This window comes from Pelobates fuscus, chromosome 8 (genome assembly GCF_036172605.1).
Source record: "Pelobates fuscus isolate aPelFus1 chromosome 8, aPelFus1.pri, whole genome shotgun sequence".
In the NCBI taxonomy this organism is placed as follows: Eukaryota; Metazoa; Chordata; class Amphibia; order Anura; family Pelobatidae; genus Pelobates; species Pelobates fuscus.
This window is the reverse complement of record NC_086324.1, coordinates 75,866,607-76,136,812: the sequence shown is the minus strand read 5'-3', so window position 1 is coordinate 76,136,812 and position 270,206 is coordinate 75,866,607. Positions and strand designations below refer to the sequence as shown.

The 270,206-nt window shown below is 44.4% G+C and overlaps 1 protein-coding gene across 1 annotated transcript; it reads left to right on the top strand.

The window, feature by feature from the left end:
* The first annotated feature begins 69,584 nt into the window (after positions 1-69,584).
* On the top strand, positions 69,585-228,449 carry LOC134571263 (uncharacterized). Its single transcript, XM_063429434.1, has 8 exons — positions 69,585-69,693; positions 132,128-132,238; positions 155,002-155,165; positions 155,276-155,489; positions 156,038-156,166; positions 163,815-163,954; positions 183,185-183,322; positions 228,296-228,449. Exons 2-8 carry the CDS (start codon positions 132,128-132,130, stop codon positions 228,414-228,416), a joined length of 1,017 nt encoding a protein of 338 aa, XP_063285504.1. The 5' UTR covers positions 69,585-69,693; the 3' UTR covers positions 228,417-228,449.
* The last annotated feature ends 41,757 nt before the right edge of the window (positions 228,450-270,206 follow it).

The following is a 270,206-nucleotide window of genomic DNA, read 5'->3' as shown; positions in this document are numbered from 1 at the left end:
TCCATGCACTAAATTTAACAAATAATTTATTTCCTTTCAAAACTTCCTTTCAAAACTTGATGAAGGGATCATTATATTAACAAATAGTATTGAAGTGACAGCTGTCCTTTCTCTGCTTTATAGGCACAACCCACCAACATATTTGTGTACATATTTAATTTTCTCTTGAAGGTACAGTGTTCTAAGAGCTGTGATTTAAATTGTCATTGCATACCTGTGTTCTTTGAAGTATATGTTCCAGGCATAGCAAAGCTATTTTTCAATATTAATGCATTAATAAGATGAAAATAACTTACTCCTTATTTTGGCACAATAGTTTAAAGACCATTTTAAAATCAAAATGAATTTTATAACCACATCACTTTCTTTTCTTCTACTAACCTTAACATTTTTAAGCACTTAATGTTGTTGTTTTTTTCAAATGCATTAATTTAATTTCATTATTTCCTGAATTGATAAAGTCCATATTTATTTACCAGTTTGTTTTGTTTGTTTTTTCCAATAATTTGTGAATCTAGTTTTGTTGCTCTCAGTTAAATAAATCATGTGTTTTTTTGTTTGTTTTTGTTTTTGGCTTTTAGATGTAGCTACTAAGTAAGCACTTTTCAATTTCTCTAATTTAAATAAACCTTTCACTATTTTGGTAAAGGTTGTTGGTTCCCAATAGTTTAAAAAATGGATTTATCTTTGTTTTAGGATGTCATAGTAGAATTAAATAGCCAGTGCTATTTGCATAATTGTGATACTGGTAACTGCAGGGCTGAAAATACAGAACTCCGCTGTTTGTCAATGAGGTACATACTAATATTCCCTCTAATTGTTAACTTCTCAAATTTATTTTACGTTAATCTTTTTCAGAGATGCAATTTTGATTATAGCCTTGATCTTCATTACAAGTGTGCTTAAAAAAATATATAGAAAGATGAATGAGAAACACTCTTCTGAAACAGTACAGGAATAATTAGTCACATTGCTAATTTTGCTAATTAAAAAGATTGAGTTTAAGAAGTTGTATATTATTAGCACTTTAAAATTCAGTGGAGTGGCATCAGTGTAGCATATGCCTAAAAATTGCCAAATCGGTTTCAGATTTTATGCTGACTTTTGTTTTTGGTGTTGTTATTTTTAACCTTTTTTTTTTTTTAATTTTTTTTTTTTTTATTATAATCGAACAGGGTTTTTTTACTGTAAAATGTTCCTTTACGAGAAGTATGCAAATTTAGGAAATAATTTTTGCTCTGATTACTGCAATGTTGGTAATTAGTCACCAGAAGCATTATGCCTTCACTTCTTGAGATTATTTGTATTTCTGGTATTTATTAAATTTGAACCTGGTACCACATAACTCTAAAAAAAAAAAAAAAAAAAAAAAAAAAATCATCATGCAATTAAAATACTATATTTATAAACCTTTTTATATTTTAAAGGTTTAGAAATATAGTATGCCTATGCTTTTTATGGAAAGTAATTTCCAAATTATATTCTGCATTCTAATAAATAAACAACCTATGCTTGTTTGTGTGCTATTACCATGCTCTTTCCAATAAGTCCATTAACTTTAAGCATAGGTTACTAGATGCAAGTTTGAGAAGATAATATTCCAAGACCTGTTTTAATATTTAGAAAAAGTTATGTTAGTGTGCTGTGCCCCACACACAATAACAAGTGGAACAGTTCGACAGATCGGACATGTTCGATTTAGATGTTGTTCTTTATGTTTGACAAAAACTTTAACATTTTAATTTGTTTCTCATCAAATTGTGATTTTTTTTTTTTTTTTATTACAGTTAAAATTTTAAATCCATTTTTTGCTGTTCTCTGTAAAACAGCTAAACTATGGACAGTTGGAAACAATTCTGTATGCATAAAAATGTTCAAATGTGGATTTAAAATATTCATTTGGTATAGCCTCTTCCGATATTGACCACATATTTTGATTATATAAATATATATATATATATATATATATATATATATATATATATATATATATATATATATATATATATATAACTTTGATCTAATATGGAAATTTAGGGAGTGCGGTTAACAACCTAATTCTTTTCATTTGTATTACACTATAAAACATTTAAAAGGAATATAATCGCAATGCTAAGATTTGTTATTTTGTTTGCTTGGTTATACAGTCAATACATCCCTAGTTTCCAATCCAGTTCTCAAGGAAATTGACAGTACAGGATTTAGTGTTTCTGAAATCTAGACTCTTGGTATGTTTTTAGGGCTGAATTGGGAAACACTGACTTGGGAAACTCTGACATTTTTCACTGAGTAGGCCAAGTCCATTTTACATGCTTGTGGGCTGGATCCTAAAAACAAAGAGCTGTTTTGCATTTCTTTGCCGTGTGTGTGTGTGTGTGTGTGTGTAAATGTGTGTGTAAATGTGTGTAAAATTCTAAATATGGAGCAACCAGAAGGCACAGTCTCTTGTTTCCGTGGCAATTGCTCAGTTTTTGTTTTAAGAACATAGCCAATACTCTTCACATAACCAGCATTGTCTCTCTTTCATCATCCCCCTCTTTCAATTTTGCTGGTTATTTTTTTTTTTTTTGCTAGTGTTTTTATTGTCTGTTATGTATTTTTTTTTTATAATTATTTCTTTATAAAGACTGCAATGTGCTGCATGCATGTGGCCATATTTATTTTGATTTTCCAACTTTTGCAATTTGCGTTTTCTTAGGGTGCTGCTGTCGGTCTATTTCCTTAGTCCGATAGCCATCATTTTTCATATATCTCAGGGATTCCCTTGGTGAAAGCAAGGGCAGTTACAATATTACAATTTTTTATATATATATATATATATATGGTCATTTATCGAATATACAATCTGAGCAATTAAGCATTGCTAGAATCAATCTCCTCATATGCTTTTCACACCCAATCAAAATTCTCTTCTCCGTGTGCACAGATAAAATGATTCTATATCTCCTTTTTTTGTTTTCAGCTTTAAAGTTTTATTTAAAGACCATCCCCCCTCTACCTTGTGAGCTGTACGTATCCCTAAACTAGATTCTAAGAAAAAGCTTATATTAATTTATCCTAACATTGCCTCTTAAATTATAAGTTTTTATACTAAAGCTGTATTGAGTGTATTGGATTATGTTACATATGTGTATTTGATAGCTATATAATGAAAATATATACAAGCTTTTATGTTACTTTTCAGATTTATATATACATATATAAATATAGAAAAAAAAACACACCTTTTTTACACTGGAAATATACCGTGTCGGGGTGTACAGAAATCCTTGCTACCTTGCAGATCTGCAAACATTTTTTAATCTGTAATCAATGTCTGTGTATCTAGTCCAATAGCATTATTCATTATCCTGTGTGCATACCAGTATTTAACATATTTGTAATAGATTAGTGACACTTGTTTTCTGACCACTGAAATACCTTGATTTTCTTTTATGGCTTTCATAATGAATGCTTAATTTTTTTTCTAAGCACTGTAACTATGGTGTAATGTGTATATATAGAAAAAATAATTCCAGGTAAATATTAGAAAAATAAAATTCTGGGGAAATTTTGATGTAATATTTTAAAGATTTGCTATTCTAAATCTCCTTTAAAATAATTATATATATATATATATATATATATATATATATATATATCATCCCATGATTTGAAGGTGTGTATGTTTTGTGTGTTGTGTTAAGTAGTGAGTGTTTTATGAAACCATTTGTTTTGGTATGATGTCTAATAAAAATGTATTTTGTTTTAAATTTAGAAGCGCATTTCTGTAAACACCATAATTCTCAATCCTGAGATCTAAAAAAGTCCGGATAACTCGAGAGTAAAGAACACGTATTGACAGTTACAACTTTTTATGTAATAATTTCTAGTTTCATTACTTGAGTAAAGGAAAATATTAAAATACAATTACCTAAATGTTATAGACCAATTTAAGAAAAAGTCCAATATTCTTTTATATATATATATATGTGTAGAAACAATCGCACTCCTGGGACTTGGTTGAAGTAGTAAAATTTAGCTTTTATTTATTCCATATAAAATATCAACGTTTCCGTTCCAACATGGAGCTTTCATCAGGACAGGTAACAAGATGAAAGCTCCATGTTGGAACTGAAACGTTGATATTTTATATGGAATAAATAAAAGCTAAATATTACTACTTCAACCATGTCCCAGGAGTGCGATTGTTTCTACACCAATATCTACCTTTGCCTATTGCCTAACTATTTAAATTTTTTTTTTTTTTTTTTTAAGATTTTAATTCTTTAAATGTAGTATTTAAAAGAAAGCTAGTTATGTTATTTACAGAAGCTCAGAAAGGAATTGCTTTTTTAAATCATTTTTCTGACTTGTTATCTTGAGAAAACACCTTGTTTTGTCGAGAAAGCAAGTTAACAAAATTGTTAACACATGGCCTTTCTGGGTTTCCATAGTTATTTTAAGTAAGTTATAACAATAAACATAAGGAAAAGTACACAGAGACTCTGCCTCCAAAATTCAGCTAATTGTTTGTAATTCAGCAGACCCTGATTGTAGTAATTGTATACTACTTTCCTGTAGAGTTTTAACTGAAAGTCGGTGAGTTTCTAACAAATGCTGGATCTAACTTCTATATAGACACGGCACTGTCTGAGAACTGACTTTTCAAAGTATCCTTCTGTGCACAGCCGCAAAATATACTACTTTAGTAAATTTATTATACAAAAATTGTTTCATCTGAAGGATTCAAGGCATACCTGTGAACTTTAGAGTCCCCTTTTCAACATGGGGCCAACCCTAAAATGGGTAAGTGGTCATTAGAGGTGAGAATCTAGTGGAGTCTTAAATAGACAATAAAATCAAAACTTTTGCCAAGGAATAAATGAGCTGCCTCATCAGTTTTAATAATGAGCTGCTAAAGCTGAATGATTTAGTACTGACCCCAAGATTTTTCTGCATTAGAACTCCCATTATTCAACAATTGAATTCAAATAATTTTAAGATGTGGTTTGTCAGCCACTAGGAGTGGGTATAACATGCAATTGTGTAAGTATGTTGACCCCAATAAATAGTTATTTGAACGTTTAATGACTATTCAAATTCATGAAGTTAACATCCGCTATTTACTTCTTTATTTTGTTAGGCGCTTTTTTTTTTTTTTTTTGGTATTCTATATATCAGCTGTGAATGAAGCATCACAATTTTTATTTTAAAAAAACAAAAAAAACCCTCTTAAAATGCAAGAAATATTTATAAACCTTAAACTGTAAGTTGTGGCGCACTGCTTAAAATATTTTAATCTTAATTCTATAACTGCATGGTAGCAAGGATATACTGATATTTTTAGTTGCGATTCCGTTGTATGTGACATTTGTCTGATGTAAAAAGAAAAAAAAGTTAACCCTTTCATTGCTGGCAAGAGCCACACTGTATTTACGTGCAGTATGTAACCGGCATTTCTGGCGTTAAAAACGGGTTGATATGCCATAGAAATGCCATAGACTCAAATCCCAACTGCATATTAGGCAGCAAAACCATTCAAAGTAACATTCAATGTGTGGCACCTGTAATAGGCTGTAACTCATTCACTGCCAGGATCCACAATCCATTTTACTCTTATGTTCATAATTACGCAAAATTTCCAAAAGAACCAGATGTGATTAAAAAGAGCAATCTGTAACTGAAGCAAAAAATTTGTTCTCTAAAACTTTTAAAGTTAAGGTTCTATGCTACGCTAGTCAACTTCAGAATGCCATCATGATTTCAAAATTTAAATGCCTCGTTCATTTGATGACAGAGCTATGCACTGCTGCTAAAGCTCAATAAGCAAGTCAAACCATCCCGGCATTTAGGGGCAGCAGAATAACAATGGCAAAACTTTTTATTGTTCCTAGAGGAGTTAAAAAGGCATAGTCACAGTCTGGGGACTTTGCCCAATTCGCAAAGACTCCCGACAGGGACATCGCCACTGGGAGCCCGGTGGCCGGGGAAAAAGAGGGCAGGTAAAGAGAAGTTTACTGTTGCGGCCATCTTGATCCATTAGGTCCTTTTCAGAGTCAATGCTGCATGCAAGAGTTCAGCTTTGAGGTTTATGGAGGATCCCACGAGATAGCAGGATCCTCCATAGACACAACCAATTCACTGGTGACGGCTGTCATGATTGACCTTTAGACTCTCTGCCAAGAGTCTAAGAAAGTCAGACGTAGGAGAAATACAGAGACAAAGTAGACCCTACTTTGTCTCTTCCTATCTCTCGACTGGGTTGAAACATCAGTGAAATGAGTATTTCATATAGATTCTATTTTTATAAAATACTAATTTTTTGTTTGGCTTTAATGCTTCTAGCAGGTTCAAAGGCATTTATCGCCTAATTTTGACAAATACTGCACAGAGGCTGCTATTGGACACTAAAGTTAAGTTGTGATTCACCTTGGTTTATTAGATTAAATTAAAATTCTTGGTGCTAATGGATGTAGTGATCTAATCTACAATAAATACTGAAACAAACTGTTATAAATAAAGTCAGTTTTTATTCTATTTAAATTGTTGATTACTTAACATTTTCGAATAGTTGAGATGTGCATATTTGGATTGTGTGCCAGCAAATAATTTAGATTTTAGAAATTAAAAACGAACAAAAAAAACCTAGGTTATTATGTCTGCCTGAAAGATGAGTTATTTAAAGTGGTCATGGTGCCTGGAGTCTATATGTGCATTTTTTCACTATGAAATGCTGCATATACAGAGTTAAACTCCTTTGCTGCCGAATGTGTAACTCCACCTTTGTCAGAGTCACTGGAGTGTCATTAGCCAGCCAGGAACAAGAGTTCCAGGTTGGCTAGTGTCCATTCTGCACATTTCTATGCACAGAGTTGCATTCATTGCCTGAGTGCGATCAGCTCACGCATTCAGCCAATGAATGTTAAAAGTATGCGCATACGGCTTTGCAGTTCTGCTGCAGCCGGATGCAGGTCATCGGCCATTGGAGGACCTTCTGCATCCGGCAGGGACACAGGTAACAGGGAAAACGGTTGCAAAATGGTTTGACTCATTAACGGAAAACAGTGCCAGGATACTCCTACCTTCATAACGACTACAGCGGGCTGTAGTGGTAATAATGCTTGAAATAACCCCTTACATGTTTAAATTTGTTTTGCATGCACTTGCTTGCATGAATTAGAAGTAAATACAGCAAACCTGATATTTTCATTTTAGTTTACTAAGCATTTTCACGTGATTCTGGCAGTGAATGCAACAAATTGCTATTTAAAAATCCAACAGCAGCAGAAAGTGATCTTTTGTTATCTGGTCCTTGTTTGGTTTGTTTAAGGGTTTTTGTATACAAAAGTTTACATTTTTATGTATATTTTTCTTGTGTATTATAAAGGAAAACATAAAAAAATCTGATGTAATATGTGTATAAAACCGTGTATTATCTGTATATAGTGTGACAAAAAGATTATTTTCTTTCTTTTTGGATGTATTAATAAATCTTGCTGTGAAATAATTATTGGCATATTCTTATTAAATATAAAGAAATTACATTTAATAAATTAGGGGTTCCGCACACATCCATGTATACCTAATTGTAATTTTTTAGAAAACTCCATACACTTCTTTTCTGTATGGCAAAATGAAGATTTAGGAACATGCTTCTTTTGCTACAATATAAAAGTATCCGTTTTCAAAAGCCCTGTCCTTTGTGAAAAAATGCTGAATTTAAATCAGTTTTCTAGTTGACAGGTCATTTTCCTGATCAAACCATCATTGACTTACGGCTAGCTTCTCGCCAAACAGAATAGGAAGCAGGACTTGAAATCAGTGTAAATCGTATTTCTTGGTCCTTATTACAGTGGTCCCCCTCCTGTCCTGTTAGAGAAGACATGTACATTCGGTTTTGGAAATATTGGAAAATGATAGAAAATTATGGTTTTGTTCATTTAGTCAGAAAAATTGTTGAAAAATTGTTCTGCGAATGTCGGAATGACCAAATTGCTCAATGGCCAAATATCATTCAAACAACATTCAGTAATTTAGTTAATAGGACATGCAGTGTGAAATTCAGCCAAGTGCAGCAAAACACAATGTCTGGTGAGCTAATTTATGACTAATTCTGTGACCACAATCACGGACCAATCCATAATGCAGTGCTATTTTGAGATTTGGTTGTTCCATCAACCAATCAATGTCAAGTTCCTGTAATATTAGGCAAATAATGAACTTGGTCAGAAAACTGCCTCACAGGCTCTTATTTCCTAGTACTGCTGGATCACTGAGCGCGCAACCATGTGCGCAGAGCGGAGTTGAGGACTGCGTTGTTTGTTGGATTGCAGTCCGTGGCGAAACAAATGCCACCGGGCCCTCTATATTCTGCCTGTCATAGGGGGACCAAGAGCCGGCTGGCTGGCCACTGTAGGGCACTTCAGAAAGCGGGTGCAAAAGGCACCTAAGACAGAGTAGGCACCTTCCCACCCGTATGGCACTTACTCTACAGAAATGTACTGTGCTGGAAGAGGATGAAGATTACAGCAGCCTCACTAGACCCTAGACAGAGGATCTACTCCAACTCCCCCAAAGGTGTGTTAGTGTGTGTGTGTGTGTGTATCTGAAAGTATGTGTTGGTTAAACTCTGTGTGTGCATTTGTCAGTGAGAATGGGTGTGCTTGAAAGGATGAAAATGTCTAAAAAAATAGATTCACTCAATTAATATGAAATGTGGTTATATGCATATGTGTAAATACAGTAGTAATGAAAAGGATTCCACCTCCATTGAAAATCAGGTTTGTTGTCAAAATTTACAGGAAAAAGTTACTTGCACACTATTCCAAATCCCTGTGCATATTTAGATAAATGGATGTTTTTAGTTCGATGTAAGCCCACCTGCCACATCATGGCAAACCTCTTAGTTGGGTCCTACACTAGCAATTCACCTTGCTTTCTTCAGTCAAAAAATAAATCTGAGACCTAACCCCTACCTACTTATTAACCCTTAACAGGGAACACATGAGATGGGTGGCAGCACTGTAACATAGCTGTGTAATACAGAAGCAAATATAAAAAAGTCCTGTGCTCAGACCCACTACTCCTGGGCAGCAATGACCATAGTACACATGAGCCCCTATACATACATAAAAGCCAAAGTAAAAATTTACTTGTGCACTATTTCAAATCCCTATGCATATTTAAATATTTTTGCCTGAAGCAAGCAAGGTTAAATTGTTAGTGTAGGACCCACCTAAGAGGTTTGCCTTGGCATGGCAGGTCGACTTGCATCTAGTGGCCATTGGAGTGAAACTAAAAACCTACATTTATCTAAGTATGGTATAATACAATAATGACTTTCACAACTAAGTAAAGTGCTCTCAGTGCAATTAATGTGGCAATTGATACAAAATAAAAAGGTTTAAAGGTAGTCCTACGCGTTTCATCCCGTCTAGGGACTTCCTCATGGACAATAAGATATTAAAACAATATGTACTTTATAATTTGTTTTAATATCTGTTTGTCCCTGAGGAAGTCCCTAGGCGGGATGAAACGCGTAGGACTACCTTTATGCTGACCTCTGTTTACTTTTATGTGAGTTATTAAATACTATATTCTATTAGGGCTGCTTCTTAACTAGAAATTTTGCGGTTTCCTTTATAATTTGGAGAGACCAATCTTCCAGAATCCACAGACCTGCAGTGGCATATATATTGAAGGCATTATTTACATCCTATAATTGTGAGTGGCCATTTGTCTTATATTCAAACACTGAGAACACACAGTTTTGCACTATGATGTGCCATCTTTTTCCCTAATTAGATTCACCCCATTTATATACATTTATCTAATTATGCATAGGGATTTGGAATAGTGTGCAAGTATTTTTTTCCCTTTGTTTTTTGTTTTTTATTGTATGTGTTGCAGCTGAAGTGTACTATGGTCATTGCTGCTGCCCGGAGTAGTGGCAGTCTGAGCGCAGGACTTATTTTTGTGTTGGACTTTACAGACTTGCAGCTGATTGCAATGAACCAATCATACAAAAGTAATTGAAATAGCTCAACACAATGAATGCTTCAAGTGGTATCCCTACATTCAACTGAAAATGCAACTTATAATGACTTCTCCAGTCTCAAAATGATTTAACCCCCTAAAAAGGATACCTCACAACAGCACAAATATGCAAAACAGGTGTCCCAAGCACACCTGATACAACTAATCAAGGGCATCATTAGTTGCACCACATGTGCTTGAGTTGGAACATTTGAAACTGGCTAGGGGTTTGTGGAGTGTCACTTTTGATTGCATGTTAGAAATATGTCGAAGTTAAAATAATGGTCCACAAAGTTAAGAGAAGATAATAGCCCTTCACGAACAAGGAACAGGATGCAAATTGATAACGAGGCACTGAACGTTGCTAGAGCCACTGTTGGAAGCGTAGTTTGCTATCAATGGCTGCATTTCTGAGAAGGTAGGTTGTGAAAAACACTTGATTGCCTGCAAAAGATAATCAGCAAGACTTGTTGCAATAGGCACTTGGGTTTCACTGAGCACAGTAAGTGTGTACTAAACACAAAAGGTTTCCATGCCAGGACTGCACTACTGACCAAAATGCACAAGAATAATCGGCTCCAATATACTTAAAATCATATAAATAAGCCACATAATTTTTGGGGTTCTATTTTGTGGAGCGATGAAACAAAACTGGAACCTTTGGACCCAATGGATAAGTGGTATGTCTGGAGAAGGAAGAAAGAAGCATACGCTGAAAATATCACTGCCTACAGTTATGCGTGGTGGTGGTTCGGTTATGCTCTGAGGCTGCTTTTCATCCTCTGGCATTGGACACCTGCAGCGTGTTGAAGGCAAGATGGAATAAATGAAGTATCAGGAAATCCTAGGAAGTAACGTCATGTAGTCTGTGAGGAAGCTAAAGCTTTGGCATCGTCATTGGCCCTTCCAACAAGACAATGATTGCAAGCATACTTCATATTCCAAGTTTGCCCCCAGTTCTGCCAACCTGTTTATGGCCTTTTGGGAAGAATCTTTTATTTTTGGCAGCATGACTGGAGGGAGAACTTGATCTCCTATGGGCGCTACATTGATGACATTTTACATATATGGAAGAGTGGAGAAGAAAGTCTAAGTTTTTAGAATTTTTAAATAACAACACTTGGGGAATTAAATTGACCAGCACGTGGAGTAGAGAAGAAATCACTTTCCTGGATATTAACATCTATATCGAAGGAGTTATCAAAACCAAGAACCATTTTAAAACAGAAGACTGTAATAGTTTTATTGAGAATATAAGTTGTCATTATTCTCCTTGGTTAGAGAACGCTTCCAAAGGACTACTTTTAAGAATTTGTCGGAACTGTAGCGAGATAACAACCACGTATGAAAACCAGTCATTGAAAATTAAAACCAATTTCCTGGACAAAGGATATGATACATACAGATTGGAAAATTCCAGATTAGAAATATGAGAAATGGTGAGAAAAGATTTACTATCATATAAAACCAAAAACTATTCAGAAATAAGAGACATCCCTTTTATTTGCAATTTTAATACCAACAATTACCAAGTATGAAAGATTGTCAATAAATACTGGCCGATCCTTTTACAAGACCCTGTTTTAAAAACAATCCTCCCAGTAAAACCAAAATTTGTCCATAGAGGAGTAAGAAATTTAAAAAGCTCACTGGTAAAAAGTTGTTTTAACCCCTTAAGGACACATGACATGTGTGACATGTCATGATTCCCTCTTATTCCAGAAGTTTGGTCCTTAAGGTGTTAAGGAGAAAAAAGATTTACCTACAGTTTTTAAAAACGAAAAAGAATTTTATGGTTGTGGACAATGCACAGCCTGCAAAAGACCTGGTTGCACTAGAAGAATTATTAAAAATATCCGCTCTAATGAAGGAACTATAATAATAAAAGAATTTCTAACGTGCTACACAAAAAATCTGATTTACCTTTTAACTTGTCCATGTGGACTAAAATATGTAGGCCGTACAACCAGACCACTACATACTAGAATTAGAGAACACATATACAATATTCAAAAGGGGTTCGAAAAACAGTGTCCAAAGTCATTTTAAAACTTTCATAATCAGAAACCCGAAGGCTTATATTTTATTGGGATTAAATAGGTGGAAAAAAGTTGGAGGGGTGGTGACTTCATCCGTGCACTAGGGAAGTCTGAGATGGAGTGGATATTCAAATTAAAAACACTAATACCTCATGGTCCTAATTCTGATTTTGAGCTTCACCATTTTTTATAATTATTTAATTTCGCTTTGGTCTTGAGATATCCAACATGTGCCACCTTATTAATATATATAGCCCTCCTTTCCCGTCACTTTATTATATATTTTAAGCTCGAACCATTTTGAGTTTTACCATTTTTTATGATTATTTAATATGTGCTATCTTATTTACAAATACAGTTCTTCTCTCCCTCTATCCACCACATCTTAAGTCTTCACTATTTCCTAAAACGTATATGTAACGGAGCTCCCCGTACTCCGACCGAGTACCCTCCGACCGAGTACCCTCTAGCTTGCGCTGAGGACCACAAGCACCGCACCGGACACCACAACCACTGCAGACTCCACAACCATCGTAACGTGACTGGAGTCTCGCAGTCTTCCTTCCACCCTGGATCAGCTTCTGTCTTCCAGGACCGTGTGGGAAAGACCTCTTCCTTCCACCCTGTATGGACCTCCAGCATCCAGGACGGTGTGAGGAAGACCATAATTAACACAAAATGTCTCTCCTGCATGCAGAATTAGCGATATGCAAATCTACCCGAATATGCAAATTACCAGTCTTGCTATTCAGGTAGTGCATATTACTGTTGCTACCAACAGAGGTCACTACACAAGCTCCATAGCCAAATCCACCTAGTTGGTAGCAATCCTCAGCAGTACAGGAGAGCAGGCAATACATCCCAGGGGCCATAGTCACATGAAAGGAGGCTGGCAATCAGTCTTCTCCAATGCCCAGTGGTGAGGCTGGTTCCGCCACACCATATATCCCAGGGCCATAGTCAGAAGGTGGGAGGCGGGCAAGCAGCCCCCTCCAAGAACACGTGGCGAGGTCTGTTCCGCCACATTTCTCCCCTTTACCCATCTGACTAACAGGGTATCTGACCTCCTGCTGGTCAGTGCCTTGGTTAGTCCAGCAACCCACCCACAAGACAGAATCCGCAGTATAACCCACCCACGAAAATTGGTTACTACACCTGGGGTAGTGGGTCGCTTGTCCATGTCCAGGAGCTCAACCTCGGCTCTGGGGGGTACTAGCACTCTGTATCGGTGGGTTGCTGAGTGGGCAAAGACCAGCAGTACTCTGCCCTGTTGTCAGCACTACCACAGGAGTAGCCTGGTTGGAGCCCAGGTAAGGGAACGGTGTAGTAGGCTCCTCACTCCGGACCTGGGGCTGCTGCTGGAGTGGAAGCCAGGCTGTCTCCCCTTTGGATGAACAACCCTGCTGCTGGGGGACAGGACCGACCGCCCCTACCCCCTGTGATTTATGTGCAGAGACCACGGTCCCATCTGCGCCGGTGTGGGGCTTATCATCTCCCCTTGGTGGATTAGGCTGCCGCTGGGGAGCGAGGGTGCTGGTCTCCTTTCCCTGAAGAACACACTGCTGCTGGGGAGAGAGGCCGGCTGCTTCCTCTCCTTGAAGAACACACTACTGCTGGGGAGAGAGGCCGGCTGCCTCCTCTCCCTGCAGAACACACTGCTGCTCGGGAGAGAGCCTGGTTGTCTCCTCTCCCTGGAACTCACTCTGCCGCTGGGGAGTGAGGCCGGTTACCTCCACTCCCTGTAGGGAACACTGCCCCTGTGGAGAGAGGCCGGCTGCCTCCTCTCCCTGCAGGACACACTGCTGCTGGGGAGAGAGACCAGTTGTCTTCTCTCCCTGGGGCTCACTCTGCCGCTGGGGAGTGAGGCCGGTTACCTCCACTCCCTGTAGGGGACACTGCCGCTGGGAAGAGAGGCCAGCTGCCTCCTCTCCCTGCAGAACACACTGCTGCTGGGGAGAGAGACCGGTTGTCTCCTCTCCCTGAAGGATACGCTGTTGTTGGGGCGCAGGGACAGAATACTTCGCCATCTTTGCCCGACATTCTGCTTCCTTCTGCATCTCCTCGGCCACGACTCTCCTCAGTTTCTGTATACGTTGCTCTGTTGGGTTGGGTTCATAGAGAGCCAACAGCCCCTTCAGTAAAGGGTCAAACCGTACGTGACTGTACCAATACTCCAGGCTTGCTTGGTGTTCCCTGGATGCTGCTCCTCGCACTAGGGAAGCCATCCCACCGCTGCCACCACTGTAACGGAGCTCCCCGTACTCCGACCGAGTACCCTCCGTTAATGGACGCTTCCTAGCTTGCACCGAGGACCACGAGCACTGCACCGGACACCACAACCTCTGCAGACTCCGCAGCTTGACTGGAGACCGCCGTAGCTTGACTGGAGTCTTGCCATCTTCCTTCCACCCTGGATCAGCTTCTGTCCTCCAGGACCGTGTGGTAAAGACCTCTTCCTTCCACCCTGTATGAACCTCCAGCATTCAAGACTGTGTGGGGAAGACCATAATTAACACAAAATGTCTCTCCTGCATGCAGAATTAGCAATATGCAAATCTACCCGAATATGCAAATTACCAGTCTTGCTATTCAGGTAGTGCATGTTACTGTTGCTACCAACAGAGGGCACTACACAAGCTCCATAGCCAAATCCACCTAGTTTGTAGCAATCCTCAGCAGTACAGGAGAGCAGGTAATACATCCCAGGGGCCATAGTCACATGGCAGGAGGCTGGCAATCAGTCTTCTCCAATGCCCAGTGGCAAGGTTGTGCCACACCATATATCCCAGGGCCATAGTCAGAAGGTAGGAGGCGGACAAGCAGCCCCCTCCAAGAACACGTGGCAAGGTCTGTTCCGCCACACTATATGTTTTTAAAATTCACAGCATATATATAACATTATGAATTCTAGAGATATTTCCTTAACTATTTTATATAACTCTGGGTATTTATTCATTTAACTTCTTCCCAGTACATCTATGTTTAATTGCCTATCCATTTGGAGAGATATTTTGTCAACTTTTATTATTCCCGAGAATTTTAGATATTTATACATACATTTTCTGCATATTTATGTTTACCCTTTTATTTACCTCAACGTTCGTTTTATATTTATGATTATTTCCCCTTTTTTATCGAAATATTATGTTCTTTTCTCTGCTGAATTGCAGTGAATATTACTCCAAGCCTTAATGTTGAGAAATACGTAGAGCTACTACTCTATACACTTATTAATATATACAAGTCTGTATTTTCAAAGTTTTAATAATTCTATACAGAATAACACTTTCATACAGTCAACATCAGTTTTACACATTAATTCAGATATGAACTATACATATATAAGATATACTTTTTATCCTTTATTTATTGTGGCTTAAGAAGTGATATTACATTTTCTTGTCCGTTATTATCGCACATATTAATACACCAAAAGTTTAAATTGAAAGACTGGACTCATACACTGGCAAAATTGATAGAGGCTTATACATGTAAATACATAAATACACATGGTGCAACACATGAATATCGCCATTCTATACAGCCAATACCAGCTTTATATGACAATCTTGGGTAAAAGTATGTATGTATATATATATATATATATATATATATATATAAGATATACCTTGCATTACTTATCCCTATGTATCTCTATTCTGCTTTGGGCAAGTTATTCCTTAGAACTGATACTTTGTTTTTTGTTAGTTTTAATCTTTCCCCATATCGGCATATTTAGAGTTAATTATTGCAAGACTGGACTTACACCCTTATAAAGTCCCAATGATTCCAATAATTGCAGTCTCAGTTTGAAAGAAGTATCAAAACAATATGTTGATACAGTTTATGCAATGTTGGCTAGAAATTGTGGCTGAGAATGAAGGCTACACATTTCACTATATATTCAATTTGGTCATTTTTCAATTATGAGTGAGTGGCTAATACATACTGAATTACTTCACATCCTTCCTTGTAAGTGTTCTACAACCGTATATAGTGATGTAACGTCTGCCGTTACTAGAATGTATTCTTTTTTCCATTCTATTTTGGATAAAATTTTATATATGTGTAGTGTCTTTCAGATGGGATTATAGTTTTGTGACTATTTGTTGTAGAAATAATCCATAACTTAAGACCATCAGATATGATCTTAAAGTACATCAATTTTTATGCAGTGTAAATATCATTGATACAACACAATTTGAAGATATCTCTGTTATTGTACTATATACAAATAGCTCGTTCAGCAGACAAACCCCAGCTGGTTTAATAGCTTTAGCTATCTGATACTTGCTAACCTTGCATAAACTGTATCAACCTATTGTTTTGATACTTCTATCGAACTGAGACTGCAATTATTGGAATCATTGGGACTTTCATACATTGGTATTTTAACAGTTTTAAGTTTTAATGTATTCAGTTTTATATATATTTAGCTTTTACACATTTATTAAACACTGCTCTTATCTTTAAAGGTTTATTTCAATAACTACTCTTGGATACTCATTAGGTCATAGCTAATGCCTTACTCTTATTCTGCATTTTGGGGTTCTTTATTGGGAGCCCTGTCATATATAAAATAAGTTTATATTAAAGCAGAAAACTTATTTCATACCGTCATTGAAGGAAAAATAAAAAAAATCCTGCCTGGCTTTTTTACATGGCAGCATCGCTTATGGATAACTCCTCCACCTAAATTGTTGGAGAGTCAGGATTACCTCTTGGGTATGAAGAGAAGCCATCCGAGAATTCTACCAGAATATTATCTCAATAAGAGTTAAATAGAAACATAGAAACATAGAATGTGACGGCAGATAAGAACCATTCGGCCCATCTAGTCTGCCCAATTTTCTAAATACTTTCATTAGTCTCTGGCCTTATCTTATAGTTAGGATAGCCTTATGCCTATCCCACGCATGCTTAAACTCCTTTACTGTGTTAACCTCTACCACTTCAGCTGGAAGGCTATTCCATGCATCCACTACCCTCACAGTAAAGTAATACTTCCTGATATTATTTTTAAACCTTTGTCCCTCTAATTTTAGACTATGTCCTCTGGTTGTGGTAGTTTTTCTTCTTTTAAATATAGTCTCCTCCTTTACTGTGTTGATTCCCTTTATGTATTTAAATGTTTCTATCATATCCCCCCTGTGTCGTCTTTCCTCCAAGGTATACATGTTAAGATCCTTTAACCTTTCCTGGTAAGTTTTATCCTGCAATCCATGAACCAGTTTAGTAGCCCTTCTCTGAACTCTATCTAAGGTATCAATATCCTTCTGAAGACACGGTCTCCAGTACTGCGTACAATACTCCAAGTGAGGTCTCACCAGTGTTCTGTACAATGGCATGAGCACTTCCCTCTTTCTACTGCTAATACCTCTCCCTATACAACCAAGCATTCTGCTAGCATTTCATGCTGCTCTATTACATTGTCTGCCTACCTTTAAGTCATTAGAAATAATCATCCCTAAATCCCTTTCCTCAGATGTTGAGGTTAGGACTCTATCAAATATTCTGTACTCGGCCCTTGGGTTTTTACGTCCAAGGTGCATTATCTTGCACTTATCCACATTAAATGTCAGTTGCCACAACTCTGACCATTTTTCTAGTTTACCTAAATCATTAGCCATTTGGCTTATCCCTCCTGGAACATCAACCCTGTTACATATCTTAGTATCATCAGCAAAAAGACATACCTTACCATCAAGACCTTCTGCAATATCACTAATAAGAATATTAAAGAGAATGGGTCCAAGTACAGATCCCTGAGGTACCCCACTGGTGACAAGCCCAAGCTTTGAATATACTCCATTGTCTACAACCCTCTGTTGCCTGTCACTCAGCCACTGCCTCACCCATTCAACAATATTGGAATCCAAACTTAAAGATTGCAGTTTATTGATAAGCCTTCTATGTGCAACAGTGTCAAAAGCCTTACTGAAATCTAGGTAAGCAATGTCTACTGCACCACCCTGATCTATAATTTTAGTTACCCAATCAAAAAAATCAATAAGATTAGTTTGGCATGATCTCCCTGAAGTAAACCCATGTTGTCTCTGATCTTGAAATCCATGTGTTTTTAGATGTTCAATCCTATCCTTTAACATGGTTTCCATCACTTTCCCCACTACTGAAGTAAGGCTTACTGGCCTATAGTTGCCCGACTCCTCCCTATTACCTTTCTTGTGAATTGGCACAACATTCGCCAACTTCCAATCTTCTGGGACTACTCCTGTTATCAATGATTGGTTAAATAAATCTGTTAATGGTTTTGCTAGTACACCACTAAGCTCTTTTAATAGCTTTGGGTGTATTCCATCAGGTCCCATTGACTTATTTGTCTTTACTTTTGACAGTTGAAATAGAACCTCTTCCTCTGTAAACTCACGTGTAATAAATAACTCATTTATCCTTTTTCTTAACGGAGGTCTCTCTCCTTCATTTTCATCTGTAAATACCGAACAAAAATATTAATTGAGGCAGTCAGCTAGACCTTTATTCTCTTCTACATACCTTCCTTCTTTTGGTTTTAATCTAACTAATCCTTGTTTACTTTTTTTTCTCATTTATGTATCTAAAAAAAGTTTTGTCCCCCTTTTTTTACTGACTGTGATATTTTCTCTTCTGTGTATGATTTTGAAGCTCTTATAACCTGCTTAGCCTCTTTCTGCCTAATCTTATAGATCATTCTGTCTTCCTCACTCTGGGTTTTTTTATAATTACTAAATGATAACTTTTTGTTTTTTATTATTTTGGCCACATCTGTGGAGTACCACAGTGGTTTCTTGAATGTTTTGCTTTTACTGACAAGCCTAATGCAATTTTCTGATGCCTTCAATAGTGCAACTTTTAAATAATCCCATTTCTCCTGGACGCCATTTAAATTGGTCCAGTCTGATAATGACTCCTTTAGACATATTCTAATTTTAGAAAAGTCTGTTTTTCTAAAGTCTAAAACTTTTGTTTTTGTGTGGTGTGACTCAGTCACTGTTCTTATATTAAACCACACTGATTGATGATCACTGGATCCTAAACTTTCACCTACAGTTATATCGGATACCAAATCTCCATTTGTTAACACTAAATCTAGTATGGCCTCTTTACGAGTTGGCTCCTTAACGACTTGTTTTAGAGACAATCCCAGTAGGGAGTTTAGAATATGTGTGCTCAAGCAGCTATTTTTGTTTTCCAATTCACATCAGGAAGATTAAAGTCACCCATGATGATAACTTCCCCCTTCATTGTCATTTTAGCTATTTCCTCAACTAGTAGATTATCTAACTCTTCAATTTGTCCTGGGGGCCTATAAATCAAACCTACATGAATTACTGTGTGATTACCAAATTCTAGCATAACCCAAACTGACTCTATGTTCACCTCACTAACTTTTATTAGGCTAGATTTTATGCTATCCTTCACATACAGGGCCACCCCTCCCCCTTTCCTGCCTTCCCTGTCTTTTCTATATAAAGAGTACCCTGGTATTGCTATGTCCCAGTCATTTTCTCATTATACCATGTCTCAGTAACAGCGACTAAATCTACACTATCAGTTGCCATTATTGCCACAAGTTCATGGATCTTATTCCCTAAACTGCGAGCATTTGTAGACATGACTCTAAGCTTATTTTTTAACACACTGTCACGACTACTAGTGTGGTCCAGCACGCAGAAACTATGTAACCATATACATATATAAGGAAAGGGAAATGAAAGGACAGAGCGTAAACCAGACCTTAGAATGGCCGGACTAATACGCTAGAGACAGAGAATGGTCAAAGGGAAAGCCGAGGTCAAGGAAGCCAGAAAATACTCAATACCGTTTTTTGTTTTTTTTTGTAAATTAATCTTTATTGAGTTTTCATTTTAAAGCATAGGGTACAAAACCAAGAAAAGGGAAATAAAAAAAGTAGGGGTTACAATCCACATTGAATTTTTAATACATAATGTTTTAACGTTTTTTTTTTTATTACAAGTATCGCTCAAGATTAAAGCATTATTAGTTAATAGTAATTTCTATAGCTGAAGTCTCTATTGAAAGTTGGGATACAGTTTGAGTTCTTCTTATTATAGAGCCTACTAGTAATACATTTATCACTCTTAGTAGATAGTGATAAAACTAAAACACAGGAGACCAAAAAAAAAAAGGGGGGGGGAGGGAAGGGGAAAGGGCCAGCCCAGACTGTAAGTTCTGGATTAGCGCAGTTTATCGACGTCTGTGATTTAGAGCTATGAAATAAAAGTTGATATGTAATTGCACCATCTATCAGCTACTTTCGGGCTTAATCTCCCTATTCTTGTTTGTTTCCACATAATAAGTTCATAATCTACTGTTGTAGACATCAAGGTCCTGATTTCTTGTAAGGAAGGCAGATCTGGGGATTTCCAGTTCTTTGCTAGTAATATTGATACTGTAGATAAAATTAAAAGCATCAGTTTCTTTATAGATTTAGCAATATTGTCTGGAAATACTTTAAGAAGTATTGTCTTTGGATTATGTTCTAATTTACATTCTGTTGCTTCTTCAATCATTCTCTCCGTGTCTTTCCATAACTTGTTTACTTTATCGCATGTCCACCATATATGCAGCATAGTGCCTTTATGTTGATTGCATCTCCAGCATATGTCCTCCGCATCTGGATACATTGCTCGGAGACGGCTCGGTACCATTTACCACCTGTACAATATTTTTCGTGAAGTTTCAAAGTGTTGGGCACATGATGATAAGCTTTTATGTATTGTAAAGATGTTCTCCCATGCTTCTTGAGTTATAGATTCCTGAATGTCCCTTTGCCAATCTGACATAAATTTCCATGCTTTCGGTTCTTCTATCTTGATGATATAATCATAACAAATAGATATTGGTTTTTTTTGTGGACATAAAGCTGCACATAGTTGTTCGAATTTCGTAACTGATGTACGTAAGTCTTCGTGTCTTATAGATATTCTATTATTTAAAAGAAGTGCTTTGTTCCGTAGATATGTAAATATAGACTGTGAAGGAAGATTGAATTCTTTTTGAAGATCTGAAAAAGCTTTTAAGCCGTTTTTTTTCAAAAAGATGAAAAACATGAGTTATTCCTTTTTGTTTCCAAACTTGGTAAGGAAAAGTGTCATTACATACATGTAGGGTTTTTATTGGGGTTATCAGTGCCCATGGATAGGCCGAGCATAATCTTTCCCGGTTGTTATCCCAAATTTTTTTTAACGCATGTTTCGTAATTAATAAAGTATCTGGGGATATTGCCCGTTTCTGATGGGGCAGCCAGAATATAGAGGAGAGGCTAGAGGTGCCACAACAGTGGCTCTCTATAGCAACCCATTGAGGAATATATATTTGTGCATTTATGCTAACTATATTACTTAAGATTGCTGAGTAATAATATGCTTTCAAGTTCGGAAATCCCATTCCTCCATCTTTAATCTGTTTCATAATTAAACTTTTTGAAATTCGGGGGTGTTTCCCACCCCAACTAAAACGTATTGTAATGCAGAAATATATGTTTGTGGGATCTTAATCTGTAAAGACCTAAACAAATAAAGTATTTTTGGTAGAATTTGCATCTTTACAGTCGCTATTTTTCCTACCCATGATAATATGATATTTCCGTATGTTTTCAGTTGTTTTTCAATCTCTTTGAGTAGTCTTATATAATTCGCTGAAAATAGTTATTTTTAGTTTTTTGTAAATCTAATACCAAGATACACCAAATGATCTTCTCTCCAGTCGAAGTGATGATCTAATTTGAGTTTTCCTTCTGACAATTTAGACATATTAAAGCACATAGCTTGAGTTTTGATAATATTAAGTTTATAAAAAGAGAGTTGGCTATATTTGTGTATTTCCTTATGCAGACTGGGTAGAGTAATATGTGGTTGAGTAAGTGTTAACAGGATATCATCAGCAAAAATGTTGAGTTTATATTCTTCTGATCCCACTCGTACTCCATGTATGTCTTTACTTTGTCGGATAGCTAAAGCTAAAGGCTCCAGGGCCAAAACATATAACATGGGGGATAATGGACACCCTTGTCGTGTACCGTTCGTAATCTTAAAAGAGTCTGAGCCGAAACCTAAATTCAAAACCCTTGCTGTAGGGTTATTGTAAAGGGCTTTAATCACTAAAAGAAATGCTGGTGGAAATCCGTAAGCAGACAGTTTCTTGAAGAAAAAGCCAGTTCAAGCGGTCGAAAGCTTTCTCCGCGTCTAGAGCTAACATGATGCTTTCCAATTTTGATGACTTTAGAATAGAGTAGATATCTAAAACTTTTCTTGTATTATCTGTCCCTTGTCTGCCTGATACAAATCCCTGATCCCTGATCTGTGTGAATTAAGGTTGGTAAAATTGCCTTTATTCTCTCTGCATACACTTTTGCATATATTTTGGCATCTATGTTCAATAAAGAAATAGGGCGAAAATTTTGGCATATTGTTGGGGATTTCCCTGGTTTTGGAATGGTAATGATTAACGCTGATAAAAATTCAGTCGGGAAAGATCCTTTTTTAGTTCCTTCGTTAAAGAAGCCAGTTAGATATGTCACCAATAGTTGTTTATATAAAGTGTAGTAAATTTCCGAAAATCCATCAGGACCTGGTGTTTTTCCTTTAGGTATTTCATTTATTAGCTTTAATACTTCTTCCGTGGTGATGGGTGCTATGAGTTGTGTTAGTTGATGTCCTTGGATTTTAGGTAGATGCAATTTGTCTAAATATTGACGTATTGTAGCTGAAGCTGGTTGTGATGTACTTTTCTGATCTTTCAGATTATATAGCGTTTTATAATAGCTGGCAAATTCTTCACAAATCTGGGCGGGCTGATATATCTTTTGTCCGGTTTTAGATAATAAATATGGGATTCTTGATTGTGCTTGTTTATTCCGCAATTTCTGCGCTAGGAACTTTGTTGCTTTATTGCCCATTGAATAAGATGTGGCCTTAAGTTTCCCTAGTGCGGTGCTGGTTTGTCGAAAGTGGATCTGATTAATCTCATTTTGCGTTTGCTCTATTTTCTCTTGTATTTGCAGCGATGGGTTAATCTGATTTTGTCTATGTAGATCTTGAAGGTTTTTAAGAAGGTTCAGCCAAGCAGTTTGTGTAGTTTTTTTAAGGTATGCCGCTCTGCTTATTAGCAGACCTCGTATTACCGATTTGTGAGCTAGCCATAACGTCGTTGGGTTGGTATTCTGTAGATTGTTGGAAATGAAGTACTGCTGTAGTTCGTGTTCAATTTGGTTTCTGAATTCTGGGTCATTTAATAACTTTCCAAGGACCTGTTTTTGCATATCTGTATTGGTCCGTTAATGTGAGTATTACAGGATTGTGATCCCATTTTGTAGAAATTCCTATCTCACAGGACTTTATTTTTGAGAGATGTGAGCTATGCACAAAGAAACCGTCTATGCGAGAGTAGGTGTTGTGGACTTGAGAAAAATGTGTAAATTCTTTGGCATTGGGATGCAGAGTTCTCCAGGTATCATAGAGACCGTGAGATATCAGTATTTTATTAAAGGTATTACAACTTTTCTGTAAAAAGGCTTTCCTTTTTTTTGAATGAAGAGCATTTGAATCCAAATTCGGATCTAGAACATGGTTAATATCTCCGCCGATAATCGTAGTACCTGTTTGTAAACTTATTACTTTATTCATTAGTATTTGCAAAAAATTGTTTTGATTCACATTTGGAAAATATGCATTTACTATAGTGTATGTTGAGTTATTTATTATGCATACTAAAATAAGAAATCTGCCCTGTGGATCTATATATGTTATCTGTTCAAAAGCTAATCTTTGATTAATCAAAATTGACACCCCTTTAGATTTATTAGGGGATGTAGCATGATACTGAAAAGGAAAATTCTTCAAATTAAAGATAGGGTTAGAATTGTGCTTAAAATGGGTCTCTTGCAGACAAATTATGTCAGCCTTCGAATCAAGAATTTCTTTAAGTATCATATATCTCTTATCTGGTGCATTTAGGCCTCTCACATTATGTGTATATATCTTCATAGCTCAAATCACAGGCGTCAAAGGGGAAAAGGGAAGGGAAGGGAAAAAAAAAGGGGAAAAAGGAAAAAAAAGGAAAAAGGAAAAAAAAAAAAATACCGTTTAAACAAGCCAAGTCAGGGAAACCAGAAATCAGAATAACCAGGGAAAAGCCAAGATCAGGATACCAGGAAATCAGAAACACGAAAATAGCACTCTCCGGAAACCAGGAAACGGAAACCACGACAGGGCAAAGTACTGGGGTGAGTTAGGGATTTAAATATCCCTCTCTATGCTGTGATTGGTCGGAGGGCGACCTCTGACCCCAAAACGTGCGTGTGCGTTGACGTCGTGACGTCACGCACACGTTGGTATAATTCTCGGGGGCGGGGCTAGCAATAGACGCGACCACCCGGTCGGCGCCATCTTGGATCTGGGCGTGATGCCCGGACGACCTAGGAGAGCGGTTCCCGCAACACACACTTGCTACAAATACCCCTTTTCCAGATAATTGCTACTATGGTGATCTGTATATTTTTTGAATGTTCTCAGGGCCAAACTGAGACCAAATGACACTCCTTGGAATTGAAAGTCACAATCCAGGATGAAACAAATCTCTGAACAGGATGGATGGGAATATAGTAGATCTATTGACGTGAGCCAATTTCGTTACTACATACTTACATAGGCTGAACAGAGACGAGTTAGAATGGGTATAAACTTAAAAATGGGAAATCACACCCAAAACGGTGGTAGAAAAAAGGGAGGGTTGCACTCAGTCACAAGTTTTTAACACAGGGTGCTACTGAGCATGGGTCAGCAAATCTCAAGGAATCCGTATAAGTGAAAAAACCTCAGGCACGCACTGTGATCACTTCCAGGCAGATTTATTGCAACGTTTCGACCTGTAACCAGGTCCTTATTTTTACCGTTCAGGTTTTACTAAGTTGGACATTGTACTTGTACAATATGCATTTATATTTTTAGATTCTTTGTCCATTTAGTGATATCACCACTTAGCAGGTTCATATTTACCCAGGTCTATTTGTTTTTTAAATTATTCTTGATAGATAGTTGTTTACTGTTCTTTTATTTCTATTTTCACTATTTTTATATACTCCTGGTCTCTCTATTGTGTTTTTTTACCAGTAGATATTTTTATTTTCTTCTTTTACATATTATGGTGGTAGCTATCGTTTTTCCAGTGAGATAGTAGTTATAGTTGCTTGGTTTAGGTCTCCTACAATCCACCATTTTGGGTAAGTGAAAAAAGACCTCAGGCACTCACTGTGATCACTTCCAGGCAGATTTATTGCAACGATTGATAAAGCTTGATAAAGACCTGGTTTTAGGTCGAAACGTTGCAATAAACCTGCCTGGAAGTGATCACAGTGAGTGCCTGAGGTTTTTTCTCACTTACCCAAAACGGTGGTGTGATGTCCCACCTAAGATAGATTGTAGGAGACCTAAACCAAGCAACTATAACGACTATCTCACTGGAAAAAACGATAGCTACCACCGTAAGATATAAAAGAAGAAAATAAAATATCTACTGGAAAAAACAATCGAGAGACCAGGAGTATGTAGAAATAGTGAAAATAGAAATAAAAGATACAAATTCAAACGGTTAACTATATATCAAGAGTAATTTCAAAAGCAAATAGACCTGGGTAAATATGGATCTGCTAAGCGGTGATATCACTAAATGGAAGAATCTAAAAATATAAATGCATATTGCACAAGTACAATGTCCAACTTAGTAAAAAATAACGGTAAAGATAACGGTAAAAATAAATGATTCATAAATAATGAGGCTGTATCAGCTGAGTGGATCCCAGAGAGATTGCCTACTATAGTTTAAGTATGAAAAATACTGGTGAAGCTGGACTTAATGTCCTCCCCCTGGCACCCACCCTTGACCGGTGGGTGGGGGCCCTAAATTAGAATAAGGAGGGGACCTAATATCCTCCCCTCTTGCTCCCACCCCTGAGTGGTTGTTGGGGGCCCTAATGTCCTCTCCCCTGGCCACCACCACTGAGCAGCAGGTGGGGGCCCTAAATAATAATTTATACCCACACAGGTGACTAGGGGTCCCCAAACCCCTAGTCAACCCCCTCCTAAAAAAATTAACCCCTACCTACCCCCCTCACCCTAAAAATAATGAGGGGGACCATTAACTAAGTACCTGTAGAAAAAAAAACCCCTTACAATTTGAGGTCTTCTTTTTTCTAAAATCTTATTTTTTCAGCCCCAAAAAAGGCCAAATAAAAATCCATAATGACCATTGCAATTAAAAAAAAATAAAAAAATTAAAAAAGAGCGCAAAAAAAAATTATAATCCATCTTCACCCATGTATGGCTCCGTGCAGACTGAGCTCTGCAGGGTGGGGGAAGGCGTATAAAGGCTTCTGCCTCCCCTACCGATTAAGGTAGGCCGCAGATGCGTAGGTTATTGCTCCGCAATCTATTGGAGACGTCCTCAAGCTTGATCTCAAGGTCGGCAATTCTGTGTAGGAGTTTGTTTGTCGATTATTGTGGTGTGAGCCCCAATGGCGAATATTTCGGCCTTTACCTCAGCTGCCGTGTGTGTTTTTTCCGCTGCCAGATACCCCTTCACTTCTGCCAAGGAGGATGCCTCCAAAACGGTACTCGTCACCCTTGTAGGGTTTGCTGGTTCCGTCCTGTTGGGACTGGAGTCCGCAGGCGTGCCACGTGTGGTAGGCCTCTGTGAGGTGAGCATGTTGGCCACCGACAGAGCTTCTTTGGGGCTCTTTTTGGAGGGTCTGCAGCTGGACATCCTTACCAGAGCACAGGGGCGGACTGAGAACCCTCAGGAACCCCGGGCAAAATAAATCAAGGGCCCCCTTACAGGCTCCACCCATACTCCGCAGCAAGCGCCACCCATGTCCCGCCTCCATGCACCGCCTCCAGCCACACCCTACACAATCTTTAGAAACAAGGAACAAAAGTGCAATAATCCCTTCGAGGCCCCAGTAGAGACTACAATTGAGGGCTAATGGGCCATGGAGGGGGGTCTTTCTAGCAGAGGCTATCTCAGTGTCCTTTAGAAAGTGTGTTAGAAAGAATCCCCTCCAGGCCCTATTAGAGACTACAATGGAGTCTAATAGGCTTGGAAGGGGGTCTTTCTAACAGAGGCCATCTCAGTGTCCCTGCTGGAAACAGTCGCCTCCAGGCCCCAGTAGAGACTACAATTGAGGGCTAATGGGCCATGGAGGGGGGGGGGGTCATTCTAGCAGAGGCTATCTCAGTGTCCTTTAGAGAGTGTGTTAGAAAGAATATCCTTTAGGTCCCATTAGAGACTACAATGGAGTCTAATGGGGCCTGGAGGGGGGTCTCTCCAACACTCTGGTTCCTATTCACAATATAGCAACACAACATAGCTCGCTGATACCTAGGCCAAGTTGGCTCCTCTTACCTCAATTACTGTTGCTGGCTGGCAGTCTGTGGGCTTGCTGGAAGGCTGTGGGCTTACTGGCTGCGGCTGGCAGGCTGTGGGCTTGCTGGCTACTGCCGGCAGGCTGTGAGCTTGCTGGCTGCGGCTGGCAGACTGTGGGCTTGCTGGCTGCGGCTGGCAGACTGTGGGCTTGCTGGCTGCGGCTGGCAGGCTGTGGGCTTGCTGGCTGCGGCTGGCAGGCTGTGGGCTTGCTGGCTGCGGCTGGCAGGCTGTGGGCTTGCTGGCTGCGGCTGGCAGGCTGTGGGCTTGCTGGCTGCGGCTTGCTGGCTGGCAGGCTGTGGCTTGCTGGCTGTGGTTGGCAGGCTGTGCGCTTGCTGGCTGTAAGCCTAACTGGTGGCCTGTGGGCTGGCTGGCTACTGGCCAGCCTGTGGGCTGGCTGGCCGGCCTGTGGGCTGGCTGGCTTGCTGGCTACTGGGGCACTTGTAGATTATTTAAAGAAATAATCCATGCACAATAACCACTACTGCTCTGTGTAGTCGTTATGGTGCCAGGAGGGCCGGGCCCCCCTACCAGAGTAAGTAGCCAAACCGTTTAAGAACAGTTTGACAACTTACCTGGGGTCTGCTGGGATATGAGGCTGTAGTAGGGTATAGGAGCAGTGGTGCAATGTGTAAGGGGTGTGGTGTGTGAATGTGTAGGGTGTATGAGGGGGCTGTGTATGTGTGTGGCAATGTTAGTATGGGGGGGTTATGTGTGTATGGGTGGGCAGTGTATGTGTGTGTGTGTGTGAGGCAATGTGTGTAAATGTGTATGGTGTGTGTGTATGGGGGGCAGTGTGTGAATGTGTATGGTGTTTGGGGGCAGTGTGTTTATGGGGCCAGAGTTCACTCTCACCACTGCGACCACCAGGAATCCCTGGTGGTCACAGTGTTGAGAGTGAACTCTAGCCCGTAGCTCCAGGGCTAGAGTTTACTCTTGCAAGAGCCGTAACGTTGCCGTGGTAACCGCGGCAACGATCTGTGCTCGCGCAAGAAGGACCCAGAGGAGCTGCAGGCTGAGCTCCCGGGTCCTCTCTTCCTCCCTCCCCTGCCGGCTGCCCGCACGGTGCCTGCGGACAGGGGAGGGGGCAATTGCCCTCCTCTTACTCCCCCCCTCCTCTTACCACCCCTCCCCTCTTCTTACTCCCCCCCTCTTCTTACTCCCCCCTCCCCCTCTTCTTACTCCCCCTCTTCTTACTCTCCCCCTCTTCTTAACCCCCGCTGATACCGGAGAAACTGACGGAAGCCAAGCACAGAGAGATGGACACAGGTTTCTTCAGGAAGGAAGAGATTCTTTATTCGGTTCACCGATCGGGACTCAGAGGGACTAATGTCACCAAAATACAACAAGTTCTGAGCCCCGGACAATAGTGTAGGTTCCTTATATAAGCATGTAACTCCTCCCATAAGTAGCTCCACCCACACATTCTCTTACCCAATCAAACGAACAAGAACTAACTTCCTGTTTGACCGCATGGCTTTCCCAGCACAATGGAGGAGGGGAATACTACATCCGGTATTCTCGCACATGCTCCGTACACTACTGATCGTATCTTTGCCACGTGCAACCAACCGACCGATACACCAGTATATGCACGTACACATGCCACGTGGTAATCTCGGCCTACTAAATTTATTTTTACCGAGGTTCCGCCACATTCCCCCCTTTGATGCCTCTGATATTTTCACAATTACGGAGGCATCACTTAACCTTAATTTACATATACCTCAGGTTGCCATGAACCAGACCAGACTTTGCGACTAATGACGTGAATCCCTCAACATTCTTCTTCCTGCACTAGTTCTCCCTGATTTAGAGCCTCATATCTATATATGGCCATTATCTGTGCAGCAGCCTTTCTTTCTGCTATATTTTCTATAATGCCCTGCACAGACCTAACTACCAAAGGAACAAGACATGGTAGGAGAAGACACAGCATTAAGATTAGCATGACTCTACCTACCAATGCCTTAATTCCTCCAAACTGCTCATACCAATTACCAAACCAACTACTTGGATTATACCCTTTCCATACCTGAGTAGGCACATGCGCTAGTTTAACCATATGGCTAGTAAGCTCAGCTATTGCTTGCCCTTCATCATCTATTTGAAGACAGCAATTGCTTAGGTTAAACTTCCCACATACACCTCCCTCTACTGCTAATAGATAATCCAAAGCTAATCTATTTTGATAAACGGCTGTCCTCATCCTAGTATTATGCTTCGCTAGGAGATTGAGCGCTTGTGATGTCTCATTGGTAATTATCTCAACCACTGCCTGTAACCTTATAATGCGGTTGAGCATATATATTGGAGTTCTATATCCGAAAGTACCATCTCCTGCCCAAGTGGCTGGCCCATAATAATCTATGATACGCTGGGGAGGCCATTCATTATCTTCCCAGGTACCTATCTCTAGGGGTCCCCTTCTCTTCCTATGATTCACATCATATACTTTAACTCCCAAAGTCTCTGCTGTTTCAATAGGCAACAAGAAGAAGGATGGTTTGAGCATACCTAACACACATGCCCCTTCCCAGTCCTGTGGTAACTCCGAATAGGCCTTCTTACCACAGATCCAGTACAAATTTGCTGGGGCTTTCCAACTAGATGTGATAGATCAAACCACACGTCCTTTAAATTGGCATAACTTGCAAACGGGTTAGGTGGTTCTGAGACATTTGAAGCCGACCACCAGGTTGTATTCTTTGTAGTATCATCATAAGCTTTTTGCCCTAGACAAGTTAGTTCTCCTACTGATGTGTTAAACATTATTCCTTTTCTTGCTATGCAAACATAACCTATGATGGAGGTCTTTAATCGCCACTCAGATTTACCTCTAACACTCATTTGATAATCGGCTTGAGAAGATATTATTTGTTCAACTGTCTCAGAACCGGACATTACCTCCTTTGCTTCCCAGGGCCATTGGTCTCCCATGTTAGTACCTCCACATACATAGCAGTTGGTCACATTAAGACTACCAGCAATACTTTCAGCTAAATCTATAAACAGGTTTTTAGCATTATGGGGGATCTTATTTTCTACACTCATCTCTTCATAAAAAGAATGGAAAACCTGATGAGTTTGGGATGCTACGGTATCGGTCTCTATCCCTATAAATAATATTGTCCCAGGATCTAAACCCGTCCCATATATCTGGAACCCAAATAAGTTTCCGAACCTATCTATAAATTGTTCAGGATTATTAATAAGTATATGGACTGGGTTACACTCCATAGACTTACAATACGGTTTGGTAGGCAACTTAGTTACAATCATATCCTTATCTACTGTCTGTCCCCAAGTTGCCCACCCCACACAAGACCAATATGGGCAATAATTATAATCCCTATCTGGGCATTTTGGACTTACGTACTTATTTTTACTACTGGGACAAATATACTTATCGTTAGACCCATACGTTCTCTCCCATTTAAGATCCCCACATACATTCCACGGCTTTCTACCACTTGATATCGCCTTACATGCATCAAATAGCAGAACACCCGAAGAATGTACGGTTTCTAATACTGTTTTATTTATTAGGGTCCCCTGTGGATCTCCATTCCGGAGGGTCAACCAAATCGTATGGGGTTGATACTCTGGATTGAAGCACTTAGGGTCTCCTACTCCTAAATGGCATACACTATATTCTATACCTAAGTATCTACACCTAGACACATATCCTTTACACTCATATTGTGAATGCCAAATTAGGGTCTGGGAAATATGATTACCTGTTATAGTAGTCTTAATGCAAACCTCACAGCTAGGTGTGTCGGTACCTCTACCTTCCTGAATATTTAAAAACACAAAAATACACATTATCAAAAACACTTCTTTCGACGTCTTCATCCTCAGTCTTCGTCCGTGCGATGGCACCTCAGCTTCCAGGATGTAAGGGCTGCAAGGAATGGAGTTCTGCTCTTCTCTTCACAGAGGTCCCTTCGAGACACCCTGGCTATGACACATGGGTAAGTGGTCAGGCTTTATTATGGCCGTCAAAACACTCACTTACTGATCTCTTTAAATACAATTGTAATCCCAATATCTCCTCGTCACTCCGACTGAGTCGTGCGCTTTAACCGGATCTTGCAGGGATTCTCTGGATCTGGTGTAGCTTGCCAAGAATCTACTGCTGCTGGTTTAACCCTGGAGTGATGAATCCACGGAGTCACTTCAGCCACCTTTATTGCTGTAGGGGTAGACAAAAGAACAACATAAGGACCCCTCCACTTAGGCCCTAACGGTATACTGTTCCACTCTTTAATCCACACTTGATCTCCTGGATGATAGCTATGAACAGGGGGATAAATATTCACAGGTAATCTATCTTGTACCCATTTCTGTACCTCCTCCATAGTTTTACCCAACTCTACAACCTGCTGCCGGGTAATTCCTTCTCCCAACTGAAACAAATCCGCCCTTAAGTTACCAAGTACGGGAGGTGGACGCCCATACATGATTTCAAAAGGTGAGAGACCCATCCTTCTGGTAGTTGTACTACGAATACGTAACAGAGCTATGGGCAAAAGAACATTCCACTTAAGCTGAGTCTCTTGACACATCTTTGCCAATTGGTTCTTAATAGTTCTATTCATTCTTTCTACTTTACCAGAGCTCTGAGGTCTATATGCCGTATGAAGCTTCCACTTAATACCAAGCATATGAGTCAGTTGTTGTAGGCACTGATGAACAAAGGCCATCCGATTTCCTTTGGTTACATCACCATCTCCTTTCAGATGCGCCCGACAATGTATAATACCAACTTCTTTTGGTTCCCACACGGCTTCCAGTAGTTGTAATATTTCAGCTGCGTACTTAATTTCTTTACCCTCTGAATTCAATAGTCCTCTTTCTTTATACAAAGCTCCGTGGGCATGAGTGGTTAAAAACGCATACTTGGAGTCCGTGTAGATGTTCACTCTTAAACCTTCAGCCAATTGTAACGCTCGTGTTAGTGCAATTAGTTCTGCCTTCTGTGCCGATGTTCCTTTTGACAATGGCCGTGCTTCTATCACCTTGTCTATGGTTGTTACTGCATATCCTGCATAGCGAATCCCTTCTTTCACATAACTACTGCCGTCCGTATAGTACTGGCCATCAGGGTTTTGGATGGGAAAGTCATGAAGATCTATTCTACTTGAAAATACTTCATCCATCACCTCCAGGCAATCATGTTGACTTTCAGTAGGTTGTGGCAAAAGGGTAGCTGGATTTAAAGTGTTAACAGTCTCTAAATGCACTCTAGGGTTTTCACACAACATAGCTTGATACTTAGTCATGCGGCTGTTACTAAACCAATGATTGCCTTTATAGTCTAGCAACGTCTGTACTGCGTGCGGGACTCGCACATAGAGTTCTTGACCCAGAGTGAGTTTATCGGCTTCAGCTACCAGCAGGGCGGCGGCAGCTACAGCTCTTAGACAAGGTGGAAGACCATTGGCCACTGCATCCAGTTGTTTTGACATATATGCAACAGGTCTTTCCCATGATCCCAAGTACTGTGTCAATACTCCCACAGCCATTCTTCTTTGCTCGTGTACATATAAGTTGAATGGACGTGTATGATCAGGTAGACCTAATGCTGGGGCACTCATCAAAGCCTTCTTCACATCTTCAAATGCCTTTTGCTGTTCAGGTGTCCACAGGAAGGGATCGTGTTCTGTACCTTTTATAGCTGCATAAAGAGGTTTCGCCAATATTGCATAACTGGGAATCCATATCCTACAGAAGCCTGCTGCCCCCAAGATTTCCCGCACTTGTCTTCTATTCTTGGGTATTGGTATTTGGCATACAGCTTCTTTTCTCTCTGGCCCCATTATTCTTTGACCTTCAGAGATATGGAATCCCAGATACTTGACAGTTGGCTGACACAACTGAGCTTTCTTCCTGGACACCTTGTATCCTGCCTTCCAGAGAATGTGTAGATGATCATGTGTTGCTTGCTGACATATTTCTCTAGTAACTGCCGCTATCAACAAATCATCTACATATTGCAATAGTACACACTCTCCTGGGATGGACTTGAAATCCAGTAAGTCTTGACTTAAAGCTGATCCAAATAGGGTAGGTGAATTTTTAAACCCTTGGGGCAGTCTTGTCCAAGTCATCTGGCATTTCGCGCCCGTTACAGCATTTTCCCATTGGAATGCAAAGATACACACTGGCTTTCCGCAGCAATTCGAAGGCAAAAGAAGGCATCTTTGAGATCTAAGACGGTGAAATAGGTAGCCCCGCCCGAAATTAAAGCAAGCAGGTTATATGGATTGGGCACAACTGGGTGTATACTTACGACCGCATCATTGACTGCTCTCAAGTCCTGCACAGGGCGATACTCATCTGTACCGGGCTTTTGAACAGGCAGCAATGGGGTGTTCTAGGGGGAAGTACAGAATTTTAGGATACCATACCTTATGAACTTATCCAAATAAGATTGTATGTTCTTCTTGGCCTTTTGTGGGATATGATATTGCCTTAAGCTCACTGGATAGACCCCAAGTTTCAGTTAGATTCGAATTGGTGGGATATTGCGAGCAAGTCCTGGTGGGTTGTTCTCTGCCCACACTCCTGGTATATTAAACAAGGATTCATCACTCTTAGGGTTTTGGCTAGTCAGATATTGTCATTATACCTGAAGGCCATTGTCATTATACCTGAAGGTCCCTTGAACTTTAAAGATGTTGTTCCATTTGGTAGAAACGTTATCTGCGCTTGTAGTTTTGACAACAAATCACGTCCTAGCAGTTGAACTGGACATTCAGGCATATAAAGGAATTGATGTTTCACTACGTGGCCTCCCAATGTACAGAGTTGACTTTTAAGAACCGGTTTAGCAGCACTCCTTCCAGTTGCTCCTATTACGGTGATGGTTCTTCCAGGTGGAGGAGCAACTAGGTCAGTCACCACCGAATGTTCAGCACCAGTATCGATCATGAATGCACTCCTTTTCCCCCCTATTGATACATCGACCATAGGCTCCGCTCGGCCAAGGGGGATAGAGCCCGGTCGGGCTCCGCTCGGCCAAGGGGGATAGAGCCCGGTCAGTATCAATAGTCCTCCATGACCGTGTCAGCCAATCCTACAAAGTCCCTATCTTCTCTATCGCGGGATCTCTGCGCTGCTGGATAATACCTGTCTTCTCTAACACTTCCTCTATTGCTACCATTATTCCCTCCAGGACCTCCTCTACCTCTCGCTCTGCCTCTATAATTACCATATCCTGCCCTAGGTCTGTCTCTCTCATACTGTTCCCTTTGTGGACACTCACTTCTTCAATGCCCTTCTTCCCTACAGTACGCGCACTGATTCCTACTCAGGGGTTCCCTATTCCACTTACTATCGCCTTTATCTGCTCCCCTATGCACCTCTTTCTCCCTTCTATCTACGCATCTTGCGCTCTTCCTCTTTCTTCGTTTCCGTTTCCCTGTTCATATACACTTTATTCGCTACCTCCATTAGTTGGGTTATGGACATCCCTACGAACCCTTCTAACTTTTGTAGCTTGCGCTTTATATCCCCGTAGGCTTGGCTGACAAAGGCAGAGTTAACCATCCGGGAATTCTCAGGGGCCTCCGGATTAAAGGGGGTATACAAGCGGTATGCCTCCAATAATCGGTCATAAAAGACACTGGGCGATTCATCACATTTCTGCAATACCTCAGCCGTCTTAGACATGTTAATCGCCTACTTTCCTCCAGGTTTCATGCCAGCAATAATATCGTCCCTATAAGCTTTTAGATGAACCAAGTATGCGCCATTGACATTCCAATTTGGATCGGCATTTGGATAATGTGCTGTGGCCCATGCTGCTGGGTTGGCCTGATTTTGTGTACGGGCCTCTTCTTCCAGCGCTTTAATTGCCGCTTGATTTATCCTAGTCCTTTCCTCGTTAATAAACAATGTCATTAATAATTGCTGGCAATCAGCCCAAGTGGGATTGTGTGTCTGGACTATTGAAGTAAACAGATCCGTCATGGCTTGAGGCTTTTCGGTGTAAGAGGAGTTATGGGTCTTCCAATTAAAGAGATCGGTGGTCGTGAAAGGGACATAGACGTAGACTGGATCAGCATATTGTATCTGGCCATCATCATTAATGTGTGTCGGGCCAGGAGTCAATCGAAGTGGCATTTGATAATGTCGGGGTTGGAGAGTACCGGTCAGTTGTCGGGTTAATATGGGGCTTCGTAGAGATGCGTCAGTTAGGGGTTCCGGATGAGGGGTAGTAAGGCAAGGGGATGGGGAAGCTTTACTATGGGGAAGGTTGGTGAGTAAAATATTCCGGGCCGGGCTAGGGGGAGCCTGACTGGAAGCTAGATATGGCGCCAAATCTGGGTATGTGGAGTTAACGGAAGCAGGTATCGGAAGGGGAGGGTTTGAAACAAAGGGGCTGGGCTCTGAGCTAGAGGAGGAAGTAGGTGGGGACAACGGGGCAAGGGGAGGAGCGTTTCCAGTAACACCTCCTCTTCCTCTTCCTGTGGAGGAGGAGTAAGGGGGCGGCATAGGGATCTCAGACTCAGGGGGCGTGTCCAAAATGGGCATAATTACGGCCTTAGTGGACAAGCAAGTCCTGGCCACCATGAGGCGTCATTGTTCCTCGTGGCATACTCGGATCCATTTTGGCGAGTCATTTACGGCCTGCCTCCAACAATCAATATAGGGAAACTGGCCGTAAAGTTCAGGCCTACCTGATACAGCCACGTGTACACGCTGTACCAGATTAGGATCCAAACTGCCACGTGGCGGCCATGCGGCAACCAAAGTAGGCCATTCCCTACTACACAATTTAATCAGGCGTGCTGGAGACATCTTTACCCCAAAATCACATGCTTTGTATCCCTTTTAAAAATTCTTTATCATACATCCTAAGGGATCCAAAATCGTCGAATCTGACGCGCCCATACTTAACAATGGAGCGTCGTTTCCAACAGAAACTATACAAACACTCTACCAACGGTCACACCCGTTCCCTCGGCAACAGCACCACGTGGTACAGTTACTAAGTGAAACGCACACAACAAAACACTCAGGGAATTCCCGTACACACAGCTGTTACACCAGTCACTAAGTAACTAATACTGTGCCCTTTGGCGAAACTATACGGTCACCCACGCTATAATTCCCTATATTTGAATTACCCGTCTATAACATACCCCAGTAACATCGTCTTTACAAACAGTAGTTACAGTACGGTTAGCATTGGTTAGAATACAATTTAAAGTCACAGTACAATTAGTAGTGGTTATGGTGTTAAACATGCAACATAGACGACAATTATTAGTACTTATTTACAGTGTCAGTAATTATACATGGTTATGGTACCGTGCGCTATAATACAGTTACACACTATTCACACTCTCGCTAGACGGCAGAGCTCACGCTATCTAGCAAGATATACACGCTACTACAACAATCTTTAGCACATTTACAATTCCCAACTAATCTATTGGCCAGTACCTTGATGGACTACCTAAAACTATCTACATACGTTTTGGTTAGCCACACTGCCCAAGCACCACATATAGCGAACTAGAGGGCGGAATATAAAACAGTACCCTCTTAGTCTATCTACTCTATCAATAGTCTAGTGGGTTCCAAATTTACACGCCTTCCCACTTAGCCAAGATAGGTTGAGATCTAGTGAACCGAATTTAAACAGGCGCTGCTTAGTCTCCCGGTCCCTCCGACCTAGCGAACGTAATATACACCCTAGAACGCTAGTCTAGACAAGACACCTGTGTCCGGCTAGGGCTATTTACACCAGAACCCCGCCTGACTCCCAACCAAAATTAAACGGGCTTACTAAAGGGCGTTTAATTGAGCGGTGCGCCTTCGCTCCTTCCCTCCACTGGAGGGGGCAGATTCCAAATAACCCCTTATGGGCCTACCGCACAATCGGTATCCAATACCCCTAGTGGGTCCGCCGTCTAAAACAGCGGTCGTCTTACCTCCTCGTTCCTGAACCTGAGTTCAATCTCATCGACGGGGACACCCCAGCACTTACTACGTAGAGGCCGATGATCTCCTGGACAACAAACCAGTGGCACCGAGACGAAGGGAGGTCCACGCAGAAGTTCAGGGGTGCAGCCGTAGAGAACGTGGGCAAAGATAGACCGTCTCACGCCTCTGCTTCTCAGCTACCGTTGAACGATGAGCTTCCCGGCCAACACACCAAATGATACCGGAGAAACTGACGGAAGCCAAGCACAGAGAGATGGACACAGGTTTCTTCAGGAAGGAAGAGATTCTTTATTCGGTTCACCGATCGGGACTCAGAGGGACTAATGTCACCAAAATACAACAAGTTCTGAGCCCCGGACAATAGTGTAGGTTCCTTATATAAGCATGTAACTCCTCCCATAAGTAGCTCCACCCACACATTCTCTTACCTAATCAAACGGACAAGAACTAACTTCCTGTTTGACCGCATGGCTTGCCCAGCACAATGGAGGAGGGGAATACTACATCCGGTATTCTCGCACATGCTCCGTACACTACTGATCGTATCTTTGCCACGTGCAACCAACCGACCGATACACCAGTATATGCACGTACACATGCCACGTGGTAATCTCGGCCTACTAAATTTATTTTTACCGAGATTCCACCACACCGCCTCCCCCTCTTCTTACTCCCCTCCCTCTTCTTACCCCCTCCCCCCTCTTCTTACTCCCCCCTCTTCTTACTCTTCCCTCTCCCCTCTTCTTACTCTTCCCTCTCCCCTCTTCTTACTCCCCCTCCCCCTCTTCTTACTCCCCCTCCCCCTCTTCTTACTCCCCCCTCCCCCTCTTCTTACTCCCCCCTCCCCCTCTTCTTACTCCCCCCTCCCCCTCTTCTTACTCCCCCTTCCTCTTTTTACTCCCCCTCCCCATCTTCTTACCCCCTTCTTACCCCCGTCTTACTCCCCCCTCTCTTCTTACTCCCCCCTCTCTTCTTACTCCCCCTCTCTTCTTACTCCCCCCTCCTCTATTCTTACCCCCCTCCTCTCTTCTTACCCTCCTCTCTCTCTTACTCCCCCTCCCTCTCTTCTTACTCCCCCTCCCTCTCTTCTTACTCCCCCTTCCTCTCTTCTTACCCCCCTCCCTCTCTCTTCTTACCCCCCTCCCTCTCTTCTTACCCCCCTCCCACTCTCTTCTTACCCCCCCTCCCTCTCTCTTCTTACCCCCCTATCTCTTCTTGCCCCCTCCCTTTCTCTTCTTACCCCCTCCCTCTCTCTTCTTACCCCCTCCCTCTCTCTTCTTACCCCCTCCCTCTCTCTTCTTACCCACCTTATCTTCTTACCCCCCTCCCTTTCTCTTCTTACCCCCTCCCTTTCTCTTCTTACCCCCCTCCCTTTCTCTTCTTACCCCCCTCCCTTTCTCTTCTTACCCCCCTCCCTTTCTCTTCTTACCCCCTCCCTTTCTCTTCTTGCCCCCTCCCTTTCTCTTCTTGCCCCCTCCCTTTCTCTTCTTACCCCCTCCCTTTCTCTTCTTACCCTCCTCTCTCTTCTTACCCCCCCTTCCCTCTCTCTTCTTACCCCCCTCCCTATCTCTTCTTACCCCCTTATCTTCTTACCCCCTCCCTTTCTCTTCTTACCCCCTCCCTTTCTCTTCTTACCCCCTCCCTTTCTCTTCTTACCCCCTCCCTTTCTCTTCTTACCCCCTCCCTTTCTCTTCTTACCCCCTTCTTACTCCCCCTCCCCCTCTTCTTCCTCCCCCTTCCTCTTTTTACTCCCCCTCCCCATCTTCTTACCCCCTTCTTACCCCCTCTTGCTCCCCCCTCTCTTCTTACTCCCCCCTCCTCTCCTCTTAGGGGGGTAATACTGCAGAGAAGCAAGGGGTAATACTGCAGAGAAGCAAGGGGTTCATGCATTGTCATGGTATACATTTAAACATTCCATTTTGTTTGCGTTGTGTCACACTTCATAGTTACAATAGTTTAATAGCCACAGTTTGTTTGTTTGTCTTTGGCATGTGTATCTGTTTTCGTACTTTGATCAGAATTGTTGTATTGTGGTCTAAGGTTCTTGTGAGTGTGTCAGGAGGTGGGGGGTGGGTGGAGAGTCATCTTGCTCGTTTATGATGAGTTCTTTAGTTTGTGTCTGAATTTTGTGTTCTCTCTTAGTTTTGGAGTATGGTTTGGGGTATCTAGAGGAGAGTAGGGTTAGTTGGGGGGTACTAGGTTTTGCTGTGTGAATCTGAGTTCTTCACAGTGTGTATCTCTTGATCTCGACAGTGCTGAGGAGGTCGGTGCAAATATATGTTAGGATCATGTAGGTCGAAGCTTGGGACCCCATGTCGTGATTCCTGCGTATCAAGGACCTTAATGTAGTCTCGCGATGTGTGTCTCGCGGGTGGGGGTGTGTTTGTCATCTTGCAGTCGTGTGCTTTTCTTGAACACTTTTGTCATTGTCTTGTTGCGTAGGGTAGTTTAGTGTTGTGTGTCCCTACTTGGGTAGGGGTGGGGTGGTGGGGGGGTATTTGCGTATGAGTTGTCTGTCTTTTGGACGGGGTGGATGGTTTCGTATGTTAGTCTGTTGGTTGCCTTAGGGGGTCAATCCTGTGTGTGTGGGGGGGTAGAGGCGGGAGGTGGGGGGTGAAGCGGCTGGAAAGGTTTGTGGTAGGCTGAGGGGAGTAGTGGGGGGTTGGGTAGGTGGGGGATTGGCGAAGGGGGGGGGCTGGAGAGAGGAGGGGGATGTTCTTGGCTGTAGGAGTCCTTTTGTGGGTTTGGTGGGACTAGGGTGCCAGTATGGTCCTGGTTAGCCATGGGTCCGATATTTTATGGTGTGAGTTTGTGGTGTCATGGACTAATGCTGATAGTTTGTCCATTTCCACAGATTCGTTTATTTTCTTCAGCACCTCTGGTGTAGTCGGGTCAGTGTTGCTTCCCCAGTATTTGGCGATGGTTCTCCAAGTGGCCAGCGCGATCCGAGCCAACATTTTGTTTTGGGCTCTCATTAGGGTTGGATGGGGTTTAGATAAGAGCCATAGCCATGGGTCTTGAGGGAGGTTGCAGTGTAATGCCCTGTTGACCATTTGGATTATATCCTGCCAGAGTTGGGCTATGCGAGGGCAGTTCCACCACAGGTGGATGTCTGTGCCTTGCTCACCACATCCCTTCCAACATCGGTCAGAGAGTGTTGTGCGCATTTGTTTCAATCGTAGAGGGGTGATGTACCAGCGGAACAAGGTTTTCTATGCTTGTTCTTTGTGTGTTACGCATATGGAGATCGCTGCCGTGGCTTCCCGTATTTCTTGCCAGCCTGATGGGTCTGCGGGGGGGCCTTTGTCTCTTTCCCATGACGCGGTGTACGCTAGGGCATTGGGTGTGCTGGTGTGGTGTATGATGCTGCATATGGTAGATATCTGGCCTCGTTGTATCGGGGTGTGCATGCACATTTTCTCGAAGAGAGTGAGCGTGTTGGTAGCCGTTTTTTGATTGAGTGGGTGGGTTAGAAAGCTCCTGATTTGTAGGAACCTGAAGTGGTCGAAGGTCGTGAATGGGGTGTTTTGGGTAGGTCTGTGAATGGTATGAGGTGTTGTCCGTGGAAGAAGTGGTAGAATCGGACCAGGTCGTTGTCTTCGTATCTCGCAAAGTGTTGGGGCGTCCTCCCGGGTTGGAATTGTGTGTTCCGGAGGATAGGTGTTAAGGGGGATGGGGTGTTGATGAGATTGTATTTTCGGGTCGTCCTGTCCCAGAGTTGGATTGAATGGGTGAGTGCTGGGGTCGTGGGGGGTGTCTGTGGTCTGTCGTGCTTTGGTAGCCGAAGGTATAGGGAGGGGAAGTCTCGGCCGAATAGGTCGGGTTCGATGTCGACCCATAGTTTCAGTCCCGCCGGGACATGTAGGTTCTGAATTTGTGCTAATTGGGCGGCCAGGTGGTAGTCCCAAAGATTAGGGAGCCCCAAGCCCCCTTTCTTATGTAGTATATAGAGTGTTGCGTGTTTAATTCTCGCCCTCTTCCCCGCCCAGATGAATTTGTCGATCTGAGATTGAAGGGTTTTGAAATCGTTTCTGGAAATGGGTAGGGCCTGAAAGAGGTAGAAGAAGCGCGGTAGTAGATCCATTTTGACTGAGGCCAGTCGGCCTAACCATGAGATGGTCAGGTTTTGCCAGATGTTTAGGTCATGGGTGGCTTTTGCTAGTAGTGGGGGGTAGTTAAGTTGGTATGTGAGCTGTAGGTCTCCTGGTAGACGTGTCCCCAGGTATTGTATGCTCTGTGTCTCATAGTGGAACGGGTTGTCCGTTTTTAGTGCTGTTAGGGCATCTGCGGGGATGTGAATCAGTAGGGCTTCGGTTTTTTCGAAGTTCGATTTGTATCCTGATATGCTGGCGTAGTCGTCTAGGAGGGCTATTAGTGGTGGTAAGGAGGTGGCAGGTTCTGTCAATCTGAGCAGTAGATTGTCCGCATAAGCCGCTACTTTATATTCCTCATTTCGTATTCGGATGCCGGATATGGCTTCTGTTTGGCGGATTTTTTGGAGGAGGGGTTCTAGCGATAGGGCGAAAAGGAGAGGGGAGAGGGGGCAGCCCTGTCGTGTGCCATTGTGTATTGTGAAGGATGGGGGTTGAGCATTTGGTATAAGGAGGTTCGCTGTGGGGCGAGAGTATATGTTTCTTATGGTCCCTATGAATATATCGGGGAAGCCCATTCTGTCTAGGTTGGCGTACAGGTAGTGCCAGAGGATCCGGTCAAATGCCTTTTCGGCGTCTAGCGAGAGGAGGAGAGTGGGCTGTCGTCGGTGGTTTGCTGTCTAGATTAGGTCGTATGTTCTTCTAGTATTGTCGCATGCTTGACGGTGAGGGATAAAACCAATTTGGTCCGGGTGGATTAGTTTTGGGAGGAAAGGGTGTAGTCGGTTGGCTAGTACTTTAGTGAATAGCTTAATGTCGGTGTTCAGTAGTGATATCGGTCGGTAGTGTCCGGGGTCTGTATGTGTCTTGTGGGGTTTGGGGAGTAGGCATATATTGGCTTGAAGCATATCTGAGGGTGGGGCATCCCCGTCCATTAGGGCTGTGAATAAGGCCAATAGTTGTGGCTGGAGTGTCGTTGAAAATGTCTTATAGTAGAGTCCGGAGAACCCGTCTGGCCCCGGGCATTTGTTGGGTTTTAGAGTTTTCATGGCTTGTGTTATTTCTTCAGGAGTGATGGGTGTGCTGAGCGCCTTTTTCCCTGCATCAGTGAGCGTTTGCATTGGGATTTGGCGTAAAAAAGTGTTGGTTCTGTCTCGTATTTGGGAAGGATTGTGTCTCGATTTGGGATTGTGGTCATATAGGGAGGAGTAATATTCTTGGAAGACTGTCGCGATTTGATTCGGGAGTGTGTGTGTTTTTCCGTCCGGCGTTTGTATTTGGGAGATGTGTTTGTTGTGTGTTCTTTTATGGAGTCTGCAGGCCAGGAGTGTGTCTGCCTTGTTAGATTTTTCGTAAAACTGCTGCCTGGTCCATTGGAGTGCCTTCTTGGAGTCTTGTGCCATACTTTTTTGTATCTCCGGTCTGTGTGTTTGTATTTGGGTCAGTAAGGCGGGTGTTGGGTCTGTTTTGTGTTGATGTTCCAGTGTTCTTAGAGCTGTGAGGTGTGTTTCTAGTGTCTTCAACTGTTGCTTTTTATGTGCTGAAGCTGCTGCAATCAGCGGATGTGACGGATCCTTTGTTGGTATCAAAGTCCACAAATCAGCTACTCATCCACCAGGGAGACCCATTATAAGTGGGATCAATTCGGTAACATCTAAACTTTCTGAATTTATAGACTTCCACCTACAGAAATATGCTCAGACAGCTAAGTCATATCTAAAGGATACCAAGAGTTTGATTCAGGAGCTAGAAAGTGTGGAGTGGAAAGACGGATATATGTGGGCAACAGTGGATGTCAAGTCTCTCTACACCATAATTGAACACGAGCTGGGTCTGCAAGCAGTGAAACAAGCGTTGGAAACCGATTCAGAACTTTCAGCAGATTTGGGTCTTTTTTTACTAGAAAGTATTAAGTTTATTCTTACCCATAACTTCTTTCTTTTTAATGAAGAATTTTATCTACAACGCAAAGGAACAGCCATGGGCACCAAGTTCGCGCCGAGTTATGCCAACATCTTTCTAGATTTTTGGGAAAACTTATTCATCTGGAACAACAATCCATTCGGCGCGAGCTTGGTGCTCTGGAGAAGATATATAGATGACGTTTTAATCATTTGGGATGGCACTGTTCCATCTTTAGAAAAGTTTTTTACATACATTAATACCAACCAATTCTCTCTGATTTTTACCCCTACTTTTAGTCGGAAAGAAGTCAATTTTTTAGATCTTATTATTTTTATTGAAGATCTCCAGATCAAAACCAAAACCTTTTTTAAACCCACAGACGCCAATAGTTTTATCAATACAATAAGTGGCCACCATCCCTCTTGGTTGAAAAGCGTTCCACGCAGTCAATTTTCCCGACTACGGAGGAACTGCACTGATCAGCAAATTTTTTTAAACCAGGCACAAACCCTTAAAGACAAATTTTTGGAAAAAGGTTATACGGAAAATTTTATCGATAAAGAAATCACAAAGGTATACCATTCCAAAAGGGAAGATTTCTTATGCAATAAACCTACCTGTGCCACAGGTAATCAGTTTGCTTTCTCTTTTAACACTCAATTTAATACCCATGCCAAGAAAATTAAAAATATTTTAAAGAAACACTGGCCGTTGCTACTGGAAGATGAATTTTTAAAAATGGAACTTCCTCGGGCTCCACAAGTGATTTTTAAGAAGGGTAGGAATTTTAAGAACATCTTAGCACCCAGCACTTTCAAGAACCATGATAAACCGGTTCAACAAAATGAGGGTTTTTTTACATGTGGAGCTTGTAAAAGTTGTGAAAAAATCTAAAAAAAACCTTGAATTTTAAGAGTACAGTGACCGGCCAAACTTTCAAAATTAGAGGACATATCACTTGTAACACCAACAACACAGTTTATCTTTTAAAGTGTGGATGTGGCGTTCAATATGTGGGTAGAACCACTAGACCCGTTAAAATTCGATTTTTAGAACACAAGAACAACATTAGGAAAAAAATCACCACCCATTCAGTTTCCTTACATTGCAATAGGTGCCCTCTTTTTAGTTTCCATAATTTCACCTGTATCCCCATTGAAAAAGTTACTCTAGACCAAAGAGGTGGCGACCTCCTACTCAGACTCAGACAAAGAGAGGGGTTTTGGATACATACCCTCAGTACTATGCAACCTGAGGGTATGAACATAGATTTTGATATGGTTTGTTTCTTATAATTTGTATGTTTATCTTCCATTCAGAGTAGGATTGTGAATTTTATGACCAGACTCTGTATATTTATTACGTTTTTCACGGTACGTTTTTATGGTCCTTTTCAACATATAATTTACAGCATCTGCCTTTTATTGTATTAAAGTTTTATTAATTCAAGTATTTCATGATTTGTAAACTTCCCCGGTTTTATTAACTTTGTCCTTGTATTAACTTTGTCCTTTTATCCCTTTTTTTTCTCGTATGAATTTTCTTGCCGCTCATATCCTCCGCGAGACCACTCCCACCTAAGTGTTGGAACGCATTTGCGTTCCACCGATGTGTGAGGAGGTTGGTCTCTCGCGAGAGGTTGAGAGACATTATAACACAGAGCAGCCTATTGGTTGAACAGACGGACTTTTCGATAGGCGCTCACAAGAGTGCGGAACTGATTTTCATTGGCCGATAGAAAGGACTTCCCCTTTGGTGGGATATTTAAAAGACCGGGAGAACACAGAGTGTATCATACCAGCCGGATGCCCCTGACGAAGTCGTAGGACCAAACGCGTAGGGCGGCAAAGAACACTTTATTTAACGGACTTTTGATTTTATTTAAGTTCCAATTTATTTTGTTCGTGTTTCTTCAATTTGGTTTCCTGCATTTCCGACTGGGAGATCTACCAAGAAGTTCACAACAATACCTGATGGGCTTTTAACCTTCTTGCATGTTGTAAGTGCAGACTAAAAATATAGTAAACACTTTATTAAGTGGTACACTATGTTCTTTTATCTTCTTTCCCTTAAAGTTAAAATGCTGGGATAAAGAAGATTACATTGATCCTCCTGTCTACATCCAACGTACATATATGGGGAGATTTTCTATTATATTTGGTATCAAAGTAGTCTGTTATGTCCGATTGGAGTTGCTCCCTAATGGCCGTGTTGTGGAGGTGGATGGGGTTAAGTCTCCATGTCCAGTTCCTGGTTGCGTGCTGGAGTGTAAAGGAGAGGGTGATTTCCGCGTGATCTGACCAGGTGATTGATCCTATCGTCGCGTTTGTGATGTATGGGAGTAAGGAAGGTGAAGTGAGGAACATGTCTATGCGTGAGTAGGATGAGTGTGGATTTGAGTAAAACGTATAGTCAGTTTCGGCGGGGTGGAGAATCCTCCAGGCGTCTATAAGTTGTGTATGGGCGGTAAATGTTTGAACTATTTTGTCGTTTCGGGTGAGGGGGTTGTGGCTTTGTGAATGGAGCGTTTTGTCGTTTTCTGTCTAGTTCAGGTGATAGGGTGGCGTTATAGTCCCCTCCTATGATCGTGTGGTGGGAGGAGAAAAGGCGTAGGTGAGTTTGGAAGGTGTTCCAGAATTGGGTGTCAGGAAGGGTAGGGGCGTAAATCGAAGAGAAGGCATATCTATGAGGCCCTATTTGCCCTGCCACTGTTATGTATCTGCCCTGTGGGTCGGTAACTGTGCGCGTGAAGATTAGGGGGCAGGTTTTGCGTACCATGATGGCTACCCCGTTTGTTTTGCCCTGTGGTGAGTTTGCTAGGTGGCACTCTCTGTAGTGCCTGCTCAGGAGGGGGAATGCCCTTGTCTGTTCGTAATGGGTTTCTTTGAGTAGGATTATGTCGGCGTTGGAGCGATTGGCCCATCGGAGAAGGCGATGCCTTTTGGCTGGGTTGTTGAGACCCTTGCAGTTAATCGATATGCATGTGAGGCGTGCGGGTTTGGTGTTGCTCCGGTTGCCGGGTCTTGAGGGGGGACTCCTCCTGGGTTGTGGGGGCATTGTTTAGTGCTTGCTGAGGAGACTCTGTTTCAGGAGGGGGTTAGGGTGTGCGTTGGTCATGGGGGGGAGTTGGTGGAGGGTAGGGGTGGTGAGAGGGGTGGAGTGGATCTGGAGGGGAAGGGCAGATGGGAGATGGGAGATGGGGGGAAAGAGGTGGGGGTGGTGGGGGGTATGTAAGGTTGTGGTGTGTGTGCTAACCTGGTCTTATGCTTGTGTTGCCAGGTTGTCTTGGGGGCCTGGAAAGTCCGTTCGGTTCCTTGGTTGTCTATTGAGGTTGAACGGTAGGTAGAGGAGGGAGTGAGTAGACAGTCGTGTGTCTGCGTCTGCATCTACTTCAACGTCTCCCTCTTCCCGGTGCATCTAAGTGCTGGAGTGCGCTTTGGTTCAGCGTCTGTGGGTAGAGAACTGTTAGTAGTTGACAAGAGTATCGTAGGAGCTACTTAGTGCGTTGGGTGAGTTGTTACTCTGGTATTTTAATTTCTGGTGAGAATGGCCGTGGTGCCACCTTGTGCCCTTTGTCAGGCATGAAGTGGGTGTGCGCCACAGCGCCATTCGGTGTCAGACATAGTAATTATGTTAAGTGTTGTGGTGGTGTCTTATTGTAGGCTTACTCATGTGCGGAACATTTGTACTTAACAGCATATAGCAATAATAAACATATCATAACGGATCATAACATATTATAACATAGAACTAAATACAAGTGTGCTTTCTAGGTTGATCCACCTGTGAGCTGGGTAGGTTTCCTTCTTGTTCTTTGGGCGAGATGCTATTGAAGTTGTTTAAGGGCGTCTTTCCCTTTTCCTCCCTTTTCTGTTTAATCCCATGGGGGGTTGTGTAAATCCATGCCTGGGGGTGCGTGGGGCAGGGAGGCCCTGGGTGTGGGGATTGTTAGTTGCCTCTTCCCCAGTTATTACTCGCGGTGAATCCGGGTGTGCTCAGTGAGGTAATTCGTGAGGTAAAACGTGTTTGTGTGGGGTGCCTCATCTGTCTCTGTGTGTTACCCCTCTTCCCTCTTTTCTTCTCCCCCCCTTCCGTCTCCCCCCCCCTTTTTGGTTTTCTTTCTTTCTCCTTCCCTTATCACCTTTGTTCGTCGGGTGTCCTATTTTGGGTTCCCAATCTGCTAAGCCCCGGTGTCCTGCTGTGTCCTTGCACTGTGCAGATCTGAGGTTCGGCATGTGCGTGACATGCGGGGGTGCGTGGTGGGGGCTGGTGCGATAAGAGTTAGCTGCGTAAAGGGGGGCAGTGAGTGGCGTGCAGATTTATGTGTCTAGCTGTAGGGCGGGTTACCTGAAGGTTCAGTGGGGGAGCTTAACGTATGGCGAGTCCAAAATCTCCATTTAGCTATTCAGTGTGTGTGAGATTACATTGAGGTTATATACGTTACATACGGTACTTTTAGTGGTGTGTGGCCCCTTTAAGTTGGCAAACGCCTCATCGCAGAGAGAAAGCAAAAAACAAACAAAAGGAAAGATTTTTTTTTGCAGTTGAGGCTCATTAAATGTAAAGGCCCCTTGGTCTCCCTTGCCCTTGGTTATGCCCATTTTACCAGTCTCTGCCAAGTCCAGATTTGTGTTTAGGGGTGTCTGCCGGTCCCGGTTTCTTCAAGCTTGTTGTTGTAGGTCTCCCGTTGTCGCGGTGCGCCTTGCGGTTTCGCGTGAGTGTCTTAATGAGCTTTCTGGATGTGGGGACCGTTGTCTGTCCTTTTGAGTTTCCCACGGCAAATAGTGTGTGAAGGTATCGGGGTGCCTAGCTGTTGGCGGTCCGTGGTGGGTGCTGGGTCTTCTGTCGTTTGAATTAGAGGTGAGAGACAGTTTATAGCAGTTGTTGTGCTGTTTGTGGGGTGAAGTCCTTGGGGTTGAGACTGGGTCCAGTGGATGGGTCGTTTGCCTGTTCAGGTGTGAGGGTTTTCTTAAGTTTCTGGTTCCCAGGGTGTAAGAGGTGGCTAACAGGGGGGCTTGGTTGTGTTTAGTCCCCATTATCTGAGGTTGGTGGGGCTCTTTTGCGAGGAGTGCGGCGTGGAGATCTGGAGAATCGTTCACGCTGATCCCTCCGTATGCCGCCGGTTCCGATTGCTGGCATTAATGGTGGGGGCAGCAGGGTAAGTCCCAGAGAGTCAGCAAATGGAATCATTTCGGCGGGTTTGGTCAGGATGTGGGTCTGATTTTCTTTCCGCACTATTAATTTAAATGGGTGGCCCCACATGTATCTGATGCCCTGGTGGTGAAGTGTATTGGTAAGTTGTTTGAGGTCTCTCTGTTTTTTCAGGGTAGAGGGGGCCAGGTCTTGGTAGAAGGCCAGGCGGGTCCCTCTGTGTTGTGGCGGGGTGGTCCTGGTGATATTGAGGATTTTTTCTTTAACCGCGAAAAAGTGTAGGCGGACTACGACGTCTCTTGGGGCATCCGGGTATAGTGCTGGCGGTCTGAGGGCTCTGTGTGCCTGGTCTATGAGGAGATCTTGTGTGGTGGCCTCGGGTAGGATGGCCTTGAACAGGCCTGTTAACGTGTCTTGTAGGCCTTCTGCCGTGACCGCTTCAGGTAGGCCCCGAATCCTAATATTATTTCTTCGGGATCTGTTATTCAGATCCTCTAGATGTTCCTCCAGGGCTTCTATTTTAGCATGTAGATATGTTATATCTTGTGTGTGGGATTGGGAGGTGGTGGTAAGGCCTCTCGGCCTGAGAGTTTTTTGTCAAGTTCCGTCGCCACGTGTGATTTTATGTCTGCCGTGGCTTCTCTAAGCATGGATTGCAGATCGTGCAAGGTCAGGGGTGCCTCTGGGGCCCTGGGGTGTCCGCACTCACCGGAATCTGTGCAGGGTTCCTCAGTTAGCTGGTGGCAAGATGGCTGGCGCGGTTCTTGCTGCGGGCGGAACATTGAGGCGACCGATGGGTTCTGTTTCTTCTTTTGTTTCCCACCTCCCATCTTGCTGGATGTTGGATGGCTAAGTAGAGTGGGAGTTGTGAGTTCTCCGTGGTCGGGTTGCTCTTGGAGGTAGCGGATTGAAAATGCAGGGAAGAGGGAGCTACAGAGTTATGCTGTTATCTTCCTCGACGGTCAGGCCACGCCCCTCTACTGCTTTTGATTGCGTAAAAGTAAATTTTAGGTTATAGGGATTAAGATTCAGACATCTTTTGAATTCTTCCAGAGAAAGTAAATCACCTTCCCAAATAATAAGTAATCGATATATCACCGCCATAGGACCAGGTTTGCACTAAATAGGGAGTCACTCCAAATAAATTAGTCTTCCCACTTACCCATGAACAGGTTCGCGTAGCTAGGTGCAAACCTGGTTCCCATGGTAGTACCTTCTATTTGGAAATAAAATTTGTTTTGAGCCCAGAATGAGTTGTGACTGAGAATAAAAGCACGGAGGAAGTCAGACACACACAGGCAGACATACACACACAGGCAGACATCGCCACACACACACACAGAGGCAAACAGCCACACACACAGACAGCTACACATACAGACAGACAGGCCCCCACACACACAGGCAGATAGTCACAGACACAGACAGACAGACACACACACACAGGCAGACAATCACACACAGTTACCAATGTTCATTATTGAGGAGTGGAGGCAGTGCAGCTCCTGGAGACTGGTTGTTGGGGAAGCAGAGACTCCTTCCTGCTTCCCATGCTGCAGTTACCCGGCACTTTTAGCTCAGCCCCTGCCATCATTTTAGCTCCGCCTTTGCCGCACAGAAGGCTCCGCCCACGCCACATACTTGAGTGATTTAAAAATAAAATTATTATAATCCCGACCGGCCATGTGTGAGCTGTGTCAGCCGCATGGCTCCCCTTGCTGCCATGGTACCCTGAGCCTCCACACCCCAAAGGCTGGCCCTGGTCTGAGATGTTAATAACTACCAATCCACCGCCTTTATCAGCAGATCTAATGATGATGTTTGCATTTTCCATTAAACTTATCAAGTGTCCATCAAGTTCAGCCTTTCTCACATCTTTTTTAGTGTTGCTGTTTTTAAAGAAGGCAAGAAACCCAGTTTGACTTGCTTCAAATTTTGCAACTAACTAACTTATCCTTGGATCAAGAAGTTATTACCCCACAATTTAAAAATGATATCCTTCAATATTCTGTTTTTACAAGGATGCATCCAGAAGACTGATAAAACTACTTCTTCAGGCAGAGAATTCCACATCCCTATTGTTCTTACTGTCTTAGACTAAATCTCCTTTCTTCCAGCCTAAATGCGTGACCTGGTATCCTATATATAGTCCTGTTTGTGGATAGATTTCCCAACAATGGTTTGTATGGGCCTTGGACATATTTGTATAAGGCTATCATATCACTTCTGAGGTGCCATTTTTCAAAACTAAAGAGGTTTAAATTTGTTTAATTTTCTTCATAACTAAAATGTTCCACTCCTTTTGATAATGTTGTAACCTGTCTCTGCACTTTTTCTCGGGCCATAATAGCCTTCCTTAGAACAGGTGCCCAAAATTGCACAGCATATTCAAGATGTGGTCTTTTAACCCTTTTAAAAAACACAGGTTAGACCACATCAGAATTCTATTCTCATCATAAGAATTAATGCCCCTTTTTATACATGACAATAACTTACTGGCCTTAGCCACTTCTGATTGACATTGCACATTGTTGCCAAGTTTTTGGTCTATAACAATTCCTAAATCCTTCCTGTGCATTGTTATCCCGTATTCACTACCATATAGGGTACAAATTGCTTGTGCATTCTTTGCCTTTTTCCACGTTAAATTTCATCTGCCATTTGAGTGCCCAATCTATCTAAATTCCTCTTACGCAAAGTAATATCTTGCTCACATTATTTTACTTTAAAGCAGCGGTTCCCAAAGTGTGGGTCGCGACCCACTGGTGGGTCGCAGGGCGATTCCCAGTGGGTCGCGCTGACCCACACATCCAGGGCCGCCGGCAGTCAGGCAGACTGGCACCAGGAGGGAGCCCGGCGGCCTGCCCTGTATGCCGCCGGGCTCCCTCCAATCAATCTGCCCAGCAGCTCCGGTCTGCAGCTCCGCCGGGTGCAGAGCTGCAGACTGTGTGATAGAAGTCTCGCGAGCTCCCAGAGCGTTACCATGGCAACACTCAGGGAGCTCGCGAGATTTTTATTACACTGTCTGCAGCTCTGCACCCGGCGGAGCTGCAGACCGGAGAGTTACCCCACTGGACCACCAGGGAGACACTGGACCACCAGGGAATTAAATTAAGGTAGGACACAGCCCCCAAATCCTGACCCCCTAATGTAAATAATTTTCTCCCTACCCCCCCCCTGTAACCCCTTCACTCCCTGCCCCTTCCCCTCCCCACCCTGTAACCCCTTCACTCCCTGCCCCCTCCCCACCCTGTAACCCCTTAACTCCCTGCCACCCCAACTGTAACCCCTTCACTCACTGCCCCCCTCCCCACCCTGTAACCCCTTCACTCCCTGCCCCCTCCCCACCCTGTAACCCCTTCACTCACTGCCCCCCTCCCCACCCTGTAACCCCTTCACTCCCTGCCCCCCTCCCCACCCTGTAACCCCTTCACTCCCTGCCCCCCCAACTGTAACCCCTTCTCTCCCTGCCCCCCCAACTGTAACCCCTTCACTCCCTGCCCCCCTCCCCACCCTGTAACCCCTTCACTCCCTGCCCCCCCAACTGTAACCCCTTCACTCACTGCCCCCCTCCCCACCCTGTAACCCCTTCACTCCCTGCCCCCTCCCCACCCTGTAACCCCTTCACTCCCTGCCCCTTCCCCTCCCCACCCTGTAACCCCTTCACTCCCTGCCCCCTCCCCACCCTGTAACCCCTTCACTCCCTGCCCCCCCCAACTGTAACCCCTTCACTCACTGCCCCCCTCCCCACCCTGTAACCCCTTCACTCCCTGCCCCCTCCCCACCCTGTAACCCCTTCACTCACTGCCCCCCTCCCCACCCTGTAACCCCTTCACTCCCTGCCCCCCTCCCCACCCTGTAACCCCTTCACTCCCTGCCCCCCCAACTGTAACCCCTTCACTCACTGCCCCCCTCCCCACCCTGTAACCCCTTCACTCCCTGCCCCCTCCCCACCCTGTAACCCCTTCACTCCCTGCCCCTTCCCCTCCCCACCCTTTAACCCCTTCACTCCCTGCCCCCTCCCCACCCTTTAACCCCTTCACTCCCTGCCCCCTCCCCACCCTGTAACCCCTTCACTCCCTGCCCCCTCCCCACCCTGTAACCCCTTCACTCCCTGCCCCCCTCCCCACCCTGTAACCCCTTCACTCCCTGCCCCCTCCCCACCCTGTAACCCCTTCACTCCCTGCCCCCCAACTGTAACCCCTTCACTCCCTGCCCCCTCCCCACCCTGTAACCCCTTCACTCCCTGCCCCCTCCCCACCCTGTAACCCCTTCGCTCCCTGCCCCCTCCCCACCCTGTAACCCCTTCACTCCCTGCCCCTTCCCCCCCAACTGTAACCCCTTCACTCACTGCCCCTCTCCCCACCCTGTAACCCCTTCACTCACTGCCCCCTCCCCACCCTGTAACCCCTTCACTCACTGCCCCCTCCCCACCCTGTAACCCCTTCACTCCCTGCCCCTTCCCTTCCCCACCCTGTAACCCCTTCACTCCCTGCCCCTTCCCCACCCTGTAACCCCTTCACTCCCTGCCCCCCTCTCCCCACTGTAACCCCTGCCCCCCCACACTGTAACGCCTGCTCTCCCTGCTCCCCCACTGTAACCCATTTTCTTCCTGCCCCCCCCACTGTAGCCCTCTCTCCCCCTGCCCCCCCCACTGTAGCCCTCTCTCCCCCTGCCCCGCCCTGTAGCCCTCTCTCCCCCTGCCCCCCACTGTAGCCCTCTCTCCCCCTGCCCCCCCACTGTAGCCCCCTCTGCCCCCACTGTAGCCCTTTCTCCCCCTGCCTCCTACACTGTAGCCCTTTCTCCCCCTGCCCCTACACTATAGCCCTTTCTTTCCCCTGCCCACCCACTGTAACACTTTCTCCCCCTGCCCGCCGCCCACTGTAACCCTTTTTCACCCTGCCCCCCTACACTGTTACCTGCACACACACTCCCTACCACACGGTCACCCTCACCTGTCTCTGCGTGTATGTGTATGAGTCTCCTTTTGTGTCAGTGTGTATCTGTTTACATGAGTGTATGTGTATCTGTGTGTAGGAAAATAAGTGTCATTGTGTGTGTATCGCTGTGTCAGTATGTGTATGTGTGTGTCTCTGTATGTGTGTATGTGTGTGTCTCTGTATGTGTATACACTGCACACATACTCTATGCAAAAAACATGCTTACATCCAAACACACATTGTGTATATGTATATTTTATATACACAATATACACACACTGCATCCACTACACACGCACTGCAATCAAACGCAAACATTACATACAAACACACCCATGTATTAAAACACCAAAATGATATACGAACACCCCTTCATTCAAACACCGACACTACACACAAAAAGCACACCTACATTTAAAGTCCAGCACTACTTTCAAACACCCCTGCGTTCAGACGCAAACATTACAAACAAGTACACCACTACATTCCAATGGCAACAGTACATACAAACACTCCCATACATGCACACACATACTTAAAGGACCACTTCAGCTTAATTAAGTGGTCTGGGTGCCAGGTCCATCTAGGATTAACCCTGCCTGCTGTAAACATAGCAGTTTCAGATAAATTGCTATGTTTACAAATGGGTTAATCCAGCCTCTAGTGGCTGACTCGTTGACAGCTGCTAGAGGCGCTTCAGCGCTTCTTACTGTGATTTTCACAGTGAGAAGACACCAGCGTCCATAGGAAAGCATTGAAAATGCTTTCCTATGGACTGGCTATATGCGCGCACGGCTCTTGCCGCGCATGCGCATTCAGCCGATGACGGCTAAAGGAGGAGAGTCCCCAGCGCCAAGGGAGCCCGGCGCTGGAGAAAGGTGAGTTTTTAACCCCCTTTCTCTCCCTTCAGCCTGGCGGGAATGGGACCCTGAGGGTGGGGGCACCCTCGGGGCACTATAGTGGTCCTTTAATACACAAACATGCTTACATTTAAACGCTCAAACACTGCTCACAAATATAACCCTGCAACGATGGACAAATGGTAGATTCCCAGCAGGCATAGCATTGTTGAAGTTCTCCGACAGGTGGAGATCTACCTTTTGGCCACAATTGCACTAGAGGGGGCCCCAGAAAGCATACTTGCACCAGGGCTCTCTCTACATTAGTTCCACCACTGGGATAATCAATGTGAGGGGCCTGGATGAGCAGGACACAACGTCTGATTCTGACTGAGTCTGTGAGTAAGCAGTTGTATGCCTCTAAAACTGATTGCCATGATATGCAAAGTTTCTGCCTCTAAAACTGCCATGATATATCAACATTATGCATCTAAAACTGCCATGATATGCCAAATTATGCCTCTAAAACTGCCATGATATGCCAATTTTATGCATCTAAAGCTGATTGCCATGGTGTGCCAATTGTATGCTTTTAAAGCTGATTGCCATGGAGTGCCAATTTAATGCATCTGACTGCCAATTGTATGCCTCTGAAGCTGATTGCCGTGATGTGCCAAGTTTGTGCATCTAAAAGTGATTGCCATGATATGCCAAGTTTATGCATCTAAAGCTGATTGCCATGGTGTGCCAAGTTTATGCATCTAAAGCTGATTGCCATGGTGTGCCAAGTTTATGTATTTAAAGCTGCCCTGATGTTCCAATTGTATGCCTCTAAACCTGGTTGCCATAGTGTTCCATTTGTAAGCCTCTAAAACTGATTGCACGGGTGTGCCAATTTTATGCACCTAAAGTTGCCATGATGTGCCAAGTTTATACATGTAAAACTGATTGCCATAATGTACCAATTTTATGCATCTAAAGCTGCCATAATGTTCCAATTGTATGCCTGTAAAGCTGATTGCCATGGTGTGCCAATTGTAAGCCTCTAAAGCTGATTGCCATGGTATGCCAACTGTATGCCTCTAAAGCGGATTGCTATAGTGTGCCAATTGTATGCCTCTTAAGCTGTTTGCCAGATTTATGCCTCTAAAAGCAATTGCCATGGTGTACATCTAAAGCGGATTGCTATGGTGTGCCAATTGTATGCCTCTAAAGCGGATTGTCTTGGTGTTCATTTTTTAAAATATGCATTAAAAAAAGCAAGTGGGTCTCGAAAAATTACCATTTTGAAAAGTAGGTCTCGGGCCATAAAAGTTTGGGAAGCCCTGCTTTAAAGAGTTTTGTGTTATCTGCAAACACTGAAACATGACTTTCGATGCTTATTTCAAGGTCATTTATAAATATGTTTGTAACGAACCCCTGGTATTTCGTATTATACGCTCGTTTGCACACTCCCGAATTGCTAGAGGTTTGAGTGATTATAGCCCATCACATAGTACGCTAGTTCGTACTCTTCCGAAATCCAAGCAGGTTGTGGGAAAAATCAATTGTTACGTTTTTCGCATACCCAAGCAGCAGTCGAGACTTGATGAAGGGTACAACAAGAATGTTTTGTTATGGCCAGATGGCCCACTTTTATACACAGACCCCCAGCATATGGTCTCCAGCAAAGTATGGTAAAACATGCCAAGGAGTCTCAGTGTCTGGGAGATAATTGAGTGTACTTTGCTTAAACTAATTATCTCCCAGGCACAAGAGGTACAGAAAATAAAACCTAAAACACCCCAAAATACACATAACATACATAGCAACTCCCACAAGTATTATATCCTCGGATAGCCTGGATCTGAGCGTCCAACATATCCAAATAGCGCCCAGATCCCACGAACACAGCCGAATTGCCAGTTTTGACCGACCGCACACGTGGCGTCTGCCCAAAAAAGTAGTAGCGGACGGTCACGTTCGAGCGCTCCAAAACTAACAAAATGACGAACGGTTCCCCTGTCTCATACGTAGCGATTGATCGCCTTGTACATGTGAACAAGCGTACTGAAATACGCTCTCCTGGCTCATTGTGAAATGAAACGGGTGTTCATACAAAATTACCGATGTTCGCAGGGTCGAGTGTCAGACTTAGAGTTCCAGTGCACTCTATTTTCCAGTGTACATGTTGTTCGGTTATATGAATGTCGGCCACAGCAAGAGAGCACTTAAGTTGTTGAGTTCTTTTAAGTTAAATGAGCTAGGGTGTGGTTGGTGTTCGGTAAATCCAACTACCGAATGCAGGGGAAATAACTAGAACAAGGAAAATTTACAGGGTTTTCTCACAATGTTAAATAGAAGCAGTGCCAGAACAAAACCCTTAGGACACCACTTACCACCTTTTGTCCGGCTTGAAAATTTACCATTAATAATAACTAGTGATGTCGCGAACACAAAATTTTCGGTTGGCGAACGAGAACTTCCGCAAACGTTCGCGAACCGGGCGAACGCCATTGACTTCAATGGGCAGGCGAATTCGAGTACGAATTCGGTAACATTTCCGCCACTGTCTGCTTATACCGGGGGTCTAGTAGCGTGGACACCCAGTACAGGTCGTTCTCCTTCAGCCTTTTAATACGAGGGTCCCTCAACAGGCACGACAGCATGAAAGACCCCATTTGCACAAGGTTGGATGCCGAGCTACTCATTTCCCATTCTTCCTCCTCACACAGAGTAGAATAGGGACTGTTCCCCCTACATAGGGTCACTTGGCACATATGGATTGACACCTGTCATCAGAGACCATGATACACACTGACACAGAGCAGAAGAGAGACTGTTCCCCATACATAGTGTCACTTGGCAGATATGGATTGACACCTATCCTAAGGATCCCTAAAACACACTGACACAGAGCAGAATAGAGACTGTTCCCCCTACATAGGGTCACTTGGCAGATATGGATTGACACCTATCCTAAGGATCCCTGATGCACACTAACACAGAGCAGAATAGAGACTGTTCCCCCTACATAGGGTCACTTGGCAGATATGGATTGACACCTGTCCTAAGGATCCCTGATACACCCTGACACAGAGCAGAATAGAGACTGTTCCCCCTACATAGGGTCACTTGGCAGATATGGATTGACACCTATCCTAAGGATCCCTGATACACACTGACACAGAGCAGAATAGAGACTGTTCCCCCTACATAGGGTCACTTGGCAGATATGGATTGACACCTATTCTAAGGATCCCTGATACACACTGACACAGAGCAGAATAGAGACTGTTCCCCCTACATAGGGTCACTTGGCAGATATGGATTGCCACCTGTCCTCAGAGACCATGATACACACAGAGCAGAATAGACTGTGGATTGACACCTGACATATGACATATTGTCACCTTGACATATGGATTGACACCTGTCCTCAGAGACCCTGATGCACACTGACACAGAGCAGAATAGGGACTGTTCACCCTACACAGGGTCACTTGGTAGGTATGGATTGACACCTGTCCTCAGAGACCATGATACAAACTGACACAGAGCAGAATAGAGACTGTTCCCCCTACATAGGGTCACTTGGCAGATATGGATTGACACCTTCCACTGCGGTATCCCAATAGCCACAAATTTTTTGAACGCCTCAGACTCCACCAGTTTGTATGGTAAAAGCTGGCGGGCTAATAGTTCAGACAAGCCAGCTGTCAGACGCTGGGCAAGGGGGTGACTTTCTGACATTGGCTTCTTACACTCAAACATGTCCTTGACAGACACCTGACTGTGGGCAGATGAGCGGGAACTGCTCAAGGCGAGAGACGGAGTGGTGGATGGTTGGGAGGGGGCAAGGAGGACAGCAGTGGTTGACGTGGCTGAAGATGCTGGACCAGGAGGAGGATGGCGGCTTTGAGTTTGTGTGCTGCTTGTACTCATGTGTTGATCCCATAGGCGTTTGTGATGTGCGATCATGTGCCTACGCAAAGCAGTTTTACCTAGGTGGGTTTTGGACTTCCCACGACTCAGTTTCTTTTGGCACAGGTTGCAAATGGCATCGCTGTTGTCAGAGGCAGACACACAAAAAAAAATGGCACACTGCTGAGCTCTGCAATGACTGCATTCTGGTGGTGGACACAGCTGTCGGGCTGACCCCGGGTGCCGATGCATGCTGTCTGACTGTGCCACTAGCTCCTTGCGACGACCTCCCCCTGCTTCCAACTCGTCTCCTCCTCCTCCTCTCTGTCTCCCCATCTGAACTTTCGCCCTGTTCTTCTTCTTGCCGAGCGGGCACCCACGTGACATCCATGGACGCATCGTCATCATCAACCGCTTCTGACAACTCAGCAAAGGAAGCAGCAGCGGGTACAACATCATCATCATAACACCGTACGTCCATGTGTGTAATGCTGCCTGCCTGAGACATATCCCTGTTATCTACATCCTCTGGCAATAATGGTTGCGCATCACTCATTTCTTCAAACGGATGTGTAAATAACTCCTCTGACATACCAAGTGAAGCGGCTGTGGTGCTAGTGTTGGTGGTGGCGGCAGGCGGGTGAGTGGTATCTTGAGAGGTGCCCGAAGCTAAGCTGGAGGAGGATGGTGCGTCAAGGTTCCGAGCGGAAGCTGTAGAAGATTGGGTGTCCTGTGTTAGCCAGTCAACTATGTCCTCAGAACTTTTCAAGTTCAGGGTACGTGGCCTCTGAAAACTGGGCATTATTCTAGGGCCAAAGGGAATCACAGCACCACGACCACGATGGCCCCTGTGGGGTGGCCTGCCTCTGCCTGTCATTTTTTTTTTTTTTAGTGGTACTATGCGTGCAAACTACTGTGAGACCAGATATGAGTGGCAATGTGCACTGGCAGAGGTTGGCAGAGTACACGCTGTAGGCAGTGGCGTACACATGACCTATGGGGCCCCGGTGCGAAAATTTATCCGTGGCCCCCCCGCACTCTTACTCTGCGCAGGCAGGGCCGCAACACATGGCGGAGGGCACCTGGTTGCAGGGCTGCGACCGCGGTATGTACACCAGTGCATGCAGATGCACACACACTTAAAGGACCACTACAGACACCCAGATCACATCAGCTCAATGAAGTGGTCTGGGTGTCAGGTCCCTCTAGTTTTAGCCCTGCAGCTGAAAGCATAGCAGTTTCAGAGAAACTGCTATGTTTCACTGAGGGTTAATCCAGACTCTAGTGGCTGTCTCACTGACAGCCGCTAGAGGAACTTCCGCGATTCTAAGACACTGAACGTCCATAGGAAAGCATTGAGTAATGCTTTCCTATGGGCGGTTTGAATGCGCGCACGGCTCTTGCCGTGCATGCGCATTCGGAGCTGAGCGGCGGAGGGATCCCCAGCGCCAAGGGAGTCCGGCGCTGGAGAAAGGAAAGTGCTGAAGACACACACTCTCACGAACAGACGCATACACACTAGCTAACAGGCACACACATTTACTGACAGAGACACACTCAGCGACAGACATACATACACACTCACTTACAAAACATCCACTCTCACTGACAAACACAAACTCACTAACAGACATCAAACAGACTCACTAACACAAACACACTCAGTAACAGACACACACAGTAACACACTCACTGACACTCACTAGCAGACACACACTCAACTGACACTCACACTCACAGTAACACTAACACACACAGTAACACACACACTAACACTCACAGTAACAGTAACACTCACAGTAATACTAACACACACACTAACACTCACAGTAACACTAACACACACACACTAACACACACAGTAACACTAACACACACACACTAACACTCACAGTAACACTAACACTCACACTAACACTCACAGTAACACTAACACACGCACTAACACTCACAGTAACACTAACACACACTAACACACACAGTAACACTAACACTCACAGTAACACTAACACACACTAACGCCTTTTTTTTATTTAATCCCCCCAGCCTCCTTACCTTTTGGAGTGCTGAGGGGATTCCCTGGGGTCCATTAGTGCTGCTGGGCTCCTGGGGGGCCGGTCACCCGGCGGGCAGGCAGGCTGGCCGGTGCGCGAGGGAGCACTCTCCCCTGAGTGCTTCCTCTTCAGCTCCCTCGCGCGCCACGTACTGATACCGGAGCTGGAAGATGACGTCATCTTCTGCCTCTGGTATCACGGCTCCGGTATCAGTACGGTGCGCGAGGGAGCTGAAGAGGATCACTCAGGGGAGAGTGCTCCCTCATGCACTGGCCAGCCTGCCTGTCCGCCGGGTGTAAGCAGGGCCAGCCTCGGGGGGCCCGGAGGTGGCCGGCTCCTGGGCCCCCCAGGAGAAGAGGCTGGCCCAGATCGTACATACCTGGTACCCGGAACCCTGGTATGTACGCCACTAGCTGTAGGCCTGACACCCGCTTGAAGACAACTAACTGCTATTCAATCTATAACAGTGAAAAACTTTTTTTCTTTTTACATTCACGCAATAGTGACACCAGATATGAGTGGCAAAGTGCACTTGCAGAGGTTGGCAGAGTACACGCTGAAGGCCTGACACCCACTTTAAGGACACTGACTGCTATTAGCTTACAGTGAAAGCCTTTTTTGCTTTTTAAAGGCACGCTATTGTGACACCAGATATGAGTGGCAAAGTGCACTTGCAGAGGTTGGCAGAGTACACGCTGAAGGCCTGACACCCACTTTAAGGACACTGACTGCTATTAGCTTACAGTGAAATTTTTTTTTTGTTTTGAAATGCAAGCTTAAGCTATTGTGACACCAGATATGAGTGGTGGCACTGGGCAAGTGGGCACAGTATCCACTGTGAGCCTGACACAGAAGCTGGCAGACAACTAACTGCTATTCAATCTATTACAGTGAAAAGAATGTTTTTGTTTTTAAATGCAAGCTTAAGCTATTGTGACACCAGATATGAGTGGTGGCACTGGGCAAGTGGGCACAGTATCCACTGTGAGCCTGACACAGTAGCTGTCAGACAACTAACTGCTATTCAATCTATTACAGTGAAAACATTTTTTTTGTTTTTAAAAGCAAGCTTAAGCTATTGTGACACCAGATATGAGTGGTGGCACTGGGCAAGTGGGCACAGTATCCACTGTGAGCCTGACACAGAAGCTGGCAGACAACTAACTGCTATTCAATCTATTACAGTGAAAAAAATGTTTTTGTTTTTAAATGCAAGCTTAAGCTTTTGTGACACCAGATATGAGTGGTGGCACTGGGCAAGTGGGCACAGTATCCACTGTGAGCCTGACACAGAAGCTGGCAGGCAGGCAACTGCAATTACATTACACAGAAAAAAAATAAAAAAAATAAAGCAGACTGATGTTCTAGCCCTAAAAAGGGCTTTTTGGGGTGCTGTCCTTACAGCAGAGATCAGATGAGTCCTTCAGGACTGTAGTGGACACTTAATACCCTAGCCTAGCTATCAATTTCCCTATCAAATGAGCAGCAGCTACACTTTCCCTCCTCTATCTAAGAATGCAGCTTCAGAATGAATCTAAAATGGATGCTGTACAGGAGGTGGGAGGGTCTGGAAGGGAGGGTCTGCTGCTAATTTGCTAGAATGTGTCTGCTGACCGTAAGGCACAGGGTCAATGTTTACTCAATGATGACAAATAGGGGGCGGATCTAACCGCGCATGTGTTCGCCCGCCGTGGCGAACGCGAACACGCTATGTTCGCCAGGAACTATTCGCCAGCGAACAGTTCGGTACATTACTAAGCATAGACGATAGATCAGATTTTGAGGGTAGTTGAGCCAAAATGGCTCTAAGATCTAAACCCTGCGTAGAGCACTCTGATACTGATGGACTCAATGGCGGTCTATTTTGCTTATTTATTATAGGAGCCCTTGTACCATGTTGATATTGTTCAGCCTGTTCAGTTAGATATCTCCTAAGGGGGGATTTTAACGGTGCCACATTAGAGCCAGAGGTCGCTGCATTTTTCTTGCTTTTTCGGTGCCATTATTCCCGAGTTAGCCGGATTTTTTTTTTTTTTTATATTCTTTATTTTTGTAGTGCAGGTCAAGAGTAACATACCAGCCTGAGGTACCCCAAAGGCAATCCTCAGGCAAATTCGTATCATGTATAACAACGGGGTAAACCAATATGCATGCACAATTTTAATGTGCAATGTTACAATCTATCACATGAGGGTCTTATACCATAACAAGGCGCCTGGTCTGGCAAATTTCAAGATAAATATCAAGATAAATATACCTGTTCCGGTAGGATTTATCGGTGATAAAAATAAAAGAGAAAACCCTGAGTAGCAAGCAAAGCTGGAGATATGGACCGATATTTTCGATGGGATAGGGTTATCATGCTCATTATGTTCAAGGCAGGCTTGTTAAGCCCCGGCAGTAGCTTAATTCCAGACTATAAACTATATGTTAAAGCAGTGTCATGGTTTAGCTTCCTTGCATTGTTTTTCAGTAAATACATTGGAATACATACTGTTCGGTTATGGCTCTGGCTATTGGGCATAAAGCGGTGCTTAGTCTTGCGAGGCTGGCAATGCTAAAAGATTAGTTGTTGACCTATGCTTTTCCATCCATATAATAAATTAGTATAGGTTTATTACTGCCGTTTTATATACTAATGATGGGGAGCATGCTGTTAACATTACCTTGTGTCATGGCTGATGGAACATAGGAAAGTAGGGTAAATAGAGGAAACAAATAACAAATGAAAATGAACAAATGTGTTCTCGGCGCGTCCTGGGGTAATCTCGATCAGAGGTCTGTCGTGTACGTCCATATGTAAAGTGGGGCGACAAGTTCCCTGGTGGCAGCATTCCGCAGAGTGTCTATTAAACATTTAGAACCAAGAGCTCAAAAGCAAAAATGTAGGTAAAAGTTCATGCAAAAGTACCTTTGGAATTGGGCAAGAACCCTGAGCTATGGGGTCTCCGGTCGTAGTTGGAGTTCAGGTAGTGTTTGCGTCGGTCGGTACCTCTGCGTGTCGCCTGGGGACAAACTCCGGGGCATTGGCAGTGGCCCAGTTTGTCGTGTGTGTGGGGCTTGCTGGAGGCTTAGACAAGTTAGGCATGTCCAGGGGGAGGCCTAGCTGCCTCAGGGCCATCGTTGCCTCCTGTAAGGACCGAATGGTGTGCATGGTGTCGCCTTTGGTGACCTGCAAGGTGTGTGCAGGGCCCCAGCGGTACCTCAATTGGTGTGTTCGCAGATGGGCGGTAAATGGCTGCAAAGCTCTCCTCCACGCCAGGGTGGCCCCAGAGAGATCCGAATAGAACTCAAGGGGCATTTCTTCAAAAAGGTAGGTTGGGTGTTCTCTGGCAGCCGTCTGGACTGCGGTCCTGTCCCTCTGGGTCTGAAACTGTAAGACCACATCCCTTGTAGCCGTGGCTGTGGCTGTTGTCGGCTTTGGAACGTGGAATATGCCTTCCAGCGCCACTGCCTTGGCAGACTTCGGGGTCAACAGTGCTGTGATGAGCCTATGTGCAAAGTGAGGCAATTCTGCATCAGGTATATCTTCCTTAATGCCCCTGATCTTTAGGTGTGTCCGGCGGCGTTTGTCTTCCATCGTGGCGAGCTTCAGCTCAGTCATTTCGTTCAGTTGTTTGAGCTCTTTAATTGCATGCTGCAGCTCCTTTATTTGGCCACCGTGGGTTTCTATGGTGGTCTCCACAATTCCGAGCCTGCCGCCTAGGCCCTGTAAGGCCTCTCCCGTATTGAGGCCACGTCGGCCGAGATTTTTTTGTGGTGTTCTGCCATCAGGTCTCTTATTGCTTCCATGCTCACCGGCGTGGATTTTACCGCAGCTGGCTGGGGTTGTTTCCGATTCGGTGGCTGCTGTGGCTGGGCTGGAGGGGTCATCTCCTCCGCTTCATTTGACGTATCCTCATAAAAGTCTGAGCATCCTCCATGTATGGACGCCATTTTGGAGCTAGTTGCACCCTGGGCCTGTCGCCAGAGTTCATCGATGTGTAAGTCCATTCTGGGCTTATCAGGTTTTTCGCCCCATGTTGGTGCTACTGTGCTTTGGGGTCCCCATGGGAAGGTTTTAACCCTTTTGTATGGGCTGAGAATGTTGTTTTTGGGTAGTAGTGACCCGGAGCTCCTCCGTTAGCCGGATTTTAAATTCTTACCCAGAGGCTGTTGGGGATCTGCTCCCACGATTATTCACACTGAATTGCAAAACCCGACTTCCTTAAATCCTATGTTAAAGTATTCTTATTTGTTGATGGAGTTTGGAGTTTATTTTATATATTAATTTACGTATTGTGATAAAGTGAATGGTGTGGCATGTGAGGCTGTTTTTATTCCCTCAATCTTCTTCAGAGAGGCATATGACATTTAACCCCAGGGGGAGTATGCGTTGTATGTGTTGTATGCAACACAAATTAATGTTTAGTTATGGACCCCTGGGGTGGAGCATTTGGAGAGTAGGGCTGGCCGGTGCTCCACTCCTCAGTTTATATGCAACTGAGAGAAATAGTCATGGCCAGGGTTTTGTATTGTCTCTAACCCATTTCTCATCTGCAGGTAATCAGCTGCAGAAGGGGAAATAAAACCCTCCCTATTTCTCCTTTGAGAGCTGGAAGCAGCAGGCTGAATGAGCCCTGGAGTGCAGAGAGTTGCTAATAAGGTTGGTGAAACCGGTATTTTGTTTAAGTTTAATTCTCGCTAGAAAGGGAAATTGAATGATAGTAATTGCTCAGACGAGCTAGGATTTTGTTTGCAGGGCTTTGTTACATTATTATTTCTTTGGTGTTGATGCTGCCTCCTGTGTGGATTGTCCAAATAAAGTGACTGAACTTATATTAAAACAAAAGACTGTGCATGTTTTTACCCTAGAAGACTGTGCTAATTGCTATACATGTTCACAATATATATTTTAACTTCCAATTACAATCGGTTAATTTGGCAACTAATTTGACTTTCCCCTCTTCCTTTTTCCCTCCTATTTCCTTTCCACTCTTCAACTATCTCTCTCTCAAAAGAAAAACTGACAAGTAACTAATATTTACGATATTCTTCACTTCCATTGAAGTCAGAGAGAGTAGAGAAAAGCATTAAAAAAAAATCAATAGGTAATATTTGATGTTGGAGAGAGTAAAAAAAAGTTTTTGTTGTTTTTTGTTTTTTGTTTTTCCTGAAGAGAGCAAACAAGACAAACTAATATAAGGAAGACATATATATGATACATCTATAGAATACTAGCCCCTGTAAGTTACTGGCTTTAACCCCTTAAGGACACATGACATGTGTGACATGTCATTATTCCCTTTAATTCCAGAAGTTTGGTCCTTAACTAGGGGACACTGAGAGGCATGAGGTCACTTGGGGACATTGGGAGACATGGGGGCACTGAGACATTCCCGGTGTCCCCAAGTGACCAAATGTCTCTGTGTCCCCTAGTATCCTAGTAACACGGGACACACTGAGAAATGGGGACACTGGGAGAAATGGGGACACAGACACAGGGAGACTAGGGGACAGGCCGACATGGGGACACTGATACTGTGATACATAGGGACACTGACGCCAAACTTGCCTTCCAATTCTTTGGACACACATACCCCCTTTTTAGGCATGTTTGCATATTTTGGCACTTCTGGTCACGTGATTTGCATCAGTGGCCCACTCTTTTACTCACCCATTGACTTCCTGCTTTACTGGACATTGCTGTTAGGGGGTATGGATTTACTTGAATGGTGAAAGTATAAATTAGATAAAGAGATTAGCATAGAGTATGTGTTTTCTTATAGCTGCATTCTTTGAGTTTCCCTCCAACACCAACTCCATCAGATAATGACGCTTGAGAGGTATGATTGTTTTAGTGTTTTTGGTCGATAAGATTCTATAATTAGGCCCCATCATAATTGTCAGCACCAGGCCCACTGGGCTCTTAATCTGACCCTGCATACACCCTGCACCCACAATGGGCACAGAGTCACTTAAACATAAGAATCATCCAGAGACCTAATTGTCCATCTTAAGCTCCTGGTGACTGTGACTACTGTCACACCACTCATTGTATTGTCCCATGAAAAAGCCGGAGGTAAAAATCAAAAACTACACAAACTCCAGGAACAAGCTGGCTTTTTTTTTTTACACTGTTAAAGAAGAATAAGTGATAGTTTCTAACAGTGTAGGCATTGTAAATGAGAAGGTTGTATGATTTAAAAAAAAAAAATTTTTAAATTCTTTATTTTTGTTGTGCAAGTAATAACAATACATCTTACACTGCCACGACAGCATATGCAAGCATAGTTTTGGCATAGTTGTACATTTGTATGACAGTTTGGTTTCTGCACATTTTTTTTTTTAAATATAAAGATTAACAAGATGTTATAACATGTGTGCTGCAGGTCTCGACAATTTTTTAGCATTTAACGTTTCACAAAGAAAGATAGATGTGATCTGCAAAAAATAATGATTAGTACGCTATTTAACACGTTGAAGTTATCAGGGATTAAGTCCCTGGCCATTGGCCTCTATGTGTTCTGCCAGTACGTTAATATATTAGCTGGAGCATAATAGGCATAGGTGTTGCATATCTGTTGGGAAGACACAATTTTATGTTTTCTGGACATGCTTAATTAAACAGATAGATAGGTTGATGAGTTGAGATGATCTAGATTACCATGAAATATACTAGATAAAATACAAGTTGGTTGGCATTATGCCCAGGCTATACACGTTTAGAATTATGTAGAGTAGGGCGCCCGTCATATATAGCTGCCCAAGCGTTAATCGTGCAGTAGGCGACCATATGCAAGGGAGATATCTTTTCAGTAGTATTATCAGTCTCTGCTAACGTTAAGTACTTGAAGATCTATGTGAGAAACTGGGCACCACAAACATAACACAATACTAGCAGGTTAGTGTTGGCCTGAGAGGATAATAGACTATGAGATAAGCTTTGAGAGGTTATAAAGTCATACGGTTAGCAATTGAATCATGGACATTTACAGGTTCATAATGCAGTGGTTTGTGTAAAGCACGTATTTTAGTTTTTTGATTTTGTGGAACTAATGGTTTAGTCCATAGTCGTGGGAGGTTTTTGTGTGCTGTTTGTAGGTTGAGCGTCGAGCTGTTTGTTTGTTTGTCTTTGGTTTTGATAGTACGTGTTACTGTCTTTCAAGCATGTGTTGTGGGTCCGCCTTTTGTCTTCCGTCAGTTATCATGCTCGGTTGTTGTGTTGGGGTGTCTAGCGCAGTGGGGTGCCTATTTGTAGGTCCCCTGTCTCTTTGGGTTCCCATGTGGGGGAAGTAAGGTGTGTCTCGGGGGTTGCTTCGGTTCCCCTGTGCGTGGGGTATGCGTGCGTGATTGTGGGAAGTCTGGTCGTGTCTACTTGGCCGTGTGAAAGGGCTGTCACGGTGCTGGTTTGTATGGACCTATAGAGGTCTCGTGGGCCTTTTGCGGTGTCTTATGTGTGGGCCATCTACCCTCGGGAGGTAGTAGTGAGGGCGGGGGGGCGTAGCCACGTGTCTCATTTATTGTTTATTGTCGTTGGTCTGTAATGGTGGGGAGGGTGTGCCTGAGGTGTGTCTCTTGTCTGGCGTGCATGTGTTGAGTACTTGGGAGAGTCTATGTGCCGTTAAGGAGCAAAGCCTATCATGGCGCGGTAGTGCCAGTGTGGGATAGGTTAAGACAAGTTAATGCACGTTGCAATAAATTTCAGAATAATACAAACAAAACGAAACAAATCAGAGCGGGGGCCATCAGTTGGTGTGGCTGTGGCTCAAAGTCCTGGTTTTACGATATGGCATGTTTCCTTGTGTTGGCATATTTTGTCAGGTTGGAGCCATTGTATGTTCATTGTCTCTTTGAGTAAAGGGCACCGATCTCTCCAGGTCTCAGGTGTGTGAGCTCGAGGGAGTTGCTGTCTCCGCATTCGGCATGGGAGTCTCTTTGTGGTCCCGTCTTTAGTAACTAGTAGAGTGCGTGGTAGTGCCCACCGGTATTCAATGCCCATGTTGCGTAGGTGGTTGGTCACCGGGCCCAGCAATCTGCGTCATAAAAGTGTTGTGTGGGTGACATCCTGGTAGAAAGTGAGTTGGGCACCTTCGAAGTTTAGCGGGGTTTTACCCCTGACCGCGGTCATTATTTGAATTTTATCAGTGGTTGAGTGGCATCGGACGATGACGTCCTGCGGGGCCCCCTGTGGTGCTTGCCTCGGCTTGGGTATACGGAATAAGCCTTCAAAGATGATTTTCTTTGTTTGTGTGTGTGGCATGATGATGGAGGCGGCGAGCCGTCTCATGTAGTGGGGGAGTTCCGTTGAGCCAATAGTGTCGGGTATGCCCCGGATCTTGATGTTTGCCCATCTGTGACGGTCTTCTGCCTGGTCTGCCCTAGTTAGTAGCATAGCCTGGGAATTTTGCAGTAGTTGTAGGGCGTCTTTTAGGCCTTGAACTTCCTGCTTTAAATCCATTATGTCTCCTTCTGAGGCCTGTGTGCGTGCTGTGACTGCTGTTATTTCTGTTTTGAGCAAGTCCAGGTCTGCTGCATGCAGCTGTCTCATTTCATGTATTAGGTCCGCTATGTCCTGCTTAGTCGCTGGGGTCATATTGGGTTCTTTGGTTGGGTTTGCGTGGTGTCTGGAGGCCGGCGACGGCACGTCTCCAAGGATAACTTCGCACAGACAAGGACCGGTACTCCGACACCTACAGGGGAACGCGGTGTTTCCTTGTCTTTAACAACTAACTCTATCTGCCTCCAGGTATCCATATAGGTATCGGTAGTTATTCCTGCGTAAGGCTAGCTCCTGGCCCTGTTCAGTGGGGCTTACTTGTTTTGCCTTCCGGCCTGCTATTTGCCTTCTATCTGAGATAGAATTTTCGTATTTACCCTTTTCTGCGTTTATTTTTGTTTTTGTGACTTCCTTTTCTTTTCGCTCGGGTCGTCGAGAGGCCTGACTTGACCTCCTCCGACCTCCCAGGCGCTCGTGGATTGCGGAGAACGTCTCCAGCTTTCCTCAGGCTACCAACGGTCATCCTGGACCCCGCGCGAGCGCGCGGGATCAGGACGGTCAGTTGGTAGCTTTCCATCTTTGTTTCCGTAGGTTGCCCTCAGCCTTATGCTGATATTAGTAATTGGTGTACCCTGCAGTTGGTCACCCCGAGTCTCTAGGGACTCTAGTTTGGATCACAAGAGGGTGATCTTTATAAAGCATGCCTTTACATGTGATACAAATATGACATAACCAATGTGCGTGTATTGAGCAGTTTAACTGAAATAGTAACTGGTTTTTCCAGCCTTTCTCAATATACGTCAAACTTATAGATTCCAGCACACATAAAGCAGTAAACTTGCTTTGTGAAAATTACTCCTCCACCAAGATCACACAGGTAAGCCAGAATCTTTTGAGATATATAGTGCAATGCTGTTGCTATTTGATGGCTTGAATTTAGGAGCCAAAGTCTGGCTATTCGTTGTTGCAGTGTTAACATTTGCATATAAATATTTTATGGTGTGAAGGTTAATAGGATGCTCTGGCAAACCCTGTTATTTAACACACAATAAATCACTTTTTGCACCAAAACAATGTATTGAATGAAAATACCTAAATGTCATGTGAGACCAGTATTGCATTTTATGATACCTCGCATGTAACAATGCAGTCTTAAAAATTTAGACCACTGAGCAGATTTTCTTTCACCTAAAAAAGAACAGTTGAACTTTGAAGTGAGAATTTTAGGGTGCAGGGGGAGGAGCTTTGATGCACGATAAAGACCTTTTCTTTAAATTCTAAATATAAACAATATTGTAAAATGAAAATTTCATCAAATACTGTATTATCTTAAATCACATTTGCAATTTCATGGACTATTCAGTTTTGCTTGATGACTTGCTTATCGTATATTGGAAAACGCATAAATTCTCTGATGTTTGAAAAACATTGTATAGGTTGTTTATAGTAATGTGTGTGGATAACGCTTGCATTTGGCAATTATTAAATACTTGCCAACTACTTCAGGATTGTTTTGCAAAATGCATCAACTATGTAAGTGTAGACATTTTCTTTTGTCTTATATATATATATATATATATTTTTTATGCCTAGCCTTGATATGTTTTGCATTTGCACAGTTCTCTGTTATATATAGAAAGTGTTAACAACTTATCATTACGGGTGCTGTCTAATTCTTGTATGCACGTTGCTTTGTAATTTTCAACAACTGTTGATAACACGAGTATTAAAGAGCCATTCTAAAACTAAAAAGTTTTTGTTTATATAATATATATTTTTGTATATTTACAAGGTTATTTGATAAAGTGTGTGTGTTGTGAATTTGAAGAGAATTTAACATTTTAGGCTAAAATAGTTTCAATTTGGAGATTTTTTTCCAGCTTGGCTAATTTGGTCTAAAATGTGAGATTTGCTTTGAATTATCTTAATTCCTAACAATTTACACTTTAATGAATAATCTTGTAATTAATTTAAACACCCAAATTGTTTCTGTAAAGCAAACACTATGACCATGAACCATTCTAATTATCCACTTTGTGAATCGTTTGAGTATGGAAGCAGTCCTTCAACAACAGTTTAAAAACTATGTATTGGCTAAAATGCTCTGACATCAGGGGTGACCAAACTGTAGATCTCCAGATGTTTAAAAAAAAACAAAAAAACTTCCATGATGTGTTGCTATTCTAAGGGCTATCAAAACATCAAAGGAATTATAGGTTTACAACAACTGGGCATTTATCGTTTAAGCCCCAAGATCTTACCAGTGGCGGATCCAGGGATGTAGGGGGAGGCAACTGGGCAACAGTGATGTGGCAAACATAAAATGTTCGCGAACCGGCGAATTGCCATAGACTTCAATGGGCAGGCAAATTTTAAAACCCACAGGGACTCTTTCTGGCCACAATAGTGATGGAAAAGTTGTTTCAAGGGGACTAACACCTGGACTGTGGCATGCCGGAGGGGGATCCATGGCAAAACTCCCATGGAAAATTACACAGTTGATGCAGAGTCTGGTTTTAATCCATAAATGGCAGAAATCACCTAACATTCCTAAATCACAATGAATATGGATTGACACCTGACATATGACATATTGACACCTTGACATATGGATTGACACCTGTCCTCAGAGACCCTGATACACACTGACACAGAGCAGAGTAGGGACTGTTCCCCCCACATAGGGTCACTTGGCAGATATGGATTGACACCTATCCTAAGGATCCCTGAAACACACTGACACAGACCAGAATAGGGACTGTTCCCCATACATAGGGTCACTTGGCAGATATGGATTGACACCTGTCCTCAGAGACCCTGATACACACTGACAGAGCAGAATAGGAACTGTTCCTCCTACATAGGGTCACTTGGCAGATATGAATTGACACCTGTCCTCAGAGACCCTGATACACACTGACACAGAGCAGAATAGGGAATATTCACTAAATGCCAAACATTGTTATACAGGGAAATATTCAGTAAATAAGGATAAGGGGGGGGGACCTACTGTCCTCCAGCCCCCACCCCTTCGCGGTGGGTGGGGGCCATAAATCACAATGGGGGGGGACCTACTGTCCTCCCGCCTGCCCCCACCCGTGAGCGGTGGGTGGGGGCCATAAAAATAATGAGGGGGGGGGGGAACCTACTGTATGATGTTGTATCGATCAGGTAGTGTAAGGGTTACGCCCGCTTCACAGTAACAGACCAAACTCCCCGTTTAACGCACCACAAACAACCGCAAACAGTCCATTTGCACAAGGTTGGCTACCAAGCTAGCCATGTCCGTTCCTTGTCCTCACTGATGTCATTGAAGGTCTCTTCCTCCACCCAGCCACGTACAACACCAAAGGTCCCCGAAAGGTGACCACAAGCGCCCTGGGACGCCTGTGTTTGGTCTTCCACCTCCTCAAAGCCACCTTCCTCCTCTGACTCCTCTTCTTCAGACTCCTCTCTCTGCGTTGCCTCTCTCTGCATTATTATAAGGTGTGTTAAGTAGTACTATTCTTATCAGTTTAATCCCTGTTATGAGTAGAGGACTATTTCCTTGTTTCGCCAAACCCCTTGAAAGTACTACTTAACTGCTCAATCTAATTGTTTAGATGACTGCCTGATTTCCCATCACAGATGCTGGCTAGGAATAACGCTGTGCAAGACAAAGAGTGGGTCTAAGTGCCCATAGTGCAGTAAAGTGTCCCTAGTGAAGTGAAAAAGAGAATAACGAGCTGGTGCCCAAGAGAATAACGAGCTTGCGCCCTATCAGGGGACATGTATATGGCATCGATTTTAGGAACCGGGAGATGGAAAAAGATGCTTGGTCGGTCCTCCTACTTCAAGTTTGGGGCACTGCGCGTGCAATGTAATGTGCCACCAGATAGGAGTGGTGTGTTAAGTAGTACTATTCCTATCAGTTTAATCCCTGTTATGTGCCTTTTTTTTGGTTTGGTTTTTGAAGCCACAGTGCAGCACCAGAGGCCCGAAAAATTAGGCATGTACACATGCCTGAAAAATTAGGTATTTTTGCAGCCGCTGCTGTAGCAGCGGCCAGAAATATTGATGTTTGTTTCCCAGGCAGAAAGTGCCCTAAAACATTGTGGCTTGAACCCTAGTTGGTGGCGGATAAGTCACGCAAGTCAACCGGCACTCAGAGCTAAAATACAGCAGCGTGTGGACCATTTTTAGCCCAAGGCAGCTCATCTCATCAGGCCTTTTTTAGTCGAATGCATCGCCCACTGTCAGTCCTTTTGGGATCCATCCTTCATTCATCTTAATAAAGGTGAGGTAATCTAGACTTTTTTGACCTAGGTGACTTCTCTTCTCAGTGACAATACATCCTGCTGCACTGAAGGTCCTTTCTGACAGGACACTTGAAGCAGGGCAGGCCAAAAGTTCTGTCGCAAATTGGGATAGCTCAGGCCACAGGTCAAGACTGCACACCCAGTAGTGAAGGGGTTAATCGCTCCTCAGAGTGTCGATATCTGCAGTTAAGGCGAGGTAGTCTGCTACATGTCGGTCGAGTCGTTCTCTGAGGGTGGATCCCGAATGGCTGTGGCGATGCGTAGGTCTTAAAAAGCTCCGCATGTCCTCCATCAACAACACGTCTTTAACCCCTTAAGGACACATGACATGTGTGACACGTCATGATTCCCTTTTATTCCAGAAGTTTGGTCCTTAAGGGGTTAAAGCGTCCTGTCCTTGCCAGCGTGGTCGTGGGAGGAGGAGGATTACTTTCACCTCTTCTCCTGTTAGATTCCCGTTGTGCTGTGACATCACCCTTCTACACTGTGTAAAGCATACTTTTTAATTGATTTTGGAACTGCTGCATCCTTTCCAACTTGTTGGAATTTGGTAACATTTCAGCCACTTTCTGCTTATACCGGGGGTCTATTAGCGTGGACACCCAGTACAGGTCGTTCTCCTTCAGGCTTTTTATACGAGGGTCCCTCAACAGGCACGACCGCATGAAGGACCCCATTTGCACAAGGTTGGATGCCGAGCTACTCATTTCCCGTTCCTCCTCCTCCTCAGGGATGTCAATGAAGGTATGTTCTTCCCCCCAGCCACGTACAACACCACGGGTACCAGATAGGTGACGAGCACCCTGGGATGCCTGTTGTGGTTGGTCTTCCTCCTCCTCCTCCTCCTCAAAGCCACATTCCTCCTCTGACTCCTCTTCCTCACAATCCTCTTCCAGCATTGCCGCAGGTCCAGCAAGCGATGCTGATAAGGCTGTTTCTGGTGGTGATGGTGACCACAACTCTTCCTCTTCACGCTCATCTACGGCCTGATCCAGCAGTCTTCGCAGGGCACGCTCCAGGAAGAAAACAAATGGTATGATGTCGCTGATGGTGCCTTCGGTGCGACTGACTAGGTTTGTCACCTCTTCAAAAGGACGCATGAGCCTACAGGCATTGCGCATGAGCGTCCAGTAACGTGGCAAAAAAATTCCCAGCTCCCCAGAGGCTGTCCTAGCACCCCGGTCATACACATATTCATTAACGGCTTTTTCTTGTTGGAGCAGGCGGTCGAACATTAGGAGTGTTGAATTCCAACGTGTCGGGCTGTCGCAAATCAAGCGCCTCACTGGCATGTATCTGCAAAGTGTGCCATGGCCGTGTAGGAACGCCTGAAATGGCCACACACCTTCCTGGCCTGCTTCAGGTCATCCTGTAAGCCTGTGTACTTATGCACAAAGCGTTGTACGATCAGATTACACACATGTGCCATGCATGGCACATGTGTCAACTTGCCCAACTTCAATGCCGCCAACACATTTTTTCCGTTGTCACAAACCACTTTGCCGATCTCCAGTTGCTGTGGAGTCAGCCACTTTTCCACCTGTGCGTTCAGGGCGGACAGGACAGGGCGTAGAGGAGGTGGCAGCAGGACTGCCTGCAAGTCATGGCGGCCGATATACCTGCCCTGACCATGCTTTGCAGACCAGGTATCAGTGGTCAGATGGACCCTTGCCCCAACACTGTGTGCCAGACATACCATTACTTCCTTTTGCACAATTGAGTACAGGTTGGGGATTGCCTTTTGTGAAAAGAAATTTCGTCGGGTACTTTCCACTGCGGTGTCCCAATAGCTACAAATTTTTTTGAATGCCTCAGACTCCACCAGCTTGTATGGTAAAAGTTGGTGGGCTAATAGTTCAAACAAGCCAGCTGTCAGACGCTGGGCAAGGGGGTGACTTTCTGACATTGGCTTCTTATGTTCAAACATGTCCTTGACAGACACCTGACTGTGGGCAGATGAGCGGGAACTGCTCAAGGCGAGAGACGGAGTGGCGGATGGTTGAGAGGGGGCAAGGAGGACAGCAGTGGTTGATGTGGCTGAAGATGCTGGACCAGGAGGAGGATGGCGGCTTTGAGTTTGTGTGCTGCTTGTACTCATGTGTTGATCCCATAGGCGTTTGTGATGTGTGATCATGTGCCTACGCAAAGCAGTTGTACCTAGGTGGGTGTTGGACCTCCCACGACTCAGTTTCCTTTGGCACAGGTTGCAAATGGCATCGCTGTTGTCAGAGGCAGACACAGAAAAAAAATTCCACACTGCTGAGCTCTGCAATGACTGCATTCTGGTGGTGGACACAGCATGCGTTGATTGGCGTGCTGTCGGGCTGACCCCGGGTGCCGATGCATGCTGTCTGACTGTGCCACTAGCTCCTTGGACGACCTCCCCCTGCTTCCAACTCGTCTCCTCCTCCTCTCTGTCTCCCCATCTGAACTTTTGCCCTGTTCTTCTTCTTGCCGTGCGGGCACCCACGTGACATCCATGGACGCATCGTCATCATCAACCGCTTCACTTGTGTCTGACAACTCAGCAAAGGAAGCAGCAGCGGGTACAACATCATCATTATCATCACACCGTACGTCCATGTGTGTAATGCTGCCTCACTGAGACATATCCCTGTTATCTACATCCTCTGGCAATAATGGTTGCGCATCACTAATTTCTTCAAACGGATGTGTAAATAACTCCTCTGACAGATAAAGTGAAGCAGCTGTGGTGTTCGTGTTGGTGGTGGCGGCAGGCGGGTGAGTTGGATCTTGAGAGGTGCTCGAAGCTAAGCTGGAGGAGGATGGTGCGTTAAGATTCCGAGTGGAAGCTGTAGAAGATTGGGTGTCCTGTGTTAGCCAGTCAACTATGTCCTCAGAACTTTTCAAGTTCAGGGTACGTGGCCTCTGAAAACTGGGCATTATTCTGGGGCAAAAGAACCACGACCATGATGGCCTCTGCGGGGTGGCCTGCCTCTGCCTGTCATTTTTTTTTGGCATTAGTGGTACTATGCGTGCAAGCTACTGTGAGACTAGAAGTGAGTGGCAATGTGCACTGGCAGAGGTTGGCAGAGTACACGCTGTAGGCCTGACACACCCGCTTGAAGACAAGTAACTGCTATTCAATCTATTACAGTGAAAAAAAGTTTTTGGGTTTTTAAATGCAAGCTATTGTGACACCAGATATTATTATTATTATTATTATTATTATTATTATTAGAGCGCCGTCAAATTCCGCAGCGCTTTACAATGGGTGGACTAACAGACATGTAGTTGTAATCAGACAAGTTGGACACACAGGAACAGAGGGGTTGAGGGCCCTGCTCAATGAGCTTACATGCTAGAGGGAGTGGGGTAAAATGTCACAAAAGGTAAGGATAGTATTAGACTAGTGACAGTTGCAGAAGAGGAATCAGTTGGGAGCTATTAAGAGTTTAATTGGTACGCTTTTATGAAGAAGTGGGTTTTTAATGATTTTTTGAAGGAGTGGAGACTGGGTGAGCATCTAACAGAGGAGGGAAGCGAGTTCGACAGGAACGGTGCAGCCCTCGAGGAATCTTAAAGGCGAGCATCAGAGGTGGGAGTACGGACAGAAGATAGACGTAAGTCTTCAGCAGATCGCAAGGGCCTAGACGGGACATACTTGTGTATAAGGGAGGATAGATAGGTGGGAGCAGCATTATGTAGACATTTGAAAGCAAGAACCAGAATTTTAAATTGAGCTCTATATTTTATAGGAAGCCAATGTAGGGACTGACAGAAGGGTGAGGCATGGGAGGTGCGGGCGGACAGGAAGATGAGCCTCGCCGCCGCATTCATTATGGACTGTAACGGCGCAAGTTGGGAGCACGTAAGACCACTGAGAAGCGGATTACAGTAGTCAAGGCGAGAAAGTACAGTGGAATGGACCAACACCTTAGTCGCATCTGGCGTTAAGTAGGGGCCCATGCGCGCAATGATTTTGAGATGGAAATGACAGGATTTGGCAATAGAGTGAACATGAGGCTTGAAGGAGAGGTCGGAGTCAAAGAGAACTCCTAGGCAGCGAGCCTGCGTGGTGGAGCTCATGGTAGCACCATTTACTTGGAGGGAGACAGACACAGGAGTAACAACACTTGAGGGAGGAAAGACCAGAATTTCAGTTTTGGTCAAGTTTAGTTTAAGGAAGTGGGCAGCCATCCAGTTAGAAACAGCAGAGAGGCAGTCAGAGATACTAGTCAAGAGGGACGGGGAGAGATCAGGAGAGGACAAGTAGATTTGCGTGTCATCTGCATAGAAATGATATTGGAAGCCAAAGGAGCTAATGAGTTTACCAAGGGAGGCAGTATAGATGGAGAACAGTAGGGGACCAAGGACTAAACCTTGAGGGACACCAACAGAGAGTTGGGGAGAAGAAGCAGAGCCAGAGAAAGAAACACTGAAAGAGCGCTGGTAGAGATAGGAGGAGCACCAGGAGAGGGCAATATCTTGTAGACCGATATTGCTAAGGATGAGAAGAAGCTGTTGATGATCAACAGTGTCAAAAGCCGCAGACAGGTGAAGGAGAATTAGGATAGAGTAGTGACCACAAGATTTTGCAGCGAGTAGATCATTGGATACTTTGGTCAGTGCCGTTTCCACAGATATGAGTGGCACTGTGCACTGGCAGAGGTTGGCAGAGTACACGCTGTTGGCCTGACACACTTGACAACTAACTGCTATTCAATCTATTACAGTGAAAATAATGTTTTTGTTTTTAAATGCAAGCTATTGTGACACCAGATATGAGTGGTGGTGCTGGGCAAGTGGGCACAGTATCCACGGTGAGCCTGACACAGAAGCTGGCAGGCAGGCAACTGCAATTAGATTACACAGGGAAAAAAAAGCAGACTGATGTTCTAGCCCTAAAAAGGGCTTTTTGGGGTGCTGTCCTTACAGCAGAGATCAGATGAGTCCTTCAGGACTGTAGTGGACACTGAATACACTAGCCTAGCTATCCATTTCCCTATCAAATGAGCAGCAGCTACACTTTCCCTCCTCTATCTAAGAATGCAGCTTCAGAATGAATCTAAAATGGATGCTGTACAGGAGGTGGGAGGGTCTGGAAGGGAAGGTCTGCTGCTGGTTGGCTGGAATGTGTCTGCTGACTGTGAGGCACAGGGTCAAAGTTTACTCAATGATGACGAATAGGGGGCGGATCGAACCGCGCATATGTTCGGCCGCCGTGGCGAACGCGAACACGCTATGTTCGCCAGGAACTATTCGCCAGTGAACTGTTCGGTACATCATTACTGGGCAATTCCCCCCCCCACGAGAAAAGAAATGTAGCTTGATGAGAGGGCTTCCCATGGCCCTGCTTTGCTGCTGCCCTTCTATCTACACCACTTGTAGACAGAAGCATATCAGGGGAATAAAGCTGGCCAATTGCAGCCCCATTGCCCTACTTCATCCCTAACCCCACACTACTAAAGCCCCTTAATCCAGCCCCTAACCTCCCCTACTTAAGCCCCTTACTCCATACTACAGCCCCTAACATCCCCTACTAGTGATGTTGCGAACACGAAATTTTCGGTTCGCGAACGGGAACTTCTGCAAACGTTCGTGAACCGGGCGAACCGCCATTGACTATAATGGGCAGGCGGATTTTAAAACCCACTCTTTTAAAACCCTCTTTCTGGACACAAAAGTGATGGAAAAGTTGTTTCAAGGGGACTAACACCTGGACTGTGGCATGCCAGAGGGGGATCCATGGCAAAACTCCCATGGAAAATTACACAGTTGATGCAGAGTCTGGTTTTAAACCATAAAGGGCATAAATCACCTAACATTCCTAAATCACAATGGATATGGATTGACACCTGACATATGACATATTGACACCTTGACATATGGATTGACACCTGTCCTCAGAGACCCTGATACACACTGACACAGAGCAGAATAGGGACTGTTCCCCCCACATAGGGTCACTTGGCAGATATGGATTGACACCTATCCTAAGGATCCCTGATACACACTGACACAGAGCAGAATAGGGACTGTTCCCCCTACATAGGGTCACTTGGCAGATATGGATTGACACCTGTCCTCAAAACCCCTGATACACACTGACACAGAGCAGAATAGAGACTGTTCCCCCCACATAGGGTCACTTGGCAGATATGGATTGACACCTATCCTAAGGATCCCTGATACACACTGACGCAGAGCAGAATAGGTACTGTTCCCCCTACATAGGGTCACTTGGCAGATATGGATTGACACCTATCCTAAGGATCCCTGATACACACTGACACAGAGCAGAATAGAGACTGTGCCCCCTACATAGGGTCACTTGGCAGATATGGCGTGGTCGTGGGAGGAGGAGGATGATTTTCACCTCTTCCCCTGTTAGATTCCCGTTGAGCTGTGACATCACCCTTATACGCTGTGTAAAGCATACTTTTTAATTTATTTAGCAAATGCTGCATCCTTTCCGACTTGTTGTAATTCGGTAACATTTCCGCCACTGTCTGCTTATACCGGGGGTCTAGTAGCGTGGACACCCAGTACAGGTCGGTCTCCTTCAGCCTTTTTTATACAAGGGTCCCTCAACAGGCACGACAGAATGAAAGACCCCATTTGCACAAGGTTGGATGCCGAGCTACTCATTTCCCATTCCTCCTCCTCACACAGAGCAGAATAGAGACTGTTCCCCCTACATAGGGTCACTTGGCAGATATGGATTGACACCTATCCTAAGGATCTCTGATACACGCTGACACAGAGCAGAATAGAGACTGTTCCCCCTACATAGAGTCACTTGGCAGATATGGATTGACACCTATCCTAATGATCCCTGATACACACTGACACAGAGCAGAATAGGGACTGTTCCCCCTACATAGGGTCACTATGTGCCTTTTTTTTGGTTTGGTTTTTGATGCCACAGTGCAGCACCAGAGGGCCGAAAAATTAGGCATGTACACATGCCTGAAAAATTAGGTATTGTTGCAGCTGCTGCTGTAGCAGCGGCCATAAAAATTGATGTTGGTTTTCCAGGCAGAAAGTGCCCTAAAATATTGCGGCTTGAACCCTAGTTGTTGGCAGATAAGTCACGCAAGTCAACCGGCACTCAGAGCTAAAATACAGCAGTGTGTGGACCATTTTTAGCCCAAGGCAGCTCATCTCATCAGGCCTTTTTTAGTCGAATGTATCACCCAGTGTCAGTCCCTTTGGGATCCATCCCTCATTCATCTTAATAAAGGTGAGGTAATCTAGACTTTTTTGACCTAGGCGACTTCTCTTCTCAGGGACAATACCTCCTGCTGCACTGAAGGTCCTTTCTGACAGGACACTTGAAGCGGGGCAGGCCAGAAGTTCTATCGCAAATTGGGATAGTTCAGGCCACAGGTCAAGCCTGCACACCCAGTAGTCAAGGGGTTCATCGCTCCTCAGAGTGTTGATCACTGCAGTTAAGGCGAGGTAGTCTGCTACCTGTCGGTTGAGTCGTTCTCTGAGGGTGGATCCCGAAGGGCTGTGGTGATGCGTTGGAACTTAAAAAGCTCTGCATGTCCTCCATCAACAACACGTCTTTAAAGCGTCCTGTCCTTGCCGGCGTGGTCGTGGGAGGAGGAGGATGACTTTCACCTCTTCCTCTGTTAGATTCCCGTTGTGCTGTGACATCACCCTTATACGCTGTGTAAAGCATACTTTTTAATTTATTTAGCAAATGCTGCATCCTTTCCGACTTGTTTTAATTTGGTAACATTTCCGCCACTGTCTGCTTATACCGGGGGTCTAGTAGCGTGGACACCCAGTACAGGTCGTTCTCCTTCAGCCTTTTTATACAAGGGTCCCTCAACAGGCACGACAGCATGAAAGACCCAATTTGCACAAGGTTGGATGCCGAGCTACTTATTTCCCGTTCCTCCTCCTCCTCAGGGATGTCAATGAAGGTATGTTCTTCCCCCCCAGCCACGTACAACACCACGGGTACCAAATAGGTGACAACGAGCACCCTGGGATGCCTGTTGTGGTTGGTCTTCCTCCTCATCCTCCTCAAAGCCACATTCCTCCTCTGACTCCTCTTCCAGCGTTGCCGCAGGTCCAGCAAGCGATGCTGATTAGGCGGTTTCTGGTGGTGATGGTGACCACAACTCTTCCTCTTCCTCTACGGCCTGATCCAGCACTCTTTGCAGGGCACGCTCCAGGAAGAAAACAAATGGTATGATGTCGCTGATGGTGCCTTCGGTGCGACTGACCAGGTTTGTCACCTCTTCAAAAGGACACATTAGCCTACAGGCATTGCGCATGAGCGTCCAGTAACGTGACAAAAAAATTCCCAGCTCCCCAGAGGCTGTCCTAGCACCCCGGTCATACAAATATTCATTAACAGCTTTTTCTTGTTGGAGCAGGCGGTCGAACATTAGGAGTGTTAAATTCCAACATGTCGGGCTGTCGCAAATCAAGCGCCTCACAGGCATGTTGTTTCGCCGCAGGATATCGGCAAAGTGCGCCATGGCCGTGTAGGAACGCCTGAAATGGCCACACACCTTCCTGGCCTGCTTCAGGACGTCCTGTAAGCCTGTGTACTTATGCACAAAGCGTCGTACGATCAGATTACACACATGTGCCATGCACGGCACATGTGTCAACTTGCCCAACTTCAATGCCGCCAACAAATTTTTTCCGTTGTCACAAACCACTTTGCCGATATCCAGTTGCTGCGGAGTCAGCCACTTTTCCACCTGTGCGTTCAGGGTGGACAGGAGTGCTTGTCCGGTGTGACTCTCTGCTTTCAAGCAAGTCAAACCCAAGACGGCGTGACACTGCCGTATCCGGGATGTGGAATAGTACCTGGGGAGCTGGGGGGGTGCCGTTGATGTGGAGCAAGACACAGCAGAAGAAGAGGACTCAGCCGAGGAGGTTATGGAAGAGGATGGAGTAGGAGGAGTAGAGGTGGTGGCAGCAGGACTGCCTGCAAGTCGTGGCGGTGTCACCAACTCCTCTGCAGAGCCATGCATTCCATGCTTGGCAGCAGTCAGCTGGTTTACCCAATGCGCAGTGTAGGTGATATACCTGCCCTGACCATGCTTTGCAGACCAGGTATCAGTGGTCAGATGGACCCTTGCCCCAACACTGTGTGCCAGACATGCCATTACTTCCTTTTGCCCAATCGAGCACAGGTTGGGGATTGCCTTTTGTGAAAAGAAATTTCGGCCGGGTACCTTCCACTGCGGTGTCCCAATAGCTACAAATGTTTTGAACGCCTCAGACACCACCAGCTTGTATGGTAAAAGCTGGCCGGCTAATAGTTCGGACAAGCCAGCTGTCAGACGCTGGGCAAGGGGGTGACTTTCTGACATTGGCTTCTTACGCTCAAATATGTCCTTGACAGACACATGACTGTGGGCAGATGAGCGGGAACTGCTCAAGGCGGGAGACTGAGTGGCGGATGATTGAGAGGGGGCAAGGAGAACAGCAGTGGTTGACTTGGCTGAAGATGCTGGAGCAGGAGGAGGATGGCGGCTTAGAGTTTGCGTGCTGCTTGTACTCATGTGTTGATCCCATAGGCGTTTGTGATGTGAGATCATGTGCCTACGCAAAGCAGTTGTACCTAGGTGGGTGTTGGACTTCCCACGACTCTTTTCTTTTGGCACAGGTTGCAAATGGCATCGCTGTTGTCCGAGGCAGACACACAAAAAAAATTCTACACTGCTGAGTTCTGCAATGAAGGCATTCTGGTGGTGGACACAGCATGCGTTGATTGGCGTGCTGTCGGGCTGACCCCGGGTGCCGATGCATGCTGTCTGACTGTGCCACTAGCTCCTTGCGACGACCTCCCCCTGCTTTCAACTAGTCTCCTCCTCCTCTCTGTCTCCCCATCTGAACTTTCGCCCTGATCATCTTCTTGCCGAGTGGGCACCCACGTGACATCCATGGACGCATCTTCATCATCAACCGCTTCACTTGTATCTGACAACTCGGCAAAGGAAGCAGCAGCGGGTACAACATCATCATCATCACACCGTACGTCCATGTGTGTAATGCTGCCTGCCTGAGACATATCTCTGTTATCTACATCCTCTGGCAATAATGGTTGTGCATCACTCATTTCTTCAAATGGATGTGTGAATAACTCCTCTGACATACCAAGTAAAGCGGCTGTGGTGCTAGTTTTGGTGGTGGCGGCAGGCGGGTGAGTGGTATCTTGAGAGGTGCCTGAAGCTAAGCTGGAGGAGGATCGTGCGTCAAGGTTCTGAGCGGAAGCTGTAGAAGATTGGGTGTCCTGTGTTAGCCAGTCAACTATGTCTTCAGAACTTTTCAAGTTCACGGTACGTGGCCTCTGAAAACTGGGCATTATTCTAGGGCCAAAGGGAATCACAGCACCACGACCACGATGGCCCCTGCGGGGTGGCCTGCCTCTGCCTGTCATTTTTGGGGGGATTAGTGGTACTATGCGTGCAAGCTACTGTGAGACCAGATATGAGTGGCAATGGCAGAGGTCAAAAACAGAAGTTTTTTTGTTTTTAAATGCACGCTATTGTGACACCAGAAATAAGTGGCAATGTGCACTAGCAGAGGTCTGCAGAGGACACGCTGAAGGCCTGACACACCCTCTTTAAGGACACTGACTGCTATTAGCTTACACTGGAAAACTTTTTTTCTTTGTAAAAGCACGCTACAGAGACACCAGATATGAGTGGTGGAACTCAGGGCTGCCATCAGAAATTTTGGGGACCCTGACAAAGCACAAGGTCTGGGCCCCCCCCCCCCTCCGACCCCTCCCTCCCGGGCCCGCCCACGCCCTACCTAGTCCGCTGACAATGATGCGGGACTGAATGTGGTGTGTATAGTGGAAGTGAATTAGAATGTGTGTAATGGATGTAGTGTTTGTGTGTATTAGATACTGTTTGTGCAGTGAATGCAGAGTGTGTTAGTGTAGCGGATGCAGTGTGTATAGTGAACGCAGAGTGTGTTTGAGTAGTGGATGTAGTGTGTGTACAGTGATGTAGTGTGTGTTTGTGTAGTGGATGTAGTGTTTGTATGTACTAGATGAAATGTGTTTAGTGGATGCAGTGTCTGTAGTGGATGTAGTGTGTGTATTAGACGCAGTGTATGTGTATAGTGAATGCAGAGTGTTTCAATTTGTGGTGGATGTAGTGTGTGTACTGTGAATACAGGATGTTTGTGTAGTGGATGCTGTGTGTACAGTTAATGCAGAGTGTGTGTCAGTATAGTGAATCCAGAGTGTGTGCATAGTTTAGTGAATGCAGAGTGTGTGTTAGTGTGTAATGAATGCAGAGTGTGTGTTAGTGTGTAATGAATGCAGAGTGTGTGTTAGTGTGTAATGAATGCAGAGTGTGTGTTAGTGTGTAATGAATACAGAGTGTGTGTTAGTGTGTAGTGAATGCAGAGTGTGTCAGTGTAATGAATGTAGTGTGTGTGTTAGTGCAGTGAATGCAGAGTGTTTGTAAATGTGTAGCGGATGCAGAGTGTGTGTTAGTGTGTAGCGGATGCAGAGTGTGTGTTAGTGTAGTGAATGCAGAGTGTTAATGTGTAGTGAATGCAGAGAGTGTTTGAGTAGTGGATGTAGTGTGTGTACAGTGATGTAGTGTGTGTTTGTGTAGTGGATGTAGTGTTTGTATGTACTAGATGAAATGTGTTTAGTGGATGCAGTGTCTGTAGTGGATGTAGTGTGTGTATTAGAAACAGTGTCTGTGTATAGTGAATGCAGAATGTTTCAATTTGTGGTGGATGTAGTGTGTGTACTGTGAATACAGGATGTTTGTGTAGTGGATGCTGTGTGTACAGTTAATGCAGAGTGTGTGTCAGTATAGTGAATCCAGAGTGTGTGCATAGTTTAGTGAATGCAGAGTGTGTGTTAGTGTGTAATAAATGCAGAGTGTGTGTTAGGGTGTAGTGAATGCAGAGTGTGTCAGTGTAATGAATGTAGTGTGTGTGTAAATTTGTAGTGAATGCAGAGTGTGTGTTAGTGTGTAGTGAATGCAGAGAGTGTGTTAATGTGTAGTGAATGCAGAGAGTGTGTTAATGTTTAGTGAATGCAGAGAGTGTCTTAGTGTAGTGAATGCAGAGAGTGTGTTAGTGTAGTGAATGCAGAGAGTGTGTTAATGTGTAGTGGATGCAGAGTCTGTGTTAGTGTAGTGAATGCAGAGAGTGTGTTAGTGTGTAGCGGATGCACAGTGTGTGTTAGTGTAGTGAATGCAGAGTGTGTGTTAGTGTGTAGCGGATGCAGAGTGTGTGTTAGTGTAGTGAATGCAGAGTGTGGTAATGTGTAGCGAATGCAGAGTGTGTGTCAGTATAGTGGATGCAGTGAGTGTGTTAGTGTGTAGTGTATGCAGAGTGCATGTTGTATTAGTGAATGCAGTGTGTGTATTGTATTAGTGTATGCACTGTGTGTGTTAGTGTATGCAGTGTGTGTGTTTGTGTATGCAGTGTGTGTTGTGTCAGTGTATGCAGAGTGTGTGTTGTGTCAGTGTATGCAGTGTGTGTGTGTGTTGTGTTAGTGTATGCGGTGTGTGTGTTGTGTTAGTGTATGCGGTGTGTGTGTTGTGTCAGTGTATGCAGAGTGTGTGTTGTGTTAGTGTATGTGGTGAGTGTGTTGTGTCAGTGTATGCAAAGTGTGGGTTGTGTCAGTGTATGCAAAGTGTGGGTTGTGTCAGTGTATGCAGAGTGTGTTGTGTCAGTGTATGCAGAGTGTGTTGTGTCAGTGTATGCAGAGTGTGTTGTGTCAGTGTATGCAGAGTGTGTTGTGTTAGTGTATGCAGAGTGTGTTGTGTTAGTGTATGCAGAGTGTGTGTTGTGTTAGTGTATGCAGAGTGTGTGTTGTGTTAGTGTATGCAGAGTGTGTGTTGTGTTAGTGTATGCAGAGTGTGTGTTGTGTTAGTGTATGCAGAGTGTGTGTTGTGTTGGTATAAGCAGTGTGTGTGTTGTGTTAGTGTATGTAGTGTGTGTGTGTTGTCAGTGTATGTAGTGTGTGTGTGTGTTGTCGGTGTATGTAGTGTGTGTGTGTTGTGTCGGTGTATGCAGTGTGTGTTGTGTCAGTGTTTTTTCAGTGTGTGTGTTGTGTCAGTGTATGTAGTGTGTGTGTGTTGTGTCAGTGTATGTAGTGTGTGTTGTGTCAGTGTATGTAGTGTGTGTTTTGTCAGTGAATGTAGTGTGTGTGTGTTGTGTCAGTGTATGCAGTGTGTGTGTGTGTGTGTGTTGTGTCAGTGCATGTAGTGTGTGTGTGTGTGTTGTGTCAGTGTATGTAGTGTGTGTGTGTGTGTGTTGTGTCAGTGTGTGTAGTGTGTGTGTGTGTGTGTTGTGTCAGTGTATGTAGTGTGTGTGTGTGTGTGTGTGTGTGTGTGTGTGTGTAAATTTGCAATGAGGAGGGGGAGGGGGGGCATTTTAACATTATGAAAAAAAAATTTTTTTTTAATTGTTTCTCCCCCCTCCCTGCTTACCTGTGTCTAGGGAGGGGGGAGATTCCATGCCCGGTGGTCCGGTGGCATGATGGGGCCCCCCGGCTCCCTGTTACCGCAGAGGGGGCCCAGGCAGCACACAGCTTCTCCTCTTCTCTCCTCCAATAACTCTCGCGAGACCCGCGGAGCATTGCCATGGCAACCGGGTCTCGCGAGAGTTATTAGCAGGGAGGAGAAGAGAAGAGGCTGTGTGCTGCCTGGGCCCCCTCTGCGGTAACAGGGAGTCGGGGGCCCGCGGCTGCACACATAGATAGCGATATTCGCTATCTATGTGTGCAGGGAGGGAAAGTGGGGCCCAGGACTGCCAGAGCAGTCCGGGCCCCCCAGGGCCGCCGGGCCCGTGACAACTGTCACGGTTGTCACCCCCTGATGGCGGCCCTGGTGGCACTGACTGGGCAAATGGGCACAGTATCCACTGTGAGCCTGACACAGAAGCTGGCAGGCAACTAACTGCTATTCAATCTATTACAGTGAAATTTTTTTTCTTTTTAAATGTCAAGCATAAGCTATTGTGAAAACAGATATGAGTGGTGGCACTGGGCAAATGGGCACAGTATGCACTGTGAGCCTGACACAGAAGCTGGCAGACAGGCAACTGCAATTACATTACACATAAAAAAAAAAGCAGACTGACGTTCTAGCCCTAAAAAGGGCTTTTTGGGGTGCTGTTCTTACAGCAGAGATCAGATGAGTCCTTCAGGACTGTAGTGGACACTGAATACCCTAGCCTAGCTATCAATTGCCCTATCTAATCAGCAGCAGCTACACTTTCCCTCCTCTCACTAAGCATGCAGCTTCAGAATGAATCTAAAATGGATGCTGGGAGGGAGGTGGGAGGGTGTGGAAGGGAGGGTCTGCTGCTGATTGGGTGGAATGTGTCTGCTGACCGTGAGGCACAGGGTCAAAGTTTGCTCAATGATTACGAATAGGGGGCGGATCGAACCACCCATGTGTTTGCCCGCGGTGGCGAACGCGAACACGCTATGTTCACCGGGAACTATTCGCCAGCGAACAATTCGGTACATCATTAGTGCCTAAATACAGAGAGCCTGAATTAACAATATAGCAAAAAGGCTCTGTAAAGGGTATAACTGATGAAATGTATCAGATACATCAGTTACTCTGTCAGGTAGGAATTAGTAACAAGTTTTGGAATGTATTTAGAGCTGGCAGTGAACCTCTGTGGTCACAGAGCGGTTCATATCTGTATTAGGCATCCACTTATCATTAGACCGATGCTGGCAATGAGCTTACTTGAAAGAGCACGCTGACATGCTGTGCTCGGAAAGTAAAGCAAAGGTACAGATGATTACAGGTAGTAAAGAATAGTTGAGAGTGATATCTAAAAGTAAACTATTCATAGATAGCCCGCCCGTGCCTTCAAGGGCACCTAAATCCAACCCGGCTGTCAAAGTATATAAAGAAAATAGAGTGCGAACTTAGAAAAACATTATCCTGTTAGTATATCAGGCTGCAAGGTAATTCCCTTGACGCGCGCGTTTCACCCGACCAGGCTCGTCAGAAGGGAACCGGTCGGTGTGAGACACTCCGTTTATAAAAGGGGAGATCACCCGTGATTGGTCCTTGACGAGTGAATGTGATTCGTTAATTTCGATAACGTCATAGGGATGGTTCTGCCCATTTAGTGACGTAGAGGAGGAATGTTAACCTTTAATATGCCAGAAAAAAAGTAAAAAAAAAAAGTATTTAATTATTGCAAGATTCTTGCGCAGAAAAGTGTGATAATGTAATTACAAATACGAATAAGTATTTATTTTAATGATAAATGAAGAGATGGTTATTCCCAGATGTAATACAATGGTTAGTTTGAAGAAACAAATAAAATGAATAATATTAATGCTAGCTGGGATGGGAATTAAGGAGACCTTGAGAAGGGATATTAACCCTTCATATTCCAGAAAACAAAAATGAGTATGTATAAGGATGGAATCATCCAAGAACAGTAAACAATGATGCAAAATATTCAATACAAAATATTAGGTTGTTGCAGGATAATACTTGCACAAAAAAATGGTAGAATTACAGATTTAAGTAGTAGATGAGAAAATGCATATTCTCAGGTACAGAACCATGATTAGTTTAAAGAAACAAATAAAATAAATAATAGTAATGTTACCTAGTATGGAAATTAATAATCCCTTCTCAATGTCTCCTTAATTCCCAATAATCAATTTTCACCCATGGAGAGCTCCACGCAGGCTTATAAGGCTTATAAAGCCTTGCCCCGCCCTGCAATTAGGCTCAGTGCACTCTGATTGATTGGTGGGTTTAAGCCATCCAATCAGAGTGCTCTGACAGGTAAATGAAGAGACTGACCGGTAAGTCTCTACATTTACCTGTCACAGCACTCTGGTTGGCTTGAAATCCACCAACCAGATTGCTCTGTGTCATTTTGCACAGCGTGGGAAAGTTCTTTGGAATGTTTTTATTTATGTTTAAATTGCCAGATCTCTTAATAAAGAGAGACTGCATTTACAAGAAATACAATTTGTGTGGTGTTCCTATCATTAAGACTGTGTTGTTGTATGGTCCCAGGCAGGGGCGTATTAGCCGCGAGGCAAACAAGGCATTTGCCTTGGGCGGCATTTTCCAGGGGGCGGCAAAAAACGCCGCCCCCAAATGCCCAAGGCAAATGTCTTGTTAGCCTTGCGGCTAACAGACATGCTGGGCTGGTTGCTGGGCTGGTTGCTGGGCGGCCAGCGAGGGAGCTCTTCCCCTGAGCTCTCTGCTCAGCTCCCTCGCGCGCCGCCCGCGTCATATTCCGGCTCCCAGTCTCACTCTGCGGGTGGCGCGCGAGGGAGCTGAGCAGAGAGCTCAGGGGAAGAGCTCCCTCGCCGGCCGCCCAGCCTGCCCGTCAGTGCCGCCCTACAGCCACTGGACCACCAGGGAATGTGAGAACCCCCCCACCCCCAGCATTCCCAAAGGTAAGGAGGCTGGGGGGGGGAGTAAATAAAAAAAATGTGTTAATGTGAGTGTGTGTGTGTCTCTGACTGTGTGTGTCTGATAGTGTGTGTGTGTGTCTGTTAGTGTGTGTGTGTCTGTTAGTGTGTGTCTGTGACTGTGTGTGTTAGTGTGTGTGTGTGTGTGTGTGTCTGTTAGTGTGTGTGTGTGTCTGTTAGTGTGTGTGTGTGTCTGTTAGTGTGTGTGTGTGTCTGTTAGTGTGTGTGTGTGTCTGTTAGTGTGTGTGTGTGTCTGACTGTGTGTGTCTGACTGTGTGTGTCTGACTGTGTGTGTCTGACTGTGTGTGTCTGACTGTGTGTGTCTGACTGTGTGTGTCTGACTGTGTGTGTCTGACTGTGTGTGTCTGACTGTGTGTCTGACTGTGTGTCCGACAGCGTGTGTCCGACAGCGTGTGTCTGTTAGTGTGTGTGTCTGTTAGTGTGTGTGTCTCACTGTGTGTGTCTGTTAGTGTGTGTGTGTGTCCGACTGTGTGTGTTTGTTAGTGTGTGTCCGACTGTGTGTGTTTGTTAGTGTGTGTGTCTCACTGTGTGTGTCTGTTAGTGTGTGTGTCCGACTGTGTGTGTTTGTTAGTGTGTGTCCGACTGTGTGTGTTTGTTAGTGTGTGTGTCTCACTGTGTGTGTCTGTTAGTGTGTGTGTGTCCGACTGTGTGTATTTGTTAGTGTGTGTCCGACTGTGTGTGTTTGTTAGTGTGTGTGTGTCCGACTGTGTGTGTCTAACTGTGTTTGTCTGTTAGCTAGTGTATGCGTATCTGTCAGTGAATGTGTGTGTATTTAGAAGGCGGGGCAGGGGGGAAGGGTTAGGTGGGGGTGGCGCGCACGCGCGCGGAGGGGGGTGTCTGAGTTTTGTCCTGCCTAGGGCAGCACAAAACCAAGATACACCACTGGTCTAACTAGTTCTGCGCCCATTTGATTGGCCTACTATGTCTGTGCCTTTCTGTCTGGCCTGCTCTACCTGTGCCCATCGTTGGCCTGATCTATCTGTGCCCGAACCCCCTTTTGGCCACAGGCCTGGGGGAATATCACTGAGGAAGGCTCAGTACCCACTGTTGACATGGAGATAGGTGGGTGTCCAGGAAAGCACTGCTGACATACTCTCCAAGAGGACACCAGTATACGGGCACCTAAATATGATTGGAAGGATGAAGGCCCTACAGCTCATGCTCTGAGGGGCAAAGCTTTTATAAAGATTCCTGGGCACGCAACCACGGTTTACACCAGCCCGGCGGTGGCACATCTCCAAGGGGAACCTCGCACAAGCATGGACCAGTGCTCAGATGCCAACAGGGGAGCACGGTTTCCTTGCCTTCAGCAACTAGCCTTTTAGCTCCTGACCCTTTCAGTTGGGTTTACTTGACTTGCTTTACCTATCTGCTATTTACCTTATCTCCGAAGTACGTATTTCCCTTTATCTACATTTATTGTCGTTTCTTTGTTTTCGTGCCTTCCTATTATCCTATCACTCGGGTTGTCAAGAGGCCTGACTTGACCTCCTCCGACCTTCCGGGCTCTTGAGGATTGTGGAGAACGTCTCCAGCTTTCCTCAGGCTACCGGCGGTCATCCTGGATCGCGCGCGGGATCCGGGCGGTCCGTTGGTAGTTTCCATCATGGTTTCCGAAGGTTGCATTTTCTCATCATCGCTTTCTGTTATTAAGCAAGGACACGCCCTGAGGTTGTATACTATTCCATCTACCATCGGTCTGGTTTATTACCAGTTGATTCCATCTCTCAAGTGAGAGATTCAGAGTGAGGTCTCGTGGTCAGAGAGAGACCCACATCATGATCTCAGTCTTATGCTGATATTAGTAAATGGTGTACCCCGCAGTTGGTCACCCTGAGTCTCTAATGGACTCTAGTTTGGATTACAAGAGGGTGCGGCCCACCATCGCCTCAGCCTGAGACTGATATTTTTATTTTCATGAGTAGAGAGCGAATCCCTCTCATAGACTGAACCGGACACTGATTAATTACTAGAGGGCGCAGCCCTCTCTCAACCTCAGCCCGTTACTGAGCTGGATACAGAGGACATGTCTTGAGTGACATATTCTCATAGAGGGAACTGGACACGGATGTAGACTCTAATGTTTGGTTATTAACGGGTGCGGCCCGCTCATGCTATCAGCCGTACGCTGACACGGAGTTCGGTCACATTAGAGAGTGCGGCTCTCTCATACACTCAATGCAATATGGTGCCGTCCATTTGTTCATTACACAGGCTTGTACCTGCACAGGATAATGATGACTGCACAGAGGGGCGTCACTCCTGCATTCAATTAGATCTAACGACCGTGCTACCGATTTCGTTATAGAGGGCTGCCTGATCGTGCAGGTTATACATGTTTAGACTATTTCACCTCCTATAATGGATCTGCTGGATCCTGACCACTGTATCCCACTTGAGAAATACTCAGAGGTATTACTGGGGGAGATTCCCCGCTTATTTACACACACTCCTTGAGACGGTATGGCTAACGGATGAGCCCCAGTTGTTACAAGAGTGCAGGTTTTGGTATAATCTGCGCTTTATCAAACAGACAATTGCACTCTGTTTAAGATATTCAGACCATTGCGAATAAACTGCGCAGACCGTTTTTCCCATGTCAAGGTGACATGAGATCCTGAGACCTTCATAGAGAAACGGGCACTGCCTTGCTTGGGTAACAAGACTAGGGAAGGCCCACAACCCGGTCTGCAGATACACTGTGCGCATGGATCACATGGAAATACCGGAATCCTCTGTCGACAATCTTGGGATGAGATGACAGGACTGCTCCTACTCCTCTGAGCACATATCTAGAGAACATGGTTCGGATATGCAGGGCCCTCCTTCTATACTAGATATCCCTCACGGGAACCGTCTTGGTTTGGGTTCTCGCTAACCCACCTATTCAACTACCATCAAGGAGACCTACTGTGGACTCTATGGAGGAACCCTGTGTGTCCCCGGCTCCTACACGGACGTCATAAGTTGGGACGCAACCTACCGCTGGAGTACTGCTCAGGATGTGTAGCCGGCTCGGATATGGCTGCCGACGTTCTCAAACGGGACAACACCTGCTTCGGATCGCAGAGGCGGCTCTAGACTTTATGTGGCCTTAGGCGAAACTCAAACATGAGGCCCCACTAACAAAAAAGTGTCACATATACACATGGATGCACAGTTTACCTGTGTATGTGCCTGAGAGTGTGTCTGAGAGAGTATCCTTGTGTGTGAATGTATGTCTCTGTGAGCATGTTTGCGTTTTTGTCTGAGACCGTATGTGTATGGGGTAGCTGCTTAAAGTGTGTTGAGTGTATGGGGGGGTGATGGTGAGAAGGAGAGGCGGGTGATGGTGAGAGGGGGTGATGGTGAAAGGGAGGAAATGGTGTGGAGTGATGTGAGTGGAGTGATGTGAGTGGAGTGATGTGAGTGGAGTGATGTGAGTGGAGTGATGTGAGTGGAGTGATGTGAGTGGAGTGATGTGAGTGGAGTGAGGGGGGTAATGTGAGAGTGAGGGGGGTAATGTGAGAGTGAGGGGGGTAATGTGAGAGTGAGGGGGGTAATGTGAGAGTGAGGGGGGTAATGTGAGAGTGAGGGGGGTAATGTGAGAAGGAGGGGGGGTAATGTGAGAAGGAGGGGGGTAATGGTGAGGGGGTTGATGGTGAGGGGGGGTTGATGGTGAGGGTGGTGGGGGATGGTGAGGCTGAGGGTGGTGGGGGGTGGTTAGGATGATTGGGGGTGGTGAGGCTGAGGGTGGTGTGGGGGTGGTGAGGCTGAGGGTGGTGTGGGGGTGGTGAGGCTGAGGGTGGTGTGGGGGTGGTGAGGCTGAGGGTGGTGTGGGGGTGGTGAAGCTGAGGGTGGTGTGGGGGTGGTGAGGCTGAGGGTGGTGTGGGGGTGGTGAGGCTGAGAGTGGTGTGGGGGGTAGTGAGGGTGGTGTGGGGGGTAGTGAGGGTGGTGTGGGGGGTAGTGAGGCTGAGGGTGGTGGGGGGTGATGCTGAGGGTGGTGGGGGTGATGCTGAGGGTGGTTGGGGGTAGTGAGGATGAGGGTGGTGGCGGGGGTGAGGATGAGGGTGGTGGGGGGTAGTGAGGGTGGTGTGGGGGCTAGTGAGGCTGAGGGTGGTGTGGGGGTGAGGCTGATGGTGGTGTGGTGGGGGTGAGGCTGAGGGTGGTGTGGGGGGGTGAGGCTGAGGGTGGTGTGAGGGTGTGGGGGGTAGTTGAGGCTGAGGGTGGTTGGGGTGGTGAGGCTGAGGGTGGTGTGGGGGGTAGTGAGGCTGAGGGTGGTGTGGGGGTAGTGAGGATGAGTGTGTTGGGGGGTAGTAAGGCTGAGGGTGGTGTGGGGGGTGAGGGTGAGGGTAGTGTGAAGTAGTGATGCTGTGGGTGGTGTGGGGGGGTGGGGGTGGTGATGCTGAGGGTGGTGTGGGGGGTAGTGAGGCTGAGGGTGGTGTGGGGGGGTAGTGAGGCTGAGGGTGGTGTGGGGGGTAGTGAGGCTGAGGGTGGTGTGAGGGTGAGGTTGAGGGGGGTGAGAGAGAGCCTACCTTAATTTCCCTGGTGGTCCAGTGGGCTCCCTGGTGGTCCGGTGGCCATTGCTCCCGGTCTGCAGCTCCGCAGAGCTGCAGACCATGTAATCTCGCAAGATGTCAGAGCGTTGCCGTGGTAATCCGCGGCAACACTCTGATTGGCTGTGTATTAGAGAACGCTATGTGTTCGCGAGACTCCAAGCTTAGAAGGGAGGTATCCCTCTATAGGGAGGCCTTGACTTCGGTAACTCAAATTCACATTCCTGGGTCCCTTGACCTAGGGCCTACTCTGGGAGTTACGTGCCCGGACAGTCAGGGGTACAGGGACCTAGGGGTCTCACTATATTAGACCCTATCTCGTAGGTGGCGTGTAGACCAGGAACCCCTACACGAATTTTGACAGGCCGGGCATGGAACAGGATCGTACAAACGGGTAATCGGATTATTTCACTCTCTCACTACAGCACGTGAGGGCTCTTCCTTGTTATACAGGTCCCAATCACCATTGGATCCGGACATCTTATCACTCTTAGACGATGATATATCTGGATGAAAATCTCAACCCTGGTTTACGTTCCCATCCTTTTGAATATTTCCAAGATTCACAATCCCCAGAATAGTCGACCAACGTTTCACCACACAAGTTCAGTTTTGGACCTTGATTGGACGTCCTTTGGGAGTCTTTTCTCTACCGCAGTCACGGATTACACAGTCCATTTGGAATACTGGAACCACTTAAGATACGGCTAGTTTTGACCACACTCTTGCCTGCATAATACATTTATTCTCGGATGAGACAACTCACCGAGTAGGTCATGTGGGAACTATTACGGAATTGGTGGTGGACTAAGGCGGGTTCCTTGAGGTTGGAGATTTGCCTGCAAGGCCACATCGCCTGGTGACCCTTCTCGCGGCCCTAAGTCCGCAAATGACCTTCAGCATTTTACACCTACAGGAAAATGGCTAATAGGTCAGCTTCGCAGCTCATGGACTGGCTGCTAGGAAACAGGTCCCAACCCCATGTACAATGGATCTACCAGCGGATGGTGTTTTTTCTGTATTTGGGATGCTTCGTCAGCTGGCATCTTCATCGATCCGTCTTCTGTCACTTCTCGCAGTTGGAAGTTCCTAATATCTCACGGAATAGGTACTAGTGAAACAAACCGCGTTGGATTTGTTGGCTGAGCGTTAAAACAGCTAGAAAGAAGCCTCCTGTCATGTTATAAAATTGTAGATTATGCTAGCTTTAGTGTACCTATAATCTTAATTTTATTAATGACAGGAGGCGAGTATTTTGCGTCCATTCTTATTCCTCCCTTGTTTAATTTTATAGTTTGAGTTCATCAGGTACGTATGCAACACTGCTTGTTGTCTCTGCTACCTGTCACTTGTTTTTCATAAGTCGGGTTGGGATCTATGCAGGTTACGGTAATTTTGGTTGCTACATTGGGTACTTACATGTTTGTTCAGGGTACATTTAATTGGCTAACCAACCTGTTCGATTCTGTTGTTATAATACCATCTTTTAAATTATGCATTATATTATAACACTAGTATTCTGTCAGTATGTTGTCATTTAGCAATTTATTTATATGTATTTTAAGTATGTTTTTTATGTAACAAGTGTTTTATGTAAGAGATCTTATTCTCTTAATTGTACATATTTTCATTAGTGCTTACAATAATAAATGTTGTGAAAATGAACTAAAAGTTTTATCAAGTATGGATTTAAACTTTAAAGGGTTAATATAAGCCAGAGCAGTTTTTGGCTATTTAAACCCGTGCTTACTGATGAAGTGAGCAACAGACTCACGAAACACGTAAGGACATTATTTTTCACTCTCTGGCACTTACCGTAAACACAACCGGGCTCTACTTGGAACGCAGGAAAATCGGTGACATGCACGTGGCTCTCAGCTAGTCACTTCATTTTCCGGCAGGACGATAACACAGAACCAGCTGCTTACACCATACTTTCCTGACTCCAGTTCAGCACGAATAGTTTTTACCAAATTGTGAGTGCAATTTTTAAGTTTGTGTACAATAAATATATTTTAATTCAGTAAGCACTATGGGTTTTTAACTCTGTCTCTTCCATAACGGAGCGATTTTTATCTAACTACAGATCACTTATCATGATCTGTTAGTCATTATATTAACTTTCAAGAGAAGTACATTATTAATATTCATTACATTGCTGCACCTGCAAGAATAATTATAATGCTGTACTATATAAATTCAGCTAATCCAGCATACAACCCCCAGTTTGATCACAACTGGAAATAACTGAAATAGCTAACAAAGTAACTGATTTTATTAAAGACACGGAGGCTCCTATTATGCATATCTCTTTCTTTATTTCCTCAGCAGCAAAGATAGAGGAATATAAATATTATCAAAAATGAAAGAAAAAACTGTACAGGCATAACGGGTAGCCAATCACATAACAGAGGAAGTAGCTATATAAGTCCTGTGTCTCCCACAATCCCCCTCTTTCTTTGCTGCTTCCTCAGACAGCTAAGTATTTTACTTGAGCTCTCATTGCATTTGTTTACTTGTGCTTCATGTTTTGCTTATGCTTTTGTTTCATTATTGTCGTTTTTATTCATTGTTGATTACTATCTAGTACCTACATCGTTGGTGTATTTAGGGGTTCCCCTAGGGGCTTTGCCCGCCGCCGCGGGCTGTTTTTCCCCTCCTACCGCCCCTGTTACCGCTTCTCGGCGCTATCTCAGCCGCGTGGCCCTTCTCTGTGAACGCGGCTGAGTGTGCTAGTTTTTCCCCTCTCGCGGGCTGCCCACGCGGGTAGGTGCACGCGCCCCTTCCCCCACCTGGAGCCGGTCCACGGGCACACCCTGACACGTGCGGCGGCCATTTTGGGCGATCATTCGTTTCACCCTGCTGTGCCGTGCGGTCGGTCCCTTTGCTCCGGGTCCCCTTGCTACACCAACGATCAGGTTTAGCCGTTTTTCTGTTCTGCTGGGTTAATCAACCCATTTCTAGTATTCCGTTTTGCTTCTATTGTACCTCATTATGCAGGATAGCAAGGATGGGCCTACTGTCCCCTCTGGGGATTTCCCAATAGATAATCCTGAGGGCGCTATGGCCTCTCAGGAACTCCAGGCCTTATTAGAAGCTACTATGGCTTCCTCCCTTGAAAAGGCTATTGCCTCCGCTATGGGGACTGTCTCATCCTCTTTTGCCCAGTCACTTCAGTCTGTGCTCTTGCCTTCTATGGCTGCCCCTAACCCCCTGGGTGTGGGGTCCCCTTCCCCTGCCCTAACTGTGCCGGGTGCCCGTAAGGCGAAGGCAAAGTCTAGACATATCGGATCCCACTCCTCGATGCAGGCTTTGCCTGTCATGATTGACACGCCTCTGGCGGTCGCAGATAGCGCGCATCCCACGCGCACAAGAGCCCCTGGCCGGGCTAAAAAGGCTAGATTGTGGAAACGGGCTAGAGCCCTGGATGATGGGTCGGATACCGACCGGAGTGTGGACAATCATTCCGATGTTATGGAATATGACTCCTATGGGGAGGACGAGTCTGGCGAGGATCAACCCCTTACGGGTGTAACCCCTTCTGGGTCCTCTGCCGTTCCCCGTAGAAAAGTGCCAGACCCCGCTGGGGATAATGAAAAAGGGCTTTTAGACCCACAGGGGAACCCCCTGTTTGACCCGGACGACCTGCGTCACCCGCGGTCTGCCGAATGGGTCCCTCCGGACCATATCGCCCAGTATGTGGCTAAGAGGATTCGCACACCTCTGTCAAAGGAAGGCCGCAATAAATTGCGTGCCGAATGCCCACGACCTTCACTCCCTGGCGCTGCCTGTAAGACCCCAGACGTTGACCCTCAAATTGCCCAATTTCTTAATAAGTCTGGGTGGAAGCCTAAAAAGGGTCTTGATCACTCCCTGAAAGGGTGCCAGGATAAAATTCTGGATACGCTGGGCCCCCTGTCTAAGCTGTACGAGCTCCTTGAGGCAGCCCGTAATGGCGACTCAGTTCTAGATATGGATGTGGCCATAGGGTGGGTCCAGCGAGCTATATGCCTTGTGGGGAATGCCAACACGGCTATGTCTTCCGAGAGACGCAAGGCTATTCTTCTGAAAATAGACCCTAAGCTGGCTGCTATGACCGTAGCTGAACCTGACTCAGCCAATGAGGGGATGTTGTTCGGCACATCCTTTGTGAAGGACATGGGGTCCTATGTCAAAACCTTTACGGCTATCGACAAGGCGCAGGCAAATATGAAGCGCGTCTTCGCGCCCAAGGTTTTCGGTGGGGCCGGGCGTAGCAGGAACCGTCCACCCGGCCGTGGTTTCCGAGGCTCATTCCGTGCCAACAGAGGTTCCTTTTTCCCCTCTCGAGGGTTCCAGGAACTGAAAACGCCTCCTTTCTTCCCGGCTAGAGGGAGATCATGGGGCTCTAGATACCCCCGTGGTGGGTCGTCGGGCAGACGCCCTTATGGTGAGTACCCCTTCTTCCCTTCTCGATCAGGTTCGGGTGGCGGGGAGGCTAGCCTTATTTTACCCAAGGTGGGCAGTTATTACCTCAGATGCTTGGGTTCTGCAATGCGTAAAGGGTTACCAACTAGATTTTGTCTCCCTGCCTGTCCAAACGTATACCCCCAGGGAATTGTCCCTCCCACAGGAGCAGGACGCGATGATCTCCGCGGAAGTCGCGGAGATGTTCTCAAAGGGCGCCATCGAGGAATTGCCGTTCGCCACTCCAGGCTTTACGAGCAATCTCTTCCTTGTACCCAAGAAAGGGGGCGGTGTCCGCCCAGTGATAAACCTTCGCCCTCTCAACGCCTTCCTACGCTACCAACATTTCCAGATGGAAGGCATCCATTGTCTCAGAGACCTTCTGAGACAGTCGGATTGGATGGCCAAATTGGACCTGAAGGATGCGTACTTCACGGTTCCAATAGCGATAGAGTCCAGGGACTACTTGCACTTCACCTGGCACGGACGGCGTTGGCGTTTTACATGCCTTCCGTTCGGCCTCTCCTCGGCCCCTTGGTTTTTCACCAAGGTTATGAAGCCGGTGGTGTCGTTCCTCCGTACCCGAGGGGTTCGACTGATCATTTACCTGGACGACATCCTAATCATGTCCCAGTCGTTGGAGTGCCTGAAGTTGCATTTAGATTGGACGATCAACCTCTTACAGAACCTAGGTTTTCTGGTAAACTGGGACAAGTCGGTCCTGAAACCCGCCCAGTCTATGGAGTTTTTGGGGTTCCAGGTGGATTCCGTACGGCAGTTCCTGTACTTGCCAGAATCCAAGATAAAAGCCATCCAGAAGGAGCTCCGTCGAGCTCTTCGTGCTTCGGACTTGTCAGTCCGGCAGTTGGCGAGGATCATCGGCCTGCTGGCCTCCTCCATTCAGGCGATATTCCCAGGCCCCTTGCATTACCGGGCTCTCCAGCGGCTCAAGGGGTCACACCTACGTTCGGGTCGATCGTACGAATCCCGACTTTGTCTGGACGAGGAGTCCAGAGACGAGCTGGTATGGTGGTTGGCACACATGGAAGCCTGGAACGGAAAAGCAATTTTCGGTTCCGTTCCGGACGTGGTCATAGAATCAGATGCCAGCTTGCACGGCTGGGGGGCTCGTTGTGGCGACATTTCCACGGGGGGCAGATGGTCCGACGCAGAGAAGTCGTTACACATCAACTGCCTAGAACTTCTGGCGGGGGCCTTTGCGATTCGCAGCCTTACCCCTGGAAGGGCGAACTGTTGTGTTCTCCTCAAGTTGGACAACGTATCGGCAGTCCGATACATAAATCACTTGGGCGGCACCAAGTCCAAGATGTTGGCTCTGCTGGCGAAGGACTTTTGGCAATTCTGCCTTCTAAACAACGTTTCGGTGACGGCGGAACATATTCCGGGTCTGGACAATTCAGGTGCGGATTGGAACTCCAGACATTTGAGAGACTCGGGAGACTGGCGTTTGCACGCCTCGGTCTTCCAAAGCTTAAACAGGCTGTGGGGTCGGTTCGAGATGGACCTGTTCGCATCTCGACTGAACACTCAGTTGCCGAAGTTCTACAGTTGGAGACCGGACCCGGCGGCTGTGGCGACGGATGCCTTTCTTCAAGAATGGCCTCCAGGCCACCTGTATGCCTTTCCCCCATTCAACATGATCGCTCGTACGATCTCGAAGCTGGTTCGTCACGACTGTTGTCTGGCTCTGATCACCCCTCTGTGGAGATCCCGTCCGTGGTTCCCTCGTTTGATGGAGTTGTCCATAGACTTCCCTCGTCTGTTGCCGAACTTTCAGGACCTCCTTCTGGATCCGGATGGGAACTCGCACGAATTGGTGCTCCAGCACCAGTTGCCCCTAGTAGCATGGTTCCTTTCAGGGGACGCTGGCTTGTCCCTGACGTTCCACAGTCGACTCTCTTGCTCCTCGATAACGCCTGGGCTCCGGGCACGCGATCAGCTTACCGAGCTGCATGGAAGTCTTGGTCTGATTGGTGCGTGGAACGGGCAGTGGATCCCATATCTGCCCCTCTCCATTTGATCCTGGGGTTTCTTACAGCCCTGTTCGACTCAGGCAAGGCATACAGGACTATCAATGTTTTTCGATCGGCCATATCGGCCGGTCATGGTGGTTTGGAAGGTGTACCCATCGGCAAACATCCTTTTGTATGCCGTCTTCTCAAGGGTATTCGCTTCGTCCGTCCGCCTAGGTCGCGGTTTTCGACATTTTGGGACGTCAACATTGTGTTGCGGTTCCTGTCGGAATGGTACCCTAACCAGGACTTGACTCTGAAACAACTATCCTCCAAGATGGTTATGCTGTTTTGCCTGGTCTCTTGTAAGAGAGTCTCCGATGTTAGGGCTCTTGATTGGGGTGCCTTTGTGTTTACGCCGGATGGCGTTACTTTCACCATATCTAGGAGAACTAAGTCGGCGTCCAAATCCTTCGTATATCCTAGATTCCCGTTGTGTCCGGCACTCTGTCCGGTGGATTGTTTGAAGGCCTATCTAGAGGCTCATCTGAACGCCATCCCCTATTCATTTCGTTTAAGGCTCCTCATCGCCCAGTATCGACTCCGACGCTGGCGCGTTGGATTCGTTGGCTTTTATCCCTAGCGGGTATAGACACGTCTGTCTTTACGCCTCATTCTGTACGGGGTGCTATGGCTTCGAAGGCATCCACAATTGGTTGCCGCCTGGAGGACATCATGCGCGCTGCGGACTGGTCCCGAAAGTCGACCTTCAGAGACTTCTATTTCAGACCAATTGAACACGTCGCATCTCAGGTGATAGCACAGCTTTGAACTTGCATAATAGGAGCCTCCGTGTCTTTAATAAAATTCCCAGATTTTACTAGTAACATGACGTAAAGTCATGATTTTATTAAAGACACGGAGGCGAGTATTATTCCCTCCCACCCTCCCGGTGTGGATTTGGGATTGGAGATGCTTCGATGCAATACAAGTACGTTGGCAATTGGGTCTGTATTGAGTTCATGTTTTGTACCGTGTAGTTTTATCATGCTTAGATGATTTGACAGTTTTATATTGATTTCTAATCATATATGTTTTCTATTTCAGAATCATGTTTCATGTAGATCCCTCACGTTTATGTTTGGTAAGTCTACAGTTTTGAGTTTGGAAATTACCATATTTTTCTATCTTTTTTAGCTTGAAGTTCTCGTTTTGTTTCCCGTTTCCTGTTTGGATCAAGTGGGACATCGTTTATCTTACCTGGTCTTCGGTTGCGCAAGAAAGAGGGGGATTGTGGGAGACACAGGACTTATATAGCTACTTCCTCTGTTATGTGATTGGCTACCCGTTATGCCTGTACAGTTTTTTCTTTCATTTTTGATAATATTTGTAACGGAGCTCCGTGTACTCCGACCGAGTACCCTCCGTTGATGGATGCTCCTAGCGCTCTCAGAGGACTCCAAGCACTGCAGATGACACCACAACCACCGCAGGCTCCACAACCGCCGTAGCTTAACTGGAGCCGCGCCGTCTTCCTTCCACCCTGGATCGGCTTCTGTCCTCCAGGACCGTGTGAGGAAGACCTCTCCTCCAGGAGAGCGTATCCGGAACAAGCTCTTACAAGAGCTAAGTGATTAAGAGCTCAGGGGAATATGCAGCGCATAGCAATCCCCAGTGTGATATAGCAGTTCCCTCCAATAACGAGACACGGCTACGTATTGAGGGTCAGAAGAGGTCTGAGGTGCTGGAACACCCAGCCTGGTTTTTATTACCATTTTGAAAATACAGGACCACCCACAGGGCGGGACAAAACAACCAATCATACACGTACATCATTAAAACCACTCCCAGTAATTACACACAAAATCCTCCCCTATGTCTGTGATATAATTATGCTACACAAGGGATTAACATAATTATCACAGACAGTAAAAATACAGTTTTTACACAACATTCATAACTCCCAAAATATACATCACATTCGCATAAAAATACATATTCACAATCAATCCATTCAGGGGAACAACATACTCAAAAATCATACGAATTGGACCAGGGGTTCAGAAGTTAGTACAAATGTGCATTTGACCTTCTGGAAGCATGGTTTTACAGGGCCCTCTATCCTGGAGACAATGGGGGGAAGTAATTCAATTATCCAGGACTAGAGGCAGACTCCATTAACCACATGGTTGCAAAACAACATAAAACACTTTAAAATACATAAAGTCACATTTTACACATAACACACAGACATTTCACATATCCCCAGATAGCTGGGATCTGAGCGCACAAAACTACCGAATAGCGCGCAGATCCTATTCACACAGTTCAATTGCCATGGAGCTAAAGTCTTTCCCATAGTCTTTCATTATATGAATAGGCTCCATGGCATAGCCATCTGGGGTATCACCGCTCACACAGGGCCATAGTCATAAGGAAGGAGGCTGGCAAATAGGCTTCTCCACAATCCAGGGAAGCAGGGCAATTTCTCATTTAAAGGGCCAGTTACAAATAGCGATTTGTAACACATCTCCCCTTTGGGGGGAAGACTAACCAGGCATCTGACCTTCTGTCGGTCAGTGCCTCCGTTAGTCGATCCACCAACCCACAATAAACAGATGTCCGAGTAGCCCCCCCACAACATCAAAGTACAGGAACAGCCCACCCACAACACACAGTCACTGCACCTGGGTATTTGGCTGTGGTAATGAGGCCACATGCTGAGGGTACTTGAAGGGCAGAGGCCAACTGCACTCTGCCCAGATGCCAGCTCTTCTGCTGGGGTAGCCTGCAGGACATCAGGCTCTGGACCAGGGAAAAAGGTAGGGCAGAGGCCGACTGCAATCTGCCCAGCTGCCAGCTCTTCTGCTGGGGTAGCCTGCAGGACATCAGGCTCTGGACCAGGGACAAAGGTAGGGCAGAGGCCGACTGCACTCTGCCCAGCTGCCAGCTCTTCGGCTGGGGTAGCCTGCGGGACATCCGGCTCTGGACCAGGGACAAAGGTAGGGCAGAGGCCGACTGCACTCTGCCCAGCTGCCAGCTCGTCTGCTGGGATGCTTGGGACATAGTCCGGCTCAGTAGCCAAGGGAACATGGACGTCAGTAGGGGTTAACATTGCCTCTGTTAACTCTGGTGCCACGCTAGGAGTTACCTGGGGAGGGGAATTTGTACTTACCCCCTCCTCTGGGTGTCCCGGTGAGGGTAGTTGGGGATCTGGAAAGGCTGTCCAGCATCCCTGTAGGTCAGGCACAGAGACCACGGTCCCATCTGCGCCGTCTGGGGGATTGGTGTCTCCCCTTGTTAGGGTAAGCTGCCGCTGGGGAGAGGGTGTGCTGTGCTCCTTTCCCGGAAACACAGGCTGCCGCTGGAGAGGGAGACCGCCTGTCTCCATTCCCTTACCATTGTCCTGTTGCTGTAGAGAGGGACCAACTGTCTCTGCTCTCTGTAGGACACACTGCTGCTGGGGGGGAAGGACGGCACCTTCGGCCCCCTGGGGTACACACTGCCGCTGGAGAGGGAGACCGCCTGTCTCCACTCCCTTACCATTGTCCTGTTGCTGTAGAGAGGGACCAACTGTCTCTGCTCTCTGTAGGACACACTGCTGCTGGGGGGAAAGGACGGCACCTTCGGCCCCCTGGGGTACACACTGCCGCTGGAGAGGGAGACCGCCTGTCTCCACTCCCTTACCATGGTCCTGTTGCTGTAGAGAGGGACCAACTGTCTCTGCTCTCTGTAGGACACACTGCTGCTGGGGGGGAAGGACGGCACCTTCGGCCCCCTGTAACTCACGCTGTTGTTGGGGCGCAGGGACGGAATACTTTGCCCTCACTGCCCGATATTCTGCTTCCATCTGCAGATACTCCGCCAGTTCTCTCCTTATTCTTGGTACCATTTCCTCGGTTAGAAGGGGCCCGTAGACAGCCAACCGCCGCTTCAGCATAGCGTCAAACTGTACGTGACTATACCAATAGTCCAGTTTTGCTGGGTGTTCCCAGGATGCTGTTCCTCGCACTAGGGAAGCCATCCTGTTGTAGCCAGGGGCGCTGCCCAATGGCTAGCGTTGCCCTCAATTGTAACTCCAAACGTTACCAGTGTCTCTGAGCTGCTTCTCCTCGCACTAGGACGCCATCCCACCGCTGCCACCAATGTAACGGAGCTCCGTGTACCCCGACCGAGTACCCTCCGTTGATGGATGCTCCTAGCGCTCTCAGAGGACTCCAAGCACTGCAGACGACACCACAACCACCGCAGACTCCACAACCGCCGTAGCTTAACTGGAGCCGCGCCGTCTTCCTTCCACCCTGGATCGGCTTCTGTCCTCCAGGACCGTGTGAGGAAGACCTCTCCTCCAGGAGAGCGTATCCGGAACAAGCTCTTACAAGAGCTAAGTGATTAAGAGCTCAGGGGAATATGCAGCGCATAGCAATCCCCAGTGTGATATAGCAGTTCCCTCCAATAACGAGACACGGCTACGTATTGAGGGTCAGAAGAGGTCTGAGGTGCTGGAACACCCAGCCTGGTTTTTATTACCATTTTGAAAATACAGGACCACCCACAGGGCGGGACAAAACAACCAATCATACACGTACATCATTAAAACCACTCCCAGTAATTACACACAAAATCCTTCCCTATGTCTGTGATATAATTATGCTACACAAGGGATTAACATAATTATCACAGACAGTAAAAATACAGTTTTTACACAACATTCATAACTCCCAAAATATACATCACATTCGCATAAAAATACATATTCACAATCAATCCATTCAGGGGAACAACATACTCAAAAATCATACGAATTGGACCAGGGGTTCAGAAGTTAGTACAAATGTGCATTTGACCTTCTGGAAGCATGGTTTTACAGGGCCCTCTATCCTGGAGACAATGGGGGGAAGTAATTCAATTATCCAGGACTAGAGGCAGACTCCATTAACCACATGGTTGCAAAACAACATAAAACACTTTAAAATACATAAAGTCACATTTTACACATAACACACAGACATTTCACATATCCCCAGATAGCTGGGATCTGAGCGCACAAAACTACCGAATAGCGCGCAGATCCTATTCACACAGTTCAATTGCCATGGAGCTAAAGTCTTTCCCATAGTCTTTCATTATATGAATAGGCTCCATGGCATAGCCATCTGGGGTATCACCGCTCACACAGGGCCATAGTCATAAGGAAGGAGGCTGGCAAATAGGCTTCTCCACAATCCAGGGAAGCAGGGCAATTTCTCATTTAAAGGGCCAGTTACAAATAGCGATTTGTAACAATATTTATATTCCTCTATCTTTGCTGCTGAGGAAATAAAGAAAGAGATATGCATAATACTCGCCTCCGTGTCTTTAATAAAATCATGACTTTACGTCATGTTACTAGTAAAATCTGGGAACTGTTGTGAACTTTTATTTGATTGATACAATTGTATCTATTCAGAGACTTTTTTATATTGGACTTAAAGGACCACTATAGTGCCAGGAAAACATACTCGTTTTCCTGGCACTATAGTGCCCTGAGGGTGCCCCCCACCCTCAGGGTCCCCCTCCCGCCGGGCTCTGGTGTGAGGAAGGGGTTAAACTTACCTCTTTCTCCAGCGCCAGGCGGGGAGCTCTCCTCTTCATTTACAATTCAAGCTGAAGTGGTCTGGGTGCCTAGAGTGGTCCTTTAAGCAAATCTAAGCAAAATATACTGATATGTTTTAACCATTGAATATAAGCTATATGATGCCTTTTTTTTTTAGCATTGGATCAAACAGGATTTAAAATGTAATGGTATATACCACTCCTGAATCTATATTAGATAATTTCTATTATCTAATATTTTTCTTTCTTTATTGCACTAATAGGGATATTTAGTGGAGTCCCTTTCTTTCAGTTGAGGGTTTACCTTTAGCTGTACTATATACTCTATAATCAAGGCCCATTTTAGACCTTATCTTTTGATTAAGGAAACCTGGTTTTGAGTAGTTATTTTTTGGTGAGGTACAGCATTTTCAAGTGTATACGATTTTTCGTTTCTTTTCTTTTTCTCTCCCTCTCTCTCTCCTCTTCTTCGCATGCCTCATGACCACTTACAAAAGACAAAGATACCTGCATTAGTCTCTCAATGTTTTGAGGATTATATAATTAACATTTTCCCCACCCCTTCCTGTCAAGGCCGCACTTTGACAGACGCTCACTCACTGACAGACACAAGATCACTGACAGACGCATACACTAATTGACAGAAACACTCTCATATACACTGACAAACAATGACATGCACACACTGACAGACGCACGCACTCACTGACCGACACATACACACTCACATTAACTTACAGGCACACACACATTTACTCACAGACACACATACACACTAACAGCCAGATACACACAATCACTCATACACACTGACACATACATACACAATCACTCACATACACACTGACAGACATACATACACAATCACTCACATACACACTGATAGCCAGGCACACACAATCACTCACATACACACTGACAGACATACATACACTGACAGCCAGACACACACATTCACTCAGACATACACACACTGACAGCCCCCCTCTCTTCCCCTCCCCAAACATTAACAGATTACTTTTATTATTATTATTTTTTTTAAGTTTAAATCCACCCAACCTCCCTACCTTTGGGAGTGCTGGGTGGATTTTTTTTTTTACCTGGGGTCCAGTAGGGCTTTTCACAGGAAGGGAGGCAAGTGCTTTCCCTGCTAAAAATCCAGGCGGGCGGCGCCGGCGAGGGAGCACTGATTAGTGAGCTCTCTGCTCAGCTCCCTCGCGCGCCGCAGAGTGATGCAGGGAGCTGGAATATGATGTCATGGGAGCTGAGCAGAGTGATGCAGGGAGCTGGAATATGACGTCAGGGAGCTGAGCAGAGAGCTCAGGGGAAAGTGCTCCCTCGCCAGTGTCGCCCGACCGGATTTTTAGCCGGAGAACCGCCTACCTGGACTGTTAGCCGCCACCTGTGACAATGTGCTGCGTAGTCCACAATTATTTTATTTATAAAATATTTTACCAGGATAGATACATTGATATTTCTCTTATTTTCAAGAACGTCCTGGGTCCACAAAACATTGCATTATTACAATAGGATACAATATTACAAAAAATACAATATACAAACTCTCTATCTATCTATCTATCTATCTCTATATATGTATGTTGCCATAGATCTCTTAAAAGATTTTCGATTTGAATGAAGATTTGACTGCGTCCATGAGGTTATTCCATAATTGCAGTGCTCTGTAGGAAAATGATGAGAGCCACTTTATTTTTGTATTGCGGTATGCTAAATATCGTGCTAGTACTGGATTGGAGGTTATAGGATGTGGGGACAGCTGGGGAGAGCATTCTTCTCCGGTACAGCGGGAGCTTCCCAGAAAAGGTCTTATGCACAAGGCTAGAAAGATGAAGAGTGTGTTGGGATTCTAGCGATAGCCAGTTTAGCTACTTTAACATGTCACAATGGTGGGTAAAGTAATTACAATCTAGTACAAAGTGGCAGAACAAATTGTATAACGTATGAAGTTTATTAAGGTGGGTTTGCGATGCAGGTGCATACACGACGTCCCCATAATCAATGACCAGCATTAGCATTTGTTGAACTATCTGTTTCTTTACTGTAGGGCTTAGGCAGGATTTGTTTCTGTACAGGGCACCTATTTTTGGGTAATGTTTTGAAGAGATTTTTTTCAATGTGAAGACAAAAGGATAGATTGGTGCACTAGCGTTGGGTAACTTTGTAAAATATATGGTATGTGTTTGTATCTTTCAGTGAAGATATATTGTTAGATAGTGTAGAGATTAGTGGGCCAGCGGCTGGATTGCCTGTACATGTGTATAGGCATAGAGCACTAGGTGAGACCCAGATATAATTTCTAGTTTATTTAGTGGTCCTCTGTGATACCCACTTTTGTCTTCAGATATCTCCTGCCATTTTAGTGTTTTTTGCAGACCTAATTTGTGAATTTGCCATTGTTTCATACACCCAGTTCGTGGATATCTGCTTTATCACTTCATCTCTAGAGGGTGCAGTGTGCGTTTTCCATTTTCTAGCTATCAGTGTGTTATCAGCAATTAAGACCTGGGATAGAAGTTTGCGTTTTAAGTTTTATGACTTATAAACAGAAGGCAGAATTCTGGAGTCAAGGTTATGCATATGGACATGGTCTCCTCAATAATTTTTTTTTTTTTTTAATATGATTTTTTTATTGAACGGTTGTGGTATTATACATAGACTTATGCATGGGGATCAGACAGCGTGTGTGGAGACTCGCAGGTCTCTATCGTATATTCCAAATACCATATGTACCTGTGCGAGCTCGTAGGCTTCATGGTTTTTAGTGCTGTGTTTTGGTTCGCGGACCTCCTGTCTCGCGTGGTATGTGTTCTCTCATGCCCATTGTGCGTGGGCGGTGTCGTGACGTGAGGTAACGTCCCCATTCTACTAGTCGTCCGCCTCGTAGTCTTTATCTGTTATTGCATTTCCTGTGTGTGTTATCTTGTCCGGTTTTGTCTGTTGTGTTCGTGTCCCTGCGTGTGAGTTAGTACGTGTTTGTGGGTGTTTGCAACTATATTGTGCCTCTGTCATTCTCTCTGTGTGTGTTGTCTACTCTTGTTGTTACTTTATATGTCCCCTTGCGTGTTTAAATGTTTTCCCCAGTTTTAGGGGCTTGGTATCCGTTCGCTCTTTACTCCTATTCCGCTTTCAGGTCCGTCAGGATCCCTGCGGTTTCAACCTTCATTGCGGTCGTGTGCAATGAAGCTCTATCTTGGTGTTTGCCCTTGGTTATATAGGGAGGTTGGGAGGGGGGTATATAGGGAGGTTGGGAGGGCAGTGGGGGGGAGGGGGGGATTGAGTCTGCTATCACCCTCGGATCGCCCGGGCCCGCCCCCTCGACATTTGTCCCGCCCAGTGTATCTCGTCTTCCATCTCCGCTTAAGTGCTGTGTAGTATCCAGGGTGTCCACCTTTCCACATGTTTGTCGCTTCTCCCTTGGGAATCTACTATATTCGCCTCTGCTATCCTGATGTCTTCTACTCTGCGTTTCCATTCTTCTATCATGGGTGGGCTTTCCTGTTTCCAATGCAGTGGGACCAGGGACTTGGCCGCGTTTAGTAAGTGTCAGGGTACCTGAGGTCTCTACCTCCGAGAGAGGTAGAGACTTAGACGTTTATCTGTCCGGACGCCATGTTTCTCCTGTTCCTCGCGGTCGACCCGTTCACATAAACGCCGGCCGCGAGGGAGTTACTTCCTTATGTAGCATGGTGCCCGGAGACCGACGTCATGACGCCAATCCGGAACGACCTGTCACTCAATCCGTTGGAGACCAATCAGGACTCGTCGGAGGCGTGTCTATCCTCTCTAGCCAGGGTATTTAAACATACTTCGCCCTGTTGCTCATTGCCCTGTCGTGGTTCTAGCCTGTCTAGTCACACAGTGCTCTGGTGTTTTTCAGTTATCCTTTTGGTTACGACCCGGCTTGTTTGTCTTACTCTGTTTACCTCTGTTATCCTTGACCCGGCTTGTTACTCGCTTACCTGTCCTCTCGTTCCCTCGACCTCGGCTTGTCTCTGACCATTCTCTATACTCTCTGTACGTTAGTCCGGCCATTCTAAGGTCCGGTATACGTACCCTGTACCTGTTTGTACTTTGCGTGTTGGATCCCTGACCCGATCCTGACATTACGACAGGACCAATGGATCCTGCAGGTACAAACAGTCAGGTTTGTCCCTCTGATTCCAGGTTTGATGCCATGGAACACAGAATGGACCAAATGGCCTTAGCACTACAGGCGTTATTATCTCGTGCTAATAACCCACCAGAGGAGACGCGTACTACTCCAATTTCCTCTGTAAATTCAGGCCTAGAGGTAGCCACTGTAGGTGCCTCTTCCCGTATTACCCCACCAGTACGTTATGGTGGTTCACCGGAGAAGTGTCGTGGTTTTTTAAACCAGATCAGTATTCATTTTGAATTGCAACCTCGCTCCTATCCTACCGATAGGGCAAAGGTTGGATTTATTATCACCTTACTCATTGAGAAAGCTCTGAGATGGGCCAACCCATTATGGGAGAACGATAACCCGTTGGTATATAATTATAATGCCTTTGTAGCTGCCTTCAGAAGAACTTTTGACCCGCCTGGTAGGAAGGTCAATGCAGCCAGATTACTGTTGCGCCTGAGACAGGAGAATCGAACACTTGTGGATTATGCACTAGAGTTCAGGTCTCTGGCGGCAGAAGTCAAGTGGAATGAGCAGGCTTATATAGATGTATTTTTGAACGGGTTATCAGATGTTATCCTTGACGAAGTTGCTACTAGGGAGCTGCCTGAGAATTTAGAGGACTTAATTTCGTTCATTTCTCGCATTGATGAGCGTTTAAGAGAGAGACAGAACACTCGAGAGAGGAATCTTAGACCTACCTTTAAGTTAGCACCCGCATTTCAAAGTCCTGATTCCAATACCTCACTGTTTCCTGAACCTATGCAGATAGGCAATACTCGCCTTTCAGAGGAGGAGAAACAGTACAGGAGAAGGGAGGGATTATGTATGTATTGTGGAGTCAGAGGTCACTTGCGCCTGAATTGTCCTATTCGCTCGGGAAACGCCCGCACCTAAGTTTCTCTAGAGACAGGCCTTGGGTGTTTCTATTTTGTCCTCTACTCATGATTATAAAAATCACAGGTTGCTGTTACCAGTTTCTTTAACGTGGGAGAAGGGAGTGCTAAAGACCATGGCCTTGATAGATTCCGGTGCTGCTGAGAATTTTATCGACCAAGCCTTTGCTACTAAACACACTATCCCATCCCAGTTAAGAAAGATACCTTTGGCCGTTGAGGCCATAGATGGTAGACCGCTACTCGAGCCTGTTATCTCGCGTGAGACTATACCTATTAACTTAACTGTTGGTATCTTACACGAGGAGAACTTATCACTTATGCTCATTTCGTCTCCTTCTGTTCCCATAGTTCTGGGGTACCCATGGTTAAGGAGACATAATCCTATTATCGATTGGGAGTTAGGGGAAATACTCTCATGGGGTCAGGGTTGTCAGGAGAGGTGTTTACGCAGGGTATCCCCATTGGCTGTAATTAACACACCAGACAGTTCTACCCAGTCTAAGGGGATACAGATACCTCCTCTATACCTGGATTTAAAAGCAGTGTTTGACAAGAAGAACGCTGATACGCTACCCCCACACAGGACATTTGATTGTAAAATTAATCTATTGCCTGGTACCATGCCGCCCAGGGGTCATGTATACCCTCTATCCACTAAAGAGAATGCTCTTTTAGAGGAGTATATTCAGGAGAATTTAGACAAGGGATTCATTAGGAGATCTTCCTCTCCTGCCAGGGCTGGATTTTTTTTTGTTAAAAAGAAGGATGGTTCACTCAGACCTTGCATCGATTACCGAGGTTTGAATAAAATAACCATCAGAAATGCCTATCCTATTCCCCTGATTACCGAGCTCTTTGACCGGCTAAAGGATTCTAAAATTTTCACCAAGTTGGATCTCAGAGGGGCATATAACTTGGTGAGAATCCAGCAAGGCCACGAGTGGAAGACAGCGTTTAATACCCGCTATGGTCATTATGAGTACACGGTCATGCCCTTTGGTCTTTGCAACGCACCTGCAGTTTTTCAAGATTTGATTAACGAAGTTCTTAGGGAATTCCAACATGATTGTGTTATTGTCTACCTGGATGACATACTCATACACTCTAGAGAGATTGAGACTCACCATAGACAAGTCAGAAAGGTGTTACACAAACTTCTGCAACACGGTTTATACTGTAAGTTGGAGAAATGCAGTTTTGACCAGACCCAGATAGACTTTCTGGGATACGTGATTTCTGGGGAAGGCTTTAAGATGGATCCTGACAAACTCCAGTCTATTCTAGATTGGCCATTGCCTAAGGGACTCAAGGCTATTCAGAGGTTTATTGGGTTCTCCAATTATTATAGGCGCTTCATTAAGGGTTAATCGTCTATTATTGCGCCCATTACCAATATGACCAAACAGGGGGCGGATACTAAGACGTGGTCTACTGAAGCTCTCTTTGCTTTCAAGAATCTCAAAGAACTTTTTGCCTCTGCTCCAATTTTAGTCCATCCTGATACGACTTTGCCGTTTCTACTCGAGGTCGATGCCTCTGAGACAGGAGTAGGTGCGGTTCTGTCACAAAGGTTAGGGGTGGATAAACCACTACACCCGTGTGGTTTTTTTTCCAAGAAACTTTCTGGGCCTGAGAGCAGATATGACATCGGAGACAGGGAACTGTTAGCGGTCATTAAAGCCTTAAAGGAGTGGAGACATTTATTGGAGGGGACCTTACACCCTGTTACTATTTTGACGGACCACAAAAACTTGTCCTATATTGGGGAGGCCAAGCGTCTGTCTTCTAGGCAAGCGCGTTGGTCCTTATTCCTGACTCACTTCAATTATGTGCTGACTTACAGACCTGGTTCTAAGAACTCTAAAGCCGATGCTTTATCTTGCCAATATGAACCTTCTACTATACTGGAACCGGTTCTTTCTTCTATAGTTCCGAAATGCAATATTGTTGCTAATACGAATCTCAGGATTCACTCCCCGTTACTGGTCAAGATCATTAAGCTGCAACATCTAGCACCTAAACAGACTCCTGCGGGTCGACATTTCGTTCCTCCTGCTCTTCAACTGGAACTGTTGCAGTGTCTCCATAACAGCAAGATGGCGGGACATCCTGGTATTCGCAAAACATTTGCTTTGATCTCCAAAGACTTCTGGTGGCCTGCTTTACGTAAAGATACTAAAGATTTCATCGCTGCTTGTGAGGTTTGTACTAAAACCAAACAACCCCATACACTCCCTTGTGGATTCCTGCATCCCTTAGAGGTTCCAGAGAAACCATGGTCCTGTTTGGCCATGGACTTTATTGTCGATCTACCTATCTCTAAAAAACAGACTGTTATTCTCACCGTGGTTGACAGATTCACTAAGATGGCTCACTTCATTCCTCTGCCTAAACTACCGTCTTCTCCCGAATTGGCAGAGATATTCGCTAGGGAGATTTTTCGTCTACATGGGATACCCTCCCAAATTGTATCTGACAGAGGCTCTCAATTTATTTCCCGATTTTGGAGGGCCTTCTGTTCACAACTAGGTATCAAGTTGAACTTTTCTTCTGCCTATCATCCTCAGTCTAACGGAGCTGCTGAACGTACCAACCAGAAAATTGAACAATATTTACGATGTTTTGTTTCCGAACACCAGGACGATTGGGTCGGTTTGATTCCTTGGGCGGAGTTTGCACACAACAATCTCATCTGCGATTCTACTCATTCAAGCCCCTTCTTCATGAATTATGGCTTTCATCCGTCTATTCTTCCTTCGGCTTCTCCTTCCCAGGGGGTGCCGTCGGTTGATGTTCATGTGGCCAATTTGAGGAAGTTGTGGGACCAAACTCGACAAATCCTTATGCACAACTCTATGCTGGTTAAGAAACACGCTGATAAACATAGAAGGGCGGCTCCGGTCTTTGTTCCAGGTGATAGGGTATGGCTGAGCACAAGGAACATCCATTTAAAAGTGCCCTCCATGAAGTTCGCTCCCCGTTATATTGGTCCTTACAGGGTACTGACTCGGATCAATCCAGTTGCGTACCGTCTAGCTCTTCCTACTACCTTACGCATCCCTAACTCGTTTCATGTTTCATTGCTGAAGCCACTTATATGCAACAGATTTTCCTCCACAACAGCCCCTCCTCGCTCTGTTCAGGTGGAGGGTCAGGAGGAGTATGAGGTTAACTCTATTATTGATTCTCGAATCTCACGGGGGAAGGTTCAATATCTGGTCGATTGGAAGGGTTATGGTCCTGAAGAGAGGAGTTGGGTACCTCAAGAGGATGTTCATGCTCCTCGTCTCTGCAGGGCGTATCACTCCCGCTTCCCATCTCGTCCCGGTTCCTTCCGCCCGGTGGGCATATCTGAGAGGGGGGGTACTGTCAGGGTACCTGAGGTCTCTACCTCCGAGAGAGGTAGAGACTTAGACGTTTATCCGTCCGGACGCCATGTTTCTCCTGTTCCTCGCGGTTGACCCGTTCACATAAACGCCGGCCGCGAGGGAGTTACTTCCTTATGTAGCATGGTGCCCGGAGACCGACGTCATGACGCCAATCCGGAACGACCTGTCACTCAATCCGTTGGAGACCAATCAGGACTCGTCGGAGGCGTGTCTATCCTCTCTAGCCAGGGTATTTAAACATACTTCGCCCTGTTGCTCATTGCCCTGTCGTGGTTCTAGCCTGTCTAGTCACACAGTGCTCTGGTGTTTTTCAGTTATCCTTTTGGTTACGACCCGGCTTGTTTGTCTTACTCTGTTTACCTCTGTTATCCTTGACCCGGCTTGTTACTCGCTTACCTGTCCTCTCGTTCCCTCGACCTCGGCTTGTCTCTGACCATTCTCTATACTCTCTGTACGTTAGTCCGGCCATTCTAAGGTCCGGTATACGTACCCTGTACCTGTTTGTACTTTGCGTGTTGGATCCCTGACCCGATCCTGACAGTAAGTTCCTAAGTATCGACCTCCTGTAGGAGGGATCAATAATTTTTTTTAACTGTGTCCAATTACCCTTGGATAACTGGGCTTTGCCACCAGATATGGTACATGGAGCCTACATCAGCATGGCATCGCCAGCATTTATTGGAAGTGTCAGGGTATATGTGTGCTAATCGGGCCGGGACCAAGTACCAGTATTGCCATTTCCTAAGTATTTCAAAGTGTGATGTGCATGCATTGTTTCCTTTATGTGCGGTATATGCCTCCTGCTACTGTTTTTCAGTGAAGGTTGTATTTAGTTCCTTTTGCCACGGCGATACAAAAGTTTTGTTGTGACTATTGTGGTGCGTAAGTAGTATGTGGTAAGTAGTCAACAGGACTTTCTAATGTTGTTTCAAGTTGAGGCACATAGTCTCGAATTTAGTCAAAGTGGGGGAGGGAAGCTTTTGTGTTGTTGATTGTAAATGTGATTGAAGTTGGAGGTAAGCGTAGATAGCCATGTGTGGTAATTGAAATTGTGATTGAAGTTCCGTGAAAGTTTTCCAGTTTACTCTTGTGACAGGTGAGTGATGTGTGTGCAGCCACATTCGAGCCATAGTGCATAGTTAAAGAAAGGGTTGGACAGTTATATGCTATACAGAGGAGTTGCCAGGGAGTGCAGGTCCCCTCTACAGCTATGGGTTGGGAGCGTTTTGGGGTCCAGAATATATATTTTAGACCTAGTCTACAGGACCAGTATGACTCTAACTCAACCCATTGTGGCATTTCTACTGTTGAGTTTGCCGTGATTATTGATTACAGTATTGCCGGTTTGTAGGATAACCTGATGTCAGGGAGGTTTAACCCTCCAAGGGAGATAGGTTTTTGGAGAACCCTGGTGACGACTCTGGTTCTTTTTCCGGCCCAAGTGAATTTCACTATGATATTATGGAGGGTGAAGAATATAGAGAGAGAAGAGCGTCTACCTCTCCTTAGCTCCGTCGTCTGTTGGTGTCACGGTGCAGGGGGTTCATATCAACGCAACCGCGCCTGATCAGTGTGGTCGCACCAATATTTCAGATAAAACGAAGTCCCTGATCAGCGCGGCCACACATGAGCAGGGCGGTCACGCCAAAAAGGGAAAGTTAAACTCACCTGGATCACGGTGGAGTGCCCTCCATCCTCCCTGAAGATAGGTGCCGGCTGGTGCAGCATTCTAAGGGATGCCAGCCACTGTGGTACTGTTCTTACTGATAAAGGGCACACTGCCCACATTAAAAATGGTGCCGGCATGCGTGTGAAGCACGTTTTGGGGTCAAAGGCCATGTAGTGACCAATCACAGCACTGAGAGGCATATTTAAACCCTGTAATGCTGTCAGGGTACCTGAAGTCTCTACCTCGGAGGAGGTTAGACTTCCCGACGTCCGTTCTCTCAGCGGGGCTGATTCATCTAATCCTCACAGCTCTCATAGTCCTTCCCACGCCGGCCGCGAGAACCCCACTTCCTTTTATGACACGACGCTCAGGAGCCGACGTCATGACGGCAATCACATCCCGACCTGTCAATCTGGTTCGGAACAACGAATCAGGGCTCGGCAAGGGCGGAGCCATGATTTAGAGAACCAGGGTATAAAAGAGGGATGTGGCTAATGGTTCATTGCCCTGTCGTGGTTCTAGCTTGTCTGGTCCCTCAGTGCTCTTATGTTTATCGTTCTATCTGGTTTTGACTCGGCTTGTACTATCGTTCCTGTTTACCGTCTTACTCTGTTTACCTCTCGTGTCCTTTGACCTTGGCTTGTCTCTCGCTTACCTGTCCTCTCGTTCCCTCGACCCCGGCTTGTCTCTGACTATTCTCTGCTTTCTCCTTACGTTAGTCCGGCCATTCTAAGGTCCGGTATACGTACATCTCTACTGTTCGTACTCTGCGTGTTGGATCCCTGTCCCGATCCTGACAAATGCCTTTTCTCAGGGCCCTGTCATGGTTTCCACTTGTTGGTTGTCAGATAACGTGTTCTTGGTAATATTTTCTGTTTTTTGACTTTGGCTTATGTTTTGACTTTCCCTACTGCTGGTATCCTGACCTTTGGCTAGTATATTCATCTTGTCTCATTCTGTATCCCCGACCTTGGCTTGTTATTTTGACCATTCTCTTTTATGTTCAGTCCGGCCATACTAAAGCTTGGTATACGTTGTTTGTGTTATCAAAGTTTTGCGTGATGAGTCATATAGTAGTCGTGACAGTTGGCCGCAATGCCTCGATGCTGGCTCGCAGAGGCTAATTATGTTGGGTGAGGAATCCTCCGAGTTGTCAGTTGGCTCCCCATGCGATTCATACACAGAGGAGTAGTTTCAGGCTAGTGGGTCAGGAATTTCACCGCTTTTGTAGCAGGTAATGCAGGAGCCCGCTTGGCACACTTCTAAAAGGCTCGGCATCCAGGCTCCACTCCCAGAATACAAGTATTTTTATGTTTACAAAAGGTTCCACCTTACATGATAGGAAAGAAGAGGAACCTGGGGGCCCCATCAGATTCCCCCCAATTTATTTGCATTCAATTGGTAAAATGTATCTTACAGATTGCTGGAAGTATTGCAGAGACATGAAAATGCTCACACACTTGTGACGGCAATGCCCAAAAACTGGATCTTCTTTCTAAACCACTTTTTTTTTAATCGTTATAAAATATTTATTGAAGATGTAAGTAATTCATAAAGCATGTGAGTGTAATTAGCAGCTTAATTGAGATAGTCACTGTTTTTTCCAGCATTTGTCAATATAAAGCAAGCTGCTTGAAGCCACACATAAAGCAGAAGACTTGATTTGAGGAAATTACTCTTCCACCAAGATCACCAAGGTAAGCCAGAATCTTTTTTGATTACTTACAAGCCCTTGAATTTAAGTGCCAAAGTCTATTTGTACTTTGTTGTAGTGTTAGAGTTTGCATACAAATATTTTATGGTGTGAAGGGCCATGTCAACATGTTCCTCTTGGTTAAAGGACCACTCTAGGCACCCAGACCACTTCAGCTTAACAAAGTGGTCTGGGTGCCAGGTCCAGCTAGGGTTAACCCATTTCTTTATAAACATAGCAGTTTCAGAGAAACTGCTATGTTTATAAATGGGTTAAGAAGATAGAAAGGTGGGTGAGTGGGAAAGAAAATTAAATGTAAACCAAGTGCAGGCTAGTCTCTGTAGATTGGACACTCCAAATCCAATAATGAGCAAAATATATATACAGATTAACAGGGCGCCACAGTCACTAAATAGGTATATGTGGGGGGAAGAACCATATAATGAATATACTGGTTAAAATAGTAATTTATTAATACAGAAGTAGATAAAATAATAGCACAATAACAAGTGCTCAAATTATATTAGACAGGAACCCATAGGTATAGCAGCTCACTAATACATAATGCTGAACTGGGCAAATAAGGTGCAGATTTTAAAAGTGCAAAGTGCAGTGCAAGTATAAGGTACAAGATACTAGTACCAAAAATGCACCAAGTCCATAACATATAGCCCAAGAAAAAAAGGAAAATAATCAGCATATATAAACAATAAAACCGCTGATACCACGATGCAGGGTCTCAAAGGGTCGTCAATGTTTCAATGCTCAACGCGTTTCGTCGTCAGACTTCCTCAGGAGCTTCTTCCATCTTCCTCCATCTTCTTTCTTTTAAGTCAGCCGGTCCGTCTGTCCACTTCCGTGATTGGGCGTGCGTCCATACGTCACCGCGCACAACGTCATACGTCATGACGCCTGCGTGGCTAATATGCGCACGCGCAACCACGGAGGAACGCAAATAAACTTTATTGCTCATGTACACGGTGGCATAAAGAGCGAACTACAAAAAGAACGCTCAATTAATATGCAGACCGGATTTACAAACCTGCCTACCCCCCCTTTAACCCCTATACAAAGGAATGCTAAGTATAAAGGGGGAAATATAAATTAGACAGGTACCAGACTAAGAAAAAAATGAAGAAAATCTATATAATATGTGTCGAAAAAAAATTATAGATATAAAAATATATATTAAACAAAAAACAATTGAGTAGTGGAGAATAATGATAAAAATATATATATATATAAAAAAATAATAAAATATAAAAACTATGAGTCCATTTATATTCCCAAATAGCCATAGAGATAGTATACAGAGACCTTACAATATTAAATCATCTATACAATATTGCCAATGTGGATATGCATAAATGGATAATATATCAGAATGCAAACCGGTACAAAAGACAATATCCAAATATTAGTAGAGATAAATAAAAAACCATAGATCTATATACACATACAGGAAATAATGTTAATGTTGAAAGCGTATCAATTTGACTGAAGGGCAAAAGTCATATAAACATAACTGATTACATTATAAGAAAAAATTATATCATTTGATATCCAACATGTATTCAAAAGCGTATATAGAAGGCATATATAAATATATATAAATAGATATAAAACGTATATAAAAAATATATATATAAAAAATATATATATAAAAAAGAGAGGTCAAATAAAAAATATCATATAATCAATCAAATAAAAGCTAGTATGTCCAAATCAGTATTTAATCCTGAAGGAACAGAGGATTTCATTTTATATATCCACTCTATTTCCCTCATGGCTAGCCGCTTTTCAGTGTCGCCACCTCTCCAATGAGGTAAAACTAGATCGATCCCAATACAAATAAAATCCTTAAAATCGAAATCTTTACATTTATTGCAATGTCTAGGTACACTATGTTTCTCATTTTTATTTTTAATTCCATTAAAGTGTTCGAGTAATCTGATGTGCAGTTTTCTAATTGTCCGTCCAATATATTGGACCCCACACTTGCATTGTAACAGGTATACCACAAACTTACTATTGCAATTAATAAAATGTTTTATTTTAAAAGTTTCTTTAGTTACCATACTAGAAAATTCTGTGATCTTATTCCTCTGAAATTTACATGTGCTACATCTACCACATTTAAAAAAACCTTTTGGCCTTTCTATTAAAAAGTTTGTTTTCTCACTCGCGACAATCTGTTTAGGTAAAATGCTGGGAGCTAAAATATTCCTCAAGTTATTGGGTCTTTTATAGATCACTTTAGGATTTTTGGGTAAAACCTTTTTTAAAAACTTGTCCTGTAGCAAGAAAGGCCAATTCTTCCTAATAGACTTCTCTATTAGGTTGGCTTTATTGCTAAATTTCGTCAAAAAGGCAAATTCAGACTGATTCCCAGCATTCCTCTTAACCTCTTTATTATTCGACATAATATCCCTCCTCTGGTAACCTTCTACTTGTTTTTGTGTATTAGTTAGAAGTTGTTCTGGATAATTTCTATCTAAAAACTTTTTATTAAGGACTTGGGCTTGTTTTTCAAAATCCTTTTTCTCAGTGCAATTCCTATATAATCTCAGATGCTGTCCTTTGGGGATATTTGTCAGCCATTTTCGATGATGGCAACTAGAAAAATCAATAAAACCATTGCCATCTGTCGGTTTAAAAAAAGTTCTACTAAAAATTATTTTATCTTTAATAAAAAGGGTGAGATCTAAAAAATTGATACACGTGTCGTGGATTTCTTCCGTGAACCTCAGTCCATATGTGTTAGAGTTAATGTAAGTTAAAAACTCAGCTAAAAGACTTCTGCCACCTTTCCAGATAATTAAAACGTCATCTATGTATCTTCTCCATTGCACCAGGTTCGCACCAAATGGATTATTCTGCCAAATATGATTCCGCTCCCAATCAGCAACAAAAATATTGGCATAACTTGGTGCGAACCTGGTGCCCATCGCTGTTCCACATGTTTGAAGGTAATATAACCCTTCAAACCAAAAATAGTTGTGGAACAGGATGTATCTGATGAGGTCTAAAATAAAAGTAGCTTGTCCCCGATTCATATCTGGATCATACCTCAGGATATTTTGTACAGCTTCAATACCTTTTTCGTGGTCGATCACGGTATATAAAGAGGTGACATCAACAGTTACCCAAAGGTATTCATCTTTCCATTCAAGACCTTCCAATTCCTTGATGATCTGGACAGAGTCTTTAGTATACGATTTAGCTAAAACCACATATTTCTGTAAAAAGAAATCAATATACTGTGAAATATTACTCGTTAGAGACCCGATCCCACTGATAATGGGTCTTCCCGGTGGGGATTCCAAACATTTATGTACTTTAGGTAAGTAATAAAAGACAGCTGTTTTAGGTGAATTAATAAATAAGTAATTAAATTCATACTGGTTTGAATAATGAGATTATAAATAAGGATGAATTTAATTACTTATTTATTAATTCACCTAAAACAGCTTGCCCAGTTCAGCATTATAAGCAAAAAAAGTATACACCTTATACACAATGAACCAGTGGATAAACACAAGTGGGTATGTATACAATAAAAGAAATTACCCAAATATTATAAGGGAGTATGAAGATTCCTCAACATCTTCAGAAGAAACACAAATGTATAATAAAAAATCTCCCAGTATAATCTCATTGAGCGTAGACAGGAGGATCAATAGAATTTTCTTTTTCCCAAGGATTCACTTAAAGGGAAAAATAAAAGAACATAGTGTACCAGTTTAAGGATATAGGAAACACTTTATTGTATGCACTTACAAAATGCCAGAAAGTTAAAAGCCCATCAAATATCGTTGCCAACTTCTCGATGGATCCCAAGGTGGAAATACAGGAACCCAGATGGAAGAAGCACGAACAAAATAAAACTTTAAAATACAAAATTAAAAGTCCGTAATATAACGTATTCCTGCCGCCCTACGCGTTTCGTCCTTAGACTTCGTCAGGGGCATCCGGCTGGTGAAGTACACTCCATGATCTTCCGCTCTTTTAAATGTCCCGCCGAGAAACAAGTCTTTTCCGTCAGCCAATCAGAGGCAGTCACGTGTTCCACGAACGCCTATCAAAGGTGCATCTGCATGGCCAATAGGCTGCTCAGAACCAGCCTCTAGCGAGCAACTCCTCTCCTCACACTCTGCTGGAACGCAAATGCGTTCCAGTGCTCGGGTGGGAGTGACCTTGCGGAGGAAATGGATAGCACCAGAATTCATTAAGAAAAATGGGATAAAACAAAAGTTAATATCATCGGAACATATTACCCATACAGAACATAAAATTAAATAAAAGATGCTGTATATAATATAAAAAAGAACCGTAAAAACAAAGGGTATATAATCTCATCATAGTAAAACTACCTACATGTCACAGAAAAATATCATACAAGTCATAAAAAACATACTATATCAAAATCGATGTTCATACCCTCAGGTTGCATAGTATTGAGGGTATGGATCCAAAACCCCTCTCTTTGCCTCAATTTAAGTAATAAATCACCACCTCTTTGGTCTAAAGTAACTTTTTCGATCGGAGTACAGTTAAAATTGTGGAAACTAAAACTAGGGCACCTGTTACAATGCAAAGGAACTGAATGGGTGGTAATTTTCTTTCTAATATTATTCCTGTGTTCTAAAAATCGTATTTTAACAGGTCTGGTGGTTCTACCCACATATTGGACTCCACATCCACATTTTAAAAGATAAACTGTATTACTTGTGTTGCACGTAATGTGTCCCCTAATTTTAAAACTTTGGCCTGTCACTGTACTAGTGAAATTTAGAGTCTTCTTCGAGATTTTTTCACAGCTTTTACAAGCACCACATGTAAAAAAGCCCTCATTTTGTTGGATCGGTTTGGCATAGTTCTTAAAAGTGCTGGGTGCTAAGAGGTTCTTAAAGTTCTTGCCTTTTTTAAAGATGACTTGTGGGGCTCGAGGAAGTTCAGTCTTTAAAAATTCATCTTCCAATAACAAAGGCCAATGTTTATGTCTATGATGAGATTATATACCCTTTGTTTTTACGGTTCTTTTTTATATTATATACAGCATCTTTTATTTAATTTTATGTTCTGTATGGGTAATATGTTCCGATGATATTAACTTTTGTTTTATCCCATTTTTCTTGATGAATTCTGGTGCTATCCATTTCCTCCGCGAGGTCACTCCCACCCGAGCACTGGAACGCATTTGCGTTCCAGCAGAGTGTGAGGAGAGGAGTTTCTCGCGAGAGGCTGGTTCTGAGCAGCCTATTGGCCATGCAGATGCACCTTTGATAGGCGGCCGTGGAACACGTGACTGCCTCTGATTGGCTGACGGAAAAGACTTGTTTCTCGGCGGGACATTTAAAAGAGCGGAAGATCATGGAGTGTACTTCACCAGCCGGATGCCCCTGACGAAGTCTAAGGACGAAACGCGTAGGGCGGCAGGAATACTTTATATTACGGACTTTTAATTTTGTATTTTAAAGTTTTATTTTGTTCGTGCTTCTTCCATCTGGGTTCCTGTATTTCCACCTTGGGATCCATCGAGAAGTTGGCAACGATATTTGATGGGCTTTTAACTTTCTGGCATTTTGTAAGTGCATACAATAAAGTGTTTCCTATATCCTTAAAGTGGTACACTATGTTCTTTTATTTTTCCCTTTAAGTGAATCCTTGGGAAAAAGAAAATTCTATTGATCCTCCTGTCTACGCTCAATGAGATTATACTGGTATGGTAACTAAAGAAACTTTTAAAATAAAACATTTTATTAATTGCAATAGTAAGTTTGTGGTATACCTGTTACAATGCAAGTGTGGGGTCCAATATATTGGACGGACAATTAGAAAACTGCACATCAGATTACTCGAACACTTTAATGGAATTAAAAATAAAAATGAGAAACATAGTGTACCTAGACATTGCAATAAATGTAAAGATTTCGATTTTAAGGATTTTATTTGTATTGGGATCGATCTAGTTTTACCTCATTGGAGAGGTGGCGACACTGAAAAGCGGCTAGCCATGAGGGAAACAGAGTGGATATATAAAATGAAATCCTCTGTTCCTTCAGGATTAAATACTGATTTGGACATACTAGCTTTTATTTGATTGATTATATGATATTTTATATTTGACCTCTTTTTTATTTGACCTCTCTTTTTTATATATATATTTTTTATATACGTTTTATATCTATTTATATATATTTATATATGCCTTCTATATACGCTTTTGAATACATGTTGGATATCAAATGATATAATTTTTTCTTATAATGTAATCAGTTATGTTTATATGACTTTTGCCCTTCAGTCAAATTGATACGCTTTCAACATTAACATTATTTCCTGTATGTGTATATAGATCTATGGTTTTTTATTTATCTCTACTAATATTTGGATATTGTCTTTTGTACCCGTTTACATTCTGATATATTATCCATTTATGCATATCCACATTGGCAATATTGTATAGATGATTTAATATTGTAAGGTCTCTGTATACTATCTCTATGGCTATTTGGGAATATAAATGGACTCATAGTTTTTATATTTTATTATTTTTTTATATATATATATTTTTTTATCATTATTCTCCACTACTCAATTGTTTTTTGTTTAATATATATTTTTATATCTATAATTTTTTTTCGACACATATTATATAGATTTTCTTCATTTTTTTCTTAGTCTGGTACCTGTCTAATTTATATTTCCCCCTTTATACTTAGCATTCCTTTGTATAGGGGTTAAAGGGGGGGTAGGCAGGTTTGTAAATCCGGTCTGCATATTAATTGAGCGTTCTTTTTGTAGTTCGCTCTTTATGCCACCGTGTACATGAGCAATAAAGTTTATTTGCGTTCCTCCGTGGTTGCGCGTGCGCATATTAGCCACGCAGGCGTCATGACGTATGACGTTGTGCGCGGTGACGTATGGACGCACGCCCAATCACGGAAGTGGACAGACGGACCGGCTGACTTAAAAGAAAGAAGATGGAGGAAGATGGAAGAAGCTCCTGAGGAAGTCTGACGACGAAATGCGTTGAGCATTGAAACATTGACGACCCTTTGGGACCCTGCATCGTGGTATCAGCGGTTTTATTGTTTATATATGCTGATTATTTTCCTTTTTTTCTTGGGCTATATGTTATGGACTTGGCGCATTTTTGGTACTAGTATCTTGTACCTTATACTTGCACTGCACTTTGCACTTTTAAAATCTGCACCTTATTTGCCCAGTTCAGCATTATGTATTAGTGAGCTGCTATACCTATGGGTTCCTGTCTAATATAATTTGAGCACTTGTTATTGTGCTATTATTTTTATCTACTTCTGTATTAATAAATTACTATTTTAACCAGTATATTCATTATATGGTTCTTCCCCCCACATATACCTATTTAGTGACTGTGGCGCCCTGTTAATCTGTATATATATATTTTATAAATGGGTTAAGCCTTCCCCCCAAAGCCTCTAGTGGCTGTCTCACAGTGAGAGCATGCAAGCGTCCATAGGAAAGCAAATGCTTTCCTATGCGACCGGCTGAATGCGCGCGCAGCGCATTCAGCCGACGGGGCGGAACGGAGGAGGATCGGAGGAGGATCGGAGCAGGAGAGCTCCCCGCCCAGCACTGGAAAAAGGTAAGTTTTACCCCTTTTCCCCTTTCCAGAGCCGGGCGGGAGGGGGACCCTGAGGGTGGGGGCACCCGCAGGGCACTATAGTGCCAGGAAAACGAGTATGTTTTCCTGGCACTATAGTGGTCCTTTAATAAGACGTTCTGGCACACTCTGTTATTTGACCCATGTTAGTCACTTTTTTGCACCAAAACAATTTGTTGAATGAAAATGTCTAAATGCCCGTTGAGGCCGGTACTGCATTTTATGATGCCTCACATGTAACAATGCAGTCTCAGACATTTAGGTCACTGAGCAGATTTTTTTCTCTCCTAAAAGAGAAGAGGTGAATTGAGAAATTTAAGGGGGGCAGGGGTATTTTGGTGCATGATAAAAACTTCATTGCAATACTTTTGTTTAAATTCTAAATATAAACAATAATCTAAATATTATATATATATTTTTAAGTACTGTATTATCCTGAATCAAATTTACAATTTCAAAGACTATTCAGTTTTGCTTGATGGCTTGCTTATTGTATATTGGAAAATGAGGCCATTCTGTGTAGTCTGAAAAACATTTTATGTTCTTTATATTGATGTGTGTGGATAACCTTTGCGTTTGGTCATTATACATTTTCCAACATTTTAGGGCTGTTCTGCAACATGCATCAACTATGTTTTGTAAGTGTAGACTTTTTAATTTGTCTTTTACTTTTGATGTGCAGCCTTGATCTGTTTTGCATTAGCACAGTTCTTTGTTTATAGCAAGTGTTAACAAATCATTATTAATTGCGGGTGCCCTCTAATTCTAGTATGCATCTTCCTTTGTGAACATCTATTGATGTGAAACAAATAGAGAAGGGATGCACCACAGAAAAAAGTACTTAAAAATTTGTCTCAGTGGTGCAAGATATATCACATATAAAATGTCTCTTATTGAAAGTAAATGCAGCTGTGGTTTCTGGGTTCTTTGTACTTGGGGGATGTGGAAGGTCTGGGTCTCTTCAGTCTCTATATGTGGAAAGAGGAAAGACAGAGCGACCTAATAGTTCAATTCCCACTTATGGAATATGATGATGGTCTTTCACAGCAGATGATTATCTAGGTACTAAGAAAAGAAGGAATAGCCACAAATAGTGCTCTCAGTAATATAATACAAGTATATGAAAATAAGCAGAATATTACTCACAAGCGTAGAGCAGACTCACTGCTCTATGACGACAGCATTGGTGGTATGATCCCCACCTAGGATGTTCTTGAGAGTAGAATTAATAAAAGGTCTCTAGGTAAAAATAGATAAAATGCCAGGATTTTTTTTTTTTAAGTAGATTATTGAAATAAGGAGGTAATGGGTTGTAGTAAAACCAAAATCCTTTATTCAATTTCAAAATCTTAAAAAGTAATGTCCATAACGCATTTCACCGTGTAGGCTTTCTCAAATGGATTAATAACAGACAACCTGGCAGATAGGGCCTACATAGGGGAGAGGGTAGTTTAAAAGTGGCACCAAAATTACATCATTGGCTGTCCACCAATCCGCAAACATCATAATTAAATACAATAAAAATTCAATAAATAATAGTGCAAATTATTAGCAGGAGGTTTGGGGACCAATGCCAACATATTTGTTTTTTAAAAATGAGCATTCAATAAATAGTTTCAGCTGTTTGAAGCCGAGGCACGTGACTTGTGTCATGTGCGCGGCTCAGTTTCCCGACCGCTTGGTCTGATGGGGGATGTAGTTCTGAAGGTAGTCAATGGCAATTTCAGTGAAAACTAAGTATTTTGCCGAGCTTAGACAGGGGTGAAATAGGGAACAAACAATATGTAATGTTCCAACAGAGGGATGGGAGATATGGGAGGAGGGTATGTTAGGATTTCAGTGAAATAAATCAAATAGATTAGCATGTGTAATGAATAAAATATGGCGGCCATCTTAGTTGGGGAAAGTAATGAAGGCAAATGCTATTAGCAGAGGGAGGTGGAACTCGGCAGCCATATTTAACCCCTTAAGGACACATGACGTGTGTGACACGTCATGATTCCCTTTTATTCCAGAAGTTTGGTCCTTAAGGGGTTAAAGGGGAACATCCTAATAACAATAAATACACATAATATACAATATAATAGTTAATTTAAACCAAAGAAACATTGAAATAAAATGGTTGAATAGGAAATTAAAACATTAAAAGGGGCAAGTTGGGATAAGCAAATAAAAGGGACAAGTTAGGATAAGCAAATAAAAGCATATGGAGACTGAAGAGATGCAGACCTTCCACATCCCTCAAGTATAAAGAACGCAGAAACCACAGCTGCATTTACTTTCAATAAAATACATTTTATATGTGATATATCATGCAGCACTTGTCAAGGTTAATACTCCCCAACACGCAAACCAGAGAACAATAAAGGCGAACACAGGCAGACGTATTACCGGACCTTAAAGTGGCCGGACTTAACGTAGGAATAAGAAATAAGAATAGTCAGACACGCCAAGGTCAGGGATATAGAGGTACGGGTAAGCGAATAGACAGAGCCAAAAGTCCAGGGAGCCAGAAACAAGAATAACCAAATAACAAGCCGAAGTCAGGAACCAAAGAAAGACAACTAATCAGAACGCACTCTCTGGCTATAATAAACCACGACAGGGCAGGGAAGTGAAGGAGGTTAATCTAGGGCAAGGTGTACTCTGATAGGCAGGGACAGAAATGAGGCAGGATATAAATAGATAGTAGCAATAGGCTACTATCACTTTAAATGCTATGGTCAACCCTGCCGGCTACCGCATGCGCACGCGCACGTCTTTGGACACTTTCCCAGACGTGCACGCACCGCCAGCCAGGGAGCCGGGAGGATGGACAGCGGGACCGGGAGGGCGCGGGACACGAGGTATGACACCACTGAGACAAGATTTGAAGTACTTTTTTTCTGTTGCGCAGCCCTTTTCTATTTGTTTCCCTTTTTCTGTATGTGATTTTGAAGGGTTGAGAGTAGAGTTGAGCAGTTCGGGTTCGTACAGTTTTTGGACCCCGGACCCGAACACAGACATTTCACTGTATGTTCGGGTTGGAGTTCGGTGTTCGGCGATTTAATGGTGCGTTTTGAAAGGCTGCAGAGCAGCCAAAAAACAAGCGTTTGACTCGTATGCCCTTAGAAGCCATCACAGCCATGCCTACTAATGGCATGGCTGTGATTGGCCAGTGCAGCATGTAAGCTATCTACCAAAAGGCTGAAAGACCTAAATTGGTCTTTCAGCCACATTTACAAATACTAAGTAAAGATTACTTAGTATTAGTAATTTCAGCCCCTACTGGCTATACCACGAGTAGGGGCATGTCTAGTAAACAGTGAGCATCCAGTGGCTGCTCACTGTAAAAAAAATAAATAAAATAAAAATAAAAAACCTAAGTAAAATAAGGGGGGGAGACATATTGTCCTCCAACTGGTCCCCACTCCTGAGTGGCAGGGGCCCTAAAAACATTGAGGGAAGCCTACTGTCCTCCCCCCGGACCCCACCGCTGAGCGGCGGGTGGGGGCCCTACGTAACAATGAGGGGGGGACCTACTGTCCTCCCCTCCAGCCCCCACCCCTAAGTGGTGGGTGCCCTAAATAAGATTGAGTGGGGGACCTACTGTCCTCCCCCTCTGCCCCCACCCCTGTGCGGCAGGTGGGGGCCCTACATAACAATGAAGGGGGGGAACTACTGTCCTCCCCACCTGGCCCCCACCCCTGAGCGGTGGATGGGGGCCCTAAATAAGAAAGGGGGGACCTACTGTCCTCCCCCCCCGGCCCCCACCCCTGAGCGGTGGGTGGGGACCCTAAATAAGATTGAGGGGGGAACCTACTGTCCTCCCCCCAGCCCCCACCCCTGCACGGTGGTTGGGGGCCCTAAATAACAATGAGGGGGAGGACCTACTGTCCCCCTCCAGCCCCCACCCCTGAGCGGTGGGTGGGGGCCCTAAATTTAGAAAAAGGGGGGACCTATTGTCCTCCCCCCTGGCCCCCACCCCTGAGCGGTGGGTGGGAGCCCTAAATTTAGAATAAGGGGGGGGACCTATTGTCCTCCCTCCTGGCCCCCACCCCTGGGCGGTGGGTGGGGGCCCTAAATAAAAATATAACCCCCCCAAAAAATAACCCCTACCTACCCCCTCATCCTAAAAATAATGAGGGAGGACCATAAGCTACATACCTGTAAAAACAATAAAAATAAACTTACTATTTGATGTCTTCTTTCTTTTAAAATCTTTGTTTTTCAGCCCCAAAAAAGGCGAAATAAAAATCCATAATAACCGACGCTCTTTAAAAAAAAAAAAAAAAAAAAAAAGAGTGCAAAAGTAAAATCCATGTTCACCTAGAGGGCTCCGCACAGCTCTGCAGGGCGGGAGCAGGCTTATAAAGCCTTGCCCCACCCTGCAATTAGGCTCAGAACACTCTGATTGGTGGGTTTTTAGCCATCCAATCAGAGTGCTCTGACAGGTAAATGAAAAAAACTGACAGGTAAGTCTCTACATTTACCTGTCACAGCACTCTGATTGGTTAGCTTGAAATCCACCAACCAGAGTGCTCTGTGTCACACAGCGTGGGAAAGTTCTTTGGCATTTCCCCACACTGTAATTTGACTCATAACTACACTCTGATTGGTGGATTGAAAGTAACCAATCAGAGAGTTATGAGTCAAAATACACAGCGTGGGAAAATTCCAAAGAACTTTCCCACGCTGTGCAAAATTACACAGCGCACTCTGATTGGCTGGATTTCAAGCTAACCAATCAGAGTGCTCTGTGTAATTTTACACAGTGTGGGGAAATTCCAAAGAACTGTCCGTTTCTTCATTTACCTGTCAGTACGCTCGTTTTTTTTCCATTTTTTTTTTAAAGTGCGTCGGCTATTATGGATTTCTATTTGGCCTTTTTTGGGGCAGAACAAATATTTTAGAAGAAAGAAGACATCAAATGGTAAGTTTATTTTTATTGTTTTTACAGGTATGTAGCTTATGGTCCCCCCTCATTATTTTTAGGATGAGGGGGGTAGGTAGGGGTTATTTTCTGGGGAAAATGGGGGTTGAAGGGGGGGTTCATTTTTATTTAGGGCCCCCACCCACCGCCCAGGGGTGGGGGCCAAGGCGGAGGACAATAAGTCCCCCACCTTATTCTAACTTAGGGCCCCCACCCACCACCTATGCGTGGGGGCCGGGAGGAGGACAATAGGTCCCCCCTTATTTTAAATTTAGGGCCCCCACCTGCCGCTCAGGGGAAGACCGTAGGTCACCCCCTCATTGTTATTTAGGGTCTCCACCCACCGCGCAGCGGTGAGGGCCAGGGGGAGGACAGTAGGTCCCCCCCTCATTCTTATTTAGGGCCTCCACCCACCACTCAGGGGTGGGGGTCAGGAGGAGAAGACAGTAGGTCCCCCCCTCATTGTTATTTAGGGCCTCCACCCGCTGCTCCTCAGGGGTGGGGGCCAGGGGGAGGACAATAGGTCCCCCCTTATTTTACTTTAGGTTTATTTTTTATTTTTTTGTCACTGTTTACTAGACATGCCCCTACTCGCGGTATAGCGAGTAGGGGCTGAATTTACTAATACTAAGTAATCTTTAGTATTAGTAAATGTGGCTGAAAGATCAATTTAGGTCTTTCACCCTTTTGGTAGATAGCTCCGTAATACCGTGGGAATTAGGGAGTTATCTAATAAGCGGCTGCTTATTTTATGTTAAACTTGTCCTACTCTTACCCCCATTTTACTTCCTTTTGCAGCCCTCTAGCCCTTTCCAGGACTTTTTTTAGAGGCATTTTAGTGCCCAAAAGTTCGGGTCCCCATTGACTTCAATGGGATTCGGGTTCAAGTTCGGGTCAAATTCGAGCCCGAACTCGAACTTTTGACGAAGTTTGGCTGAACTCTGTGAACCCGAACATCCAGGTGTCCGCTCAACTAGTTCAGAGGGATCCCCTTCTTAGGGTTGCTGCCTTATCTTACTCTACCTCTTGTTATTTAGCGCTGACCCACTGTGTGTTTTTATTTCTTGATGTCAGTATCAAAAGCCATCCTAAAACTATAGTTTATTTTTATGAATATAATTTTTACAATTTACAGGGTTATTCTATAAAGTGGGAATTGTTGTAAATTAAAAATGAAAATTAAAATGTTAGGATAAAATAGTTTAATGGAAATATACTAAATTAAATAAATTTTCCATCTTTTTTAATTTGGTCATCAATTTGAAAATTGCTTTGAATTCTCTGATTTCCTAACAATCCACACATTAGTGAATAACCCTGTAATGTTATTTATACACATCCACTGGTTCTGTAAAGCATATCATGTGACTATTCACCATTCTACTTATGCACTTTGTGGATCATTTGAGGAGTGTAAAAGCAGTCATTCAACAACAGATTGAGAACTATATATTGGCTTAAGGGGTGACCAAACAGTAGATCCCCAGATGTTTTAAAAATAAAAACAACTTCCATGAGGTATTGCCTTTCTAAGGGCTATTAAAGTATCACAGTAATTGTAGTTTTCCAGCATCTGGGATTTATCTTTTAGGCCCCACGATTTTACATTATTTTTATGATATGTGGTTATATTTTAGTGTTTACAGTTAAACCTTTTTCTCTTCGAAATTCCATTCAGATGACTGATCATTTATTTAAAAGCAAGACTTTCTCCTCCGTGTACCAGAAGTATATGGTCCCTGTGTCCACTGAGGTCATTAATCTGATTTTCTCATATATGGAAGAGAAGGTAACTAGTCACTCGCTGAACATTACATTTTACAAGTAACAATGTGTAGTAGATGTTTGTTACAATTTAATTGAGTTTTCACATTTCATTTTAAATCTAGAATGTCAATTGCTAGGTTTGTATTGTATTTAACAATTTTAATTGTTTCATTTTTATTTTATTGATGCAGTACAGGAGTAGTGGCATAATGATATAGTAAAGACAGAATGGATTTGCTTGAATGAGTATTCTCTTGCCATTATTTTACTCACTGGGGTGTGTGCTGGAGTTTAAAATTGCTAGCCATTTAAAGTGTTATTTTCCCTCAGATTATTTATGAAAAACTAATGACAACAGGCTTTAGCACGCTTGTTACTCCTGATAATTTTAAAAGTTTTACCATTTTTGTGCATACCACTAGTATTGCTATAGATAACTATGAAGATATTCTATTTTACCCTGATCAACCTTTGCAAATTGTTTACTTCTGATGATTATTTTGACACAGATGAAGTTCTAGTTAGATAGAATTTGGCTTGTGATTGTGTATTGGTAATGGAGAACTTTACAGGAAACACGATTACTTTTAAGCCGAGATATTGTAATACATTAATGTAACCAGACCTCATTTAATGCAAGGGTTACAAAACCAGTAATTTGAGGTAAAACTCATTCTACTGATATTATAATCAATGACTTTGTCAACAACTGGATGTTTCAGTTGCAGAATGGAACAAGACAGTGATGTCCACTATTGCACTTATTACTCTTTCTATTGGATCCATATATTCAAGCCCTTGGAATAAAATCTGAATTTGTTATATGGTTTTTAATCCTGAAGGGCACAAAAATAACAATACAGGTGAAATTGTTGGGAAGATAATGGCGGTGTTTGGATAGATTGGGAACACTGGGATGGAGAAGTAGAAGTAGTACAATTTAACCCACTACGGTGTTACCATCCCCAGACTTTAGCTACTAATTCTAAGGGAGATGTTGAGAAATGTGGAGATTTCAGACATACTGGGATAGTATATTTATGACATGGCATGCTCTCTGCCTTCATAATGCAGGCTTGTCTTACACTGAAAAACATGACTCAATTAGCTCCAGGTACTGAGGAGGGATTAACCTATTTTGTGTGGGAATGTCCTGGACATGAGAGCCAATGTGATTGTGTATATTTTTTTACTGTAGTCTACTCTCAGGTCCAGAGGGGAGTGTCCCTTGCTTGGAGATTAACATAAAACGCCATTGTGGCTACCAATAAATCAGTTCCTGCGTACCCTTAACATATAGAGTCTCATCTCATGTTTGTAGGGAACCGCTATACCAGCTATAATCACCAGCTCTTCTAAGAGCTACACAGCTATCCTACCATGGGATTTGGAAAGCATTACTTTGAATAGGGGGAAAGGCTGCAAAACACCTCATCCTCTCGGGGTGGCTGACACATTTGGTGGTAGCAGTGGGATAGTTCTTGTCCCCCAGAGAAGATGCTGATCTTGGATGCAGTAACTGTCTAGCGTATGGGTAGTCAACCTGGTCCCTACTGCCCAGTTTGGGATTTCAGGTGGGCGGTGGTGGGTCCTGCAGAAAACACCCAGTGGGCCTAGATGGCCATGGACCAAGGCTGGCAGGGAAGATCCTTTCATCTCCCCTGCCGGCCCATGCAGAGTCAGCCTTGCACTAAGCCGTCTCGGGCTGGTGAGGAGATCAAAGATCTCGGCCCGCTGGTAGTTAGTTCCAGCAAAGAAGGAAGGGCCTGGGAGGCTGTGTTCCTCCCGCGAGCAGGCTGGTCTGGGCGTGGCCGCGCGTTACTGTGGTAACGATACAGTACTGTGCTCGGAGGAGGACAGAAGAGACAGCCAGAAGCCAGAGGAGCTGCAGGCTACACACGAACACACACTACACCCCCCACACACACACTGCCCATTCTCTCTCTCTCTCTCACACACACACAGACTGCCCCCTTGCACACACATACTGGCCCCACACACACACACACAATGCCCCCTCACACACACACACTTCACCCTTCGCACACACACAGTACCCTTCACACATACACAGCACCTCTCAAACACACACACACACAGCACTTCACAAACACACATAGAAAAAAGTAGAATGGGAAAAAATAGATAAATTTAAGACCTTCCTATATAAAAAAAACAAAACAAAAATGCACTTGCGCTATAAAATTACTTACTATGGCACAGGTGGGCGGTAAGGAAATTTTACCATCAACAAAGATGCAAAAATGGGCGGTAGGTATTAAAAGGTTGACTACCCCTGGTCTAGCAGATGGAGAGTCAGTATGAGCAACTGAAGCGATCCACCATAAAGAATATTTTGGAGAAACATGGGCAAACAACCGTCCTAAGAGGGAATTAATTGAAAAAACGAATTACTGGAGATGGATCGTGCCAATACCTTATCTGAACCGATGCTACCGAATGCAGAGGAAGACGAATGGATGCGGAACATTCGGTTACGATTAACCCTGTTCGGTCCAAACGCTCCCGCTAACATCATCATGCAGGTGATGGGGGCCGTGGACACAGAAGAACGAGCTAAACAGGAGTGTCATAAGAGTATCGGCAATACAACGCTCCAAGAATCCAGCAGCAGAGAATACAGCGACACCTTGGGAACATAAGAAGGTGCCATTTGAGGCATTTAAAAACTTTTAAGAAACAGATGGCGGAATAGATGGGTACCTTGCAAATTTTGAGAGGCATTGCACACTGCACAAGGTATCCACTGACGAATGGTTCACTATTTTGTCTGGAAAACTGTCAGGGAAGGCAGCAGAAGCATTCCGGGCTATCCCTGATGAAGAGATACAGCTGTCAAAGAGGCATTGCTTGCCTGGTACGCTGTCACCCCAGAAGTGTACCGCCGGCGGTTCTGGGAAACTAAAAAGCAGGGGAATTAATCTTTTACCGAATGGGCCTGCCATCTCCACCAAACAGCATCCTACTGGGTGTCACGGTAATATACCCCAACACGCAGGAATAGTTCACAGTCAAGAGACAAGAAACAGTGTTCGTCTTACCGGACCTTAGAATGGCCGGACTAGGACGAGAGAAAGACAGAGTCAGAACAAGCCGAGGTCAAGGGAACTGAGAGACAGCGTAACGTAGAACAAGCCGAGGACTGGTACACAGAGGACAAAACAGCGGATAAGCAAGCAAGGATAAGGAGAGAGCGGAGTCAGGAACAAAGCCAAGGTCAAGCACCAAAAAACCAACTGAACGATACAAGCACTAAAGGGAACTGGACAGAAACCACGATAGGGCAAAGAGCAAGGGAAACAGGTGAGTATAAATACCCTAAAGGTTCACTTTGATTGGCCCCTGTCATATCCACGCCCCCAAAACGTGAGTGTATGGGGAATGTGGCCTGACAGGGGCCAATGGGAGACTGATTCTAATTTAGTCTCCCACTGTCCCTTTAAGAGCGCGCCCAAGACGCGCGGCGCGCTCTTAGTGTCGGGCGGGACATGTGACCGCTTCTCGCGGTCACTGCCCGCCTGACTGATCCCATCGTTGGCTGAGCCGCGCGCGGCTCGTGCAGGAGCAGGACCGCGCGCGGCGAGAAGGGAGGACCCCGGCCGGCCCCTGGAGAGGGTAAGTACCGCTACAGTACCCCCCCCTGAAGACACGCCCACCGGGCGGGGAGGAGCAGGCCTGGCAGGAAAACGAGCGTGGAAAGAACGCACAAGGCGAGGAGCGTGAACAGCGTCAGCGGAAATCCAACTGCGTTCCTCAGGCCCATAGCCCTTCCAATGTACCAGATATTGGAGGCGACCCCGAAGCAAGCGAGAGTCAATTACAGCCGCCACTTCAAACTCCTCATGGCCCTCCACCGAAACCGGAGGAGGAGGGGGGACATGCCGAGTAAAACGGTTGCACAGGAGGGGTTTTAACAAGGAGGTATGAAACACGTTAGGAATGCGTAAATTTTTTGGAAGATCCAATGCATACGAGACAGGATTAACCACATGCAAGATACGAAAAGGACCAATAAAACGAGGGGCCAACTTCATAGAAGGCACACGAAGACGAATATTGCGAGTAGAAAGCCAAACCCGGTCTCCCACAGCATAGGATGGAGCCGCCCTGCGATGCTTGTCAGCGTGAACCTTCTGGCGAGCAGCTGAGGCCACCAAAGAACACTGAACCTGCTCCCAAGTATTACGTAGACTAGCCAAATGTTCGTCCAGAGCTGGCATGCCCTGTAAGGAGAATGCAGCTGGAAGAACCACGGGATGCCGGCCATAAACAACGTAAAAAGGGCTGTTCCCAGAGGATTCATGAGCAGCATTATTACGAGCAAACTCAGCCCAAGGAAGCAGGTCAGCCCAATTGTTCTGATGGTGGGACACGAAACAGCGAAGATACTGCTCCAGAGATTGGTTGGCACGTTCAGCAGCTCCATTAGACTGGGGGTGGTAGGCTGAAGAAAACGAGAGGGAGATACCCATCTCTGCACAAAACGCTCTCCAGAATCTGGAAATAAACTGGCTACCCCTATCGGACACGATCGAAGTGGGAATACCATGCAACCGAAACACCTCCCCGGCAAAGATAGAGGCAAGTTCCTTGGATGATGGCAATTTGAGAAGAGATACAAAATGAGCCATCTTAGAAAAACGATCCACAATCATCAGGATGACAGTTTTACCATTAGAGGGAGGTAATTCAACAATAAAATCCATGGATATATTGGACCATGGCCTCTCGGGTATGGGCAACGGATGCAACAACCCACAAGGAACTCTGTGGGAGGACTTCATACTGGCACAAGTGCTACAGGCATTAACGTAATCGGTGACGTCCTTGCGCAAGGAAGCCCACCAGAAATATCTAGAAACTGCTGAGACTGTCTTAGAAATACCAGGGTGTCCAGCAGTTCTAGTGTCATGATATAATGACAAGATGTCTCGTCTCTCTGGTATATCAACGAATAACTTATCAGCAGGCCTCTCCTCAGGAGCCAAGTTCTGTTTAGCCTGAATAGTTTGTAAGAGAGAAGACGAAATAGAAAGAACAGTAGTCGCTATTATTCTGTCAGGCGGAATGACAGGGGTAACATCGACCTCGAGTTTGTCAGTAGTCTCGAATTGTCTGGACAGAGCGTCAGCTTTAGTATTACGATCACCCGGTCTGTAAGTGATTATGTAATTAAAACGAGACAAAAAGAGAGACCACCTGGCCTGCCTAGAAGACAATCTTTTTGCTTCACTAAGGTATGAGAGGTTTTTGTGATCCGTTAAAATGAGGATAGGATCCCTGGTACCCTCCAGCAGATGTCTCCATTCCTTGAGCGCCAAAATGATAGCAAGGAGTTCACGATTGCCTACATCATAATTCCTCTCTGCTTTGGACATCTGTCTGGAAAAGAAGCCACAAGGGTGTAACGGCTTTTCAGGTGAATCTCTTTGAGACAAGATAGCACCTACCCCTATCTCAGAAGCATCAACCTCAAGAATAAAGGGCAGTGAAGGGACAGGATGCTGTAAAACAGGAGCAGAGGCAAATGTAGCTTTCAAGAATTCAAAGGCCTCGAGTGCTTCTGGTTTCCAGACATGAGTATTACCATCCTTCTTGGTCATTCTGGTTATAGGCGCTACAATGGCAGAAAATCCTTTAATAAAACGCCTATAATAATTAGAGAACCCCAGAAAACGCTGAATGGCTTTCAAACCCTGGGGCAGAGGCCATTCCATAATGGCAGACAGTTTCTTGGGATCCATACGAAAACCCTTGGCAGAGATTATATAACCCAAGAATTGGACTTCAGATTGATCAAATGAACATTTTTCGAGTTTGCAATAGAGACCGTTAACCAGAAGAGTTCTCAACACTAATTTAACATGCATGTGATGAGTCTGTAAATCATTAGAATAAATTAATATGTCGTCCAAGTATACTATAACGAATGTATGTATAAATTGACGTAGGACATCATTAATAAATTCTTGAAAAACTGCTGGGGCGTTACAAAGACCAAAGGGCATCACAGTGTACTCGTAGTGGCCACTCCTGGTATTGAAAGCAGTCTTCCACTCGTGATCCTTTTTGATACGTATGAGGTTGTAAGCACCCCTAAGGTCCAATTTAGTAAAAACTGTGGCCTGTTTAAGCCTATCAAAAAGTTCTGTGATCAAAGGTATGGGGTACGCATTTTTGACGGTGATTTTATTAAGGCCCCTATAGTCAATACAAGGCCTTAATTCGCCATCTTTCTTAGACACAAAGAAGAACCCAGCCCCTGCCGGGGAAGAGGATCTTCTTATAAATCCCTTCTCTAGAGATTCCTTGATATATTCCTCCATAACCAGATTCTCCTGAGGAGATAAAGGATATATTCTCCCTTTGGGAGGCATCGTACCAGGTAATAAATTAATTGCACAATCGTAAGGCCTGTGAGGTGGCAATCTTTCAGCCTCCCTTTTATCAAAAACAGATTTAAGAGACCGGTACTGAGAGGGTATGACCGTAGGCACGGGAGGAATATGAGTAGAATTCAAAGGGGTGACTTTAACAACACAAGACTCTTGGCAAGAATCACTCCAAGAAACTATTTGTCCTGACTCCCAATCAATGGTGGGATTATGAGTACGTAACCAAGGATACCCTAACACGAGGTGAGAGGAAGGAGAAGTAATGATCTGAAACCGAATGGTCTCAGAGTGTAACACCCCTGTAGACATATGTAGGGGAACAGTCTCATGTGTGATAATTGGAGAGCATAATGGTCTACCATCTATGGCCTCAACGGCCAAGGGTGTCTCCTTCTCTCTGATGGGTATGTTATTCTCCTTGACAAAACTGGAATCAATAAAGTTTTCGGCCGCTCCGGAATCAACCAGGGCTAGTATATTCCCTGCTATGCAGTCACTATCAAGGTGCAGGGAAACAGGAAGAAGTAACTTATTAAGAGGCAAATGTGAGGACTGTGATGTCACACCCAAGGCCAGTCCTCTATACGGTCTTAGGTGCGATAGTTTCCCGGACGCACGGGACATTCTTGTCTCATATGACCCCTCCTACCACAATAAAGACAAAGTCCCTCCTTTCTCCTATAAAGCTTTTCAGCGTCGGTAAGTTTAGCAACCCCTAACTGCATAGGTTCCTCCTCAGAACCTTTAGATCCCTCGGGAGTCTCAGCTCTAGGGGAGTTAAAGGGAACAAAATGTCTATTTCTGGACCTGGTATATAACCTGTCACGGATCCTGTTATCTATATCGATAAGATAGTCAATCAGGTCCTCCAGGGGTACAGGGAGGTCCTTAGCTGCTACCTCATCTAAGATAGTATCAGACAGACCTTCCATAAAGGCAGTAGTAAGGCCATTATTAGTCCAATCTACCTGTGAGGCAAGGGTCCGGAACTGAATAGCATAATCGGCTACAGATTTAGATCCTTGCTTTATTCTCATTAATGCCCTGGCGGCATTTTTTGACCTTTTAGTCGTGTCAAATGTTCTACGGAACGCTGTGAGGAAGCTATTGAAGTCGTGTACCATAGGCCCATTAGCCTCCCAAATAGGATTTGCCCATTCTAGTGCCTTATCCGTAAGCTGGTGCATAAGAAAACCCACCTTAGATCTGTCAGTGGAAAATGAAAAGTGGGTACATTTCGAAGTGGAATTCCACTTGATTAAGGAATCCCCTACATGTCTTAGCGTCCCCTCCATACCTAGGTGGCGGGGTTAGATGTGCAGAAGCATTAGACATATTAGCTGTGTCCGGTATAGGGTTTACAGGAGGCGTAGGTACAGGTACCGGAACAGATCTGGATAACAGTGTCTGGATGGCTTGAGCCATTTGATCCATACGGTGATCCTGTTCTGCGAATCTAGCCTCATGAGTGGCCATCTGTTGACCTAAACCTGCGGGGTCCATGGCCCTATCGTAATGTCACGGTAATATACCCCAACACGCAGGAATAGTTCACAGTCAAGAGACAAGAAACAGTGTTCGTCTTACCGGACCTTAGAATGGCCGGACTAGGACGAGAGAAAGACAGAGTCAGAACAAGCCGAGGTCAAGGGAACTGAGAGACAGCGTAACGTAGAACAAGCCGAGGACTGGTACACAGAGGACAAAACAGCGGATAAGCAAGCAAGGATAAGGAGAGAGCGGAGTCAGGAACAAAGCCAAGGTCAAGCACCAAAAAACCAACTGAACGATACAAGCACTAAAGGGAACTGGACAGAAACCACGATAGGGCAAAGAGCAAGGGAAACAGGTGAGTATAAATACCCTAAAGGTTCACTTTGATTGGCCCCTGTCATATCCACGCCCCCAAAACGTGAGTGTATGGGGAATGTGGCCTGACAGGGGCCAATGGGAGACTGATTCTAATTTAGTCTCCCACTGTCCCTTTAAGAGCGCGCCCGAGACGCGCGGCGCGCTCTTAGTGTCGGGCGGGACATGTGACCGCTTCTCGCGGTCACTGCCCGCCTGACTGATCCCATCGTTGGCTGAGCCGCGCGCGGCTCGTGCAGGAGCAGGACCGCGCGCGGCGAGAAGGGAGGACCCCGGCCGGCCCCTGGAGAGGGTAAGTACCGCTACACTGGGTCAACGAATGCCAAGCTGTGTCTGGGGAAGATGTCCTGCAACTGTTCCTCCTGGAACATTTCTTCAATGTCCTCAACCCTGACATCGGAGAGAACCAACCCCGGTAAGACCTTCTTCCCAACCAGAGATCCGAGGAGTAGTACCCTCTAACCGTTAATTAGAGTTGCAACGGATTTAGCAATTGCCGGCTCACTGAGCTTCAACAGCATTGCTGGGATTTGGTAAGGTCCGGACTGGTTTTTCATTTTTAGATTATTAAGATGTCTAAAAATGAACTTGTCTATATTGGGCCTTTGCAAATTTAGTGAGACCTGATCCACATTTGTAGTTTCAGGATGTGTGCCATTTATTAGCTTGGCAATCAGGACAGTAGAGCATATGACAAAATACTTGTTAAAGGCATTTGCTACATCTAAGGGAAGTTGCAGGGTTTGGTTATCCACTTTGACAGTGGAGGGTTGGGAGTGGATTGGGGGAGTTTGTAGTTTATTTATGACTTTCCAAAAGTTTCTAGGGTTTGAGATGTTATTGTTCAGATTTTCATAGAAATATTAGGCCTTGGCCAATTTTGTTTGTTTTGTGCATATATTTCGCCATTGTCTATACGCACAGTGATCATTCATAGAGCCAGTACGCTTAAACTTTGACCACAAAGAATCCTTAAACTGGTACATTTGGATGAGGTCAGCTGTGATCCAGTTCATATGTGCTCCTTTTACCCTCACCTTACGCAGCGGGGCATGCAGATTCCAAATTTGTAGGAGTTCAGACTGAAATAATTCAACAGCACAATCTAGATCTGGGATAATGTTTAATCTGTGCCATGGGAGGTTCTTGATGTCCTTTAGAAAGGATTCAAGATTACATTTTTTGAAGGACCTAGTTATTTTAACCTTGGGAGAGGATTTAATAGCCTTTATTTTGCGCACACAGTACACTAAACAGTGATCACTGAAAGTGTTTGGGAGAACACCGGCCTCCTGGATTCTATCAGGAGAAGTGGAGAGAATCCAATCTAGCAGGGTATGGTTAAGGCTTTTAATGTTTATGCGAGTTGGGGAGGAGATTAATTGCATTAGCTGCAAAGTCTTAAACAGCGTGCAAGAACTATTATTTTTAGGATTCAGCCAATCAATATTAAAATCTCCAAAGACCAACAGTTCACTTTTAGGGTTTTGAGCAATGGTTTCACTAAGGAGATGGGCTATGTCAGAAAGGGAATGCACAGGGGAGCTAGGTGGGCGGTAGATTCCTGCAACAGTGATTGAATTACTGCACGGGATCTCAATTGTGCCAGAGAGGAAATCAAGGGTGGCAGGAGGACTAAGGTTTTGTAAAGGGGTAAACTTTATGGAATTGTCAACATAAATAACAATGCCTCCTCCTCTCTTTGCTCTGTAATTTCTAAAACATGAATACCCCTGTATTGCAATGGCGGTGTCTGGTATTAGGGAGTAAACTACGGATGTTGCAATGCACAAAAGAGAGGCCTTTTTTAGTGGGGAGATTAGGACTAGAATTAGCTGGGGGACCAGCAGGGCCGGACTGGCCTACCGGGATACCGGGAAATTTCCCGGTAGGCCGCCAGCCCTGGGGCCGCTTTAACATTTGGCTGCCCTGGGGCCGCTTTAACATTTGGCTGCCCTGGGGCCGCTTTAACATTTGGCTGCCCTTGGGCCGCTTTAACATTTGGCTGTGTCAGGGTACCTGAGGCCTCTACCTCTAAGGGAGGTAGAGACTTGGTGGTGTATCCGTCCAGGCGAGCTGTCCTCTCCGTTCCTCGCGGTTCATCCAGTCACTTAAACACCGGCCGCGAGGAATCCACGTCCTTTTCTAGCAGGACGCTCAATACGTGACGTCATGACGCTAGCACGAGCTATCTGTCACTCAAGTGTCCGATATCCAATCGGTACTTTTCAGAGGCGTGATTTCCATCCAGAACCAGGGTATTTAAGCTTACTCCTTACTTCAGCTCATTGCCCTGTCGTGGTTCTAGCTTGTCTAGTCACTCAGTGCTCTGGTATTCTAGTTTGCTCTTTTGGTTTTGACTCGGCTCGTTGTACTACCCTGTTTCTCTGTTATCCCTTGACCCGGCTTGTCTCTCGCTTATCTGTCTTCTCGTTCCCTCGACCTCGGCTTGTCTCTGACTATTCTTTACTCTCGGTACGTTAGTCCGGCCATTCTAAGGCCCGGTATACGTACCTTTCCACTCTTTGTACTCTGCGTGTTGGATCCCTGTCCCGATCCTGACATTACGACAGGGCCAATGGATCCTGCAGGTACAAACAGTCAGCTTGGTTCTTCGGATCCCAGGTTTGACGCCATGGAACATAGGATGGATCAGATGGCTTTGGCACTACAGGCACTTTTGTCTCGTGCTAGTAACCCACCTGAGGAGATACGTACTCCTTCTATCTCTCCTGCAGTCTCAGGTCTAGAGGTAGCCACTGTAGGTGCTTCTTCCCGTATTACCCCACCAGTACGTTATGGCGGGTCACCGGAGAAGTGTCGTGGCTTTCTAAACCAGATTAGCATCCATTTCGAACTACAACCCCGCTCTTATCCTACAGATAGAGCAAAAGTTGGATTTATTATTACTCTGCTCATTGAAAAAGCTTTGAGATGGGCCAATCCTTTATGGGAGAATGATAATCCACTCGTCTATAATTATAATGCCTTTGTAGCTGCGTTTAGAAGAACTTTTGACCCTCCTGGCAGAAAGGTCAATGCAGCTAGATTAATGTTGCGCCTTAAACAGGACAATCGAACACTTGTGGATTATGCACTAGAGTTCAGATCCTTGGCGGCAGAAGTTAAGTGGAACGAACAGGCTTATATAGATGTGTTTCTGAATGGGTTATCAGATATAATTCTTGACGAGGTCGCTACTAGAGAACTCCCTGAAAATTTGGAGGATTTAATTTCTTTTATATCTCGTATTGATGAACGCTTAAGAGAGAGGCAGAACACTCGAGATAGGACCCGTAGACCCTCCTTTAAACTAGCGCCTACCTTTCAAATCTCTGAGTTCGAAGACTTACGTATTCCTGAACCTATGCAGATAGGCAGTACTCATCTCACTGAAAGGGAGAGACAGTACAGGAGAAGGGAGGGTTTATGTATGTATTGTGGAGTCAGGGGTCATTTACGCCTAAATTGTCCCAATCGTTCGGGAAACGCTCGCACCTAAGTTCCTCTAGAGGACAGGCCTTGGGTGTTTCTACTTTGTCCTCTATTCACAACTACAAGGAGCTCAGGCTTGTGTTACCCGTTTCTTTAAAGTGGGAGAAGGGAGTAGTTAAGACTATGGCACTAATCGATTCTGGAGCTGCTGAGAGCTTTATAGATCAGGGTTTTGCTGCCAAGCATGCTATTCCATCCCAGTTAAAAGAGACACCTCTGGCTGTTGAGGCCATCGATGGTAGACCGTTACTTGAGCCTGTTATTTTTCATGAGACCATACCGATTAACTTGACTGTTGGCATCCTGCATAAAGAGGATATATCCTTGATGCTCATTTCTTCTCCGTCTATTCCCATAGTTCTGGGGTACTCCTGGCTGAGGAGACACAACCCTATTATTAATTGGGAATCAGGGGAGATAGTTTCATGGGGAGAGAATTGTCAAGAAAAATGCTTGCGGAAGGTCTTACCTCTTGGGTTAACTAATACATCGAATACCTCTGACAATCCTACAGAGACACAAATTCCGCCTCAGTATCTAGATTTAAAGGCAGTATTTGACAAAAAGAAAGCCGATACCTTACCCCCACACAGGTCCTTTGATTGCAAAATTAACCTACTCCCTGGTACCATGCCTCCCAGAGGTCATGTATACCCATTATCTATAAAGGAGAACTCAGTCCTAGAGGAATATATTCACGAGAATTTAGACAAGGGATTCATCAGGAGGTCCTCCTCCCCTGCCGGGGCTGGATTTTTTTTTGTTAAAAAGAAAGATGGTTCTTTGAGACCTTGTATTGATTATCGAGGCCTGAATAAGATAACCATTAAAAATGCCTACCCGATTCCCTTGATCACCGAACTCTTCGATCGTTTGAAGGGCTCTACAATTTTCACCAAGTTAGACCTCAGAGGGGCATATAACTTGGTGAGAATCCAGCAGGGACATGAGTGGATGACGGCATTCAATACTCGATATGGCCACTATGAATATACCGTCATGCCTTTTGGGTTATGCAATGCACCAGCAGTATTCCAAGATCTGATTAATGAGGTTCTTAGGGAATTTCAGCAAGAGTGCGTCATTGTATACCTAGATGATATACTCATTCATTCTAGTGACATTGAGATTCATCACAAACAGGTCAGGAGGGTTTTGCACAAGCTTCTCCAGCATGGCTTGTACTGCAAGTTGGAGAAATGTAGCTTTGATCAAACCCAGGTAACCTTTCTCGGCTATGTGATCTCTGGGGAGGGATTTAAGATGGATCCGGATAAGCTCCAATCCATTCTAGAGTGGCCTTTACCCACAGGTCTTAAAGCCATACAGAGATTTATTGGTTTTTCCAATTATTATAGGCGCTTTATTAAGGGCTATTCTTCCATTATTGCACCTATCACTAACATGACCAAACAGGGGGCTGACACTAAGAATTGGACTACTGAAGCCCTCCTTGCGTTCAAGACTCTCAAGGAGCTTTTCGCTTCCGCTCCAATTTTAGTTCACCCTGACACTTCTCTGCCATTTTTGCTCGAGGTAGACGCATCAGAGACTGGTTTAGGTGCTGTTCTATCCCAAAGGTTGGGTGTTGATAAACCATTACATCCATGTGGATTTTTCTCTAAAAAATTGACCGGTACTGAAAGCAGGTATGACATTGGTGACAGAGAATTACTAGCGGTTATCAAGGCTTTGAAAGAATGGAGACATTTATTGGAAGGTACATTACATCCTGTTACCATCCTGACAGACCACAAAAACTTGTCTTATATCGGAGAGGCCAAGCGTCTGTCCTCCAGGCAGGCTCGTTGGTCGTTGTTTCTTACCCATTTCAATTACGTTCTGACTTACAGACCTGGGTCAAAGAATTCTAAAGCCGATGCGCTATCTCGCCAATATGAACCCTCTGCTTCAGTTGAACCACTTTTGTCTTCCATTGTACCCAAATGCAATATTATTGCTAATACCAGTCTCAAAATTCATTCCCCACTACTTGACCAGATCTTGAAGTCACAACATCTAGCTCCCGGAAACACTCCTGAGGGAAGAAACTTTGTTCCTCCTGAACTTCAACTGGAGCTCTTACAATGTTTTCATGAGAGTAAAATAGCTGGTCATCCTGGTATTCGCAAGACGTACTCTCTGATATCCAAGGATTTCTGGTGGTCTTCACTTCGTAAGGATATTGAGGAGTTCGTCGCAGCTTGTGAGACTTGTGCCAAGACTAAACTATCTCATGCATCCCCATGTGGCCTGTTACACCCCTTGGACATTCCTGAGAAACCTTGGTCCTGTTTGTCCATTGACTTTATCGTTGATTTGCCTGCTTCCAAAAGACAGACTGTTATTCTCACGGTGGTGGATAGATTTACCAAGATGGCTCATTTCGTGCCATTACCTAAACTTCCGACTTCCCCTGAATTGGCGGAGATTTTTGCGAGAGAAGTTTTTCGCCTACATGGGATCCCTTCAGAGATTGTTTCTGATAGAGGTTCTCAATTTGTCTCACGTTTCTGGAGATCCTTTTGTTCTCAAATGGGCATCAAATTGAACTTCTCCTCTGCCTATCACCCTCAGTCTAACGGAGCTGCTGAACGTACTAATCAAAAGATCGAACAGTATCTGCGTTGCTTTGTTTCCGAACACCAGGACGATTGGGTCGGTCTGATTCCTTGGGCGGAGTTCGCACACAATAACCTTGTTTGCGATTCAACTCGCTCTAGCCCTTTCTTCATGAACTATGGCTTTCATCCTTCGATTTTTCCTTCGGTTTCCTCTTCTCAGGGGATACCGTCGGTTGATGATCATGTCGCCAACCTGAAGAAATTATGGGATCAAACTCGACAAATTCTATTACATAGTTCCTCACTGTTCAAGAAACACGCGGACAAACATAGAAGAGCGGCTCCTGTTTTTGTTCCTGGGGATAGGGTATGGTTGAGTACTAAGAATATCCGCCTAAAAGTTCCGTCCATGAAATTTGCTCCTCGTTACATAGGTCCTTACAGGATTCTCACTCGTATCAATCCGGTTGCGTATCGCCTTGCTCTGCCACCTGCCTTACGCATTCCTAACTCTTTTCATGTCTCCTTGTTGAAACCCCTCATTTGCAACAAATTCTCCTCTAAGGTCTCCTCGCCTCGTCCTGTTCAGGTGGAGGGTCGGGAGGAGTACGAGGTCAGCTCCATCATTGACTCCAGAATTTCAAGGGGAAAATTGCAATATCTGGTCAACTGGAGGGGATATGGTCCTGAGGAGAGGAGTTGGGTACCTCAGGAGGACGTCCATGCTTCTCGCCTTCGCAGAGCATTTCACCTTCGCTTCCCATCTCGCCCCGGTTCATTCCGCCCGGTGGGCGTATCTGAGAGGGGGGGTACTGTCAGGGTACCTGAGGCCTCTACCTCTAAGGGAGGTAGAGACTTGGTGGTGTATCCGTCCAGGCGAGCTGTCCTCTCCGTTCCTCGCGGTTCATCCAGTCACTTAAACACCGGCCGCGAGGAATCCACGTCCTTTTCTAGCAGGACGCTCAATACGTGACGTCATGACGCTAGCACGAGCTATCTGTCACTCAAGTGTCCGATATCCAATCGGTACTTTTCAGAGGCGTGATTTCCATCCAGAACCAGGGTATTTAAGCTTACTCCTTACTTCAGCTCATTGCCCTGTCGTGGTTCTAGCTTGTCTAGTCACTCAGTGCTCTGGTATTCTAGTTTGCTCTTTTGGTTTTGACTCGGCTCGTTGTACTACCCTGTTTCTCTGTTATCCCTTGACCCGGCTTGTCTCTCGCTTATCTGTCTTCTCGTTCCCTCGACCTCGGCTTGTCTCTGACTATTCTTTACTCTCGGTACGTTAGTCCGGCCATTCTAAGGCCCGGTATACGTACCTTTCCACTCTTTGTACTCTGCGTGTTGGATCCCTGTCCCGATCCTGACAGGCTGCCCTGGGGCCGCTTTAACATTTCTGTTACCCTATGCGGCCGCGTGGCCGCAGCCACAACCGCGCGGCCGCAGCAACACCTGAGCCGGCCGCTGCTGCTTCCTGTCAGCCGCCGGATGTGAGCGGCAAATGACGACATGACGTCACATCCGGCGGCTGCGCGGCGGCGGCTCTACTGAAACTGCATCACATTTTTCCCTGAGCTGTTGGAACTTGTAAAGGTAAGAATAAAGGGGTTTGGGGGACCTAATTAATTAATTAATGTATTGGGGAGGGGAGGGGAGAGGAGGTGGTCATTAATGTATTAGGGAGGGGGGGTGGTCATTAATGTATTGGGGAGGGGGGGTGGTCATTAATGTATTGGGGAGGGGGGGTGGTCATTAATGTATTGGGGAGGGGAGGGGGGGTGGTCATTAATGTATTGGGGAGGGGAGGGGGGGTGGTCATTAATGTATTGGGGAGGGGAGGGGAGGGGGGTGGTCATTCATGTATTGGGGAGGGGGTGGTCATTAATATATTGGGGAGGGGAGGGGGGGTGGTCATTAATATATTGGGGAGGGGAGGGGGGGTGGTCATTAATGTATTGGGGAGGGGGTGGTCATTAATGTATTGGGGAGGGGAGGGGGTGGTCATTAATGTATGGGGGAGGGGAGAGGGGGTCATAAATGTATGGGGAAGGGGAGGGGGGTCATTAATGTATTGGGGAGGGGAGGGGGTGGTCATTAATGTATTGGGGAGGGGAGGGGGTGGTCATTAATGTATGGGGGAGGGGAGAGGGGGTCATTAATGTATGGGGAAGGGGAGGGGGGTCATTAATGTATTGAGGAGGGGAGGGGGGTCAGTAATATATGGGGAGGGGAGGGGGGTCAGTAATGTAATCGGGAGGGGGGTGGTCATTAATGTATTGGGGAGGGGGGGTGGTCATTCATGTATTGGGGAGGGGGGTGGTCATTAATATATTGGGGAGGGGAGGGGGGTGGTCATTAATATATTCGGGAGGGGAGGGGGGTGGTCATTAATGTATTGGGGAGGGGAGGGGGTGGTCATTAATGTATTGGGGAGGGGAGGGGGTGGTCATTAATGTATGGGGGAGGGGAGAGGGGGTCATTAATGTATGGGGAAGGGGCGGGGGGGTCATTAATGCATTGGGGAGGGGAGGGGGGTCAGTAATATATGGGGGAGGGGAGGGGGGTCAGTAATGTAATCGGGAGGGGGGGTGGTCATTAATGTATTGGGGAGGGGGGTGGTCATTAATATATTGGGGAGGGGAGGGGGTGGTCATTAATATATTGGGGAGGGGAGGGGGTGGTCATTAATATATTGGGGAGGGGAGGGGGTGGTCATTAATGTATTGGGGAGGGGAGGGGGTGGTCATTAATGTATTGGGGAGGGGAGGGGGGTCATTAATGTATTGGGGAGGGGAGGGGGGTCATTAATGTATTGGGGAGGGGAGGGGGGTCATTAATGTATGGGGGAGGGGAGGGGGGGTCATTAATGTATTGAGGAAGGGGTCATTAATGTATTGGGGGGATGGGGGTGGTCATTAATGTATAGGGGAGGGGGGTCATTAATGCATGGGGGAGGGGAGAGGGTGGTCATTAATGTATGGGGAGGGGAGAGGGGGTCATTAATGTATGGGGAAGGGGAGGGGGGTCATTAATGTATGGGGGAGGGGAGGGGGGTCATTAATGTATGGGGGAGGGGAGGGGGGGTCAGTAATGTATGGGGAGGGGAAGTGGGGTCATTAATGTATTGAGGAAAGGGTCATTAATGTATTGGGGGGATGGGGGTGGTCATTAATGTATTAGGGAGGGGGGGTGGTCATTAATGTATAGGGGAGGGGGGGTCATTAATGTATTGGGGAGGGGAGGGGGGTCAGTAATGTATTGGGGACGGGGCAGTAATGTATTGGGGAGGGGAGGGGGGTCAGTAATGTATTGGGGACGGGGCAGTAATGTATTGGGGAGGGAGGGGGGTCAGTAATGTATTGGGGAGGGGAAGAAGGGGGGCAGTAATGTATTGGGGAGGGGAAAAAGGGGGGCAGTTATGTATTAGGGGAGGGGGGGTCAACTGTGTATTAGGGGAGGGAGGGGTCAGCAGTATATTAGAGGAGGGGGGTGACAGCAGTATATTAGAGGATGGGGGGCAGCAGTACATTAGGGGGAGGGGGGTCAGCAGTGTATTAGATAGGGGGAGAAGGGGACGGGAAAGATCTGACTTGGGAATTTGAGATGAGGCAATAATTATATTTTTTACACTTATATATGTGTGTGTGTGTAGAAAGAAATGTAAATAGAGGGGGCTACAGGGGTGAGGGAATTATATTTGTAATATATTTATTGGGAACTGTGGAGGGAAGGGGGTTGGATGAGAGCATTAAATATTATAGCATTAAATATTATAGTTATGGGGTAGGAACTGTATTATATATTTTTGGTTTAGTGCAGGGGTAGGTAACCTTCAACACTCCCTTTGTTTTTTGACTACATCTCCATTAAGGCTTGCAAAGCATCATGGGAGGTGTAGTCCACAACATCTGGAGTGGCAAAGGATGTCTATTCCTGGTTTAGAGCATAGGTGTATAACCATTTGGCTTCCCCAGGCCAAAATAACCCCTTAAACTCTTAAAGGATCACTATAGTGTCAGGAAAACAAAGCGGTTTTCCTGACACTTTGGTGCTCTGAGGGTGCCCACACCCTCAGGGTCCCCCTCCCGTGGCGCTGAAGGGGTTAAAATTCCTTCAGTTACTTACCTTAATCCAGCGCCAGGCTCCCTCGGCGCTGGTGACCTCTCCTCCCTGTCTGACGTCAGCTTCCCCTTCCGAAGTCACTGGAGCTGAATGCGCATGGCCGCGCGCGCATTCAAAGTGTCCATAGGAAAGCATTTCTCAATTCTTTCCTATGGACACTCTGCGTGATGGAGGTGAAATGTGCCTCCAGCGTCGCAGATGCGCCTCTAGTGTCTTTCTGGAAGACAGCCACTAGAGGCTGGATTAACCGCAAATGTAAATGTAGCAGTTTCTCTGAAACTGCTATGTTTACATGTGAAGGGTTAAAACCTGAGGGACATTGCACCCAGGCCACTTCATTGAGCTGAAATGGTCTGGGTGACTATAGTGTCCCTTTAACGCTGTTACGGCGTTATATGCGTCCGCATTTTAATGGGCTGTTAAGCTGAATTCTGATGACTCCGCAATGCTATGGGGCTGGTATGTATTTTTTTCCAGGGCTGGTTTTCATACCCAGTCCGGCCCTGGGGACCAGGGTTAGACTCCACATCATTTGCAAGGGCAAGTAACATAAGGAATAGGAATTTGGACATTATTTTTGTTTGGGCATATAGTGAATGGGATACTTTATAATTTTGTGAGGTGGGGGTAGGAGGGCTATTTTTTAGAACTCTCCACCAGCACTCAGCTGATAAGTTACAGGAACAAAGCATGCCATGGTGTATGATAATTTGTGTTCCAGTTTGAGGTGTGTGCTTATGCTGGTAGTGGTGTGAACAAAATTGAATTGAAAAAAGGGTTATTAAGAAAATCAGTATGGTTATATTTGGATTCATGTTAGTGGTATGAGGTGTGTAGTTGAAAATGAAACTGAAACAGAAATTGTGAAAAACTAAAATTAAACAAAAAGTATATAGTATTGGTGTGTGATATATCTATTTGTAGGGAGAGAGGGTATGTGTTCTATAGGGTTAAGAGATTGGAAGGGTGTGCTGATCAGTGTTTGCACCTGTCAATTTCAGGAGATTGAAAGTTGTGTGGGAGACTATCTATAAATGTGGAATTAAGCATGGGGTGGGAGGGAACCGAGTCTTCCAGAAGGCTGCAGAAGTTTAACTAGGGAATGACTTGGCCCCTTAACATCTGCTTATGCTCCAATGGAAACCGCTGAAACATAGAAACATAGAATGTGACGGCAGATAAGAACCATTCGGCCCATCTAGTCTTCCCAATTAGTGACCAGTCGTTTACAAACTCAGACAGTAGAAGCTGGCCCACATGTCACGGAGACTCAGGTAACTTTGGATGGGCTTGACGCTGCACAGGTTCCATAGTTGGTGGATATCATCTGCGGTAAATTGAGTTCCCTTGGTCAGAGAGGATTTCCTTGGGGAAACCTACCCTGGCAAATATCTTAACCAGCGCATCGGCAACAGTGTCTGCCTGGATATTGGTGAGAGCGACCGCATCTGGATAAAGAGTAGCATAGTCCACCATGGTAAGTATATATTTCTTACCGGATGGACTAAGTTTCTGTAGAGGCCCTTCTATGTCGGACATTTGAATTGTTGAGATTATAATGTACCTAAAAATTGAGTTATACTAAAATGAAATGAGTTAAAGTATAGAGAAATGGTAGTTAATAAAACCAAGTTAATTAAAACTTCATAGAAAGTGCACAATTCAAAATTTAGGTTTAAACCATAAGGGGTCAAAGTATTTAAATTAAAGATCCACCTCATCTCTGTTTTGCCTAGTTTTTTTATGATATCCTCCCCTCACCAATTGGTCTCCACTTTTTGAGTAGCTAAACATTTCATACAATGTTGGTCACAACTATGAACTTCTTTAAAGTGCATTCAAAGGCTGTTTTGCTCATAACCTTTTTCGATATTTCCTGCATGTTCATTTATTCTTACATAAAGTGGTCTTTTGGCCCACATAGTATAGATTGAACGTACCTATTAGGAGGTAGATTACTTTTTTGGTATATCAGGTGATAAGGTTTTTTTACTTTGTATTCTTTGCTTGTCTGTGGATTTTTAAAGGTTTTTAGATTTCTTTTTTCATTACCTGTGTTTCTGAAAGCTATACACAGATCACATCCAAAAAAACGTCTTTGTGCAAAAAAGTTTTACACTTTTTTTTCTCTGATGTGGTTATGTCTAAGCCTGGTGCCTACATTTTGTACACCTCTATATATAATTTTAGGTTTAATGGGTAAAAACTTGTATAATACCTGATCTCCTCTTAAAATTTTCCAAAAATTGTTTAAAATCTTCTTGATCTCTCTATTGTTACAATTAAAATTACAAATGAAAGGTACATCTGTTTCTGATCCATTTTTTTAAATTTATATTCTAGGACTGACATTCTGTCCCTTTTTTTCCACTTCTTCTATGGTGCTCATTAAGGAGGTTTCTTCAAATCCTTTTCCTGGAATTGTTTTTTAAGTCTCATAAGTTGTTACATCAGTACAGTTCCTTCGTATTTGTAGGAACTGTGATTTTGGTGTGTTGAGTAGCCACAGAGAGAAATGGCAGCTGTGTAAATGAATCTAGTTGTTAACATCTACTGGCTTAAAGTATGTACTAGTTTTGATCATATTATCTTTAATGTAGATGTTAAGATCCAAATTATTCACACAGTGATTGTTAAAATCTACAGTTAAAATAATGCCCCATTGTTAAAATTTAAAAACGCTAAAAAAAAGCCTCAAACTATATTAAGAACCTTTCCACCCAAAAAAATGTCATCTACGTGCCTTTGATAGGAAACAAATGTACACGTTTTGATCAAAATAAAACACACAAAAAAACTTGGAATCTGACTATATGTTTGTTCAACCGTAATTCTGCTATTTCATATTAAGTGCGCCCACACTTATTATATATCATTTTATTCAGGAGAAATAGGGTTTTCATTTAACATCAAATATTTAGCAATGAAACATAATTTAATATGAATAATTGTGAAAAATGTGAGAAATTAAGAAACTAATTTTATTTTATTTTTTTAGTTCTGCATGACATTTTAACTGTGAATGTCATAATACGGGTTGCTTTTACTGCAATAAAATACACATATTTGTATTCAGCGATGTCTCACGTGTAAAACGGTACCCCGTACAGGTTTTATGGTGTTTTGGGGGTTACAGGGTCAAATATAGCATGTACAATTTTTCAGTTTTTTTTCACATTTAAATTTTCCAGGTTGGTTACCGTTGCCTTTGAGACCGTATGGTAGCCCAGGAATGAGAATTACCCCCATGATGGCATACCATTTGCAATAGTAGACAACCCAAGGTATTGCAAATGGGGTATGTCTAGTCTTTTTTTAGTAGCCACTTAGTCACAAACACTGGCCAAAGTTAGCGTTAATATTTGTGTGTTTAAATTTTTTATTTATATATATATATATATATATATATGTTGATATTAAAATATATATAATTATATATAAATATTAAAATACACTTAGTGTATGTATGTGTAAGTGTGTGTATATATATATATATATATATATATATATATATATATATATATATTTAGATCATATATTATACATATGATCTAAGTATATATTATTTTACACTGTTTTAAAACTTTATTAAACTTTTTTTCAGGCAGCAGTGGGACTACCTGTCATTCCAGGTACTCCCCCTGCTGGCACTGCTATGGACAGCTATTCTGTCCATGTGATCGTGAGGTCCTTGCAAGGACCCCTCAATCACATGGCCCAGGAAGGCCGGATCAGCAGCAGGGGGACTCTCTGGGATGTCAGGTAAGTCCCCCCATCACGATCGCCGGCAAGCAGGTAAGTGGGAAAGACGGCGTGGATGTGCTATGTCTCCCACCGGCGTTTAGAGCCAGGTCCCCAAGGATGGCATAACACGCCCGGCGTCCTTATGGGGTGTGTGTATATATATATATATATTTATATATGTGTATGTATATACACACTGAACAAAATTATAAACGCAATACTTTAGTTTTTGCCCTCATTTTTCATGAGCTGAACTCAAAGATCTAAAACTTTTTCTATGTACACAAAAGGCCTATTTCTCTCAAATATTGTTAACAAATGTGTCTAAATCTATTTTAGTGAGCACTTCTCTGTGTTAGTGAGGACAGTTGATAGGTTTCAGTTGTCACACTGTTGCAAAATGGTTCAGGACAAAAATCTACATTGAGTTAAGTTATGTTGCTGACCCATAAAGTACAATTTGTGTTTGACAGGCTTAACAAAAAAGAACCCAACAAAAAAACCTTCAGATATCTAAACTATTTTCAGTAGTGTATGAAATTAACATCTTTATATCATGGCTTTTTCCTGTTCAGCAGAAAAGTAAACCGTATGATACAGCAGTCGATGTTGGCTGTGGTCCTGGAAGATATACTTTGCCTCTAGCACCTTATTTCAAAAAAGTTATTGGTGTAGACATCAGCAAGTCTCAGATTTGGGAAGCCAAACAATACTGCACATTGGAAAATGTGACTTTCCAGTAAGTGATTAAAATCCATTTGTCTATATAACCACACACTGAACATCTGAAAGAATACTTTATCCCCAGTCACTAGGTTCATTATGTATCTGTTTTGTTGGCTCTTGTAGGGTGGCTGCTGCTGAGAACTTACCCCTAGAAGATTCATCTGTGGACCTTGTGAATGCAGGGCTTGCTGCTCATTGGTTCAACATGGACAAATTTGTTCATGAAGCAATTCGTGTTTTAAAGCCCAACGGCTGTCTGGCACTGCATGCTTTCGTTCCAATTTTTAAACTACAAGATGATCGTAATGATGCTGCGCTAAATGCCATTATGAAGCAGGTGCTGGTCATTGTGGTGAAATGAATAGAATATAGTATTAACTGCTTTTAGTAAATATTCCACTGCAACTTGACCAGTTTCCATTCTAGCAATTATAGAATTATCTGTGTTACACTACTTAGGCTACCGTTAGTGATCCTGCTGTTAATGGGATAATTCTTTTTATGCTAGACCTCATGTATACACATGATAACATACATTAGAGTAAGCTAAAGAGGAGCCAGGGACCCTAACAAAACTTTGTCCTGAATATTGGAGAATGTTCTTTGCCACAGTTTCCTATATTATGTCCGATTCCCATGAAGACATATAATTGTTCTTTCTCAGCAGTAATTCCTCAAATACCTAGGAAAAAACATCTAAACTGAGCTGCATAAATAACCCTATTATGCCTGACTTTCAAAGTACTTATGGTGCTTCGACTAACCTATAAAACAGTATGGATTTTCACACGCTTGGTGTGTATAAGATAGTAGGTTGCTTTTTTTTTTTGTCCCACAAACAGTAATTTAAGATCATTCTCAGCTGATAAACTATTCTCTTTGCAGTATCTGGACAAAGTATCAGAATTTAAATACGAAATTGAAAATCTTTTGCATCACCAGTATGAAGAGGTCTTCAATGCTATACCATTAAAAGACAAGAAGTGGCAAGTACATATGTCATGTCAAGTTGCTGTAAATTTTATGATTTTGTGATTTTATGTTCCTTAAAATGCCTAGAATTTTTTTTATCTGTAGTTAACATCTAGCATCCTCTCACATTATGTAATTATTTTACATTAACATACTTTAATGTAATGCTTTTATAGGCAGCTCCACCAGACTGGAAAACCTGACTCTGTTCCCAGCTGGCCCTACCTTGCAATTATCTTCTCCTTATTTAGTTAAAGAATTGCCCCTTATTGTATGCAAGTTCATTAATTTTGTTTTTGGCCTGGTTCCTGTTCCTTCTGTTTCCCAGAGCTTGCTGTTACTCTCATTGTCCCAGAGCAAGGTACCACTCACTAGGGGGGTGCCGGTGGCAAACTTTCACTGGGGCGGCATTTCACCGCTCCTGTGTCTTATGTAAAGGGATCGGACGCTTATAATAGTATCTAGTTTCCCATCCAGCAGCAGCACATCCTCTGTTCTCGCGATACGCAAGAGTGTTGCCGCGGGTTGCCATAGCAATCCGCGGCAACGCTCTCACGGATCGCAAGAACAGAGGACCCTGCTGCTGCTGCTGGATGGGAAACGAGCATGCAGAGTTCTTGGCCACTCTTCACTGCCCATTTAAAGCTGTGCCACCGGACCGCCAGTCGAGGAGGATGGGACAGGCAGGTAAGTGGCAGCACATATTCCACACAACATACACACTGCATCTTCATACACTATACACACACTGCATACACACTGCACACTGCATACACTATACACACACTGCATACACTATACACTATACACACTGCACACATTATACACACACTGCAAACACACAGCACACTATACACACTGCACACACTGCACACTTTCTACACTATACACACACTGCATACACACTGCATACACTATACACACACTGCATACACACTGCACACTGCATACATTATACACACACTGCACACTACACACACTGCATACACTACAGGGAGTGCAGAATTATTAGGCAAATTAGTATTTTGACCACATCATCCTCTTTATGCATGTTGTCTTACTCCAAGCTGTATAGGCTCGAAAGCCTACTACCAATTAAGCATATTAGGTGATGTGCATCTCTGTAATGAGAAGGGGTGTGGTCTAATGACATCAACACCCTATATCAGGTGTGCATAATTATTAGGCAACTTCCTTTCCTTTGGCAAAATGGGTCAAAAGAAGGACTTGACAGGCTCAGAAAAGTCAAAAATAGTGAGATATCTTGCAGAGGGATGCAGCACTCTTAAAATTGCAAAGCTTCTGAAGCGTGATCATCGAACAATCAAGCGTTTCATTCAAAATAGTCAACAGGGTCGCAAGAAGCGTGTGGAGAAACCAAGGCGCAAAATAACTGCCCATGAACTGAGAAAAGTCAAGCGTGCAGCTGCCAAGATGCCACTTGCCACCAGTTTGGCCATATTTCAGAGCTGCAACATCACTGGAGTGCCCAAAAGCACAAGGTGTGCAATACTCAGAGACATGGCCAAGGTAAGAAAGGCTGAAAGACGACCACCACTGAACAAGACACACAAGCTGAAACGTCAAGACTGGGCCAAGAAATATCTCAAGACTGATTTTTCTAAGGTTTTATGGACTGATGAAATGAGAGTGAGTCTTGATGGGCCAGATGGATGGATTGGTAAAGGGCAGAGAGCTCCAGTCCGACTCAGACGCCAGCAAGGTGGAGGTGGAGTACTGGTTTGGGCTGGTATCATCAAAGATGAGCTTGTGGGGCCTTTTCGGGTTGAGGATGGAGTCAAGCTCAACTCCCAGTCCTACTGACAGTTTCTGGAAGACACCTTCTTCAAGCAGTGGTACAGGAAGAAGTCTGCATCCTTCCAGAAAAACATGATTTTCATGCAGGACAATGCTCCATCACACACGTCCAAGTACTCCACAGCGTGGCTGGCAAGAAAGGGTATAAAAGAAGAAAATCTAATGACATGGCCTCCTTGTTCACCTTATCTGAACCCCATTGAGAACCTGTGGTCCATCATCAAATGTGAGATTTACAAGGAGGGAAAACAGTACACCTCTCTGAACAGTGTCTGGGAGGCTGTGGTTGCTGCTGCATGCAATGTTGATGGTGAACAGATCAAAACACTGACAGAATCCATGGATGGCAGGCTTTTGAGTGTCCTTGCAAAGAAAGGTGGCTATATTGGTCACTGATTTGTTTTTGTTATGTTTTTGAATGTCAGAAATGTATATTTGTGAATGTTGAGATGTTATATTGGTTTCACTGGTAAAAATAAATAATTGAAATGGGTATATATTTGTTTTTTGTTAAGTTGCCTAATAATTATGCACAGTAATAGTCACCTGCACACACAGATATCCCCCTAAAATAGCTATTACTAAAAACAAACTAAAAACTACTTCCAAAAATATTCAGCTTTGATATTAATGAGTTTTTTGGGTTCATTGAGAACATGGTTGTTGTTCAATAATAAAATTAATCCTCAAAAATACAACTTGCCTAATAATTCTGCACTCCCTGTATACACACACTGCATACACACTGCACACTTTATACACTATACACACACTGCACAATGCATACATTATGCACACTGCATACACTATACACACACTTTATACACTATACACACACTGCACACTGCATACACTATATACACACTGTACACACGATACACACTGCATATACTATACGCACACTGCATACAAACTGCACACTTTATACACTATACACACTGCATATACTATACACAAACTATACACATTGCATACACACTGCATATAGTATACACAAACTATACACATTGCATACACACTGCATACACTATACACACTGCATACACTATATACACTGCATACACTATACACACACTGCACACTTCATACACTATACACACACTTCATACACTATACACACACTTCATACACTATACACACACTTCATACACTATACACACACTGCATACACTACACACACTGCATACACTACACACACTGCATACACTATACACACTGCACACTTTATACACTATACACACTGCACACTTTATACACTATACACACGCTGCACACTTCATACACTATACACACACTTCATACACTATACATACAAGCTGCATACATTTTTACACACAAGCTGCATTCACTATACATACACTATGCACACACTGCCAGGGCCGGTGCAAGGATTCTTGCCGCCCTAGGCAAGAATACATTTTGACGCCCCCCTTATGAACGCAGCTACATTCCCTCAAAGGCTTATTCACTAAACTCTGAATTACACTAAAGAGACATTTAGGGAAAGAAGCACACTGAGTAGATATTAAAGGGAAACTATAGTGCCAGGAAAATAAACTTGTTATCTTGGCACTATAGCTTCCACCTCCATCAAGCGCATCTCCCCTCGTGGTGCAGCAGGGGTTAAAACACCTTCTGTCACTTACCTGGGTCCAGCAGTCTTTTGTGCTGGCTTGGTTCCGCCTTCGCTCCTCATTGGCAACGCTTGCAGTGGTATTTCCGTGACTGGACGTCCCCGTGCATAGCCACTAGAGGAGTTAACCCTGAACGGTAATTATTGAAGTTTCTTAAAAATTGCAATAATTACCTTTGCAGTGTCACTTACACAATCTCACTAATACACACAGTGTCACCTACATACTCTCACTTATACAAACTCTCACTGGCATACACATTGTCACTTGCACACTCTCCCTAACACATACTCACTAACAGTGTTACTTGCACATTCTCACTAACACACACACCCAGAGTCACTTGCACACTCTCCCTAACACACACACACACACACACACACAGTCACTTGCACACTCTCCTTAACACACAGTCACTTGCACACTCTCCTTAACACACACACACAGTCACTTGCACACTCTCCTTAACACACACACACAGTCACTTGCACACTCTCCTTAACACACACACACAGTCACTTGCACACTCTCCTTAACACACACACACAGTCACTTGCACACTCTCCTTAACACACACACACAGAGTCACTTGCACACTCTCCTTAACACACACACACAGTCACTTGCACACTCTCCTTAACACACACACACAGTCACTTGCACACTCTCCTTAACACACACACACAGTCACTTGCACACTCTCCTTAACACACACACACAGAGTCACTTGCACACTCTCCTTAACACACACACACAGAGTCACTTGCACACTCTCCTTAACACACACACACACAGTCACTTGCACACTCTCCTTAACACACACGCGCGCGCGCACACACACACACACACACAGAGAGAGAGTAACTTGCACACTCTCCTTAACACACACACACACAGTCACTTGCACACTCTACTTAACACACACACACACACACACACACAGAGAGAGAGTAACTTGCACACTCTCCTTAACACACACACACAGTCACTTAAACACTAACACACAATGTCACTTACACACTCATTAACACACATACTGTCACTCAAACACAAACTTTACATAAAGTCACACTTTATTTACACACACAAACAAACCAATTTACACACTCTCCCGTTTACAAACATACACACAATAAGAAATCCCCCTTAACCATGCCATACCTGGGTACTGTGAAGAGAAGAGGTCCAGGCTGCAGGATTCAGGATGTTGCTCTTTCTCCTGGGGGAGCAGGAGAGCCGTGCACTGTGTGCACAGCCTGCTTCCTGCTCCCTTCACCATGCTTCCGGTGTTCACAGGCTCCCCCTGCCTGCAGGAAGCACAGTGCACTGCTCGGGGGATGGGGTTACTGCAAACCCCACTGCCCGAGAGGGAGCCCAGCAGGTGAGTGGCTGCGCTGGGGGGTGGCTAAGGAGCCGCTCACCCAGCACAGCATTCTCAGACAGCTACAGCAGGGCAGCCCACCGGGAAACCTCTCGGTTTGCGCCCCCTAGAGGCCGGTGCCCCAGGCGAATGCCTTATTCGCCTTAATGGTAGCGCCGGCCCTGCACACTGCATACACTACACAGACTGCATATACTATACAAGCGCAAACACTGCATCCACTACGCAAACACACTGCATTCACTGCACAAACACACACTTATACATGTGTATATGTATGTCTGTGTATCTGTTTGTGTGTGTGTGTTTGTTTCATTGTTCAGTGCCAAATACATAAAAAAAAAAATCTGTTTTTTACATTTCAAAGTTGGGAGGGGGTTCCAAATAAAGGATCCGCCCCGGGTGCCAAATGCTCCAGGTACGCCTATGGTCCCAGAGCATGTTGCTTCCCTCAGGGGACACTGAGGGTAACAGGGGAAGCAGCAAGCTCTGGAACTTAGGAATGCAGGTTCCTGGGCATAGTGATTACTCTGAGTTCCTGAGCATGCCATTTCCCTGAACAACCCCTCGGTGTTCCTGAGTAAGCTGCTGTTTTCTTGTGTAAACCTTCCGTGTTCCTAAAGCTGGCTGCTTTCCTGTGCTTGCTGCCTTCCTGAGTCCCTGAGCGATCTGCCTTCCTGAGTCCCCGAGTTTCCTGTATCCAGAGGCTCTACTCCATGTATCCACAGGCCCTTCTCTTACACCAGGCCTGCACAATCTGCCACCCCTCCCCCCAGATGTTTTGAACTACAACTCCCATGATACCTTGGCTATCAGCCATGATTCCATGGCTATCTGTTTTTATAAAAAAAAATAACATGGGTACAGGCTATCTGTTTTATTAAATGAATAGTGAGTGTTGGCGATCTAGTTTTGTATTTGATCCTATTGTGTTCAATGTAAATAATAATACACTTGTTTTTGCCTTGATTTGTTTGTATTCTGGTTTTCTTGCATTTTGGGTTCCAATCTAGGCTGGAGCCTATCAGGAGTCCCAGTAGAGCTGTATTTACAGCGAGGCTAACAAGGCATTTGCCTTGGATGGCACTTTAAGGGGAGGGGGAGGGGGGGGGGCGGCAGCAAAAAACTCTGCCCCCATGTGTCCTGGCCGATGCCTTGGGGGGCCCAAGAGCTGGCCAACTGCTCACATTGCCGGCAGGTGGTGAGGGAGTACTGTCCTCTGAACTCTTCCTGCAGTGATGCCTGGAGCTGGAATATGACATCACTCTGGGCCCGGCATCACTAAGCAGGGCCGCCATCAGGGCATGACAACCATAATTGTTGTCATGGGCCAGGCGGTCCTGGGGGGCCTGGACTGCTCAGGGCATCCCGGGTCCCACGTTAGCTATTCTGCAGGGGGCCCAGCACACTTGAAATATACTGCCCAGCTACTCTGCTCTCTTGAAGTCTCGCGAGCGACGCGATCGTCAGAGCATTGCCATGGCAACGTTCTGCACGGCTCGCAAGACTTCTACAGAGCAGAGTAGCTGGGCAGTATATTTCAAGTGTGCTGAGCCCCCTGCAGAATACAGGTAGCGGGGGGCCCGCAGTGCACACATATATAGCGGTAATCGCTATATATGTGTGCACATAGCTAATGTGGGGCCCGGGACATCCTGAGCAGTCTGGGCCCCCCAGGACCGCTGGGCCCATGACAACCATTATGGTTGTCATGCCCTGATGGCGGCCCTGCACCATGCCTCAGGAGGACCTCTTGCTCCAGGGCTCCAGTCACTGTGATCTCCCCCCTCCATGGCCACAGGTGGATGGAAAAAAAAACTGTAGGCTTTTCCCCCCACATTTTGCAGCCCCATACATTTACACACACTATGCACTAACATTTACACACACTATGCACTAACATTTACACACACTATGCACTAACATTTACACACACTATTCACTAACATTTACACACACTATTCACTGACATTTACACAAACTATACACTGACATTTACACACACTATACACTGACATTTACACACACTATTCACTAACATTTACACACACTATTCACTAATATATACACACACTATTCACTAAAATTTACACACACTACATCCTTACACAAACACACACTCTGGAGTCACTACACAAACACACACTCTGCAGTTTACTACACACACTACATCCACTACACAAACACACACTCTGCAGTCACTACACACATTACTTCCTAACACAAACACACACTCTGCAGTACAAACACACACACACACACTTTGCAGTCACTACACACACACACTACATCCACTACACAAACACACAGTCTGCAGTCACTATACACACATTAAATACTTACACAAACACACACTCTGCAGTCACTATACACACACTACATCGACTACACAAAGACACACTCTGCATTCACTATACACATCACATTAAATACACACAAACACCACATCCACTACACAAACACACATACACACTCTGCATTCACTATAAACACACACTACATCCACTATACAAACACACACTGTGCATCTAATATACACCTCATACATTACACAAATGTACAATCTGCATTGTACATTTGTGTAATGTATGACCAAGCATTATCACACTCCATGTCAGTTCTGCATCCGTTAAACACACACTGCATCCACTTAACACACGAACTCTGCATCCACTACACACATTCTACATCCACTGTACACACACCAGAATCAGAAGACACTGCATCCCTGTGGGCGGACTCAGGGGGTTGGGGGGGTCGCAGCACTTTGGGCGGACTCAGGTGCAGGCACTGGGGGGGCCCAGACCTTGAGCTGTGTCAGGGGCCCCAAAATTTCTGATGGCAGCCATGTCACTAGGCGGTGCGCGAAGGAGCTGACCAGGAATATTGCAGCTCAGTCACTGCCTCCATTGACTGCCTTCCCTGCCACCCGGCAACCTTTACAGCCAAGCAGCCCCACTGGACCCCAGAGAAGATTCCACTCCAGCTCTCTCAAAGGTAGGAGGCTCTGTGTTTTTTTTATTATTTGAATAAAAATATAAAATATATTTTTGAAATAATAATAATATAATTGTGTGTGTATATATATATATATATATATATATATATATATATATAATTTGTGAGACATTGTTTATGAGTGTGCAAGTATCATTGTCTGTCAGTGAACTGTGAACGTGTGTGTGTGTCTTTCAGTGTGTGTCTGTGATTGTGTGTCTGTCAATAAATGTGAGTGTCTGTCAGTGTGTGTCTGTGATTGTGTGTCTGTCATGAATGTGTGTTTTTGTCAGTAAGTCTGCCTTAATGTGTGTGTTTGTCAGTGTTGAAAGTCAGTGAATGTCTGAGTGTTTATCTGTTAGTGAATAAGTGTGTCTGCCAGTGTGTGTGTGTCTGCCAGTGAATGTGTGTCTGTGTGTAAAAAACAGCAAATAGGGGACGCATATAAAATAAGTGACTCAAGTGATACTTATTCTTTGCAATAAGTACATCTGGATCCTTTGGTACATAGAATGTGACGGCAGATAAGAATCATTCGGCCCATCTAGTCTGCCCAATTTTCTAAATACTTTCATTAGTCCCTGGCCTTATCTTATAGTTAGGATAACCTCTACCACTTCAGCTGGAAGGCTATTCCATGCATCCACTACCCTATCAGTAAAGTAATACTTCCTGATATAATTTTTAAACATTTGCCCCTCTAATTTAAGACTATGTCCTCTTGTTGTGGTAGTTTTTATTCTTTTAAAGGAACACTATAGTCACCTAAATTACTTTAGCTAAATAAAGCAGTTTTAGTATATAGATCATTCCCCTGCAATTTCACTGCTCAATTCACTGTCATTTAGGAGTTAAATCACTTTGTTTCTGTTTATGCAGCCATAGCCACACCTCCCTTGGCTATGATTGACAGAGCCTGCATAAAAAAAAAAACTGGTTTCACTTTCAAACAGATGTAACTTACCTTAAATAATTGTATCTCAATCTCTAAATTGAACTTTAATCACATACAGGAGGCTCTTGCCGGGTCTAGCAACCTATTAACATAGCAGGGGATAAGATAATCTTAATTAAACAGAACTTGCAATAAAGAAAGCCTAAATAGGCCTCTCTTTACAGGAAGTGTTTATGGAAGGCTGTGCACGTCACATACAGGGAGGTGTGACTAGGATTCATAAACAAAGGGATTTAACTCCTAAATGGCAGAGGATTGAGCAGTGAGGCTGCAGGGGCATGTTCTATACACCAAAACTGCTTCATTAAGCTAAAGTTGTTCAGGTGACTAGTGTCCCTTTAAATATAGTCTCCTCCTTTACTGTGTTGATTCCCTTTACGTATTTAAATGTTTCTATCATATCCCCCCTGTGCTTAGTTGGCCGGCAGTCATAGGGTTTTCCCTCCCTTCCCCTATCCCTTATTCACCATTGGGACCCTGGCTCTCATCCCCCAGGGCCTCTGGGATAAAGGGATTACCTCCTCTGGATCCCTGTTACCGGCCGCGTTCAGACGCCCTCACCAGGAGTCTGACTCCGATCTCTCAGACTACCATACCAGGGAGGATTCACGCCCATGTAAACGCCACTGGAAAGGCGAGGGCGCTACATCTAAGCCATCTAAGGGTAAGGCGCCTGCCAAACATGCTAAATACTACAAATTCAGCACCCCGGCCCCACGTCTGGACCACTCTTCTGAAGAAGACCAAGCATTATCACACTCCATGTCAGTTCTGGACGAGTGGCAAGCAGACCTGTCCGAATCGGACTATGACGCTTGGGGTTCGGACGACAAGTCTATCTCTGCTTTCATGCGGGAGACCCTCCTGGGTGTGGCCCAGATGGAGAGGAGCGAGGATCCTGCGGATGCAGACCTCCCTCTCGACTCAGACACCATTCTGGACCCTATGGGTCAGGCTATGTTTGACCCTCGCAACATACACCATCCCAGGTCAGGGGACTGGTCACCCCCGGAGCACCTCTCCAGGTTCATGCACCTGTGGCTCCGCAAGCCCCTGGACAAAGAGGTACATAGCCGACTGAGGTCGGAATGCCCATGCCCTTCCCTTGCAAACAAGGTGGCTCAAACCCCTGAGTTCGACAAGATGATGACTACCTTCATGATGCGGAGTGGACGGGACCCTCGCCGAGGGGTGGAAAAAGGTCTGTGGGTTGCTCAAGACAATCTGCTGGACTCCATAGGCCCCCTTTCCCACATCATGTACTTGGCGGACGATGCCTATGCCAAGGCCAACTCCTTTACGGCCGACAACATCAGGGAATGGGCACACGACGTGCGCGAGTGGGCACAACAATGCTTTTGTTTCATTGGAAACACTAATGTTACGCTCTCTTCGAAGAGACGAAAAGCAGCACTATACCGTATTAACGGTAAGTTGGCAGAGCTTGGCACAAAAGAAATAGGGCCCCAGGCACAAGGGAAATTGTTTGGCAAACCGTTCCTTAAGGAACTCAACAAACACGTAAATGTTCACCTCACTCAACAAGGCGCAGTCATCTATGCACAGAGTCTTCCGGGGAAACCCCATGAGGGTTTTTTTTGGAAGGGCTGGCCGGCAACGGGGCCATGCCGCCAGCCGATTCTTGCCTTCTGGCCCCCGTACCCAGCCGACATCATTCTACCCATCCAGGGATTACAGACAACCGCCCTCCTACTCCAGAGGCTCGGACAGAGGCCGCGGGCGGCGGGGACGCGGGCGCTCCCGCTTTGCTACAGGTAGGCAATTTTATTCCCCCTCTCTTGCCATGCACCCGCACTGCGGGCCGTATTTCCCTTTCTTTCCAGAATTGGGCCGCCCTGTCGTCAGACACGTGGATTCTACAAATGGTGCAGGGCTACATCATAGACCTCCACTCAGAGACGCCTCCCGCGCCCCATCCATCTATCACACCACGACCACAAGCTTGTCGACACGGAGCTGCAAGAACTGAGGGGGCAAAGGAGCCATCCAGCTGGCTGACGGCTTTGGAGGCTTTTTCCGCAATATTTTTCTGGTCTGCAAAAAGACAGGAGAATTCCGCCCTGTCATCAACCTGCAAGACCTCAACGCATACGTGGTATACCGCCACTTCAAGATGGAAGGCATCTTGCGAGACCTCCTGCGGGACAATGACTGGTTCACCAGGCTAGACCTAAAAGATGCATACCTTTCTGTCCCAGTGCACCCAGATTGTCGACTTCTCCTTCGATTCCTCTGGCACGACTGTCCTTGGCAATTTACCTGCCTCCCTTTCGGGCTCAGCTTGGCTCCATGGTGCTTCACCAAGCTCCTGAAGCCAGTGATAGCCCACCTGCGCTCCAGGGGCATACGGTGCATCATCTACCTGGACGACATCCTCCTCTTCTGCTCTGAGGAGTTCAGGCTACGTCAACACACTCGCCTCGCAGTGGCGCTATTGGAATCCCTGGGTTTTGTGGTGAACTACCAGAAATTGGAAATGTCCCCCTCTCAGACGATACACTTCCTGGGGTTCGAGATCGACTCCACATCATGCACTCTGAGACTACCATCATCGAAGATCTCGTCCATTCGGAAGGAAATCCGCAGAGTTCTTCGTTGCGACACCATCCCGTTGCGCAACTTAGCCAGAATTGTGGGACTCCTCTCCGCCTCCATACAGGCCATATTTCCAGGCCCCCTTCACTACAGGGCCATGCAACGACTCAAGGCAAGATTCCTGCGCCGCAGACCCACGTACGATCAACCCGTGCCGTTGACGGCAGAGGTTTGCGAAGAACTGTCATGGTGGCTGGAATGGCAGGGCCATATTCGGAGACACCCCGGATTTCATACTGGAGTCTGACGCCAGCTTGTGGGGCTGGGGCGCCACCAGCGGTACCACGTCCACTGGGGGAACATGGACAACACAGGAGCTCTCCATGCACATAAATTGCCTGGAAATTCTGGCGGGTTCATTCGCGATCCGCAGCCTGGCTCGGAGAAAATCCAACTGTTGCATCCTCCTTCACATGGACAATGTCTCCGCAGTCTGATATATCAATCACCTGGTGGGTGTGTGCTCCCGCCTTTTGTCGGAGATCACGAAGTACATCTTCGACTTCTGCCTTCCCCGCAACATCGCACTCCAGGCCGAATACCTCCCCGGAGAGATCAACCTCACAGCGGACTGTTTCTCTCACCACTGGAAGGACGCCAGCGACTGGAAGCTGGACACGAGAGTATTCCAGGCCATCGCAGCCCAGAGGGTTCCTTTTCACCTGGATCTGTTTGCCTCCTGCAACAACCACCAGACTCCGGAATTCTTCAGGTGGCTCCCAGATCCGGAAAGCAAGGCAACGGACGCATTTCTCCAACGTTCGCCGACCAGGGGAGCCTATGCTTTTCCCCCATTCGCTATGATTGCGAGAACCCTACACGAACTCCGGACGCAACGAGTGACACTGACGTTCATCACACTATTGTGGCAGAGCAAACCATGGTTCCCGGATCTTCTGGCCTCCTCATGCAAGGACCCTCTACTCCTACCGTCCTTCCCGGACCTCCTCAAGGATCCCAAAGGGAATCTTCACACTCTAATACTGGATGATTGTCTACCCCTTGTGGCTTGGACGCTTTCCGGGGTTCCTGGTAGGTCGGCGGACTATCGCAGGCTGCTAGAGACCTCTTATGTGATTCATGGGCCCCCGGAACTAGACACTGCTACCTTTCAGCTTGGGCCTCTTGGTCTACTTGGTGCGTGGAATGGGACTCCGATCCATTTACTGCCCTTATACCTTTTATTCTTAATTTTCTATCATCCTTGTTTTTGACGTGCTGATCTTACCGTTCCATTAACGTTGTTCGTTCGGCTATTTCTGCGGCTCACAATCCCGTCGGGGACCTCCCCGTCGGCAGGGATCTGCTAGTCTGCCGACTTCTCCGCAGTATGTGGCTGCGACGCCCTCCAGGCCCTAAGTACAACCGTCTCTGGAACGTTGGGCTGGTCCTCCGCTTTATCCGAGATTGGCACCCTAACGAACATTTGTCCCTCCGACAATTGTCAGCGAAGTTCGCTCTCCTGCTTTGCCTGGTGTCTTTCCGGCAGGTGTCCAATGTACGTGCTTTCGATGTCGACGCTTTTGATGTCGCCCCCGAGGGGGTCACATTTTGTATCTCCCGACATACCAAGTCAGATTCAACGTTGGTTTTTTATCCTTTTATCCTGGACGACCCGCAACTCTGCGTGGTTTCTGCTATTCGCAGATACATCACGGTTACCTCCTCTCTTCGGAACTCGACATCGGGCCAACTCCTGGTCTCCTACGTCAGACCCCTTGCCCCAGTCTCGGTCACCACTCTAGCTCGATGGATCCGCTGGATCCTTTCTCTCACCGGTATAGACCCCTCATTCGGCGTCCATTCTGTAAGTGGGGCGGCGGCCTCCTCAGCCTTCCTGGTGGGAGCATCCTTGTCGGATATTCTGCGGGCGGCGGATTGGTCTAGGGAATCTACCTTTTGTACCTTCTATTTCCGCACTCCTCCTTCTGTGGGGTTATCTCTGCTTCAGATTTAAAAATGCAAAATAGGAAGCCTCCTGTCATGTTATAAAATTGAAGATTATGCTAGCTTTATTGTACTAATAATCTTAATTTTAATAAGTACAGGAGGCGAGTATTTTCCCTCCCTGGTGTTCCCTCCCCTGATGCACCTCGGGAGGGGGGAGGGGGGGTGGTGGATCTCAAGGTGATGGAGGTTTTATATCACAGGCTAGCTTAGTTGTTTCCTCTTTATCAGTTAAGTGGTCTACTCTCATTCCCGTTTCAATGCAGATTGTAGAGACCCGAGTTTAAAGTTGATGACCTAGGTGGTCTCTCACCCTCTTTTTTTCGATAATTAGGAGTCTCCACAAGTTCAGCGATCCCTGGAGGTTCCACCTACTGATTTTGTTTGGTTTGGTTATCTCGGTGTTCAGTCAAGACTTGGATGTCGCTTAACCCCTTAAGGACACATGACGTGTGTGACACGTCATGATTCCATTTTATTCCAGAAGTTTGGTCCTTAAGGGGTTAAAGAAAGAGGAAGTGTCCAGGCAGCATGACCCTTAAATACACTATGATGCCCATTGATTTACTGTTGTTCTTTACGTTTTTTTTTACTGCTATGGAGTTTAGTAAAGAGAGTTAATGCAAAATAGGAAGCCTCCTGTCCTTATTAAAATTAAGATTATTAGTACACTAAAGCTAGCATAATCTTCAATTGTCTGCCTACCTTTAAGTCATCAGAAATAATCCCCCCCTAAATCCCTTTCCTCAGATGTTGAGGTTAGGACTCTATCAAATATTCTGTACTCTGCCCTTGGGTTTATACGTCCAAGATGCATGATCTTATCCACATTAAATGTCAGTTGCCACAACACTGACCATTTTTCTAGTTTACCCTTAATCATTTGCCATTTAACTTATCCCTCCTGGAACATCAACCCTGTTATATATCTCAGTATCATCAGCAGAAAGACATACCTTACCATCAAGACCTTCTGCAATATCACTAATAAAAATATTAAAGAGAATGGGTCCAAGTACAGATCCCTGAGGTACCCCACTGGTGACAAGCCCATGTTTCGAATATACTCCATTGACTACAACCCTCTGTTGCCTGTCACTCAGCCACTACCTTACCCATTCAACAATATTGGAATCCAAACTTAAAGATTGCAGTTTATTGATAAGTCTTCTATGTGCAACATTGTCAAAAGCCTTACTGAAATCTAGGTAAGCAATGTCTACTACACCACCCTGATCTATTATTTTAGTTACCCAATCAAAAAAATCGATAAGATTAGTTTGGCATGATCTCCCTGAAGTAAACCCATGTTGTCTCTGATCTTGAAATCCATGTGAAAGGCATCATAAATTGAACCTAAAGATATAAAATAAAGTCCATAGCATAATACTGTAGACACACACACACACACACACACACACACACATATATATATATATATATATATATATATATATATATATATATATGCAAATGCAGGTAGCAATTAGCAACTCACAATGTACAGAGCCATGTATAGCAGGCTCTGATTGTATAAGCTGGTAATTATCACTCTGATAAAGCAGGAATCCAGATATGGGGGTAAGTGCAATAGTTTAATTGAGTACAAAAGTATAAGTAAGTAAAAACAATCTGTGTAAAATCACAACAGATAAGGACACATATATAAATACAATTAAATCTCCACCCACAAAGCACAATGAATTTCGACCTGCCTGGTTTTCATAAAGAAACATACTGGTCCGGTGCATACTGGGACTCTCCGGCATCCTAACTTCATTCTGTCCCACAGGAAATTGAAGTTGGCACCAAAAATGGGCATCCTCACCTCCTGGTTCCCATAGTTCAATAGCCGCATCCGTTCTGTTGCGTGGCAGTGACGTCATTACTCTTTGCGTAGTTGCATCTGACGTCATCCACGTCCGCGTCGATACCAATATGTTTGACTTTTCTTAGAAGGAAAATTCGCCCTATTTAAATGTCCCAAAGAGGTGTTCGCACATTGTAACTATTGGCAATTGGACAAACTAATATATATATATATATATATATAATATATATCCTGTTGTCCTGATTTTATCCTGATTTAATAAAGAATTTGTATTTTAAAGACCGGTGAGCAGCTATTTTTTGGCTATATATATATATATATATATATATGTTGGAAGGCCATTTGGCCTGAATTTGTGGGAGGAGTAATGATCCTATATAAACCCTACACTCCTACTTACCTTTGTCTTGCAAGCCCTTAGTTACCTGCACTTCCGGTCGAGGTTGCCGCCAAATCCTGCCTCGAGTACCCAGTCCCTCATTTACAGTTCCCGTCACCGACATCCGGGCTCCTTCACCGGCTTCTAAACCACCTTCGGTACTCGTTTTCTGGCTTCCGGTCACGAGACTGGCACCTACACGTAAATACAAATGTGGGAAATGGTGTTTGGCTATTTCCCACGTTCGGGCCTAAAAATGCGGGCATAGGCTCCCTATTATTATTATTACTTACCCATTTCATTACTTACGCCGTTCGTTTACTTCTGCGTTCGTGCGTCTAACAGCTGAACGCAGAAGTTCCTCCTCACCTTTCTTTTTCATTCGTATAAATATTAATATACCGATCGCTCATACTTACCCTACGTTCGGCTGTTTCACACATTCATTGCTTTAATGCAGCCGGTTTCATTTACTCGTACAGACTGCAGTTGATTCATATGTTAAATCCCTCTCTTCTTTGTTTAGCTGAACGCGGGAGGGATAAGCAGGTATTCCCTATATGTTATGTATATAGCCCAGTATGAAACTATACATGACTATTTCCTTTTTATATTTAAGTGTATACTCTGTTTTTACCCCCTGCATATATCAAAGGCCGTGTGGCACCATGTCCTGACCCATTGTTACATTTAATTATGAACTAATTCCCAGCACTCTGCGGTTTCCACACAAGGGTAACCCTCTTAAAGGAACAGTTGGCCTCTTAACCCCTTTTTATATCACTGGATCACTCAGCAGTAACCGCCCCCCCCCCCCCCCCCCGTTTCCTAGGCTCATTTCAGACCAGTAATACATACAACTAATCTATTCCTTAAATATACTATTTACGGGTTATCATTCTTAGAATACATATGTTTTAGGTTCGTCTACTCTTCTTCAAGGAAAATCTTCAAGAAGTGATTTCCAGGTTCCAGTTTTACGATCTCAGGAAAAAAAGTTTTTTTTCACCGATTTTACGTTTCTCCTGAGGCCTCATTCAGCCTCCACGGCCTTGCGTAACCCTCACCTCCACCTCCCAAAGTGGGTTCTAAATGTTTATACACACCAGGTTTAAAAACGCCACCTAGACACCAACTACTCTCATAAACCTGCTCAACCGAGCTACTATCGTATTAACGTATCATTTCCTGTTTATCGTTCTACATAATATTACTTAGACTTACGCCATTTTACTCAGTTCCACTACGTTATCAACAACCAACTGGCTACCCAGACTCCGGCATTCAGTATCGGGTATTTTTATCTTTCTCATTACGATTAAGTTCTCATTAAGGCCTCACTTCGCCTTCTTATCATTCATAAATTCACATCCCTGGGTACCCAGAGGCTTGTCTCTTATTATGGACCAACATTCAGGTCCCTCAGCTTACTCATGCTTACGTTACAGTATCTCTAGGAGACACCTACCCATACGTTCTACATTTTCACACTCGGCACACCGGTGGTATGCCTCAGGCCAACTAGCATCTCCTTTTCCTATAGGATCTGGATCAAGCCCATTTCCTGCAGAAGCTAATTTATAGCCATATCAAAGTCTACCTGTGCTTTGTCCGAACAAACAGGATACTCAAGGTTAGTATTTACATACGTACATATACATCACTGCGAGAGATAAGCCCCAGTAGTTTAGAGAACTGGCTCCTAGAGTTAGGTTCTGGCCTTAGCTTTCTAATTAATACCCGGTCCCGCAAGGTCTACACCCCCACCTCATACACGGAGGTTTGGCCCACGACCAAATCATAGTTAGCCACCTCGCTCGCCCTTCTTTTGGGCTATAGCCAGGGCTTCCCAAGTCATGGCTACAAGTTTTGACTCTCTTTACGGTCACCGAGAGGCCTACATCCCACAACCATGTGCATGTGGCCACAAAATCCCCTCAAGCCAAATCATAGGTAGAGCCTCTCTCCGCCACTTGGCACTAGCAGGGCCTCACCTGTCACTTGGTAATGGTAAACTTTTCGCCTCAGCACTAGCTTGTAGGCCAGTTCTCCGGAGGTCTCACCTTCACCTCCTCTTCACCCTACTTATTCAAATCATTATTCTCTTTCAGATGTCACAAAAGCCGATCACCAATCTACCATCGGGCAACATAGCCAGCGTGCCAATCAGGCCTGGGTCTCTGGAACAATCAGTCACCCCTTTTACCCACAGGTCCCTGAGATACTGGACCATTCCAAAAATCTCAGCGAAGCTCAGAAGCAGGGGTATCCCCTTTCCTGCCATGGCCAGAAAGGCCGAACTATATAGGCTCATGACCACTCAGGCCAACGTTCCCAGGGCAGGCTGTAGTTCACAAATCCTGCCAGCTCATACTTTGTATTCCACACAAGACACCCTGGCTGCTATACTCACCAACCTCCAAACGATCAATCACAGACTAGCAAAACTGGAATCCGCTATAGCCACACCAGGTGCCTTGTTGGGCTCGGCAAACCTTCCCCTGATGGTCTCAGCCATACCTACTTCATCCGTTTCCCTGGCTCACCCTGTCCCTGACTTCATCAGAAAGGGCATTTCCAAGGGTATTGACGTTAACTCCATGGCCCTACTGCTGACCTCCCAAACTACGCTCACTAGCACGACAGTCACTTTCACGGCTCACCACCCCCCCACCCCACACACTAGTCAAGGTGCCAGTCGGAGTGACACGCCGGACAGTCCCATTACATTTCTGGGCAAGACTCGGGTGTGCAGTGACTTTAACGCCGGGGTATGTAATCTCACAACATGCGGGGCACTGCACATCTGCTCCATATGCTTCAGAACACACACCAAGTCCACTTGCCCAGCCCTTCTGTCACCTAAGAAACGCCTGACCGAAGTTAACATTAACAACCTGGAATTCTATATCCAGTCACATCCAGCTAAGCACCTGGTAGATTATTTGGTGACGGGTTTTTCACAGGGGTTTCACACGGGCCTTATCGCCATCCCCACAGGTACACTTGAATGCCCTAACCTTTTATCCGCTTCCACTGTCCCACTCACGGTGGACCACCTTCTGTCTACAGAAATCACAGCCGGCTTTATGACCGGCCCTTTTCTGTCTTCACCTTTCTCATCTTGGCGTACCAATCCCATCGGTATAGCCATTCACAAATACTCTAACAAAAAACGTTTACTTATTGATCTCTCCGCACCTCACTCTTCCTCCACTACTAGTATCAACTCCCTCATTCCCGCCACGGAGTTCTCACTGCAATATGCTAAAATTAATGATGCCATGGAGGCCATCTTATTAGCGGGTAGTGGGGCTTGGTTGAGCAAAACAGATATAACAAACGCCTTCAAACTACTACCTATTCACCCCTCACTATGGCACTTACACAGTGTTAAATGGAGAAACAGGTATTTTTTCGCCACCCGGCTCACTTTTGGCCCTAGGAGCAGCCCCAGGTTATTCGATATCTTCGCAGAAACCCTCTGCTGGCTGCTCCTAAATATACTCAGGTGCCCCTCTGTCATCCACTACCTAGACGATTTTCTATTGATAGAACCAGGTTCACAATCCCCTCACTGCATACACTCCACCACAGCTTTTTTCATGACACTCGGGGTCCCCTTGTCACCTAGCAAAACACTCGGTCCCTCCATCAAGCTTGTTTTCTTGGGCATAGTACACGACACCACTACCTTCCAAGCCAGTTTACCACTAGACAAGCTGTCCCACATTAAGAACGAGATTGTCCTGTTCCTGCGGAGTGTTGTGTGCACTAGGAGGAGCCTCCAGTCCTTATTGGGTCCCTCAACTTTGCTATGCGCATCATTCCGCAGGGTAGATCTTTTGTCTCCAGGCTTCTCAACTTGCTCCACTGTGTGCCCGACTCATGCCCAATCGTGTTGGACGATCCGGCTAGGGTGGATTTACACATGTGGATTAGTTTTCTGGCCGATTGGAATGGGATCTCTTTGTTCATTCCCCCACTCTCAGAGCACTCACCTTCGATTCACACAGACACAGCGGCACACACAGGGTTCGCAGCCATCTACGGCAACCACTGGTTTAGGGACGACTGGCCCCCTGAGACGGATGCCTTGCCAGCCTATAGAGAAACATCTACTTTATTCGAGATCTACCCCATCGAAGCGGCCGCCCACACGTGGGTTCACTTTTGGAGCGGCAAGGCAGTTAGATGCTTCTCCGACAACTCCGCAGCCTGCGACATCATTAACAAAGGTCGGTCCTCCTCTCTAACAATTATGAGGCTGATTCGCAGGCTGACGTGGTTGGCAGCTACCTCTCAGTTCTTCCTAGTCTGTATCCACATTCCTGGTGTCCACAACACAGCAGCTGATGCTCTGTCACACTCCCAATTTGATACCTTCTTCCAGGCACTCCCCACGGCCCACAACTTTCCATCTAGGATACCACCTTTCCACGAGCTAATCTGGGACTAAGCACACAATTGCACCTCGCACAGGTACGCGCGCTTCACGCAGGGTCACAACTTTTCCTTCACGTACACAAGGGCTTACTGTATTGCACCATGACACATACAGGTGCTGGCTTAAATTCGAGAACCTAGCTGGTTATAATCATGGTCAATTTTTTTGCCTTTTTCTCTAAACTCAACAACCCAAGCTTCTTATTTAAAACCTTCTGTGCTGTCACGTCTCCAAAGGCACTACAGCAGCAGCTTCAAACACCTACACCCCAGTCTACAAACAATGGGGTCACAAGAAGCATCAGCTCAGGTACTTGCATACCTCAATCAGAGTGAAGCACCTTTCAAGCTTTTGTTACTCATGCTGTATTAACTTGCAATAAAGTGTGGTTTCTTTGAATCCTCTTTTTACAGGCCTACTTGTACGTTGGTTTTGGCACACCTCAACCAACTTTGCTTCCCCTTCTACATTCCATTACATATTAGATAAATTCCGAGCACAAGTTGGAAGCCCATTTGGCCTGAATTTGTGGGAGGAGTAATGATCCTATATAAACCCTACCCCCTACTTACCTTTGTCTTGCAAGCCATTTGTCCCCACCCACCTACACTCATCTATATTAACACTCACCTTTGTGGGTCCTCTTTATACAGGCCTACTCGCACGTTGGTTTCGGCACACCTCAACCAACTTTGCTTACCCTTCTACATTCCATTACATATTAGATAAATTCCGAGCACAAATATATATACAGTTGCAAGAAAAAGTATGTGAACCCCTTGGAATGATATGGATTTCTGCACAAATCGGTCATAAAATGTGATCTGATCATCATCTAAGTCACAACAACAGACAATCACAGTCTGCTTAAACTAATAACACACAAAGAATGAAATGTTGCCATGTTTTTATTGAACACACCATGTAAACATTCACAGTGCAGGTGGAAAATGTATGTAAACCCCTAGACTAATGACATCTCCAAGAGCTAATTGGAGTGAGATGTCAGCCAACTGGAGTCCAATCAATGAGATAAGATTGGAGGTGTTGGTTACAGCTGCCCTATAAAAAACACACACCAGTTCTGGGTTTGCTTTTCACAAGAAGCATTGCCTGATGTGAATGATGCCTCGCACAAAAGAGCTCTCAGAAGACCTACGATTAAGAATTGTTGACTTGCATAAAGCTGTTAATCAGTCCACGGCAAGACAAATGGTCTATAAATGGAGAAAGTTCAGCACTGCTGCTACTCTCCCTAGGAATGGCCGTCCTGTAAAGATGACTGCAAAAGCACAGTGCAGACTGCTCAATGAGGTGAAGAAGAATCCTAGAGTGTCACTGTCACTGGCAACATCCCTGTTAGCGAATCTACAATACGTAAAACACTAAACAAGAATGGATTTCATGGGAGGATACCACAGAGGAAGCCACTGCTGTCCAAACAAAACATTGCTGCACGTTTACAGTTTGCACCTGGATGTTCCACAGCAGTACTGGCAAAATATTCTGTGGACAGATGAAACCAAAGTTGAGTTGTTTGGAAAAAACATACAACACTATGTGTGGCGAAAAAGAGGCACAGCACACCAACATCAAAACCTCATCCCAACTGTGAAGTATGGTGGTGGGGCCCTGGACTGATTGCTATCTTCAAAGGAAAAATGAATTCCCAAGTTTATCAAGACATTTTGCAGGAGAACTTAAGGCCACCTGTCTACCAGCTGAAGCTCAACAGAAGATGGGTGTTGCAACAGGACAATGACCCAAAGCATAGAAGTAAATCAACAACAGTATGGCTTAAACAGAAGAAAATACGCCTTCTGAAGTGGCCCAGCAGGCCAAAAACTAGAGCTCTATCTTTTTGTTATTGTTTCTTTTGTATTAAACTCAATGGCCTGCTATATGAGCTAAACATTCAGTGTCTCACATGGAAGCATAGCTGAAAACAATTCAAACCAGTTGCAATTGTATATTCTTGGCTTACCTAGTTTGGTTGACATGTTGCAATATGATTCAGTTTTTTATTCCATTGTAGCACTTTGCCAAACCCCTTTTGCATCATTAGAATCCCAGGCTGCAGGTTCTGACATAAACTGACAGAGTCCTGACCTCAACCCGATTGAGATGCTGTGGCATAACCTCAAAAAACGATTCACACCAGACATCCCAAGAATATTGCTGAACTGAAACAGTTCTGTAAAGAGGAATGGTCAAGAATTACTCCTGACCGTTGTGCACGTCTGATCTGCAACTACAGGAAACGTTTGGTTGAAGTTATTGCTGCCAAATGATGAGGTTCAACCAGTTATTAAATCCAAGGGTTCACATACTTTTTCCACCTGCACTGTGAATGTTTATATATATATATATATATATATATATATATATATATATATATATATATATATATATATTAAAAAAATGATAGTCAAAATACATATAATATATGTTGAGAACCATCTATTACAATTGATGCAATATATCAGCAGTTATTAATAAAATCCAATTAAAAAGATAAACAAAACATCTCTACTTTAATAATGTATATGTTCTTGGACTCCTTTAACAAATTCCTTTCAGGTCCCTGTCATGGTGCTCCAAAAAATGCAGGAAAACACTATCTTTCTGATACCCTTTTTAAATGTTGTGTATGTGCTCACATAAGTGCTCACATATCCTGGTTCCCAGACATCCAGATGTTTTCCCCACATACTGGAGGCCACAAGGACATGCAAGGACATATACAACATTCAGTGTGTCAGTGTGTGACTGTCATAGAATGCTTGTCTGTCTGTCAGTATAAGTCTGTCCGTGAATGTATGTGTGCCTGTGTGTGTGTGTGTGTTTGTGTGTATGTCAGTGAATGTATGTTTTCCTTATGTTTATTTGTGTTTCATATCATCAAGCTTTTGATTTGTTGAGAACAGCAGACTGTCATTTGAATCACCTATCCTATCAATAATTCTGTACCATCAAGATTTATTTGTGAAAGATATATTCATATTAAACGTTTTAAGTATATATATATATATATTTTCCAGTTATATTATTGATTTTCTCTCTTGCATTTCCTTTCTCAACGACTAGGCACAACTTGTTCTTGTTTTTCTGTATATTGTCTACTATTTATCTTGGGAAATCTTGGTACCAACGTTTCAGAGTTTGACTCCCTCAAAGTTAGAGCTCTATCTTTTTGTTATTGTTTCTATTGTATTAAACTCAATGGTCTGCTATATGAGCTAAACATTCAGTGTCTCACATGGAAGCATAGCTGAAAACAATTCAAACCAGTTGCAATTGTATATTCTTGGCTTACCTAGTTTGGTTGACATGTTGCAATATGATTCAGTTTTTTATTCCATTGGAGCACTTTGCCAAAACCCTTTTGCATCATTAGAATCCCAGGCTGCAGGTTCTGACATAAACTTGCAGTTACAAAACCACACCCATGTGTCTGTTAACCCTCCTGTGACTCATTCTGATATCACGTGTTCTGTTTCAGATTCTATAGTGTCAACCCAGGTTTTTGCTGGGGACAAAACAAACTTACAGCACTCAAAACATCATAGTATCCACACACCCTGTCCTTCTGACTCAGATTTATTTGATTTAGAGGACTGACTTGTTGAATCTCCTGATTGTGATACAAAATCTACTATTTCTGCCCAGCAACCTGTATACTTTAATTGGGAGCCCGATTATGAAAATACATATAGCCCTGGGGACCCGAAAATTGATCGCATCTATGATGTCAGTGGTGCTCGGAATTTAGCTTCCCTGGAAGATGACCATTCTGACTCTAAATTTAAGGGATAATAACGTCCTGCTTCACAGTAACAGATTCCGTTTGAACTCCAATGTACTTCATGTTCATACTGGATTCCAGAACCACCATCTCTTATTTGCAAAACCTTTTCTCCTGTGCATAGAGTTCATATTCCAGGTTCTGTGAAAACAACTACTACTTCTGTTTCAAGGTCCAAACACCAGAAAAGATCTTTGAAAATCCGGTATGCTCATTGCAAAACTACATTGAACTTGCACTCTCCTATGAATCCTACTCTGGAAATGATCTCAGATTCCTTACCTCTGCTACCTGTAGAGAAAGAGACTCTGCAAACATTACCTATGATGCCAAGTTCGGAAATTATTCATGACTCTAAAGAATTGTCCACATTGGCAGCATTAGGAGTGGATCCTGCTATAGGAGAATCTGCTCTGCCTTCTGCACAAGCCAAGGACATGTTGAGGCCCTTGCTATGTGAATAAAAGCCATAGTTTGTGCCCCATGGGATTACCCAGGTGGTACCCAAAGCTGAAACTCTATCCAAAACTGCTTCATTATTAAAGATATATTATATGCTCCTGCCATGGCTGGTCTACATCCAGCTGAAAGGATACATGTGCATAATTTTTCTCCTTCCCTTGAGGTTGTGACAGTGCACAATATGATGTGCCCTACAGAGATGGCAAACTCTATTGATGTGTGAAATTACTCCTGAACCAGTGGTCGAGGCAATGGCTTTTGACACTGCAACCTATCTCTGAGGTCATACCTGTCCCTTCAGATGATGAAACCTCTCTTGTTCCTGAAGATGTTATGCTGACTGTCCTTGCATTACCTGAGTCTGAAACCAAAATGGGTACATGCACATTCTGCGCTACCTAGCCCTGAGGACCTATTTGTCCCTTCTGTCTGCGAAACATTTCCTTCCTGAATATGTTGCACTCCCTATCTTTGTTCTCCTAATTCTGCTGTGGTATGTAGAATTTCTACCCTTTCTGCTACAAATTGGAAATCTATAACGCTATACAAGGAACAGCTCCTAAAGATGTGCTTGTTCCTGAGGAGACATCCCTAAGAATGTGCCAATGCTGAATTGCTCCCTTGTGAACCTATATATCAACTACTCACATTTTAGTATCTGAATGGATCCCTATCATTTTAGAAACTGGAATTTGCTTTGTAAGGGTAACTCTTTTTCTAATTTGCCACCTATGGTTTTCTTCACCACCCTTTATGGGGTCTGTATTGTAACCATTCTAAAACTTTGTCATCTGTGATCTCTGAAACCTCTTTATTGTTGCAGAGAAAACTGAAGAAGCCAGGCACAGAGAGTTCGGAGGCAGGTAAATTCAGGAGGCAAAACAGACTTATTGTAACCATCCGGGTCTCAGCTGACTCATGTCCAAAGTCTGAGCACTGGGGCTTTGAATTACAGGCTTTTAATACTATACATCCTCAAACTGTACCCTTACACCAATCCGTAAACAGTGTACACAGGATTACCTTATATGGAGAGGCAATAACGGACTAGGAGAGGATGGAATGTGGTTTCAGGTCTTGCACATGCTCATTAAATTTGATTGCTGTAACGTGACTACGTGTAACTTACAAACAGATACATCTACTTGTATATGCCACGTGGAGATTTTAGGCCTAGTAATGTTTGGGCCTAATTGGGATCCCGTCACATTATAACTTTGGTTTGTTCCTTGAACCATGCCACTTTCTGTTCCTCCTGAACCACCTCCTCTTCATTCCTTTTAATGGGAAGGGCAACACTTTCCTCCTGTTTTTTTTTTTGTTTTTGTAAGGGGGAGTACTGCCATGATTCTGTTTTTGCTCATCAGTTTGGTGCAGTACCTCACAGTGCCACTACCTTTATTTGGTGTTGTTGTAGGCTGCTAAACCCAGACTGAGAAACATGACTCTGTTCCTAGAAGTCCCTACCTTGTAAATATCTTCTCCCTTTTTAGTTAAGAATTACCCCTTTTTGTTTGCCAGTTCATTAAATTTGTTTTTAGTCTGGTCCCTGTGTCCTGCATAACCTTATTTTTTCACCAGAGCATGTTGTTACCCTCAGTGTCTGAGAGCTAGCTGCTTTCCTGTGCTTCCAGTTCTAGAGCTTGGTATTATCCTCCTGTTACCCTGCGTGTCCCAGACCATGCTGCTTCTTCTGAGTTCCAAAGCATACTGCTCTCCTATGTTAATCCTTGGTGTTCCTGAGGTTTGCTGCCTCCCTGAATTTCCTGTATCCAAAGGCCCTTCTCCCTTCCTTTACACTGGTTATCTGTTTTTGTATTCTACTGTGTTCCTTGTAAAAAACAATACACTTGTTTTGTCTTGATTTGTGTTTATTATGGTTTCAGCACCTTTTACTGACCAGACCAGTGATATATTCAAACTCACACATACAGCCAGACACAAAGCCAGACATACACACATACACAATACATATACACACACTGTCAAGCATACACAAAGCCAGACATACACACACACACACACACACACACACACACAATAGATACACATACACTGTCAAACTGATATACAGAAAGAGGCACAACAATACAGTCAGAGACTTACAAGCACTTATTCCCCAACTCTTCACTCTGCAGAAGCTAGCAATACATATCACATACCCCTGCACTTTACTACCCAACAGGCAGACCTACATCACATTCCATGTGTTCCAGTTTGAGCGGCAGTGCAGTTTGAGAGATGGCGAACAGCAATATATAAAAAGTCATATTCCGCCTCCTCTTCCCACTACTTGCGTAAGTGCCTCAGTTGCAAGTTAAAGCAACTCTGTGGTAATTGTGGGAGAAAGGGATATCCTTGCTATCATATTAGTAAGTGCAGTGACCTGCGACAGAGCTGTGCAGGCTCACATATAATAAAGGGCCTATTGTGATGCAGCTGGATAATGCAGTCCGGTTCAGGGAGATTTTGATATCTCCCCTACCTGACCTATAAGGCCCCATGCAGGCCTCTGAGCAGTATGGGCCCTTAAAAATTACTGTCTGTAACCCTCTGATGGTGCCCATGCTTTTTATTGAAGCCTTTATCTGATACACTTTAATATACTTATTTTACTTGTATCAAATGTATTGGCATTGCCCATTCACTTGCAATGTTTGACAATCTCTTTACGATTTAAACTACAAAAATCTATTTTAATTTCCAGGATTAGAATCATGTACCCATACCCAAACATTGCTTTGTATGGTACATGACAGACCTTATAAATATATGTATTTTCTTACAGGGTTACTGACATACCCGTTGTATACGAAAGGTCTATTGAAGAAATCATTGGATTTTTCCAGTCTGTATACATGTATCAAGAATTCCTTAAACATGATGAAAATGAAGCCATTGGATTCCTGATGCATCTTGAACAGAGGTGATGAAAAAAAATTAAGTTTAGCCATGTGCAAAGGTAGTGTGGACCGTGTATATACTCTCCACCACCCTCTTCCAAGATCCCCGCCTAACTCCAATGATGCAACTCAAACATAGATTGGGGTAGAATCGGCCACAGCTTTATTAAATTATCCAAAAATATCACACATTAACTTAACATTTTGATATAAACAATAAATATTTCTAAAACCCAGAACCAGACCTTGCCAACCAATCAGGTCTGGTTCAGGTCCTGAGCACCTTTCCTCCCCCTTCGTCCTAAGCACCAATTGGCCTCAAACCTGGCCTTATGTTATATATGCTAATTACCGTATATACTCGAGTATAAGCCGACCCGAATATAAGCCGAGGCCCCTAATTTTTCCCCAAAAAACTGGGAAAACTTATTGACTCGAGTATAAGACTAGGGTGGGAAATGCAGCAGCTACTGGTAAATTTCTAAATAAAATTAGATCCTAAAAAAAATATATTAATTGAATATTTATTTACAGTGTGTGTATAATGAATGCAGTGTGTGCGTATGAGTGCAGCGTGTGTGTGTATGAGTGCAGCGTGTGTGTGTATGAGTGCAGCGTGTGTGTATGAGTGCAGCGTGTGTGTATGAGTGCAGCGTGTGTGTATGAGTGCAGCGTGTGTGTATGAGTGCAGCGTGTATGAGTGCAGCGTGTATGAGTGCAGCGTGTGTGTGTATGAGGGCAGTGCGTGTGTATGAGGGCAGTGCGTGTGTATGAATGCAGTGTGTGTGTGTATGAGTGCAGTGTGTGTGTGTGAGTGCAGTGTGTGTGTATGAGTGCAGTGTGTGTATGAATGCAGTGTGTGCAGGGCCGGTGCAAGGATATTTGCCCCCCCCATATGTCCTGACCTCCCCTCCTCCTCCCTCAGTGGTCCTTACCTCCCCACCCCCGTGTTCCTTCACCCCCCTCCCCCAGTGGTCCTGACTCACCCCTCCCCTAGTGGTCCTTACTTCCCCCTCCCCTCCCCTAGTGGTCCTTACTTCCCCCTCCCCTCCCCTAGTGGTCCTTATCCCCCCCTCCCTCCCCTAGTGGTCCTTATCCCCCCCCTCCCTCCCCTAGTGGTCCTTATCCCCCCCTCCCTCCCCTAGTGGTCCTTATCCCCCCCTCCCTCCCATAGTGGTCCTTATCCCCCTCCCTCCCATAGTGGTCCTTATCCCCCTCCCTCCCATAGTGGTCCTTATCCCCCCCTCCCTTCCTCCCATAGTGGTCCTTATCCCCCCCTCCCTCCCATAGTGTTCCTTTTCTCCCCCCCTCCCTCCCATAGTGGTCCTTATCCCACCCCCCTCCCTCCGATAGTGGTCCTTATCCCCCCCTCCCTTCCATAGTGGTATAGTGGTCCTTATCCCCCCCCTCCCTCCCATAGTGGTCCTTATCCCCCCCCTCCCTCCCATAGTGGTCCTTATCCCCCCCCTCCCTCCCATAGTGGTCCTTATCCCCCCCCTCCCTCCCATAGTGGTCCTTATCCCCCCCTTCCCTCCCATAGTGGTCCTTATCCCCCCCCTCCCTCCCATAGTGGTCCTTATCCCCCCCCTCCCTCCCATAGTGGTCCTTATCCCCCCCCTCCCTCCCATAGTGGTCCTTACCCCCCCCCCCTCCCTCCCATAGCGGTCCTTATACCCCCCTCCCTCCCATAGTGGTCCTTATCCCACCCCCTCCCTCCAATAGTGGTCCTTATCCCCCCCCCCTCCCTCCCATAGCGGTCCTTATACCCCCCCTCCCTCCCATAGTGGTCCTTATCCCACCCCCTCCCTCCCATAGTGGTCCTTATACCCCCCCCCCCTCCCACAGTGGTCCTTATACCCCCTTTTTTTAATTATTTTTTTTATTATTATTTTTTTTTATTATTATTTCTTATTTTATTTATTTTTCGTCCCCCCTCCCTGCTTGATACATGGCAGGGAGGGGGGCTCTCCTTCCCTGGTGGTCCAGTGGCAGTTCAGTGGGGGGGAGAGGGGGGCTGGCAGAGCTGTACTTACCTGTTCTGCAGCTCCTGTCAGCTCTCTCCTCCTCCGCGCCGTCCGTTCTGCTCTTCTGTCAGCTCACATTGTAAGTCTCGCGAGAGCCGCGGCTCTCGCGAGACTTACACTGGGAGCTGACCGAGGTGCTGAACGGACGGCGCGGAGGAGGAGAGAGCTGACAGGAGCTGCAGAACAGGTAAGTACAGCTCTGCCAGCCCCCCTCTCCCCCGGTCTGTATTATGGCAATGCAAATTGCCATAATACAGACCTTGACTCGAGTATAAGCCGAGTTGGGGTTTTTCAGCCCAAAAAATGGGCTGAAAAACTCGGCTTATACTCGAGTATATACGGTACATGCCGGATGTAAGCTCAGTGGGCACGTCTGTCAACCAATACCTTATACCTTATACCTGATTGGCAAGGACCCCATCGGCCTGCTGCGACAAGAAACTAAAGTGATAAATAAACCACAAGAAAACCGTGAGGGAAGGAAGCTGTTACCTAGGCACATATTTTAAGATGGCTGACAGGGGTTAGGAAATGGCTGCCAATATATAGTAACTAGTAACCCAACCCCTAACCTATACCACTCCTTAATGTACTGTGTGTGAGGGTGCGGTTTGTGTGTGTGCGCTTGTGAGGATGCTGTTAATGTACTGTGTGTGAGGGTGCTGTTTGTGTGTGAGGGTACTGGTAGTGTACTGTGTGTGTGTTTGTTAGGGTCCTGTTTGTGAGGGTACTGTTGGTGTGCTGTGCGTGTGTGAGGTTGCTGTTTGTGTGCTGTGTGTAAGGGTGCTGTGTGTGTTTGTGAGGGTGCTGTTTTTGAGGGTGCTGTTTGTGAGTGCTGTATGTGTGTTGGTGCTGTGTATGTGTGTTGGTGCTGTATGTGTGTGGGTGCTGTATGTGTGTGGGTGCTGTATGTGTGTGGGTGCTGTATGTGTGTAGGTGCTGAATGTGTGTGGGTGCTGAATGTGTGTGGGTGCTGAATGTGTGTATGTCTGTGGGTGCTGTATGTCTGTGGGTGCTGTGTGTGTGTGGGTGCTGTATGTGTGTGCTGTATGTGTGTATGTCTGTGGGTGCTGTATGTGTGTATGTCTGCGGGTGTTGTATGTGTGTAGGTGCTGTGTATGTGTGTGGGTTCTAGTGATGTACCGAACTGTTCGCTGGCGAATAGTTCCTGGCGAACATAGCGTGTTCGCGTTCGCCACCACGGGCGAACACATGGGTGGTTCGATCAGCCCCCTATTCGTCATCATTGAGCAAACTTTGACCCTGTGCCTCACGGTCAGCAGACACATTACAGCAAATTAGCAGCAGACCTTCCCTTCCACACCCTCCCACCTCCCTCCCAGCATCCATTTTAGATTCATTCTGAAGCTGCATGCTTAGTGAGAGGAGGGAAAGTGTAGCTGCTGTTTATTAGATAGGGAAATTGATAGCTAGGCTAGGGTATTCAGTGTCCACTACAGTCCCGAAGGACTCATCTGATCTCTGCTGTAAGAACAGCACCCCAAAAAGCCCTTTTTAGGGCTAGAACATCAGTCTGCTTTTTTTTTTCTGTGTAATGTAATTGCAGTTGCCTGCCTGCCAGCTTCTGTGCATACTGTGCCCACAGTATACAGTGCATATTGTGCCCATTTGCCCAGTGCCACCACTCATATTTGGTGTCACAATAGCTTAAGCTTGACATTTAAAAAGAAAAAAAATGTTTTTCACTGTAATAGATTTAAGAGCATTTAGTTGTCTGCCAGCTTATGTGTCAGGCTCAGTGGATACTGTGCCCATTTGCCCAGTGCCACCACTCATATCTGGTGTCACAACGCCTTCAGCATGTGCCCTGCAGAACCCTGCCAGTGTACTTTGACAGTTGCCACTCATATCTGGTGTCTCTGTAGCGTGCTTTTACAAAGAAAAAAAGTTTTCCAGTGTAAGCTAATAGCAGTCAGTGTCCTTAAAGCGGGTGTTTCAGGCCTTCCTTCAGCGTGTGCCCTGCAGACCCCTGCCAGTGTACTTTGAAAGTTTCCACTCATATCTGGTGTCTCTATAGCGTGCTTTTACAAAGCAAAAAAGTTTTTCAGTGTCCTTAAAGCGGGTGTGTCATGCCTTCAGCGTGTGCCCTGCAGACCCCTTCCAGTGTACTTTGACAGTTGCCACTCATATCTGGTGTCTCTTTAGCGTGCTTTTACAAAGAAAAAAAGTTTTCCAGTGTAAGCTAATAGCAGTCAGTGTCCTTAAAGCGGGTGTTTCAGGCCTTCAGCGTGTGCCCTGCAGACCCCTGCCAGTGTACTTTGACAGTTGCCACTCATATCTGGTGTCTCTGTAGCGTGCTTTTACAAAGAAAAAAAGTTTTCCAGTGTAAGCTAATAGCAGTCAGTGTCCTTAAAGCGGGTGTGCCAGGCCTTCAGCGTGTGCTCTGCAGACCTCTGCCAGTGTACTTTGCCAGTTGCCACTCATATCTGGTGTCACAATAGCTTAATCTTGACATTTAAAAACAAAAAACGTTTTTCACTGTTATAGATTGAATAGCAGTTAGTTGTCTTCAAGCGGGTGTGTCAGGCCTACAGCGTGTACTCTGCAGACCTCTGCCACTGCACAGTGCCACTCATTGCAGACCTCTGCCACTGCACAGTGCCACTCATATCTGGTCTATGTCTCAGGCAGGCAGCATTACACACATGGACGAACGGTGTGATGATGATGATGTTGTACCCGCTGCTGCTTCCTTTGCTGAGTTGTCAGATACAAGTGAAGCGGTTGATGATGACGATGTGTCCATGGATGTCACGTGGGTGCCCGCTAGAAGAGAAGAAGAACAGGGGGAAAGTTCAGATGGGGAGACAGAGAGGAGGAGGAGACGAGTTGGAAGCAGGGGGAGGTTGTCGCAAGGAGCTAGTGGCACAGTCAGACAGCATGCATCGGCACCCGGGGTCAACCCGACAGCACGCCAATCAACGCATGCTGTGTCCACCACCAGAATGCCGTCATTGCACAGCTCAGCAGTGTGGCATTTTTTTGTGTGTCTGCCTGTGACAACAGCGATGCCATTTGCAACCTGTGCCAAAAGAAACTGAGTCGTGGGAAGTCCAACACCCACCTAGGTACAACTGCTTTGCGTAGGCACATGATCGCACATCACAAACGCCTATGGGATCAACACATGAGTACAAGCAGCACACAAACTCAAAGCCGCCATCCTCCTCATGGTCCAGCATCTTCAGCCACGTCAACCACTGCTGTCCTCCTTGCCCCCTCTCAACCATCCGCCACTCCGTCTCTCGCCTTGAGCAGTTCCCGCTCATCTGCCCACAGTCAGGTGTCTGTCAAGGACATGTTTGATCGTAAGAAGCCAATGTCACAAAGTCACCCCCTTGCCCAGCGTCTGACAGTTGGCTTGTCTGAACTACTAGCCCGCCAGCATTTTTCGTTGATATGCATTTTTATTTCTTCTTAGATAACAAAAAATTCTGAGACGACATTGGCAGGGCTATTAACTTGTGTGATCTGTCATGAATTGTCATTTGAATGTTAATTTGAACTGTGGGGCACAAGAACTTGAATCGAAAACATCTTTAAGCCAACTATGTTTTCACTAAGCTTAGTGAATAACTAACATTAACGAGTCGGATTAAACGCACTCTGCACTCGAGGTATGATCTGTTTAAATGACCCCACTCGGGCCCTAAATGGTAAAACGTTTCACATGGGCATACGAAAGGTACACATGGTAATTAAAATCAGAAAATATGTAAAACATTTTTAGATATACTGGAAATTAGTACACCAATACGATTAAGCACTGTACTTTCTGTACTTTCAGGATTCATGTTTGCACGTTTTTTTTAAGAATTTGACAGGAATCTATTTTTGAAGTTGTTCCCCTCCTCTTGACACGATCAATGACCTGAGAGTCTCCGTAAGCAGGGTTGACCTGTTAGTCCCGTTTTCCATTCAAGTTGTGCATGATGTCCCGGCTAGGTTTCCAGGGACAAATGTTGGAGCCTCGGCGTTGCCCCAATATGGAGGGAGCGTGGAGTTTGTTGGAGGCTTCGATGTGAGTAGCGAGTCCGGGGGGAGACCCAGTTGCCCCAGGATTCCCTCTGCCTCCTGCATGTTGCGTACGGTATGCCTGGCGTACGCATGGCGACTTCTCGCTTCAGTAGTTAGGACACGCCCCCCTAGCCCGCCAGCTTTTACCATACAAGCTGGTGGAGTCTGAGGCGTTCAAAAAAATTTGTAGCTATTGGGACACCGCAGTGGAAGGTACCCGGACAAAATTTCTTTTCACAAAAGGCAATCCCCAACCTGTACTCGATTGTGCAAAAGGATGTAATGGCATGTCTGGCACACAGTGTTGGGGCAAGGGTCCATCTGACCACTGATACCTGGTCTGCAAAGCATGATCAGGGCAGGTATATCACCTACACTGCGCATTGGGTAAACCAGCTGACTGCTGCCAAGCATGGAATGCATGGCTCTGCAGAGGAGTTGGTGACACCGCCACGACTTGCAGGCAGTCCTGCTGCCACCACCTCTACTCCTCCTACTCCATCCTCTTCCATAACCTCCTCGGCTGAGTCCTCTTCTGCTGCTACGTCTTGCTCCACATCAAAGGCACCCGCCCAGCTCCCCAGGTGCTATTCCACATCCCTATTCTGCTGTGTGTCAGTGTGTATCATGGTCTCTGAGGACAGGTGTGAATCCATATCTGCCAAGTGACCCTATGTAGGGGTAACAGTCTCTATTCTGCTCTGTGTCAGTGTGTATCAGGGGCTTTGAGGACAGGTGTCAATCCATACCTGCCAAGTGACCCTATGTAGTCCCTATTATGCTCTGTGTGAGGAGGAGGAACGGGAAATGAGTAGCTCGGCATCCAACCTTGTGCAAATGTGGTCTTTCATGCTGTCATGCCTGTTGAGGGACCACCCTCGTATAAAAAGGCTGAAGGAGAACGACCTGTGCTGGGTGTCCACGCTACTAGACCCCTGGTCTCTATTCTGCTCTGTGTCAGTGTGTATCAGGGGCTTTGAGGACAGGTGTCAATCCATATCTGCCAAGTGACCCTATGTAGGGGGAACAGTCTCTATTCTGCTCATGGTATCTGAGGACGGGGAACAGTCTCTATGCTGCTTTGTGTCAGTGTGTATCAGGGGCATTGAGGACAGGTGTCAATCCATACCTGCCAAGTGACCCTATGTAGGGGGAACAGTCCCTATTCTGCTCTGTGTGAGGAGGAGGAACGGGAAATGAGTAGCTCGGCATCCAACCTTGTGCAAATGTGGTCGTTCATGCTGTCGTGCCTGTCGAGGGACCCTCGTATAAAAAGGCTGAAGGAGAACGACCTGTGCTGGGTGTCTACGCTACTAGCCCCCGGTCTCTATTCTGCTCTGTGTCATTGTGTATCATGGTCTCTGAGGACGGGGAACAGTCTCTATTCTGCTCTGTGTCAGTGTGTATCATGGTCTCTGAGGACGAGGAACAGTCTCTATTCTGCTCTGTGTCAGTGTGTTTCAGGGATCCTTAGGATAGGTGTCTCCTGGACTTTGGCTGCAACCTTGTTGAACACTTGATAAATGAGGTCGGTAGGAGGATTGGTTCCATACAGCGGTAATCTCGACCGAACGAACCACAGGATTTCGTCATGTTCCGCATTCGGCATAATTGGAGGATTGGGTCCATACAGCGGTGATCTCGACCGAACGAACCACAGGATTTCGTCATGTTCCGCATTTGGCATAATTGGAGGATTGGGTCCATACAGCGGTGATCTCGACCGAACGAACCACAGGATTTCGTCATGTTCCGCATTTGGCATAATTGGAGGATTGGGTCCATACAGCGGTGATCTCGACCGAACGAAACAAAGGATTTTGTCGTTTTCCGCATTCGGCATAATTGGTTCAGTTATAGTAGTGGTAAAGCAGGTCTGGTTTAATGGTAGCCACAGCAGCCTTTTATGCAAGTCCCCAAGCAAGGGATACACTCACATGGACCTTGGTGGGGACTGTGACACAAACTTGCAAACCAATAATAACAGAGTTATAATGTAAGGCACTACCACACATGGCATGCAATCCCTCCCCTCTCCCTGGGAGATAATTTAGTCAGATACTGTATTAACCCAATTATCTTCAGGCATAAAAAACACATATTTTCCAAAACCCCCAAAGTACCCCCAGAACACATAATATCCCCACAAATGTCATATCCCCTGATAGCCCTGATGTGGGAGAGCAACATATATAAAAATCACCAAGATCGGTTCAGGGGTTCGAAAGTTCCATGGAAGTCTTATTTCTGCCCGACCGCACACGAGATCCCTGCCCGGAATAGTTCCATAGAATTGGGCTGTGCAGCCGGTCTATTTCGTGGGTTTCCAATATAACAAAAAGTCTTTAAGAATGGTTAGTGGGAAAGCTAGTCATGTGCCCCTTGTTCGGGAGTTGGGTTTCACCGAACGCCGACTCGTTTGGATAGTTTGGCAGGAACCTAAGTGATCCTGGAAGTCTCAGCGGTGTTCGGTCCGTTGAGTGTCCAAAAATAGTTCCATACACTCAACGACCAAACACCGCTGGACGCGTTAGACAAAACAAGATGGCCACTACCACGTGTTCGTGCATACGAATCGACAGCCACCCAGTGAACCACTTAGAATGTTCAGAGTTGCGGTTAGCAAAGTGTCAGGAAGGTCAATTGGCAGCACACGACTGTTTTGGGTGGTCCAAGGGTTCGGTATATGTTACAGTTGCCTCCAGGCTAGCTGAAAGTTGGACCATAGAAAGGATGCCCCAAGCGCTCACCAGAAGACCATCAGCACCGTAAACACCATAAGTGGTGCAAACTCCCCGAACCGCCACTGCTGGGCTGGGATCTCGCCGTCTGCTATCTACCCTGGACCTCTGACCAGGCTCCAGGTTCCAGTGGGTGAACCTCTTCCTTCTGTAGCGTGAAGCAGGATCAGGAACAAGAGCTCTTACAAGAGCTCAGTAGCTAAGGGAGTATGAAGCAATCCCTGTAGTGATTATAGCTGTCCCCTCCAAAGCTGCAAGTTGAGGGTCAAGTAGAACTGTTTAATGAGCACCAAAGGACTTTCTTTTATACAGGTTTTCCCACCAGGTTACCACCCACATGGACCTGGTGGTACACAGGACATGCAATTACAATAGCCAATCAAAACAGAACAGTGCAGTCAGACACTCCCAGCCAAGGCACACAAACCCTCCCCTCTGCCTGTGATATAATTACTAAACACAATGGGCTAACTTAATTATCACAGGCAGGAAAATATAAAATTTTACACAATATTCACAACTTCCAAACCATACATGCAATTTCCATAAAAGTTACATATTCTGAATCAGCATAATCAGTATACAAACATATTCAAAATCATACAATTTGGTCCAGTGGTTCAAAAGATAGTTGGAAGTCCTATTTGACTGACCGCAAGCATGGCTTTCCTGACCAAGAGAGTTCCATAGATTTGGGCTGTGCGGTTGGTCTATTTCACATAGAAAAAGAGACTAAGTCCCAATCGAAGACACGAACGGGCGCAGTTCGTGCAAATAGCCCAGTTTAATATGGCATTCGAATAGTCGAACACACTTTGATTTCCTTTGAAGTTGAAAAGAAGGTAAGGTTCAGCGGTGTTCGTGCCGTCGTGTAGCCGTTTTCAGTTCCATGAGTTTGATGGCAAAACACTGCTGACCGTGTTCGACTAAACAAGATGGTCGCCGCCACGTGTTCGACTGTACGAACAGCGGCCACCCAGTGGTCGGCAATTAATCTGCGGTTTACCACCCGCCTGGGAGATAAATTGGCCGCACACTCCACTTGTTTGTGGTCTGCCTGTTCGGTAATTGGTTCGGTAAGCCCCCTTTAGCGAAACATATGGGAAAAAGACACAAACAGAGTATTTTCACAGTCTGGGGACACGGTTTTAAAGGGACATTGTTCCAAAAAGTCTCAATATGCCCATATACTGTTTTTAAAGGGCCATACACCCCAAGTCAATAGTCATAAGGCAAGAGGCTGGCAATTAGGCTCCTCCAAAAGCCAGGGGCAAAGGGCAGTTTGTCACATACAAAGCCAGTGACAAAGCCCAGTTTGTCACAGTATATTATTTGGTATTCGAACCAAATGGGGCAAATCAGTTCAGTTGGGTTCGTATACCGATCCAGGTGAAATAAAACGTAATATTTAGAAACAGGGCATCTGTTACAGACGTTATAGTTAGATTCTCTCGTAGTTCTGTAAAAGAGCTAATCATGAAAGAAGCAAGGATAAATCCCACAAAAGAAGACCAATACAAAGAAATACGGTTGTTTCCAGATATGTCTGCGTGAACTAGACAAGCGAGAAGGAACTTTTCCAACCAGACCAAAATTCTCCGTAACAAGGGAATTAAATATAGATGGATCTTTCCTCCAGCATTACACTTCTTCTATGAGAATGAATCTTATTATTTTAACTTTCTGTAACGGATCACCTGGCACCCCGACTGGGTACCTCCGTTGAAGGATGCTCCTAGCGCTTACAGAGGGCTCCAAGCGCTCCGCAGACACCACAACCACCGCAGACCCAACAAACCGCCGCAGCTTGGTTGGGGTCTCGCCGTCTCCTACCCACCCTGGACCTACGACAAGGCTCCAGGTTCCAGTGGGAGATCCTCCAAGAGAGTGAAGCAGGAACAAGCTCTTAAAAGAGCTTAGTAGTGATTAGCTAAGGGAGTATGCAGAGCATAGCATTCCCTTGTATTGATATTGCAATTCCCCCCAATGAGAGACAGGACTCCAGATTGAGGGTGAAGAAGAACTCTGGTTTAATGACACACACTCTGCTTTTATGCAATTCTCCCATGCAAGGGAGACGCCCACAGACAATTATACATTAGCCAATCAAACAATGGTTACAACCCACAGATTCCCTCCCCTTAGCCTGAGAGGTAACACAATTAGCCGTACAGTTTAAAACATACTTTTTACCCAACTTTCATAACTCTAAAACTATACACCCAATATTAATAAATCACATATTATTAATCAGCACATTTCAAATACAAACATACCCAAAAATCATTCTAATCCGTTCAGCCGTTCGGGAGATAGATATGTCACTTTTGACTGACCGCAAGCACATTTTCATGCCCAAACAGTTCCATAGATTTGGGCTGTGCAGTCGGTCTATTTTACACTGAGAAAAGTTAAGTTGGTAATCGTCTAGGCAACATATAATGTCTCTCAGCTGCTCGTCCGGTGCTGGTGTTGGGCGCAGTGCTCTGTGAGCACGGACTAGGTCTAGTCTGGGTAGTTGCTGGTCTCCCAGCTGCAATACCTGGCTGAAGATCATCCTCAGGAGCTCTGGGATGTTTTCTGTGGGAACTCCCTCTCTCACTCCACGAATGCGGATGTTCAGTCTGCGACTGCGGTTATCCAGGTCGTCAACCCATGTTGTGAGGTGTGCCAGGTCTGTTTTGCCACCGTTGTCACGGTCTGTTCTAGGTCTGTGCAGAGTGACCTAGTCTTAGCTTCTGCCACGGACACTCTGGCCTCCATGTTTGCAAGGTTTGTGCATAGCTGGGCCACTTCCTCTCTAACCACGCGGCCCAGGCGGTCCGAGAGGGCCTCAAAATCTGCCTTGTTAGGGTGTCGGCGAGAATCTCGCTGGGGTCTAGGGGAATGAATCGTGGAGAGGGCTCACGACCTCTGCCTCAGGTTGCGTTGCTGGGTCCCAGAGTGCCATGAGAAATGAGCGGATCAACGCTTCTCCACCGGCGGCATCAGTCTGCTGCTTTGTGTGGTCCATCTTCAGGTTTGTGCGGGGAGAGGATAGCAATTTTTAGGCTTTGACAGCCAGACACGCCCTCCCCCCCCAATCTTTGTTTTGGACATGTTTTGGATAACTTTACATTTCTCTTAGCTTCTGCTAATGCTTTTTGTAGATTTTCAGCACGGTATCCTATTTCTTGGAACCTTCTGGTAATATAGTCTATCCTCTGTCCGAACTCCCACATCTGATGCACACCTCCAAGACTTCTCCAAGGATGCACCCTTTCTGTGGAACTCCTTCCCTTCTCCATTAGACTTTTACCCAGTCTCCACTCCTTCAAAAAATCTTTGAAAACACACTTCTTCAAAAAAGTTGATAATTTAAACTGTTAGCGGGTTTTCATTTCCCCCCTTAACCCTCATGACTCCTCTCATGCAACTGTCAAAAATAACCATAAGTCTCAGTGAATACTTTTCTAACAACCTATTTCATTACCCCTACATATACCTTTTGTGTCACTATACCCCACTCCCTCTAGCATGTAAGCTTGTGGCGTAAGTGACCTTGCCACTGGTTTTTGGAGGGGCCTCTTTGCTTGCCTCCCACCCTGTGACTATAGGCCCTGCAATATACCTTGCCCAATACACTTTAAAAGGTTCCATTCAGGCAATGTAAGTATTTTTGTACTCCATAAACAGACCGACTGTTGGCCCTAATTCCCTGGAACTTTTTTGGGAATACGACCATGTGCACGGTCGGTCAAACCTATGACTTTTGACCCCTGAACCGATCTGGGTGATTTTTGGATATGTTGTTCATCCAGATTGGGGCTATCAGGGGATGTGATATGTTGTGTTTTGGGGTACTTATTGGACTTTGTAAAAATGTGTGTTTTTTGACTCTCTGGAGGAAGAGAGGTTTACCCACTGGAACCTTGTCGTAGGTCCAGGGTGGATAGGAGATGGTGAGTTCCCAGCCAAGCTGTAACGCTAGACGTGGGGACTGTGGTGCTGATGGTGTCTGGTGGAGTGCTTGGAACATCCGTCGGCTAGGAAGCTCCATTACATTGGTGGCAAGCGGTGGGATGGCTGCCTAGTGCGAGGAGAAGCAGTTCGGAGACACTGGTAACATGTGGAGTATATTGAGGGCAACGCTAGCAGTCGTGCAGAGTCCCTGGAAGCAGAGGTGCCCACAGCCTTTGAGCAAGCAAACATGAAGTATTGCTTTGAAGGCAACGCCTACATTGATGAGGTAAAGAGGCATCTAACCAGATATGGCCCAGGTCCTCCGACAGAGACTACCACAGCAACCATGCGAGAGTTGGACGAGGAGAATCGAGCGGCGCGGCACTGCACACTCAGGATATACAAGTAACAACAGCAGTGTGCAGCACAGGGAGCCAAAGGTGTTGTCCTTCCTCCCCAGTGGCAGCTTCCCTTGCAGGGAGAGGAGAGCAGTCTCCCTCCCCAGCGTCAGTGTATCCTACAGGGAGTGGGGAAAACCAGTCTCCCTCCCCAGCAGCAGTGTACCTTGCAGGGAGATGAGACAATGGTCTCTCTCCCCAGTGGTAGACAGAATCACAGGGAGAGGAGATCATTGTCCTCCTTCCCCAGCGGCAGGGTGAGTTTCACAGAGAGGAGACAACCAGTCTCCCTCCCCAGCGGCAGTGTGCCTTGCATGGAGAAGAGACAACCAGTCTCTCTCTCCAACAACAGCCGGAGATACAGGGAGAGGAGACAACTGATCCTCCTCCCCAACCACAGGGGGACAACACTAATGACCCAAACAGCGCAGATGGGACCGCGCTCTCTGCACCAGACCTACAGGGATGCTGAACGGCCGGTCCAGATCCCCAACCAACCCCACAGGAATGCCAGGAAGAGGTAGGCAATCCCTTCTCTCCACAGCAGATCCTCAACCGGGTCCTGGGGGTGGTATTTGCTGACTGCATCCGCTGGCCTCTGCCCTACCTGCCCCCTTGTTACAGGGCAGGATTATGTACTAGTCCCCCCAGCAGAAGAGCTGGCACCAGGGCAGAACGCAGTTGGCCTCTGCCCTCCCATTTACCTTTGTCCAGGTAAGAAGCACTGGCAACAAAGCAGAGCGCAGTTGGCCTCTGCCCTCCCCTTGCCCTTAATCCTGGAACTGGCACCCCTCTCAATTACCCAGCTGTAACGCTGGCTGCGGGGCAGAGCACCGCTGGTCTCTGCTCACCAAGTAACACCAACTACCAGCTGGAGAGCAACCGAGAATCCAGGAGTACTAGCTTATGGCTGGGCTACTCGACTAACTCAGGCACCGACCGACAGGCGTCAGGTACCTGGTTAGTCTCCCCATAGGGAGGGAGATATGTGGCAAAAGTGACCTTGCCACTGGTTTTTGGAGGGGCCTGTTTGCCTCCTACCCTGTGACTATGGGCCTTGCAATATACCTTGCCCTATACACTTTAACCCCTTAAGGACCAAGCTTCTGGAATAAAAGGGAATCATGACATGTCACACATGTCATGTGTCCTTAAGGGGTTAAAGGATCAATTCAGGTAATGTAAGTACTTTTGTACTCCAGAAAGAGAGACCGCCCGTTCGCCTTAATTCCCTGGAACTGTTTTGGGCATAGGACCATGTGCATGGTCGGTCTACGTTATGTCTTCCAGGAAATTCCTGAACCCCTGAACGGATCTGGGTGATTTTTGGATATGTTGTTCAACCAGATCAGGGGATGCAACTTTTATGGGGATATGATGTGTTTTGGGGTACTTATTGGACTTTGTAAAAATGTGTATTTTTTTCTGCCTGTGGATAATTAAGTTAAGGCATTATTTGCCTTAAATGTATCACAGGCAGAGGGGAGGAATTGTGTACTGTATGTGGGAGTGTCATTCATTGTTACACTGTTTTTATTGGTCTGTGCATTCTGTTATCCTGTGCCCCATCAGGTCCAGGGGGTGTTCCTATGTATGAGGATTGTGTATAAAAGCCAGTGTGAACCATTAAAGCTGAGTTCCTGTTTTACCCTCAGAATAGAGTCTCGTCTCATGTGTGGGGGAAAAGGTTGCATCTACCCTGGGGATTGCTATATCACTATACTCCCCAGTGATTCAAATCACTAAGCTCTTATAAGAGCTGTTCCTGCTTGACTCTCTGGAGGAAGAGATGTTTACCCACTGGAACCTGGAGCCTTGTCGTAGGTCCAGGGTGGGTAGGAGACGGTGAGTTCCCAGCCAAGCTGTAACGCTGGATGTGGGGACTGCGGTGCTGATGGTGTCTGGTGGAGTGTTTGGAGTCCTTGGTGAGCACTAGGAGCATCCGTCAGTGGAGGTACCCAACCGGGGTACAGTAAGCGCCGTTGCAAAGCTCATTGAGCAGGGCCCTCAATCCCTCTGTACCTGTATGTCCATTTGTCTGGTTACAGTTATTTGTCTGTTAGTCCACCCATTGTACAGCACTACGAAATTTGCTGGTGCTATATAAATAATAATAATATCTTCAAGTTGTGTAACGGATCACCAGGCACCTCGACTGGGTACCTCCATTATTGGATGCTCCTAGCGCTTCCTGAGGGCTCCAAGCATTCCAGCTGACACCATAACCACTGTAGACTCCTTCCGAGAGCAAGACGAGAACAAGCTCTTAAAAGAGCTTAGAAGTGATTATCCAAGGGAGCATGCAGAGCATAGCAATCCCTTGTAGTGATATAGCAATTCCCCCAAATAAGAGACAGGACTCTAGATTGAGGGTGAAGTAGAACTGTATTACTTGGCACCAAAGGGCCTTCTTTCATGCAGGTTTTCCACCCATAGAACCACCCACAGGGTTTTTCAGAACAACCAATAAACACATTACAACACATACATTGCAAGTACAGCAGCCAATCAGACACAATGGAACAATAGAAACACACCCATCCTATTCCTCCTCTCTGCTTAGGAGATAATTGAGTCAATTACTGTATCTACTCAATTATCTCCAAGCTGAAAAGTTATACTTTTTATACATTTGTATAACTTTGTGAGTTTCATCGTACATTTATAAAACTTATATTATTTTAACCAGTATAACTTGAGGACAAACATATCCAAAATTCACTTGAATAGGTTCAGGGGGTTTAAAAGTTAGGTCAAAGTCCTTTGTTATCACTTGCAAGCATGGCTTTTCCTGCCCAAACCAGTTCCCACTGGTCTGGCAGTGTCCCTGGGATAACCCTGCTGGAGAACAATGGAGCTGGTGGAGGGGAAGAGCCACACCTTCCCAGGGATTCAAAGGGGAAGAAAAAGTGTCCAAAAAGTTTCAATATGTCCATACACTGTTTTTAAAGGGCCAGCACCGTACAATAAAAGTTCATAAGCCCAAATGCTGGTTTAAACGGATACAATCTCCCAGGAGCCATAGTGGCAGGGCAGGAGGCTGGCAAGCAGGCCTCTCCAAGACCAAGTGGCGAAGTGCACTTCATCACACATCTCCCCTTTGGGGGGAAAGACTAACCAGGCATCTGTCGGTCAGTGCCTCCGTTAGTCAATCCACCCACCCACAAAAAGCAAGTGCCAGAGTAGCCCACCCACAACAAACCGTTACTGCACCTGGGTATTCGTCTGAGGTTATTGGGTAACACGCTGTGAGGGCTTGGGGGCAGAGGCCAGTTGCGCTCTGCCCTGATGCCAGCACTTCTGCTGGGGTAGCCTGGTGGGGACTTGGCTGGGGAGGGGAGACATCACTTACCCCCTCCTCCTGGTACTCCTGCAATGGTAGCTGGGGATCTGGACCGGCTGTCCAACATCCCTGTGGGTCAGGCACAGCGACCACGGTCCCATCTGCGCCGTCTGGGAGATTGGTGTCTGCCCTTGGTAGGGTAAGCTGCCGCTGGGGAGAGAGGGTGCTGTGCTCCTCTCCCTGAACACAGGCTGCTGCTGGAGAGGGAGACCGACTGTCTCAACTCCCATAACATTGTCCTGCTGCTGGGGAGAGAGACTGACTGTCTCTGCTCCCTGTAGGATACACTGCCACTGGGGAGGAAGGACGTCACCTTCGGCTCCCTGGAACTCACACTGCCGCTGGGTAGGAAGGACGGCACCTTCGGCTCCCTGGAACTCACACTGCTGCTGGGGAGGAAGGACGGCGCCTTCGGCTCCCTGGAACTCACACTGCTGCTGGGGAGGAAGGACGGCACCTTCGGCTTCCTGGAACTCACACTGCCACTGGGGAGGAAGGACGACTCTTTCAGCTCCCTGGGACTCACACTGCCGGTGGGGAGGAAGGACAACACCTTCGGCTCCCTGGAACTCACACTGCCGCTGGGTAGGAAGGACAACACCTTCGGCTCCCTGGGATTCACACTGACGCTGGGGAGGAAGGACAACACTTTCGACTCCCTGGGGCGCACACTGCCGCTGGGGAGAGAGACCGGTTGTCCCCTCTCCCTGGAACTCACACTGCCGCTGGCGAGTAAGGACGGCACCTTCGGCTCCCTGGGACTCACACTGCCGCTGGAGACTGGGTGTCCATATCCTCAACCTCCACAGTTTTTGCTCAAAGTCCATTGCCGCATGGTTCTCAGCACTCAACTGGTGCATTACTTGGAAGACAAAAGGAGAGAAGGAACACTGCCTAAGATATATACAATAAAATATAACTTTTAATGGTGAACGAGATACAAGGTGATCATTAAATGCAATTATTCTTCATACGTCTAGATATAAGTATAACAAGACGAGGAGAGATAATGTACAGAAATGTAAGATTTAAAAAGAAACAATACAGCGTCTGAAAAATATATATAGAGATGCTGTTAGTAATATGTCAATTGACCTAACTGTCCAGCTCTAAACAGAGACTATTGGTAGTAAAAAAGATACTTTTTTGCAACTTGTCAGCTCTAAATAGAGATGTAATAACTCATGTTGCAATTTGTCTTTGAAGAAAGGTTTGGCGCTGCAATCATATGTGTAGCGTTACTCACCTTTCCCAGGGGCCGGCCGCGGTCCTCTCTTCAAGCCGCGCGCGGTTCTGTGGCTGCACGAGCCGCGCGCGGCTCATCCGACGCTTCAGGCAGGAAGGCGGGCAGTGACCGCGAGATGCGGTCACATGTCCCGCCTGAATCTAAGAGCGCGCCGCGAGTCTCGGGCGCGCTCTTAAAGAGACAGTGGGAGCCTAAATTGCCAAAAGGCTCCCATTGGCCCCTGTCATCCCACACACCCCATACACTTACCTTTTGGGGGTGTGGAAGTGACAGGAGCCAATCACATTAGTTTTGAACCTATTTATACTTACCCTTTTCCCTTAGTTCCTTGCCCTATCGTGGTTTCTGCTACAGTTCCCTTTAGTGCTTGTTGTGTTCAGTTGTGCTTCTCCGTATTTGACCTTGGCTTTGTATTCTGACTTCGTTTTCGCTTTATCCTTGTCTGTACTGTTTGCCGGCTTGCTGATTCCTGTGTACCAGACCCCGGCTAGTTCTCGTTTACGCTGTCTCTTTGTGCCCTTGACCTCGGATCGTTCCTGACTCTGTACTTCTCCTATTACGTCGAGTCCGGACACTCTAAGGTCCGGTAGACGTATCTCTCCTCTGTGCTGTCTTCTGTTTGGCTGGATCCTGCGTGTAGGGGTATATACTCGTTACATTACGATAGGGCCTTGGACCCCGCAGATTTAGCTCAACAGATGGCGTCCCATGAGGCTAGATTTGTAGAGCAGGATCACCGTATGGATCAGATAGCTCAGGCTCTCCAGACGCTCTTAGCTAGGACCATTCCAGCAACTGCACCTAACCCTCCTACACCCCTGCTTCCTGAAGTATCGACTGTGCCTAATGTTACGGCCCATTTAACGCCTCCTCCTAGGTATGGAGGGGATTCTAAGACATGCAGAGGGTTCATTAACCAAATAGTTTCATTTTGAGATGTATCCACGTTCATTTCCCACAGAGAGGTCTAAAGTTGGGTTCTTTATGCACCAACTTACCGACAAAGCACTTGAATGGGCAAACCCTATTTGGGAGGCTAATGGACCTATGGTGCATGACTTTCACAGTTTTCCTTACAGCTTTTCGCAGAACTTTTGACACTATGAAAAGGTCTAAGAATGCCGCAAGAGCATTAATGAGGGTTAAACAGGGTTCTAGGTCTGTGGCTGATTACGCTATTCAGTTTCGTACCCTTGCCTCACAGGTAGATTGGACCAACAATGGGTTAACTACTGCCTTCATGGAAGGCTTATCAGACTCTATATTGGATGAGGTAGCAGCTAAGGAGCTTCCTGTTGCCTTAGAGGACCTTATTGACTACCTCATCGATATAGATAATAGGATTCGTGACAGGCTCTATACCAAGAACAGGAATAGACGTTTTGTTACACCTATTCAACCCAGAGTTAATACACCTGAGAGTGTAAAAGTATCTGAAGAGGAACCCATGCAATTAGGGGTTGCCAAACTCTCTGATAATGAAAAATTACATAGGAGAAGGGAGGGACTCTGCCTATATTGTGGTAAGAGAGACCATATGGTAAAGGAGTGTCCTTTGCTCCCGGAAAACTCTCGCACCTAAGACCTTATAGGGGACTGGCCTTGGGTGTGATTTCTAAGTCTCCTACATTGCCTCCTAACAGACTGCTTCTCCCTGTTTCTTTACATATGGGAGAGAGTTGTATAGTTGAAAATATATACGCCCTGGTTGACTCTGGAGCAGCTGAGAATTTTATAGACTCTGGTTTTGTAAAGAAAAACAACATTCCCATCAGGGAGAAGGAGATACCCTTGGCCGTTGAGGCCATAGATGGTAGACCATTGATATCTCCAGTTGTTACTCATGAGACTGCACCGTTACACATGTACACAGGGGTTTTACACTATGAAACCATTCGGTTCCAGGTCATCACCTCTCCCTCTTCACAGTTAGTGTTAGGGTATCCATGGTTACGTGCCCACAATCCCATTTTTGACTGGGAGACAGGGCAGATAAAATCATGGAGTGAGGCCTGCCATGAATCGTGTACTATTGAAGTTACGCCTGTGAATTCTATTAATGTTCCTACCACTCCTCCTTTGTCTACGGCTATACCCTCTCAGTATTTATCTTTAAAGACTGTCTTTGATAAAAGAGAGGCTGACAAATTACCGCCTCACAGACCCTACGATTGTGCTATTGACTTGTTGCCTGGCACTATACCTCCAAAGGGCAGGGTGTACCCCTTATCGGTTCAAGAAAACCGTGTCATGGAGGAATATATTAAAGAATCATTAGATAAGGGATTTATTAGGAGATCCTCTTCTCCGGCTGGAGCGGGGTTCTTCTTTGTATCGAAGAAAGAAGGTGATTTAAGACCTTGCATTGATTATAGAGGTCTTAATAAAATCACCATCAAAAATGCTTACCCTATACCATTAATAACAGAATTGTTTGACAGGCTCAAACATGCTACGGTATTCACCAAATTAGATCTTAGAGGAGCATACAATTTGATACGTATAAAAAAGGACCACAAATGGAAGACAGCCTTTAACACTAGGTCAGGTCATTATGAGTATACCGTCATGCCATTTGGGCTTTGCAATGCCCCAGCAGTATTCCAAGAGTTTATTAATGATGTCTTGAGAGACTTTATTCACTCATTCGTTATTGTGTACTTAGACGACATTTTAATATATTCTACAGACTTACACACTCATCACAGACATGTTACGACCGTTCTGAAGACCCTTCTTGCCAATGGTCTTTATTGTAAATTAGAAAAATGTCTATTCGACCAATCCGAAGTCCAGTTTTTGGGGTATGTGATTTCCGCTAAGGGTTTTCGTATGGATCCCCGGAAGCTCGCTGCTGTGATAGAATGGCCTCTGCCGCAAGGTCTAAAAGCCATCCAGCGTTTTCTGGGTTTCTCTAATTATTATAGACGTTTTATCAAAGGTTTTTCGTCTATTGTAGCACCTATTACTCGTATGACAAAAAAGGAAGGCAATACTCGTGTCTGGTCTACCGAGGCACTTCAAGCTTTTGACTTCCTTAAGACTACGTTCGCCTCTGCACCCATTTTACAGCATCCTGTCCCCTCATTGCCCTATATACTTGAAGTTGATGCTTCAGATATCGGGGTAGGTGCTGTTTTATCTCAAAGAGAGTCTCCTGAAAAGCCATTGCATCCTTGTGGCTTCTTTTCTAAACAAATGTCCAAAGCAGAGAAGAATTATGATGTGGGTAATCGCGAACTCCTTGCTATCATTTTAGCACTCAAAGAATGGAGACATTTGTTAGAAGGCACTAAGGATCCCATCCTCATATTTACGGATCATAAGAACCTGTCCTACCTTAGCGAAGCTAAAAGATTGTCTTCTAGGCAGGCTAGGTGGTCACTGTTCTTGTCCCATTTCAATTATATAATCACCTATAGGCCAGGTGATCGGAACACTAAAGCAGACGCTCTGTCCAGACAGTTCGAAACTATTGACAAACAGGAGATTGATATTACTCCTGTCATTCCCCCAGACAGGATAATAGCTACTACTGTATTATCTATTTCCTCGTCCCTATTGCAGGCCATACAAGCGAAACAAAGCATGGCACCTAGCGAGAGGCCTAATGATAAATTGTTCGTTGACGTTCCCGAGAGACGGGATATTCTGTCACTATATCACGATACTAAGACTGCTGGACATCCTGGTATTTCCAAAACAGTGTCAGCTGTTTCTCTGTATTTTTGGTGGGATTCCTTACGAAAGGATGTCACTGACTATATAAGTGCTTGTACTACTTGTGCCTGTATGAAATCCTCTCGTAGAGTCCCTTGTGGGCTGTTGCATCCGTTACCTGTTCCCGAGAGACCTTGGTCCAACCTATCTATGGATTTTATTGTTGAATTACCCCCTTCGAATGGTAACACAGTCATCCTGATGATAGTTGACCGGTTTTCCAAAATGGCTCACTTTGTGTCTCTTCGCAAGTTGCCCACATCCAAGGAACTGGCCCTTATCTTCGCTAGAGAAGTATTTCGGTTACATGGCATTCCCTTATCTATTGTGTCCGATAGGGGTAGCCAATTTATTTCCAGGTTCTGGAAGGCCTTTTGTACAGAAATGGGTATTTCTCTCTCGTTTTCTTCCGCTTACCATCCCCAGTCTAATGGAGCTGCTGAACGTGCCAACCAGTCTCTGGAGCAGTACCTCCGTTGTTTTGTGTCTCACCATCAGGACAATTGGTCTGACCTGCTTCCTTGGGCTGAATTTGCTCGGAATAACGCCACTCATGATTCTTCCGGCCAAAGCCCTTTTTACGTCGTCTATGGCCAGCATCCCGTTGTTCTTCCGGCTGCATTCTCCTCACAGGGCATGCCAGTTCTGGATGAACATTTGGCTGGTTTGCGTAATACTTGGGAGCAGGTTCAGCGTTCTTTGGTTGACTCTGCTGCTCGCCAGAAGGCTCAGGCTGACAAGCATCGCAGAGCGGCTCCTTCCTATGTTGTGGGGGACAGAGTTTTGCTTTCCACGCGGAATATTCGTCTCCGGGTGCCTTCTATGAAATTGGCTCCCGCTTCATTGGTCCTTATCGTATTATACATAAGGTTAATCCCGTTTCTTATGCCTTGGGTCTGCCTAAGAATCTGCGCGTACCTAATGTTTTTCACACCTCGTTGTTGAAGCCTTACGTGCGCAACCGCTATACCCGGCATACTCCCCCTCCCCCTCCTGTCTCTGTGGAGGGTCATGAGGAGTTCGAAGTGTCTGCTGTTATTGACTCTCGCTTCCTTAGGGGTCGGCTTCAGTACTTGGTACATTGGAAGGGTTATGGGCATGAGGAGCGCAGTTGGATTTCTGCTGATGCTGTTCATGCTCCCCGCCTTGTGCGTTCTTTCCATTCACGTTTTCCTGCCCGACCTAGTCCTGCCCGCCCGGAGGGCGTGTCCTCAGGGGGGGGTACTGTAGCGTTACTCACCTTTCCCAGGGGCCGGCCGCGGTCCTCTCTTCAAGCCGCGCTCGGTCCTGCGGCTGCACGAGCCGCGCGCGGCTCATCCGACGCTTCAGGCAGGAAGGCGGGCAGTGACCGCGAGATGCGGTCACATGTCCCGCCTGAATCTAAGAGCGCGCCGCGAGTCTCGGGCGCGCTCTTAAAGAGACAGTGGGAGCCTAAATTGCCAAAAGGCTCCCATTGGCCCCTGTCATCCCACACACCCCATACACTTACCTTTTGGGGGTGTGGAAGGGACAGGAGCCAATCACATTAGTTTTGAACCTATTTATACTTACCCTTTTCCCTTAGTTCCTTGCCCTATCGTGGTTTCTGCTACAGTTCCCTTTAGTGCTTGTTGTGTTCAGTTGTGCTTCTCCGTATTTGACCTTGGCTTTGTATTCTGACTTCGTTTTCACTTTATCCTTGTCTGTACTGTTTGCCGGCTTGCTGATTCCTGTGTACCAGACCCTGGCTAGTTCTCGTTTACGCTGTCTCTTTGTGCCCTTGACCTCAGATCGTTCCTGACTCTGTACTTCTCCTATTACGTCGAGTACGGCCACTCTAAGGTCCGGTAGACGTATCTCTCCTCTGTGCTGTCTTCTGTTTGGCTGGATCCTGCGTGTAGGGGTATATACTCGTTACAATATGACAACACACAAGTACAGTAAATGTCAAGCCCAAAATATAGGCTATGTAACAGTAATGTTATAAATTATACTCTATTCATGTTTGTCAGGCTTTGGGGTAAAGGTTATTTACTACTACAGTTTGTAAAACAATACCACAAACAATATTATCCAATGTTGCTTTGGATACAAACTGTAGTTCAAGTATATGGTATACAAGTCTCTATGCCTGAGAAGAACCTCTTAGTTAGTTGAGTAAAAGTAAGAAAAAGTCCTGTGCCTTCAAGGGCACCTGTCAGTTGAAAGGACTAGCTAACAGTGATATCGAGAGAAAAGGAAGGAGAGAAGATATATATATATATATCTATATATATATATATATATATATATATATATATATATCCTTAATGTACAACTGTATACAACTGTGCCTTCAGGGGCACCTCTCTTGTAAAACAACTAACTAGCTAGCCTAAGTGTTGTCTGGTACACATTAACCAGTGTTAATGTGCTACAAGCGTATTCAGCGGCTCAAATCCTGCGGCTGAAATATTTCGGCTCAAATATTACGGCTAAAACCTTGATTCCCCTCCCAACATACCCCAGATCAAATAAACGATTAGCAAAGAATAGTGGTAAAGTCCAACATAATTGCTGCGAATGCAGAGGGCATATAGCGCTGAGAGGGATTAGAAAAACCCTGACGCGCGTATGTATTGGTACATCCTGAATAGTTGAATTAGAATCATTGTACTCAATCTCTACATGATGATAATAATATCTAATAGATCTGTTGCTAATATTAAGAAAAGTCTAGACTCATATGTTATAGATATAATGAAATAAAATAAGATAAGATAAAATAGGACAAAAACACAGTTGCCACATAGGGGACTTATTAGTCTGCCCCTAATCAAATTTGGCAGAAGTGTACATTATCACGTGAAATAATCTTATAACACATTATATTGTATAATATGCAGCTCTTGTATACTCTTATATCCAGATCCTACATTCACTTAAATTATCAGATTGCACATTACAAGTTGGTGTGAATTCATGAGTAATGTGTATATACAGATACGTACATAGTAATGTGTATATACAGATACGTTAGCTAGTCCTTTCAACTGACAGGTGCCCTTGAAGGCACAGGAATTTTTCTTACTTTTACTCTCTCTTTCTTTATATCTATATTGGGGAGGATATTTAACCAACTAACTAAGAGTTGCTTCTCAGGCATAGAGACTTGTATACCATATACTTGAACTACAGTTTGTATCCAAAGCAACATTGGATAATATTGTTTGTGGTATTGTTTTACTGTACTTGTGTGTTGTCATATGATTGCAGCGCCAAACCTTTCTTCAAAGACAAATTGCAACATGAGTTATTACATCTCTATTTAGAGCTGACAAGTTGCAAAAAAGTATCTTTTTTAATACCAATAGTCTCTGTTTAGAGCTGGACAGTTAGGTCAATTGACATATTACTAACAGCATCTCTATATATATTTTTCAGACGCTGTATTGTTTCTTTTTAAATCTTACATTTCTGTACATTATCTCTCCTCGTCTTGTTATACTTATATCTAGACGTATGAAGAATAATTGCATTTAATGATCACCTTGTATCTTGTTCACCATTAAAAGTTATATTTTATTGTATATATCTTAGGCAGTGTTCATTCTCTCCTTTTGCTTTCTATAATATTTACTTAGGGTTAACCCCTTCACTGCCCTTATACTTATTTCTATAACAGGCTTTCACCTTGTAAAACTATTACTTGGAAGACCACCTCGTTCGAAGGGTCTGGGCCATACCAGACCAGCTGCCTCTTTACCTCTTCAAGGTAAGCGTCGCACCCTCATAGCGACGTATCAGGTTGAGGTGCTCTTCACAGGGTTCTATCCAGGGTCTTGCTCGCTCCATGCTGCTGTAGGTAGGGACGCTGCGCAGTGGCTAGCATTGCCCTCAATAACCTCTCATACGATACCAGTCATTGTCTCCAGGGTGCTGCTCCTTGCACTAGGACGCCATCCCACTGCTGCCACCACTGTAACGGGGACCCTAGTCACAGGGCAGGAGGCTGGCAAGCAGGCCTCTCCAGGACCAAGTGGCGAAGTGCAATTCATCACAAGTTGCTTCTGCATTGTTGTAGGGTTGGAATCATTTCTTATAACCCTAAGGTATTGTGCCTTGGGTAATGAATCCTTTAATACTAGTTGCATGTAGTATTGTGTTTCTGTCGTAGGTTTGGTATACAAGCTATATACTACTTGGCAATCTACTACTGAGACTTCTAGGTCTAGATATTGCACTTTTTTCCGTGGAGATATTTGCTGTTAATCTAATAGGTGTTTAAAGGGACACTATAGTCACCTGAACAACTTCAGCTTCATTAGGTTGTTCAGGTGAGAACTATAGCTCCCTGCAGCCTTTCTGATGTAAACACTGTATTTTCTGAGAAAATACAGTGTTTACATTGAAAGCTAGGAACACCTCCAGTTGCAGTCACTCAGAGTGAACCAGAGGGACTTCGGAGTTGATGGAGGCATAAGATGCCTCCATCCACTCAGATTTGCTGTCAGCAGAGCACAGGGCAGCACTGTGCACAGCATCCTGTGATTCAGTGTCTCCTCCCTCTGCATGCAGACACTGAACTTTCCTCATAGAGATTCATTGATTCAATTCATCTCTATGAGGAGATGCTGATTGGCCAGGGCTGTGTTTGAATCATGCTGGCTCTGCTCCTGATCTGCCTCTTTGTCAGTCTCAGCCAATCCTATGGAGAAGCACTGTGATTGGATCAGGCTACCACATGTCAGAAGACTGCTTGTTTCTCTGAGTCTAACAGCATGCAGATTTACAGCTTCAGGCTTGAATACAGTAAGATTTTTACTATATTTATGGAGGCATCAGGGGCCCAGGAGGGATAGATGGTGGTGTTAACACTATAGGGTCAGGAATACATGTTTGTGTTCCTGACTCTATAGTGATCCTTTAAATATAGTACCATGCCCAGTGCTTCCTCTAGGTTGCCCTCCCAGAATATTAGCACGTCATCAATGTATCGATAGCATCCATTTATTTTTGTTGAATATTTTGACAGAATATGTTGTACTTCATACTGATACATATTGGCATTGGCATACATTGGTGCCATGGCTGTCCCCCATTGATGTGCCCGCTTTTTGTATGTACCAGTCCTGTTCAAAACAGAAATAGTTGATACGTAATGTATGTGCTTGTAGTTCCAATGTATATTCGATGAGGGGTCCCTCATAAAGTGCAGAGTGTAATGAAATCTCTTTTATTGCCTCAATGCCCGACTCATGAGGTATCACTGTTCCATCACTATTGTGGCCAGAAAGAGTCCATGTGGGTTTTAAAATTCACCTGCCTACTGAAGTCTATGGCTGTTTGCCCGGTTGGCATTAGAATCGGTTTATCTTAAAGTTAGGTTGTTAAATCCTTTCCAACAAGGTAGAAGTGTACTTTATACCTGTTGTAAGGTTTTTAATATGTTTTTAAAAAGGTGTCTAGCCACTTTGCAATTGGCTCCAAAATTTCATTTAAGGCTGACACTTTTGTCCAGCCTGGTGGATGTATGGGATCTTTGGGTACTTTAGGAATACTGTATATGACTGGTTTCCGTGGGTGCTGTTTATTCAAGTACTGCTATAGCTTTAAGTCAATTTAGCCTGCCGTCATTCCTGTAATGAGGACGTCTTCAATCTTGTTTTGTATTTCCCATGTAGGGTCTTGTTGTATCCACATGTATGTATTGGTGTCTGATAATTGTATTCTTAAGACTTCAACATAGTCCTTATAGTCCATAATGACTATTCCCCCACACTTATCTGCATGGCGTATTGCAATTGAGTGATCTTCTGCTTGATCTTTGGTTATTCCTCTTTGTTTTTTGGTCACATTATGGTAATGACCTTTGTTTTTGTAGCACCTCCTTAGTTTCTTGTCCCACCCTTGTTACGAAATTTTTAATAGTTGGTTTACTGTTTATTGGATCACATGTTGACCTGGGATTAAATGGTGTCATAGGACCCATGTATGTGTCCTTGTTTTTATTATTGTAATAATCCTTTAATCTGAGGGTCCTGCCGAAGCGGAACAACTCCACATTCCAATTAAACCTGTATGGCTTTGTTGTAGGAACGAACGATAGTCATTTTTTCAGGACCTCAATTTGATCCCTAGTTAATTCACTCTGGGACAGATTAAAAAAACGGGGCTATTTCCTCATTGGAGGTTTGCCTCTGGGGCCATTGGCTTTTGCCCTTACGTCCAGTGCGTATTCTTCTTCTGCGTGTCTTTGTCGACTTCTTATAATTGTTCAACTGTTCTTTGGTCCTAAAAAAGGTTGTTCTCTATTAGATTGTTCTCTGAGGCTGATTCACCTGACGTTACATCTATGGTCGGTACACTTGTTTTTTTGGATCTTCCTAATCGGTGGTCTTTTTGATCCTCTATGAGGTCTATCTCCCAAAAGCCACCAATACACACGGTGTTCCTGATAATCCAATTTTACCCTCTCGACCTTCTGTTTTTTGAACTGAATTAACTTGTTCTTATACCTCATTAATTCTTCCTTCAGTTTTTGTTGTGACTGTATTTCCTCATTTGAACTCAATAGTAGCATATGTTCCTTCTCTAGGTCCGCAATCTTCTGTCTAATATTGACCAAGCCTGCTTTGACATCCTTGATTATTGTAAGCATCATATCCAATCTCTCCAATATATACATAACTTAACATTGACACATTAAAAGCTGAATTGCACGGAGGGGTAAGTGGAGTCCACATTATTCTTGTTAATTAATTTATTTAGCATATAAATATGCCTGTTTTAGATGTGTACAGCAGTGGTGGTCCTGAGGAAAGTCCCAAGGAGTAGTGATGTCGCAAACATAAAATTTTCCGTTCGCAAATGGCGAACGCGAACTTCCGCAAATGTTCGCGAACGGGCCAACCGGGCAAACAGCCATAGACTTCAGTAGGCAGGTGAATTTTAAAACCCACATGGACTCTTTCTGGCCACAATAGTGATGGAAAAGTTGTTTTAAAGGGACTAACACCTGGACTGTGGCATGCCGGAGGGGGATCCATGGCAAAACTCCCATGGAAAATTACATAGTTAATGCAGAGTCTGGTTTTAATCCATAAAGGGCATAAATCACCTAACATTCCTAAATTGTTTGGAATAACGTGCTTTAAAACATCAGGTATGATGTTGTATCGATCAGGTAGTGTAAGGGTTACGCCCGCTTCACAGTGACAGACCAAACTCCCCGTTTAACGCACCGCAAACAACCGCAAACAGTACATTTGCACAACCGCAAACTCCCCATTTGCACAAGGTTGGATACCACGCTAGCCATGTCCCGTTCCTTGTCCTCACTGATGTCATTAAAGGTCTCTTCCTCCACCCAGCCACGTACAACACCAAGGGTCCCCAAAAGGTGACAACAAGCCCCCTGTATTTTTTTTTTAAATGTACACTACTGTTACACCAGATATGAGTTGCACTGGTATGACACTGTGCCCTGGCAGGCCCTGAAACGCACACGTGTGAAGGAAACTGAGTGCTATTATATTACAGTCAAAAAAGTTTTTTGTTTTTTTTAAATGCAAGCTATTGGGACACCAGATATGAGTGGTGGCACTGGGCAAGTGGGCACAGTATACGCTGTGAGCCTGACACACACGCTGGCAGGCAGGCAACTGCAATTAGATTACACAAAAAAAAAAAAAAGCAGACTGATGTTCTAGCCCTAAAAAGGGCTTTTTGGGGGTGCTGTCCTTACAGCAGAGATCAGATGAGTCCTTCAGCACTGTAGTGGCCACTGAATACACTAGTCTAGCTATCGATTTCCCTATTAAAGCAGCAGCAGCTACACTGATCCTCCTCTCACTAAGAATGCAGCTTCCGGGGGGCGGGGCCTAGCTGTCATGGAGGAAAGACGCACTTTGTGTGAGCTCCCTCAATATCTCACTTTAAGCAGCTATCAACAAGCGAATTTCACCCCAGAAGGGGATGACCCAGCAATGATGCTCCTACCTGACCGACCCGACATGCTTAATAGCGGTCAGCAACTCGACAGAGTCTTACTTACCTCCGCGTGGCAAGTGTAGCCTGGTGCTCACCGGGCGGGAGAGGCGGCCGATCTCCCGATCCTGGAATGCCCAGGAGCAGCTACTTCCCGGCAGGAGCTGCGTTAGCCCCCCCCCTCGGACTGGTGGGGGTTATCCCGGTCCACCCCTGAGAGGCTGTCTGGAGCTAATGGACGCACAGAGCACAGCCGCCCAGGCTGACATACTCATCTGCGACTCTCCCAATATGGCGGCAGCCGCGTGTCCTCCCGGTACCAGCAAAGCATGGTAGGATATTGAGTCTAAGCTGGACAGCAAAATAAGCTGGAAGCAAATAACAAGCAGGAGGCCCCAACAAGCTCCACCACAGCCCCAACAAGCTCCACCACAGCTAAGCGAAGCAGTCCCCATTAAAATCCACCAACGCAAAAGGCGTCAAAGACCGGACTGGAGGCACAAACAGAAATGCAGAGCCTGCCCCACGTCAAGCATTCGCCTCCACCTTAAGCTACCACAATCCCGCACCGGACGTGAAGCACCACCGGGATAGATCCGACCACCCGACAAAACAAGCTTCCACCACCTCAAGCCGCGAACCCGGCACTCAGCCAGAGACTTGCCTTTGTTGTTCCAGGTATCGGGGACTCGCAGGGTCTGCACCTGGCGCCCAGAAGGGATCGGATGAGCACAAGCAGTAAACAGCAGCCTGCCAAGCATGTCCCACTATAGCCGATCCTCCACACCATGCCTTTGATCACATGAACTGCTCTCTGCACATTAACTAATAGTAAAGTAGCAAGCGTTTAAACATGTCATTATTTCACCTCCTAAAGAGTTTATTGTCGTAGTTCCTTACATGCCTTTACCTTAACCGTTCATGTGTTATGTTATTCACTAGTCTCATCTCATGGGGCGACTCACACTTGATTTATAACTAGTGGTGGAGCTGCTGATCTAAATACACAGTTGATAACGTGCAAGCTACACCCTAAACATGACAGCCATCTTTCACAACAATGTACTGCTATATACTCATCCCTCAGTGCAACTAGCCATGATATACGCACGTTCAGCCTAGCATGCTCAAATATAACACACTTCATGCTCAAAAAAAAAAAAGAATGCAGCTTCCGAATGAATCTAAAATGGATGCTGTCCAGGAGGTGGTAGGGTCTGGGAAGGAGGGTCTGCTGCTGATTGGCTGGAATGTGTCTGCTGACTGTGAGGTACAGGCCAGGGTCAAAGTTTACTCAATGATGATGAATGGGGGCGGACCGAACATCGCATATGTTCGCCATCCGTGGCGAACGCGAACAAGCTATGTTCGCCAGGAACTATTCGCCAGCGAACTATTCGGGATATCTCTAGTCAGGATAGATGCCTCTGGAATGGGAGGTACGGGTTGAGATGGTACTCACACCAGTGTCTCAGGGCCTGGGCAAATTGGAGGAGGCCATTTGCTGTCCTAAACCTGCAGGGCCCATGGTCCTATCATAATGTCATGATGTAATACCCCAATACGCAGAGTTTAGGATAGCAAGGGACAAGACTAGGATATAACTTATTACCTGGACTTAGAATGGCCAGACTAAATGTCAGACAGAGATAAAGCGTAATCAGAAATGAGACAAGGTCATGGTAACAGAGAGACTACGAAAACGAGAACATGCCAGAGTCAGGTAGATGGTAATCAGTCACATGGGCAAACAAGACAGGAAAGGGTTAAAGATAAATTCAGAGTCAAGAACAAAGCTATGGTCAATACCAAAATAAACAAAATAGTTTAAGGAACACACTAAAGGGTACTGACACAGAAACCACGATAGGACAAAGTGGATAGGGCTAGGGAAGTTTAAATTTCCTTTAACATTTGATTGGCCCACGTTCGTGTGTGGGGGTGCTGGAATGACGTGGGCCAATGGGAGCCTGAATCAACTTTTGGCTCCCACTGCCCCTTTAACCCCTTAAGGACACATGACGTGTGTGACATGTCATGATTCCCTTTTATTCCAAACGTTTGGTCCTTAAGGGGTTAAGAGTGAGCTCGTGACTCGAGCCGTGCTCCTAGTGCCAGGCGGACCATGTGACCGATCACTGCGGTCAGTGCACGCGGCTAAGTCAGAAGAGGAGATCCAGCCGCATGCAGCTCGTGTGGAGGCAGGAGTGATCCAGCCACGTGTGGCTTAAGCTTAGGAGCCAGGTCGGTCCCAGGATAAGGTAAATACAGCCACAACCACTTATCCCAATCACACACCTTTCCTAACGTCCTATCCCATTAAAAGCATATTACCGCATATTGAATAAAACAGATAGACCCCCTACTTCATCCAGGTTACCGATCGATGGTTCGATATTCTGAGCCCTCTCTGATTTACTGTACACGACTATTCGATATTCCCACAAATTTTATATAGCATTTTATGTTTGTTTGAGACCACCTTAAAAATATTGGATATCGCTAAAAATCATGATCACTATATACTTTCTCTAACCTTTCTCTAAACCTCTAAAACGAACCAAACTACTCATCTATCCTCTATACCACTTTATCCCAGCTAGAACTAGTGCCCAGTTAAAATACTTGACTCTTCCTTACCCACACTCAGTCATGCCACACACATTTCACCACTACTCTCACTGAATCCCTCTGACTACAGCTAAATTCATCTTCTACATCAGAACACTACTCCTAAGATAGGGTTGTATCCATGTCTCGGGTCTTTCATTTAGAATAGGGGCAGCTTCGGTCTCCTTCAACATTGACACTCCAGTGCATATTATTAAAAGATTGGGCAGATGGAAATCCTCAGTCTACGACCGATATATTCCTCATCCAGAGAAAGAAATGAGGAAAGCTTTTAAAAGTTTGGCTTTGTAAATTTGATGCAATAAGTGTGTTTTTCTTTAATACATTTTCACCCTCTTTGCATGAACCCAATTTACATATATTACTAATATGTTTCTGAACATATATATTATATTATTCACTCACTCACTCACTCACTCACTCTCTGGGCCGGCCTAAGACATCATGCTGCCTAGGTCCAACGATAAATGACTATGGGGGATAATGTATAATAAACACAGGTTACTGGCTATGGGAGGGATAATGTATAATAAACACAGGTTACTGGCTATGGGAGGATAATGTATAATAAACACAGGTTACTGGCTATGGGGGATAATGTATAATAAACACAGGTTACTGGCTATGGGGGGATAATGTATAATAAACACAGGTTACTGGCTATGGGGGGATAATGTATAATAAACACAGGTTACTGGCTATGGGAGGGATAATGTATAATAAACACAGGTTACTGGCTATAGGAGGGATAATGTATAATAAACACAGGTTACTGGCTATGGGAGGGATAATGTATAATAAACACAGGTTACTGGCTATGGGGGGATAATGTATAATAAACACAGGTTACTGGCTATGGGGGGATAATGTATAATAAACACAGGTTACTGGCTATGGGGGGATAATGTATAATAAACACAGGTTACTGGCTATGGGAGGGATAATGTATAATAAACACAGGTTACTGGCTATGGGAGGGATAATGTATAATAAACACAGGTTACTGGCTATGGGGGGATAATGTATAATAAACACAGGTTACTGGCTATGGGGGGATAATGTATAATAAACACAGGTTACTGGCTATGGGGGGATAATGTATAATAAACACCGGTTACTGGCTATGGGGGATAATGTATAATAAACACAGGTTACTGGCTATGTGAGGATAATGTATAATAAACACAGGTTACTGGCTATGGGAGGCTAATGTATAATAAGCACAGGTTACTGGCTATGGGAGGATAATCTATAATAAACACAGGTTACTGGCTATGGGGGGGATAATGTATAATAAACACAGGTTACTGGCTATGGGGGACAGGGCCGCCATCAGGGCATGACAACCATAACAGTTGTCATGGGCCCGGCGGCCCTGGGGGGCCCGGCCGCCCGGGCCCCACGTGTGGGGCCCATCGGGTGGCCCACACACTTAGGGCCACGCGATGAGCCCCCTTCTTCAGGGGCCCGGTCAGCGCTATGGCCGTTGTATAGCGCGACCGGGCCCCTTTAAAAAAAAAAAAAAAAAGCAGCCGCAAGTGCTGCTGGGAGGAAGTGCTCACTTCCTCCCAGCTCACTCCGCGCGAGAGGAGCGCGCCCGCCCGCCCGCCCGCCCGCCCAGCCGTAAAGAGGGAGAGCCCAGCAATGAAGAGGGAGCAGCGCCGACTCCCATCATCCCCAGCCACCCTCCTGCAAAGAAAAGGTAAGAGACAGGAGGGTGGCTGGAAAATGAGCTGTGTGTGTGCATGTATGTATGTATGTATGTCTGTGTCTGTCTGTCTGCATGTATGTGTATGTATGTGTGTGTGTCTGTATGTATGTCTGTGTGTCTGTATGCATGTATGTGTATGTGTGTGTGTGTCTGTATGTATGTCTGTGTGTCTGTATGCATGTATGTGTATGTGTGTCTGTCTGTCTGTATGTCTGTATGCATGTATGTGTATGTCTGTCTGTGTGTCTGTATGCATGTTTGTGTATGTATGTGTATGTCTGTAGGCATGCCTGTGTGTCTGTATGCATGTATGTGTATGTGTGTCTGTATGCATGTCTGTCTGAATGTATGTCTGTCTGTATGTGGATGTCTGTATGCATGTATGTCTATGTATGCATGTCTGTCTGGATGCATGCATGTCTGTCTGTATGTCTATGTCTGTATGCGTGTATGTCTGTGTGTCTGGATGCATGTATGTGTATGTATGTCTGTCTGCATGTCTGTATGCATGTATGTCTATGCATGTATGTCTGCATGCATGTCTGTCTGTATGTCTCTGTCTGTCTGTCTGTATGCGTGTATGTCTGTCTGTATGCATGTATGTCTGTGTGTCTGGATGCATGTACGTGTATGTATGTCTGTCTGTGTATGTATGTCTGTCCGTATGTCTGTGTGTATGTATGTATGTCTGTGTGTATGTATGTATGTATGTGTGTATGTCTATGTATGTATGTCTGTCTGTATGTATGTATATGTCTGGATGCATGTCTGGATGCATGTCTGTGTGTATGTCTGTGTGTATGTCTGTGTGTATGTCTGTGTGTATGTCTGTGTGTATGTCTGTGTGTATGTCTGTGTGTATGTCTGTGTGTATGTCTGTGTGTATGTCTGTGTGTATGTCTGTGTGTATGTCTATGTCTGTCTGACTGCATGCATGTATGTCTACGTATGTATGTCTGTCTATGTATGTTTGTGTATGTCTGTCTATGTATGTTTGTGTATGTCTGTCTATGTATGTTTGTGTATGTCTGTCTATGTATGTTTGTGTATGTCTGTATGCATGTATGCCTGTATGTATGTCTATGTATGTGTATATGTATGTCTGTATGTCATTATATATGTGTATATGTATGTCTGTATGTCATTATATATGTGTATATGTATGTCTGTATGTCATTATATATGTATATATGTATGTCTGTATGTCATTATATATGTATATATGTATGTATGTCTGTATGTCAGTATGAATGTATGTCTGCATATTATTATGAACGTAGGTCTGTGTGTATGTGTGTATGTCTGTCAGTATGTCTGTATATATGCATGTATGTCAGTCTGTATGCCATTATGAATGTATGTGTGTATGGATGTCAGTGTCTGTATGTATGAATGTGTGTGTGTGTGTGTGTGTGTGTATGTATGTATGTATGTATGTCGGTGTCTGTATGTATGTGTGTCTGTCTGTCACTATGTATGCCTGTGTGTATGTCTCAGTATGTGTGTGTCAGTATGTATGCCTGTATGCGTGTATGTCTGTTTCAGTATGTGTGTCTGTTAGTATGTATCAGTGTGTGCGTTTGTGTCTGTGTGTGGACCCAGTGAGCGGTATTTGGAGGCGGGCCCCAGGGGGCCCAGACCCTGAGCTGAGTTAGGGGCCCCAAAATTTTTGGTGGCGGCCCTGATGGGGGATAATGTATAATAAGCACAGGTTACTGGCTATGGGAGGGATAATGTATAATAAACACATGTTACTGGCTATGGGGGGGGATAATGTATAATAAACACAGGTTACTGGCTATGGGGGATAATGTATAATAAACACAGGTTACTGGCTATGGGGAGGATAATGTATAATAAACACAGGTTACTGGCAATGGGGGGATAATGTATAATAAACACAGGTTACTGGCTATGGGAGGATAATGTATAATAAGCACAGGTTACTGGCTATGGGGGATAATGTATAATAAACACAGGTTACTGGCTATGGGAGGGATAATGTATAATAAACACAGGTTACTGGCTATGGGAGACGATAATGTATAATAAACACAGGTTACTGGCTATGGGAGGGATAATGTATAATAAACACAGGTTACTGGCTATGGGGGATAATGTATAATAAACACAGGTTACTGGCTATGGGGGGATAATGTATAATAAACACAGGTTACTGGCTATGGGAGGGATGATGTATAATAAACACAGGTTACTGGCTATGGGGGATAATGTATAATAAACACAGGTTACTGGCTATGGGAGGGATGATGTATAATAAACACAGGTTACTGGCTATGGGGGATAATGTATAATAAACACAGGTTACTGGCTATGGGGAGGATAATGTATAATAAACACAGGTTACTGGCAATGGGGGGATAATGTATAATAAACACAGGTTACTGGCTATGGGAGGATAATGTATAATAAGCACAGGTTACTGGCTATGGGGGATAATGTATAATAAACACAGGTTACTGGCTATGGGAGGGATAATGTATAATAAACACAGGTTACTGGCTATGGGAGACGATAATGTATAATAAACACAGGTTACTGGCTATGGGAGGGATAATGTATAATAAACACAGGTTACTGGCTATGGGGGATAATGTATAATAAACACAGGTTACTGGCTATGGGGGGATAATGTATAATAAACACAGGTTACTGGCTATGGGAGGGATGATGTATAATAAACACAGGTTACTGGCTATGGGGGATAATGTATAATAAACACAGGTTACTGGCTATGGGGAGGATAATGTATAATAAACACAGGTTACTGGCAATGGGGGGATAATGTATAATAAACACAGGTTACTGGCTATGGGAGGATAATGTATAATAAGCACAGGTTACTGGCTATGGGGGATAATGTATAATAAACACAGGTTACTGGCTATGGGAGGGATAATGTATAATAAACAAAGGTTACTGGCTATGGGAGGATAATGTATAATAAACACAGGTTACTGGCTATGGGGGGATAATGTATAATAAACACAGGTTACTGGCTATGGGAGGGATAATGTATAATAAACACAGGTTACTGGTTGTGGGGGGATCATGTATAATAAGCACATGTTACTGGCTATGGGGGGATAATGTATAATAAACACAGGTTACTGGCTATGGGAGGATAATGTATAATAAACACAGGTTACTGGCTATGGGATGATAATGTATAATAAGCACAGGTTACTGGCTATGGGGGATAATGTATAATAAGCACAGGTTACTGGCTATGGGAGGATAATGTATAATAAACACAGGTTACTGGCTATGGGGGGATAATGTATAATAAACACAGGTTACTGGCTATGGGAGGGATAATGTATAATAAACACAGGTTACTGGTTGTGGGGGTATAATGTATAATAAGCACATGTTACTGGCTATGGGGGGATAATGTATAATAAACACAGGTTACTGGCTATGTGAGGATAATGTATAATAAACACAGGTTACTGGCTATGGGAGGCTAATGTATAATAAGCACAGGTTACTGGCTATGGGAGGATAATCTATAATAAACACAGGTTACTGGCTATGGGAGGATAATCTATAATAAACACAGGTTACTGGCTATGGGATGATAATGTATAATCACAGGTTACTGGCTATGGGGGATAATGTATAATAAGCACAGGTTACTGGCTATGGGAGGATAATGTATAATAAAAACAGGTTACTGGCTATGGGAGGGATAATGTATAATAAACACAGGTTACTGGCTATGAGGGGATAATGTATAATAAACACAGGTTACTGGCTATGGGAGGGATAATGTATAATAAACACAGGTTACTGGCTATGGGAGGGATAATGTATAATAAACACAGGTTACTGGCTATGGGGGATAATGTATAATAAACACAGGTTACTGGCTATGGGGGGATAATGTATAATAAACACAGGTTACTGGCTATGGGGGATAATGTATAATAAACACAGGTTACTGGCTATGGGGGATAATGTATAATAAACACAGGTTACTGGCTATGGGGAGGATAATGTATAATAAACACAGGTTACTGGCAATGGGGGGATAATGTATAATAAACACAGGTTACTGGCTATGGGAGGGATAATGTATAATAAACACAGGTTACTGGCTATGGGGGATAATGTATAATAAACACAGGTTACTGGCTATGGGGGGATAATGTATAATAAACACAGGTTACTGGCTATGGGGGATAATGTATAATAAACACAGGTTACTGGCTATGGGGGATAATGTATAATAAACACAGGTTACTGGCAATGGGGGGATAATGTATAATAAACACAGGTTACTGGCTATGGGGGATAATGTATAATAAACACAGGTTACTGGCTATGGGGGATAATGTATAATAAACACAGGTTACTGGCTATGGGGGGATAATGTATAATAAACACAGGTTACTGGCTATGGGGGGATAATGTATAATAAACACAGGTTACTGGCTATGGGGGAGATAATGTATAATAAGCACAGGTTACTGGCTATGGGGGGGATAATGTATAATAAACACAGGTTACTGGCTATGGGAGGATAATGTATAATCAGCACAGGTTACTGGCTATGGGAGGATAATGTATAATAAACACAGGTTACTGGCTATGGGGGGATAATGTATAATAAACACAGGTTACTGGCTATGGGGGATAATGTATAATAAACACAGGTTACTGGCTATGGGAGGGATAATGTATAATAAACACAGGTTACTGGCTATGGGGGGATAATGTATAATAAACACAGGTTACTGGCTATGGGGGGATAATGTATAATAAACACAGGTTACTGGCTATGGGGGATAATGTATAATAAACACAGGTTACTGGCTATGGGGGATAATGTATAATAAACACAGGTTACTGGCTATGGGGAAGATAATGTATATTAAACACAGGTTACTGGCAATGGGGGGATAATGTATAATAAACAGGTTACTGGTTGTGGGGGGATAATGTATAATAAACACAGGTTACTGGTTGTGGGGGGATAATGTATAATAAACACAGGTTACTGGCTATGGGGGAGATAATGTATAATAAACACAGGTTACTGGCTATGGGGGATAATGTATAATAAACACAGGTTACTGGCTATGGAGGATAATGTATAATAAACACAAAAAAAAAGAATTCAGAATTCTTCAGCTTCAGAATTAATCTAAATTGTATGCTGTCTAGGAGGTGGGAGGGTCTGGGAGGGAGGGTCTGCTGCTGATTGGCTGGAATTTGTCTGCTGACTGTGAGGTACAGGGTCAAAGATTACTCAATGATGACGAATAGGGGGCGGACCGAACATCGCTTATGTTCGCCATCCGTGGCGAACGCGAACAAGCTATGTTCGCCTGGAACTATTCGCCAGCGATCCGTTCGGGACATCACTACCAAGGAGGGACTGAAACATCGATCTGTACCTTATTACTATATGTCCACAAAGTATAGTGGGATGTCGTCAGTTTGACACCAATACAAGAATTGGAATTTTTTTGTTTTAAATTGTCTAAAATTGTCTAAAATTGTCTATTGACCCTGTACCTCACAGTCAGCAGACACATTCCAGCCACCCGATCGATCCAGCACCCAGCATGTAAAACATTTGAACATAAAGCCTGCAGTGCAAGGAACTTTGGGATGTGTGTGTATATATATATATATATATATATATATATATATATATATATATATATATATATATATATATATATATATATATACATACACACACATACACATACACATTGGTCAGCCACAAGATTAAAACCACCTGCCTAATATTGTGTAGGTCCCCATGTGCTGCCAAAACAATTCTACTGCATCGAGGCATGTGCTCCACAAGAGAAACAAAACAATGTATAAATACAGGTTGTATAAGCACTAGATAATTAATGGTGATAAATAAGGCAGCAGATGCTGCAAAACAGAGTAATTCCCTTATACTCCAAGAATACAAGCATAAACACAAATAATAACAAATAAAACCACAGGTTGCACCAAATTAAAATTATGAAAAAAGTTCAACCGGATATTGGCATCTTATCTATCTATATACAAACATGCATATATATATATATATGTATGTACAGTATCTCGCAAAAGTGAGTACACCCCTCACATTTTTGTAAATATCTTTTCTTTTCATGTGACAACACTGAAGAAATTACACTCTGCTAGAATGTAAAGTAGTAAGTGTACAGCCTGCATAACAGTGTAAATTTGCTGTCCCCTCAAAATACCTCAACATACAGCCATTAATGTCTAAACCGTTGGCAGCAAACGTGAGTACACCCCTAAATGGAAATGTCCAAATTAGGCCCAATTAGCCATTTTCCCTCCCCGGTGTCATGTGACTCGTTAGGGTTACCATGTCTCAGGTGTGAATGGGGAGCAGGTTTGTTAAATTTGGTGTTATCGCTCTCACACTTTCTCATCCTGGTCACTGGAAGTTCAACATGGCACCTCATGGCAAAGAGCTCTCTGAAGATCTGAAAAAAAAGAATTGTTGCTCTACATAAAGATGGCCTAGGCTATAAGAAGGTTGTCAAGACCTTGAAATGGAGCTGCAGCATGGTGGGCAAGACCGTACAGTGGTTTTACAGGACAGGTTCCACTCAGAACAGGCCTCGCCATGGTCGACCAAAGAAGTTGAGTGCACATGCTCAGCGTCATATCCAGAGGCTGTCTTTGGGAGATAAACATATGAGTGCTGCCAACATTTCTGCAGAAGTTGAAAGGGTGGAGGGTCAGCCTGTCAGTGCTCAGAACATACGCCGCACCCTGCATCAAATTGGTCTGCGTGGTTGTCGTCCCAGAAGGAAGCCTCTTCTAAAGATGATGCACAAGAAAGCCCGCAAACAGTTTGCTGAAGACAAGCCGACTAAGGACTTGGATTGCTGGAAATAAGACAAACTTATTTGGTTCAGATGGTGTCAAGCATGTGTGGCGGCAACCAGGTGTGTCTTACCTACAGTCAAGCATGGTGGTGGGAGTGTCATGGTCTGGGCCTGCATGAGTTCTGCAGGCACTAGGGTGCTACAGTTCATTGAGGGAACCATGAATGCTAACATGTAGTGTGACATACTGAAGCAGAGCATGATCCCCTCACTTCGGAGACTTTGCCACAGGGCAGTATTCCAACATGATAATGACCCCAGCACACCTCCAAGACAACCACTGCCTTGCTAAAGAAGCTGAAGATAAAGGTGATGGGCTGGCCAAGCATGTCTCCAGATCTAAACCCTATTGAGCATCAGTGGGGCATTCTCAAATGGAAGGTGGGGGAGTGCAAGGTCTCTTACATCCACCAACTCCGTGATGTCGTCATGGAGGAGTGGAAGAGGTCTCCAGTGGCAAACTGTGAAGCTCTGGTGAACTCCATGCCCATAAGGGTTAAGGCAGTGCTGAAAAATATTGGTGGCCACACAAAATATTGACACTTTGGGCCCAATTTGGGCATTTCCACTAAGGGGTCCTGCCGAAGCGGAACAACGGCTTAGACATTAATGGCTGTGTGTTGAATTATTTTGAGGGGACAGCTAGTTTACTGTGTTATACAGGCTATACATTTATTACTTTACATTCTAGTAGAGTGTCATTTCTTCACTGTTGTCACATGAAAAGATATAATTAAATATTTACAAAAATGTGAGGGGTATACTCACTTTTCTAAGATACTATATATAGTTATAACAATGTTAAACAGAAATCTGCACACTAGTCAAGCCATAAGGCTTGCTTTTCCGACAGTAATCACAAATCTGCAGTGATGTTACTACCGCACAGGATTCTGGGTGGGCATATGCAAATTAGTTTAACAAAAAAATCTAATTTTTGCCTCATTCAATTTTAAACATGGATTCCTTTAAGTCTGTGTTTGCTGTATACAACAGCTTTGAAACACAACTTAGGAAAAGACGCAAAGCCAGCGAATCACTCATGAACAGCTCATTCATTGTTAATGCGTTAATAGTGGCTGTCCCCTAGCCATCAATCAACCATTTATTTATTTTTTATGCCACGGGGAGAAATCTGAATAGCTAATTAAACAAACATGTTTGGCCATTGAGATAGTAATTTGTTTAGTTATTCATTCGTATGATGGAGATATGCAATTTGCCCAAACAGCCAATGCACAAGTCTAATAGAGAGCAAATCTAGAGGGCAGTTTGTAATAGCTGTAATATTTTGATTCACAAATGTCTATCAAAAAGCTTACTTTAATAAAAGTAAGCAAGTTACTTTAACGTTGAGTTCCAGACAATTTTCACTTCAGTTAATAATCCACCAACAATGTGGAGCTCATAGTAAATAAAGGCTTTAGGACAGGGGTGGACTGACAGGTCGGGCAGATCGGTCACTTACCGAGGGCCCGAGTCAGTCAGGGGGCCCGGCAGCACAGCCATGCTTCTGCTGTGGAGATCAAAGATCTCCACAGCAGTAGGAAGTTAAAGAAAGTGCTGTGAGAAGGTTGCAGGGGGCCCATAATGAGCCACTGCAAATCCCCCCCCATTCAGTGAGAGACCTGGCAGCATACCTCTCACTGCCAGGTCTCCTCTCTCTCCCTGCAGCACTCAGTGCTCCGTGTGAGGATGGGAGGCGGGGCAGGAAGTGACATCACCCCCTGCTTCCCACTCACACGGAGCACACATACAGCGTGGATGGAGAGTGAGAAGGAGCCTGTCTGCCCCACTGCTGCTGGAGGAAGATGGAGGGAAAAAACAAAAACCATCACATTGTACAGGTAAGCAGGCCCATACACACACTGCCCCCCCCATAGACACACTGCACCCCCATACACACACTGCCCCCCATACACACACTGCTGCCCCCCATACACACACTGCCGCCCCCATACACACACTGCTGCCCCCCATACACACACTGCTCCCCACACACACACTGCCCCCCCATACACACACTGCTCACCCATATACACACACTGCCCACCCATATACATACACTGCCCACCTATATATATATGTATATACATACATATACACTGCCCACCCATATACACACACACACACGGCCCACACACACATATATATATATATATATGTATATATATATATACACGCACACACTGCATACACTGCCCACCCATATATACGCACACACTGCATACACTGCCCACCCATATATACACACACAATGAACACTGCCCACCCATATATACGCACACACTGCATACACTGCCCACCCATATATACACACCAGGGGCGTATTAGCCGCGAGGCAAACAAGGCATTTGCCTTGGGCGGCATTTTCCAGGGGGCGGCAAAAAAAGCCGCCCCCCAAATGCCCAAGGCAAATGTCTTGTTAGCCTTGCGGCTAACAGACATGCCGGATGGACTGATGGGCTGCTGGGCGGCACTGCCGGGCGGGCGGGCGGCCGGCCGGCCGGCTGGCGAGGGAGCACTTCCCCTGAGCTGTCTGCTCAGCTCCCTCGCCAGCCGCAGAGTGAGGCTGGGAGGCGGAGCCGGAATATGACGTCATATTCCGGCTCCCAGCCTCACTCTGAGGCGCGCGAAGGAGCTGAGCAGACAGCTCAGGGGAAGTGCTCCCTCGCCAGCCGGCCGCCCGATCACCCAGCAGCCACTGGACCACCAGGGAGGAAGAGACCCCCCCTCCCCAGCATTCCCAAAGGTAAGGAGGCTGGGGGGGGGGGGGGGGTGTTAAATAAATAAAAAAAATGTGTTAAAAAAAAATGTGTTAAAAAAAAATAAAAAAACAAATGTGTTAAAAATAAATTTTAAAAAATGTGTTAATGTGGGTGAGTGTGTGTCTGTTAGTGTGTGTGTCTGTTAGTGTGTGTGTGTCTGTTAGTGTGTGTGTGTCTGTTAGTGTGTGTGTGTCAGTGTGTGTGTGTGTCTGTTAGTGTTTGTGTGTCAGTGTGTGTGTCTGCTAGTGTTTGTGTCTGTTAGTGTGTGTGCCAGTGTGTGTGTCTGTTAGTGTTTGTGTCTGTTAGTGTGTGTGTGTCTGTTAGTGTGTGTATGCCTGTGAGTGTGTGTGTATGTTAGTGAGTGTGTGTCTGCTAGTGAGTGTGTTTGTCTGTTACTGAGTGTGAGTGAGTCTGTTAGTGTGTGTGTGTTTCTGTTAGCTAGTGTATGCGTATCTGTCAGTGAATGTGTGTGTATTTAGAATGCGGGGCGGGGGGAAAGGTTGGGTGGGGGTGGCGCGGGGGGAGGGGGGGCGCCTGAGTTTTGTCCTGCCTAGGGCAGCACAAAACCAGGATACACCACTGATACACACACACTGAACACTGCCCACCCATATATATATACACATACACTGCTCAACCCATACATTTACACACACACACACACACACACACACTGCAGACACTGCCCACCCATAGATATACACACACAATACATACACTGCCCACAAATATATACACACACTACATACACTGCCCACCGATAGATACACACAGACTGCATACACTGCCCACCGATAGATACACACAGACTGCACACACTGCCCACCTATATACACACACTGCCCACCCCTATATACACACACACTGCATACACTGCCCACCCATATATTCACACACTGCCCATCCATATTTACACACACACTGCATACACTGCCCACCCATATTTACACACACACTGCCCCCACACACACACCATACACATACATACATTGCCCCCATACACTGCCCTCCCCATACACATGCCCAAGCTGGACGTCCATAGGAAAGCATTTAGTAATGCTTTCCTATGGGCGGTTTGAATGCGTGCGCGGCTCTTGCAGCGAATGCGCATTCTAATCTGACGTCGGCAGAGGAAGGAGAATTCCCCAGAGCCGAGGGAGTCCAGCGCAGGAGAAAGGTAAGTGGCTGAAGGGGTTTTAACCCCTTCAGCCCAGCGGCACGGGGGCCCTGAGGGTGGGAGGGGACATAATGACCCTATAGTGCCAGAAAAACGAGTTTGTTTTGCTGGCACTATAGTGCTCCTTTAATATTTTGTCTTCGAAGGGCCCTGGATCTAATTTTGTCCGGGGGCCCAGAAGGCTGTCAGTCCATCCCTGCTTTAGGATACAAAAGAGAGATTTTGACCTGAAATAGGAAGCAACCCTCATAAATATGGACACTTGGGAGGTATGTGTATATACAGACAGGGTCAGACATGCTAAATGTAACCTTTATGTAACTGTCACATTGCATGTATTTATAGTGTTAAGTTATTTGTATGAAATAACATTTGTATTTCATTATGCTGACCCCAAATCTCCCTCTACAGGTTTCATGACATTCTAGGAGAAGGATCTGAATCAGCCCTCCTTAAGCTCCATTGCAAACACTATTGTGTCCTAGCCTGCAAACCATCAGGAACCTGGAGAAATAATGGGTTGGAGAACTAAAAAATGCAAAAGATGGTTTAGCATGTGTCTACACCAGGGGTAAGCAACCTTCAGCACTCCAGATGTTGTAAACTACATCTCACTTGATGCTTTGCCAGCTTATGGTTATAAAAGCATATTGGGCGATAGAAGTAGATAACACCTGGGATACCGAATGTTGCCTACTCATCGTCTACACTTTTCCACTTTTCTCTTTTATTCAAAGTTGTGGGCTAGATTTAAAGGGACACTATAGATGGTGGTGTTGACACTATAGGGTCAGGAATACATGTTTGTGTTCCTGTCCCTATAGTGATCCTTTAAAGCTCAACATCAGGAAAAGGAACATTCAACAGATTAATACCATTATTTTGCTGCCACAGTACAATATTCCATCACAGAATGGAAGAGCCAGGAATGTGGACATGTAAGCAGGATTATTTTAAGCTCTCCATATATATTTTTTGTTAATAGATTTAAAAAAAAATCCAGTAAATGAATCTATGGATACCAACCCTCAATAACATCCATGTGCTTATGTTGCTTTTGTAAAAGTTCTCGTTTACTGCATACGTAAAATGTATGTTTAATTGAATAAAACTTGCAGTAATATGTATGTAATACACTAGAAGTTTCTATAACCTTGAAATAAATATGATATTGATCTTGTTTGAAATGCTATGCCTTATTAGATAAGTAGATATAAAGTGGTATGTCTTTATTCCAAGGCTAAAATAGTACAGCTGCCCTGGGTAATTTAGCAGGGCATCTGGAAAATTAGGTTTCTTATCGGCCTTAATAAATTTGGTTATCAGGGTACATAAAATGGTGAAAACAATCTTGTAACAATCAGTCTGGATATAAGAGCAGCAGCTGGGCTATATACAGGATGTAACGTGCAGTCTGGATGTAACAGCAGATATTTGCTTTATAACTGGTATTTGGTTTCATCAACTGTTACACCTGCAGACCACCGTCCAAAGAATACTAGGTGGGGATTAAATCCCCCATACTTGATACATAGAGTGGTCATTTTATTGTAAGTACATTTTCCTTTATTATTTATATCTACTCATATGGAGAGTACTATTGTCTCTTCCTTACTGTCCTATATGGTACGCCTCATTGCTACCCCGTTCTAAACTATCACCAGAGGGATATCCTACAAGTATGAATTAAAAAACACTGTATGCTAGAACTGGTTTAAGCTTCATTAAATATGAGTTTTAAATTGGACTTAAGTGTCATATGTGATATATTTGAGAGGCATATTGCACTATTTGTTTTCCCAGTTTTTTTCTGCTCTCTAACATACGCTGTCATATTGTGAAGCCAGTCTAAGAGCATTATACAGAAATTAGATACAAGAAGGATTGCTAGTCTTAAACTGTGTCCTAAACTGCATCTGGATATCCGGTATCCCATCTTTTTTTTTGCCTATGAACTTTGGTTACATCTGTTCCTTGTATGTTATTTTTAAGATTGTGGATATAAATAATTCATTATTGGTGCACCCTATATCATGGTTTGTTTTTTATCTTAAAAAAAAAAATCACTAACAAAAAACAAAAAAACAAAACAATATCCTAAATCCCTCCCTCAATCCCCCCTGCAGTCCTCTCCTCATACCCCACCTATTATCTATTTTCATTATTATTATTTTTATTATTATTAACCAAGGGGGAGATTTATCAATAAATGAGACAAATGCAAAAACTTACAGGAACAATAGGTTGAAGAGGACTCTGCTCAAACAAGCTTACAGTCTAGATAAACGATAATCCAACACAGCCATCAGTTTAATATTTTAAGTATTTTTTTATAATAATGAACTGTTACTTAAGGCAATGTTCAAGTTAGTTCTCAGACTTAAGTCTAGTCAAGCAATCAATAGTTTTGCAGAATTTTTCCCATGGAGTCCATCTTTCTGTATTTACCTTTGAAGTGGCTTTATTATTATGTATTAAAAATTCAATATTTCTTATTTTATCAAGATTCGATTTAAAAAAATTGGAATGGACTTTTGTTTACTATAGATTGTTATAAATTCCTTTGCAGCATTTAATAATTGTATAGCTATTGTATTTTTTAATGTATCGCTTGGTATAAAGGTGTGAAGTAATAAAACTAGCTCTGGTGCTCGTGTCGGTATTGTTTTATCTACTTGTATTATCACTGATTCTATCATACTCCAAAACTTTTTAATTTTTAGACAACTCCACCTACGGTATATGGAACCTATATCCCTTTTCTAGTTCACACCTCCAGCATCTATCAGATGCTACCAAAGAAAATATAAATACATCTGTTGGAACATCTATAACAATGGGACAAAGCATGTTTAATTGGTTCTTCCTATTCACATAATTCTTCTTATTTAAAACTGTCTGATGATAACTAAAAACTTTTTTGAAAATGTGTAATTTTAAATAGGTTAACCCACTTGTCCTCGTCACTTTCTGTCTTCATCAGCAACATATCTAAGTGTAATATTGTTTCTGTTTTTAAATAATTATATTACTCAGTTTTAAATATTTCTCTTTACCAGCAAACTCCTGAAAGTACTGACTATAATACAACAATTCTGGGAATATAAAAACTTTTAATTAAGTTGCCCCAAATAAGTAGAGTATTTCTAATAGTAGGATGTTCTTGTATGCATCTTGTTTTGATGGTTCTTCAATTCATGGGACTATATACCGTATATACTCGAGTATAAGCCGACCCGAATATAAGCCGAGGCCCCTAATTTTACCCCAAAAAACTGGGAAAACGTATTGACTCGAGTATAAGACTAGGGTGGGAAATGCAGCAGAACCTGGTAAATTTCTAAATAAAATTAGATCCTAAAATTTTTTTATTAATTGAATATTTATTTACAGTGTGTGTATGTAATGAATGCAGCGCGTGTGTATGAATGCAGTGTTTGTATGAGTGCAGTGTGTGTGTATATGAGTGCTGTGTGTGTATGGGTGCAGTGTGTGTGTGTATGAGTGCAGTGTGTGTGTGTGTGTGTGTTGCAGAGCCTTGGTGGGGGGTGGGCAATTTTATTATTATTATTTTTTAATTATTGTAATACATTTTTTATTATTATTTTTTATTTAATTTAATTATTTTGTATTATTATATTTTATTTTATTATAATTTAAAAAAATTTCCTCCCCCCTCCCTGCTTGTTAGCTGGCCAGGGAGGGGGGCTCTCACTCCCTGGTGGTCCAGTGGTATGCACTGTGTAGAAGGGGGCTGGCAGAGCTCTTACTTACCTCTCCTGCAGCTCCTGTCAGCTCCCTTCTCCTCCGCGCCGGTCCGTGCAGCTCCCTCTGCCAGCTCACAGTGTAAGTCTCGCAGCCACACTATGACCCCGTGGCTCTCGCGAGACTTACACTGGGAGCAGACAGAGGTGCTGAACGGATCGGCGCGGAGGAGGAGGGAGCTGACAGGAGCTGCAGTAGAGGTAAGTTACAGCTCTCTGCAGCCCCCACAGCCCCCTGTCTGTATTATGGCAATGTAAATTGCCATAATACAGACACTGACTCGAGTATAAGCTGAGTTGGGGTTTTTCAGCACAAAAAATGTGCTGAAAAACTCGGCTTATACTCGAGTATATACGGTATGTGGGTTTTAAAACAAAATGCTGTTCTAATGCTACCCAGGGCTTCCATTTAAAGCTCATCCAATTTAATATATGTACTGAGTGGCTTAGTAAATAAGATAAAAAGAGAGGACCTGTGCCGAGGTAAGTAATGTCTCTGGAGTATGCGGGAGTAGTACCGATAGTTAGATATGAGTGAGCTCCCCCATATCTGCAGGCATACCCATATGTAAGAAAACTCACGATGTATCGGTGACAAGGACCATAATAGGTAATAAAATGGTGCATAGAGTCAATAACCCTCAATCAATGCATAAATACAATAACACCTGAGTCTGTACAAAAAATCAATGGAACCTAAGTCTTATAGAGAGGTCCTGTTCTAAAGTTTTCAGTGTCCTCTCATAAATCGCTATGTGCAAAAAAAGCAGTGATTTTGCACGTGAAATGTGAAAATCGGACGTCTCATAGATATGAGGTGTCAGGTGTTTCACTTTGCCATATAGTTAACGCCTATATAGGTAATGGGCAATCCACATGTTTCATGGGTGTAAGTACATGGGCACTACCGGGGGTGGGGAATCTTATGAATGAAGATCACTAAAATATCCACAATATAATATAGCCCTCCTATGTAGTGGAACATAGATACTGATAAAGTATACATCCATATGTCTCATAGAAATCCTATATAGCCTTAAACATATATGCACAGGTACCACAATCACACATGTACCCCAGATCCATACTGCTCTAATAAGCCAGTGAAGGGCTTCATACTTAGCAGGGAGGAACACACTGAAATAAATGTATACAGATGGAAATGCGAGGCGGCCAGCATATAGTATGGGAAAACGGTGAACACTGCTGCTCTCCCCTCTGATGAGCTGCGGGCGAAACGCGCGCGTCAGGGGTTTCTCGCTGATCCAGCTACATCACCACATTTCTCCCATTATGGCATTAGTAGCATAGTGGATCTCGAGTGGACTTCATCTTTCACTAGGAGGAACCAGGACGAGTGGCTTCGGTCTCACTGCTATGTCCCAGCAGTGTTCACCGTTTTCCCATACTATATGCTGGCCGCCTCGCATTTCCATCTGTATACATTTATTTCAGTGTGTTCCTCCCTGCTAAGTATGAAGCCCTTCACTGGCTTATTAGAGCAGTATGGATCTGGGGTACATGTGTGATTGTGGTACCTGTGCATATATGTTTGCATATATGTTTAAGGCTATATAGGATTTCTATGAGACATATGGATGTATACTTTATCAGTATCTATGTTCCACTACATAGGAGGGCTATATTATATTGTGGATATTTTAGTGATCTTCATTCATAAGATTCCCCACCCCCGGTAGTGCCCATGTACTTACACCCATGAAACATGTGGATTGCCCATTACCTATATAGGCGTTAACTATATGGCAAAGTGAAACACCTGACACCTCATATCTATGAGACGTCCGGTTTTCACATTTCACGTGCAAAATCACTGCTTTTTTTGCACATAGCGATTTATGAGAGGACACTGAAAACGTTAGAACAGGACCTCTCTATAAGACTTAGGTTCCATTGATTTTTTGTACAGACTCAGGTGTTATTGTATTTATGCATTGATTGAGGGTTATTGACTCTATGCACCATTTTATTACCTATTATGGTCCTTGTCACCTATACATCGTGAGTTTTCTTACATATGGGTATGCCTGCAGATATGGGGGAGCTCACTCATATCTAACTATCGGTACTACTCCCGCATACTCCAGAGACATTACTTACCTCGGCACAGGTCCTCTCTTTTTATCTTATTTACAAGCAGTTTGTATTTTCTGACGTGGTGGGGGTCTACAGGTTTGGGTTTCTTTACCCCCCCTCACGCTGAAAGTGTTGTTATATCGTTTCTGTTGAGACCACTACATTTAGGACACTCTATCATTTTGGACAAAGTCTCCTACCAGAAATATAACAAGTTTTAACATTTATTCACGTTGGTGGGCTTACCACCATTTAACATACTATTAAAAGTTATGTATTAATGATTTAGGGCACTCATTTCTCTCTGTTTTGTTTCTTACTACCTTCGTAGTCCCTTGAGGGTTATCCCCTAACCATTGAGTGCTTGCAACAAGCTTCCTTTCCTCTTTTTTGTTCGCTTGAGTGGCTTAGTATTTTTAGATATTAGGAATTCCCAAACGACCTCTATTAACAGGTTTATTTATATATTTATAGGCGAGTCTAGAAGATTTCCTTGCCCAAATGAAAGTTAATAGTGGTTTTCTAATATTAATAAAGAAAGATTGATTCAAATAGATTGGTAATGTTCAAAATAAAATTCTAGGTCATACATTCACAACTTCTACACTAAATTACCATAGCCATGATAATTGATCTGAGGACCAGCTATTCAAATCCTGTTTTTATTTTCAAATTTATATTTTATTGCTATTCACAACAAAAAGATAAAAACCGGGGGAGGGGTACAGAAATAAAATAGTTTTATTCAAGAGTTACATTTAACAGAGGACTTGCACATTATCTAAGCCCTGCAACTGTGTTAAATGACCAACCACCTGGGTCCTTCCTAGTAAGGACTTCAGCTCCATGAACACTTTGTGGAGATGGAGTCTGTGTTTTTCCTTAACTAGCTGTTGATTAGGCAGTCCCAGTGAGGTAGGAAAGGTTGTGTATAAGGTCCTTCAGGGGCGGGCTGGGAAGGGGGGCAGGGAGGCAAATGCCCCCCAGGCCGCCCTAAATCCAGGGCCGTCCGCATCCAGCAAAAAAAGGAAAAATCCAAATCTCCTGGCTCCGGCCCTGCCTCTGGCTGAGGACTCAGATTTTTCACCTTTCCTCACTCTCCCTGCAGCCTGCAGTCAGTGGAGTCGGCCGGCTTCTCCTGATGATGTCAGGAGGAGGGGGGGCGTGACTTTCACTGCTCTTCTCATAGGACCGCTGGGGAGTCTGGGAGAAGAGCAGAGGAAGTCACGCCCCCTCCTCCTGACATCATCAGGAGAAGCCTACTTCACTGGCTGCTACTGTATGCTGGTTGCTGCTCCTGATGGCTGCTGCCCACCATTTCCAGGCCTATGGTAAGAATCAGGGAGGGGGGAAACACCCCTCCTCAGCCCTGTCCCCTTAGTCAGCCTCTGTCCCTTACCTCAGTCCCTGTCACCCTTCTTCAGCCCTGTCCCCTTCTCAGCCCCTGCCCCCCTCCTCAGCCCCTGTCACCTTAGTCAGCCCTTGTCCCCTTAGTCAGCCCTTGTCCCCTTAGTCAGCCCCTGTCCCCTTCTCAGCCCCTGTCCCCTTCTCAGCCCCTGTCCCCCCTCCTCAGCCCTGTCCTCTTAGTCATCCCCTGTCCCCTTAGTCAGCCCATGTCCCTTACCTCAGTCCCTGTCACACTTCTTCAGCCCCTATCCCTTAGTCAGAACCTGTCCCCTCCTCAGCCCATGTCCCCTTGCTCAGCCTCTGTCCCCTCCTCAGCCCTTGTCCCCTTGCTCAGCCTCTGTCCCCTTGCTCAGCCCCTGTCCATTTCCCTTTCTTCAGCCCTGTCACATTCCTCAGCCCCTTTCCCCACCCCTGTCCCCTTCTTCAGCCCCTATCCCCTTCTTCAGCCTCTATCCCCTTCTTCAGCCCTTATCCCCTTCCTCAGGCCCTATCACCCTTCGTTAGCCCCTGTCCCCCCCTCTCAGCCCCTGTCCCACCCTTTCGCTGCTCCTTTCCCCCCTCTCAGCTCCTGTCCCCTTCCTCAGCCCCATGCCCCCCACTACAGCCCATAACATCCCAACTAAAGCTCCTCTCCCCCAATTGCAACTCATATCACCCACACCACAGCCCCTTTCCCAAACTGTAGCCATCAACCTACTTCAGCCCCTATCCCCCCTACATTTCCTAACCCCCCAATTACAGCTTATACCCTCCACTACAGCCCCTGTCCCCCCCACTACAGCCCTGTCCCTTTACTCAGCCCCCATCTACTGATTTTAAAAGTGTAACGTTTGGGTGTATGTGTGTGTGTGTCAGTATATCTGTCTATGTGTGTGTCAGTATGTCTGTGTGTGTGTGTGTGTGTGTGTGTGTGTGTGTGCGCCAGTATGTCTGTCTATGTGTGTGCCAGTTTGTCTGTGTGTGTGTGTGTGTGTGTCAGTATGTCTGTCTGTCTGAGTCAGTATGCCTGTAACAGTGTGTCTTTCTGTGTGTGTCTGTGTGCCTGTCAGTGAGTGTGTCCGTTTGCCTGTCAGTGAGTGTGTGTTTTTTAGTGTGTGCCAAATCAGCAAGTGTGTGTGTGCGCCTGTCATTGAGTGTCTGTTTAGGTGACTGCCCCCTCCTTTCAATCACCTGGGAATGGTGTTTTACTCTCTTCTTGGTGCAATGGGCCACTTGACTGGATTTGCCCCTAGGCCTAAGACTGCCAGCCCTCCCCTGGACCTCCTTGATAGTAGAAACAGATTCAAGACAAACAGTACTCCTGTTATATATATAAAAAACATGTGGTAATAAAAGGCAAGAGAGTATACTAAACACTTGAGTAACATTGAAGTAAGCAGTTTGGTAAGCTACCAGCAGGTGATTTAAGGTAAGGAGCCTAACCTTAGTAATGAATGATATACACTGAGAAAGTCGAGAATTTAGGTAATGTACTATACCGAACTAGTGATAGAGTCTCATCACTACTTAAGTGTCCAAGACCCGGACTATCCTCAATATAGAAACATAAACAAGCAACAGTATTCCTACTAGAAATGGAATAGTAGTAACATGGGTGCAAAGAGCATAGAACCTACTCTTTGACTCCGGTGAAGCAGTATGGGAATTGAGCCTGCGGGGGATTTAGATTAAAGGACTGATACTTAGAAGTTTTAAAGGGACACTATAGTCACCTGAACAACTTTAGCTTAATTAAGCAGTTTTGGTGTATAGAACATGCCCCTGCAGCCTCACTGCTCAATCCTCTGCCATTTAGGAGTTAAATCCCTTTGTTTATAAACCCTAGTCACACCTCCCTGCATGTGACTTGCACAGCCTTCCATAAACACTTCCTGTAAAGAGAGCCCTATTTAGTCTTTCTTTATTGCAAGTTCTGTTTAATTAAGATTTTCTTATCCCCTGCTATGTTAATAGTTTGCTAGACCCTGCAAGAGCCTCCTGTATGTGATTAAATTTCAATTTAGAGATTGAGATACAATTATTAAAGGTAAATTACATCTGTTTGAAAGTGAAACCAGTTTTTTTTCCATGCAGGCTCTGTCAATGATAGCCAGGGGGAGGTGTGGCTAGGGCTGCATAAACAGAAACAAGGTGATTTAACTCCTAAATGACAGTGAATTGAGCAGTGAAATTGCAGGGGAATGATCTATACTCTAAAACTGCTTTATTTATCTAAAGTAATTTAGGTGACTATAGTGTTCTTTTAAGTGGATAAATACCCCAGGTGCCACTAACTGGAAGGATAATTCCTAGCATGGGGAATATGTATTGTACATCATATATGAGAACAATGTTACATGACCTTCCAGCATAAACCCAGGGTGAGGTAGTATAGAATTGAGAGTGTAAGGGATTTCTGAAACCAATATTTATTTATAGGATAGGCCTACATCAGAAGTGAGAGGCGTAGTTAATTGAACTTAATGCAAAATTACAATAGTAACTTAAACTACCCAAGTGAATGGTATTAAGATAAACAGCTATTTATTAAAACAGTGAAATGTAGAATTTGATTCATTAACCTAAATTTTTAATAACCACTAGAGGTCAGTAGTTGTATGACCATAATGCATGGTTCAGACTAAATCAGATTAATTTAAATACCTGTGCGGTTGAAGTATGAATGAATTTTTGCATGAAAAGCTCTATCCGGCCATAGGGCTATTTGTGCTAATTTATACGACAGGGGGGAGCATTCATATGAATTTCAAAAACAAACATTTTCCCGATCCAAATAATTTAGAGAACACATGTGAACAGTCATTCGTATGAATGGCTGTTTCAACTCTGAATTGCAAAGCTTGTGAAACAGATTAGAAACCAAAATAGTTCGTCCATTTGAACCGACAGGCAAAAGCAATATAAGCTTAGCATTGCATGAACAGCTGGACAGAAATTTGATTATACGAACAGAAATATTCATACAAATGATTTATATGAAAGTTTTGAAACACTGACACAAACTGAACCGTAAGTTAGTATAAATGGAATCTAACGAACACTCGTAACATGAATATGAAACTCACAAACACTGAGAACAGCCATGCATTTGTTTGTGTACAAAAGCAACATAAGGAGTTTTAATAGCCAAACTAGTACTTAAGCACGAAACACGCTATTCCCAATGAACTTCTAATTACACATGAAAGAACAGCAAACGAACTAGATATACGAATAAAAAGAGTAGCATTCGTATAACCAAATTACTTACGATTGTAGTTGCGACTTGCTGAAGGGACCATGTTTGTATGACTTAATACTCACGGATTAAACCAAAAGATTTTTTAGAAATGCTGGATTTGACTGTAAGCACTTGAAATAGCCAAAAAGGCATCAATCTCTATACAATGTAGTATTTGTTAAACTATTTGTCCTAAGTGGGCGGTCTTTGTGACATGCAGAGAAGGCATACCCAAGTATCCCTCCCCTCTGTGGTTAGATAGACACTCTCATCAGTAAATTGAAGTGGGCCTATGTTATGATGCCTAGAGGGGGCGTGAAGGATTACGTCACCACCTCTATCAGGACTGATAGACTCTCTAGCCAGCCAACTGGAACGGGCGGTACGCTATGATGCCAAAAGGGGGGCGTAATGGATTACATAACCCACTAATCGGATAGGCTGGATGTTGGATCAGCTATAAGCATTTACTCATCAGGGATGTACATATACCAGCTCTCGGGGCATTAAGACTTAGTAGCTCCTGAAAACAGCGTGTAGGCACGCTGGAACGCGCATCAAGTGTTTCCACGTCACTTTTTTTATTTTCTGCACTGGGTAGCACTTAGACAGCACTTATGATTTAATTAGCTGGTTTCTAGATTTAGCATTTTGTTTAGCCAGGCGCAGGGGGATTGTGGCTTTAGAGAGACTAGCTTATATTTATGTGGTACAGGAGTACCATTAGGGTTAGCCGTCTTTACCCTTGGTGTCTCAGCATTACCTTTTTTCTATGGGCTAGTACTTTTTAAGCGTATGTGTTTTTCTGGGGGAGGTTATTCCTTCCTGCGAGTAGGAGGACAGAGTTTGACTGTTTTGAGTCTTTATAGGTAGAGGGCTATATCTTACAGCTCCTACTGGGATGTTCATTGGGATTTTTCACTCCTATGTCCTCAGTCTATACTGTCCCCTCTACCTTCTATTTCCTTCCCCCTTCCCTGATTCTACCTGATTTATTGTGTTCTACCCTATCCAGTGATTGCCTGGACTAGGGTACCTCTGTGTACTCAGATCTACACTCTGGCATCCCATTGTTACAAGGGTCTCCTTTATTTATACATGTTTATTTTTGGGTTACCCCCTACTGTGTAGCTCCGTGATAGGCTCCCTTTAGGTCTGATATGATATCTTCACATGTTAAGTGTGATCTTACAGATCAGCCCTATTCTAATTCTCTTCTTTTTAGTCTTATAATATAGGTGTTATTGCACTGTTAGCCTACAATTGATTTCATTTAGTCTACATGGAACATTTCTCCCTCTTATTAAGTCACACAAATACTATTGCAGGTTTTTTGTCTAATAAAATGGATGCGCAACAGTGGTGCATAGATGCAGATGTGGTTTTCTCTAGCAATGCCTCTCTGCCACCTCCACTTTCCCCTAACATACAAACAAGCTTTAACAAGCTAACAAGAATTAAAAAAAAAACAAATTAAGGCATGCTGGAAATATCAACCGTAAACACATATATTGCGAAACAAATTATTCCAAGAGGTTTGAGGGTGCTTGTCCCTCCCTCTAGGAACATTGATATTGAGGGCTTTAATAAAGAATGGGAGGAATGTTCCTCGACTTTCATGTCCATTATCTGAGAATATACATCTCACTATGATACAGCAGGAACTGGACACTGAAATAGAAGCTATTCAAAAGTTTATTGCAGACCCACTGTTCTAGAGTCTTGAAGTCAAACTTAAAAACAACTTGGACAGGTTTTCATATCAGATTAAAACCAAAAAACATCAGAAGTTTGTAAGGGACACTACTGACTTGGAAACAGGGAGAGTCTATCGCCATTTCAAAAAAGAGTAAGAGTGGACTCTGATTGCTTTAGCACCTCAGAGTATGAGTCTACTGACAATGTAGGGCTCTTCTAAATCTGTAGCCCTACCTCCCCCTCCAAAAGTATACTTCGCAAAGGGGTAGATTTATTAGGCCTAAGACAGGCCAAGGAACTTCAAGGTCCAAGGACCAGGCCGTCTCAAAAGAACAGGGGCCAACAGAGATATCAAAATTAGGTCTTAATGATCATAAATCTATCTTCCATCACCCTTTCAGAGAGAGAGATTCTAACTCTCCAGAAGGGCTTAAATTTTGTACCAGTGACTTAATTTAATAAATTAATTTGGACTAAGGATCTGCATTTGTCCGTAAACTTGCTCTGTTTAAATATCGCACCCTTAAAAAAGAACAAAAAGCACAAAGTTTAGGACTGACTGTCAGAGACTTAGACTGCCTAGACACGTTAGTCGTATTACTTCAGTGTAATGATGACACAAGGTTGGAGAATGTACCAAACACGGGCCTGAGGCCAAAAAGTAAATTTACACCACACTTCAAAGACTACAAGAATGTGGAAGTATTTTTGGAGATGGTTTGCAGTGACATTGAGCAAGTCAATCCTAATGACTTAGACTTTAGACCTAGCGAAAATCTCACACAAGTAGAAAGGAAAGCACTACAATCCCTACGCACTAATACCGACATAATTATAAAACCTTTGGATAAGGGGGTAACATAGTCATAATGGATCGCTCCCAATATGTGTCTGTGGTAAACCGACTTCTAGATGACAGGAAGACATACCAAATACTGCAAAATGATCCAGCGTGTGAATATATCACTGAAGTAAAACATTACTGTCCCAAGCATTAGACAACAGACTCATTACAAAGAATGAGTTCGAGTTCATGCTTACTAAATGACCTATGATCTCCACATTCTACAGTTATTATTATTATTATTAAGTCACACAAATACTATTGCAGGTTTTTTGTCTAATAAAATGGATGCGCAACAGTGGTGCATAGATGCAGATGTGGTTTTCTCTAGCAATGCCTCTCTGCCACCTCCACTTTCCCCTAACATACAAACAAGCTTTAACAAGCTAACAAGAATTAAAAAAAAAACAAATTAAGGCATATATTATTATGATATTTATAGAGCGCCTCCGAATTCCGCAGCGCTTTACAATGGGTGGACTAACAGACAGTAGTTGCAAACAGACAAGTTGGACACACAGGAACAGAGGGGTTGAGGGCCCTGCTCAATGAGCTTACATGCTAGAGGGAGTGGGGTAAAATGACACAAAAAGGTAAGGATAGTATTAGACTAGTGACAGTTGCAGAAGAGGAATCAGTTGGGAGCTATTAACAGTTTAATTGATATGCTTTTATGAAGAAGTGTTTTTTTAACAATTTTTTTTGAAGGAGTGGAGACTGGGTTAGCATCTAACGGAGGAGGGAAGTGAGTTCGACAGGAACGGTGCAGCCCTCGAGAAATCTTAAAGGCGAGCATCAGAGGTGGGAGTACGGACAGAAGATAGACGTAAGTCTTCAGCAGATTGTAAGGGCCTAGACGGGACATACTTGTGTATAAGGGAGGATAGATAGGTGGGAGCAGCATTATGTAGAGATTTGAAAGCAAGAACCAAAATTTTAAATTGAGCTCTATATTTTATAGGAAGCCAATGTAGGGACTGACAGAAGGGTGAGGCATGGGAGGTGCGGGCGGACAGGAAGATGAGCCTCGCCGCCGCATTCATTATGGACTGTAACGGCGCAAGTTGGGAGCACGTAAGAGCACTGAGAAGCGGATTACAGTAGTCAAGGCAAGAAAGGACAGTGGAATGGACCAACACCGTAGTCGCATCTGGCGTTAAGTAGGGGCGGATGCGCGCAATGTTTTTGAGATGGAAATGACAGGATTTGGCGATAGATTGAACATGAGGCTTGAAGGAGAGGTCGGAGTCAAAGAGAACTCCTAGGCAGCGAGCCTGCGTGGTGGAGATGATGGTAGCACCGTTGACTTGAAGGGAGACAGACACAGGAGTAACAACACTTGAGGGAGGAAAGACCAGAATTTCAGTTTTGGTCAAGTTTAGTTTAAGGAAGTGGGTAGACATCCAGTTAGAAACAGCAGAGAGGCAGTCAGAGACACTAGTCAAGAGGGACGGGTAGAGATCAGGAGAGGACCGGTAGATTTGCGTGTCATCTGCATAGAAATGATATTGGAAGCCAAATGAGCTAATGAGTTTAATAAGAGAGGCAGTATAGATGGAGAACAGTCTCCCTAAAATTCATAAATCATTGGTTAACCCTGCAGGGAGGCCAATATTATCAGGTACAGGCAATCTTACCCAAAATATGAGTATATATCTTGATAAGATAATGGACCCACTGGTTTCGGCACTTCCCTCCTATGTTAGGGACACCAAACAAATGTTACAACTTATGGAGAATATGCAGGTACCTAAGGGAGTGCTGCTCTGTAGTCTAGACGTAGAGTCCTTGTATAGCTCTATCCCACATACAACGGGAATTGAGAACCTGAGATCGACACTACGGAAACAGACTAATATTCTTTCGGAGTAGATTGACTTTGCCTGTGACCTACTCTGTTTTGTATTAACCAAAAACATCTTCCTCTTCAATGGTGTAATATACCAACAGATTATGGGTACAGCAATGTGGACTTCGTGTGCTCCTTCATGTATTTAGGCACTTTAAAAGTGACGATCGCTTGACCCAATACTTAGCACAAATACATTTTTGAAAGCATAAAATTGATGATCTTTTCATCATCTACTACTCCCGCTTCTTTATGTTTCGGTGGACTACAATTCTCCCACACTCTGTCAAGGTTTAACTCCCCAACACGCAAACCAGAGAACGATAAAGGCAAGCACAGACAGACGTATTACCGAACCTTAAAGTGGCCGGACTTAACGTAAGGAACTAAGAGATAACAATAGTCAGACAAGGTCAGGATTAGAGAGGTACAAACAATCAATAAACAAAGCCAAAGGTCAAGGGAGCCAGAAATAAGTCAGGAACCAAAGAAAGACAAGTATCCAGAACGCGCTCTTGGGCTACAATAAACCACGACAGGGCAAGGAAGTGATGTCAGAAGGAGGTTAATATAGGGTAAGGTGTAATCTGATAGGTAGGGACAGAATGAGGCAGGATATAAATTGATAGTAGTAATAGGCTACTATCACTTTAAGGATTGTTAGGCGCCATGCCACACCTGCCGGCCACTGCCCGGGCACGCGCACGTCCCCGAATGCCGGCCGGAGATCCGCACCCCCCGGCAGGAGAGGAGGGACAGCGCGACTGGGACGGCGCGGGCCATGAGGTATGACACACTCCCAGACTCGACGGTAAAGGAAGCGGTGTAGGCATCATTCTCTCCCCTCAATGTACCTTTCAACCTATCCTCCCTGCCCCTGCCCTTTTACTTTACTTCCTTTGAAGTTCACACTGACCGCCTTTTTAAGCCCACTCCTTTAAGAATTTCCATCATCTATCGCCCCCCCTGGTCATCCTAGGCTATTCATTGAACACTTTTCTTCCTAGCACTCCCTCTCTCATACTTGGGGACTTTAACATCCCAATCAACAACCTCAACTGCCCTGATGCCTCCCGTCTGCTCTCTGTAACCTCCTCCCTTGGCCTCAGCAACTCATACAGCAGGAAACACTCTATACCTCATCTTCACCAATCTTTGTACCACCTCTAATCTCTCCACTGTTCCATTTCCTTTTATCTGACCACCATCTACTAACATTTGATATCAGCATACCCCGTACCAGGTTCTGTCCTTGGTCCCCTACTGTTCTCTATCTACACTGTCTCCCTTGGTAAACTCATCAGCTCCTTTGGCTTCCTTTATCATTTCTATGCGGATGACATGTAAATCTACCTGTCCTCTCCGGATCTCTCTCCGCCCATCTCGACTTGTGTCTCTGACAGACTCTCTTCGATTTACAAATGGATGGCTGCTCACTTCCTTAAACTCAACCTGTCCAAAACAGAACCTCTGGTCTTTCCTCCCTCAAGTGTTACTACTCCCGTGTCTGTCTCCCTCCAAGTCAATGGCGCTACCTTCACCTCTACATCACAGGCTCGCTGCCTGGGTGTTCTTTTTGACTCCAACCTCTCCTTCACCCCTCATGTCCAATCATTTGTCAAATCCTGTTGCTTCCATCTCAAAAACATAGTGCGCATCCGCCCCTATTTAACCCCGGATGTGGCTAAAGTGCTGGTCCATGCTCTTGTTCTCTCTCGCCTGGACTACTGCAATACTGCACCGCTGAAATCTATAATGAATGCGGCGGCGAAGCTCATTTTCCTGTCTGCACGCACCTCTCATGCCTCCCCACTCTGTCAGTCCCTGCATTGGCTTCCAGTCAGATATAGGACTTTAATTTAAAATTCTGGTGCTTGCTTACAAGTCCCTACATAATGCTGCTCCAACCTACCTATCCTCCCTAGTACACAAGTATGTCCCGTCGAGGCCCCTACGCTCTGCCAAAGACCTACGTATATCCTCTGTCCGTACTCCCACCTCTAACACTCGCCTCCAATACTTTTCCAGGGCTGTACCTCTTCCCTTCTCCGTAAAAATTTCACCCAGTCTCCACTCATTCAAAAAATCATTGAAAACTCACTCCTTCAAGAAAGCATATCAATTAAACTGTTAGCAGGTTTTCATCCCCCACCCTCCATGACTCCTCTCCTACAACTGTCAAGAATTACCTACTAAGCCCTCAATTAATACTTTTCTAACAACCTACTTCGTACCCCTACTTTTACCCTTTGTGTCACTATACCCCACTCCCTCTAGAATGTAAGCTCATGGAGCAGGGCCCTCCACCCCTCTGCTTCTGTACGTCCAGTTGTCTGGTTACAATTACATGTCTGTTAGTCCACCCAATGTTCAGCGCTACAGAATCTGGTGGCGCTATATAAATAATCTAATAATAATAATCATATGGCTAGGTTCATAAAATTACTTTGAGTTTGTACAACTATTGAAGATAATGAACTGAACCTACACTTCACTAGAGAGGTTGGGGGAGCAAACCTAAAATTTTGGACATCACCATATCAATACAGAATAATGGCAAAATATTAACAACATTATACTGTAAGAAAACAGCCACAAATAATCTACTAAGTTGGGCCAGTCACCAACCACCCTTACCAATCCAAAGCACGAATTCCTATTGGGCAATACCTATGGTTCAACTCTTGAATATTTTAAAGTGAAAGGCTGGGATCTATGTAGGGCCTTTAAAAAGAAAGGATACCCAAACAGAGTGCGTAAAAAGGCGTATTTTAGGGCAATAAATTCTGACAGAGCTAGCTTAGTTCTGGATAGAACACCACCCCCAAACCATCTCATTCACTTCGTTGAGACTGTGGCAAAAGTAAGCTCTCCACTGATATTTGGAGGGGCCTGCTTGCCAGCCTCTTGCCCCAGGATTATGGACCCTGCAAAAACACATGTTAAAAAGTGACTTCCATGGAAAAACCAAACCACTTAACTGATCTGGGTGATTTTTGGATGTAGAAAAAGGAAACGAGTGAAGGGTGCTTACACAGTAAAAAATAAACAATATGAACACAGTCGTGGAGTGAGAAAGGTGTTCCCCAACACCCTAAGATCAAATAGTAAAATAAAGGTACTTGAAGACAACAAATGCCACATACACACACCACTCCCTGTGTACAAATGGTACCAATAAAAAATGGCCAAAAATAGTTAAGAATACATGTGCAGATATATGCAGATAATGTTCCATGTAATAGATTCCTAAAACAACACAAAAGAACAATACATAGTATAGACTGTATTTACAAATAAATGAGTATACAAGTAATTGGATACACTCACGAATGCCAGAGCCGTGCCAGGCTCTGTATATAATGCCCAAGGGTGCCTCAAAAGGCTATGTAGAGGATCTTGAATGATGTCCCACAAGACTCAGGAAAAATAAACAAATTTATTACAATAAATGTTAAAAAACAAACTGTGCAGGTCCCATATGGTGACACACGAGCTCACAGCTATGCAGACGCGTTTCAACTCAGTCAGAGTTTTCATCAGTGCCTAAAAATCATCCAGCTGCTGTTCCTTTTAAATACGCCGCTTCTATGGCTGTCGGTCACATGGGCGGAAGTTCGGCTGACCGGCGTCTGATGTCACTTCCGGTATTTTTGGCGCTAATTTCATTGGTTTAGTTTGATTCAGTTAATTTGCATAAATTGAAGCAGAAAGCTCCATATTGTAAATGGGCACCTATAATAGCTCATCATAGTATAAAGTAACATAGCAATATGTGCAACTATAAAAAAGATAACAATAATCATATATATATATATATATATATATATATATATTCTCTGTGGATCCTCTACAAGGGGGAAAGGATAAGAGACATGAAAAGTAATTATACATAATATCATAAAGATTTATATCACATATACAATATGTAGATACAGCCCATATAAATAGGATTGGTTGATCAGAGAGGGCAAAATACTAATATAAAAAATGTGAGATTATATAAAAAAAAAAAAAAAAATGTAATGAGCTGGTACTAAAAATGCATAGTATATGCATTTAAAGGGTTACAAAAATCTTATACAAAATCCTATAAAAAAAAACTATAAAAAATGAGCCAGCTCAAAATCTAAATTTAAAACATTGGGGGATAGAGTGTTTAACTCAAATATCCACCTGCTTTCAAATTTGCAAAGTTCTTTAAAATTGTCCTCGCCTCTCCAATCCTTTTTCTTTTGGGCAACAGCAATAAAACTAACATGGGAAGGGTCACTATTGTGGCATTATGAAAAATGTGCAGAGACACTGTGTATAGCATACCCCCTCTGTATATTGCCCAAGTGTTCCAATATGCGGGTTTTTAGAGCCCTCGTGGTCATTCCCACATATTGGACTGTAAAAGAACAAAATTTTAAAAAGATACACATACTAAATTTATTTATAATGTATCAAGAAAGGAATATAAAATCAATTATATCCTCACATGTCATTCTAGCAATGTGATATACCTCCTCTGGTGCCCTTGTGGATTACAGCAATCCTAAACTTGAAGACCTGAAGGTATTGGCTAATTGTTGGTATATTGACTGGTTAGGTCAACTAAGAAGGAAAGGAATGTGTCAATCACCTACTGATTACAGAGTAACATCTTGTTATGCAAGGACCATCAAAGCAATCTGTCACTACACGAGGAGAGATTTGTCTTAAAGGTAAGTAATGCTGAACCTAAATGACTTCAAAATATATGTATCTTTTATCACTACAATGGTTCTGATACAGTTATTCTCTTCTGCTCCACCTTTAACCATTAGTTACACGGGTAAATGATACGTTATTGCCTGCAAGTATTCACCCCCTTGGCATTTTTCGTGTTTTGTTGCCTCACAACCTGGAATTAACATGGATTGTTTGAGGACTTGCATCATTTAATTTACAGAACATACCCACAACTTTGAAGATTTTTTTTTTATTGTGAAGCAAACAATAAATAGGACAAAATAACAGAAATAGTCAATGTGCATAACTAATCACCCCCCTAAAGTCAATACTTTGTAGAGCCACCTTTTGCGGAAATCACAGCTCCAAGTCGCTTTGGATAAGTCTCTATGAGCTTGCCACATCTTACCACTGGGAGTTTTGCCCATTCCTCCTTGTAAAACTGCTCTAGCTCCTTCAAGTTGGATGGTTTGCGCTTGTGAGCAGCAATCTTTAAGTCTAACCACAGATTTTCTATTGGATTGAGGTCTGGGCTTTGACTAGGCCATTCCAACACATTTACATGTTTCCCCTTAAACCACTCAACTGTTGCTTTAGCAGTGTGTTTGGGGCCATTGTCCTGCTGGAAGGTGAACCTCCATCCTAGCCTCAAATCACGCACAGAGTGGTACAGGTTTTGCTCAAGAATATCCCTGTATTTAGCACCATCCATCTTTCCCTCAACTCTGACCAGATTCGCAGTCCTGGCTGCTGAAAAACATCCCCACAGCATGATGCTGCCACCACCATGTTTCACTGTGGGGATGGTGTTCTTTGGGTGATATGATGTGTTGGGTTTGTGCCAGACATAGCGTTTTCTTTGATGGCTGAAAAGTTCAATTTTAGTCTCATCAGACCAGAGCACCTTCCTCCATACATTTTTGGAGTCTCCCACATGCCTTCTCCCAAACTCAAAATGTGCCATTTTGTTTTTTGCTGAAAGTAATGTCTTTTTTCTGGCCACTCTACCATAAAGCCCAACTCTATGGAGCGTATGGCTTATTGTCGTTCAATGTACAGATACTCCAGTCTCTGCTGTGGAACTCTGCAACTCCTCCAGGGATAACTTAGGTCTCTGTGCTCCCTTTCTGATTAATGCCCTCCTTGCCCAGTCCGTGAGTTTTGGTGGGCGGCCGTCTCTTGGCAGGTTTGCTGTTGTGCCATGTTCTTTCCATTTGGTTATGATAGATTTGATGGTGCTCCTGGGGATCATCAAAGATTTGGATATTTTTTATAACCTAACCCTGACTTGTACTTCTCAACAACATCGTCCCTTACTTGTTTGGAGAGTTCCTTGGTCTTCATGGCAGTGTTTGGTTAGTTGCAGCCTCTGGGGCCTTTCAAAAAAGGTGTGTATATGTAATGACAGATCATGTGACACTTAGATTGCACACAGGTGGACATCATTTCACTAATTATGTGACTTCTGAAGGTAATTGTTTGTAGCAGATCTTTTCATGGGCTTCATAACATAGGGGGTGAATACTTATGCACATGCCAATTTTCTGTTTTCTATTTCTAAAAAATAGTTTATGTATATATTTTTCTCATTTCACTTCACCAACTTAGACTATTGTGTTCTGATCCATCACATAAAATTCAGATTAATGAAACATTTAACTTAAGGCCGCAATGTAACAAAATAGGTAAAAAGTCAAGGTGGGTGAATACTTTTAAAAGGCACTGTATATCATTACTCATTCACTAGCATTAAGAATCGTCACCTGCTTTAATGTGTATCCTCTAATGTAAAACACTACATATCTTTTACTCTATATCTGTCAGGATCGGGACAGGGATCCAACACGCAGAGTACAAACAGTAGCCAGATACGTATACCGGACCTTAGAATGGCCGGACTAACGTAAGTAGTACAGTATAGAATGGTCAAAGACAAGCCGAGGTCGAGGGTAACAGAAGACAGGTAAGCGAGAGACAAGCTGAATCAAGGGTAACAGAGATAAGCAGAGTAAGGTAAACAAGCCGGGTCAAAACCAAAAGGGATAATAGAATACACAAGCACTGAGTGACTAGAACAAGCTAGAACCACGACAGGCAGGGCCGCCATCAGGGCATGACAACCGTGACAATTGTCACGGGCCCGGCGGCCCTGGGGGGCCCGGCCGCCCGGGCCCCACGTGTATTAGCTTAACTGCCGCCGGTGCATGTGCACCGGGGCCCACACGCTGATGGGGCCCATCAGGTGGCCCAAGCATTTAGGGCCACCCAATGGGCCCTATTATCTTCAGGGGCCCAGGCAGCGCTGTAATAGCGCGACCGGGCCCCTTTAAAAAGAATGCAGCCGGAAAGTGCTGCTGGGAGGGAGTGACGTCCGGTCACTTCCTCCCTGTTTACTCTGCGCAGGGGAAGGAGAAGAGAAAGGCCGCGAGGAGAGGCAGCCGACGCACATCATCCCCAGCCACCCTCCTGCGACGAAATGGTAAGGAAGAGAGGAGGGTGGCTGAAAATGAGGTGTGTGTATGCATGCCAGTGTGCCAGTGTATGTATGTGTGTATGCCAGTGTATGCCAGTGTATGTATGTATGCCAGTGTATGGATGCCAGTGTATGAATGTATGTATGCCAGTGTATGTATGTGTGTATGCCAGTGTGCCAGTGTATGTATGTATGTGTGTATGTCAGTATATGCCAGTGTATGTGTGCCAGTGTGCCAGTGTATGTATGTGTGTATGTCAGTGTATGTGTGCCAGTGTATGTATGTGTGTATGCCAGTGTGCCAGTGTATGTATGTATGTGTGTATGCCAGTGTATGTATGTGTGTATGCCAGTGTATGTATGTATGTGTGTATGTCAGTATATGCCAGTGTATGTGTGCCAGTGTGCCAGTGTATGTATGTGTGTATGTCAGTGTATGTGTGCCAGTGTATGTATGTGTGTATGCCAGTGTATGTATACCAGTGTGCCAGTGTATGTATGTGTGTATGCCAGTGTATGTATGCCAGTGTGCCAGTGTATGTATGTGTGTATGCCAGTGTATGTATGCCAGTGTGCCAGTGTATGTGTGTATGCCAGTGTGCCAGTGTATGTGTGTATGCCAGTGTGCCAGTGTATGTATGTGTGTATGTCAGTGTTTGTGTGCCAGTGTATGTATGCCAGTGTGCCAGTGTATGTATGCCAGTGTGCCAGTGTATGTATGTGTGTATGCCAGTGTATGCCAGTGTATGTATGCCAGTGTATGCATGTGTGTATGCCAGTGTATGTATGCCAGTGTGCCAGTGTATGTATGTGTATGCCAGTGTATGTATGTGTGTATGCCAGTGTATGTATGTATGTATGTATGTATGCCAGTGTATGTATGCCAGTGTATGTATGTATGTATGTATGTATGCATGCCAGTGTATGTATGTGTGTATGCCAGTGTATGTATGTGTGTATGCCAGTGTGCCAGTGTATGTATGTGTGTATGCCAGTGTGCCAGTGTATGTATGTGTGTATGTCAGTGTATGCCAGTGTATGTATTTGTGTATGCCAGTGTGCCAGTGTATGTATGTATGTATGTATGTATGTATGCCAGTGTATGTATGCCAGTGTGCCAGTGTATGTATGCCAGTGTATGCCTGTGTTTGTATGTGTGTATGCCAGTGTATGTATGTATGTATGCCAGTGTATGTATGCCAGTGTGTGTATGTATGCCAGTGTGTGTATGTATGCCACAGTGTGTGTGCGTGTATGCCACAGTGTGTGTGCGTGTATGCCACAGTGTGTGTATGTATGCCACAGTGTGTGTATGTATGCCACAGTGTGTGTGTGTATGTATATATCAGTATGCAGTATGTGTATGTATATGTATGTTTGTCAGTATGTATGTCTGCATGTATATGTGTGTCAGTATCTCCCTATGCATGTGTGTATGTCTGTTTCAGTATTTGTATATGTTAGTGTGTGTGTGTGTGTGTGTGTGTGTGTATTCCTGTGGGCGGGATTTGGAGGTGGGCCCTGTGGGCGGACTTGAAGGGGGGCCCAGACCTTGAGCTGTGTTAGGGGCCCCAAAATTTCTGATGGCGGCCCTGACGACAGGGCAATGAGCTAATGAAAGAAGCTCTGTTAAATACCCTGTTCAGAGCAGTAACCACGCCTCCGAGGCCTCCTGATTGGTCCTGCAGCAATTGAGTGACAGGTCGTTCCGGAGGAGTGTCCTGATGACAACTTCCTGCCTAGATGCTGTAAAAGGCAGTCACTCCCTCGCGGCCGGCCTTGCATGACCGGATAGACCGTGGGGAAGGGAGCCATCAGGCCGTCTGGATGGAGGAACAGCTAAGTCTCTACCTCTTTCGGAGGTAGAGACCACAGGTACCCTGACAATATCTTTGCATGTATACATAGACATATAGACTCTTCCTCCCCTCTAAAAATCAGTATATAGTGTGGTGTACACATGCACATTAGTGGCGAATAGTTCCCGGCGAACATAGCGTGTTCGCGTTCGCCACGGTGAGCGAACACATGCGCGGTTCGATCCGCCCCCTATTCGTCATCATTGAGTACACTTTGACCCTGTGCCTTACGGTCAGCAGACACATTCCAGCAAATTAGCAGCAGACCCTCTCTTCCAGACCCTCCCACCTCCTATACAGCATCCATTTTAGATTCATTCTGAAGCTGCATTCTTAGATAGAGGAGGGAAAGTGTAGCTGCTGCTCATATGATAGGGAAATTGATAGCTAGGCTAGGGTATTCAGTGTCCACTACAGTCCTGAAGGACTCATCTGATCGCTGCTGTAAGGACAGCACCCCAAAAAGCCCTTTTTAGGACTAGAACATCAGTCTGCTTTTTTTTTTCTGTGTAATGTAATTGCAGTTGCCTGCCTGCCAGCTTCTGTGTCAGGCTCACACTGAATACTGTGCCCACCACTCATATCTGGTGTCACAATAGCTTAAGCTTGCATTTAAAAACAAAACAAAATTTTTTCACTGTAATAGATTGAATAGCAGTTAGTTGTCTGCAAGCGTCTGGGTGTCAGGCCTTCAGCGTGTACTCTGCCAACCTCTGCCAGTGTACTTTGCCACTCATATCTAGTGTCAATATAGCGTGCCTTTAAAAAGCAAAAATGTTTTTCACTGTAAGCTAATAGCAGTCAGTGTCCTTAAAGCGGGTGTCAGGCCCTCAGCGTGTGCTCTGCCAACCTCTGCAAGTGCACTTTGCCACTCATATCTGGTGTCACAATAGCGTTGATTTAAAAAGAAAAAAATTTTTTTCACTGTTATAGATTGAATAGCAGTTAGTTGTCTGCAAGCGGGTGTGCCAACCACTGAGGAGGAGGAACGGGAAATGAGTAGCTCATTATCCAACCTTGTGCAAATGGGGTCTTTCTGTCAGGATCGGGACAGGGATCCAACACGCAGAGTACAAACAGGTGGTAGGTACGTATACCGGACCTTAGAATGGCCGGACTTAACGTAAGGAGTAAGTAGAGAATGGTCTAGGAACAAGCCGAGGTCGAGGGAACGAGAGGACAGGTAAGCGAGAGACAAGCCGAGTCAAAGGGTAACAGAGATAAACAGGGTAGTACAAACAAGCCGGGTCAGAACCAAAGAGACAACTAGAATACAAGAGCACTGAGTGACTAGACAGGCTAGAACCACGACAGGGCAATGAGCAGATGCCGAAAGCCTTACTTTATACCTTGATTCTAGAGGGTAATCACGCCCCCGACGAGTCCTGATTAGTGCTGGGGACTTGACTGACAGGTCGACCCGGGTTGGCGTCATGACGTCGACTACTGAGCGTCGCGTCATATAAGGAAGTGGATCCCTCGCGGTCGGCTTGTAAATGGCCGAGAGAACCGCGAGGAACGGAAGAAACAACCCCTCTGGGAGGATAAACGTCTAAGTCTCTCACCTCCTCTGAGGTAGAGACTACAGGTACCCTGACACTTTCATGCTGTCGTGCCTGTTGAGGGACCCTCGTATAAAAAGGCTGAAGGAGAACAACCTGTACTGGGTGTCCACGCTACTAGACCCCTGGTATAAGCAAAAAGTGGCGGAAATGTTACCAAATTACAACAAGTCGGAAAGGATGCAGCATTTACAAAATAAATTAAAAAGTATGCTTTACACAGCGTATAAGGGTGATGTCACAGCACAACGGGAATCTAACAGGGGAAGAGGTGAAAGTCATCCTCCTCCTCCCACGACGACGACGGCAAGGACAGGACGCTTTAAAGACGTGTTGTTGATGGAGGACATGCAGAGCTTTTTAGGTCCTATGCATCGCCACAGCCCTTTGGGATCCACCCTCAGAGAACGACTCGACCGACAGGTAGCAGACTACCTCGCCTTAACTGCAGATATCGACACTCTGAGGAGCGATGAACCCCTTGACTACTGGGTGTGCAGGCTTGACATGTGGCCTGAGCTATCCCAATTTGCGATAGAACTTCTGGCATGCCCCGCTTCAAGTGTCCTGTCAGAAAGGACCTTCAGTGCAGCAGGAGGTATTGTCACTGAGAAGAGAAGTCGCCTAGGTCAAAAAAGTCCAGATTACCTCACCTTTATTAAGATGAATGAGGGATGGATCCCGAAGGGACTGAAAGTGGGCGATACAGTCGACTAAAAAAGGCCTGATGAGCTGCCTTGGGCTAAAAATGGTCCACACGCTGCTGTATTTTAGCTCTGAATGCCGGTTGACTTGCGTGACTTATCTGCCACCAACTAGGGTTAAAGCCGCAATGTTTTAGGGCACTTTCTGCCTGGGAAACAAACAGCAGCGGCTGCAACAATACCTAATTTTTCAGGCGTGTGTACATGCCTAATTTTTCGGGCCTCTGGTGCTGCACTGTGGCTTCAAAAACCAAACCAAAAAAAAGGTACTTAACACACCACTCCTATCTGGTGGCACATTAGATTGCACGCGCAGTGCCCCAAATTTGAAGTAGGAGGACCGACCAAGCATCTTTTTCCATCTCCCGGTTCCTAAAATCGATGCCATATACACGTTCCCTGATAGGGCGCCAGCTCGTTATTCTCTTTTTCACTTCACTAGAGACACTTTACTGCACTATGGGCACTTAGACCCACTCTTTGTCTTGCACACTGTTATTCCTAGCCAGCATCTGTGATGGGAAATCAGGCAGTCATCTAAACGTTTAGATTGAGCTTTAGCTTAGAACACCCTTGAAGGTGTTTAACCCCTTAAGGACCCCCTTAAGGGGTTAAGGAGATTAGGGCTAGTTTAGAGGATTCTTCTTAGACCTCTCTGAGTCTTTATAGCCCTTCTACCTATCCAGCATTTCTGGAAACTAGCTAATAGAAAGGGTGGCTGTGTGTCTGTGATACATTTAACTTTATATCACCTTATTGACACTTTATCACTCCAGTCTCCATACTCCTTGCCTATACCCATCTATTTAGAGGTAATTTCCTTGCCCCTGCCAATATTATATAATAGGTAATAGTATTACCATTATTACACAATTAGCCACTATATGGGAATGAGTATAGTATCCCTTTGTTATTTATAAATGATACAATAAAGACTTTTGTCCATTACTCAATTTACTTTAACAAAGGGTACTAACCACAGTATTAGGAAGCATTACTCTGCTTTCCCTTTCTCCCTCTATTATACACCTATGCTCACTAGGATTTGTAGGTATCACTTTATTATAGTTGTCTAACCTTTTCCTATGCCAGCTTTAGATCTCCTTCTTGGGAGATTTTTTCTTTTTGTCAGTTTATTAGCATACTTTCAGGGACCCTTGGTGTTGTACGTGGCTGGGTGGAGGAAGACCTTCAATGACATCAGTGAGGACAAGGAACGGACATTGCTAGCTTGGTATGCAACCTTGTGCAAATGGGGAGTTTGCGGTTGTGCAAATGGACTGTTTGCGGTTGTTTGCGGTGTGTTAAATGGGGAGTTTGGTCTGTCACTGTGAAGCGGGCGTAACCCTTACACTACCTGATTGATACAACATCATACAGTAGGTCTTCCCCTCATTATTTTGATGGCCCCCACCCACGGGTGGGGGCGGGCGGGAGGACAGTAGGTCCCCCCATTGTGATTTATGGCCCCCACCCACCGCGCAGGGGTGGGGGCCGGGGGGGAGGACAGTAGTTCCCCCCCCCCTTATCCTTATTTACTTAATATTCCCCCTGTATAACAATGTTTGGCATTTAGTGAATATTCCCTATTCTGCTCTGTGTCAGTGTGTATCAGGGTCCCTGAGGACAGGTGTCAATCCATATCTGCCAAGTGACCCTATGTATGGGGAACAGTCCCTATTCTGCTCTGTGTCAGTGTGTATCAGGGATCCTTAGGATATGTGTCAATCCATATCTGCCAAGTGACCCTATGTAGGGGGAACAGTCCCTATTCTGCTCTGTGTCAGTGTGTATCAGGGTCTCTGAGGACAGGTGTCAATCCATATGTCAAGGTGTCAATATGTCATATGTCAGGTGTCAATCCATATCCATTGTGATTTAGGAATGTTATGTGTTTTATGCCCTTTATGGATTAAAACCAGACTCTGCATCAACTGTGTAATTTTCCATGGAAGTTTTGCCATGGATCCCTCTCCGGCATGCCACAGTCCAGGTGTTAGACCCCTTGAAACAACGTTTCCATCACTATTGTGGCCAGAAAGAGTCCCTGTGGGTTTTAAAATGCGCCTGCCCATTGAAGTCTATGGCGGTTCGCCCCTTCGCAAATGTTTGCGGAAGTTCCCGTCCGCCGTTCGCGAACCGAAAATGTTCTGTTATTTAACCCAAGGCAAATCATTTTTTCCACGAAAACAATGTATTGAAGGAAAATATCTAAATGCCTGTTAAGGCTAGTAATGCTTTTGATGATGTCTCACATGTAACAAAGCAGTCTAAGAAATTTAGTCCTCTGAGCAGATTTTCTCTCTCCTAAAAGAGTAGAGTTAAATTGAGAAATTTTGGAAGGGGGGTGGGAAAACACAGTCATTCTCTGTAATCTGAAAAACATTTGATAGGTTGTTTATAGTGATGTGTGTGGATAACCTTTGCACTTGGTCATTATTAAATACTTCACGGCTGTTTTGCAACATGCATCAACTATGTTTTGTAAGTGTAGAGATTATCTTTTTCTTATATTTTTTTATGCCCAACCTTGATTTGTTTTGCATTAACACAATTCTATTATGACTTCCTTTTTCACCTTTTATTTATAAATAAATCAAAGGATTATAACTAATTTATCTTTTTCCTTTATTTGTTTACAGATTTTCAGAAATAACGCAAATCATCCAGAATTAAGAGTAAGTAAACTATAATTTTCAGTAGACATAATGCTTCTTCAGAGTTGAAATAAGGTGGCTGAGAATTATATCCACTTCAGAGTAACAATAAATGTAATGAAGCCAGTCCTAAATAATTGATAAAAAAGAGGGGAATCTTTAAAAAAAAGTCTGTGAAACAATCTATGTCTTCAACAGTTAATTGTTAAGTGGTTTGGAGACCTGTTTTCAAATCTTTAAAAATCCGGTTTGGCAATATCAATTTAAGCTGTCAAATAGAGGTGAATCCTAAAGGCACAATTAAATTAACAGTCTAAGTAGTACACACTAAATCAGTCCTAGATTGAACGGGAGATGGGAGAGAGAGTAATTAACCAAGCAGGTCTGGTCTGATAACAGTAATTGAAGTAAGAATGTAGGTAAATACATAAAGTGAAGTTCAGATAACAAGCCAGAAGTTTAAACATTAGATCTCTGTTTACAGGAAGTGTTAAAAAAGCCTGTGTAAGTCACATGCAGGGAGGTGTAACTGGGACTGTATAAACAAAGTGATTTAACCCATAAATTGCAGAATTGAGAAGTGAGACTGCAGGAGCATGATCTATAAACCAAAACTGCTTCATTAAGCTAAATTTGTTTTGGTGTCTATAGAATTCCTTTAAATGAACTTCCTAAAGAAAGGAGAGATAAAAAGCTTTTCAAGGCAGCAAACAGTAACAGGCAAAGAAACACTGATGGTGCAAGCTATTTAAAAGAAAGTGTGATGTCTGTCAGTGTCTCCTAAATATACAGTTGCAAAAAAAAAAAACATTTACAAATATCACATATTAACAGTATCAAGATAGTAACATAGCAAGTGTTAACAATTCATCATTAATTACGGGTGCACTCTAATTCTAGTACCTTCCTTTGTGATTTTCAACACTGAAGATGTGAGTATCAAAGAGCCATCCTAAAACTATAGCGTTTTTGTTTATGATTATAAATGATTAATATTTGCTTATATGATTAATATTTACAGGGATATTTGATAAAGTGAGAATTGTGAATTCAAAGTGAATAAATTTTTTTAGGCTAAAATAGTTTAAATGGAAATATTGCTGAACTGGAGAATGTTTTCAGCTTGGCTAATTTGGTTTGAAATTTGAAATTCACTTTGAATTCTCCGAATTCCCAACAATCCACACTTAAATAACCTTGTGATGTTATTTATACACACACATTGGTTCTGTAAAGCATTCAATCTGACCAGGCACCATTCTACTTTTCCACTTATGGCCCCCACCCACCGCGCAGGGGTAGGGGCCGGGGGGGAGGACAGTAGGTCCCCCCCCTTATCCTTATTTACTTAATATTCCCCCTGTATAACAATGTTTGGCATTTAGTGAATATTCCCTATTCTGCTCTGTGTCAGTGTGTATCAGGGTCCCTGAGGACAGGTGTCAATCCATATCTGCCAAGTGACCCTATGTATGGGGAACAGTCCCTATTCTGCTCTGTGTCAGTGTGTATCAGGGATCCTTAGGATATGTGTCAATCCATATCTGCCAAGTGACCCTATGTAGGGGGAACAGTCCCTATTCTGCTCTGTGTCAGTGTGTATCAGGGTCTCTGAGGACATGTGTCAATCCATATGTCAAGGTGTCAATATGTCATATGTCAGGTGTCAATCCATATCCATTGTGATTTAGGAATGTTAGGTGTTTTATGCTCTTTATGGATTAAAACCAGACTCTGCATCAACTGTGTAATTTCCCATGGAAGTTTTGCCATGGATTTCTCTCCGGCATGCTACAGTCCAGGTGTTAGTCCCCTTGAAACAACGTTTCCATCACTATTGTGGCCAGAAAGAGTCCCTGTGGGTTTTAAAATGCGCCTGCCCATTGAAGTCTATGGCGGTTCGCCCGGCTCGCCGGTTCGCAAATGTTTGCGGAAGTTCGCGTCCGCCGTTCGCGAACCGAAAATGTTATGTTATTTAACCCAAGGCAAATCATTTTTTCCACGAAAACAATGTATTGAAGGAAAATATCTAAATGCCTGTTAAGGCTAGTAATGCTTTTGATGATGTCTCACATGTAACAAAGCAGTCTAAGAAATTTAGTCCTCTGAGCAGATTTTCTCTCTCCTAAAAGAGTAGAGTTAAATTGAGAAATGTTGGAAGGGGGGTGGGAAAACACAGTCATTCTCTGTAATCTGAAAAATATTTGATAGGTTGTTTATAGTGATGTGTGTGGATAACCTTTGCACTTGGTCATTATTAAATACTTCACGGCTGTTTTGCAGCATGCATCAACTATGTTTTGTAAGTGTAGAGATTATCTTTTTCTTATATTTTTTTATGCCCAACCTTGATTTGTTTTGCATTAACACAATTCTATTATGACTTCCTTTTTCACCTTTTATTTATAAATAAATCAAAGGATTATAACTAATTTATCTTTTTCCTTTATTTGTTTACAGATTTTCAGAAATAACGCAAATCATCCAGAATTAAGAGTAAGTAAACTATAATTTTCAGTAGACATAATGCTTCTTCAGAGTTGAAATAAGGTGGCTGAGAATTATATCCACTTCAGAGTAACAATAAATGTAATGAAGCCAGTCCTAAATAATTGATAAAAAAGAGGGGAATCTTTAAAAAAAAGTCTGTGAAACAATCTATGTCTTCAACAGTTAATTGTTAAGTGGTTTGGAGCCCTTTTTTCAAATCTTTAAAAATCCGGTTTGGCAATATCAATTTAAGCTGTCAAATAGAGGTGAATCCTAAAGGCACAATTAAATTAACAGTCTAAGTAGTACACACTAAATCAGTCCTAGATTGAACGGGAGATGGGAGAGAGAGTAATTAACCAAGCAGGTCTGGTCTGATAACAGTAATTGAAGTAAGAATGTAGGTAAATACATAAAGTGAAGTTCATATAACAAGCCAGAAGTTTAAACATTAGATCTCTGTTTACAGGAAGTGTTAAAAAAGGCTGTGTAAGTCACATGCAGGGAGGTGTAACTGGGACTGTATAAACAAAGTGATTTAACCCATAAATTGCAGAATTGAGAAGTGAGACTGCAGGAGCATGATCTATAAACCAAAACTGCTTCATTAAGCTAAATTTGTTTTGGTGTCTATAGAATTCCTTTAAATGAACTTCCTAAAGAGAGGAGAGATGAAAAGCTTTTCAAGGCAGCAAACAGTAACAGGCAAAGAAACACTGATGGTGCAAGCTATTTAAAAGAAAGTGTGATGTCTGTCAGTGTCTCCTAAATATACAGTTGCAAAAAAAAAACATTTACAAATATCACATATTAACAGAATCAAGATAGTAACATAGCAAGTGTTAACAATTCATCATTAATTACAGGTGCACTCTAATTCTACTACCTTCCTTTGTGATTATCAACACTGAAGATGTGAGTATCAAAGAACCATCCTAAAACTATAGCGTTTTTGTTTATGATTATAAATGATTAATATTTGCTTATATGATTAATATTTACAGGGATATTTGATAAAGTGAGAATTGTGAATTCAAAGTGAATAATTTTTTTTAGGCTAAAATAGTTTAAATGGAAATATTGCTGAACTGGAGAATTTTTTCAGCTTGGCTAATTTGGTTTGAAATTTGAAATTCACTTTGAATTCTCCGAATTCCCAACAATCCACACTTAAATAACCTTGTGATGTTATTTATACACACACATTGGTTCTGTAAAGCATTCAATCTGACCAGGCACCATTCTACTTTTCCACTTATGGCCCCCACCCACCGCGCAGGGGTAGGGGCCGGGGGGGAGGACAGTAGGTCCCCCCCCTTATCCTTATTTACTTAATATTCCCCCTGTATAACAATGTTTGGCATTTAGTGAATATTCCCTATTCTGCTCTGTGTCAGTGTGTATCAGGGTCCCTGAGGACAGGTGTCAATCCATATCTGCCAAGTGACCCTATGTATGGGGAACAGTCCCTATTCTGCTCTGTGTCAGTGTGTATCAGGGATCCTTAGGATATGTGTCAATCCATATCTGCCAAGTGACCCTATGTAGGGGGAACAGTCCCTATTCTGCTCTGTGTCAGTGTGTATCAGGGTCTCTGAGGACATGTGTCAATCCATATGTCAAGGTGTCAATATGTCATATGTCAGGTGTCAATCCATATCCATTGTGATTTAGGAATGTTAGGTGTTTTATGCTCTTTATGGATTAAAACCAGACTCTGCATCAACTGTGTAATTTCCCATGGAAGTTTTGCCATGGATTTCTCTCCGGCATGCTACAGTCCAGGTGTTAGTCCCCTTGAAACAACGTTTCCATCACTATTGTGGCCAGAAAGAGTCCCTGTGGGTTTTAAAATGCGCCTGCCCATTGAAGTCTATGGCGGTTCGCCCGGTTCGCCGGTTCGCAAATGTTTGCGGATGTTCGCGTCCGCCGTTCGCGAACCGAAAATGTTCTGTTATTTAACCCAAGGCAAATCATTTTTTCCACGAAAACAATGTATTGAAGGAAAATATCTAAATGCCTGTTAAGGCTAGTAATGCTTTTGATGATGTCTCACATGTAACAAAGCAGTCTAAGAAATTTAGTCCTCTGAGCAGATTTTCTCTCTCCTAAAAGAGTAGAGTTAAATTGAGAAATGTTGGAAGGGGGGTGGGAAAACACAGTCATTCTCTGTAATCTGAAAAATATTTGATAGGTTGTTTATAGTGATGTGTGTGGATAACCTTTGCACTTGGTCATTATTAAATACTTCACGGCTGTTTTGCAGCATGCATCAACTATGTTTTGTAAGTGTAGAGATTATCTTTTTCTTATATTTTTTTATGCCCAACCTTGATTTGTTTTGCATTAACACAATTCTATTATGACTTCCTTTTTCACCTTTTATTTATAAATAAATCAAAGGATTATAACTAATTTATCTTTTTCCTTTATTTGTTTACAGATTTTCAGAAATAACGCAAATCATCCAGAATTAAGAGTAAGTAAACTATAATTTTCAGTAGACATAATGCTTCTTCAGAGTTGAAATAAGGTGGCTGAGAATTATATCCACTTCAGAGTAACAATAAATGTAATGAAGCCAGTCCTAAATAATTGATAAAAAAGAGGGGAATCTTTAAAAAAAAGTCTGTGAAACAATCTATGTCTTCAACAGTTAATTGTTAAGTGGTTTGGAGCCCTTTTTTCAAATCTTTAAAAATCCGGTTTGGCAATATCAATTTAAGCTGTCAAATAGAGGTGAATCCTAAAGGCACAATTAAATTAACAGTCTAAGTAGTACACACTAAATCAGTCCTAGATTGAACGGGAGATGGGAGAGAGAGTAATTAACCAAGCAGGTCTGGTCTGATAACAGTAATTGAAGTAAGAATGTAGGTAAATACATAAAGTGAAGTTCATATAACAAGCCAGAAGTTTAAACATTAGATCTCTGTTTACAGGAAGTGTTAAAAAAGGCTGTGTAAGTCACATGCAGGGAGGTGTAACTGGGACTGTATAAACAAAGTGATTTAACCCATAAATTGCAGAATTGAGAAGTGAGACTGCAGGAGCATGATCTATAAACCAAAACTGCTTCATTAAGCTAAATTTGTTTTGGTGTCTATAGAATTCCTTTAAATGAACTTCCTAAAGAGAGGAGAGATGAAAAGCTTTTCAAGGCAGCAAACAGTAACAGGCAAAGAAACACTGATGGTGCAAGCTATTTAAAAGAAAGTGTGATGTCTGTCAGTGTCTCCTAAATATACAGTTGCAAAAAAAAAACATTTACAAATATCACATATTAACAGAATCAAGATAGTAACATAGCAAGTGTTAACAATTCATCATTAATTACAGGTGCACTCTAATTCTACTACCTTCCTTTGTGATTATCAACACTGAAGATGTGAGTATCAAAGAACCATCCTAAAACTATAGCGTTTTTGTTTATGATTATAAATGATTAATATTTGCTTATATGATTAATATTTACAGGGATATTTGATAAAGTGAGAATTGTGAATTCAAAGTGAATAATTTTTTTTAGGCTAAAATAGTTTAAATGGAAATATTGCTGAACTGGAGAATTTTTTCAGCTTGGCTAATTTGGTTTGAAATTTGAAATTCACTTTGAATTCTCCGAATTCCCAACAATCCACACTTAAATAACCTTGTGATGTTATTTATACACACACATTGGTTCTGTAAAGCATTCAATCTGACCAGGCACCATTCTACTTTTCCACTTATGGCCCCCACCCACCGCGCAGGGGTAGGGGCCGGGGGGGAGGACAGTAGGTCCCCCCCCTTATCCTTATTTACTTAATATTCCCCCTGTATAACAATGTTTGGCATTTAGTGAATATTCCCTATTCTGCTCTGTGTCAGTGTGTATCAGGGTCCCTGAGGACAGGTGTCAATCCATATCTGCCAAGTGACCCTATGTATGGGGAACAGTCCCTATTCTGCTCTGTGTCAGTGTGTATCAGGGATCCTTAGGATATGTGTCAATCCATATCTGCCAAGTGACCCTATGTAGGGGGAACAGTCCCTATTCTGCTCTGTGTCAGTGTGTATCAGGGTCTCTGAGGACATGTGTCAATCCATATGTCAAGGTGTCAATATGTCATATGTCAGGTGTCAATCCATATCCATTGTGATTTAGGAATGTTAGGTGTTTTATGCTCTTTATGGATTAAAACCAGACTCTGCATCAACTGTGTAATTTCCCATGGAAGTTTTGCCATGGATTTCTCTCCGGCATGCTACAGTCCAGGTGTTAGTCCCCTTGAAACAACGTTTCCATCACTATTGTGGCCAGAAAGAGTCCCTGTGGGTTTTAAAATGCGCCTGCCCATTGAAGTCTATGGCGGTTCGCCCGGTTCGCCGGTTCGCAAATGTTTGCGGATGTTCGCGTCCGCCGTTCGCGAACCGAAAATGTTCTGTTATTTAACCCAAGGCAAATCATTTTTTCCACGAAAACAATGTATTGAAGGAAAATATCTAAATGCCTGTTAAGGCTAGTAATGCTTTTGATGATGTCTCACATGTAACAAAGCAGTCTAAGAAATTTAGTCCTCTGAGCAGATTTTCTCTCTCCTAAAAGAGTAGAGTTAAATTGAGAAATTTTGGAAGGGGGGTGGGAAAACAGTCATTCTCTGTAATCTGAAAAACATTTGATAGGTTGTTTATAGTGATGTGTGTGGATAACCTTTGCACTTGGTCATTATTAAATACTTCACGGCTGTTTTGCAACATGCATCAACTATGTTTTGTAAGTGTAGAGATTATCTTTTTCTTATATTTTTTTATGCCCAACCTTGATTTGTTTTGCATTAACACAATTCTATTATGACTTCCTTTTTCACCTTTTATTTATAAATAAATCAAAGGATTATAACTAATTTATCTTTTTCCTTTATTTGTTTACAGATTTTCAGAAATAACGCAAATCATCCAGAATTAAGAGTAAGTAAACTATAATTTTCAGTAGACATAATGCTTCTTCAGAGTTGAAATAAGGTGGCTGAGAATTATATCCACTTCAGAGTAACAATAAATGTAATGAAGCCAGTCCTAAATAATTGATAAAAAAGAGGGGAATCTTTAAAAAAAAGTCTGTGAAACAATCTATGTCTTCAACAGTTAATTGTTAAGTGGTTTGGAGACCTGTTTTCAAATCTTTAAAAATCCGGTTTGGCAATATCAATTTAAGCTGTCAAATAGAGGTGAATCCTAAAGGCACAATTAAATTAACAGTCTAAGTAGTACACACTAAATCAGTCCTAGATTGAATGGGAGATGGGAGAGAGAGTAATTAACCAAGCAGGTCTGGTCTGATAACAGTAATTGAAGTAAGAATGTAGGTAAATACATAAAGTGAAGTTCATATAACAAGCCAGAAGTTTAAACATTAGATCTCTGTTTACAGGAAGTGTTAAAAAAGCCTGTGTAAGTCACATGCAGGGAGGTGTAACTGGGACTGTATAAACAAAGTGATTTAACCCATAAATTGCAGAATTGAGAAGTGAGACTGCAGGAGCATGATCTATAAACCAAAACTGCTTCATTAAGCTAAATTTGTTTTGGTGTCTATAGAATTCCTTTAAATGAACTTCCTAAAGAGAGGAGAGATGAAAACAGGGGCGGACTGAGAGCCTTTGGGGCCCCCGGGCAAAATTAGATTCCAGGCCCTTTGAATGCACAAATATATGTGCATTAAATAAATGTTAAAGGATCACTATAGTGTCAGGAAAACCGCTTTGTTTTCCTGACACTATAGTGCCCTAAGGGTGCTCCCACCCTCAGGGTCCCCCTCCCGTTGCGCTGAAGGGGTTAAAACCCCTTCAGCAGCTTACCTTTATCCAGCACCGGGCCCCCTCGGCACTGGTGACCTCTCCTCCCCCGCCGACGTCAGCTCACGAGTGGAGCGAAATGCGCATGCGCGGCAAGCGCGCTTTCAAACAGTCCATAGGAAAGCATTTCTCAATGCTTTCCTATAGACGTTCTGCACGTCAGGATGACACCCACTAGAGGTTTGATTAACCCTGCTAAGTAAACATAGCAGTTTCTCTGAAACTGCTATGTTTACATCTGAAGGGTTAAAACCTGAGGGACCTGGCACCCAGGCCACTTCATTGAGCTGAAGTGGTCTGGGTGACTATAGTGTCCCTTTAAATACAACTCTCATATAATACAGCATTTCTTTGGATGTGTATATTGTGCAGACCTGTGTATTAATGCATGTTTGTATTTGAGTCCGTGTGAATGCACTTGTGCATGTCTGGATGACTACATGTGCTTTTTTGTATATAGTGTCAGTGTGAATAGGAGAGTGTGTGAGGGAGAGGGTGGCAGAGTGGGGGGGGGGTACCTGGAGGCAGAGTCAGGGAGGGAGGGGGTGACTAGTGACAGAGTGAGGGAGGGGGTGACTGTCCCCCTTACTCTGTCACTAGTCACCACCTCCCTCCCTCACTCTGTCACCAGTCATCCCCTCACTCACTCTGTCACTAGAGTGAGGGGGTGACTACTGACAGAGTGAGGGAGGGGGTGACTAGTGAAAGAGTAAGGGAGGGAAGGGGTGAAAAGTGACAGTGACTGAGTGAGGGGGTGACTGGTGACAGAGTGAGGGGGTGACTAGTGACAGCGTGAGTGAGGGGGTGACTAGTGACAGAGGGAGGGAGAGGGTGACTGTCACTAGTCACACCCTCCCTCTGTCCCTAGTCACCCCCTCCCTCCCTCACTCTGTCACTAGTCACCCCTCCCTCACTCTGTCACTAGTCACCCCCTCCCTTCCTCTGTCACTAGTCACCCCCTCCCTTCCTCTGTCACTAGTCACCCCATGCCTCCCTCACTCTGTCACTAGTCATCTCCTCCCTCTATCACTAGTCACACCCTCCCCCTTGCTCACTGTCACTAGAGTGAGGGGGTGACTAGTGACAGAGTGAGGGGGTGACTAGTGACAGAGTAAGGGAGGGGGTGACTAGTGACAGAGTAAGGGAGGGAGGGGGTGACACAGTGACAGAGGGAGGGGTGACTAGTGACAGAGGGAGGGGGTGACTAAGGACAGAGTGAGGGAGGGAAGGGGTGACTAATGACAGAGAGAGGGGTGACTAGTGACAGAGAGAGGGGGTGACACAATGACAGAGGGAGGGAGGGGGTGACAGAGGGAGGGGTGACTAATGACACAGTGACAGGGAGGGTGGGGGTGACACAGGGAGGGAGTGATTATTGACACAGTGACAGAGGGAGGGGTTGACTAGTGACAGAGGGAGGGGTGACTAGTGGCAGTGAGGGAGGGGGTGACTAGTGACAGAGGGAGGGAGGAGTGACTAGTGACAGAGGGAGAGAGGGGTGACTAGTGACAGAGGAAGGGAGGGGTGACTAATGACAGAGGGAGGGGTGACAGTGTGGGGGTGACAGTGACAGAGGGGGGTGACAGTGACAGAGGGGGGTGACAGTGACAGAGGGGGGGTGACAGTGACAGAGGGGGGGTGACAGTGACAGAGGGGGGGTGACAGTGACAGAGGGGGTGTGACTAGTGACAGAGGGGGTGTGACTAGTGACAGAGGGGGGTGACAGTGACAGAGGGGGGTGACAGTGACAGAGGGGGGTGACAGTGACAGAGGGGGGTGACAGTGACAGAGGGGGGTGACAGAGGGGGGTGACTAGTGACAGAGTGGGGGTGACAATGAAAGGGGGGGTGACAATGAAAGGGGGGGTGACAATGAAAGGGGGGGTGACAATGAAAGGGGGGGTGACAATGAAAGGGGGGGTGACTAGTGACAGAGGGAGGGGTGACCAATGACAGAGGGGGGGTGACCAGTGAAAGAGGGGGGGTGACTAGTGACAGAGCGGGGGTGACTAGTGACAGAGGTGGGGTGACAGAGCGGGGGTGACTAGTGACAGGGGGGGGGGGTGATTAGTGCCTACCTGTCTCTCTGCTCCCTCTTCTCTCCCAGGCTGCTGCTCCCTCCCCTGGTGGCTGTGATCGGGCTCTGTGTGAGAGGAGAATACAGGAAGTGATGTCACTTCCTGGCTCCGCCTCTCCCATCACACAGAGCCGCATGGGACAGGAAGGAGGAGACCTGGCAGAGAGGAGGTGAAGCTGCCAGGTCTCGGGTGAGGGTGAGAGGGGGGTGATTTAAAGAGCGGTAGGTTGCTGGGGCCCTGCGCTGCATCAGGGGCCCCAGCAACCTAATAAAGGAAATTACTTTTTTTATTTGTTTTTGCCATTCCAGTTGGAGAGATCTCTGATCTCTCCAGCTGGAGCATGGCTGTGCTGCCGGGCCCCTGGCTGCCTCGGCCCTCGGTCCATGACCGATATGCCCGAGTGCTCAGTCCGCCCATGGATGAAAAGCTTTTCAAGGCAGCAAACAGTAACAGGCAAAGAAACACTGATGGTGCAAGCTATTTAAAAGAAAGTGTGATGTCTGTCAGTGTCTCCTAAATATACAGTTGCAAAAAAACACCATTTACAAATATCACATATTAACAGAATCAAGATAGTAACATAGCAAGTGTTAACAATTCATCATTAATTACGGGTGCACTCTAATTCTACTACCTTCCTTTGTGATTATCAACACTGAAGATGTGAGTATCAAAGAGCCATCCTAAAACTATAGCGTTTTTGTTTATGATTATAAATGATTAATATTTGCTTATATGATTAATATTTACAGGGATATTTGATAAAGTGAGAATTGTGAATTCAAAGTGAATAAATTTTTTTAGGCTAAAATAGTTTAAATGGAAATATTGCTGAACTGGAGAATTTTTTCAGCTTGGCTAATTTGGTTTGAAATTTGAATTTCACTTTGAATTCTCCGAATTCCCAACAATCCACACTTAAATAACCTTGTGATGTTATTTATACACACACATTGGTTCTGTAAAGCATTCAATCTGACCAGGCACCATTCTACTTTTCCACTAATGTCCCCCACCCACCGCGCAGGGGTAGGGGCCGGGGGGGAGGACAGTAGGTCCCCCCCCCTTATCCTTATTTACTTAATATTCCCCCTGTATAACAATGTTTGGCATTTAGTGAATATTCCCTATTCTGCTCTGTGTCAGTGTGTATCAGGGTCCCTGAGGACAGGTGTCAATCCATATCTGCCAAGTGACCCTATGTAGGGGGAACAGTCCCTATTCTGCTCTTTGTCAGTGTGTATCAGGGATCCTTAGGATATGTGTCAATCCATATCTGCCAAGTGACCCTATGTAGGGGGAACAGTCCCTATTCTGCTCTGTGTCAGTGTGTATCAGGGATCCTTAGGATATGTGTCAATCCATATCTGCCAAGTGACCCTATGTAGGGGGAACAGTCCCTATTCTTCTCTGTGTCAGTGTGTATCAGGGTCTCTGAGGACAGGTGTCAATCCATATGTCAAGGTGTCAATATGTCATATGTCAGGTGTCAAACCATATCCATTGTGATTTAGGAATGTTAGGTGATTTATGCCCTTTATGGATTAAAACCAGACTCTGCATCAACTGTGTAATTTTCCATGGGAGTTTTGCCATGGATCCCTCTCCGGCATGCCACAGTCCAGGTGTTAGTCCCCTTGAAACAACGTTTCCATCACTATTGTGGCCAGAAAGAGTCCCTGCGGGTTTTAAAATGCGCCTGCCCATTGAAGTCTATGGCGGTTCGCCCGGTTCGCCGGTTCGCAAACGTTTGCGGAAGTTTGCGTCCGCCTTTCGCGAACCGAAAATTTCGTGTTCGCGACATCACTAATGCACATGTATATCAGGTGCATAAAAGGTGGCAGTCACAAACTCAATATTTTGATGCATTACAGAAAAGATGGAAAAAAAATACCAATGCATAAATGTACAAAGGTTTATACATAAGAAAATTGCATTTTTGCACAAAACTAGGGCATAGAAAAATTGTCATTTTTGCACATAATCCTCTTTGTTTTATTTTTTCTCTGATCAGTGTGTTTCTCCTGACTGACAAAACTTTAAAACAATGATTGACCAGGAGCTAAGATGGAGCTGCGAGATAGAGAGGTGTGAATTTTAATTAATTATTTTTTGTCAATCTGTCTTTTATTAAGGCATTTGATTCACGTCATAAAGGAAAAATAAAAGCACTCATCAGCACCCCTGACCCGCACACTCTCTTTTCATTAGAGCTTGAACAGAAGGGGGACTGGGACTCCCTAACATTGACCTATGCCACAAGGCCATACATTTTGCCAGATTTTATGACTGGACCAAAACAACTTCAGTTTCACAATGGGTCAAAATTGAAGCCCCAGTTTTCCAGGTTCCCATTCCTACAATCCAGTGGCACAAGTCCTACAACACAAACATCACCCGACTATTGTTACCACGCTACAAATCTGAGCATCCACCAGACAATCAGAATTCATCTCCCACTACCACTCACCTTTATACCCTCTCACCCACAACCCACTCTTCAACGAGGGAGTATCTGGCAAGTCCCATCAACATTACCACACTACACCTTTTCTCATCTTCAACTCGGCTTTACAAGATCAAGGAATCAAACCATTGTCCATGATCCTCCCAACTCTATCCCCCACTGGCACACAGCACTTTCAATACACACAAATGGTTCAATTTGTCCAATGCACTAATATACCACCAGAAGGCAGCTGGGGTCTAACGAAATTTGAGAAATTATGCTCGACCCACTCCTTGAAAGGGAAACTTTTCTCAACAATGTACACTTTCTTACAAAATGTTCAAACACAGGAACCCTCGCATTTCACTGACAAGTGATCAGGAGAACTATCGTCCTCCATCCCACCGAAACAGTGGAAGATAATATTCCTTTAACCCCTTAAAGGATACATGACATGTGTGACATGGGTGATATGAGACATGCATCAATTCTTCTGCTGTGCCCTGGCTAAATGATGGCTGTATTTGTTAGAAAATTCATAATAGAAATGGTGAGATTTGCGAACTGTGAGATGAAGCTTTTGGTACAAAAAAGTTCAAGGATCTGAGCACCTCAAGAA

Coding starts and splice junctions, on each gene's coding strand:
- LOC134571263 (XM_063429434.1), top strand. CDS start 132,128: ATGACTGATCATTTATTTAAAAGCAAGACTTTCTCCTCCGTGTACCAG. Junction 156,167..163,814: donor ATATGTCATGTCAAGTTGCT/GTAAATTTTATG, acceptor CCATGTCACTAG/GCGGTGCGCGAAGGAGCTGA. Junction 183,323..228,295: donor CTGATGCATCTTGAACAGAG/GTGATGAAAAAA, acceptor CTCCCTCTACAG/GTTTCATGACATTCTAGGAG.